The 273,941-nt window shown below is 31.9% G+C and overlaps 6 protein-coding genes across 7 annotated transcripts in view; 2 read left to right on the top strand and 4 right to left on the bottom strand.

Moving 5' to 3' along the window:
* Nucleotides 1–27,206: 27,206 nt before the first annotated feature.
* On the bottom strand, nt 27,207–28,340 carry LOC148309164 (uncharacterized). The gene is made up of 2 exons (XM_088260530.1): nt 27,918–28,340; nt 27,207–27,750 (listed from the first exon to the last, which is right to left on the bottom strand). Exon 2 carries the CDS (start codon nt 27,723–27,725, stop codon nt 27,270–27,272), a length of 456 nt encoding a protein of 151 aa, XP_088116656.1. The 5' UTR covers nt 27,726–27,750; nt 27,918–28,340; the 3' UTR covers nt 27,207–27,269.
* A 2,456-nt stretch (nt 28,341–30,796) lies between these two features.
* Nucleotides 30,797–53,222, top strand: trp (transient receptor potential). Its single transcript, XM_088260560.1, has 19 exons — nt 30,797–30,804; nt 31,034–31,181; nt 31,536–31,631; nt 32,593–32,735; nt 33,744–33,945; nt 34,699–34,872; nt 35,687–35,921; nt 36,448–36,600; nt 37,864–38,009; nt 39,251–39,491; nt 40,687–40,810; nt 41,444–41,639; nt 42,915–43,076; nt 44,463–44,685; nt 46,793–46,955; nt 48,949–49,112; nt 50,375–50,602; nt 50,763–50,933; nt 52,031–53,222. Exons 1-19 carry the CDS (start codon nt 30,797–30,799, stop codon nt 52,441–52,443), a joined length of 3,390 nt encoding a protein of 1,129 aa, XP_088116686.1. The 3' UTR covers nt 52,444–53,222.
* Nucleotides 53,223–55,142: 1,920 nt separating this feature from the next.
* Nucleotides 55,143–60,455, top strand: LOC148309162 (uncharacterized). Its single transcript, XM_088260569.1, has 3 exons — nt 55,143–55,399; nt 57,189–57,415; nt 58,874–60,455. Exons 1-3 carry the CDS (start codon nt 55,234–55,236, stop codon nt 59,198–59,200), a joined length of 720 nt encoding a protein of 239 aa, XP_088116695.1. The 5' UTR covers nt 55,143–55,233; the 3' UTR covers nt 59,201–60,455.
* Nucleotides 60,456–64,088: 3,633 nt separating this feature from the next.
* Nucleotides 64,089–137,087, bottom strand: zye (zona pellucida domain-containing protein zye). The gene is made up of 9 exons (XM_088260568.1): nt 136,773–137,087; nt 119,008–119,064; nt 76,480–76,760; nt 75,214–75,373; nt 74,170–74,313; nt 73,591–73,769; nt 71,950–72,085; nt 65,333–71,864; nt 64,089–65,230 (listed from the first exon to the last, which is right to left on the bottom strand). The coding sequence occupies exons 2-9, from the start codon at nt 119,041–119,043 to the stop codon at nt 64,986–64,988; spliced, it is 7,713 nt and encodes a 2,570-aa protein (XP_088116694.1). The 5' UTR covers nt 119,044–119,064; nt 136,773–137,087; the 3' UTR covers nt 64,089–64,985.
* Nucleotides 137,088–192,642: 55,555 nt separating this feature from the next.
* Nucleotides 192,643–202,705, bottom strand: p (WD40 repeat domain-containing protein pink). Its single transcript, XM_088260534.1, has 5 exons — nt 202,547–202,705; nt 200,141–200,251; nt 199,098–199,352; nt 195,370–197,661; nt 192,643–193,484 (listed from the first exon to the last, which is right to left on the bottom strand). Exons 1-5 carry the CDS (start codon nt 202,643–202,645, stop codon nt 193,047–193,049), a joined length of 3,195 nt encoding a protein of 1,064 aa, XP_088116660.1. The 5' UTR covers nt 202,646–202,705; the 3' UTR covers nt 192,643–193,046.
* Nucleotides 202,706–204,862: 2,157 nt separating this feature from the next.
* Nucleotides 204,863–273,941, bottom strand: part of LOC148309159 (uncharacterized) — a 466,414-nt gene continuing 397,335 nt past the window's right edge. For both annotated transcript variants that reach the window (XM_088260540.1, XM_088260541.1), the window contains 4 exons: nt 219,655–219,879; nt 215,152–215,382; nt 214,271–214,415; nt 204,863–211,281 (listed from right to left, as the gene is read on the bottom strand). In XM_088260540.1, coding sequence (XP_088116666.1) covers nt 210,632–211,281; nt 214,271–214,415; nt 215,152–215,382; nt 219,655–219,879 — 1,251 coding nt within the window. In that variant the 3' untranslated portion in view covers nt 204,863–210,631. The remainder of the gene's footprint in view (nt 211,282–214,270; nt 214,416–215,151; nt 215,383–219,654; nt 219,880–273,941) is intronic.

Below are 273,941 nucleotides of genomic sequence, written 5' to 3'. Positions count from 1 at the left end.
GGCCCACATTTTAGTTATTGGAAAAGAGTAAAAGCTTTTAACACGAGGGTTGGTCATCCCTTGCTTCGTAATAAAAATACCCGAATAAGCACATGAGTACATATTTATTATGCTCAAATATTAATTATCTCTACACAATTTCGGAAACTCCATAGTTAGTCCGCCTTCTTAGTTTATTGGTTAGAATATGTTACTACCATACTGGAGGTCTAGGGATTATGTTTGTTTTTTTTACTCTGATATTTTTATAATATTATCCTGGACTGGTACCCGAAACGCAGGAGTAACAACCTTGTTTTCATAAAATGAACGATCAAATAAAGTTTTCATCAATTTGATGGAGTGCCCTAAGAACCATTGAGTGGATAAGGGTCAGGAGTAGTAATGTCGAAAAAGAATTATAAAAAATAGTTATAAAAAAAAGAAACATGACTTTCGTATACTGTTATATTTTTATTCTGTCATTCATTCTTGCTCTTTCCTTGGACTACTGTTAGAATATTAATACTCTATAAAGTGTATACGCTTCAGACCCTACAATCATGCTGCACTAATTCCACAAAGATCCAGGACGAAAATGAATCAACTCCATTTCTTTAAAAAATAGTGAAAAATACACAATGAAAACATTTAAATTAACAACTGTTATTCTCTCTTATATTGTATTTAGAAGAATAAAATACATTAAAACCATCTAATATATCGACAGATAAATTATGCTTAAAAAATTATATTTTATCAGTGATTAGATTTTTCATTTAATAGATACCAACAACGACGAAATTCTAGAAATTATTCAAGCGAAAAGTCATGAACTTCAATATACGGTGTTTGTAAATGATGCGGAATAATACATCGAAACACGTGTCATAAAAGGTTATTTTTAATTAGTGGCATTAAGTAAGCAAATTTAAAATTATATCTTATGTCTTTAAGATTACTCATACATGTATAGTTTCGTTTTTGCTATGGTGGCAGTCCGCAGCATAATATTGTTTTTTTTTTTGTCACTTGAAACACTTTATTGGGTGAAATCTTCCCATAAACAAATTAATAAAAAGTAGTAATTACATCGATTTAGATGCTAAAATTTAACATTTAATAGTAAGGATAATGCACATAAAATTGAAATGCAGCTTCATAGAGAAAAATGAAACATTAATTTTTACTAAATAATATGTATTATTTGTCTTCAATAAAATTAACTTGACCCAAAATCATTAAATGACATGGAGTTTTTTTTAAATGCATCATATTTGAAAACTCATTTCTAATATGAAGGTACAAATATCCTTATATAAACATGACCAGTAAAATGAAATATCTCATATGCTTTGATAACTTTTCAAATTTGATGGATTTCTAAAAAAAGCAAACGTACTTACGCAAACTAATAATTATACTCTGAAATCGAAAACTGAAATATGTGATTTCTGCTAAAATATATTTGACATGAAAGTTTGCAACACTTTGGGTGTATTCACAAATCTGAATTTTCTCCATTCAGGAGTTTTTTTTAAACATTTTTGACATCTCAGTATAGAAGAAAGAAGAATATTGAAGTCTGAGTATTTACAGGGCTTAGGATCCGTTATAGGCTGGCTTTGGTGATCACTTTGTACACGTGTATCATTCACCATTCTACCCATGATTGACAATTAATTTTTTTTTGAACTTATATTTATTATGTAATTCACACGTCAATTCATGTGAGTTTACTAAAAAAAAGTTACTTGAATCAACCACATATGCTGCTGAACAGCATATGTGGTTGATTCGAGTAAGCTTTTTTACTAAGCAGAGACCCATATTTTAAATATATCCAAGATCTTTCCAGAATTGTTTCACATAGTGTGAGACGCCTGAAAACACGATTTTTAATTTTTATTTACCTATAATTTGTAATGTTATTTCATTCGCAACATTTAGGGCATGTCTAAATCCATGTTTACAAATCTGGGTTTCACCATTTTTTTAAATGTAAAAATAACTCCTTAATAGAGAAATCCAGATTTGTGAACAAGGATTTGACACCCAAAGTGCTGTGAATAAAATTTAATCGTCTAAAAAACTTAAAATGTTATTTTATTATTAGATTAAAACCAATATTTTTAGCTTTTCCACTTTTTTATTTGACCAGCGACCGGGTTTCGTCGTTACCGACATCATCAGACCAGTCTGATGATGTCGGTAACGACGAAACCCGGTCGCTGGTCAAATAAAAAAGTGGAAAAGCTAAAAATATTGGTTTTAATCTAATAATAAATTAAAAATGCAATTCCATCACGAAGTGTCAGTGGATAATATAAATCTATTAAAATGTTATATTTTTTTTCTTAATTACGTTTTTTTAAAATGGTTATGTTGCATTTAATTCTGATACCACGAATCTCTTCATCATTCTTAGTGTCTTATTACAGTCTCCAGTTATGATGTATGGTGGTAACTGCTCCTTTTATTATTTGCTTCGTACAAAGGACATCCCTCTACTTGCATTTATATTAGAAATTTATAAAAAAAATCGGAAAAACTTTACTACTCATAACATACTAAATATTTTTTTTAAAGAATTGGTTCTGTAGGAAACATTAGATGGAAAATATTTTATTTTAGGTATTTTGAAACAGTCAGGGGTGAACAGCTTGCGTCCGATCTACTATTGAAGAATAAAGTGAATATGTGGTACAGATATACATACATAGTAAAGCTACATAACGAGCTTACTCAAATATAGATGCTGTCGAGAACTCACACACAAAAAGGAGTGTGAATTATATGATATTTTATTTATTTTTTCGGCACTGATTAATCAGTCTTGATAAAGAAGCGGTTAGCTTCAAACCGGTAGACATTATAATTGAGTTATTACCGGTAGACATTATAATAAAATACTTATAGTGATTTCAAAACCAAGTCACATTTTAATTACATTCATATTCTTCTTCACCTTTGTTGAGATGAAATGCAGATTTGTGAACAAGGATTTGGACACACCCAATATATTAGGAATAATATATGTGTTATGGATTATATATCATTATAATGTTATATACTATTTATAACATAACTCTAAATTATTTGTTCTTCATACAGCGTACTTACCTTATCTGTACTGATATTTCTTGGGGGAACTGCATTGTATATAATATAAATTCCAAAAAAACAACTACTTACATTTTTGCATTTTTATTATTTTTGATCAGTGACCGGATTTCGTCAGTACCGACTTCATAAGACATCCCAGTCTTATGATGTCAGTAACGACGTAACTCGGTCTCTGGTCAAATAATACAGAAGAGGTTTTTTTTTTAAATCTATCATATATTTCTTATATTTACAGTTAACCCCCCTGTAACGTTAAAATAGGTACCGTATTGTTGCAGAGAACGTTACAAGGGGTAATGTTGTTATATTGTATTTTAATTTCAAATGACTCATTTCACTTATTTTCACTAGTTTAAATGTAAAAATACAATTCAAATATTAACTTTCTATAACTTTTCCTCCCATAACGCGGACCTATCTCTACGTTATAGGGGAGTTTACCGTACTTCCATACATTAAGTATATATTTAAAATAAGTTTAATGTTAATGTGAAGATTAGCAAATACTAGCTGTGTGCATATTCAAGAAAGCTTTATGATGAATTCAAGCTTTTGAATATGTAATTATCTTATATAAACATTAAACTTTTCTAATTAGAACCTAAATGAATGATTAAGCAACTTCCTTATGAGAGCATTCAACTTTGGGTAAGAAATAGTACAAATGGCGTATTCAGAGACCATGTTAAAAGTGTGGCCTTGTACCAAATGTATTAACCATATCCTTACCCCTTTATCTTACCCTAATCCTATTTACAATCATAATTTTACTCTAAAGGAGCTATAGACGAATGCCGAAAAACCTGATTAAAAAGCAACCTTATTTTCAAATAAAGTAAACAGAACAATTCAAAGATCTATCTAAAATCCACAAAGGTCGTAAAAATTATTTATGGCCTATTTGCTTACCTATCAAGTATATGACGAAAAGTTAGGTCATAAGTCATGACTGGGGTGAATAACATGTCTAATGTTTGAAGGCAAACAAAATTAATTAACATCGGCTGATCGGGTACTCACTTTTAGTGTCAATTATTAGTCAAATGACACTGAGTGAACATACACACACACTCATATATAAATATATATATATATATATATATATATATATATATATATATATATATATATATATATATATATATATATATATATATATATATATATATATTTAATATATATATATATATATATATATATATATATATATATATATATATATATATATATATATATATATATATATATATATATATATATATATATATATATATATATATGTATATATTGGGAAAAAGAAAGAAAATATACTGGAATTGTTTTTTTAAACAATGAAAAAAATATATAATTTTCAAACTCCTAACTCTTTATAGCTCTTTTCTTTTCAAACAAAAAATTTGTGTTTTAAACAAAAAATTATTTTACCTTAAATGTTACCTGGGTTTAAACAAAATTAGGTTGCGGGATATCGATTATCCCGCCTTAACTATTTTAAGATTCACCTTTTGGAATACCATCTGCAAAACGGTTGTGTATTTTAATTTATATCGGCTATCTGCGATACATTTCTAAGTGCTTTCTAGGTATAGAAAGCTCGGCATCCATTGTGAACTTGGCACCGAAATCAAACGGATTCACAAAGATACACTTTAGCCGAGGCCGGACTCTTTCTCCCTTTCTCCCTGTCACAATAAATAACATTACACATTTCCCAGCCACCATTGTGGATCCTGAGACATAATAAGACACATGAGTGCCTTACAAGCGAGGGTATGTGTGAAAACAGCTTCCCGACAAATCTCGGACTCGAGACCTTGTATTAATGATTGTTATTGTGATAATATTACGTACGTTTCTGTTTCGGAAATGTCTTATTTGATATACTCGTTATTAGAATCGCTATTCAATAAGAGTATACAAAAATTGTCACATAAAATATTAAATAATAAAACAAAGTATTATTTTTTGACATCTCATCATCTTTGATGAGATGTCAAAAAATAATATCAAAAAATAATATGAAAATAGCTCCTGTAATTGGAGATAATCCAGATTTTGTGAACAAGTATTTGGACACACTCAAAATGTTATAAAACAAAGTATTTATTTATCTGGGGCATGTGGAACGAATGAGTGAGGAGAGAACGGTAAAAAAAATTATGAGACGAGCGTAATTGGAAAAAGGAGCAGAGCAAGACCGAGAAAAACTTGGCATAATCAGGTATACCATATATTTAAAAGCGGTCAGGTTAGGAGTCGAAATAATCGTATGAGGTATGTAAGAGAAGATCCATGAACGTAAAAGAGGTGAAGAATATTTGCAAAGACAGAATGGTGTAGCATTCTATTCTCTCTGCCTACCCCTGCGAGGAAGCGGCGTGATGTTTAAGTAGTTAGTTAGTTACGTATTTATAGTATTTCCTCCTTTAATTTTATTTCACCAGATATTGATCTTCGTGGTTACCAACATTATCGACCAGCCTGAGTCTAATTTTCTTTGCTTTTTAAACATCATTGATTACAAAAAAATACAAATGTGTTTTGATGCACTAAATATTTTTATCGAACATAGTTTAAAATGATGCTGTATGCATCGAAACCGTATCATAAAATACGAGTTTTTTTATAAATAGTGGTATTTAACACAACTAAAAGTTAAATAAATCATGGAGAGATATTATAACCGAGTCCATCGACGAATTTCAACATATTTTATATAATATTCTTGTTATTCTAAACTCAAAGCATGAGTCGATCACCGCGCTAAATATTCTTCTCTTCTTACCCTTATCAGCACCCTACGGTTCATAGGGCACTGCATTAAATTGGTGCAATATTAAGTTTACCCAATATTGATGCAATATAAATTATGTGTAGGCATGGTGATCAATCTTACGCATCAGGTAACAGTCCAGGGTAATATGAGGTAAAAGGTTAATGAAAAAACACTTTTCCCTGAGGAATACCTGGGTATCGAACCTGGGAAATCCAGCATGTCAACCAAACGTATAAACCACAACACTATGGAAGCAAACAAACTACCCTTTATAAACGGAATTCACGATATCCTAAACAAACGCATAAACTAACTAAAGTAATGCATTTTTAATTTCCTGAAACATTTTCATTGATTGATTCGGCAATCACTTTGTGGTAATATATTTTTATTTTTAATTTAGGTTTTACTTGGATAATACCAGGTAAAACTTAAAATATAAATTCCTATTAATTTCAATTTTCATGATGCACATTTCATCTCATACAATTTCCCAAGGGTTGGTGACGTCACTGCAGTAATGTATCCGACGAACTACAAACCTGTCGTCATAGGAGCCTAAGGTACAATATGGTGTACACAGTGGAACACAATTTGTGTGCATAAAATAAATACATTTTACGGTTTATTTTTTTCTTACAAATTGTCAAATTCACGATTCAGTGACTTTCAGGGCTAGAATTGCATTGAAAAAATAACGAATTGATTATGCAGTAACTGAAACAAAGTTATTTTCATTTCGATGTCACAAAGACAAATATCAAATATCTTAAGCATTGAAAATTAAAAAAAGTATATTTTGCTACTGTTCATTCACTACCCCTATATGTAATAATTGGATGGGAGGGGCATACAACAACATCATTAACTTAATAAAAGTAGTACAAAGAAAGATTTTAAAGTAATATTAAAACAAAGATCAACATTCTCAACACGAATCCTTTTTGCAAAATACCCAGTAGGATTCATTTGTGTCTTTTTTCTTCTTCCTGGCTCCACCCAACTTATCGTCTTTGTAGACTGCTGGGGTCACCCTTCTCGACCTCAGGTTGTAGGTCCTTCTTCATGGACAAAGTCACCAAGGCCATGCCTTCGAATAATGATATCTTTCTGTGGCATCCATGAATTTTTTGGTCTTCCTCTAGATGTCAAAGATGTCAAAGATGATCCATGGTGATCGCCTGACCTACAATATGTTCAGGTTCTCTAGTCCTATGTCCCTATATCATCTCAATTGCCTTTTCTTTACCTTACTATTAATACCTACATATGCATATAAAATTCCATGAATGTGTGAACTCTCTTTGTCTCTAAGGGACACTCCAGGTATTTTTTGTATTATTATTATTATTTTATGTTTCATCTAAAATAAATTAATTATAAAATATTGGTTTACCGTGTCCATATTTACATAGGTAAGTACTCGTAGTAAGCAGTACCTACCATCTAATGAGGTAGGACTCCGTGATGGATTAATGTGTTACCCTTTCAACACACTATTAAATTTAATATAATGTAACAATAAACCTTCTATGACAAATTTCAATTATAGATTGTAAATACCACTATATAAAAATAATTCTGTGACACGTGTTTCGATATATTCAGTAACATTTTCAAACATTTGTGGAAATATAAATTTGAGAGTTATGTTCTAGAGACGTTGACGGTTAAGAAAGGTTTAGGTGCTGTTTCTTATTATTTTCATCGTTCACAATTATTCTATTAGTAAAAACACGTTTAATTTCAAAAGGATTTGAAGTATATAGTGTGAGTAATAGCACATTTTCCGAGCCGGGAAGTCAGTACAAGTGTATAAAATAGTATAAATCGTTTTCACTTTCCCACCATTTTCAAAGCTTTATATTTATATCGCATTTCAACCCTTAACACTTAAGAAGCTAAACTTTTGTAGTTCATAAAATTCATGTAAAAATATTTTTCTAAAAACTGCGTTTTAAAGGCTTCGGTTAAAATAATTATAAACTAACGCGGGACCAAACGTGCCTGGTTTGTTATCGCTTCTTTAAAAAAGTTGTGTGAATTAAAATTTTATTATGTTTTCTATATTTTTCCTTAATTATATTTTTATGCGCCTCCGCAGTGTCGTAGTTAATTCATGTGTAAACCATATTGGAGGTCTCGGAATTGATTTTTAAGGGGTGTAAATAATATTAAGAGAATTAAATTAAGTATTTATTAAATATGACATTGGGCTGGCACTTGGAGTACAAAATTGATCACCTCGCCTACATGTATTTTTCAATCAAGATTGCATTCATCTGATTTAAATTACTTTAAATCAATAAATATATGCATATATATATATAAATAAACACTCGTATATATTGCTTCCAATTGTTGAGAATAACCGAATAAAACAAAATAATCCCTAACCTAAAGGATTAACACTTTGAATTCATTGAAATTAACGACACTCAACTAGTTTAGTTTTTTCGAAAAAATCGTTTTTTTTCTTAAATGGGTTCAGCGTATGTTTTGCTTCATCCCACCGGAAGCTTATATCTCATTCCTTCTCCTAATGTTACAGATATTTTAGATGTTTGCTCGGGCGTTAATCGACATTCATTCTCAAGTGATTGTGACGTCTTAATACAATAAGTATATTGTATATTATATATTATTATTAATATGTATATTCTCCGGATAGTTTGTTTAATATAATAATATTTCCGTTCCTTCAAGTGCGGTACTAGTAGCGGTAGGTACCCAGTGGGCGGGAATCAAATATTTACACTAGCCTTGCTTGTGTAATATTAGATTACGTAATAGTTATTGTGATCCATTTGAACACTTCAATATAAATATGTTTATATATATATATATATATATATATATATATATATATATATATATATATATATATATATATATACATAAATATATATATATATATATATATATATATATATATATATATATATATATATATATATATATATATATACATATATATATATATATATATATATATATATATATATATATATATATATATATATATATATATACATATATATATATATATATGTATATATATATATATATATATATATATATATATATATATATATATATAAATATATATATATATATATATATATATATATATATATATATATATATATATATATATATATATATATATATATATATATATATATATATATATATATATATATATATAAAGCATGTTTTATTTAATGAAGGTCCAGAAAACGACTTATTCAATTATTTATTGATTTTACAGTAGCCTTGTGGAATGTCCTTATATTCTTATGTGCATATAGCATATCGCTTACTCCTTTTAAGAACGTCATAAATAATAAAAAAACTTGATTTTTCAGGAGAACATTTTTAAAGTTTAAAAATATTATACAATTTATTAAAAATAAATAACAAGTCACTTATTGAACTTTTTACTTTGTAACAGATCTTTTAAGATTAAACCTGAAGGTTTTTTCTCCATTTGAAAAATAATTCGTTTATTTTAAAAAAATAAATGAACAATAACTTTTCTTCAAAATGCAAAAACAACATTTTTTGCCCTGTAGCGGGTAAATTAAAAATATGCTTCTTTTGCTGGGATTTAGTACATTTTCTGGGCATTTTGAGAACATGCATAACTAAAAATTGTCAATTTTTGATTTATGACGTTCTTAAAAGGATTGAGCGATATATGTTTTATTAACTTGGAAATTCTGCATTCTAACGACTGAAGATTAAAAAAAAATACGGTTTAATTTCTGACTTTGGGGCTAGATGGATGACGCGCGTGGGTGGTTTGCTTTGCGAGTGTGGGGGTGGGGGTGGTGAGACGTGGTGGTGCTACAGGGGGTGCGGACGGACTCAGGGGTGGGCCAGAAGCGGGCGGGACGGTGTGGCGCCAAAATACGCCAACGCTCGGATTTTCAGCGTGGGATACATACACACAAGACATGCTTTGTTTGAAATGTAGCCCGTGATTTAATGGCAATTTTTTTATGATCTTTTTACAGATATGTATATTGAAAACTACACCTAGTTTTTTTTATAAGTAAAAAAATTAAATGTAACTAACTAACTAACCATCATACCGCTTCTCTGAATGTAAAGGCAGACAAATTAGAATGCCAAACTACACAGCTTTTGCAAATATTATTTGGTTATTTATTGTAACTGCAGACAGTTGGTAGAATTCCATATTGAATTGTTGGGTAATGTATCTAAAATAAAACAAGGTTTTTGTTGGATTGAATTCTACATTTATTTATGTATATCTAAACACTGAGTGTTTGAAAATGTCCTTAGAAGACGAAACGCGTCACGTATTAAGATATACATTAATAATGCAGAATTCAATCCAACAAAAACCTTGTTTTATTTTGGATATATTACTTAACAATTCAATATTATTTGCCTTTTTACTTTCATGGATCTTCACATACACAAAACTCTTAACCTGACCACATTTAAGTATTTGAAATACTTGACCATGCCAAATTTTCATCACTTTCCCTCTGCTCCTATTTAAAACTATTTTCGCTTCGTATATTTATTTTACCGTTCTTTCCTCACTCATTTGTTAAACATGACCAAATCATCACAACACAGTATTTTCAATTTCATTGATATTTTAAATATTTTATGTAATAATACTTTTATAAACTTAATGATAACGAAAATGATGTTTCTGTATCAACCTTTATTTTTATTTCTACGCCTCCGTTGTGTAGTGGTCTGTACGTTTGGCTACCGCGCTGGAGGTCCTGGATTTGGTTCGCGGGTGGGTCAAAAAAAATATGAATCTAATATTCAATTAATATTACTCTGGTTTGGTATCTGAAGTGCAAAGCTGATTACCCTTTCACCGTGTTTTTTTACGATCAAGATAACACTGCTGCTATAAAATGTAATTTTCTTTGCATAATTAGATGCAGATAAGGGTTATAATAGTGTCGGGTTGTGGTCCCGTGGTTAGTGACCCGGACTCTTAAAACAAAGTTTTTCGGTTCGAACCCACTCTACCACATTTTGATACCTATTTCTAATAATGAGCCTCTTAGGCTCACATAAATAATGAAATTGAAATATTTGTGTTAATAATAAATACAAATATTTCTCTTTACATTAAAAAAATATATATGTATTTCATGTTTGTTTAATGTATGAAATATAGAATTTTTGCACGACTGCTGTGCGTGGTATCACTATCCTCTAGTGATACCTTTAAAAGGAAATAATGTGATGATATAAATCTATAAAATATCGCTCACTCCTTTCAACAACGTCATATATCAAAAATTGACAATTTTTAGTTGTGCATGTTTTCGAAATGCACAGAAAATGTACTATATCCCAGCAAAAGCGGCATATTTTTAACTTAATATTTACCCGCTACAGGGCAGAAAGTGTTGTTTTTGCATTTTGAAGAAAAGGTATTGTTTAATTATTTTTTTAAATATACTAAATATTTTTCAAATGGAGAAAAAATCTTCAGGTTTTACCTAAAAAGATCTGTAAAAAGCACAGTAAAAAGTTCAATACGTTCTTGAAAGGAGTGAGCGATATGTCCTATTTTAAACAATAACAATAAACTAAAAACATTTAAAAAATGTTTGAAAAAAACTCCTAAGTAGAGGTAATTAAAATTTTGTGATTTGGACACTCAAAATATTGTAATTAAATTTATTGGTCAAATTATTTTAAAAAGACCTTAATAAAAACTTTCCTCATTCCAATATAGATCAAATCGAGTCGTGAAATTGATAATCAAAAAATCCAGGAGTTCCAAAAAAATAATAACTGTTTTACGAGTTTGATCAATATATCTATAAGTTAAAAAAAAATTGAGTAGTGTGGTTGTCAATCATGAGTAGAATTGGTAAATGTTACACGTGTGTAAAGTGATAACATAACCAAGTCTATAACAAGTAAATGCCCAGACTTATTCTTATTCTTCTTCATATATGTTGAGATGTCGAAACATAAACCTTTTAAACTTTATAAAATTAAAAAACTTTGTTTTAACCACTTTAAAAAAAAACAAAGTTGTTTAATTTTATAAAGTTTATAAAATGTGCCACTAAGTATCTGCGGAAAACATTCAAGAAATAAACCTTTTGCCATATAAGCCAGGAAGAAAAATAAACTTTTACTTATAAAAAAGCTACCAAGTACGAAATACAATAGTAGAATGACTTTTTATTTCACACTCGACGGGCACTTTTCACTACTTTTCGATATGAACGCGTCCATTCTCTCATTCAAAAGTATGGCGCGATGCAGAATGTTTCTGGAGGGAGGATAACAGTAATTGTAGCACCCCAATCTTGCTAAAAGCATTTCTCATTAAGAGGCTTCCACGGGAAATCGTGACGGGAAAGAGCAACAAGTTACCCTTATTGTTGGGATAATCAAAAGATTTCCGTTTTGAATCTCGTATGCCACAGCTTGTCGGGAAAGATTTTTATTTTATTTTATTTAAGCAGACATGAATTAATTAATCTAATTGAATTGATAGTTTTTTTTTTATTATTTATTACAGTACAACAGATTTATATTTTTTTTATTGTTTTGACATTCACTTTGTGGTAGGACATGATGAAATTGTTAACGAAAAACACTTGTTTTTTTACCACTTGAGTTTATTTTATGACGACTAGTTTCGAAAGCTATGCTTTTCTATCTTCAGGTCTAAATATAAACTAATATAAAAAATAAATTTATTTATTTTTATTTATTTTTTACATCTCATCAAGATGAAGAAGAATATGGAAGTCTGGATATTTACGGAGCTGACGACCGTCATAGGCTGGTTTAAGTGATCACTTTACACACTTGTAACATTCACCAATTCTACCCATTATTGACAACCACAGTACTCAAATTCTTGGAAGTTCTATATGTATGAACCGATTTTGAAACATTGTTCTTGAATCATTAGAATCATTCAAAGTGTTTTTCTTTTACAATTTTACATTTAGACCTGAAGATAGAAGCATAACTTCCGAAACTAGTCGTCATAATAAAATAAACTTAAGTGGTAAAAAAACAATGTTTTTCTTTTACAATTACAGTACGACGAGTATTTGGACACACTTGAAATGTTGTTAACAAAACTAAGTTTTAACTACAAAACTTGACAATTTTAAGAAGAGTGTTTTAGTTTTTGGGATTTATTTCTAAGTTTGTCACCCGAAAAGAAAATGAAGAAAAAATATCACTCATGTACCTTGCTCTCTTACTGAAATAATACAGGGTAACATTTTAATTAAAATCTGGCTTAGTCAAACAACTTCTTAGTAAAAAAAAATATTCCAGGGTTAAATGGTATTGTATTTGAAGAGTGTCTCTGCCGCTAATTAAAAAATGACAAAAAAACCTTTTTAAATGGAGTCATTTTAATTGACTCGTGTAAAGAAAGTATATTTACGGACGAGAAAAAGTAAGCATTATTACTTAAAAAAATATGTGTGGATAATACAAATCGTGATATATGTATGTATTTTTTTCAACTTATATTTAAAAAGTAAACCATATTTTGACGATTTCATTAATTGAATCGGCAGTTACTTTGTGGTAAAATCTATCCATTTTCAATTAATGTTTTACTTAATAAATACGGTGTTTGAAAATGATGCGGAATGCATCGAAATACGTGTCACAGTAGATTTTAAGAAAATAAGGTGGTATTTATAAAGTAAAACATTAATTAAAAACGTATTTTAATGTATAAGATTGTAATATAGACGAAGGATCTTTTTATACAAAGAGAATATGGTATATTTATAGATTTGGCGTTTAATTTGTAGAACAACAGAACTGTGTGTTGGAACAGCCATCTGTTTTGTGAAGTAAAAATCTTTTCATGAAAAATGAATACAGGGCCCTCATGTAGTTACCCCGACACTGTAGCGCGAGCGGTATGTTTGCTTCAGCGCACATACCATACTAGGATGGGCTAATAAGACATAGAATGGCAGGCTTCCGGGAGAGGCTGATAGAGTGCATCACAAAACTGCTTGTAGAGCAAAGATGAAGACTGGACATTTGGTAGCACGTGGCACCATTTTGTATGGTAAACAGTATTTGTTTGACTTGTTACACCCACCACGTAATCAATCGAAATTATTTTAATTATTAGGAGACGCCTGATGTACTATTTTTTTATTATCATACTCTTAAAGTGAAAGTTCGATATGTTTGAATTTTAAAAATTTAACAAAGATTTCAAAAATGATTCCTGAATAATTTATCTGTTATCATCTGTTATCTATTGTGTAAATTATAGATATTGTTAAGTTTGTGGTATGGTTATATAATACTCTCCTTATTATTCATTTCTCACTTTGTGTCATGTCATTCAAAAACTCTTAGTGAAAACGTGGACGATAAATGATAAGGAGAGTGTTTTTTGTTTCTTATTAATTCAGTTTATGCCATGTATTTTTTCATTTTATATTATTTAATGATAATTCACCCCTATAGAATAATATATACAGAGAAATCAAATCTATAATATATATTAACTTTAATACAGATGATTAAAAAACATGAATGGATTTACTCGTACCTACTTTTATGAAAAATAATTTGAAATATAAATTTGAAAATGTTTCCTTACTAAGCTTTGTAGATTAATGAATTTACATATGCTGTATGAATTTAGATTAAAAGGATTTATAAGCAGTGAATCACGGTTGAAATTTCAAAAATTTCCTGTTTTTTTTTTTAATTCAATTAATATGCTTACGATTTACTAAAAATATAAGCTTGCCCTCTAATTATTCAAAGCTTTCTTTTGCGCGGATGTTTTTCACAATAATATAAAAATTTTAAATGTCAGGTTTTAATTTCAAATATTTAGGTCAACGCTATAACAGCGTTTAACGTTCATTTTTAATTGGAATGCTTATCAGGTGGAAATAAAGAAGGACAATGCTCTATAGACGGTAGTCTTCAAAGGTATTCTATCCTCTTTACTTACCCTTTCTGGGTTATAACAAAGATCATTAAATTATGATGCTGGATTAAATAAAAGCTATGTTGATAATGTGAACGATTTTAAAATGTAAAAGGCATTGTTGAAAATAAAAATCAGGATCACTCTGTTATTTTCAGGATAAAGATGTTTTATCATTCATCATTTTTCTTCTTTACTTGTTATTTCAGGGAAAGTGTCCCTATTTTCGGCAGTCCAAAACAGCTCCTCGACGTTCTGTACTCCTGTCCACTGGTGTATATTATGAAGCCAAGTGATCCGCCTTCTTCCGACACCTTTTTGATCAGTTGCAGTAGCCTATACATTTCTCCTCAATATGGATGATGATGGAATGGTTATTCTGAAACCGGTATATTGAAAGCTGTCCCACTGCATGCCCAGATCTGATACAGAAGCATCTAGGCTTCCTGACAGATCTGCTCTTGCTAAGCAATTTTTTTAAATCTAAGTTGCGAAATTTATTGAAAAGGTGAAACAATATAAAATTGTATCCCGATTTTACTTTGAATTTACATTTAAAAGCTTTCAATATACCTGTCACTGCCAATCTAAATAAATACAAGTTTGTAAATCCGTCACAAAATTTTCTAGAAGTACCCCGGTGTAGGCAGAGAAAGGGATTGGTATTTAGTTCAATTAGTCAGCTAGATCCGATGTCGATCCGACGTTGGCCGGTACAAAGACGCCCACAACCCCGACCAGCACAGCAGACAGACACGGAATGGTCAGTCATCGCATTTCCATTCAGCCATTATCCATCGAAAATCTGAAACCGGTAGTCATGAAGTAGTGTTTTTAAGTGATAGTACACAAAGTAAATGATAAATGATACGGAGAGTGTTATAAACTGATCACCTAAACTAGCCGATAACATGTCGTGAGCCCTGTATATGTCCAGACTTCCATATGTAATACTTCGTCATCAATGTTTGTTAAAGTACCTATCTATAAAAATCTTTATTTTAATCTTAATTTTAGTTTAAAGGACAATATTAAAGTGACAGTAATCAATCAAAGTCAAAATTAGGCATTTATCCCATCACTGTATCTTATGGGAAAGGAAATGGAGGACGAATATTATGAGGGGGGGAATAGAGTAGTAGCATTAGCTAGCTTGCGTAATTTGGACACAGTAATGTGTACGAGTCTGAGGCAGAAATCTACTCATTTACGTAACATACATATTTGCTTGAATATTTTGCTTCTCTCATTAATCCGTATTCTTTCGTATCAATTAGTATTCTGTCCATATAGCCACAGACTGTATTTTTTGTATTAAAATATACTGGAATTATTGCTGAAACCTACAAAAAAATATATGCTAAACTGGTTGACATTTATGAGATGTAAAAAAAATATTAGATGGTTTTGCTCTGTGACAAGCATACAAAATAGACAGAGAAAACTGACCACTTTAATTATTGGGCAGGCAGCAACAGGTATTTTACAACAAGATATTTAATTTTTTTATAACATCATTGTGCATTGAAGAAGTTCACGACATCAATAAATACATTTAAAAAAACAATCTGATGTGGTTGGTGAAATAAGATTTTTTAATTACATGATACAATTCATGAAATAAAAGCTCGATTGAAAAAATCTCTCATAAAAAAAACTCTTGAATTTAGTTGCCTTTTCAGGAAAGCTCGTGGGAGTTTATTAAGCCCACACATAGATGTCACTCCCAATATTTATGGAAAACTATGATATAGTAAATGTTTCGGCAACAGTATTGTGGCTTGAATGATCAAGCGAATTTCGAATTTAAATGTTTTTTATACATATATATATATATATATATATATATATATATATATATATATATATATATATATATATATATATATATATATATATATATATATATATACAAAAAAACTAACTAACCGTCACGCCACTTTACCGCAGAGGTAGGCAAACTGTATAGAACGCCACCCTATTGTTCCTGTTGATGGATAAAATGGATAATTGTTTTACAATCGAAGGGATTTGTGTTAGAAAATAGGAATCAAGGTGTAGCGAAACGGAAATCGAACCGAGAATCTCCCGACTGCGCTTACATACGTACATATATAAATTTATTATTAGAATGATAAATGATGATTTATTTTTGTGACAGCTGTTTTGTCTTAGTATGGCATTGCCAAACTGATACATTGAAAAGACGAAACAAATTTACTTGAATCATAAAACGGGTTTCAATTTACACTTATATTAATACATTGTGAATTTCTATAATGTAAAAGGCAATAACATAAATTATTGTAAGTAATTACTGAACCACGCATGACCTTCCAAATACGAATTAACTAGTACCATTAGTACGTGAAATTTACTATGGTTTCAGCACACAAATCCACCTTCTATACATGTGAGCTTTCGTTTAAATATTTTTCAGTAAAAATTAAAATATTCTAAGGTCAGTCGTGAAATAAAAAATGAATTACATACTCGTATAATATTCTGATGTCGATGCTTATATCATGTTATACAGCTAAAGCTTAAAGTTAAAGGTCAACGATTTAAGGCTATAAATACCAAAAGTGCAGAAATTCCAACCTTTTTTATATTTTCAAGAATGTTTTTCGCAGATACTTTGTGGCACATTTTATAAACTTTATAAAGTAAACAACTTTGTTTTAACTACTTTTTATTGGTACACTTTATCCAATCGTTTTCGACAAGAACCTTGTCATCATCAAGGTTTATGTACTAAATTCTAAAACATTGAAATACTCGTAGTTAAATTCGGTTAGTTAGTTAAATGTTTTAGAATTTAGTACATAAACTCTGATTGTGACAAGTTTCTTGTCGAAACCGGTTGGATAAAGGGTACCAATAAAAAGTGGTTAAAAAGTGGTTTTGTTTTATTTTATTATGTTTTTTTAATATTTGGTGATATGTAAATTTGCTTCAGGCAAATCATGCAAATCTACAGGTTTCTCCAATTTTTGCTAAAATATTAAGGAAAATTAACCATCTATTTTAATACAAAAAAATAACAATAAAATCTATGTTCATAAACATTTTACATAAACCATTTCACTTTCATATTTTATAAATATTAATAATATTAAGAATTTTTTAATCAAGAATTATATCAGACGTTTTCTTAAAATGTTGGTTTTATTAGTATAAAACCCCCCACTGAGACGCACCTATCTCATCCTCAGGACAGTTACGTTACAAACAACACTATACACTAGGACACACTTACTTTAACCTAAAAAATATTAATCACATGCGATATTAGTTTGACTAATAACGAATGTGATTAATAAGTAATAACTAAGCTCTAGAGTGGTAGAGTACCAATGTGGACGACAATCGACAATCATTGTCATATTTTTGTTTTTGATGAAGTTTGTTCAACACATCAATTTCTTTAATAAAACGAAAAATATTATCTAAGTAACTCGTAACTCAACCATATTATTTTTATACAAGAGTTATTGAGTAAACATGCAACTTTCATACATTTCTCAAGGGACAATCATAATATGTCGATATATTTCCCTTTTTCAATTGATATTCGTATAGCGCTCCTGGCAAATATTAACATTAAACAAGAACCTTTATTTTTGCCTTCCTCTTTCGACCTTTATTTTTTCTCAATAGTGCATAGGGCACTGTATCGTGTGAATGGAGTATTTTTTGGTCTCTGAGAGTCCTCCCTTTGATAGCCATTAAGACTTTTATTTCCGATGTTCTTTTTATATCCAACTGAGTTACTTATTACCATATCCGCTCCCTAGGTGGAGCATATGGAGTCCACAAACTGTCTCCAGACTTTTCTGTCGGCTGCCAGCTCGGAATTAGGCGATTATTAAAATAATCGATAAAATCTAATATGTATTTGCAAAGTTATACTTACTTCCTCCTCATGTTTTGAAAACAAGACCCGGTTTTTTACTGCTCACAAGACAACGCAGATTGAGACGATACTACTTGCTGGTATATATATCGCTCACTCCTTTCAACAACGTCACATATAAAAAAACTTGATTTTTCAGGAGACCATTTTAAAAGTTTAAGAATATAATGAAATGTATTAAAAATAAATATCAAGCCACTTATTGAATTTTTTATTGTGCAAAACATCTTTTTAGGTAAAACCTGAATGTTTTTTTTTTCCATTCAAAAAATATTTAGTATATTTAAAAAAAATAATTAAAAAATACCCTCTATTCTTCAAAATGCAAAAACAACACTTTCTGCCTTGTAGCGAGTAAATATTAAGTTTAAAATATGCCGCTTTTGCTGGGGTATAGTACATTTTCTGAACATTCCGAAAACATGCATAACTGAAAATTAACGATTTTTTTATACGACGTTGTTGAAAGGAGTGAGCGATATGTATAATACTATGTCCAACAAATATATTTGTTTGGTTTTTGCCCCCTATTGTGTACCTTATTCACGCTTGACACAAAACATTCCAGGTTTGAGGGAGCGGTCAAAGGTCGTATTTACAGCATATACAAACAATCGGCCCAAGGTTTCAAAAACACATCAATCCACGAAAACAGCATTTAAATATTTTAAAATCCCAAGTCCTACCGAAATTCAGTAGTATAATAGTTTTAGCTACCGTGCTGGAGGTCCCGGGCTCGATTCCCAGGGGGGGGGGGGTTAAAATATATGTATCGGGTTGTGGTCCCGTGGTTAGTGTCGCGGACTCTAGTCTCTCGGTTCGAACCCACTCTACCACAATTTGATACCTATTAATGAGCTGCTGAATAGTATGAAATTGAAATATTTGTGTTAAAAAATCAAAACACAAATTTTTCGTTACAATATTTTTTCCACTATAATATTTATTTAATATAACCCTGGACTGGTCCCTGAAGCGCTCACCTTACCTTCATGTAAGTAACGATCAAGGTTACACTGGGTCAATACGATGCAATGCCCTATGCACCATTAAAACAATGTTTTCCTTTGATAAAACAGAAGAGTGCAAATAATTTAAGTGATAAAAAAATTAAATAAAGATATGTCGATAACATGAAATTCAGCATTTTAAAATGTAACGAATTAAATAAATAAAGGAGATAACCCATTGATGTGTTTAATTCATTTCATGGCTTCAACATATGTTTTTTTTCTTGGACTATTTTTTTTATGTGTAACACATTTATCGTAAATGTATGCAGTATCTAGCTCGATTTGTGAAAAGTAAATATAAAAATTATTGTATTCTAACTATTTTTCATTCTCAATTCTGAGTTCAAGAGTAACCAGTCAGGGAGAACGATTTGATCGTATTATATTTATGACTTATATACGTAAATACCATGTTAATATCTTATGTAATCGAATGTAAAATATGAATTGTACCTGTGGGTAATGTGACATAACTTGTCTGTATCCTCTTATTCTGCTGTGGGGGAGGCGAGTGGGGGAGGGGGAGGGGGATGGTTTTAGGGGACGATTTGAATTAATAGGATTAATAAGGGACGGATTCCCTACAAAAGAATCAAGTAATTTATTTATTTTTTATATTATTTTTTTACATCTCATCAAAGATGAAGAAGAATATGGAAGTCTGGGTATTTACGGGGCTGACGACCATCATAGGCTGGTTTAAGTGATCAATTTACACACGTATAACATTCACTAATTTTACCCATTATTGACAACCACAAGACTCAAATTCTTGGAAGTTCTATTTATATGAACCAATTTTTAAACATTGTTCTTGAATCACTACAACTTCACTAGAGACATCTATTGGTGAGATGAAAAGAAGCTTTTATTTGAGAAGAAACTCTTTTATTAGTATGTAGGTCCGAATCCTGGATTATAATCACACACATGAGAAACGTCAGGAAATATCATTTTCATTTTTATTATTTAAACTTATAACTTGACCAGATAATTTATTCACAACATTTTGAGTGTGTCTAAATACTTGTTCACAAAATCTATGACAAGATTTATTATGAGTATGTCCAAATACTGGTTCACAGATTTTGTGAACAAGTATTTGGACAAACTCATTTATTTATTCTTTAATTACACAATTTATTATCACATCAGGAAATGAAAAGAAGGGGAAGAGGCCTATATCCAGCAGTGAAAGTCAAAGGGCTCATAAAAAGAAAGAAGAATTATCATATTACATACCTACGGAATTCGATTCCTAAATAAGTACACTTACATAGATAAATAAAAGATAATACACAGTGGTCTCAAAGTGGAATTTATTTTTTTATTTCTTAATTTAATATTTACATTTGTAAAAACAACATACTATTTAAAATATTTAGCATTTCATTGATTGATTAGGGAGTCACTTTATGTTAGAATCTATTCTATTTTTTTTAACATTTACTTGGTAAATACCACTGATTACTAAACTATATTATCACACGTGTTTCGATTCATTTAATTTCAGTTTTAATCACCCTGAAGTTATATGTATATTGTAAATGCTTTAGTAACAAAAAATTTGGTTTTTTCAAAGTAAACATTAAATTTTAATAACGACATTTTAAAGATTTTAATAATGGCAAGAAAAGAGGATGAAATAAGTCAAGCATGATCAAATTAATCAGTACCTGAAATCTGATCGTGTCTAAAGTCTACAAAATCGGATGGTATGTATGATTAGATATAGTATTTATAAGAAGCTGAAAGTGTGCGTTAGGAGAGACGTGTATGGCGTTCCATCCTCTCTTCCTGCTTTTATAAGGAAACGGCGTGATAAAAGTTTCAGTAGTAGTAGTAACGATCAAGTTTACACTGCATCGATCGAATGGTATGCTCCATACACCTTGGATGCTGATAGGAGATCAGAAATTGAATAATGATTTTTACAAAATAATTATATGACAACTTAGTTAACAACGTTTTTTTATACATATAATAAAATATAATATACTTCCATCAAGAATTATTTTAAAAATTGAGCTTAAAACTATACATAAGGAAAGTTATATGAAAATATTCAGTTTTATGAAAAGTTAATAAAAATAATGTTCAAAGCATTGTTTATTTTTACTTCTGAAAAATTTTCCCCGAATTACAGTTTTTCAATTTTGACTAGTGTTCGTTTTGAATCATAAAGCTTTGAATAAAATTAATTATTCAACCACCCAAAAGCGCTAATTAGCAAGAGAAAAAAAATGACGTACGAATTATTATTTTTGATCCTGTTCTGCTATATAAACGTGTATAATAAACGGGGAAAAATAAAAATTCGCACCTTTGACTAAATCTGGGCGATATTTTAAGCTTTTAAATAATATTAAAAAAAGGTGCCTCGTGAAATTCTCGAGTCCAGAATAGTAATGCATTAATTACCTATTCGAGTACCTTCAGGCTGGAAGCTGGATCAACAAAATATGCGTTTTTGATCTTGTGATTCGATTGACTTGTTTAGTTGTAAGGTGAGAATTTTTTAGTGCATGTGTAAAGATTGTTTTAGCTTATATCTGTTTAATTGTTATGAGTTGTAATGTGTTGAATTTTTCTGTGTGAATTCATTAAAAATGAATAGATAATATCACAAAGTGACTGTCCAATTAGCTAATGAAATTATATAAAATAAAATATAAAACCCTTATCCGCACCCAAATGGTGCATAGGGCTCTGTCATATAAATGCAGTGTTATCTTGATCGTTTACACATGAAGGAAAGGTGATCAGCCTTCCGCTTCAGGTACCAGTCCATGGTAATTTTGAACAAATATTACAGTGAAAAAATCACTAATATTTATTTTACCCCCCTTGGGAATCGAACCCGAAACCTCCAGAACGGTAGCCGAGCGTGCTGACCATTACACTACGGAGGCGGACAATGAAATGCGGCTAATGAAATTAATGAAAAAAATATACACCCAAAATATTATATGAAAAAATTAAGTTTGAAACATTCTTATCATGATCAATCTCGTATTTTTAGAATGACAACGGTTCTGAGAATATTATAAAGAAGGCAATAGAGGACCGATGTACGGTCCTGTTGTATTGAAAGCACGCTACGTCCGGTGACATAACCCCGCCACTTGTAGGCTTTCCTTTCCCCGCAGGGTGACCATGAGGTGAGTCTTCTTAAAACAAAATGTAAATTTAAATATTAAACATTTAAATTAAGTTTGTCAATTTCAGATAAGGCAAGTATCACATTATAATTTAAGTATATGTTTCCCAAAATTCATATTTTTTAAAATCCTTTACTTTACCGTAAGCGCATTTTGATGTTTTAGTTCGTTACATTCAGTTATGTTACATGTACATACTTGAAAAGTTTAATCATAATAATAATAATTTAAAGGATAATCGAGACTCTGCTGTTTATCTTTGTTTTAAATCGCTATAAATATTTTATTACAACTAAAATATAATGTCTACCGGTTTCCAAGCAAACCGCTTTGTCATGACAGATTAATTTTCTTAAGTAGATAGTGTTTTAGTATTACTCAGTCTTTAAAAAGAAGCGGCTAGCTTTGAAACCGGTAGACATTATAATTAAGTTGTAATAAAATATTTATTCATTCAAACCCTTATCCGCACCCCAATGGTGCATAGGGCACTGCATTATATAAACGCAATGTTATCTTGATCGTTAACACAAGAAGTAAAAGTGATCAGCCCTCCGCTTCAGGTACCAGTCCAGGGTAATATTGAATAAATATTAAAGTGAAAAAATCACTTATATTTATTTGACTTCCCTGGGAATTGAACTCGGGACCTCCAGAACGGTAGCCGAGCATGCTGACCATTACACTACGGAGGCGGACAAAATACTTATAGTGATTTTAAAACAAAGTTATGTTTTAATTAAAAAATCATTATTTGTTCTACTATCTATGGTACCGGTATGTTTCGCTTTGTGGTCACTGCGACGTTTCAGCTGAAAATTGATGAAAAATATCCATAGAGCATTGGTAATACCTTCCAGGGGTGGCTGCCCCTCAGTACTAATGATATTACATTCCTGAACTGGACTCTACTATAGAATCTACCTCTCTGACATACCTGTATCTCTCAATCTCAACTATCTAACACTTGATATCCCGCTGCAATCAAAGCAAGACTGCCCCAAACTATCTGATACCCAAAGTTTTATACACGTCGAGTATTACAAATGTGAAATAGTTGCTAATTCGTGTCATTTAAAGTGATGTGTCTTTACAAACAAATGTCTGCTAATTATTCTCCGTAAAGGTTATTATAATATTTAATTATTTATTTCAATTTGACTTAGACTAATGTGTAAAGGCAACTAGCCGTAACTCAAGTTGCGGTTGTTTGGCTCTATACGGCTCAAATTATTCTTATAACTGGCCTCTATCGTATACAATAACAAATTTTGTTCTAACTCTTTCCTTTACCAAGATATTCATCATCCAAGTAGTTGCAAAATTGTATTAATTTGATACATGTGTTGGCCAAGAGCATAATTTTAAATTAATTTTAAACTTGTTTATCTCAAAATTACTGTTTTTAACGTGCGGCTATTTGCCTTTGCACATTAGTACAGGAACTTTACGCATGTGTGAGGCCGTCAGCTCAAAAGTGGCTTAACCCCCAATTTTTCATATCTCGACTTACCTACTACAAATTACTTAAAACGTGCTAAAATTTACGTAAATAATATTTTGTTATACAGCTACAAGGGGATAACTGTATTAGCTAAGACACCAAAGGTAGGATTGTGTCCTTTTGCATTAAATTTTAGCACGTTTTGAATAATTTGTAGTAGGTGGGTACGTTAGGATATGAAAAATTGAGAGTTAGGCTACTTTTGCGCTGCCGGCCTCATATACAAGTCATAACATTATCCAAGTAACACAAGTTAGTATGAGTCCGGGTATGCAACCCCTAGTGCGTACATTTCATTTTCCATGTAACAGTAAAGAAGGATAAAAGTGGACTGAATGTGTTTGAAATGCGTTCCCTCAGAATTTGCTGCAAAACGTTGTAAGGTAGATTTGCGAATGGTGATATAAAAAAAGAATGTAATGCTGAGAGATAAGCACTATCGATAAAATTAAAGAAGGTGTGTTGAAATGGTTTGGGCATGTGAATGGAGTAAAAAAATGTAAAACAAATTTATGAGGTGAATATGGTTGGTAATAGAAGCAAAGGAAGACGGAGGAAAACTTGGCAATATCAAATATTTCAAGTACTTGTAAGTGGTCTGGTCAGAAGTCGGAATATTCGGCGGGTATGTATAATAAGAAGATGTAAGAGGAGATGCATGAATGTGGAAATGGAGAAGATTGAAAAAACAGATTGGTGTGACGCTCTATTTTCTCTGCCTACCCCTGCGGAAAATCAGCGTGATGGTTAGTTAATTACTTTTAGTTTTATAAGTGTGTTTCATCTTAATTTCGTCGTTTATATCCCATATGATAAATTCCATTTTTAAATCCAAGAAACTGGAGCACAGGTCTCAGGATCACCTTACTTTCAGATAGCGTTCAAGCTAACACCGCGTAGATCCCATTTGGTGCCCAATGCATCATCTGGGTGCATACAGGGGTCGAGGACTAAAATTGTTGTCTTCCTTTTTCTCTCTAAATCATTAACAATATTTATCATGTGGTCGTTTGTTATACAAGTAGATCGATCGTTATCAAAATTTGAATAAGTAAGTACTATCAATTACCAATAAAATTAGGAATTCTTCTTATACTTGTATAGAATACAAAAGTTTTTTAGGTGTACCCTTTTTTACTTAACCGCCCTACACATACGAACGTACGTGATACGCGCGGTTGTTCTTCACCATTCCGCGCTAACCCGTATGACCTACGCGCACGAGAAAAGATATCTGTTCCAAAAATATAACGCGTACCGGATACACTGATAAATTTTTGTCAGGTTTCATACCTGACAATTTTGTGACAACAAACGTTGTGATTTTTTGCTTGTTTATAAAAAACATGCATGAAAATAACCCGAAGGTAGGGTGGTTAAACCATTGTAAATTATCGTAGTATTTTTTTTAACCCAAATATTTATTTGAACTGATTTTCCGATGGTAAAATTAAGTTCGCCCCCTTAGTGTAGTGGTTTTTTTTTTCATTCTAATATTTATCAAATTAAGCATCCTGGAGTGATCACCCTAAAGCGTTAGACTGACCACCTTGCATGCACGCAATTAATAATCAAGTTATAATTTTTAACCGATGCTGTATCGTATGTACCATCGGATGAGAATAAGGGTCAAAAGTTTTTTTTTCAGTTTAATTAAGTAACATTTTATTTCCTCAATAGACTTATTCCCTCACTCTTTATTTTCTTAAGGAAATATTAAATATTCTTTTCCGTTATTTCACTATTGATAAATCATCTCATTTTAATAAAATCATAAAAGTTTTAAGGGTAACTTGGCAATTATAATTTTTTATATTTTTTTCATTTATAATTTTTGTTGAAGAACTTGATCAACAATTTGAAACCTTCGTGAGTCAATTATTAACATAATCCAAAATATCCATTGTTGCAGGTCTTCATATGGCTTAGGACAGAACGGCGGCCACCATGAAGGTGACAGAATCTCGCGAGGAGTTGTTGAGTTCGGGAGTTGACAGTCGCTCTTCACAAATAGATTTACGAGTAGCCGTCGAGCATGTCCTCACTTCACAGGAAAAATCATTTCTACTTCATGCGGAAAGAGGAGACTGCGCAACTGTTAGGAGGTAGTTTTTTGTTTAAATTTTACACGTGAAAAAAAGGTGATTTCTATTAATTTACAAATACGTCCTAGCATTCTGATTACGGGGGAAAGAAAAAACTGACCACACAAAAAAGTATGACTAAATGATAAAAATAATAAAATACTATTGCACACACAATAAGCTTGTCCAGTCGTGTCCTTTTCTTAGAAATTATTTGCATTATAATTGGTAGAAATAAAAGCAGATCCAGTCCTTTTCTTTACTTTATTCACTAATTTGGTGCCTAGGTACGTACTTAAAATATAAAATTAAATGACTTAACAGCCATTAATATATTTCCTACATGGCAATACTCGATAGAACTGTCAAACCACGATAAATTAAAGTAAATATGGAATCTTATCTAGGGGAAATAGGTTATATTTCATTTTATGAGATAAAATAACATATCTAGTATTTTATATTTATGTAACGCATATATACAAAATACTTAATATATAGTGAAAGTGCGGCATTTTTCCTTTTTGGATTAATAAACCGGAGGGAAACAAATATTCTGTTCAAAGTTGGTCTCCTGCAAGTAATCAAACGGCGGCAAAACAAAATACGGAATATTTTACTAATACAAAATCAAAGTGTTAACACAAAAGTAAAAATGGGTATAACAGATAAATAAAACAGGTTTAATATTGAAAATAAGTTTATTAAAAATATATAAATAAATATTAAATAAGTGAGTAGGATATCAAAATCTTTTTGTGATGAAATGTTTCCTGAACGATTGGTATTCGGTTCTCATAGCTTTTGCTACTTCATTTTTTAATAATTTTATAGCCGTAATAATTTCTTGCTTGTCCTCCGTATCTCTCGCTAAAGTCATCGTTTCCATTATTGCGAAATCTAATTCGTCAATTTTATCAGCGTGTTTAATAATATTGTCGACCTCGAAAAGGAACTGCGCATATATTTTTTTATCACTCGAATCGGCGGCTGGGGAGTCAATGATTTTATCGCATTCTTCCCAAAGTTTGAGACATCTTGTTCCATCCTTCAACTTGGCAGTAATCATGAACCCTCGGAAAATTCGTCTGCCATTTTCTTCATTTAATGCGTTTTCTATTTTATCTGTGTAACGATCTAAATCCGCCCGGGTTATTCCTTCAAGATCGCTGCAGCCGCATGCCGAAAAACATTGTGCCATTTTCTAACGTGAGAAACGACATCAGCTGTAAAAAATATATAAATAAAAAACACTAAAACTTGAGTTAATTAAACGCAAAACAATCTTTTTCAACAGTTCAAAGACTCTTTATTATTACATTAATCGATAAATGTTACAAAACACGTTCAATATCGTTCATTTGTAAACATAGATCGCGAACTTTTTACATACCTTTCTTCGTCATATTCCTAAACTCATCTTGTGAATTTCCACATATTTTATCAATCTTACAAATGTTAAGTACGTATTCATTATATTTTTCAGAAATATAACGGCCACTAATTAGTAAAATATGTGTCTTGGTTTTTTAATTTCCGTTCTTGACATACCGACGTCGTGACCCGCTGTCAAATTTATGTCCATAGAAAACGAACGAAAAAAATAAAGGTGAGGTATTTTCTTATTCTGTAGACGTCCGTTTACAGTTCACGAACGAGCCGGTTCATCGAACCGGGTCACGAAAATGACATAATGTTTTTGGTTGTTCATTTCATTAATAGGTGTTCAGCTGAGGCGCGAGACGTGTGTATGAACGAGGTTTATGGGCTCATATCTTACTGACACTTTTTTTTACAGACGTTCTTTAGTATGGGTTTTAAATATTAAGTAACGTACAGATATTGTACGGCTACCAACAAGGAAAATTTGATTCTCAATATTCGAGCTCGTTTTTAAAATGCCATAGATTTTTTTTGTTTTTGTTTTTTTTTTAAATCGTCTCATGGCAACATTGCTGTTACAGTTGCCATAGTTAAGTAGGTACCCTAATTTATAAACATATTTTGATATAGTATTCATACTCAGAGGTGTTATACAGTACAAAGGCTAACTAATTGATATAGTATCAATATTACCCACGAAGCACGATAGATGGAAACTCTGAATTACCACTAAAGGAGTTACTAAGATATTCGCGGAAAACTATGAGCCGAAAAATACATTTTATCTCATTCTCTTTTTTATGGAAATATGTAGATTATTATGGAAACTTTCGACTAACTTTACATTACTTTCGAATAACTTATTATACATTTTATTGTATTTATGCCTGGTCGAGTTACAGTCCTGTGATTATTGTGAACTTAAAGTATGTTCGCCCCGGAAATAAGTCGCTTAGGATTTTCATAAAAATCCGCGAAGCCAACCAATACACAAGCTGATTAGTCCCCAGTCGCCAGACAACTTTCATTGCGGCTGTAATAACACTGATTTATTTATTATTATTGAAATGTTACTTAGTTATTTTTATTTAGCTGATTTATGGCTACAAAAAGGTATTTTATACAAAAAAACAGTTAAATTTCAATTTTGTTTTTTAATGTATAAACATATTTGATTTCTCCTTTTTTCCCCAAAATATATTTTGTATATTTTTTTAATTGATTTTTTGTTCCATTGTTTATGGAGAATTATGACTAAATGCTAAATTTTCGACGAAATAAAAAAGATAAAATAGAAAGAGGAAATTGTTGAAACAAATATAATTGATGTTTTGAACATTGAAAACATTATCTTTGTGGATCATATTGATATATTATTTTGAGAAATGAAAATACTTTGTTTTTTGATCCACTCACATTTTTATTAACAACCAACTAGTTTCGGCAACAACCTGTTGCCCTCTTCAGGGTTTAATTTATGACTAAACCCTCTATATAAATACGGTATATAATCATTTCTTAAGCCAACTAGTGCCAGGTAGTAAGCCTTGGGATGACTTCCATTTACTCTTCCCAATAAAAAATAGATTATAATCCAAATATAACATTGTTTTAAAATCACTATAAATATTTTATTAAAACTTAATTATAATGTGTACCGGTTTCGAAACTAACCGCTTCTTTATCAAGGCTGATTAATACTAAAACATTATCTACTTATCAAAATTCAAAATATTTTGGCCGTTAGGCAAAAGAGCTTGAGTAGATCTCAAGTGGCTTTATTTTTTGTGTTGATTAGCTGTCACAGTCAAAAGGGATCAGGGATGTTGAGTGATTGGAAGCATATTTAATAACAGACTTTTAGAGAAATCGTTTACTTGTGTATTTATTAGTTGTAAATTATTATTAATTGCTTTTTTAATTTCTAATATTTCTAAGTAATCTTATTTAAGTCCTCTGTTCCATATGTGTAATATATTTAGACCTTTTTTTAAAATCAAATGTGTGATTATTTTCTATTAGGTGATTGGCAAATTAGAAATAATAATTATTATTTAGACATCTTGTATGCTTTTTTTAATTATTGTTTTACTTAGTAAATACCACTATTTCTTCTACTAAGTAAAACATTAATTGAAAATGGATAGATTTTACCACAAAGTGACTGCCGAATCAATTAATGAAATCTTGTATGCTCTTTACATTGGTTGTTTAAATTTCTAGATGTGTTTCCTTTATACTCGTATAAGCTAGGACACGATGAGTATTGTAAGGAATGAATTCCTGATTTATTAAATTGATCAACTTTATCTATATTATTTCTTAACACTTTATGCGAACTATTATTAGTTTAAAAAACAGGTTTTTGTAATGAAATATTTATAGTGATTTTATAACAAAGTTATATTTTAATTATAAAATGGAAAATCACTAAGTTAGTGCTTCAAATATAAATTATAAAAAATAGATTTTTCGTCTTTGTTGAGACACCTATAATATATATTTAAAATATCCTGTACTATTTATAACAGATCGATATGGTCACAATAAACAGATATTTCTGTATATTTGTATTAATCTGTTACTGCTATTTTCCTTTTCCTACTTACTATACCTTTTCCATTTCCTTTCCCCTATAGCAAGAATGTCCTTCACCCCGAACTCCTCAATTTTTCTTCATCTGTACCATTAAAATATTCCACTACTAAACCTTTCATGTAAATAACAATGCTTTAAGGTGAAGACTGACCGGAGCATTTCATCGTAATATGACGTTGTAACATCGCTCGCGGGGAGCATCACCGAGCATCCGAAGCCATGGATGGAGCGCTCGGCTCGGTGTATTGACTGCCTGAATGCTCGCATTGCAACGTATTATGTTATGACAAAATGCTACGGTCAGTCTCCACCATTATGTACCTTTTGGGTACAGATTAGGATCAAAAAAATAAATAGAAAAATCGATTTTGTATTTTTTACTGCTTAATGTTATCAGCCTATTATTGTTATCATAGCTACAAGTATTTAAAGTGATTACAATAAGAGAATTCTATTGTCCATTTAAAAAAATAAATTCTGTGCACTCATATTATGTAATATTTAATTTAAGAATTTTTTTCCTTACAGTTTATTAGAACAGTATCACCCCGACCAACCAGAAATATTGGATATAAACTGTGTGGACCCACTCAACAGATCAGCTCTCATAGCAGCTATTGAAAATGAAAATATTGAGCTCATTAGATTATTATTGGAGTCTGGTATCAAGGTCAAGGTGAGACGCATATCACATACATATAGGTCAATACTTAAATTAGCCCCAACAACCATTTTTTAACGAAATACTAAGGCGTATCTCCGAGAAGGTGAAGCTTCTACCACCAAGACAGGTTGTGAGTTACATGACACATGTAGGTCTTGAGAGTGAACTGTGATACAAAGGGAGGTCACAATAGACCTATTATGGTCGCAGTGACATAAGGGAGGCAAGATCTCTTGACCTCACAACAACCAAAAAGGCGTATCTCAAATTCTTGTTTGCAACCGAACACAGGTCTTGTAAATGTCGTATCAATTACAAATTTAGAAATGTTATCATTTGTAATATTAATCAGTTTTTCTTTCCCAGGATGCTCTTCTCCATAGCATCAAAGAAGAATATGTGGAGGCGGTGGAATTACTCCTCCAATGGGAAGAAGAAAATCATATTCCCGGTGACCCATATGTAAGTCTTAGGTCTCTTCTGCTTCTTCTGCTTGGTGTAGGCCTTGTGGCCTGTTTTTAAGGTGGTTTAGCCTTCTGCAATGTCGATTCCCAGCTGTCAATCCATCTCTTTGGTGGTCTGCCCGGGAGTCTTCTACCTTAAGGTTGACCGTACAGTGCAATATGGGGGAGTCTGGATGGTTCCATTCTCATCACATGTGCATAACATTATCTCCTTCGTTACCTTCCCCACCTAAACGACATCTTCGATCTCGCAAATTTCCCTTATCCTGGCATTCCTTATTCTCGCAGACTCTTGCCAGATATGCTTCTTATAAATCTTATGTGTTTTTATATTTATTAAATATATTATCATACACATATTTACGAGTCATGAATCATGCAAACATTTATGACTTGAATTGGCCGAAAGATGCAATTTATATTTATTTTCTACCCTCCTTCATTGATTTAATATGCATTAAGAAATTAATTATTCGCTTTTAAATATAATCACAGATTGTCTGTTTTTTTTTTATCAATCTCTACCAGCCACCTTTTCTTAATTGGATACGTGCCGTGCCCAATAGATAACGGTTGAATTTTTTACATTTTCAAATTTTATTAGAACTTTTTTCTGGAGTAATTTTTATGTATATTTAATTATTTCTGAGATACAATTGATTGACGTAATGTACCATTCAATGCATAGGGCACTAGTTCTAACACGCTCTTAAGGTGGAGACTGACCGGAGCATTTCGTTGTAACGTAACACGTTACGATGCGAGCATTCAGGCAGTCAGTACACCGAGCCGAGCGCTCCATCCATAGTTTCGGATGCTCGTTATATTACGACGTTATATTACGACGAAATGCTCCGGTCAGTCTCCACCTTTAGGTGGCCTAAGATACTTTGCGTCTGGTCAAAGTGAAAAATTGCTAAGGAAATTGTTGTTTACCAGATTATATGAATAATTTTCAGAGTTGGGAAGCTGTGGAAAGATCCTGCTCAACATTTACTCCTGACATCACTCCCCTGATCCTGGCTGCTCACAGAAACCATTATGAAATATTAAAAATCCTTCTAGACAGAGGTGCTACACTACCTATGCCTCATGATGTAAGGTATGTAATAATAAAAAATAGGAGTTTCTTTTTCGAAAATGTAGCTTATGGATATACTAAGAAATTCTATATTTTTCTTGTTGTGCTGTTCTGAAGGTTGGCATTCCTTATAGCAACTACTGCTGTCTCCAGCCGCTCTAAACAGCAACTTAGTGTTACGGTAGAACCACTCCCTTAACATATTGTTGTCAGGCGGTTTATACATCAACTCCGACCCTAATTAGTATACTAATTAGGGTCGCATGCTAATCCCAAGTATTCATAAACTCAATTCCGATCTGTAATTCTTTTTTGGCTTCTCTTGCGCTCTGCCAAAAGTAAGTAAATAGAATGTTAATAAGTATCTCTGGCATTCTACCAACAGTACGTAAAATACACTTTTAAGCATTTTCCGCAAACAATGTTTTAAATGTTTAAGCTTTGTGTATACATCTTTTTTCATATGCTGCATTTACTATCGACTTTACCGTGTAATATAAAATGTTTTATTATGTATTTTTCTTCTTTCATAAAATGGCCAAAGTTCTCTAGCATTCTTTTCTTTGCAGTGTCTTTAATTGATCTCTCTTCTCCCACATGTTTTAAAACATCTTCGTTTCAAACTCTCTTAATGATTTATATATATACAAAGGGAATCCTAAAAACTCATTTATAATGTAAAGTATGTTAACCTCCTTAAAGTTTTTTTCTCATAAGTGAAAATGATCCATTCCGTTAACACACTAAAGCGGGAAAGGTATTACTATCCGTTCGGTCGATTGATCCTTAAACACGGGAAGGGTATTTTTAGCTTCTGCTCCGGCCTCACTTCAAAGTCAAAAAAGAAAGAATTATTCCATGTTTTCATATAACTATTATGGACCAATCTCTTTGTTAAGGTCTTAACTATATTTACACAATTATCAAATTCTATCACCAGCGGTTTACAGGCATAAAAAACACCCGTCCAAAATGCGTTAACTTCTAAGAAATGGCTCATTTGTTTTATTTTTATTTTGTGGTCACCAGATGTGGATGCGATGACTGTGTGGAGTCTAGCGCGAAAGACTCGCTGAGGCATTCTCAGGCGCGTATCAACGCATATCGCGCCCTGACCGCCCCGTCGCTCATAGCGCTGTCTTCCCCTGATCCGGTGCTAACTGCATTCCAACTCTCGTGGGAGTTGCGAAGACTGAGTCGTATGGAGACTGAGTTTAGAGCGGAGTATAATGTGAGTAGATACTTAAGTGTGTATTGTTTTTACAATATAACGAGAATTTGAATACCTCTGTTTATTCAATTATCTATGTTTGATAAAATATAATAATACCCTAACCCGAAGTAGTTTGATGATGCCCTAACAAGGCGAACCAATTGTCACAAATTTTTATTTCTATGTTTTAAAAAAAATAAATATACAACATAGTACCCAACTTCAACGAGCACCTTGTTATCTTTAGGAATGGATTTGTACTAAACTGACAACTGTAAAATACACATAGTTAGATGAATAGGTGGGATAAAGGAGTCTTCCCTTTCCTGCCTACTCCTAGCTATTAGTAGATATCTATCCCTGATGATTATAAGGTGCTTGTTGTAACCGGTTAGAGAAAAGTACCAAAAATAAAAGTATAAGCTTTTTGTTATAAGTATTTTATTAAAAAACATGTAAAAATTAATATAGTAACAATTGCTTCGCCTGACATTTGTTTGGAAATGCCATAATAAGGCGAAACAATTGTCACAATATTCATTTTGATGTGTTTTTTAATAAAATACAACTTAGTATACTCAAAAAATCTGTGTTTGATTAAAAAATTAATGCATGAATTAAAATGGAGTTTTACAAATCTATAAATAAATAAAAATAAAAGTGGTTAAAGAGAAAGTTTTAGTTTTATTTCATAAAGTTTTGTGCCACAAAATATTAACATAAAAAATATTCAAGATATTTATTTCATTTTGAGACAATGTTTAATTTCAGGAATTGAGAGCGCAGTGCCAAGGCTTTGCCACCGCTTTGCTTGACCACGCCAGGACCTCCACCGAGTTGGAGATAATGCTCAATTACAATCCTTTAGATCAAGATGTATGGGATCCCGGGGAAAGGCAGACTCTGGATAGATTGAAACTGGCCATCAAATATAAACAGAAAATGGTGAGTCCTTCTCTACTACACTCTTATTCGAATGAGACAGACATTCGTTCAAGAAATAGAATCCATTGAAGACAGATCTTTGTCGTCCCGCATTTTTGGCAGTGATGAAGTGAAAAATAACCTATTTAAATAGTTTCATTCGTTGATTCGGCAGTCACTTTGTGGTAATATCTATCCATTTTTAAATTAAGTTTTACTTGGTAAATACCACTCTCCCTCTCTAACCCTTATCCGCATCTAACATTTCGCTCACTCCTTTCAAGAACGTCATAAATCAAAATACTTGACTTTTCAGGAGAACGTTTTTAAACTTTAAAAATATAATACAATGTGTTAAAAATAAATATCAAGCCACTTACTGAACTTTTTACTTTGCATCAGATCTTTTTAGGTAAAACCTGAAGGTTTTTTCTACATTTGAAAAATATTTAGTTTATTTAAAAAAATAATTAAACAATACCTTTTCTTCAAAATGCAAAAACAACACTTTCTACCCTGTAGCGGGTAAATATTAAGTTAAAAATATGGCTCTTTTGCTGGGATATAGTACATTTTCTGGGCATTCCGAAGACATGCACAACTGAAAATTGACGATTTTTGATTTATGACGTTCTTGAAAGGATTGAGCGATTTGTATAATATCACTTAATGAAAAGTAAAACTAACGTTTTACTTTTCACCTGTGGATGAAAACATCTGTAGTTTTCAAAACTAGTCGTGTGTTATAAAATAAAACTCATCAATTGTTATCAAGTGTTATTTTTTTTTAATAATCAACATCAGAATTGGCTAAATTAACAGCGTTTTATTTCAGTTTGTAGCCCATCCAAACGTGCAGCAGCTTCTCGGCGCCATTTGGTACGAGGGTCTGCCAGGCTTCCGCAGGAAGGGCATGCTGGGGCAGCTGCTGCAGGTCATGAAGCTGGGAGCCATGTTCCCGGTGTACTCCACCATATACATGGTAGCCCCCAACTCCACCTGGGGTCAGTTTATGAAGAAACCCTTCGTCAAGTTCATCTGCCACAGCACCTCCTACGCCTTCTTTCTGAGTAAGACATCTTGTTTAACACTCTCCTTATCATTCATCTTTCACTTTGTGTAATACCACTTAAAAACACTACTTCGTGTCGGTTTCAAATGTAGACTTTTCAAGCGGTGTTACAGAATGTGAACGATAAATGATAAGGAGAGTGTTATATTACTATACCATAAAGTTAACAATGCTTTTTATATTCTTCAACCCTTAACAGCACCCGATGGTGCATAGGACACTGCATCATATAAACGCAGAGTTATCTTGATCGTTAACACATGAAGGAAAGGTGCCGCTCAGCCCTCCGCTTTAGGCACCAGTCCAGGGTAATATTGAATAAATATTACATTGAAAAAATCACATTTTTATACATATATACACCCCTAGATCGAACCCAGGACTTCCAGTACGATAGCCGAGCGTGCTGACCATCACACTATGGAGGCAGACTTTGTGTTATTTGCTTTATACAAACTTTATACATTATCCAAGAAAATTATTATAACTCGGGGTTGTACTGATTTTTCCGGTTATTCTTTCAGTGTTGCTGGGTCTAGCGTCTCAACGTGCGGAGTACGTGGTCCTGGAGTGGTTTGGGAACCCCTGGATGCTCTCCATCCTGGAAGGGTGGAAGCGGAGGGAGAGGGGAGCGATGCCAGGATTAATCGAATTCAGTGTCATCATATATGTTATAAGTTAGTACATACTTAGCATAGTACATGCCGCTTCTCTGCAGGAGCAGGGAGAGATTACAAAATGCCACACCAATCTGTCTTTGTAAACAATCTTCGCCTCTTTCACATTGATGCATCTCCTCATACCTACCCACCGATTATTTCGACTCCTGACCTGAGCACTTTCAAGTATTTGAAATACTTGATCATGCTTCAAGTTTACCTTGGTCTTCGGTTGGTAGAGACCAACCATATCCCCCTCATAAATTTGTTTTATCGATCATTTGATTCACATGACCAAACCATCTCAACACACCTTTCTTAATTTTATCCATAATGCTTATCTCAGCCTTACATTCTTTCCTTATACAGATTTTACGTTCCCGGATTTAACATTTTCCCGCCAATTGTGTGTAATTATTTCAGTCCCGATATATTTTTGAACATTTATTACCCGAATTTAGGTTTTTTCCCCAGTTTACGTCGAAAATATCTTGTCATATGATTTTTAACTCGATCTGTAACGATTCTTTTTTTAATATTATTCGCGATCATCGTTTACGTGTAGTTTTTAGGTTTTTTGTTTGTTTTAATTATGAAGGCAATTTTTTTTTTTTTAAATGTTTTTTTCAATACCCCCAACTTATATGTTTCCTCCATTTAGGTTTCTGTATGCAAAAAATCTCATACATGATTTTCACAAAAAACAAATTAAATTAAAATGTTTTTTTTCAATGCTCCACATTTACACTTTCCCTCCATTCAAGTTTTTTTTCAATCCCTTAAAAAATGTAATACATATCGCTCACTCCTTTCAAGAACATCATAAATCAAAAACCGTCAATTTTCAGTTGTGCATGTTCTCAAAATGCCCAGAAAATGTACTATATCCCACCAAAAGAGGCATATTTTTAACTTAATATTTACCCGCTGCAGGGCAGAAAGCGTTATTTTTGCATTTTGAAGAAAAGGTACTGTTTAATTATTTTTTTAAATATACTAAATATTTTTCAAATGGAGAAAAAACCTTCAGATTTTACCTTAAAAGATCTGTTGCACAGTAAAAAGTTCAATAAGTGGCTTGATATTTATTTTCAATACATAGTATTATATTTTTAAACTTTAAAAACATTGTCCTGAAAAATCAAGTTTTTCAATTTATGACGTTCCTGAAGGGAGTGAGCGATATAGGAGTTTCACTGTATCACCATTCGAACATTTATCAAATGACTATTTATTTATTATTTTTAACTCTATTTTTCTGTAAATGGAATCTTCTTTCAGGTCTCATATGGTCAGAAATAAGATCGCTGTGGTCGGGAGGCGTCTTGGAGTACATCAGCGATCTCTGGAATATAGTAGACTTCATCACAAATGTGTTCTACATTGCTTGGATAAGTCTTCGCTTTGCTTCTTGGTACATTGTTCAGGTAATTTTTAATTTAAAGGAGTAACCCGCAAAGCCTCTATGTCTGCTGATAGGATAGTAAGGATAGGGTAGGTAAATGTGAAAAACACATCACAAACACCCAGTTGAAACACCAATTGAAAATAAAACTAACTAACTAACTAACCATCACGCCGCTTCTCCGCAGGGGTAGGCAGAGAGAATAGAGCGCCACACCACTCTGTCCTTGCAAACATTCTTCGCCTCTTCCACGTTCATGCATCTCCTCATACATTCCCGCCGATTGTTACGACTCCTAACCTGACCACTTTCAAGTATTTGGCATACCTGATCGTGCCATGTTTTTCTCGGTCTTCCTCTGCTTCTTTTCCCACTAACATTCGCCTCATAAATTTGTTTTACCGTTCTTTCGTCACTCATTCGTTCCACATGTCCAAACCATCTCAACGCACCTTTCTTAATTTTATCGATAATGCTTATCTCAGCTTTGCATTCCTTCCTTATTTCACTATTCGCACATCTATCATACATCGTTTTGTCGCACATTCTTCTGAGAGATCGCATTTCGACTGCATTCAGTCTACTTTCATCCTTCTTTTGAAAATAAATATTTCTTTATTTATTTTGCAATCAGTAACTATATTAACCTGTGTGTAACCGTAAACCGTAACCATAAACGTAAACCATATTGGGTACGGGTATGACATATAAATACGTCCTTGAAATATATGTTGCGCCCTAGATTGGGCGGGACCTATATTTTCCAACAACACTACGTAATTAGTCATACATACATGTCTCGACAAGAATTATTTTCTATTTGTTTGTAATTTTGTAATTTCCTTTGTGATTTAAATAGTGAGTCTTTTCATTTATTTTAAGCATAAATAAAATATAAGAAATTACATCCTCAGGGCGTGACATACTGATACGTCCTAGTGAAAGAGTTTGTGCCTCTTGTATATTGCGTAATTAAAAAGTGAACTCCCCGGTCAACAGGTTAAATAAATAAAAAATATTACTTTTAATTTTGCTAAAGTTTCACTTAGTAAATACTACTATTTCTTAAAATCTATTGTGAGATGTGTTTCAATGCATTCCGCATCATTTTCAAGCACTTAAAACGATGTGGAATGCATATAAAAACGTGTCAAATTTGATATTAAGAAATAGTGGGATTTACTAAGCAAAACTTAAATTAAAAATGGATAGATTTTGCTACAAAGTGCCAAATTAATAAATGAAGAAATATAATATTTCCAGCGTGATGCAGGCAGAGGCCTGGATCCCTGGTATCCTCGCGAGCGCTGGGATCCGTACGACCCCATGTTGCTGTCGGAGGGGGCGTTCGCCGCCGGGATGATCTTCAGCTTCCTGAAGCTGGTCCACATATTCTCCATCAACCCGCACCTCGGGCCGCTGCAAGTCTCTCTCGGCAGGATGATCATAGACATCATCAAGTTCTTCTTCATCTACACATTGGTACTCTTTGCATTCGGCTGTGGTAAGTTCAATAATTTATAATTGTCTTCTTCTTGATCTTTCTATAGATCCTAGGATCCGTGCCGCCACCTGTTGCTCTTGGGATGTTGACTCCCAACTAGCATCTCTCCATCTTTTCGGGGGTCTGCCTGGGGGTCTACGTCCTTCAGGGTTTCCTTGAAGAGCGATATGTGGAAGTCTGTCTTCTAACATTCTGTTTACATGCTCATTACAGTATCGCCTTCGTTAAGTCCCAACCTAACAATATTTTCTTGATATCAATGTTTCTTACGCGGTCTCGCAATGTGTTCCCGGCTATAGTTGACTTGTATTATCCAGTTTCTTTGATAATTGACTTGTATTATCCAGATTCTTATTTTGATTTGAAATGAGCTTTTTTAAAGCATGCTGAATTGTTCAATCTTTCTTCTTAACCTTATCCATGCCCAATCGATAAGGTTAAGAAGGAATTCTCCTTATATATGATGGCTCTACATCATATATAATAATAATAAAACCCTTATCCGCACCCCAATGGTGCATAGGGCACTGCGTCATATAAGCGCAGTGTTATCTTGATCATTAACACACGAAGGAAAGGTGATCAGCCCTCCGCTTCAGGTACCAGTCCAGGGTAATATTGAATAAATATGGCAGTGAAAAAATCACTTTTATTTATTTTACCCCCCTTGGGAATCGAACCCGGGACCTCCAAAACGGTAGCCGAGCGTGCTGACCATTACACTACGGAGGCGGACAAAATATCATATATAAGGAAAATAATAAATCAAAAAAATGTTAAACCTTTTCAAAATAATCAATATTTGATGCCATATAATCTACTTTGACATACAATGTTATTTTAAAATTCAAATATGTAGCGTTAATATTGTAGGTTTGTGGACGAATGCGGGAAAATGCCTATAAATGGCCATGCTGAGGTTTGCCACCCAGTTGGCCGCGTTTCCCATGGAGGCGCAAAGAAGAGGATAGCGCATGAATGTAGGATTGCGACGTGGAATGTAAGAAGACGTATGGATGGAAAAATGCATGGTATGAGGAGATGCATGAACGTGGAAGAGGCGAAGAATGTTTGCAAAGACAGAGTGGTGTGGCGTTCTATTCTCTCGGCGTGATGGTTAGTTAGTTAGTTAGCGTTAATATATATTTTTTTTAATTAATAAATATATTTAATTTCTTGCTGAAATTTATTCCAGGGTTGAATCAGCTCATGTGGTACTATGCAGACCTGGAAAAAAGCAAGTGCTTCCATCATCCTAACGGCCTTCCAGATTTTGATGGACAGGAAAAAGCTTGCTCTATCTGGAGACGATATATCAAGTAATTATATATTTTTTTAAATTTTAAAATTTATATGATACATTTATAATTTTTTTAAATGGTGTCTAAATTATAAAGTTTATTTAGAAAGAGAATAATTAAGAGCTTATTGAGTAAAATTTAATACAGAATTTTACTCTTATTTACCTTTATTTAATTTAAAAAAATAGTAATAATCTATTTGCCGCGTTACACTTCAAAAATCTGTATTATATATTTTGAATAATTTTATAAGAAAAAAAGTAGATACACAACATATGCATATTAAAAGTAAAAAGTTTTTTTGTGTATTAATATCGTACACAAATCATATTTACAATAATAAGTTCTCACTGAGTTGCCTTTTGCTGAGGGTACATTTTACAGTATTTGTTAAATCTATTATTTGTCAGTTACTTGTCTGTTATGAGTCATGCAATCATGGATAACATGGCCGAATAAAACACAATCTTGTTAATTTCTTTACACCTCCATTATCCATTTATCAATAGGACTTTTATGATCCAACCCTTATTTCCTGCCTCGAAATGGATATTTTTATTTTTACATTTTCAATAGTCATTTGCGTCCCCTTCAGTTTTCTCTTGATCACACATATGATATGTATTATTAATCTTTTGTTATTGTAAACAGCTTGTTTGAGACCTCGCAGTCGCTGTTCTGGGCATCTTTTGGGCTCGTGGACCTGACATCGTTTGACTTGACCGGCATCAAGAGTTTCACAAGGTTCTGGGCCCTTCTCATGTTCGGCTCCTACAGCGTCATCAACATCATCGTCCTCCTCAACATGCTCATCGCCATGATGTCCAACTCCTACCAAATCATTTCGGTAAGTCTTATCTCTATAAAAATTTTCTGCACATGCCTTGGCACTGTTCCATGTCTGTCTGCTATGCTGCTCGGGGTTGTGGAGGCGTCTATGTACCGGCAAACATCGGATTGGAATCAGTACTGACTAACTGAACTAACTAACTACTAATCCCTTTCACTAAATACTAATCCCTTTCACTGCCTACACCGGGGTACTTCTAGAAAATTTGGTGACGGATTTACAATTTTGTATTTATTTAGATTGCCAATGACAGGTATATTGAAAGCTTTCAAATGTAAATTCACATTAAAAATGGGATACAATTTTATATTGTTTCACATTTTCAATAAATTTTGAAACTTAGTTTAAAAAAAATTGCTGTGCAAGAGCAGATCTGTCAGGAAGCCTAGATGCTTCTGTATCAGATCTGGGTTTGCGGTGGGACAGCTTTCAATATAATCCCTTTCACTGCCTACACTGGGGCACTTCCAGAAACTTGGTGGTGGTTTGACAAATCCGTATTTTAGATTGGCAGTGATAGAGACATTGAAAGCTGTTAATGTAAATTCACAGTAAAATCAGAATGCAATTTTGTTTCAACTCATAAAAAAAATTTGCTTTGCTATGGAGATATGTCAGGAAGCCTAGATGCTTCTGTATCAGATCCGGGAATGCAGTTGAGAGGTTTCATCTCTATTTCATTACATATTGTCCAAATATTTTATGTCATGTATTCTTCTGCGAGTAAAAATAGCTTTAACTAGCAAGTTTTGAAAATAGGTGCCTGAGGCGATACTGGGTATAAATTGGTATGATTTCGTCAGGAATGACGATGTGAGGAGAAGAACTCAACAGCCCCTCATACTGGAAGTCCTGAAGAGAAGAAGGTGGACATGGTTGGGACATGTCCTTAGAATGCCACCTGAGAGCATCAACCCCTCGTGTCCCTTCTTCCAACCCCGAGGATTCTGGCGCCCTGACAGGCCGCTGACGACTGACGCTGACGAATTTCGAGACGCCGGACTGACCTGGGAGGAAGCCAAAGAGATGGCGCGTGACAGAGTGACTTGGAGACGTCTCGTGTTGGCCATATGCTCCACCTAGGGAGCGAACATGGAAAGAAGAATATTCTTCTGACCCTAATCTTTATCCAATATCCTGTTATAGGAAGCGATAACCTTTTCTTCATTGAATGATCGGGAATCAAACTCCCGTTGCCACTTTCGCAGTCTGCCCAACTATGCCACAGCGCATGACATTAAGCATCAATTTATTTGTTTATATTGTTTTCAGGAACGATCGGATGTTGAATGGAAGTTTGCCCGTACCAATTTGTGGATATCATATTTTGAAGAAGGTGACACCGTCCCACCGCCCTTCAACCTAATTCCAACCCCTAAAAATATGTGCAAGATTATGGTTTTTCGGTCGAGGAGATCTACCAATTCTATTTTAGTACGTATAACTTTTTATTTTTAGTTTAGCACACAAGTTTTTCACAAAAATGATAATGACATTTTAGTGAATATTTTTACGAATATATTTTATATTGAATGAAATATCGCACACTCCTTTCAAGAACGTCATAAATCAAAAATTGACAATTTTCAGTTGTGCATGTTTTCAGAATGCCCAGAAAATGCATAATAATAATAATAATAATAATAATAATAATAATAATAATAATAAAATGCAAAATAATAAAATAACCCAGCAAAAGAGGCATATTTTTTACTTAATATTTACCCGCTACAGGGCAGAAAGTGTTGTTTTTGCATTTTGAAGAAAGGGTATTTTTTAATTATTGTATAAATATATTAAATATGTTTCAAATGCAGAAAAAACATTCAGGTTTTACCTAAAAAAGTGGTGTGATATTTATTTTTAATACATTGTATTATATTATTAAACTTTAAAAACATTCTCCTGAAAAATCAAGTTTTTTTATTTATGACGTTCTTGAAACGAGTGAGCGATATATCAATCAACATAATCTTGAAATATTCTGCAAACATTGAAAAAATAGGTAGCCAGTGATATTGAACTCAAAATGCTAAACGCGCCGTATGACTTTTTCGTATGCGCAAGGCGAGTAGGAGCCATTTGACGTATCATGAATGTTTCTGTGGTTGCTGGTATGCTTTTTTGTACCTTGACGTATGGGATACGGCTTGTTGCGTTTGGGCGGTAATATGATGGATGTATTACGTACGTTCGTATGGGTAGGGCGGTTAGCCGGTTAACTGCCAAGAGCGTCTTATACTCATAATTTTCTGTGAACGGAGCGCTGCTCATACAAAAATTACGTCTTAAGACGCGCCGTTTTGAGTGGGCTTTTAGTAAAGAAAATCAATTATTTGAAATGTACAAATATATTGAACGTACAGTGACATCTATTGAACAGGAACAACTAATGGCGCTCAGGGTTGTCCAATAATCCCCGAGTTGCCGTCACTGACGAATCTGATGACAGCGATTTTAGTGTCGATTCTGATGATTTTTAATATAAATTTTTTTTAAATCAAAGTGTCTGTGTGTGTTTACTTTTAGTATTAAACTAACATAAACAATAACTTTTAACATATAATTTAGTTTTCACATTTTCTATGACAAATTTTGTGACAAACCTGCACCATGAACAATTAATTATGAATAAATAAATAAATGATTATGAATAAATGACAAGTTTTATAAATAAACATTAATACACTTTTAATAACAATATATTTAGGTTTTATTTTTGTGATAAAATTCGCGGCGTGTTGGGTACCGCCATACATATACCTGCTGGCAGTTAACCGGTTAAAGATGTTCTGCTGTATATTGTGTTGTTTTGTTCAGAGGAAATCCCACGAGAAAGCGCAGATCCGGCACGAGGCGGTGATGCGGCAGCTGGTGCGGCGCTACGTGACCGCGGAGCAGCGCAAGAGGGACGAGTTCGGCATCACCGAGGACGACGTCATGGAGATCCGGCAGGACATCAGCACCCTACGATATGAGCTCATTGACATCCTGCACAAGAATGGAATGCAGACTCCACGGGTTGACAAGAACGATGCTACGGGTATTTTGAGTTTTTAAACTAACTAAACTAAACTAACTAACCATCACGCCGCTTCCCCGCAGGGGTAGGCAGAGAGAATTTCAACGCCACACCACTGTCTTTGCAAACATTCTTCGCCTCTTCCACGTTCATGCATCTCCTCCGTATGTATATACCCGCCGATTATTACGACTCCTTACCTGACCACTTTCAAGTATTTGGCATACCTGATCATGACATGTTTTTCTCAGTCTTCCTCTGCTTCTTTTCCCAATTACATTCGCCTCATAAATTTGTTTTACCGTTCTTTCCTCACTCATTCGTTCTACATGTGCATTCCTTCCTTATTTCACTATTCGAACATCTATCATACATCATTTTGTCGCACATTCTTCTTAGAGATCTCATTTCGACTGCATTCAGTCTACTTTCATCCTTCTTTTGCCAACTCCATGTTTCACTTCCATACATTAGAGTTGGAACCGGGACTCCGTTGTGCGCTGCCAGTTTAGCTTCCGCTGATAGGTTTTTATTTGCTATAACTGATTTCAGTGCACCATTCACTTTGTTCCCAGCATTCACTCTCCTTTCTATGTCTTTATCAATCTTTCCATCCCTAGAAAACATACTACCAAAATACACGAAATCATCTACCTGTTCCAAAATCTCTCCGTTTACCAATATTTCACACTCAGATCTACATTCTTCTCTTTCAAAAACCAGTTTTTAAATTTTTGTAAGTTGGATATATCAAGAAATATATCATAGTCATACAGGAGAAAGTGACCAAGTGCATTTTTTACAAAAACGTGATCATTGACCATTTGATAGCTTTCTAACTTTATATTGCCCTTAAAAAATCCCAAAGCGATTTTAAACTTTGAAGTATAATGTATTGACTTCTTAAAAATGACTAACTGGATTGATGTTTATATTCTTGTCAAGCAAAAGTGGCTTAAATGGCCCTCCTGAACATTATACATTTTATTAGTTGGTCATTTTCTCCTGTACGACTACGATATATGAAAACTTAAATTGTCATAGTCTTACTGCGTAAGAATGATTTGTTTGAATTTTGTAGAAATACAATTTCCTATTTTTTTTTTCTTTTTTAAGTTACAATGTTTTTTCCAATTTTATGTTAATTTTTTTTAATAATTTTTTATTCATCTGTATTTCTGCAAAATATTTTTTTACAAATACTTCGAGAATACACTTGGAAATAGGAGCAGAAGATGACCTAGGAAAACTTGGCATGATCAAGTATTTAAAATACTTGAAAGTGTTAATCATAAATAAAGTGTCAGGAGTGTCAATAATCGGCGGGTATGATGATGAAATGCATGAATATGTAATAGGCAAAGAAAGGAATATGTGTAATAGGAAAGATGTCTGCAAAGACATAGTGGTGTGATATTCTATTCTTACTGCCTATCCTGCGGGATGTGGTGGGATAGTAAGTTATATTTTTTTCCAATTATGAATTAACTTTCTGGAATCATCTTAAATATCGAATACTCTTATACATATCGTCTTCTTTCTTCTCCATGAGCCCTCTGTCCTCCACTGCTGGATATAGGCCTCTTCCCCTTCTTTCCATCTCCTTCGGTTGGTTGCTGCTTGCAGCCAGTTTTTACTCCCAACAGCGAAAAAGCCGTCAGACCATGTCTTTTGGGGTTTTCCGACATCTCTTTTGTTCTCCCAAGGTCTCCATCGTAGAATTCTTGCGGTCCATCTTGTGGGGTCCTGTCTTGCAATATGTCCTGCCCATTGCCATTTGAGTTTTGCCACGCGATCCATGATATCCTCTACTTTGGTTTTTTTCCTGGTATATTCAATTTTAATCTTATCCCTCATGGTTAAAACCAATCATGGATCTTTCCATGGATCGCTGTGTGCACTTTGCATTTCTCTTTGTCAGAGCCATAGTCTCTAGTGCATATGTGCTCACTGACAGTATGTAGGATTCATAAACTTATACATATATTATGTTTAAATAAAAAGTGGAATTTGATTTTTGACAAAGTTATGGGTTTTCAAAAAATCGCATACTATGTTTATCCGTACGACATTATTTTATACGCATTAAACGTGTTAGATAGTAATTTTTATCTTTTCATTTTTCAAGTTCCCGGCAAGAAGGGTCGCGTGATGGAGAGAAGGTTGCTGAAGGACTTCCAGATCGGCATCGTGGAGGGAATAGTGAACGAAGTCCTCACCTCAGACCAGAAGCCCAAGGATGTGTTTGGCCAGATAGCTAAGGCCATAGGGCGCCGTTCCACTATTAGCAGGTCATTTTTTAAATTTTTCTCTCTACATGTAGATGCCAAGCCTGCCAAATTAGGCAGCGCTCCTTCAGGTTGCTTTGATTATTTGTCAATGATCACTTTTTCCTATGTAGGTACTAACAAGTAGATCTTTGTCCTTAAATATAAATTACACCGTTAATTTAAATTTTCCTTAGTAAATACCACTATTTCTTAAAATCTATTGTGACACGTGTTTTTATGCATTCCGCATCATTTTTAAACACTGTATAAGATGCTGAATGCATCGCAACATGGATCACAATAGATTGTAAGAAATAGTGGTATATACAAAGTATAATTTAAATTAAAAATGGATAGATATTACCACAAAGTCACTGCCAAATCAATTAATGAAATTACATAGTTCCTATTAACCTCAAAGGAGTGTGACCATATGGTATATAGCTAGCGAAATTTTACTTCAATTGGCGTACAAGGCATGTTCAATCATCTTCTTTCTAAAAATATTCATAAAACAGACATGTTACTGCCATCTGTGTGTCATATTAAATAACTTTTCTAAATAAAATTGTTCATTTTACTACTCCTAACTCCTTAATACATATTAAACTTTTTTATAGAATTACATAGCGTCCAAGTGACTCTTAAATCTAGCTACAGCTTATGCAACACTGCTTATACTCCTAATAGCCTCCAACTTTATCAGTTTTAACCTGTCTGGGTGTGAGTTTCTCCGGACAAAACTGTATCTGAGGAGTGAATTTGTTTTTGTTTTTTTTTTTTTACTTTTAAATTTTTATATTATAGTCGATGCTATAAGCAACATGTTTTCTTGAATAAACAAAGATATTTACCCCAGTAAACATGATTTATATCAAAATTATCGAAATATCGATAAATCATGTTTTTAACATGTTTTGATATAAATCGTGTCATAAATCATATTTTGTATCGGCCGTACATGTACGTCCAAACTCCTTTGAGAAAAGTTTGGTATGGCCGTACATGTACGGCCATACTCCCGGACAGGTTAAAGCCTATTCCTACTTGTGAGTGTGTTTACTCATCATGATTAAAGTTACAAAAATTTCATGTAAGTCTTGAGTGAAAAATTCAGACAAAAACACTCGCAGATATTAAAGCTACAAAATCTCACCCACTAATATTTTTATATGGGTCGTTCATGAACAACTTTACCTTAATAATCAATTCAGATACTGTGATAGAAGTACTGGATCTTAATTTCAAGCAAATCGAACGTTGATTCGATCATTCCCTGATTCATTAGCTTAGTGAATCATTGACTCTTGATTTTTGGTTAAATTTGATTTTGACTGGAGCGGGGGACTAAAAACAAGGTTGCGGTGGTATCATATATGATTTCAAAGCACATTTTCGGCACTCTGGCTATGTCAGAAGTTAGAAAACATCGTTCATTAAATTGATCTGGTCTAAATGATAGGATCCACTGATGTAGATCTTTTGAATGATCTTACCCACCTTATGGATGTTTTTTTGTTGTTGATGATAAAAGGTTAAATTTTCTCAAACTGAGTTAAAAAAATAGTCTGAGTAACTGAGTTTATTAATAGGTTTGAATTACATTACTAGAGATATCATCAACTTATTTTATTTTTAATTAAATGTATGGAACTTATTAAACTTATTGTTTATTTTTACATTTTTGTTTTTGGTACTTTTTTCCAACTGGTTTTGATAATTACCTCATCATCTTCAGGGATAGTTATGTGCTAAACTGTTTTTAAAAATATATAATGGCGTTGCATATAAAATATATTGCTTTTGCCAATGTCAAGTTAATTAAATAACAGAGAAATATTCATAGCTAGGTGAGTGGGTGGGAAAAAGGGTTGGATAATTAAATTAAATCATTATAATGTATCCAATTTTGAGTAGGCAATAGCCTGTTTTCAGAATTCCGCTGGAATTAAGATCCCAGCAGCCATTTTTTTATTGTCCTGAAAGCATTTTTGATCCTTGTATATTTTTACAGTAAGAACACTGACTGGAATGCCCTAGTCCGCAAGAACACAACGAAAGGTGACCCTATCGGTACACGGTCGGAAGCCATGCTGCGCCGGTCTCGCCAATCTCTCCGCCAGCACATTCTCGAAAATATAGACACTGCGTCATCGGCCGATACGGAGAAACTTGTCGGTACGCGATTCTATACACATTACACGCAGGTTGAGGTCGCAAACTCTGCATCAGAGGCTCTCGGTTCAATCCCCATTTTGTCACATTTGATTCCTGTTTTCAAACACAAGCCGCTTAGGCTTAGGTGAAAATAGTATTTAAAATGAATATACTTGTATTTCTTTTTAATAAAAAAAAAACAATTTTTTTGTATATTAAAAGCATTGTTAATTGAGTATTGGAAAGTTTTTTAGTATGCCAAAATTAAATGTACTTGTATCACAATCATTAATATTAATTAAATAAATGCATTGTTATAAATAAAAAGTCGTCTGTTGATTTCAATTGCGATGTGTAAGTGTAAGGAAGGGGGTATTTTGATGACACAGTGGTGACAACAACATAACCACAATCATGGAGTCACATAGTCTAGCAAGCAGCATTCTAGATTTCTCTTCTAGAAAGCAGTCACTCATTCAGAGCTACCTAGTAACTTATATTTAGAATAAACTAAACTTAAGGAACTAGCAATTGTTTACTCGTAATCTTCCATAACCTTACCACATAACCATTACCATAACCTTACCCATTGTTGAGTTAGATTATAATTGCATAATGAAGCGGCTTAAATTAATAAATCTTAGTGATAGAAGGGTAATTACTGATCTGGTCCTGTTATATAAAATTCTTAACAATTTTTCGGACAGCCCCGATCTCCTTAATCAAATAAAGCTTAGCGTGCGTCAAAGAGGTACTAGGCAAAAATTTGTATTCACAGTATTTGTACATAATGCAAACTATGCCATGTTCTCTCCGATTCCGTAGCTTCACATGTTAGCCAATGCTTTTGAAAGTATAGATTTATTTAATATATTGTTATCCTCCTTGAAATCTGTACTTTCTCAGCATTTCTTCTCCATGTTATAATGGATAAATTTAAATGTTGTGTTTCACTCTCTCTTGCTGCTCGCTGATAGTGGTTGAAGGAGACGTGTATTTACCAGTGCTTACTATTTGTTATTTTATTATGATTTTATGTTATAAGACTATTTGTTATAAGACTTTTTGTTTCTCTATTAGTGTATTCATTAGTGTATTTTTATATTAGATACTGTATATTTGTATTATCTTAAAATATAATGAGCATAATGGTAAATGTTACACAGTGTATAAAGTAATAAGTTGAGTCAATAATTAAAGTAATAAGAACGTTAGCTCTGTGAATGGCGAGACTTCCACATTATTTTTGTTGAATGTTCATTCATGTCTTTTAATTTTTTTAGAGTACAATCCCAAGTTGTTGGAGGTGACTCCAATCACTCGAGTGGCCTACGCCAAGTTCATGAAGAGTAAACTCAAGTCGGACTACATGATGAGAGAAGAAAGAGCCAAACTTGGTTCCACATCATCCTTGACCATCGAGGATGAAGTCTTCGAAGCTTCCGAGCCTCCTGTCATCAAACTGAGACCCAAATCCAAGAAGTCGGATGATAGGGAGACCAAAAAACCAGGTAAAAATCTTTTTACACTGAATAATCTACTTTTTCATTGCATCACAAATTATAAAACTTGCATGAACACAAGTTGGCATCATAAACCCATTAAAGGCCAATGATTTGAAGAAAATGAATACACTTTCTTCAAATATTACCGTTGATATTTTTATTCCAGAGAGCACTGACAAACCAGAAGAGGAGAGTACAGAAAAGTCATCCATTGTCCCGGTAGTGGTGGATAAGGACTTCCATAGTAGAACTCCCATCCAGGAAGCTTCTGATGAGGAACTGGATACTAAGGAGGAACATCATGTCCAAGCCGATGTTGAGGCACAAAAGGACGATTGTATGTAATTAATAACTCTTTAATTTGTAACTAACTAACTAACTAACCATCACTCCGCTTCCCCGCAGGGGTAGGAGAGAGAATAGAATGCCACACCATTCTGTCTTCGCCTCTTCCACGTTTATGCATCTCCTCATACATACCCGCCGATTGTTACGACTCCTAACCTGACCACTTTCAAGTATTTGGCATACCTGATCGTGCCATGTTTTTCTCGGTCTTCCTCTGCTTCTTTTCCCAATTACATTCGCCTCATAAATTTGTTTTATCGTTCTTTCCTCACTCATTCATTCTACATGTCCAAACCATCTCAACACACCTTTCTTAATTTTATCGATAATGCTTGTCTCAGCTTTGCATTCCTTCCTTATTTCACTATTCGAACATCTATCATACATCGTTTTGTCGCACATTCTTCTGAGATATCGCATTTCGACTGCATTCAGTCTACTTTCATCCATTTCATCTTTAATTTGTAAATCCTCCAATACCCAAAGCTCACAAAAGGACTGGAGCAAACAGAAATTTGTGTTATTTGAAAATTTACAAGAATCATGTCCTACACAATGATGCTTTAACTTCACCAAAATGATCAACATAATTATTTTCTTCTTCTTCTTCTTCTTCTTCTGCTTGGTGTAGGCCTTGTGGCCTGTTTTTAAGAGGGATTAGCCTCCTGCAATGTTGATTCCCAGCTGTCAATCCATCTCTTTGGTGGTCTGCCCGGAAGTAGTGTACCTTGGGGTTGGCGGTGCTGCGCAATATAAGAAAGTTTGGATGGTTCCATTCTCCTCACATGTACATACCATTATCTTCTTTGTTGTCTTCCCCACCTAACGATGTCTTGGATCTCGCATATTGCTCTTATCCTGGTGTTCCTTATTCTATCTCGTAGATTTTTGCCAGATATGCTCCTTAGAGTCATCATTTCTGACACTCTTAGCGCGATTTTTGTGACTGCGGTGTCCGCTCTGCATTTGATCCCATTTGTCATGGGTCGTACACAAGTATTATATATTTTAATTTTGCTGCCGATCTTCATGTCAGAGTTGAGATTATATCAACAAAAGTGTTGTATATTTTGTTTTATTTTTCAGTGTCTGAAAGTGGTTCAGTTTCCACATCGGCTGTAACTCGACCGCTGAAATCAAGTGAGCCCTCCGTGGCAAGTATGGACAGCTCACATCTCCCCAGTCCGCCTCCGGTAAGCAGAGGTGTACCGAGTCCCCTCCCAGCAACTGGCAAGTCCAAGTCTGAAGATTCGTATCCCGCGAGTCCCAAGTCTGTAGACTCGCAAGCCGGGACTTCCGTCTCTCCGACTCCGGGATCTCCTGAGAATCTGCCGGTTATTTCAACACCTACCCCTCCTACACCGCCTCCAGCTAGTCCTACTTCCACGGCAAGTCCAGAAGTTGTGGAACCTCAGATTCCGGCTCCTTCAGCCAGTCCGATGCCTTCCGGAAGAGGGAAATCTAAGGCCACGGGCAGACAAATTTCCGGCTGGCTTTAATATGCAAATGTCAGATGTCAACAATAGGTCTAAAAATCAACACAATTTTACATAGTGATTTTACTAGTTTTTCAATGGTTTGCTTTATTTATTGAACCATTACCCTTTTTTTATTACAAGGCTTTTATTTTATAAAGAAAGCAAATATGTTAATCAATATACTGCTGTTTTTTATGTGTAAAAAATATTAGGGCATATTGGCTAATTTTTAATTGCCATTAACCACTTAACAGTCAAATTTTTGTGAGAAAATTTGTCGGTGCAGGAAATCATCACCAAACAACTCGAAACAGGACTACCCAAACACTGCTCGGGTTAGTCAATAAAAACAAATACATACATAAATTTGGCTCGGGCAAATCAATACCGCCAAGTTGGTATATGATTTGCCCGAGCAGCACTCGGACTCATCAATGCAACACAAAATCCTTGCCCGAGTCACGCTCGGGATAAACTGGCAACTGGTTAATAAACCTTTGTGTTTAAAAAATATGTATTTTCAATTGGTATAAATGTGTTACTAGATATTGAGGTTTTAAAAATGAATATATCAGCATATGTTTTTTTTTCAGTATATAAATTATTGTGTGTATAAAATAACGCAATATTTGCATTTGAAATGAAAATATTTTTTTTGATTTGGCTCTACTACTGTGTTTTGTCATTTCCGGTATCACTTATATTGTTCTCAAGTTTTTTGAGATTTTAAATTATGTTATTTATGAATTATGTATACCTAACTTATAATAAATATAGTTTATTTATGTTTATTGTTATCATTAAATGATGATTTGAAATACAGAGATTGAATAAATAAGTTTCATTTTATTTATTTTTCATATATAACCAATATTTTTAACACTAACTTGTGATTTTTCATTTTGAAACCTACCGAGTATGTATTGTGTTATAAAATCACATTTATATTACTCTAAATATAAGACATATAGTGATTTTATTTAATTATTTGGCAATTCATATTTTTGTGTTGCAAAATAAACGAAAACTATTGTGTTTTTTAGTCAAATCAATTATTTGTGTGAAATTATTTATTTTACTCCTGAAAAAACGAAAATATTTTTTTGTTGTTTTGGAATTCACTAATTATACATTCTTCCACCTTCTAACATTAGTTTTTTTACCCTTCATGTTTCGTAATGGTGCATAGAGTACATGCATTATGTTGTTTAAGGAAATATCGTTTGTTGAAAATTAATGGTTTTGAAATAATTATGTATTTCCTCAAACAAAATATGTAATTTTTAAAAATCAGCATACGTAAAGGAATGGACAATGCGGTCTTCAAAATCAAAAGTCAAAGAAATACAATTACGATTTCACAGTACATCACACTGCTCAAAATTTAACTAGACTCGGACAGTTCAAAGCCTTTGGTAAATATGTTATTGTTTGGCATTCTAATCCCTTATGGTATTATCACCCAATGGTGCATTAAGTACGGAATAAATGTTAATTATATGAAGGCGAGCCGATCAGCCCTCCGCTCAAACTCTTAATCTAAGAGTAAAATTTATTTCATAGGATTCAAATGACTTAGTTTGGGGTGGATGGAGGACATAACTGCTGAAAGGGAAAGAGAATGGTAACTCCTTTTACCATTCTCTATTAGGTTAAATTATATAAAGAGAATATAAGGAACGGCTTGGGGTTACATATTCTTACAAATTGTACGTCAGGAGATATTATTAGTAAAAAAAAATACACAACTAGATTTATCGTAATTGTTGGTACCTACACAGTAAATTTTATACTGGTTATGTAATTGATACTGTTTCAGCCTTCAAATGGGTACGTTAGATTGGTAGAGTTGGATGTATTGGAAACAGCAGATATGTAATGTTGGCATTATTTTTTAGCTTCATAGTGATCACTGTGATTTCAAATGTCAAAATGACGCCGACACCAGCAAATAGTTGAGACTTTTTTACTTCGTGATTAATTTACCAGATTCTAGATTTTTGTATTTCGTAAAAGTCCAATATGGCGTCAGCACCTATTTAGAGATGGCACATTCGGATTATCGATATTTGTTTTTGTTTGTATTTTTCCGTGAAAATAAAAGTCGAATAACTAATGCGATTATTAATTTTAACCCAAGAAATTAAAAAATATATATCTTACGAACATTCAAATGCAGCCATAAGAGCTACACCGGGCCCTCAATCGTATTGTACACTTTTTAAAACTTATCTGGAGAATGAATAATTTCCATCGATGTAATAAGATTCTATCACGAATGGCAATTGAGAAGTCGTATTATGGTTAAAAAGTTTAAGTTGTATTAATTAACACACATGTTTATCCGTACATTTCCAGTAAGTGACGAGGTGCTATTTTTATATTTTTTATCAATACGTGTAAATAAAAAACCCTTATTAATTTTTTTAAAAAAATTTACATTTAAATAATTCTTTAATATAGACACGCAGTTCTTACCGCTTATCATTTTCTAACTTAGGTGTCAAATTCATGAGTTTATCACTTATTCCTGTGAATTGGTGAGTTTATTTTTAAATCTTAGTTTTACATTAATTTCTAGAAAATAATTTGTTTTTATTTTGTTATTGTTTTTTTTTTAATGTAGATATGTAAGTGTATCGATATTTCGAAAACGTCGATAAATGGTACTTGCACATCTCTATAGAAATCTATGGTAAGTCGTCAATTTAAAATATTTTATCTATGTAAAGGTATTTTGTTATTTTGCTATGTTTTGTTTATTTTCTGCAATTATTTTTTAAATAAAAATAAATATAATAAAATATCAGAATGACACAAAAAATAATTTGGGGTCCACAGCAAGAGGCAAGATTGGTAGATTTAGTGAAAGAAGCCGACCATGTTTGGAATAACACAAATACAGACTTTTTTAATGCCCGGTTAAGGAATATGTCATTTCAGGACATTGCGGCTAAACTTGGCGGTGATTTTACAAGTAAATTATCAATATTTATCTTATAAACAAGCATTTAGTTGTCGCCTTAAATTTTAACGGATAATATTGTACTTTACTTCTTTTACTAGGCTTGTTATTTTGTTCGTTTTATTATTTTTATTATTTACAAATGGTTATAAATGTAATATTTTAGGAATATTAACAAAAAGTAACTTAAATTTTCAATAACTTTTTACAATTTGACTACCCGATTGTCTAATAATTCTAGTAGTAATTTTTATTTTCTTATACCTAACCTTAAAATTTATTTCCCTTTCCCAATTTTTTATTACCTGTCTTGTGGATAATGTTTTCATATTTTGAGGTGTTCATAGCAATGTATTCATATTTATGTCTCTTCGAATAAAAAGTCATTGGAGAAAATTACTTAATATATTTCAATTAAAGTTTGTTCTTATTACAAATGTTTAACTTCGTTCCATTTTCGTGAGCCTAAGCAGTTCTTTATCAAAAATAGTCATGTTAAAATTGTGGTAGAGTGGGTTCGAACCCAGAAAATCTGAAACCCAGAAAGTCTACAATCTAAACAGGAGACCACTATGCAAGTCCACTTTACAAAAAATGAGAGAGTTATACATAAACTGACCATTTATTTTTGTCCTCAAAACGGGACATCTACCATTTTTTACGTAATAGCATGTGTTTTCAAGAAAACACGTATTTTTTTATGTATTAATAAAAAGAAAAGGAATTTTGATACAGAAAATAAGAGGAATCAATTATATAAATATGAAAAAATTCTGTTGTTTTATTATTTATATAAAGAGTCGGCAGTCTTTATATAAATTAGTTAGTCTTTGCACATGACTCACCAGCCACCTGCTATAGCCATATGCACCGAAATCAAGCTAGGATTTGTTCAGCAAAGTTTTATGAAACGGCTATTCTACAAACTATTGTCGTTTTTATCCACTTTTTTTAAAATTGTTACCTTGTGTTGCTCTTTTTTGAAAACGGGACATTTCGACGTCCTGAAACTTCACTTGGGGACAACGGGGCAGGCTATTCAAAAACGGGACGGTCCCGTTCAAAACGGGACGTATGGTCACTTTAGTTATACAGCTCTATTGGGAAATACACAAAGTCCTTTGACCAAACATACAGTGAATGTACAGTTATTTTACCTCTAATTGTTATGTTGGCTAACTAAATATAAATCGGAGGTAAAATAAATGTGAACATAAATAAAATAAATATGTATAGTATAAATATGTATAAAGTAAAATAAATATGAACATAAATAAAATAAAATAAAATAAATAAATCACAGGTAAAATAAATATGAACGGACAGTAGTATATATTTGATTTTATATTTACAATACATTAAATTGTAATGTAAAATTTATATAAAACTAGTTATATTTCAAAAAAATTAAGGCTTGTCCAAATCCTTGTTCTCAGATCTGGATTTCTCCACTTAGCAGTTATTTTTACATTTTGACATCTCAACAAAGATGAAGAAGAATATAGAAGTCTGGGTATTTGCGGTTTTACGACCTATATACGACCTAATATTTATTTAATATTACCCTGGACTGGTACCTGAAGCGGAGGGCTGATCACCTTTCCTTCGTGTGTTAACGATCAAGATAACGCACTGCATCATCATGATGATGCAGTGCCCTATGCACCGTTGGGGTGCGGATAAGGGTTCGAATGAATGAATATATTCTTCATCTATGTTGAGATGTCAAATTGTAAGATTAGTGATTAGTTTGTTTCCGTCTATGTTGGATCCCGAGTACATTTATGGTTTGATGTCGCAGCAAAGTCAGTTCAAGAGCGATGGACCAGCATAAAGAGCACCTACCGGAATAATCTCCGGAAAGTGGAGGTGACGAAGAAGACGGCGCAGTCTCCCGATGACGTGTACCACCCGACCTGGCACCTCTGGGACCAGTGTCAGTTCATGGCTGGGCTAGAGTTCAAGGCCATCAAGAGGAAGCTGGAGCGGACTCAGATGCCCATGGACAGTGTTAAAATTGAATATGATGTAAGTTCTACTCATACATTGATTCTTCGGATTACTGAATTACTGGAAAGTTTTAGAGTTCCCGGTCGGATCAGAGGCGGTCAGTGGTAATGCATTGAAAATGCTAGGATTTGTTCTGCGTACTGCCAGGGTTTTCCAAAATACCCGCGTGCTGAGAACTCTTTATAACTCCTCGGTGCGAAGTAGACTCGAAAGTGGCTCGATGATTTGGGGGCCACACGAGCTTAAGTACTCTCTTATGGTAGAGAAAGTCCAAAAGAAGTTTCTCAGGTATCTCTACATTAGAGAGTACGGCTATTATCCTTGGCTCTACCCGACCGAGTTTCTCCAGGGTATGCTTGGCTACAATAGTTTAGAGACTAGAAGGAATGTGTATTTGATTACGCATTTTTTTCGATTGTTGCGCGGTATGATCGATAATCCTGAAATTATCCGGAGCATTGGTCTGTATGTTCCCGATAGTTTCACATTCCTATATACAGGACCAACCTGCCGATCGTTATGCGTGTAGGAAGAGCTACCGCTAAGTTGGACAATATTACGTTGGATATTGATCTGTTCCATATGTCCGAAAGAGTTTTCCGAAGCGGGATTCTTCTACACCTTTAAGTCTTCATGCTTACTTTTAATATATACGCCTTGAATACTGTTTGTTATGTATATTTATTTACTATTTGTTGTTGAAAAAAATTTAAATCACCGGGACAACTGACACCCTAGCGCTTCCCACGAGTAGAACAAACTCTAAACAAGGTTCCTATACTTATCCTTCATCAAAATTGGTAAATGATGAATATGGGAATTTTGATATGTTCCACTCGACATTGTCAGCACTGCGATCGCGTACATAGTACATAGTAAGTAGATATTTATATCGTGGTGTGTCCCAATTTTAACATAATTTGTCTTGGACTTGACATTTGATCTTTCCCTTTTCCCTTTTTCCTCCCTCCCGCCCCTCTTCTCTTAAGGTGGAGACTGACCGGAGCATTTCGTCGTAACATAACGTCGTAACATCGCTCGCAGCGAGCATCACTGAGCATCCGAAACTATAGATGGAGCGCTCGGTTCGCTGTACTGACTGCCTGAATGCTCGTATCGTAACGTGTTACGTTACGACAAAATGCTCCGGTCAGTCTCCACCTTTACAGGTATATTTATATTTAACGACATATGTGAAATTTTGTAAATGTAATGTTACAAATGCCTGTTTATTTGTTACTCATTATTGTAAACGTATTTATGTAACTGTTCTGTTAAACTTCCGTTTCGTGCTTTAGGTACAGGTCCAAGGTGATATAAATTAAGTATTAAGGTAGAAATCACTGGTATTTATCCCAACGAAATTGCGTTAACCATCACACTATGGGGGTGGTCAATAATAGGCAGTTTATAGTGCCTATAGATTAATTTTGTCTAATATCGGATGAAATAAAAGATTTGAATGTCATTTTGCAGAATCAAGATTCAGATTTTGGCGATCCCATATCTAGCAAAAAGGCGTCAACCTCGGGCAGCAGCAAAAAGCGCCTCTCCAAGCGGATAGACAAGTCAGAGTGCGAGAGGCTGCTGGAGGAAGCCCGGAGCGTTCTCAAGGTGCTGGAGAACGACGAGAGACTTCACCCGACGGAGGCGTCCAAGTTCACCCACATTAGTAAACACGTCGCCGAAAGGTTATCCAAAATGCGACCTTACGACGCGGAATGTGCCACCAAGAAAATAATGGACGTTTTGTCTCTTTATAGTGAATTTAATCCCGACAATCCCAATAGAAATGAATACTGATTAAGTCAAAATATTAATGTAACATATCGTAGTCATACAGGAGAAAGTGACCAAGTGCATTGTTTTACAAAAACGTGATCATTGACTATTTGATATCTTACTAGCCTAATATTGCCCTGAAAAAATCCCAAAGGATTTTAAACTTGGAAGTTTAATGTATTGACTAGTTAAAAATGACTAACTGCATTGGTGTTTATTTTCTTGCCAAGCAATAGTGACTTAAATGGCCCTCCTGAACATTTTACGTTTTGGTAGTTGGTCACTTTCTCCTGTACGACTACGATGTATTAGTATAGGGTGTCTCAAAACCGGCTTTCATTTTTAAGTTCCATTAACAGGGTGACAGGTGTTTTTTGACGCCTTCGGACCGCTGGCGACGGGATTTGATAATTGTGTACATATAGTTGAGACATTAACTATAAAATACCGAAAATAAAAAGAGATTGTTACATAATATTCATATAAAAACATTAACCTGTCCAGGAGTGAGTTTTTAAAAAAAAAAAATTTTACTCTTTATAATTTATATTATAGTCGATGCTATAAGCAACATATTTCTTTGAATTAAAAAAAAAAATATTTACACCAGTAAACATGATTTATTGCAACATTAGCAACTTTGACATAAATTATGTTTTAAACATGTTTTGATATAACTCACATCATAAATCATGTTTTGTATTGGTCGTATATATACGACCATACTCCTGGAAAGGTTGAATAATTCCTTCTTTCTTGACTTTGAAATTAGGCTGGCGCAGATGGTAAAAAATACACTTCCCGTCCTTAAGCATCAATCGACTGAACGGGTAGAAATACCTTTCCCGTCCTTAGTGTTTTAACTCATAGTTTGCGGGAAACGCTTAAAAGCATCTTACATACTGTTGGTAGAGAGAGGAAGACGCTTCTAAGCATTCTATTTGCTTACTTTTGGCTAAATATATTTCGGTGGGCTAAGATGATGCGTGATGACTGAAAAATATGTGGCATTTTGTACCGTTTCTAAAAAAAAAATCTCACCATTTTGGTAGCAAATTTTAATAATATATAATCTTGCTCTATTCCAAAACCTATTGAACCTCAATGCTTTCTGATTACAGCTGTGAAATGTCAGCATTCTATATTTCACACAGCAAAAAGGATTTTACATTCCAAAAGAAAACCGGCTTTGAGACACCCATCATATATTTTTATTTTTGTTAATAAATAATACTCTTTTTAATGTATATGTTGAAAATAAATTGATGCATTCATTTCGGTTTATTCCGGTGATAATTCAACGAACAGAATATGTATGATAATTACAAAATAATTCATAGAAATCTATTATTCTTTGTTATACGTAATAGTATGTAATGGGGGTACAAGCTAGAAGTAATGCACTATTAAATGGTGTTGATGTTGCTCAAAGATAGTACTTAATGCAGAATCAAACAGAGGGAATACTCAACAAGTTGAATCTCAAGTCAATCAAAACTATACACTATAAAATCATCACATGTGTATGCATTAAACACTTATTCATATCACAGGAGACACCTCCCAGCCAAACATCACACAAATCACTAAAACTATGAAAACACTCATAGACTAAAATAAATCGGAGAAAATAAATCAAACATCTATCAAATTTAGTCAAAGAAACTTTTGAAACTACAGAATAAATATCACGCTCCCATCCACAAGGTCATTAAGTAACAATATTACTTATACCTTCTTTTTCTTCTTCTTGAGCCTTCTGTCTTCCACTGCTGCATATAGGCCTCTTCCGTATCCTTCCATTTCTCTCGGTTAGTTGCTGCTTGCAGCCAATTTTTACCCCCCACGTCGGCTATGTCGTAAGACCATCTTTTGTTAAGGACTTCCGACGCCTCTCTTATTCTCTCAAGATATCTGTCATAAAATTTTAAGGGTCCATCTTATCATCTTGCATTATGTCCTGTCCATTGCCAATTCAGTCTTGCTACGCGGTCCATGATATCCTATTCTGGTTCTACTCCTAATTTTCTCATTTCTCATTTTATCTCTTATGGATCTTACCATGGATCACTGTGTGCATTACCAATATAAGTTTAAAAACAAATGAATAATGGAGGTTGGTTGAAACCGAAATTGTTTATTTGGCCATGCTTCCATAATTGCCTGCCTCATGACGATAATGTAATTAATAAATAATTTATAAAATCATGACGGTAATGTAATTAATAAATCATTGTAAGTTGTGCCCTCGTCACAGGAAATCCCAGTGAGGGCACATTATTTGTGATCTTACTATGTATATATCGCTCACTCCTTTCAAGAACGTCATAAATCAAAAATCCTCAATTTTTAGTTGTGCATGTTTTCGGAATACCTAGAAAATGTACTATATCCCAGCAAAAGAGGCATATTTTTAACTTGATATTTACCCGCTACAGGGCAGAAAGTGTTGTTTTTGTATTTTGAAGAAAAGGTATTGTTAAATTCTTTTTTTAAATACATTAAATATTTTTCAAATGGAGAAAAGACCTTCAGGTTTTACCTAAAAAGATCTGTTGCACAGTAAAAAGTTCAATAAATGGTTTGATATATATTTTTAATACATTGTGTTATATTTTTTAACTTTACTAACATTCTCCTGAAAAATCAAGTTTAATGATTTATGACGTTCTTGAAAGGAGTGAGCGATATGTGAAAAAAAAAAAGTATGTTCACATCTTTGTAAGTGCCCATATACCCAATTCAACTCTAGAAGAGTCTAGAGATATGAAGAAAAAGACAATTATTACAAACAATTTTTATTTTATAATTTATATTTGAAGCACTAACTTTGTGATTTTCCATTTTACAATTAAAATGTAACTTTATATTAAAATCACCATTAATCAGTCTTGATAAAGAAGCGGTAAGCTTCGAAACCGGTAGACATTATAATTAAGTTATAATAAAATTTTAGTGATTTTAAAAGAAATTTACATTTTAATTATAATTTTTTTATTTTATTTCTCAAGGGCAGGCGCCGTGGCGTAGTTGAGTAGACGATCAACTGCGAAACTGCATTGCGGGTTCGATTCCCGCCAATTGCAAAAGAAATTAGAGAAAGATTTATTTTCAATTGGTCTGGGCATTTGTGATGTATTTTTCACATTTATCTTCCCTTTTCTTACTATCCTACATGCAGAAAAGCCTCTGAAAGTAGAAGCATTGCGGGTTATTCCTTAAAAAAGTGGAATCTATTTTAACCCTCGATAAATATAATTGTTACTTTTAATATATATCCTCGTAAATTGATTCTGCAGTCTTTGTGGTAATATCTATCCATTTTTAATTACTGGAAAATTAATTTTACTTGGTGAATATGATATGTATATGTATCTATACCCTTTTGAATATATTCATCTCTCAAATCCAAGAATCCATCAAGATACATACTTGGATTCAAAATCAAGAATGAAGGACTTGTCACCTTGCCTTTGTGTAATTAACGATCAACTTTACACCACAATGATATAAGGCGTAGAAGGAGCACAACCTATCTGAAGATGGCGCCAATAATTAAAGCACTCAACTTAAATTAAAAAGAAATATATTATGCTATCATTTGAAAATCTTTTAAAAATGTTATATTTTGTTTTGACTTTTATTTTTATTATGTATTAATTTAAAATCAAACACAGATTTTTGAGTCTACTAAGTTGTATTTTATTAACAAAAACACATAAAAAATTATATTGTGACAATTGTTTCGCCTTGTTAGGGCATTATCAAACGAATTTGTGTCATTATCAAACGAATCTGTGTTTGATTTTAAATTAATACATAAATTAAAATGGAGTTCTACAAATTGAACGCCAAATCAATAAATAATTTATTTTTATTGCTCTCGAGCACTATGTAGAATGTTCTTCCTTCTTCTCTAAACCTTATCTGCACCCAATGGTGCATAGGGCACTGCATCATATTGAGGCAGTCTTAGCTTGTTTGTTAGTTACATGAAGACAAGGTGATCGATCCCGCTCTCTTGGTACCAGACCAGCTTGATATTAAATAAATTTCAAATTGAAAAGTCACATATTTATTTTATTCCCACTGGAAATTGGACCCAGAACCCTCACGAACTGTTGGCAAACACGCTAACCACTACACTAGGTGGATAATTTCATCAATATGTATATAAAATGATGTATTGTTGCAATTATCTAATGATGCATATTGCAACTGAACTATATGTATAAGAAAACACTCTCCTTACCATCCATTGTTTACTTTGTGTAATACCACTTTTTTAAACACTTATATGTGACTACCGGTTTCGGAAAATCATTCCATCATCAGGTCATTAAAATTAAAATAAAATTATTACATTACAATTATTGAAATTAAAATAAAATTATTACGATTTGTAATAATAATGTAATAAACCCTTATCTGCACCCCGATGGTGCATAGGGCACTGCTTCATATAAATGCAGTGTTATCTCGATCGTTTACACATGAAGGAAAGGTGATCAGCCAACCACTTCAGGTACCAGTCCAGGGTAATATTGAATAAATATTACTGAAAAAATCACGTATTTATTTGACCCCCCCCTGGGAATCGAACCCGGGACCTCCAGTAGAGTAGCCGAGCGTGCTGACTATTAATTTACGGAGGCGGACTGTGTATAACAACTATGTAATTTTTTCCACATTAATTTTATTTGACTAGCAACCGGGTTTCATCATAACCGACATTACCCGTCTGATGATGTCGGCTACGACGAAACCCGGTTGCTGGTCAAATAAAATTCATGTGGAAAAAATTACATAGTTGTTATTTTATTATATAAAATGCAGTTCCACCAAGAAATGTCAGTACAAAACTTAAAGCAAATATAGTTTAGCTAGGGTTACTATAAAATAAAACACGTTTTTAATTTTTGAAGTATACATTTATCAATTACGTAAGAGATGTACATTATTTCATTTACAATCATAGAACTACAATATGCAGTTCAATATGAACTTACTCTTAATTGTTTATATAAAAAAAATACACAATATACAAAATTATACATCGTAATTCAAAAAGTGACATCTATAAATACAGAATTTCTAAATCCGTACGAGTATCTCAGGATATCCGTGTGGATCTTTACTTTTACACGAGGCAGTGACAGGTATTATTGTAAATTATTGATTAAAAACCGATTCACTCGCGGGTGAATGGAGGTTAAACTATGGCACTCATATAATTTCTTCGTAATAATATAATCATTATATCTGTCACGTGTACAAATATCTTCTTGTGTACTTTTGCAATGAGGTGTTCAAATACATATATTTTTTTCAATATTTATTATTCCATTTTTTTTTTCAATTAATAAAGCTATGGGATATTGAATGTTAGAACATATAATAACTGGCAGCAAAATTTTATAAAGAGTATTATGACTTTTTATTCACTAAAATAACAAAGTTAAAACTTAATTTTTTTTATATTACTATGTTTAAATAAATGATTGAGATGTAAATTTTCTATGAATTTTTTCATTGAATATTTTGAGTGGTATCAATATATGTAAACATCATAATACAATTTATGATTCTACTAAAATTATTTGTTTTCGTGACAATAATGAAGGAGTTACACGTATTTAAGTACAAAATTTGTTTAAATTTACTAAAAATAAAGTTGTTTGTATTGCTTGAAGCAATGATACTATATTTCTCACAGCAAAAGCAATTGAAAAGATATTCGTTTCATAATACTGGCCACATTTGTATAAACCCAAAGCAACAGGTCATGGTAACTGTATTGTATAATTTAAGCTGGACAATGGAGTTCTGGGGTACAGCTGATAACCTTGTTTCTCCTAGCGAGTGTGTGTCTTCTGCCTACATATGCCAACACGCTAACCATCGCAACTATAGCTACAGCACCGCAGGTTGCCATGAGGTATCCAGATGTGAAAATCGTTGTCTCTTTCATTTCGCCACTCCCAGAATTGCTCGTATCCCTTCTTCGTATGGAATGCAAAGATCTGGGATGGTTCACAGGTTCAGAGTCACCTGTAAGATAAAGATAGTTTTTGCACGTATTAATTTAATTCTAAAACATTGACGAGCGAATTTGTATTCTGTTTGATTAGGAAAGTGATGCAGTGTACTCACGTGAAACTGTTTCACTGTGGATTCTCGACTCAGCAAGAGAATTTTCATCATCTGCATATTCATCATATACTAATTTATCACCATTCAGTTCTCGGATGACTTGTTTGACTATTTCTGATCCTTCTGAATTGTAATCATCGATATCATTGTTTCTAGACGAAGGGAAAGGTGGGAGATATGTTGATGGTGGTTTAGTACTGCTTGGAGCGTAAATTTGTGGACATTTTGGATCTCTTGAGCCAGGATAGCACGAGCTTGGTGTAGGTTGTGGGCATCTAGGATCTTGGGAGCCTGGGAAACATCTCAAGGGAGCGGGTGTGGTTGGCTGAGGACATCTAGGGTCTTGGGAGCCTGGGAAACATCTCAAGGGAGCGGGTGTTGTTGGCTGAGGACACCTAGGGTCTTGGGAGCCTGGGAAACATCTCAAGGGAGCGGGTGTGGTTGGCTGAGGACATCTAGGGTCTTGGGAGCCTGGGAAACATCTCAAGGGAGCGGGTGTTGTTGGTTGAGGACATCTAGGGTCTTGGGAGCCTGGGAAACATCTCAAGGGAGCGGGTGTTGTTGGCTGAGGACACCTAGGGTCTTGGGAGCCTGGGAAACATCTCAAGGGAGCGGGTGTTGTTGGCTGAGGACACCTAGGGTCTTGAGAGCCTGGGAAACATCTCAAGGGAGCGGGTGTTGTTGGCTGAGGACACCTAGGGTCTTGGGAGCCTGGGAAACATCTCAAGGGAGCGGGTGTTGTTGGTTGAGGACATCTAGGGTCTTGGGAGCCTGGGAAACATCTTAAGGGAGCGGGTGTTGTTGGCTGAGGACACCTAGGGTCTTGGGAGCCTGGGAAACATCTCAAGGGAGCGGGTGTTGTTGGCTGAGGACACCTAGGGTCTTGAGAGCCTGGGAAACATCTCAAGGGAGCGGGTGTTGTTGGCTGAGGACACCTAGGGTCTTGGGAGCCTGGGAAACATCTCAAGGGAGCGGGTGTTGTTGGCTGAGGACACCTAGGGTCTTGGGAGCCTGGGAAACATCTCAAGGGAGCGGGTGTTGTTGGCTGAGGACATCTAGGGTCTTGGGAGCCTGGGAAACATCTCAAGGGAGCGGGTGTTGTTGGCTGAGGACATCTAGGGTCTTGGGAGCCTGGGAAACATCTCAACGGAGCGGGTGTTGTTGGTTGAGGACATCTAGGGTCTTGGGAGCCTGGGAAGCACCTAAGAGGGGCTGGGGTGGATGTAGGTGGCAAATATGTTTGAGGAGCCCTTGTGCTTGAAGGTGGGGGCCGTGGGCAGCGGAGATCGGGTGATCCTGGGTAGCACTGCAATGGAGTGGGCGTCGTTGTTTGTGGGCATCTGGGATCAGAAGACCCCGGGAAACATCTTAAGGGTGCAGGTGTTGTTGTTTGTGGGCATCTAGGATCTGTTGATCCTGGGAAACATCTAAAGGCAGTAGTTGTTTGTGGGCACCTAGGATCAGGCGAGCCTGGGAAACATCTTAAGGGTGCAGGTGTTGTTGTTTGTGGGCATCTAGGATCTGTTGATCCTGGGAAACATCTAAAGGCAGTAGTTGTTTGTGGGCACCTAGGATCAGGTGAGCCTGGGAAACATCTTAAGGGTGCAGGGGTTGTTGTTTGTGGGCATCTGGGATCTGTTGATCCTTGGAAACATCTAAAGGCTGTTGTTGTTTGCGGGCACCTAGGATCAGGTGAGCCTGGGAAACATCTTAAGGGTGCAGGTGTTGTTGTTTGTGGGCACCTGGGATCTGTTGATCCTGAGAAACATCTAAAGGCAGTAGTTGTTTGTGGGCACCTAGGATCAGGTGAGCCTGGGAAACATCTTAAGGGTGCAGGTGTTGTTGTTTGTGGGCATCTGGGATCTGTTGATCCTGGGAAACATCTAAAGGCAGTAGTTGTTTGCGGGCACCTAGGATCAGATGAGCCTGGGAAACATCTTAAGGGTGCAGGCGTTGTTGTTTGTGGGCATCTAGGATCTGTTGATCCTGGGAAACATCTAAAGGCAGTAGTTGTTTGTGGGCACCTAGGATCAGGAGAACCTGGGAAACATCTTAAGGGTGCTGGCGTGGATGTGGGTGGCAAATATGTTTGAGGAGCTCTTGTGGATGAGGGTGGAGGTCGTGGGCAGCGGAGATCAGGTGATCCAGGATAACATCTTAATGGAGCAGGTGTAGTCGTTTGTGGGCATCTAGGATCTGTCGATCCTGGGAAACATCTGAAGGCAGTAGTTGTTGTTTGTGGGCACCTAGGATCGGATGAACCTGGGAAACATCTTAATGGTGCAGGCGTTGTTGTTTGCGGGCATCTAGGATCTGTCGATCCAGGATAACATCTTGGTGCAGGAGGCGTTGTTGTTTGCGGACATCTGGGATCGGTCGATCCTGGATAACATCTTAATGGAGCAGGTGTAGTCGTTTGTGGGCATCTAGGATCTGTTGATCCTGGGATACATCTAAAGGCAGTAGTTGTTTGTGGGCACCGAGGATCAGGCGAGCCTGGGAAACATCTTAAGGGTGCAGGCGTTGTAGTTTGTGGGCATCTAGGGTCTGTTGATCCTGGGAAACATCTAAAGGCAGTAGTTGTTTGCGGGCACCTAGGATCAGGTGAGCCTGGGAAACATCTTAAGGGTGCAGGCGTGGTTGTTTGTGGGCATCGAGGATCTGTTGATCCCGGGAAACATCTAAAGGCAGTAGTTGTTTGTGGGCACCTAGGATCAGGCGAGCCTGGGAAACATCTTAAGGGTGCAGGGGTTGTTGTTTGTGGGCATCTGGGATCTGTTGATCCTGGGAAACATCTAAAGGCAGTTGTTGTTTGCGGGCACCTAGGATCAGGTGAGCCTGGGAAACATCTTAAGGGCGCAGGTGTTGTTGTTTGTGGGCATCTAGGATCTGTTGATCCTGGGAAACATCTAAAGGCAGTAGTTGTTTGTGGGCACCTAGGATCAGGAGAACCTGGGAAACATCTTAAGGGTGCTGGCGTGGATGTGGGTGGCAAATATGTTTGAGGAGCTCTTGTGGATGAGGGTGGAGGTCGTGGGCAGCGTAGATCAGGTGATCCAGGATAACACCTTAATGGAGCAGGTGTAGTCGTTTGTGGGCATCTAGGATCTGTCGATCCTGGGAAACATCTGAAGGCAGTAGTTGTTTGTGGGCACCTAGGATCGGATGAACCTGGGAAACATCTTAATGGTGCAGGCGTTGTTGTTTGTGGGCATCTAGGATCTGTCGATCCAGGATAACATCTTGGTGCAGGAGGCGTTGTTGTTTGAGGACATCTGGGATCGGTTGATCCTGGATAACATCTTAATGGAGCAGGTGTAGTCGTTTGTGGGCATCTAGCATCTGTCGATCCTGGGAAACATCTGAAGGCAGTAGTTGTTGTTTGTGGGCACCTAGGATCGGATGAACCTGGGAAACATCTTAATGGTGCAGGCGTTGTTGTTTGTGGGCATCTAGGATCTGTCGATCCAGGATAACATCTTGGTGCAGGAGGCGTTGTTGTTTGAGGACATCTGGGATCGGTTGATCCTGGATAACATCTTAATGGAGCAGGTGTAGTCGTTTGTGGGCATCTAGCATCTGTCGATCCTGGGAAACATCTGAAGGCAGTAGTTGTGGTTTGTGGGCACCTAGGATCAGGCGAGCCTGGGAAACATCTTAAAGGTGCAGGGGTTGTTGTTTGTGGGCATCGAGGATCTGTTGATCCTGGGAAACATCTAAAGGCAGAAGTTGTTTGTGGGCATCTAGGGTCAGTTGAGCCTGGGAAACATCTCAAGGGTGCAGGCGTTGTTGTTTGTGGACATCTAGGATCTGTTGATCCTGGGAAACATCTAAAGGTAGTAGTTGTTTGTGGGCACCTAGGATCAGGCGAGCCTGGGAAACATCTTAAGGGTGCAGGGGTTGTTGTTTGTGGGCATCTGGGATCTGTTGATCCTGGGAAACATCTAAAGGCAGTCGTTGTTTGTGGGCATCTAGGATCAGGTGAACCTGGGAAACATCTTAAGGGTGCTGGCGTGGATGTGGGTGGCAAATACGTTTGAGGAGCTCTTGTGGATGAGGGTGGAGGTCGTGGGCAGCGGAGATCAGGTGATCCAGGATAACATCTTAATGGAGCAGGTGTAGTCGTTTGTGGGCATCTAGGATCTGTCGATCCTGGGAAACATCTGAAGGCAGTAGTTGTTGTTTGTGGGCATCTAGGATCAGTCGATCCTGGATAACATCTTAATGGTGCAGGCGTTGTTGTTTGTGGGCATCTAGGATCTGTCGATCCAGGATAACATCTAGGTGCAGGTGTTGTTGTCGGTTGCGGGCAACGAGGATCTGTTGATCCTGGGAAACATCTTAAGGGTGCAGGCGTTGTTGTTTGTGGGCATCTAGGATCTGTCGATCCAGGATAACATCTAGGTGCAGGTGGTGTTGTCGGTTGTGGACATCTAGGATCAGTCGATCCTGGATAACATCTTAATGGAGCAGGTGTAGTCGTTTGTGGGCATCTAGGATCTGTCGATCCAGGATAACATCTAGGTGCAGGTGTTGTTGTCGGTTGCGGGCAACGAGGATCTGTTGACCCTGGGAAACATCTTAAGGGTGCAGGCGTTGTTGTTTGTGGGCATCTAGGATCTGTCGATCCAGGATAACACCTAGGTGCAGGTGGTGTTGTCGGTTGTGGACATCTAGGATCTGTCGATCCAGGATAACATCTAGGTGCAGGTGGTGTTGTCGGTTGCGGACATCTAGGATCAGTTGATCCTGGATAACATCTTAATGGAGCAGGTGTAGTCGTTTGTGGGCATCTAGGATCTGTCGATCCAGGATAACATCTAGGTGCAGGTGGTGTTGTCGGTTGCGGACATCTAGGATCAGTTGATCCTGGATAACATCTTAATGGAGCAGGTGTAGTCGTTTGTGGGCATCTAGGATCTGTCGATCCAGGATAACATCTAGGTGCAGGTGGTGTTGTCGGTTGCGGGCAACGAGGGTCTGTTGATCCTGGGAAACATCTTAAGGCGGTAGTGGTTTGTGGGCACCTAGGATCAGGTGAACCTGGGAAACATCTTAAGGGTGCTGGTGTAGATGTGGGTGGCAAATATGTTTGAGGAGCCCTTGTGGAGGAAGGTGGAGGTCGTGGGCAGCGGAGATCAGGTGATCCTGGATAACATCTTAATGGAGCAGGTGTAGTCGTTTGTGGACATCTAGGATCTGTCGATCCTGGGAAACACCTTAAGGTAGTAGTTGTTGTTTGTGGACACCTTGGATCAGATGAACCTGGGAAACATCTTAATGGAGCAGGTGTAGTCGTTTGTGGGCATCTAGGATCTGTCGATCCAGGATAGCATCTAGGTGCAGGTGGCGTTGTCGGTTGCGGGCAACGAGGATCGGTCGATCCAGGATAACATCTAGGTGCAGGAGGCGTTGTTGGTTGCGGGCAACGAGGATCTGTTGATCCTGGATAACATCTTAATGGAACAGGTGTAGTCGTTTGTGGGCATCTAGGATCTGTCGATCCAGGATAGCATCTGGGCGCCGGTGGTGTTGTTGGTTGCGGGCAACGAGGATCTGTGGATCCTGGGAAACATCTTAAGGGTGCAGGCGTTGTTGTTTGTGGGCATCTAGGATCAGTTGATCCTGGATAACATCTCGGTGCAGGTGGTGTTGTCGGTTGCGGGCAACGAGGATCAGTTGAACCAGGGTAACATTGCAAAGGAGAAGGAGGTGGTTTTGTTTGTGGGCATCTTGGATCTCTCGAGCCAGGATAGCACTGCAGTTGGGTTGTTGGAGGCAGATACGTGGTCGGAGCCCTAGTGCTGGATGGTAGTGGTTTTGGGCATCTTGGGTCCGTGGATCCGGGGTAACATCTAGGTGGCTGTGGAGTAGTTTGAGGACATCTGGAATCAGTTGATCCTGGGTAGCACCTCAATGGATCAGGTGTTGGTTGTATTTGTGGGCACCTAAGATCAGATGAACCTGGGAAACATCTTAAGGGTGCAGGCGTTGTTGTTTGCGGGCATCTAGGATCTGTCGATCCAGGATAACATCTAGGTGCAGGTGGTGTTGTCGGTTGCGGGCATCTAGGATCTGTCGATCCAGGATAACATCTAGGTGCAGGTGGTGTTGTCGGTTGCGGGCATCTAGGATCTGTCGATCCAGGATAACATCTAGGTGCAGGCGGTGTTGTCGGTTGTGGGCATCTAGGATCGGTCGATCCAGGATAACATCTAGGTGCAGGAAGCGTTGTTGTTTGCGGACATCTAGGATCAGTTGATCCTGGATAACATCTTAATGGAGCAGGTGTAGTCGTTTGTGGACATCTCGGGTCCGTCGATCCAGGATAGCATCTGGGCGCCGGTGGGGAAGTTGGCTGCGGACATCTCGGATCCTTAGACCCGGGGAAACACGGCTCGAGAGGCCTCGGAGTATCGACTACAGGGCATCTTGGATCTCTCGACCCTGGATAACAGTTCGGTCTCGATGTTGTCACTGTAGTTATTATCTCTTCACTAGAGCAGGCTCCTTGGCATTGCCCCGAGCAAATCTGTAAATTGTGATGGAATTATCATACACGTTCAACGGATTGTGCTGTTTGACTTCGTGGAAAAGGGGAGAGTAACACTATTTACCTCAATGTTGCACGTCAAGAATACTTGCTCTCGGTCGGGGAATTTGAAAGCACTGATTTTATTCCAAGCGATCACTGTCGCTCCGCTAGACCCCGTGTTCCTAGTCGTCTGCCACGTTGATACGAGCTTCTTTTTTCTGAAAAAATCCACGTTAGTAATTTGTACGGTGCACAGTGCGTTATTTTGGCAATCTAGGGGTACTTTATTATTACGCTTAAAGTATATCGGTTTTAGTAGGGTTTTGGATACTATCACTAATAAAATACATGATTGAGTGAACATTTTGTATTTATCATATATTATTTGTTTTATAGAAAAAATATAATACAATGGGTATTAAAACAACTAAACAACTAAACAATTAAACAACTTAAAAATGGCAGCCTTCAAAAGGAACTGGGAGTGCGATTAGGACTCGCTGGGTCCGCATTCAACAGTATGAAGGCTGTCTGGAGATCGGATTTATACTCGGTGAAAACCAAATGCCGCCTATACAATGCCTGCATTGCTCCTGTTCTCTTATACGGCTGTGAAACATGGCACCTTACAAGGGCCCAAAGCAGCCGTGTACTAAGCTTTGAGAACAGGTGTTTGCGGAGAATCTTAGGCGTGCGGTGGTTTGACTTTGTGAGGAATGAAGAGATAAGGCGTAGGACGCAGCAAATCTTGGTCACAACTGTCGTCAAAAAAAGGCGATTCAGTTGGCTTGGCCACGTACTCCGCATGCCTCCTGAGAGCCTTAATCAAGCTTGCCTCTTTTACAAGGCATCAGGTTCGCGCCGCCCAGGACGACCATTGCTGACAATTCGTCGGCAGTTCTCGTCAGAACTTCGCGACGCGGATCTGACTTGGGAGGATGCAAGGGAGCTGGCAGCCGACAGAAAAGCCTGGAGACAGTTTGTGGACTCCATATGCTCCACCTAGGGAGCGGATATGGTTATTATTATTATTATTTATTAAAACAACTTGATCCATGAACAGAGGTCACAATTAAATGTGTTTGTATTTACACTTATATGTTTTGGCAGATATTTATTGTATTTTAATATTTGTTGTAGATGCATATATGCATAAAACGTCATTAAAAATGTTTGTAAAAGAAAGGTATACATTCGTAAATGAAATATGTAAAATGTTTTGTTTGCTATTGGAATAAAATATGTTTTTCAAAATATAAGCCATCGAAAAAAATAATAATGTACCGCTAGATTGCCAAAATAACGCACTGTGTGGTGTAGCGGATGTTTAAATTCACTTTAAATAAATCAGACCAATATTCTCACCTGTTCAGAGAATGAAAAATACGAAGTAATGGTATAAGAAGCTAGTACGAGGGCGAAAATTCAACCCTGAGTGTCCCAATCTTTGTTGCTGTTCTACTTTTCATCTATAGTGTTATACACACTTACTAGTCCTTCCCCATTTCCTATCTCATATATCAGTAATATTCATCATCCTGAGATCCTTCACTTGCATTGCACGCCCGACCCCAAGGAAGACGACTCCCGGGCAGACCACCAAAGAAATGGATTGACAGCTGGGAATTGATATCACAGGAAGCGATAATCCCTCTTAAAAACAGGCATACCCCAAAAAGAAGGAAAAGAGAAGAAGCATATTTTAATGTTCTTAAAGGCTTACTTGGGACATCCTTCTTTGTCGGTCAGTTGAAGTTTGTTGGTCTTCTGGTCTTCATAGTCCTCGGCGTCGTAGGCCCAGCAGTCTCGAATCCTCAGGTCATACTGCTTCTTCGGATCCTTCAGGTATACCAGAATGGACATCTCTTCTCCTATTTTGATAGTGCCGCTCAGGGGTGAAATCTGATCGAGTCAAAAATACAAAAAGGTCAAAGTTCTGCTTTAAAAATATAAAATCGAACAACGATCTTTCATTTTAAATTACTAGGTTGATACAGCTAATTTTTATTTTTATTTCAAATTATTTTGCATTTCACAATTTATTATTATTACAAATATAAAAAAATAATACAAAAAAAATCCCACAAAGGCATGGCCTGTGTGTGGGTATACATTTTATTTTAGGTTATAATAAAAGGGCATTGGCAAGAATACAATAGATATAGAAATAAAATTAGATTAAAAGTTCTAATATAAACTTAAAATTCTCGAGGAGAGGGTTGAAGGAAGACCGGATTACAATTGGAGTCGTAGAGATACCGCCGGATAATAAGGTGAAGGGGTAAAGTGAATTGGCACTCACACTGGGGTAAACACCCTTTTGGATATCCATCCAGCACTCCACACTTCCTTGGGCAGTTGGTACATTAACTACTTCCAACATGTCTACCACGAATGGTTTGAACACCACCGTCTTGTCGGCATCATCTCCGCGGGAACAGGACACCTGGAATCAACAAAATATATATTTTATTTGGGAATTTTACAGAACAGTTAAATCAAGTCATTCGAATAAAGTGCTAAAGGGAAAAGCTCAAGTGGACACAGTGGTTCATGGAAAAATCCATGCTTGATTTAAGTCTGATGGATAAAAAAAAAATGAGGGTACCAGAAAAAAATTAGAGTAGAGGATATCATGGATCGCGTTACAAAAATCAATGGCAATGGGCAGGGCATATTACAAGACAGGACCCCACAATATGAATCCCAAGAATTTTACAATGGAGACCTTGGGAGAACAAAAGAGGTGTCGGAAGACCCCAAAAGAGATGGTCCGACGACATAGTCGCTGTGGGGGGTAAAAACTGGCTGCAAGTAGCAATCGACTAGAGGAAATCAAAAAAAGGGGAAGAGGCCTATATCTAGCAGTGGAGTACAGAGGGCTCATGAAGAAGAAGATTTGAATAAATGAGTATTTTTTTTAGATGGGAGCTGCATTTATTATTTATTTTGCTAATTATTTATTAGTGGATTATTTTATTATTTTTTTCTTCTGGCTAAAATCATGTTTTATTTTAATCTGTTGGAAACAGGAGGGATAATTAGTGTGGCCAGTCAGTAACTTGTCAGCACTTGCTCATTGCTGAGTACAAGAAGGAACCATTTCGCATTCAACTTTGGGACAGTGAAGTATTGTTTTTTTTTTAAGATGGGAATTGCATTTATTATTTACCTTGCTAATTATGTACAAGGTTTATATATCATTTAGTGGATTTTTGTTTCTTCTAGCTAATTAAATATGTTTTATTTGAATCTGTGTTGGGAACAGGAGGGATAATCTAGTGTGGGCCAAACAGGAACTTCTCAGCATTTGCTCATTGCTGGGAGGACTGAAGTATTGGTATACCTTGCGCGCGGTGTCCCATATTTCCTGCACGGTGTCGTCGGCTTGGATGATGAGGACGTTGTCGATGGTCCCACAAGCCCTGCACGAGGGTCTGGAGCCGCATCCCTTGAGCGGTACGGAGAAGGAGTAGCGGGTCTGACTGCCTCCGTACGACACGTACCTAAAATGAGGAAAAGTCAATCAAATCGCAAATACAAATAATTGACTTTAATATTCATCGTTAGGTGGGATTAAAGAGTGGACATTCAAGTGAGGTTTAAAATGAGAGAGGATGGAGGTGTACAGCTTTTGTTTATATTATTACTAGGAATAAAGAAAATTAAAAAAGGCTTTTAATTAAATTCAATTGGTTTTTAAAAATATTTCAATTTGGTCTCGATGCTTTTTATTTTCCAAAATCGCTAAATTATGGAATGTTTACTTTTCTATTCCCTCCATGAATCATATCAAACCAGGTTCATTTATTTAAAAAAAAAATATTTGGCAGTCACCCAGTGAGATGTTTCTGCCAGTTTTAAGTTTTATGTTTATTTACAAATAAAATAATAACTACAATTAATAAATTTTTAGTTGAAATGCGTTTAGCTTTATCATTATACAAATTATGACCGCAATTCTAGAATTAGGTGTAGAAAGAAGGATGGATACTTGGATGCGGAGTTGGATTTCTGCCTAAGTAAAACTTATTAAGAAAGTTCTCCTTATCGAAACAAGTACCAAAAATAACAGTGGTTTAAAACGATGTTTTAGTTTTATTTTATAAAATGTGCTACAAAGTACCTACAAAAAACCTTTAAGGAAAAAAAAATAATATCCACGTTCGGCTTTTTCACTTTATTTGTACAGAAAAGAAAAAAGTACATTGGCGGGCTTATAATATCTTCCAAAAAACCAAAAACACACTAGTGACATTGATCAAAACGTTTGAGACCATATATAGCTGTTTACAATCAGATGGAAGATAGTACTTGAACATTTAAAAAAACATAAATTTCAAAAGATGATAATAAGGAGAGCAAAGGAAAAAGGGAGTTTAGGTAAGGAGGTAGAGGGAAAACTAAGGGAGGACGTTTAATGGACAGTTAGGATTATAATCATTAATAGACGACGAACGTTTCTCAAAAGTTATTAGAGAAGGTGTATTTGTTTACGCGGAGGGGTAATTAATTCCATAGTCTGGCCGCTTGGACAGAGAAGGAATTACTGAAGAATGATGTGTTATGGCTACACTTTCATACCATTGCCAGATTCGCAGGGTCAACTCACTTGCATTTGGGGTCGCCAAAGTATCCCTTGCTGTAGACGACCCCTCCGAAGGGCTCCGCGAAGTCGATGGTGATGTCCATGCCGCGGTCGGTGCACTGCACGTCGATGGCCTCGATGTGCGTGTGGCCGATGCTGTTGGCCTGGCGCAGCTGGCGGGCGCCGCGCATGAAGCTCACCGTCTCCTCGAGCTCGTCCTCCAGCGAGAACTGCGGCTCGGCCAGCTCCAGGGCTCGGTTCACCTCCTGCGCGGACATGGCGTCGCACCGTGCTGATACGAGCAGCTAGAAAAATAATACATACATGAAAAATCTAATTTTATCATGGTGAAATGTTAAAAGGGAAGAAGGAAGGCTCCAAGTAAGGAATATGTATTTGTAAAAAAACACTTGTTTTTTACTACTTGAGTTTATTTTATTACAATGACTATTTTCGGAAGCTATGCTTCCATCTTCAAGTCTAAATATAAGTTTATATTTAGACATGAAAATGGAAGCATAGTTTCCGAAACTAGTCATTATAATAAAATAAACTTGTAATAAAGTTGTATAAAATAATTGTTTTTCTTTTACAATTTCATAATGTCTTACCACAAAGTGAATGCCGAAATAATGTATTTATTTATATTTATATTTTTATTTATTTATTTCAAAACATATTATTGTACTTAAGTCACATAATATTCCCGATGAGTAATTTCGCACTACTTAAGACAACCGCACTACTCACTACTATTGACAATCGCACTACTCAATTTTTTGGAACTCTGAAGCTTTTTTGAAAAAATAGGCGAATGCGCCTGTTTACACGCAAACTGCATAACAAGGTTTACTCTTTGATTTTGTAATACGCATAACACGATAAAGCATAGCTTTAACAATTACCAACGAAAGTTTTGTGGCATTGTCTATTTAAAAAGGTTAATGATTATTAACACATACCAACATTTATGTCTCAGGTAAATTCAATCAAAATGTTTCAAATTTGAACAATATACTCGTATAGTATATAGTATATACTCGTATATGTATAGAAACATATTGATTGAATTTACTTGAGACATTTATGGTGGTACAAGTTTATAATAATTCTATAGATTTCCAAGAATTTGAGGAGCGTGGTTGACAATCATAGGTAGAATTGATGAATGTTACACATCTGTAAGGTCACATAAACCAGCCTATTACAGTTGTAAGCCCCGTAATTACCCAGACTACCATATTCTTCTTCGTCTATGCTGAGATGGCAAAAAAATAGTTGCGCCAAAAGCTTCCAAACCTGACCTGGCGTATAGTCGAAGCTTTCAGAGCACTCTAAAGCTATATTATGTTCTAGTCATCTATGTACGTAATAAAAGATATAATGATAACTGTTTATTACATTTCCGATAAAAGAAATACGTAATAAAAGGTGTGCTTGGACTTACACGAAAGCATCAATGGACGATGATGTCACGGATATAATTAATTCACATAAAATAAACACATGAATAGAAACTTAAAAGATAAAATAACCATTAAATAAGCAGTATATTAACTCAGCAAGGATTTCAACGATGGCGTGGGTTTTAACAGATCATTAAAATGAAAATCAAAGAAAATGTAAATCTTACAGCAATTTTTCCTCGAGATTACGCGTATTATTATAATATGCTATATTTTCAAAAATATTTAACTAATTAACTAATAGAATTACATCAATTTATAAAGATACTGATTTTTGTTTGCCTTGATAACCATGTTATAATTATAATTTATATTTGAAGAACTAACTTTGTCCATTTTATAATTAAAATGTAACTTTGTTTCAAAATCACTTTAAATAGCTTATTTTAACTTAATTATAATGTCTACCGGTTTTGAAGCTAACCGCTTCTTTATCAAGACTGATTAATCAGTCTAATAACGCATAATTAAGTCGGAATAATGGGCGAGTTGTATGAGGAAATCCATGAATGTAAAAAAAGAGGGGAAGTTTATTTGCGACGACAGAGTGGCGTGGCGTTCTATTCTCTACCTGCTCTTGCGAAGAAACGGGTGATGGTAAGTTAATTAAGTAGTTTGTATTTAAAGGATAAAAATAAAAGTATATTTTAAAGTAATATTAAATTACAATATACATTTATATTAACATGAAAAACAATTGTTTTTTCTTCGTCCTATTTTAGTGTTCCTTCGTAGTGTAGTGGTTAGCGCACTTGGCTAAAATTAATCAATTTATAATTAATAATAATAATAAATCCCTTACCGCACCCCTATGGTGCATAGGGCACTGCTTCATATAAACGCAGTGTTATCTCGATCGATTACACATGAAGGAAAGGTGATCAGTCCTCCACTTCAGGTACCAGTCCAGTGTAATATTGAATAAATATTAGAGTGAAAAAATCACGTATATTTATTAAACCCCCCTGGAAATCGAACCCAGGACCTCCAGAACGGTAGGCGAGCATGCCGACCATTACACTACGGAGGCGGATAAATATAATTGATATTAAAAAAAACTTAATTCAACCCTTGACAATTTAATAACGCATATTTAATGTAATTTTTAGATCTGACCGCACATTTTTTACAATATTTTTTTTCTTCACTAAATTTGGGTAGGCACTGCTTATGTGCCTTCATGGAACGCACGTCACTGTGTGAACATATCTATTCAGTTACGTTTATTGTTTGAAGAAAGTGGCGGAGCCTAGAAAAGAAAAGTGTAATTTCTCAATCAATAAGTTTACCCTACCCATATTTCTCAACAAACGAAAATAATTTCCAATCGGAAATTTGTGTCAAGATGACGTTGAGAGTCTACCTACATCGTATAGTTTATTATGTAATACACTTGTATACTACTAAGTCAACATCTGACTATTTCCTTATGAATTAACGTAAAGTGTTGTGAAAAATATAAAGATTGAAATCCAACAAAACTTTTAATAGACTTCCATATTCTTCTTCATCTTTGATGATATGTCAAAAAATAAAATGAAAATAACTCCTGTAATTGGAGATAATCCAGATTTTGTGAACAAGTATTTGGACACACTCAAAATGTTGTGGATATTTTTGTTAAAAATTACTATTTTAATTTAAAAAAAAATGCTAAAAAAACATTTCATTGCAATAAAATCTGTGAATAATATGACAAAATTAATAATAAAGATATTACAAAGGGAAAATGCTAAGGATAATTGCAAAGATTAAGAATGGTTATTTTAGACAATTGGAGCGAATGGATGATGAGAGAATGACTAAGAGAGTACATTTGACAAATGTAAATGGGAGAATATAACGAAGACCGCCAAGAAAGATTTGAGTTATCAATCAGGATATAGAGAGAGCTAGATGTCATGTCAAATGAGTGTGGCTCTCAATCCTCTCTGCCTACCCCTTCGGAGAGCGGTTTAGTGGTATAAATAGTAGCAGTATTAGTAGAATACAGTTTTTTGCCTGAAATGTTTAAAATAACTCACTGAAATTAAATCACTCGATCGTGAAATACGTAAAGCGACATGCGGAGGCACAAACAGATCCCTAGGATCTACAAAAAGGAGAAGAAGAAGAAGAAGAAGAAGATCGTGAAGTATTCGATTTCTAAAATGAAAAAATAATATTGGGATAAAGAATCCTGTCATACTTTTAATGATAACGTGTCGATTATAAGAAATCGTTGATTTGTTCATAAAATCCTTTGCCTTCAGAAAAATCAAAAGGTTAAGTACTTGGAAATACTGACAGGCAAGGGCATCTTCATGATGAAATCCTGCCATTAAACTAACTTGAGAGAAAAGAAATTAAATAAAAATTACAACCGTAAAATACTCATAATTCAATTTTTATAGCAATCAAAGTTCGCAATTCAACAAAATTATAGGTCAAGTGGATTCTTTAATGGTCTTCAATTATCTATAGCCAGGAAGAATTTGCATGATATGTACTCATTGAAATGTCTAGTACCTAATGACTCGAGAAAAATATATTTTAGAATACTCACGTAAAATAAATATTTTAGTATTATTTTTTAATAGGGAAGTAATTATATATTAATATTTCAAAATTCAGGTGATAGGTCAAGATGATACCGTAATTGACGTTGAATTATTCTTAGCCAGGAAGAGGCAAAAAACTTGCAATCTAAAAAATAAAATAATTCGTTGTAATAGGTTGGAAAAATGAAGTTATATTTACTGCACTGTTGTATGTTTGTACTCTTATACTTTTTGTTGAAAGTGTATATGATAGTAATCAAACACATCATTGTATCCATATAGGCGATATATCAAGATATAAGTGTCCCAACACAGATGAAAGATTTTTTTCGAAGAAAAATATTAAAAATATTTCACTTATAGCAAATAAAACCCTATCATCAAAAGCTTAACTGGCAGTACTCAATGGAGTCCTAGTTCCAAGACTAATGTATGGGAGTGAAGTTGGCAAAAGAAGGATTAAAGTAGACTGAATGCATTTGAAGTGCATTTTCTCAAGTGATATAAGGAAGAAAAGAGGCGAATGTATTTGTAAAAAAAAGCAGAGGAAGACCGAGGAAAACTTGGTACAATAAGGTATGTCAAATACTTAAAAAAGGCCGGGTCAGGAGTCGTAATAATCGTCGGGTATGTATGAGGAGATGCATGAATGTAGAAGAGCCGAAGAATGTTTGCAAAGACAGCGTGGTGTGGCGTTCGATTCTCTGCCTACCCCTGCAGTGAAGCGGCGTGATGGTTAGTTAGATATAAGTAAGAATGCAAGGCTGAGGTAAGCATTATCGATAAAATTAAAAAAGGTATGTTGAAATGGTTTGGGCATTGAATCGAATGAGTACAGAAAGGATAGTAACACAAATTAATGAGGTGAATGTGGTTTGAAATAGGAGCAGAGGAAGAATGAGTAAAAATTGACATCATCAAGTATTTCAAATACTTGGCGTGGTCAGGTCAGGAGTCGGAATAATCAGAGGGTATGTTTGAGGAGATGCACAAATGTGAAATAGGCGAAGGTTGTTTGCAAAGAGTGAGAGGTGTGGTGTTCTATTCTCTCTGCCTACCCCTAAGAGAAAGCAGCGTGATTGTAAGTTAGGTAGATATATTAAAAAATAAATAGTATTATCTACGTTTGTTAGGAAAATGCCATATTTTTACTAAGTTTTAAGTCTTTAGCAAGTAATCTCTCTAACGTATAAATACGGGAAATCATTGACAAGCGATGAGTTCGTAATTCTGAAATATGACAATTATTGAAAAAAATATAGAAAGTAAGTTTTATGACATTACGTCGGATGACGTTTTTAAATAATCTTATTAAAAATATTAAACACACCGTTTTCCTCGTATTTAAAATCATTACAATTAGAAATTATACCCATATTATTTTAATCACATATTATTGTTACGTTATGTTACACAACGATTTGACACTAATTTTCTCCTAATACAAAGCAGATGACACTTATGTAACGTTTCACGTACAGGCAATATCTAATAATTTCGGTAAATGTTGGTATTTCCTTCGTTTGGAAATTGCCGGCGAGATGTTCGTGATGTTCGTCAGTTATGGATATACTTACAAAAAGTCTAGCTTAGTTTTTAAACGTTATGAAATAATTGAATAATAATAACTTGTCTACCGTGTGTTGAAGACACGACGTGTATGTTATTGATTTTAAGATTAGTTACCTCTGACCCCAAATTTTCTGGTAATTTGGATGCTAATAAGACGTTTAAATTCTGAAATGTGACGAAAAAATACGAGTCATTGATAAAAATAAGCACATACATGTGAAAGATACACATATACAGGTGTTTTCTTTGATTTAAGTTTTAAACTGACATTTTTTGGTGGGACTGCATTTTATATAATAAAATAAATACACATAATAAAATAATAAAATAACTACTTATAGCTTTTTCCACGTTTATTTGATTTGACCAGTGACCGGGTTTCATCGTTACGATGTCGGTAACAAGTAACCTGGTTACTGGTAAATTAAAATAAATAAAATAATAACAAATACTACGTACAAAGTTCTTGTTTTATTATTTTATCGTTAGAGTTTATCTAACAAACATACAATTCTATAATATCGATATATTTTTCGATTTAATGATGTATAATATCTTTCCTTGTACGGACGCGATGTTTTCCTTTCTTAAGTGAAAAACCGTCTTCAAATAATCGAGATAGACATAGAAAGCTAAGACAGTGTCCTTTGCACCATTAGAAGTGAATATGGGAAAAATAAAAAAGAAACACGATGTTATATTCTGTATGCTACTGCGTTATCAAGAGAAACTACTTTTAAATATATGATTGGTCAGTATAATTTTTGATCATTCATAAGTAAAATTATTCTCATAAAATCCTTCGACTTTGAGACAGAAAATATTCGTTGGCAAAAATGCGTTTTTCTCAAACACACTTAAGAAGTTACAAAGCAAATTCAAGAATGTCAATACATTATGTGTGTTTTTTATTAAAATAAATATTTTTTTATCGATTGAAAACTTGATACCCGGATGTAAAAGTCCTTAATTTAAAAAAAAACAAATACTGAGACGAATAGTATTATTTACAAATAATTTGCATTAAAATTATCACAGGAAACTCGGATGAAATTCACAGACAATTTTCTTATGTTTCAAGGTTTTGAATATTAAAAAGTCATAACATTAATGGGTCTGAAAGAAGCACCCAAATAAAAGGCCTTGAGTAATATCGGTTATGCTATTACTAATGGAAATATTTAAAGGATTGTGAGTTTCATCTTAATTTCTTTCTCGTTCTTAATTGAGAAAAATATTATTCTAAAAACATTTAAATTAAATTTAATGATCCCGTTCAAGACCGTGTGAAATTCATTAATTCATTTTACCCACATTAATTTTTACATAGGGTACAGAATTGCACATATACGGTAACACGTATGGTGATGAAAATTTTACCTCATAAATTTTTCGCTGGTGTATTCGGAATGCCTCGGACCTATCGCGAAAGACATCTAGAGGAAGACCAAATTACTCACGAATGCTGCAGAAATACAATTTGATTCGAAGACAAGGCCCAGGTGATGTTGTCTAAGACAGCAGGACCTATAACCTAAGGATGAGAAGAGCTGACTCCAACAGTCGAAAAAGAAGATAATTTGGGATGGGCCAGGAAAAAGAATCAATTTGGAACGCCTTATATTTTTTCCTCTTCATTAAATGCCACTCTAAAATATATTAAAAAAAATCATTTATTGTATAACAATACGATTTTTTTTATATATGTGTGTATAAGTGATCCGATTTGTCCGCCTCCGTAGTGTAATAGTCAGCACGCTCGGCTACCGTTCTGGAAGTCCTAGGTTCGATTCCCAGGGGGGGTAAAATAAATATAAGTGATTTTTTCACTGTAATATTTATTTAATATTACCCTGGACTGGTACCTGAAGCGGAGGGCTGATCACCTTTCCTTCATGTGTAAACGATCAAGATAACACTGCACTTATATGAAGCAGTGCCCTATGCACCATTTGGTGTGGATAAGGGTTTTTATTATTATTTATTAAAAGTGATCCTCATTCCATAATAACATTTAAGGTTACAATAACTTTTATTGTCCTCATTTTAATATGATTTAAATAATGTGGATTGAAAAGTTTTATAGTGTTTTATTTAATCAGTTAATTATAGTTATTATTTTTTTCCCTCCCATATCTCCATGTCCTCTTATATACATTATTTATTGTTATTACTATGTATTTTGTTTAAAAAAGCCAAAATCACCCTCAAACGAGTGGAGGCTTTAAAAAAATTGCGAAACGCTTACCCTATAAAGAGTTTAATTAAATGAACATATTTGCTTTTGTCTCAAATACTTCAATTCTAAATTGAACAAAAAACATCTTCAAAATGAGGATAGTAATATCACTCGTTTTCACAAGTTCCTATTTTTTATTAGATTTAAGTTTTGATTAAATACAGGTTAAGCGATTATTTAATCGAAGTTGTTGTATAACACAAAGTGCAATCTTGCAAAATGTATGCGAATCGAGAATAAAATACCTGACTAATTATACACATCTGGTTTGTGACGAAATGCTGAGGTATTTATTCGTCGTGAGATGTCTTCGACCAAACGTCTGCCTTTTATGAATGGTGTTTATTGACTTGAATTGAATATATATGTAGGTGTTGTAATATAAGACAATTATGTCAACGCATTAAAACACTTAAAAGGTTTAGAATTATTAATATGTATAATCAATTTATAATATATACTTAAGGGTGAGTTGAAAGTGGTTTGCATGGACTTTTAAGTATTTATTAAAAATAAGAGTGATTAGAGAACTCTTTGTAAATGAAGAAAACTTAAAGACTTAACTTATTATATTAAGATAAAATTTTATTTTGTATATTAAAAGCATTAGCACGAAGTACTTTTTTTTCAAAGTTTTAATACACAAAGTGAACGATGAATGACAATGATAGTTGACCAGTATTTTTTATTCACAAAGAGTTGTATAATATTAAATAAATATTAGAACGAAAAATCATTTTGTTTATTAATGTATTTATTTATTTATTAATATTACGGGTTTAACCATTCCTAAATATTAAGTTAATTATTATTTGCATATAATTAATTTTAAAATATTATTTTTATAATATATTATATTACATATTAGTAAATTACATATGTTGGATATTCAAGTAATGATGGCTTTACTACATATGCAGATGTAAATATCATTGTGGTAATATTTCTTATATATGACACGATATTAATAATGTGAATAAATTATTATACGTTACACGAAACCCGTGAGACGTAAATTGTATTCAAACAATCAATATTACAATATATATGGAAATAGACTTTTGTTTAAGAATAAAAATATTAGAATAAATATTGTAGCTTAAAGCGACATACATATGTTAAAAAAAATCTAAACGTAAATGAACGCATGAACATATGGTCGAATTTTTATTTTGTGGCGAGAACATACACTTGTATGTGTGCGTATATGCACACACAAACATTTATATATGTGTCGTGCAAAATTCCAATCCACTTTTAAATTTTTAACAAATTAGCTTGATTTCATGTAAAAGTCAGAAAAATAGTCATTTAATAAAAATAACATTTACTTGGTACATCTTTTACGCATTAATTTACTGCCAGCGACTGCTTTTTGTCATTACCGATACTCACATACACACACACACACACACACACATACTCATATTTATATTATTCTTTGACATCTCATCAAAGATGAAGAAGAATATGGAAGTCTGGGCATTTACGGGGCTGACGACAATCACAGGCTGGTTTAAGTGATCACTTTACACACGTATAACATTCACCAATTCTACCCATTATTGACAACCACACTGCTCAAATTCTTGGACATTCTATTGAAATTCTCAAGTATTTGGACACACTCAAAATGTTGTCTCATTTATATATATATATGTATATATATATATATATATATATATATATATATATATATATATATATATATATATATATATATATATATATATATATATATATATATATATATATATATATATATATATATATATATATATATATATATATATATATATATATATATATATATATATATATATATATATATATATATATATATATATATATATATATATATATATATATATATATATATATATATATATATATATATATATATATATATAAATATATATACATATATATATATATATATATATATATATATATATATATATATATATATATATATATATATAAATATATATACACACTAAATATAGCGGGCTTATATATCTTTCGACCGCAGACAGAGACCGCAACGAGGCTAGCATAATAATTTCTATGAAAACACATGTTGAAATACTGCGTCGACGAGGCTCTCAAATGAGTATAGGCAGATGTTACAAGGGGCCTATTTTCTAACTAGCAACCTTCTTCTTCGTACATTACCTTTGGTATTTATACACCAGTACAATTAGTCGTACGCATTTGTCAGTAACTAGCGAGCAAGTGGCGTAATCTTGTGAATTCATATTACTGTTGTGATAATTGCATATTTCAGATTTTGCGGTAACAGTTTCAGGCTGAGAAATGAGGTAGAAGATCCGTGAAAGAATCTTTGAAATTTCAGGAAAAAATGGTTTATTTGTTAATTAAGTTGTTTCCTGATTTTTTAAATAATTTATAAATGATTTTTGATTCGGCATTTATTTTGTGGTAATATTTATTCCTTTTTTATTTAAGTTTTACATGGTAAATACCACTATTTCTTTTAATTCAATGTGACACGTGTTTCATTTTCAAATACTAAGTAACTAACTGACCATTCCGTCGTTTTTCTTCAGAGGTAGGCAGAGAGAATAGAACGCTACACCAATCTGTATTTGCATTCAATCTTCGCCTCTTTCACATTCATAAATCGTCTCATAATCGTCTCATAAATACACGCAGATTATTTCGGCTCCTGACTAGATCACTATTTTAAAAAATATTATATTTTCAAAAATGGTGTTTGAAAATTATGCGCAATGCATCGAAACACGAGTCACAATAGATTTTAAGAAACTGTGGTATTAACTAAGTAAAACGAATTTTAAACATGATTTAAATAATAACGACCCGTTCTGTTGCTTAGATTAATCGCAAAAATAAACAAATCGTGCCTTTTTCACTGTTTCCATTCCATACATCAGTGTTGGTACTAGCACAGCGTTGTGAACTGTCAGTTTAGCTTTCATGGACATATTTGCAATCACTGCATTTCAGCATCATTTGTTCTACAAAACAATTTTATTTTAAAGACGGTAATTGTTTTAAATATAATGTATTCCTTGTAACATAAGTATGCGATTGAGTTAACAAAACAGGTATTTGTAATCTTCATTATTTTCGTACATATTTTTAAAATTCTCAAATGCCGGCATCTCACGGCGTACGAACAGAGAATAATGATGAAAAAACCAGTTTTTACATTATTTAACATTCCCATTACCTGTATTTGGCGTTTTTTTTAACATTTGCATAATTTGTCTGCATATACAGAGTGCGTACAAAATACGGTACAATGAGAAGTGATTTAATACTGCAAACTTTATGAAGAATTTTACTTAAATTACAAACTTTTATTTGAGTGTTTATGCTTAAGAGTTCTTGATATGTTTGATATAACGTGTTTTCCTGATAATCTCACATGTTCAAAATAGAAAAATTAAAAAATCTTTATCTTACAAATATTAAAAATTTGTAATATTAATTATGTTTTATAAGTGAACCCGAACTCATGCGAGCTAGTAATAATTTGTATAAGTCCCTTAATGACAAATATTTCATTCTGTTCGTTTAAAAAATTCCAATATCATACTGACGTAAAATAAAGGAACGGGTTAAGAGTTAATTTTAGGAAATCGTAAAATGTTTATTCTTAATTTTTTCTCAATTTTTTATGTGTATATTTGGTTAAAATGGTTAAAAACAATAAAAAATGTATTAAAAAAAACTCCACCGACAAGACACAGAGGTAGCTTGGTGGGTAAGCATTTAAAAAATGTTTTCAATTGTGATTTAAACAAATGGATACAACTTATGTAAGTAAAAAAAATGTAAACATTTAAGGGCTATATAAAAACGCAGAATGATTAGTAAAACACCTCAAAATAAATATCCTAAAAATCAATATTTGTACAAAACTCTGTATTTTTTATGTCGGAATAACGTAGGATAGTTAGGAAAGGGAAGGTATTATAATATAATGTAACTTCTTTTTTCGATGTAACCAAAAATTAATATTTTTGGTATTACAATTTAAAGATTTCCTTTTCACCTGTATAAATTAAACATCCTTTATAAAAGGTTGCCTAGAAACAGGACCTAAATATCAAAATGCTAATTAACTAATGACATCGAGAACGCTATGGATTAAATAAATAAAGAAGCCGATTAAAGCAAGAGTTTTATTATTTTGTTTCACACACAACTTTCGATTTCGTTCTCAAGGCTGGGTCAATGGTAAATCGACCATTGAAGGTTTTTTTGAGTCATTAGAGTTTGAGTGACATCTTAACCCGGTGGCATATTTAAATAGGATTTCAGTTATTATAATGTGTAGTAAGTGTGTCACTTCATACATGGCTACTGTATCTTTAAATTCTTGGTATTGGTCTAATACATTAAGAAGATAATAACTATTCGCTCAATGAGATGGATAATTAGGAATCATTTGAGAATCTTCTTTTTTAATACTTGTTTTCTTTACCCATTAAAAGAGAAATGTTATAGATTAATTTTAAACCTTGAAGTGAAGTGGTTTATTTCCCATTTACATGTATATATATATATATATATATATATATATATATATATATATATATATATATATATATATATATATATATATATATATATATATATATATATATATATATATATATATATATATATATATATATATATATATATATATATATATATATATATATATATATATATATATATATATATATATATATATATATATATATATATATATATATATATATATATATATATATATATATATATATATATATATATATATTCTCCGTTCACAGTTATAACGAGCAACGTCTCGGCTACAGCGAGCTAAAATATATCGCCTTTTTTGATATTGTAAATATTATTTCGATTTAAAAAAAAAAGGAATAACCCGCAAGGCTCTATTTTTAGAGGCTTGTCTGCACGTAAAGAAGTAAGGTAGGGAAGGTAAATGTGAAAAATACAACACAAAAGCCCAGACCGATTGAAAGTAAATCTTTCTTGAATTTGTTTGCAATTAGCGGAAATCGAACCCGCAGCACCAGTTTTGCTGTCATGCATCCTTTCAACATGCATGATACATCGCGACGCTTGTCTTAAAATCTTTAAATTTATATCTTGCAAAGTTAAACCCGTTTTTATTATAAATATTAAAGTACAAACAAGTGATAATTAGTTTATTTGTTATTTAAAACGTAATTCCTTTGATAATACTTTTATGTCTTAAAATATATTATGACACTTGTTTCAATGCATTATCAAACACCATATACGACATTTACCAAATAAAATTTAAATGGATAAATATTACCACAATATGACTGCTAGAATCATTAATGAAATGATTTCTTTACTTGATTATTAAAATAAAAAAGCCTTGAAAACACAATATTTTTTCAAGTGTTTAAAAAATATTTGGCCAACTCATTGGTCATCAAATATTCATTGAAATTTATTAATATTTTATACTACAAAAAACAGGTGTGGGTTTAAAATTATACACGAATGTAATTATATTGTTTGGAATGCAAAGCATAATGATATAAAAGCTATACCAGGATTCGAATGTTATATAGTACCTTGATAAGACGACTTCCAACCTTGACTTTTGACCTCATAAGGCTCGATCATCTCACGCATAAATAAGCTAGAGGCTTCTAAGCCCAGCTTAAGGCTAACCATATATGACAGCGTTAATTTTTTTACAATTGACTTCATCTCAAGATTAATTGACGCTGATTTTCATTGTTATTTGAACACAAATACTTAAAAAAACATTCATTCTGTTTTTTTCTTGTGCCTAAAATGTGACATATTCTTCTTTTTATTTTGAAACGTTATTAAGACATATTTTGGCCATCAAAATTAACAATAAATCGATTTAATACCGTGTCCATTGTATTATAAGTTGGGAATAAAAAAATATACAGTGGTATTAATATTTGATGATAATCGCGCAAAAGCAAGTTTATGAAAAAAGTAGATAGGGGTTAGAATTGATTAAAAACTAAATGTTTATACAAAAAAAAGCATTAAGGATAAAATTACCTCGATATCCTTTATTTCGACTAATATTTCATGTAATCTATTTTTTTAATTATTTTAAATTTATCCGCTCCCAATATATGTATAAGGCACTGCTTCGTACAAAAACAGTGTTATCTAGACCGTTAAAACAGTCCACGATTATATGAAATAAGTAGGTATATATAGTGAAAAATAACTTATTTTGACCCCTCTGGGTATCGAACTCGGTACCTTTAGCAAAGTAACCGAGCACGCTAACCACTACACTAAATAAACAAAAAAAAGAGGATAACATGAGTATGGTGTAATTTAAAAATGAAAGTTTATATTGGTGAAATGATGATTTAAAAAAAACGGTTCATACAAAAAGCAATAGTTAAAATGCAGTATCCACCATTCACAAATCATCTAATGATTTTACAGTAAGAATTTTGACAAACTTGAATTTAATATTTCTAACCTTTGTAGCTTCCATAATTTGATAATAATTAATCATAATTTAAAAAAAATATATTTTCCAAGTCGGTTTCACCATAGCACGCTTGAAATCAAATGTAAACATCACTGAATACTAATTTATTTGTGTATCGAGTATTGAAGATATAAACAGCATAATAATATCAATTTTTACAACGAAATAGTTATACAGTTGTCATAAAAAAACGAATGTAAAATCCTTGACATTTTAACAAAACATTGAAAGTGTATCTTATTCTCTTCAATAAATACGCAATTATCTTGCTGATTTTATGGGAATGTTGACTCTTCTGTGAGAAAATTATTTTATTAATATTTTATAAATTATATCCTAGTTCAATAATTACAAGTCAAGAATCAATTGAGTAATTATCAATAATCCATCATTTCGGAAAAACTTCTCAGGCTATTTTTCTGTTTTTTGTTGTTGTTTTTGTTTTAATTCTATCTTATTTATTTGACAAAGCTTGTTAAAAAAACTTAGTTTAAAAAAAAGCTTAGTTTTTTTTTTGATTTCAATATTTATATAAATTTTCTAAACAATATTTTGAATATGTCAAAATGAATGTATACGAATACTGGATTTCACCCCACAAAGGGATTGTTTTCTAAAATTATTGATATCTCGTAATTGGGAAAGAAGAAGCAGATAATGTGAAATTTGTGAATTTAAATTTCACCAAATACTATGGTCAGGTACCAGTCCAGGGTATTATATTGAAAGATGTCCCACCGCATGCCCAGATCTGATGCAGAAGCATGAAGGCTTCCTGACAGATCTGCTCTTGCGAAGCAATTTTTTTAAAACTAAGTTGCGAAATTGATTAAAAATGTGAAACAACATAAAATTGTAGTCCAGGGTAATATTGAATAAATATTAGAGTGAAAAAATCACTTTATGTTTATTTGCCCCTGAAAATAGAATACGGGACCTCTAGAACGGTAGCCGAGCGTGCTGACCATTACACTACGGAGGCGGATATATATATACATAGACCAGATTTACTTTCAATACATTAAGGAAGAATTCACATTGATAAGAATTCCCAGAACATAGTGTAAGAAAAAATCATACGATTGAGATCTGGCATACTATAACCTGAATAACAGATTTAATAAAAACCAAGACTTCCATATTCCTATTCGAATAGCTTATTTATCTGTGTTGCCATATCAATATTCCAATGTATATGTAGTTTTCTACCTTTCTTTCAGAAAATTGTGCAGGTCAATATGGTTAGCAGGTAGGTCACTCCAAGATGGAGAGACTGGCGACTAATGATGCTCAAGGTCACGACAGTACTCCTACCTATCATGATTTCCAAAACAAACATACTTATGGTCACGACATTGTTGCTACGAACAACTTTCATAGTTAATCTACCATTTATGAATGTGATAAACTTGTGATAACATGTCCATGGATCGCAAATAAACGTTTGTATATAAAATGGTGCCATATAACTTTAACAATTGTTTGAATTGTTTAGTGAGATGTACCAAGCATTTGTTTAAACTTAGTGAGATGTAGGTACTACCAAGTATTAGAGCTCATTCTCAAGGGAAAGATAGAAGGAAAATGTGGTTTCGGAAGAAGGTGCGTTTCTTGAGTGGAAATATGTGGGAATGGACTAGATCGGTAGGATGATTGGAGCTATGTTAATCTTTATTGTGAGACCACACATAGCACTGGAAGCAGAATATGACTTAAAGGAAGCCTTCAGATGATTTTTGCCTTCTTAGGAGAAAATACTCAATAGTAATACTTTCAGTTAAAACTATAGTTTGCACCATACTGTTGTATAAAAGGAGTTAGAGGCGTTTGAGATGGCTACATATGCATGTTAAGGATTCATCGGTCAGATTGTGTAGGGAACAACGAGGTATTAAGCAAGACTGGGGAATCTAGATGCTTACTAAACAAAGTAACAAAACACCGAGCCTAATAGATAGGTTATAATATAAGACACCCAGGCCTGCTTCTTACGATTACGGAGGGTATGTGAGCAGGCAAAAACTACATAGGATAACTCCGCTTAAACTACATGGACCAAATTATCTCCGACATGCGTTGGAGCGAGTACTCCGAGTTGAAGAGACTATTGAAGAGTGTTTAAGAGAGATAGAGACGAGTGGTGACTGACCATGAAAGAATCGATCATCCCACAGATTATAACCAACGATGAAGATATGATACTTTCAATAAATTTTATAGTATCTTCTATCGTGCAGTTTATATTAATATCATCATTTGATAGGAATATAAAGGATAAGCGCAGATTAGATTGATTTGAAATGTCAAGCGGAGAAATTGGTTTCATATTTTGTATTTATACTACGATGTTATTATTTGCTGTAGACGTCTTTGCATTATTATACTGCTATCAAGTGAAAGGATGGATAGTCTTCATCAATATTCTGACGTGAATATGTTAATTAGTTCTACTTGTCGTTTGTCATTGGAATATGTGAATGTAATAATACCTCAACAATAGTCATTTATCTTTTATTATGCATATTTAGTTTTCGTATTGTATAAAATAAACACTAAAAATACAAAGTAACATTTATGACATGCCAATAATTATTTCGAAAATAAAGTACAGAGAAGGAATGAGAAGATTCTATAAAAAAAAACAAAAACATATTTTCGTGTATTCAATACCTGCCTTCAAATAATGTACTTGATAATATATAAACTCATTATTATTATAAATCTCAACTATCTCAACTGAGTCGAAGCATCAATTGTTTTCATATTAAAGAAAGTTTGGATGTGTGAGCTTTTCAGGGCTTACGACCTGGCATTTGGCTGGCTTGAGTGATTACTTTAAACACTTGTGTAATGATCACCATTCAGCGCATTACTGATCATTCATTTCACATTAATTTTGAAAATTGTATAAATGCGCTATTATAGGATTTCTTTCGTATGTCGGTTGATATTTTCATCTTTGTAGAATTTTGAAAGATACAATTGAGAATTTGTAAGTATATGGATATTTTCAATTGAACGTATGTGAGATTCTTTCCGTATTAAAAAATAAACAATATTTATACAAAAAATATAAATGTAAAAAAATATAAACACATAACATTAATGCTTTAAACTTTTTTTTATTTTGGTTATGAATTTTAATCGATTTTGTATTTAAATAAAGGGTTGACAAGTTTACGATACAATTGGTTTGAAACATGAAGTTTATTGAATATGAGGTCAGTAATCGAATTTAAAGTAATAGATTCAGTTAATTGCGTAGGAGTATGTCCAAATGTTCGAAAATTATGTAAATTTCTGTGTTTTACTTTCCATAGGGTCAAAGTTCCAGATTGTGTCTCTTCCGGAGTCAGCAAAGGGAACAGGGTTAAAACGTGACAAAGAGGTCATTTAAAGGTGATTGGGATATTTACACAATAGTTTAAATGCACTAATCGTAAATAAATTCTAATTTTGCAGCCAGATAGAGGTATTCATTGATATCTACCTAGCATTCATAATGAAATGATAAATCAATTTTATAATTACAATTCTTGCAACTGTTAAAAAAAGCATTAAGCAAGAACTGATGGACTGTATATTCGTTTATCGAACTTAATTAAAAATATATAAACAAATTAGTAACTAGCTTCTATTAATTTGTTAGCTTCTTTTCCTTAATTACTTACTAGCTTGCGAAATAAAATTATAAGCCTACAAAGATGCGTAAGTAACAGGTTGAAATCCAGATGTTAATTTTAGATTCATTTCAATTAATTACAACTGAGAGATTGTATCTTGAGAATATATATAGTATTAACCGTAGATCATTCGCTAAACCTTATTCGCAAAGTTCAAAACGCTTCGTTGAATTTAAATTAAGCCATAACTGAGAGATTGCGGCATTCGAAATGTCTCGTTATTACGATTGGTTTGCGGTTAAGCTCTCTAAAGATGAACAAGATTGCAAAGATACACCCGAGAGTGGCCAGTCGGCAACATATACGTAAAGGTCAAAGTTGAGTAAAGCCGGTCAACCGGTTAGTCTACTGATTTGTGTAGACAACACGTCAATTATTAGTTTTTTTTTGTTAAAATACAATTTATTTTATAATGTTTTAGACGGAAATTTACAAAGAAACAGCGCGCATAATAAATCTATTAAAAAGAGATTATTTACACACACACATGGTGTCCTAACGAAAATGCCGGATTTATTGACCATTTTTAGTCTCTTATTGACTCTTTATGATTCTTATTTATGTTTAAACTTATCAACCAATGGTTGAGTCATGCCTTATTGTGTTATATATATGTATATATATATATATATATATATATATATATATATATATATATATATATATATATATATATGTATATATGTATATATATATATATATATATATATATATATATATATATATATATATATATATATATATATATATATATATATATATATATATATATATATATATATATATATATATATATATATATATATATATATATATATTAAAATAACACTTTATATTTTTTTCATGATAGATATAAAATCTTCAAATACAAAGGATAAAATACTTGTATTTATAAGACCATTTTTTTGAGTTTATTAATGTAAACACGTCCAGTTTCGAGAACTACAGATGTTCTCAACAACAGGTGAAAACACAAACTGAACGGTTTAATTTTTATAACTGCCCGGATCGCAGAATGGTCGATGGTTAAGTTGGTGTATGGAAATTCACAAATTAAATGCGGGATCGAAGACACGACCTTTACCGAGTGTTGTTTTCCCTTTCGTCACGACAAGATGCTCGAGTGTTGAGGACTTACTACAAGGTGGTATATGGGGAGAAAGTTCCCATCTTCAACTTGAAGACATGTACGTAATGTACTACAGAACGGACACAACCAGAAGTGGTTCTCTAATATGTGATAAAAGTATGTATCACACGACAGTAATATATCGACCTTTGTATTTGACGATGCTGTTCTTCTTGCCGATAGCAGAGAAGACCTGCAGGCGTTGGTGACAAAAGTGCATAATGTGTGCAAGGATCGATTTTCTACTACTTCTTCTACTACTACTACCATCACGCCATTTCCCCTCAAGGATAGGCAGATATGATGGAACGCCACACTCTTCTGTCCTGACATACGCTCCTCGCTTCTTTCACATCCATACATCTAGTCAAACATGCCCTCCGATTACGCAAACTTTCAATAACACCAGATTCTAGATTCTGATTGATCTGATCATGCCAAGTCATTTTCGACTGTCCTACTTAAGTTCTTTCGCTCATATTCGTCACATTTATTTTATATTCTCTCACTATCTATTCGGTCCACATCTCCATACCACCTTAGAGAACTCTCTTCAATTATTCCTAGTTCATTGCTGATAAATGTTAGCAAATCCAAAAATATGGTTTTTGAAAGAGATGAATGTATATATCTGGGTGTGAAATATTGGTAAATATAGAAATTATTGAACAGGTAAATGATTTCGTATATTTGGGAAGTGTTTTATATTTTCTAGGGATGGAAAGATTGATAAAGACAAAAGAAGAGAGAGTGAATTCTGGGAACAGAGTGAATGGAGCACTGAAATCAGTTATAGCAAATGAAAACCTATTAAAGGAAGCTAAAGTTCCACGAGTTCTAGTTCTAACACTAATATGTATGGAATTGAAGCATGTAGTTGGCAAAATAAGGATTAAAGTATGCTGAATGCATTAAAAATGCGATCTCTTAGACTAATGAGTGTCAAAACGATGTATGATAGATGTCCGAATGGTGAAATAAGTACATACTGTTATAAATATTGAAATTTAAAACATAAAATATCTATGATAAAAATCATTAATAAATTCGGCAATTTTAAAGTTTTTTATTAACGGTGCATAGAATTTCATTTTTGATCAATTTAGCTTTATGTTGATTGTACATATGAGCAAAAGGTATAAATCTCACGCTTCAGGTGCCAGTTCATGGCAACAGGTCAAGCAACAATAGGTAAAAGGTCGCAGAGAGGTTTTTATGATTTGCAGAGAGTGAAATCAGTTTATTTATTGGCATAGAGAGTAACGATCTATAAAATGTCGGCCACTGACCTACTCAACTGCGCTTTCATCTCCAACGTAATCTAACCTTCTACTGTCGTCATTCGTCTCGTCTGAATTTTGCAGTAATATTTATTTATTTACATATTTAAACTTCACGTACAGAAAAGAAATAAGTACATTGGCGGGCTTATTGCTAAAAAGCAATATCTTCCAACCTTTGGTTGGTTATTATGGTTAAAAAGCAATATCTTCCAACAGACTAGTGATATTGGTCAAAACGTTTAATACCATGTATAGCTGTTTGCAATCAGAGGGTAGATAGTACTTGAACATTAAAAAAAAACATAATTGATGATAATAAGGAAGGCAAAGGAAAAATGAAGTTTAGGGAAAGAGGTAGAGGGAAAAAATAAGGGAGGAGGTTCGATGGACAGTTATGATTCTTATGATAGATAGTAATGTCTCATTTGCTTAAAACCCGAAAATTAATCAAATTAATTTTAACGACAATTTTAAAGAGAGTACATAAGTAGGTACTTATTAGTAATAGAACTTTGTATTTTATCTGTGTTTATAGTTTTTAAGTAAGAAAATGCTTTTTTTTATCAATTTTGTATGTATAGTTCTTTGTTTGATTCGATATCAGTGGTCAAAATGCGAGACTTGTCATCACCTATTTTAGTCTTCTTGCACTCTCCCCAACCCACGAATCTTTGACCTACTTTCGACGAATATCCTAAGTGCATGTCGGTCTTCAGTCCGACAAACAACGCATGTAATAATTAATTTGTGTATGTGTAAATGTGTGAAAAGTGATATGGTAGTGATATACAGTGATACTTGCATGCTGGTGTGGTGAGTGTTTATATGTCTTGAATATTGCATCAATTTTGTGGATCATATTGATATTTTATTTTGAGAAATAAAAGGACTTATATTAAAGTCATAAATTAAACCCTGTAGAGGGCAACAGGTTGTTGCCGAAACTAGTTGGTTAATAAAAATGTGAGTGGATAAAAAAACAAAGTCTTTTTATTTCTCAAAATAATATAGTGTTTATATGTTCATACTAGCACTACTTTTGTTAAATATTATTTTTGTTTAATGCTTGATCGCCTCCTGCAAAATGTCGGTTCAGATAATTTGTTCTGACCCATCAATATGCATGATGGCTTCAAGATGTATTTACGAAATGAATTCCGATGAGAATATAAAAAAAAAACAATGAGTTAATTAAATTGCATTATTTATTGGATGAAATAACCACAAGAACTTTGACCTGAAAAGAAAGTAGGTAGGTCCAAAAAAAACTTATCTTTCACAAGAAGATTTTTTTGATAGAAATACGATTAATCATTTATTGGCTAATTGCGATAGTGCGTACATAACGAAAGTTTTCTCTGTTGACCCGATTAAATTACGATGTTGTTGAACGTTAAGACTATGTTTGTACATAGGTAAGTACTATTATTATTTAAATACCATATAACAACATACATGTACATCATTGCAATGAATAGTGATTATTTTGAATTATAGAATTAATATTAAACACGATCTGTGGTAAGAATCCAAAACATCAACGATGAAATAAACAAGCCAGACCAAGGAATTTTCAAATTCAAAGTAGGCTATGAAAAATTGGCGTTTTTAAAAGTAAATATATGTTATACGAGACATTTGGACACTTCAGCTGACCATGCTTAGATGGTGAGCTGGAATATCCATTAGAAAAAAAATAAAGAGTTCACGCATTCATGGAAGCCTGGGTGTAACAGATATCAATAGTAAGGTAGAAGATTGGCAATTGAGATGGTATGGAACATATTGTGAACCAAGCGATCGCCGTGGATCTTCCTCGAAAGACGTCTAGAGGAAAACCAAAAAATTCATAGATTCTACAGAAAGATAACATGATTTGAAGGCATGACCTAGTTGACGTTGTGCATGATAGAAGGACCTACAACCTGAGGAAAAGGAGAGTTGACCTCAACAGTCTGCAAAGATGATAAGTTAGGATTGAGCAAGGAAGAAGATATATGTCATTTGTGCAACACAAGCACTCGATTTATGGAAATGCTTAATCATAATGGATTCCCCTAAATTTTAACCTTCAATCTCTTGCACCTTGAATCACAAAAAAACCCAAGAAATTTTTGGACGACTTATTGGTTTGCTTCACTAGAAAGTTGTGCAGACACAGTCATGTTTTGCGAAATGTAGATACAACGCGTCTTTATTACCAGAATAATCGGCGGATCAAAAGAAAACAAAATGGTATGAACATTGTTCATGTTGGGTAACACTGATGACTTGATTCAAGGTTTATCCGAAGATAGTGTAACCCTAAATGCGCGGAATTTTAGTTTTATTTAAAATAATCATCAGGGGTATATGAATATATTTTGCTTTTAAAATGAAGAAATAATTATTAATAGCATTTTGATTGTATTCAAATACTTGTTCACAAATCTGGATTTTCTCCAATTAGGAGTTATTTTTTATCAATACTTTTAGACAAGAAGAATATGGAAGTCTCGGTATTTACCTGGGTTACGATTGTATATTTTTCAAATAAAGAGGCCATTACATAGTCTGGCCGCCTCTGTGCAGGAATCAATAAAGAATGATGTGCTTTGACGAGGAATGGAAAGAGTTCTCTTCTGATCTTCCGAGAAAAATGAAGTGATAGACCATGTTTTGAAAGATGTAAAACGTTTTCAACAAATGCATCGGGGTTGAGAAGAATAGTATAATGTAGTGTTAGCAGATTTATCCGTTTATTGAAATGAAGCCATTATACTCGTAAATCATACAAATTATATTTTACTTCATTACACATAATTAATTGTAAGTTGAAATTGTTTAATTTATGCAATAGGTTCAAATTTGAGTTTTTGAGTTATATTATAATTGTAGCGATAAGAATTATCATATAAAAAGAATATTTTTCAGTAGAGTTTTATGCTGTATTCAATAGTGTTTTTGTTTTTTTATTTTTTTATTATTTTTAAATAATACAACGCTTTTAGGGTTAAACCGACTTTTGATAGTATCTCCATAAAAGAAATGTAAAGAAGATAAAATCGGCGATATGTGAATTCAAACCAGGTTTACGTATGGAAAAAAAGTGATGTAATGTTTTGTGAATTCTCACGGATAATAAGAGGTTATTACTTTCAATTTCGTTGAAGCTCAGAGGAACAACGAGACTCGACTACTACCATTAGTTGCCGGCTATTATATGAAGAGTGATTTGTATGAATCTACGTGTGGTATGTGTAAGTATGTTACGGATTACAGCGAATTGGGCATGTCTGCCGTTGCTTAAGCTAAAACTATTGATTTATTATGCATTTGATTTATAGACGAAGAAGATCAAAGGATTGCAAAACGTTTTATTTATTTTCGGCCAAAAAAAAAACATAGAAGATAGTATCATACATCGAAAATATAACGATTTATAATAAGTACGCCAAAAATCATGGATCATTACGATTTCATGGATCGCGTGTCAAAACTCAAATGGCAATGTGCAGGACATGTTACAAGACAGGACCTCACAACATGGACCCCAAGAATTTTAGGATGGAGACCTTGGAAAAATAAAATAGGTGTCGGAAGACCTGAAAAAAGATGATCCGACGACTTGCTGAGACGATCCCACTCGTTGTGGGGGGTAGAAAGGTTGCAAGCAGCAACATTCCAGGGAATTGTAAAGAAGGGTAAAAGGCCTATATCCAGCAGCGGAGGTCAAAGGGCTCATGGAGAAACAGAAGAAGACGCCAATAACAACACCAAGATAAAGCTGGTCAGAATTTTGGTCAATTCCATTTTTCTCTATGCCACTGAAACATGGACAAATATGTAGAACATCCGATTTGAGTAGTGTGGTTGTCAATTATGGGTGGCATTGGTGAATGTTACCACTTAAAGTGATCACTTAAACCAGCCTATGACGGTCGTAAGCCCAGTAAATGCACAGACTTTCATATTCCACTTCATCTTTGTTGAGATGTCAGTTTTTTAATGAAAAATAACTCCTACAAATGGAGATAATCCAGATTTGTGAACAAGTATTTGGATGCACTCAAATTGTTGTAAAATGGATTTCAGTACCTTCTACAATTAAATCAATCGAATCTCACTTATGTTACTTTTATCAAACCACCATATCCCACAAAGATATACTTTTGATATTCATTTTGTATAAATCTTTTATATAACATCTTATAGTGAAATCAATCTCTATTTATCATTTAAGTATACGTTTAATGCTCAACACGACATTTCCTGACGATACATTTTTTTGTATAAATTCACGATTCCAATTAAGTATTGACATGCACTGATGAATGCAACTTACGCTTACGGCTAGAGATGATTCACTTACATAAGCGGTGGTTATCCGACGCTTGTGTAAGTGGACCATTGACCAGAAAATACTCAAATATATCTTGGGTCACGAAACCTGTTGTGGTAGGTATTGCGAGCACTTCTTGGAAAAATACGGCCAGTAAAGTATAAGGTACTTTTTTACCATGTAGAAATGGAGTGAGAATCGTACCATAATTTTTTTTACATGGGTGATAATATCGTTACAATTATGGCAAACGTCACTGCTTGCTAAATATTAAAACAACTTTAAATATTTACTTTAAAAATCTTCTTGCTACGATAAGAATCCACCTTCTTTCTGAACCTAATTCTAGAATTGCGGGCATAATTTCTAAAATGATAAAACTAAACGCATTTAAACTGTATGAAATTTTGTATTAATTGTTATAATTGTTTTATTTTGTTTTTTGTTTATAAATAAAAATAATACTTGACACTGGCAGAAACATCCTTTCACCGAGTGACTGCCGAATAAATAATTTAAAAAATAAAACTTTAATTTTTTTTTAAATCACGCTTATATGCATTACTATCCAATTTTAGGTGGACGAAATTAGAGTCATTTTATACTAATAATATCCAAAAAACGAGCTCTGAGCTATCAACTATTGAATGAAAAAAAAAAACCTTGCATTACAAAACGTCAAATATATATTTTTTCTTTTTATAAGAAAAATGTATTCATTTATCTTCTGTGTGTGTTATGACAGGACCCCCTGACATCGCCAAACACTTAAACTAATAAGATTACACGATGGACCGATCAAGTTAATGCAGCAGCAGGCACCTCGGTGGTTGGAGCGCTACGTGCAGCGCAGTCAAGGGATAACTGGAGAAGAGTCATTGCTTCCACAAGGGTCACAACCCTCAGTAATGAGGAATAGGACGGAGAAGAGAAGAAGCAATATTTTTAATAAAAATTATCTTTAATTATCGATTTATAAGCAATATTTGGCATAATTATCAAAAATATGAAAATAACTCCTGTAATTGGAGATAATTCAGATTTTGTGAACAAGTATTTGGACACACTCAAAATGTTATAAATAATAAACCTTACATTACATTACCAAAAATAGTTACGTTAAAAAAAAGCCAATTAAACAATTCCACATTTATGTTATTAAACTATTCAAAAAAAATTAGAGATTTTAAAAAAAGGGTATGCTATAAAATAATAGATTTAGCAGGAAGGAGAAGGAAAGGAGAAGAATTAATGAGGGTGGTTAAAGGATTTTTTTTTTGGTAAAATGAGCAATGGAAACAGAATTAGGAATTAATTTGCACAAATATAGTGATGTGGGTGTATTAACCTTTATGTTATAAACTTGTTGAACGTATTATTGCGTAATAATCGTTGACTTTTACATAATATGGGTGTTATTGTTCCACATGAATGCGTGCCGCTCCATCGTGAAAGTTTTCGCATCCTGCCCACGGTTAAAATTTGAAGGACAAATTGAAGAATTCCCGCTGGTTTTATTCAATTACATACAACTTTCTAATATGTGATAATGATATGCATTATAACGTTTAATGCGATTTTTATCTGAGAAAATCGACGTGAAACTGTCATCAATCTTTTATTGGATGTATCAAGTAGGCATGGGTGGTCGAATCAAACACTCGAATTAAATTACGACTTCTTTCAATGATTCGTTACAAATCGGTTATAGGGTTCGATCTTCTAAAGATAATCATTCCAATCTGTGTAAGAATTAAGTTTTGTGTTGCATATTTCTAATATTTACAACATTTTGAGTGTGTCCAAATACTTGCTCATAAATCTGGATTTTCTCCACTGAGTTATTTGTCAGTCCAGTAAAACATTGAGCAAAATGTTATTGCAAGAACCCAATATTGTCCAGTCACTTCATCTCAATTTAATAATAATAATAATAATAATAAAACCCTTATCCGCACCCCAATGGTGCGTAGGGCACTGTATCATATAAACGCAGTGTTATCTTGATCGTTTACAAATGAAGGAAAGGTGATCAGCCCTCCGCTTCAGGTACCAGTCCATGGTAATATTGAATAAATATTACATTGAAAAAATCACTTATATTTATTTTACCCCATTGGGAATCGAACCCGGGACCTCCAAATCGGTAGCCGAGCGTGCTGACCATTACACTACGGAGGCGGACAAATTTAATAAACAAATATAATAACACTAAATCAAGACTGAATCAGTTCCATATGTTCCATCGGGAGAATACAAAATGAATAAGAAAAGAAAGTAAATCTCAATGGCGTAATAGATACGAGTGTATTTAAAAAAAGCCTTATCCGCACCCAATGGTGCATAGAGCACTGCATCATATAAACGTAGTATTATTTTAATCGTTAACATATGAAGAAAAGGTGATTAGCCCTCCGCTTCAGGTACCAGTCCAGGGTAATATTGAATAAATATTATAGTGAAAAATCACTTATATTTATTTGACCCCCCCCTGGGAATCGAACCTGGGACCTCCAGAACGGTAGCCGAGTGTGCTGATCATTACACTACGAGTATATACGTCTAATAAATACATTTATATATAGCTGTTTAAAAATAATAACAGAACACAATAATGGAAGACGACATTTTATAAATAAATATTCAGAATTATTTGACGACTAGAGAGCGAAAGTGGTCATAATTTGAGTCGAACACTCGCATGGGAATATTTGACAACCGTTACATCACTGTTGACACGGAAATCTCGCACTTATTGACACAGTCATTGGTGTTCAAATTTGGATGCAAGCCATTTCTTGTTATGTGGTTGAAATTTAAATAACGTAGAATCACTTGTAAATATTAGAATAAATAATACAACCATATTTGTTTTTATATATATGTATATATATATATATATATATATATATATATATATATATATATATATATACATATATATATATATATATTATATATATATATATATATATATATATATATATATATATATATATACATATATATATATATATATATATATATATATATATATATATATATATATATATATATATATATATATATATATATATATATATATTGATTTTATTTTTTATTTTTTATTTTATTCATTTAATATATTTACATTTTTATTTATAACATAATAATATTTTATTCATTTATACATATGGAGAACTTTTATATTTCGATTCGCTGTGCCTCTCCATAAAAGAGTCTGTGCTCTTGTGCTTGGAAAGGGACTTACACTCGTGGTTTAATGTTATATAATAAAAGATATAATAGTTTTTTTATGTACTTTTTTTAAGATTTAAATGTATGGAGATTTAATTTTTTTCTTAAGGATTTTTTTATCATCTATTTTTTTTATTTCTTTAGGGAGTTTATTGAAATGTTTGATTGCCAAATATTTGAAGTTTTGCTGAAATTGCTTGGTGTTGCATTTTGGAGTAGAAAAATCGTTTGAGAATGTCGATGATAATTTTTTTGTTAAATTTAAATAGTTGTCACTCTTTAGTATTTGAAAAACTGCGGTTTTTTTATAAATGAATTCTATATTTGGGACTTGAAATTTTTTAAATAATAATTTTGTAGGAAATATATATATTTTTTTCAAGATGACTTTAATTATGGTTTTCTGTACTATTTTCACTGAGTTCAGTATGTTGTTGTATGAGCCTCCCCATGCAATAATGCCATACTGTAGTAGTGAGTGTACGATAGCATAGTAAACTCTTTTTAGGTTGTCGATGGTTAGTATGTTTCGGATTCTAATGAATATATATATATATATGCATTTTCTTATTCGTTTTACTATTTCATTAATGTGACTATGGTATTTCAAATGTTGATCTATTATTACACCTAGATATTTTATTTCTTTCTTTGGACATAAAACAGAACATAAGTTTTTGCAATTTGAATCCTTGCAGTCACAATTGTGATATATATATATATATATATATATATATATATATATATATATATATATATATATATATATATATATATATATATATATATATATAATTATTATTATTATATTATAACTAATAAGTAAATGATTCCTACCTCAGATCTCGTATTTCCTATACCTAGTGAGGATAGACAAGTTTGCAAAATGATTGCTTTCATTTAAAAAAAATGTATTAGATTATTTTATTTATTTATAAGAAAACCAAAGGAATATTTACAAAAATAACAAAATATAAAATAATCTCAAATACAGGATTTCACATCAAAATAATCTAAAAAATACTTTCGTGTGCATAAGTTCAACCTTATAATATTGTAGGTATATATTATAACTTACATTTCTTAATCAAATATATAAAAATAAAATTATATACAAATAAAAAAACAGGCAATAGACGAAGAAGACCTAGGAAAACTTGGCATGATCAAGTCTCACAAATTCATTCATTTTTCAAACCCTTATCCACACCCTAATGGTGCATAGGGCACTGCATCATATAAACGCAGTGTTATCTCGATCGTTGTTAACACATGAAGGAAAGGTTATCAGCCCTCCGCTTCCGATACCAGTCCAAGGTAATATTGAATAAATATAAGAGTGAAAAAATCTCTTACATTTATTTGACCCCCCCCTGGGAATCGAGCCCGGGACCTCCAGTACGGTAGCTGAGCGTGCTGACCATTACGCTACGGAGGCGGACAAGTACGGAGTGTCACAAATACTTAAAAAAATATTTTTCACTTATTCTCACAATGTATTTCTATGTATGACGTAAACTATAATTAATTATGGTTTAAATTTTATTAACACTTCTAAAATATTAATTTATTTAAATTCTTTATTTGACAGCTTCAAAGTAAGTATTTATTTTTTTAAAGCAAGTATTGTGTTATCACAACAAATGTATTATTATGATTTCATTATTATTTTTGCTCTTACGCCATAATTACTAAAATATTGAAAAACAGTAAATTTTCTCACACTTTGAAGTTCGTGTGCAATATTGGAAATGCTACTATAATCATAAATAATAATATGTATATTTATATATTGTGTAGTATTTAACCCGTTGAGATTGAGAGGTGATAAAAAATGAGCTCGAAAAAAACACATGATTGCTTTGGCATTTTGATATTTCAATTTAGGTGGAGAAGAATATGAAGTCTGGGTATTTACACAGTTTACGACCTGTCAATGGTCAGTTTAAGTGATCACATTAGACACGTGTAACATTCACCATCCTACCTATGATTGACAACCACAAATCTCTTTTTTTTTGGACTTTTATATTAAAAATATATGATCTCATGACAAAGTATAATATAAACGAGTTCTTAACAGCCATCTATGTTGGATTGAGAATTTTTTGGAAGTAATTTATATATTTTATAATTCATATGTTGCTACATATGCGAGTTTGCGGCTACATATTGTTGATTTGAATAAGGTTTTTATTTAGCCGGGACACGTTTAAATATATGTAAGATCCTTTACCTTCCTTAAAAACAATAATTATTTTAATAATTTGTCCGCCTCCGTAGCGTAATGGTCAGCACGCTCGGCTACCGTGCTGGAGGTCCCGGGTTCGATTCCCAGGGGGGGTTAATTAAATTTAAGTGATTTTTTCACTCTTATATTTATTCAATATAACCTTGGACTGGTACCGGAAGCGGAGGGTTGATCACCTTTTCTTCATGTGTTAACGATCGAGATAACGCTGCGTTTATATGACGCAGTCCCGTATGCACCATTGGGGTGCGGATAAGGGCTTGAATGAATGAAATTTTAATAATAGTGTGAACATATATTTACTTCTATTTATTTATCTTTGCTCCATACTTTACCAATATATAATTTAAAATATATATTTATTTCTTAATATATCGAAAACTAATAACCGCGAAAGCGATTTTTTTAACCAATAAAAGTATAATAGTTGTAATAGTATAAAAGGTTGGTTTACGAGTATTTTTTTTTATTTATATTCATTCGCTTGATTGACTTTCGTTGCCTTTTGTAGCGCAGGTTTTTCCATGTTAAACTTATTACCAGACTAACATTTAAAAATCAGTTTTTCAGTTAAAATCTTATTTAGTACGTAAATATGCGGTTCTGAAATTATTAAACAAAAACTGATCTCTTCTTATTAGTGTGTTTTTTAAATGACGTTTGAAATGTCATTATTCATTCGAGTATATGCTTTAATACGTGGATAAGAGAAAATAAAAAAATAATTAATCATAATTTATGTATATACTCGTACCTACAACATTAAAATCATTAAAATATTAAAAGGTTAGAAAATTAATACTGATTTATAATTCGTTCTGGAACGTTAACTTCCTACGCTAAAAGATATCAATTTCTTGGGTAATAAACAAACATATGTAGGCGGATTAACGTGTGAACATTGTGTTAAATTATTACAATTTATAATTGTTTAATAAAGCAACATTCCTTCACAATTTGTGCGTGTTATAAAGTACCTGACTATTCTTTCCACAGTAAAACATGCAATTGTATAAGATAAATCACATAAAAACTCGAATGAATGCTTATGACCTATGCATTTTTAGTTACATTGTTTGTGGACAATAAGATGCGTTAGTATTTATTTTTATAATTAAAATACAACTTTGTTTTTAACTAACTTTTTAACTTAATTATAATGTCTACGCTTTCGAAGCTAACCGATTCTTTATCAAGACAGATTAATACTAAAACACAATCTACTAAACAATATTCAAAATATTTTGACGGTTAGGCAAAGGAGCTTGGGTAGATCTCAAGTGGCTTTATTTTTTTGTATTGATTAGCAGTCACAGTCAAAAGGGATGAGGGATGTTGAGTGATTGGAAACATATGTATTTAATAGACTTTTAATAAAATCGTTTATATGTGTATTTATTAGTTGTAAATTATTATATATCTTTTTTAATTCCTAATATTTATAAGTAATCTAATTTAAGTTCTCTGTTGCATGTGTGAAGTATATTTAGACATTTATTTTATCAAATGAGTTATTATTTTCTTTTAAATGATTGGCAAATAATCTAATAGAAAATAGAAATTATATAAAAAAAACAACGAAAATTAGCCAACAAAGTTTAGCTCGACTAACTGAAACACTTAGATAAAATTAACATTCTTGTCTTCAATTATCAATACGTGTCAAATATTAGATAATGTTCGACTGTAAATTAGTCATGTCGATAATTAAGTGTCAATAATACCCCCATTTACCATTGATAACAAATTATATAAGTTATAATTGTAATAAATGTTTTAGTAGATCACTTTAATAAATAAAAAAAATATGTAAAGTTTCTGAAATGAGTTTGATGTTGGCGTTTACAATTTTGAACAATCGCAATATTTCAACAGTTTATTTTGGTTGAAATATTATCAAATGATTTAGATTAAACTCAACACTTTATTAAAATCAAACGTCTTTACAATTTAAAGCTTCTAAGTATGATTTATTGATAAACAAATTGTAAAATTCATAGTTGACCTCATGGTATATATAATTTACTATGTCAATGTTAATTTTTGAAACATAAATTATAGATTAAATACAAATTCATTTTGCCGTTCATCTTATGCACAGTATATCTTTTAAATTAAATGTACAACAATAAGAGCCTAAATAAAATTTACATCTAATGAATGCGCGTGTTGCATCATAAATTTGCATTTACATACATACATGTAACATATGCAGTATCTTACCTTTGAGATTTTAACAAATTATTTATTACCTTTCTAAAAGAATATTATTATTATATTGTCCAAATGTTAGGCTTTTGTAAGCTCGTAGCTCAAAATCGTGTGAATTTGATTATGTTTTTTGCCGTTGTTAGAGAATCCGCGTCGCGTACAATCGTGGAATAAAATTCAGTGTTGTTAATAAATCCCAAATGTGTCTTTATATTATATTGTTTTAAGTACAAAATAATTAAAGTAAGATTTTAAGTAAGTGATAATGGCAAGTTTAATGTCTTGTAGGTACTGATATTGTACTATACATACAATTTGTTTTGTACGCTATTTAATATTTGAGATAAAATAAAAAGTACCATGGTATTGATGTACAGTGTACACCATATAATGTACATAAGTTTAGTTGGTTGTCCTGATGGTATATTTCCATTTTGTAATCTGGCAGTTATTTTGTAGTAATATCTATATACTTTTTTAAAGACAAAATAATACTGTTTTGGTGTATTCAATAAAAAATATTTTTGAAAAATTGGAAGTATTTAAAGTTTTAAAAAATCATGTACTTGTTTTAATGTGGAATTCTTTTATTTTTATTTTTAGCTGAATATCACGTATGAAAGAACGTGTGAATTTAAGGATGTATACAAGTTCGGAAATGTGAGTAGTGTGATTGTCAATCATGGGCAGAATGGTGTAGGTTACACGGGTGTAAAGTGATCTTTTAACCAGCATATGACAGGTTATAAGCCCTGTAAATACCCAGACTTCTATATTCTTCTTCATCTTTGTTGAGATGAAAAAAAGTATGTGACTGGCACTAAGTAATAAGTTTCCTAAAAAAAAATCTAGCATTATTTTGTTATAGTTTTTAACTCATTCCGAGAAAAATATATTTCTACCACGGATATTATTGAAGTATTTGATATTGTCTTCCAAAATAACAGGATTTCCAACCCAGATCTAAAAATTCTTCTTTATCTCTGTTGCAATGTGAAAAGTATAATTATTAATTTTTCATTCCAACTGTGTCCACTTCTCTTTTTTCTTCCTTTATTAAGAATTCAGAAAAAGGAAAAGGCATATCAGCGGAATGCTTATTAAGCAAAAAAAAACTGGTACGTTATTTTCGACCAGTGCTGACTTCTTAAAATGAATGTAATTCACAAGTAGGTGCTACTTGAGCGTAAGGTCAGAGGTCCATTATTTATCTAGAATTCGTTGTGCGTTTATGGTCTCTGAGCAATGATAAAATAAGTGTCAAGATTGCTTGATAAGATAATATTTACTTCGTTGTAATAATAGCATTACCTATTGTTTTGTTTCTGTTTTTGACATCAAGTAATTTCCTTTATTGCGGAACAATTTGTTTTTATTTAAAGATTGCTGCTTAGATTATTTTTATGTTTGAATCGTGAATATATTAAAGGGATTTTAATGATCTCACACTTTAACGGTCGATTAATTTCCGACGTGAAAGAGAGGAAAAACCTCAAATGACTTATTTTAGGACGCTCATTTTCAAAGCCCTTCGAAGCTTTTTAAACGATTTATTTTCGAGGTTCCTATTTTCTTACAACCTTCGAATAAATTAAAGTATTCGTACTTAAAGACAGTGATGTAAAAATAAATTACACTGCGTTTATCACTGCATTACTAGTAACATAATTACATTATTTATGGTTGTTTTATTATAAAAATATGAAAAGTGTTGGGCGCCCTTGAGACGATATTTTGTAAAAATTGCGTTCTATAAATTAGCCAAAAATTAAATATTTGTATTTTTTAAAAGAAAACCCCAAAAAGCCTCTGCATTCAGAGGCTTGACTGCAGGTGAGAAAGTAAGGATAGGGATGATAAATGAGAAAAATATATTACAAACACCCAAAATAATTGAAAATAAATATTTAAAAAATTTATTTTACACTTGGTGGGAATCGAACTCGCGACGAAAGTTTCTCAGTCAAGCGTCTACTCAACAATGCCACGGCGCCTGCCAATTCTTAATTTTATGAATAATGCTTATCTCAACCTTTCATTACCATTCGTTCCTCATATCACTATTCGCGCATATATCATACTTCGTTTTGCGGCACATTCGTCTGAGAGATCGCATTTCAACTGCATTCGTTCTACTTTCATCCTTTTTTTGCCAACTCCCTGATTTACTTCCAAACATAAGTATTGGAACCAGGACTCTGTTGTATACATAAAATAATCGATATTGTCAAAACTTGATATTATCAAAATATAAATAAAATCGCTGTTGTTTTATTATTGTTGCTTATGCAGTATTATGTATATATTAATTGAAAAAGTAATAATTGGAAAACATAAACATAAAAAAATATACAATGAAAAAAAAACTATTAAATCATTCATAGGTATAAACAATAAGTCTAAGTCACTCTCCAAGCACAAGAGCTTAGTCTCTTTATTGGAGAGGAACAGCATTACTAGTATTAAGATATGTTACAAGTAGAAATGTCTAGCAAATGAATTGTAATATTTTTTCTTACTGTATTAAATAAATAAATACGAGTATATTTTTTATTGTGATGTCAGTAGAAAGGTATCACAATAAAGATTAGCGAATTGAATCATTACATTATGTTTAAATTATGTCTTAAATCAGGTAGCTATTTTGTAATGTTCTCTAATTAATATCCCTTATAGTAATCCGATCTCGTTAGCCATTGTTTAAAAGCAATAATAATTAATTTAGAGAAAAATGTAAAATTTTCGTAACGATTATTGTAAATCAAGGACAGAGCGAACAATAATAATTCTGATCTCTTTTCTCGCTAACTCGAAAATAACAACAGATTACGTATTAAAGAACACACAAATTTCGGCGTGAGCGCGTTCATTCTGTTCATTGTTATTTCTTACACTTCAATAGGCTATTGTTATCGACTTAGGGTCACCAAAAATAAAAGATAACAATGTTTTGAGTGTATTCAAATAGTTGTTTACAATTTTTAATCATTAAAAAAATTAATGAATTGTATTAAACCACTTATTGAATTATTATTTTTTCACATGACTAGTTTTGTTGTCCATGTTCCCATTAAACAAAATCCCGCTCCTCAACCCCCCTCCCTAGTTATTCCCCATCCACTTCAATATATTGTGCTCGTTAGTTTTTGTAATCACCTGTCGAGGAAAACTTTGTAGTTTTCGAAACTAGTCGTATGTAGAGAAATAAAACTCAATAAGTGATATTATACAAGTGTTTAAATTTTAAAATAATAAACTTGTCATTCCATAAAGTGATACCAAATCAAAAAAAAAACAATAACACTCTTTTTTTAAATCTTCTGTGTTACGTGTTTCGATGCATTCCGCATCTTTTCCAAACACCATTTGTAAAGTTTATTCTAAATTTAAGAGTTGTATCCTTAGGTTTAGTAAAACTCAAATAAAAATTTGTAATATCTTTTAATACAAAGTGACTGCCGAATCAAAGTCCTTTTGGCGTGGTAAGTGCCAACCGTACATGTACGGTTATAGGAACGCATAAGTTAATACAATTTGTTCACAAGTCTGGGTTTTCTCTACTTAGGAGTTGTTTTTTAATTTTTGACATCCCAACATAGATGATGAAGAATATGGTAATATGGGTATTTACAGGGCTTTAGGAGAGACCCTTTTATTTGGAGTGTATGCATGATCCGAACTCCGGATTATTTTCTACATACTGGGTAACGCCTTAAAACATGATTAATAATTTAACACAGATTTTTATTTGATCAGTTAATATATGTACAACATTTCGAGTGTGCCCAAATATTTTTTCACAAATATGGATTTTCTCAACTTTAGGATTTATTGTTACTATTTTGACATCCCATTTTGAGATGTAAAAAATAACTTCTAAGTGTAGGAAACTCAGATTCGTGAACAAGTATTGTATTTGAACATATTCATCATGTTGTAAATAAATAAACTAAAAAACTGACAACCCTGCTTATCTACCACTAAATCCGATTGTATCACTCGGTGAGTTTATAATACACCTTTTAAGATTGCGGCAAAATTATAATCGGTCTTTTTCACTCATTGTGGGTTATACGCTTCGTGAGAACGCTACTATTCATTGGCCAAGAAATGCAAGGTTCTCTCTACAATTTGCATTACAAATGTGGACATGTACCACTGCTGTTCTGGTCTGGGGCGTTGCCTGAACAAGTACGCGTCACAATCGTGTAATATTTAACCTAAATCGTAAATGCATAAATTTAAACGAGGTGCATCGGAAAGGTATTCAGTCATTGCTTTATTGGCTGAGGTTCTTGGAAAGCCTTGCGACTGTTACGTCATAGATATAAATTGAATAATGGATCATATGTGGGATATGAAAATATTTATGACATATCGCTCACTCCTTTCAACAACGTCACATGTAAAAAAAATCGACAATTATCAGTTATGCATGTATTCGGAATGCCTAGGAAATGTACTATATCTCAGCAAAAGGGGTATATTTTAAACTTAATATTTACCCGCTACAGGGCAGAAAGTGTTTTTTTCCATTTTGAAGAGAAGGTATGGTTTAATTATTTTTTAAAATAATTTTATATATTTTTACATATTTTAATAAATGGAGAAAAAACCTTCAGGTTTTACTTGGAAAGAAAAAAAGTTCAATACGTGGCTTGATATTTATTTCATTTACATTTTATTATATTTTTAAACTTAAAAAACGATCTCCTGAAAAATCAAGTTTTTTTTTCATATATGACGTTGTTGAAAGGAGTGAGCGATATGGCACAAGAGAATTGATGATGATACGGTGTGTGCAGTATGTGCTTGAAATGTAATATCTAAAATTGGCATGTTCAGTCGCATGCGCACTCATAGATAGCCCCAAGAAGACATACTCGAGGGCGAGTTAGGAGCTATTATTATTACTATTATTATTTTAAAAAACTCTTGGGTAATTCTTTAATAGATAGTGTCTGTCTTTATAGTGTAGTGACAGACGTGTTTGGTTACCGTGCTGAAGGTCTCGAGGTCAATTCTCAGCGGGTCAAAATAATCGTAAATATAAGTCACACTCATATTTCTTCAATACCATCCTGGTATAAGGGGAAGGGACTGATCGCGTTGTCTTTATGCAATCAATGATCGAGATGCGTCGAAACGATGTAGTGTCCTATGCACCATTGGGAATGGATAAAGGTTTAAAGAAGAAGAATTCTTTAGTAGTAAAATTTTCTTTATATATTTTTCAACTTCAAGAATTTCGTTTATAAAAAATGTTTTCATTAGAACATAAATTTTTCTTTTGAAATTTCAGGTTTCGCGCTTGTCCAATCACTTCGACTCCTTAATAAGAAATCATGTTTTGATAAAATGTTTAAGAAATAATGTTTAATTCAACTAAAAGCTAGCGATAGAATCATGTTTTGATAAAATGTTTAAGAAATAATGTTTAATTCAACTAAAAGCTAGCGATTCTAGCAAACAAGCTCGTCTATTTTCAAATGTCGTTATGTCATTTGTATCGTATTCATATTTTTGATTTCACTGTGCAAAGCATGAATACTCATATGTGATTTCAAACAATAATGAGTATTATTTGCTACGCTGTGGGTCGTGCATAGAAAATAAATCAATTTGTTAATTTTACTAAATATCAAGTGCGTTAAATATTTTTTTTTATTAAAATATTGTACATTCTGTAGATGTCAAGTTGTTTGGGAAACTCTCGCCAATATCAATAAAACGGAGCTACTACTCTCTGGAATTACTACATGCAGGAGGTTTACATAATAAAACACACAAGTAAATATCATTTTCAAATAAACTACGTAAATTTCATAATCCGGGACAGATTTGTACATACATATGTATGTATGTACGTAATTTTATATCTAACTTTTGTGATTTATAAGGAAGGTTGTATTTTAAATTATCGATCATTAATTATTTAAAGTCTTCGCCTAGATTCGAATATTCTCACGGATAATTAAGTGTTTTATGTTCTTATTTATTAGTTTTAAACTGTGTTTAACACATTAAATTTAAAGTTGGTAATAAAGTATCCTACGGATTTAAAAGGACTGCTCGGTTAAAGTGAGTGAATTTTACATTACAATGTAAATAGGAAGAATAAAAGGAAGAAAAATGATTTCTAGATAACAAAGGGTAAAATTGTATCTCTGCCACCTAAATATAATGCCAAAGCTATTGACTACTGTATTAGAGGTCTTTGGTTCGATTCCCAGGGGGGTCAAATAAGTCAAAATTAAATATATTTTGTTTTTACTCAAATATGTTTATTTTATATCGCCTGAAGCGCAGGGCTGATAGCATCTCCTTTATATTTTTAACGATCAAGATAACACTACTTTTGTATATACTCGTATATAAAACTGTGCCCTTTGACCGTTAGGAGCGGATAAGGGTAAGAAAAAAATGTATCACCATAAAAACGGAGGAATGATAAACAAAAAGGATTACGTCACGATAAATACTGTACTTGCATGCAAATAACACACCACTGCTACTTACACACTTTACACAAATTTTAATCACATGTGGTATTAGTCTGTCTGAATACCAAGATTCATGAAGATATTTTTAAAGAATATTGGTATTTAGACAGACTATCGTAATTCCGCATGTCATAGAAAATGCTTAAGAACGTTTGGTTGGTTTCTCAGGAAAAAAAATATTCCGTATATCTTAATTGAATTTTGAATAAATTATAATGTTTTGTTTTAAATATTTAATTTTTTTAATTTCATACTGTGCACATTTTTTTATATGGAGCTCAAGGCGCTGGGTTATATTTTATATATTTTTAAAGCATTATAAATTTTGTTGTATGGTAATATATAATAACACTCTTTTAAGTGGTATTGCACAAAGTGAACGATGAACGATAAGGAGAGTGTTATTGCGTTAAATTGATTCTGAATCATATTTATAAATTTATCGCAATAATAAATGTTACCAGGCTAACGTTAAAGGCAGCGGCTCAAAGAACCTTTTAAGTATTGACATTTTTAAAAGCATTGATGAAACTACAGTATATCCAATAAGAATACTTGATATTTTACCAACTTCTAAAACTATTGAAACAATAATACATTTTTTTATACATTATATCTTTATTTTGTACATCAAAAGCATTGTTAAGTTGATATGGGAATATAACACTCTCCATATCATTCATCGTTCACTTTGTGTATTACACAAAGTGAACGATGAATGATAAGGAGAGTGTTTTATTATAAATATCTATGTTAATTAAAGTATTATTGTAAGAGAACCCTTCTTTAATGTTACTGATTCAAATTTCAGATTATAAAGGAGGCAAAATATTCTAAATTAATTTCACATCACTAAAAATGAGATGCATCACTATAAATTCACTTTCAATATTATATTCGCGATATCTTAAGGTCATCTTGAAATTTCATTAAACTTTCATAGAAAAATAGAAGCTATCGAGATATTAATTTGTTATCTTCTTTCAATTTAAATTAAAGCTTAACCTAATTTTATAAGTAGCTATTCTTTGCTCATTTGAATGATTTGTTACTCAATATTATTTCTTATTCTATAAATAATCTATTATCGTTCATAAATACATAAATGACTACATAATAACGAGTAAAGGATGGAACAAATTGGATGATTGATGGATATTTTTAATTAATTGTATTCGGTTGCCAAATAAATCAATGTTTTATTTATTGAAACATTCTAAGAAATTAATTTGATTTGAAAAAAACCCGGTGTGTCAATTATTATTTAGCAAAATTGTTTGGTTTAATGACGATTATATAAATATATCTAATAATCCAGTATCTGATACAAAACATAGGTGGTGAATTTTTTTTTACTTTAATTAATATTATATTAAATAAGTAAGTATAAGTAGTAGGTACTTTGTTCTACTTGCATATGATTATTTGAGTACAGGACATCGACTCCATACGTAAGTTAACGTTTAACTAAATTGTGCAGATAATTTAACTTTACTTATGTCAAACTATATGTTTTTAGGTAACATTAACTTCCTGACAATACAGATCGACACCTACATAAAACTGCTAAATTTATTACAAATAAAAGTTCAGAGTAAAGTTATCTTTCTTACGTAGTTTAACGTAAAATTTGGTAAAGCATTATGCCCTTACTTTACACTAGATCAAACGAATGAAAAATAATCATATTTGTAATCATCTGTAGATGAAAACAACTGTAGTTTTCGAAACTAGTTGTGTGTAATGAAATAAAACTCAACCAGAAGTATTAAACAAGTTTTTGATTTTCAAAATAAATTTATGAATTCGATCGACCCTAAATTTAGTTTTTTTTTCCTTCTCGGTTAGGTAAGGTTAGTAACAGTATACGTAACTTTCCTACAAATACTTTAAAAAACTGATTTAGAATTTGAACAATGCAGAAGGAATTATTAACAATAATAATTAAAATTCATCGGATGAACCGGAAGATGGAAATTAGTGAAGTAACACTAATTTCTTTTGTGTTGTGAAATGGGTGTTAGCATTTACAGCAAAACTGTGTTAGTGGGTGTTACTATCTAATACTATTATTAAATGTAACGCTGTTTATATGATAATGCTATGTGAACCAAACTAGGCTTGATGATGGCTTTCAGTACTGGAAATTTCTCTTTTAATGTTTATTATGGCGTTTATATTATATAACAGTTCGAGCGTTTTTTTTTAAATATGAAAAGGAAATAACTATCACTATAGGCAAATCAGTTATATATACTAACTAACTAACTAACTAACCATCACGCCGCTTCCCCGCAGGGGTAGGCAGAGAGAATCGAACGCCACACCACTCTGTCTTTGCAAACATTCTTTGCCTCTTCTACATTCATGCATCTCCTCATACATACCCGACGATTATTACGACTCCTGACCCGGCCGCTTTCAAGTATTTGACATACCTGATTGTGCCAAGTTTTCCTCGGTCGTCCTCTGCTTCTTTTTCCAACTACATTCGCCTCATGAATTTGTTTAACCGTTCTTTCTTCACTCATACGCTCCACATGTCCAAACCATCTCAACACACCTTTCTTAATTTTATCGATAATGCTTATCTCAGCCTTACATTCTTTCCTTATTTCATCATTCGAACATCTATCAAACATCGTTTTGCCACACATTCGTCTGAGGGATCGCATTTTCGGGAGTTAGTTATATATATATATATATATATATATATATATATATATATATATATATATATATATATATATATATATATATATATATATATATATATATATTTATATATATATATATATATATATATATATATATATATATATATATATATATATATATATATATATATATATATATATATAAATATATATATATATATATAAATATATATATATATATATATATATATATATATATATATATATATATATATATATATATATATACATATATATATATATATATATATATATATATATATATATATATATATATATATATATATATATATATATATATATATATATATATATATATATATATATATATATTTATATATATATATATATATATATATATATATATATATATATATATATATATATATATATATATATATATATATATATATAATATATATATATATATATATATATATATATATATATATATATATATATATATATATATATATATATATATATATATATATATATATATATATATATATATATACATATATATATATATATAAATATATATATATATATAAATATATATATATATATATATATATATATATATATATATATATATATATATATATATATATATATATATATATATATATATATATATATATATATATATATATATATATATATATATATATATATATATATATATATATATATATATATATATATATATATATATATTTAAATATATATATATATATAAATATAAATATATATATATATATATATATATATATATATATATATATATATATATATATATATATATATATATATATATATATATATATATATATATATATATATACATACTATTATACATGTATACTTTAAAAATCGAACTTACCAGGGCGACAGCAAAAAGAAGAGATGAGGAACCCATCGCTTCAGACTTCCGTTAAATCTGTAAAAATAAAACATAATATTAAATATATTTTCATTGATTGATTTGGCAGTGGTTAAATCAATCCATTCTTAATTTAAGTCCTACTTAGTATTACTTAAATTAAGTATCTTATTTAAAAATTTTGATGCACTTCAAATTATAAAGACACTAATTAGTTTGAAATGTTGCACTTAAAACGTAATTGAATTTACTTCATATACAAAGTACAAACGTAATAAATTTAATGACCTGTTTAAGTCTAAATATAATTGACCTTATCAGATTATTAAATTAATGAGCTAATGAAATGTAAAAAAATACATCATTACAAATGGGTACGCTTGAAGTAATATTACGTTATAATATGTTTGGTATATGAACAGTAAATTGCTTAGAATTGCACTTAAGTAAAATCTAGGTAATTGACAGTGTTGTTTAACATTTACCATCAATTTTGGTTAGCATTCGTCATAATGAAGATCTGACCGTTACCTTCTGGTTCCGACAAATTTCCATTGATTATCGTATCACAATAATAGGATTTCATCACAGATGACCTTTTTATTCACATCATTCACGTAAGATACCTTAAGGCTTAAGCATGAGGCATTAAGGCCATGGCGCACGTGCGGCGATAACCGTTAAACAAATTTTCGTCAGACAAATGATTATGCGCCTGGCACTACATTTCAGTTTTCTACAAAATGGCTTGTTCAAGTACCATTTTTAAAATTATAATATTTAATACATTTCAATAAAAATACATTTTTACCTGAGACATGTTTTAGAAGTATTTGATGTTGTCTTCCAAAAAAATAGAATAAACTACACTATTTTTTAAAATGCTCTACTTTTTAATACGTTTTGTTAAAATAACAATAAAATATATTTTTATACATGAAATTAAGAATTCATCAAATACTTATTTTGAATATTCAATTTATTTTATTCATTTAAAACTATTTCGTGTTCGAATATCTTTTTAGTGTAAAGTGCTACATTCCTCCACACGTCCCGGTAAAGTTTGTTTTATCTTAGGTTAGGACTCCATACAGAAGATAACATTTTAATTAACGTAGTGTATATAACTTGTAAAAATCAAAATTCATTAAAAAATAGTAGGTATTACAAACAACCTTACAAACATTGATCCAAAGCGTTGTAAATCTAAAAAAACTTAAAAGTAGTTAGAAATTAAAGTCATGAAGTAATGTATAATCTTTTCAATATAATCAAAGCTCAGATAAAAAGTTTCAGCAAAAAATCACCTTTAAATTGAGTAATATGCTTGAAACATATTACTAAAGTTATTTTCAGCCGAAGAATATGAAGAGATTCGAGAGACGTGTGTTAAGATAAATATATAGATCGTGCGAGATCGGTCTAAATCAGAGTAACATTTAAAACCATCAACCGGTTAAAAAAATATTATTGTGATTTTGAAATTAACATCGGAATAATTCGGCCTTTCAAGGTTTGTAAAAGAATGTTTTTTTTCATTACTTTTATTACTTAAAAAACTTGTATTTTTTATCGCTCACGATTTTTTTGTAAACGACAAAATATTCATCCTAATACCGCGGATTGAAGGCCAAAATTCTAATTTGAAAAGTAAATGCATAAACACGAGGGTCTTTTTCTTGTTTAAATGGCGTGGGACGCTTTGAATTTCACAAAATAACACTAATGTGTCATTAAATTTAATCTAAAAAGTGAAGTGATAAAATAAAATTTGTCAGCATTAATATTATTTTATTGTTACTAGCCTGATTGGTAGCATAAATTAATTTTAAAGCTATATCGCTCACTCCTTTCAAGAACGTCATAAATAAAAAAAACTAGATTTTTCAGGAGAACGTTTTTAAAGTTTAAAAATATAATACAAAGTATTAAAAAAAATATCAAGCAACTTTCTGAACTTTTTACTGTGCAACACATCTTTTTAGGTAAAACCTGAAGGTTTTTTCTTCATTTGAAAAATATTTGGTTTATTTAAGAAAGTAATTAAGCTATACCTTTTGTTCAAAATGTAAAATCACTTTCTGCCCTGTAGCGGGTAAATATTAAGTTAAAAATATGCCTCTTTTGCTGGGATATAGTACATTTTCTGGGCATTCCGAACATACGCACAACTGAAAATTGACGATTTATGACGTTCTTGAAAGGAGTGAGCGATATGTTATTGTTTTTGCTAATGCTTATCGTGAGCCATCCGGTTCATCTATGACCTCTCACAGTATCTAAAATTTAGTGAATATATTTGTAGGGATTTACATAAAAATATCACACCATGACTTAGCGATACAACTGGTAATTAAAAATCTAATGTAAAGAAATATTGGACTTCGGAAATTTGAAATTATAGATAAACCGCATGGCCTGCCGATGTTTATGAACTAGATATATAAACATAATATGAATTATAAAATTGTATTTTAGACAAGCTGTACCCGGCTACGATTTGCTGTGACCCAGTCTGGTTAAATGGAAAAGAAAGAAAATGTAAATCACATTTTGTTTTATTTAACAATGTATGTATGTCAAGCAATAAAAATATTGAAAACCTATGAAACAACAATGCTATCGAAAACATTGAAAATTGTTAATTACAGGAGATGTCAAGAAGCACGCTGTCTAACATGAGATATTTTTTTAATTGCATGTTTACTGTTACGTTCAATAGATGGCGCTGCCATTGCGGTTACAATGCTGTTGTAAAAGATCATATTTTAACCTGTGACAGGTGTTTTTACCTGCGTAATATTAAAACATGCACGTGTTGGAATGTAATAAAAAATTGTATGTGTCAAAAATTCAAAGCTGTCGGTGAATAACTTAAGGCGAATTAAGCTTTAGAACAAACAATCATTTTTATTTTTACTTATATAGATAAGACAAACATTTCAAAATTCAAACAACGAAACATAAAACAACATATGTACGCCATATGTATGCTATGTTAAGAGGGTACTCGCAAACACACAATTCAGTAAGCGACAGGCTGCGCGAGAAGCCAGACGTGTCTCCGCGTACAATATTTTAAAGATTATATGTTGTAAAAATATAAGTATAATTTTATTAAATTATTACATTTCACTTTATATTTTCATAAACCTATTTTTCAATACAAAAACGGTGTTTTAAGAATAAAAATCTATTAAGTTAAAGTTACCTGGTTTTAAAGAAAATTATTGTAAGTTGCGGGCTATCGAATATCCTACCTTGATATATGCACGTCGTTTTTTTTTACTAAATTATATATCATCATGAAAATACATAGTTCACAATTCGCTCACTCCTTTCAAGAACGTCATAAATCAAAAATCGTCAATTTTCAGTTGTGCATGTTTTCGGAATGCCCAGAAAATGTACTATATCCCAGCAAAAGCGGCATATTTTTAACTTAATATTTACCAGCTATAGGGCAGACTTGTTTTTTTTGCATTTTGAAGAAAAGGTATTGTTTAATTTTTTTTGATATTATAAATATTTTTCAAATGGAGAAAAAACCTTCAAGTTTTACCTAAAAAGATGTTTTGCATAGTGAAAAGTTCAATAAGTGGCTTGATATCTATTTTTAAAACATTATATTATATTTTCAAACTTTTAAAACGTTCTCCCGAAAAATCAAGTTTTTTGATTAATGACGTTCTTGAAAGGAGTGAGCGAATTGTGGACGAATTAGTGAGAATATGAAGACAAAATTATGTCTCAATAAATTATAATTGGTTGCTAGTAAAAAAATCCAGGGTAACAGAAAGGTCAGGAGACTAGCTTAAAAGAGAAAGTGCGTGCATTATGAAAATCTTATATTTCCGTTCGTGATTCAGGAGCCCAATGAAGAAGAAATCTAATTTATTCTCCCATCCTTTCTTCTACCACTACAGACTCGCTTCCGCACTCAATGGTGCATAGGGCACTGCTTCAGATTGATGCGATATTTATTTGATTGTTTAATAATTCCAACCTTGAATTGAAATATTTGATTTAAAACACAAGAGCTTAATTGTAAATTATAAAACTTTTAACAAAAAAGCAAATTTCGTCCTTCTTTTTTATGGATTGTAATTTATTAAAATGATTTGAGTCAGCATTTAGGTATTACATAAAGTAAATAATAATGTTCGCTTATAGTACAATTTTTATGTCCGCCTCCGTAGTGTAATGGTCAGCACGCTCGGCTACCGTTCTGGAGGTCCCGGGTTCGATTCCCAAGGGGGGTAAAATAAATATAAGTGATTTTTTCACTTTCATATTTATTCAATATTACCCTGGACTGGTACCTGAAGCGGAGGGCTGATCACCTTTCCTTCATGTGTAAACGATCAAGATAACACTGCGTTTATATGACGCAGTGCCCTATGCACCATTGGGGTGCGGATAAGGGTTTTATTATTATTATTATAGTACAAACCATAAGATAATAACATGAAAATATAAACCACCCTTGAGACGATATATTTTTCAAAGTAGCTCTATGTAAATTAGCTGATATCATTATATGTATATAATATCATTATATGTTTATAATATATAGATTTTTTAAAAGTAATAATTTGCTCCCATTTATCAATGATTAGATTTCTCCAAAAAATAGGTCGAATTACTTATTTTTTTATGTTAATAATATATACTTTTCATTTAAGGCACTATCATACCAGTGAATGGTGTATGCATTTCTACATGTAATTATGAACATTGGTATGTATGCGCACAGAAACAAAAAGGTACCGCACTTATTTGTAACAATTATGTTAAAGCCTGTAATTGGACATTACAAATATTACTTAATTGAATGTATATTTATGTTATACTAAATTGTCTGTTGGCCTTACAATAAATAAATAAATAAATAAATAAATATCGACATTTTTCACATTGTATTTCACCAAAAGCTCATCTGAAATTGCAGCATACACCATAAGAAAACATTCAAGTGTTAAGTATATCAATATTGTAAGTGTCCATTATAAATTTTATATAATCGGTATTGTGTAACTTGGAGATTTTTTTAATGTTCACGGATGCTATTTATATTTTCGAGAATACAAAAAAATACTTACTCAATACACTCTGGCATAATATTACTGTTTGCTAAAGTTTTTACTTCAAAGGTCAAGATTGTAAGAGTAGTTAGCTTAGAATACCTGTTGCGTGAAGTGAGAAAAAAACTGAACAGAGTTTTGTTTACTTAGTAAATAAAAATCTTGCCTCGGTACGTTATGCAACTAAAAAACACACTTAGGTCTATTTTGTAAAAATTGTCGAGGATTTTTTGTAGCAAAATGATAAAAAAAAAAAAAATATATATATATATATATATATATACATATATATATATATATATATATATATATATATATATATATATATATATATATATATATATATATATATATATATATATATATATATATATATATATATATATATATATATATATATATATATATATATATATATATATATATATATATATATTTATATAAATAGTGAGGTTATGTTCAAGTATGAAAGATGTAGAAGACTACAGTCTGTAAAGTAAGCACAGGGATAACGGAAACAAACGACCACTTTTTATAAAAAAGATGATTGTATAAAAAAATATATTTAATAAATTCATTGCAAACTTCGCACTATTGAGGGTGTCAAATACTTGAATGTGTCCGGGTCAGGAGTCGTAATAATCGTCGGGTATTTATGAGGAGATGCATGAATGTAGAAGAGGCGAAGAATGTTTGCAAAGACAGAGTGGTGTTGCGTTCGATTCTATTCCCTGCGGGGAAGCGGCGTGATTGTATGCTAATTAGTAATTAAGTACTACTAGGTGGCTCTATGTAAGTGAGTAAATCGTTTCTTGGAGAGACTTGCCAGACTATGCGGGTATGCCCACGATTGCGACTATATTGTTGTCAATAATGTGTCACCAACATACCCACATTCCTTACTACATACCAAATTCGTATATTATATTCATGCAAAGATACATTTCTTGATATACTCGTACAACTAGGAAGATGTTGAAGTTTTCACATTATGATGGAAAATACTCTTTACATTTTAGTTGCGTTAATATTTGTTGAAAGCAAACATTACTTACGTTTCAGAAATTTTTCAGAAATTCAATATTTGATGTGTGTTTTATCGTACATATTGGTGTTAGATGTTGAAGTTGAAGTATTCATTACAGTGTAATAAGATCGTGCTTATTTGTACAAAATCATTTAATTTTTTAAAATGAAGAGTGAGGTCATTTTAAAAATAAATATCATATGTGTTTAATTAATATTTTAATCAAATGGTACTTGAAGCTAAGTGGTAATCGCCTCGCCTTGATCTAATCGATCAATTTACTATTAAGGTAATCCAAAGCAGTGCCCTATACATCATTTGATGTGGATGACGGTCAGAAGCATAATAAATAATGAATATCCTAACAATTCACGTGGAATTTGTTTCGTTGCTTACATCGTCAAATATCTTACGTTTTATTCAAAGAAATAAATTATATAATTTTATTTGATTAATATGACAACATATTCATTTAAATCTTTTTTGAGACGCGTTTCGATGCACGCGATACCACTTTTAAAAATTGCATGGTAAAAACAACCAAGTTTCAGAGTTTTCCCTTTGGTATGTTTGATAATGATATTGAATGCATCAAAACAGGTGCACTGTGATTTTAACACATATCGCTTAAAATAAAAATAGAAGATCCATTTTTTTCTAACTATTGCGGGTGACCCAAATAATGACCGAATTAGGTTATCATCTTATTCGATAACTCTGTATAAATATATTATTCGCAATAATAAATATACATATAAAATATATAGGTACATATAAAATAAGAAAAAAATATTTATCCAAGCGGATCCGAAAGTCTAATGATTAAAATAAAATGTATAAATTCTATACTATTTTTGGTTTTGGCATTAACTTTGTGGAAAGTAAAAATAAGACTTTTTGTAGCACACTAGTTTTATATTGTTACGATTAGCTTTAGAAGCTACAGATGCTTCCATCTATGGGTTTTAATGTAAACTCATTAAATATATGAATTGTTGAAATAATTCTACATTAATATGTGATTTAAGCAATCGGAGTTAGGACCTAATTTCTTTTAAGTAAAAAAACATAAGTATTATGTCACTAGCCAATACATTTTGCAATAAAACATCGGAAGAGTTGACACATAAACTTTCTCATGCCTCGAGATATATTTATGCATATTTTTATGATCCTACGGCTATTATTTACCGGCAGAATGCCCAAAAATAGCGAGCGGGTTATGCAACAACTAGTCAGTTTCGGAAAGATGAAAAATTATACAATTTTGCTAGATGACTGATTTAAGTTTTAACCTTGCGTAAAATGTACGCATGCAGGTGCGACTGTAAAATTTTGTAAGAAAAATAAATATTATTTTTTTGATCGATGATGATCGAAAATGGTTATTATGTAATAATTTGGGACCCAATTCACTCGTGTAATATTAAAAATGGCTACTTTTGGCAAAATAACTAATAAATAATACAAATAATAAAACCCTTATCCGCACCCCAATGGTGCATAGGGCACTGCTTCATATAAACGCAGTGCTATCTTGATCGTTTACACATGAAGGAAAGGTGATCAGCCCTCAGTTTCAGGTACCTACCAGTCCAGGGTAATATTGAATAAATATTACAGTGAAAAAATCAATAATATTTATTTGACCCCCCTGGGAATCGAACCCGGGATCTCCAGAACGGTAGCCGAGAGTGCTGACCATTACACTACGGAGGCGGACGAAGGCCAAAATAACTAAGAAAGATTAATTTATTTTTTATAGAAAAAGTGAAACAAACATATTTTGTATATAAAAAGCATTGTTAACTTTCTGTTATGGTAATAAAACCAACATTTTATTTACTCAAATATACATTTGACCTGATGATCTAATGATTATTCCGAAACCGGTAGTCATGAAGTAGTGTTTTTTAAAGTGGTATTACACAAAGTGAACAATGAATGATAAGGATAGTGTTTAGTGAGACATACGTCAAATTTTGTTTTAAATCGTCCTTATTTGATTTATTATTAATGTATTTTGGTCTCACATCAAAAATATGACTTGCTTACATAAAACGCCATGGTTATTCTGTTTTGGTAAGATGTAAAACAGACAAATTTATTAATAAAAATTACTGTACAAGCATGTAAAATCGTTTCAAGTACGTTCAATTTCGTGAATGGATGGCATAGTTGAGCAACTCAAGCTAATAAATGAGTAAATAAAACGTATAAAAATCCTCTTTTGCACGACAATGATACACGTATTACCCACAACAAAGGGTTGACAATCCCAAGAGTTAATAATTAATATGGAAGTGGAATTATTTAATTTAAATAATACTTTATTCAATTGTTAATTTATTTCCAGTGTAGGTAAGGAATAAAACTAAAATATGGAAAAAGGTATTGAAAAATGATACGGAAAGCCAATGCAATATTTCAATAAACACATATCGCAATAGATTTTATAAAAAAGTGGTATTCACCAAGTTTAAAATTACAAATATAATATATGAATACAGAATGTCAATTAAACAACAATGAGACACTTTTCTACACTTTTATTTTATTTTACCAGTGACTGGGTTTCGTGTCGGTCAAATAAAAAAAACTTAAAAAAAAACATTTTGTTGCTATTTTTCTTAATTTCCTGTTGGTTTTGTAGATTTGGATTGATATCAAAAATGTCATCATTACACACTATTTATTAAAACCTTTATTTTGGTTTTAAGTAATATAAAGCACAAATATAAATTATATGAGTACCATAGCTTTTAATCATACATTTGATACGATAATCTTTACAGATAATGAGGGTAATCAATTATAATCCAAGAAAACTATTAAGTTTTTGTTCATTTCATTATTTAAAATGCAGTTCCATGAAAGATAGTACGAAACTGAAATTAAAGTCGAAATTGTAGACGATATTCAAGCACTTTTTTTTTTTGTATTGAAACTCAAGACAGCTTAAAGATCGGAGCTTTTAAAGTTCCGTGAACAAAGAACGTAATATAAAATAATAATTCGTATTCAGGATGTTGTCCGGATGATGTAATTAAGAATATGTATATAATTAAACACGAGTACGTTCGTAAGTTGGTAAATAAACTAAAGTTTTAGTTTGCGTTTCGGTAGTCGGTAATGAAGGCCAAGTTTACACCGATCACGATATGGAATAAGATTCACGATGCGGAAGAAAATAAATAAATAAACTCACGCTATTTTATTTCACGATCTTAAAATCACGCCATTTTAAAATCAGATAAGTTAAAATACAATTTGATACTTTTAAGATACATTAAGCTTATTAGTGAAAGCGATTAGATTGTGCTTTTTATGGACAAATTTGCCTTTTTTCATTTAAAAAAATTAAGAAAATAATAAAACTAGTGCATAGGGCACTGTGTTATATAAACGCAGTGTTATCTTGATCGTTTACACATGAAGGAAAGGTGATCAGCCCTCCGCTTCAGGTACCAGTCCATGTTAATATTGAATAAATATTACAGTGAAAAAATCACTTATATTTATTTTACCCCCCTTGGGAATCGATCCCGGGACCTTTAGAATGGTAACCGAGTGTGCTGACCATTACACTACGGAGGCGGACAAAAAATTCTTGGTACTTTTTATTTTAACGAATTTATTAGGCGACGGTAGTTGGAAAAGGGAGCAGAGAATTACCGAGAAAAAAATTGGCATGATCAAGTGTATCAAATACTTGAAAGCGGTCGGTTAAGTCGAAATAATAGGCGGGTATGTATGAGGGTGCATGAATGTGGAAGAGGCGAAGAATGTTTGCAAAGGCGAAGTGGTGTGGCGTTCTATTCTCTCTGCCTGCTCCTGTGGGGAAGCGGTGAGACGGTTAGTTAGTTTATGAAATATTATTTATTCCATGTCTCGACAGAGACAAAGGATTGTTTTATACGAAGGGAATATGGAAGTCTGACCATTCGTAGGGCTTTAAAGCCTTAGAACATCATGAGCAAGGCAAAGATTAACTGCAATGCAAACATAAAGAAAATATCATTAAATGTTTACACATTGATAATAAAAAAGATTTCTCTTAATAAAATATATACATCTACGATTATGTATAAATTAAAAAAAAATACAAAATTACCACTTGGTATTGACTATTTTTTTTAAATTACCTAACGTCCAAGTGACTCTAAAATCTTGCTACGGCTTATGCAATACCACTTATCATGACCCTACTCAGGCTTAAACTTTTTAAGTTTCATAGCCTTTGCCTAGTCGTGAGTGGATTTACTCTTTATACTTATTATAATTTCATGTAATTCATGAGTGAAAATTTTAGGCAAAAACAACTAAGATACTGTTTCTTAAGATATTTGAAATGCGATTCGTTGAATATTTCCTCAGATTAAATCTGTCTTTAAGTATTATTATTTTTTTGCAATATTTTGCAATAAAAAGGAAATTTTTACTCGTGTCATCCCATCCAATCATTTATTTCCATAGAATAGACTGGTAAAAAGCGTAGTATTTTTTTACGTTTGATAATTGCTTTTATCTTTGATCTTTTAAATTATAAGAATTTTAACATTTAAACTCCGTGCAGTTTAATCTCAAAAAGAGCCTTTGCGTGTTGAGTATATTACCAACTTGTGATATGTATCATCTGCTTGTTACATAACCCAAAACGAGATGTAGTTTATTCAAAATATAATTATTTACATAAGACACGAAATTAACTTGGGAATTTTCACACGTTTGTTGGTTCTGAGGCCTTGAAAAGCTTTGAAAAACTCGATACCTTTCCTAACGTGCTTCCAATCGCCTTGAATTGCTGAAAAACGTTAATTGGTGGTAAAATATTATTATTTAGTTAAACAATCAAAATGATTCGCTGATTTGAATACTGTCTGCGTGTCACTTCGATAAATTGTTTCTTTAATACGTAAAAAGTTTATTACGAAACTATTCATAAAGTGCTTAACTTTGCATGAGAAAATTTAATAATCGAAAGCAATTTTTTACAAAAAATATACCATAGTGCCGGATAATAAATTCGATATTCTGTATTTAAATTCTATTTTAATTTTTAAAGGAATAACCAGCAAATATTTTGGAGGCTTGTCTGCAGGTAGGATAGTAAGGATAGTGAAGGTAGATCTAAAAAATACACCACAAACACCCAAACTAATTGAAAATAAACATTCTTTAAATTTATTTTGCAATTAGCGGGTGAATCAAATTCGCAAAGCGGAGGAAGACCGAGAAAACTAGCAATATTAAGTATGTGAAATACTAGAAAGCGATAGGTAAAGAGTCGGAATATTTGGCGGGTATGAACGAGGAGATGCATGAATGTGGAAAAGACGAAGAATGTTTGAAAAGGAAAAGAGTGGTGCGGCGTTCTATTCTCTCTGCCTGCATCTGTGAGCAAGCGGCGTGCATTATTATTTCAACGACTTTTTAAAATTTGAGTAATGTGGTTGTCAATCGTGGGTCAATGAGAATGCCGGAATTTTAAGTATTGTATAAAGTGATCACTAAATTATCCAACGACAGGCCCTGTAAATGCCTTAACTTCAACAGTCCCGTCTCAATGGACTGCTTTAGTAAAAATGGTCAGCGTGTTTAGCTACCGTGCTGGAGGTCCCAGGTTCGATTCCCAGGGAGAGTGAGAGTAAATACTAGCGAAAATACTCTCTAATATTTATTTAATATTACTCTGGACTGGTCCCTGAAGCGCAGAAGTGATCAACTTGCCTTCTTATAATTAACGATCAAGAAAACATTACGTCAATACGATGCAGTGCCCTATGCACCAGTGGGTGCGGATGAGGGCTAGAGAGATATGCATCTGTACACTAACTATATATATATATATATATAAATATAAGAAGAGTATAATTAAATTTTTACCCAACGTAAAAAAACATGTATGTGAATAAACCAGTTTTTTTTCAGAAAAATATTTTTCAATTATCAGAGGAAATGTGAGAGAAATTTTACATTGAGTAAGGTGACTTGTTTTACATAATTTATTACACTATTCTTTTGATACATCATTAATCATATCATATTGTAGTTATGAAACCGAACCATTCAAAATGTATTATAAAGACCCACACTATTTATGTATGTAGATTGATGACTGCGAATGGAGGTAAAACCATTTTTCTATACAGAAAACTACGTATGTATAATGGTTATATTAATAATAATTGAACGAATCTCAATTTGAATGGCTTACGAAACTCGAGAGAATTTAAAGCTAATTTTCTCTGAAGAAATTTCGTAGTATTGAATGTTTTTTGTCGTTCAATAATACCTACGGATAATATATTATTTTCACATTTGTCTCTTTAAATTATTTCACACGGTGTTAATAGACATTTGAAATAAACGTGTCACATATTAGTAATTATTTTTTTTGCTTTTGTTTTTAATACTGACATATGGAATTAATGGGATAGGGATGACGGAGGTAAAGGAGCACACGGAAAAAACATTACTGCTGTTTATATGGTAACAAAAAAAGGAGAAGTAAGAAGAATAGGCCATGGTGCATAGGGCACTGTATCATATTGACGCAGTGTTATTTTAATCGTTACTTATATGAAGGCAAGGTGATCACTCCTGCGCTTCAGGGACCAGTCCAGGGTAGTAAATATTTCATGAATATTATGTAAAATCACTAATATTTATTGAGGTCCCGGGTTCTGGAGGTCACGGTAGCTAAACATGCTAACCATTACACCACGGAGGCAGACAGAATAAGATTTATAAATAAAAAAACATATATTAGATACATTTTTGTATATCAAACTGTATACAAGAATATTTGTAGTTCTCGAAAAATGTCTTGTTTACAGTAACTAACTCAAAAGTGGTATTTTATAAATATTCTTTTCTATATTCAAACTAGGCCTAGTTTAGTATGTAAATTTTAGTCAAATCAAAACCACAAAACCGCTTTGTTTATTCTTATGCCATATTGTTTACGATTATTTTGTATTATCTCATTTTATTGCACCGGTACATCATCTTCTTACGCGTGAATCTCAAGCGCAGTTTTCTCTTTTTTTCGTATTTACGACTGGTCACGTATTAAATGTTTGGCAGCACTAAAAGAAGTAACTAACACGCTTTTGTTTGGGGCATTATACTTCTCACAATATAATTGCCGCGGCAATTATTTTCGGTGGCACAATAACGGTCGGGTCAGGAGTCGGGAGATGGCTTTGGGAGACTGCGTTGTGTAACGAGATCGGAAAAAATCACCATTTAAACCACAAGTCGTGATCTGCCAAAGAAATTCTACGTGTCTCTTTAAAGTTCTCTTTTAATTAAAAATCAAAGAAAAACCTCTCATTAGTATTCAGCGATTAGGTAATTGATTCTGTGATTTATTTAGCAGTAATTCATATCTCCATGTGAGAGACATATGCCCTCATTGCAAAATACGAATTTTTCAGTTAATGAGTTTGATTTAACGATCATTTCCCGAATTACCGAATTAATTCAGGATTCTACTATAACGATTTAGATTTAGATTATTTATTGATTTTACATAAATATTGTGGAATAAAAAATATGTGATTAATAATTTAAATAAAACAATTTAATAAAAATAATTCAATTATTTAAAAAAACAACAAATGGAAATAAAAGACTTTATTTAAAAAATAGAACATTTGTAAAATACCACATTTGAATTATTTCATATAAACATGACTAGATTCGAGAACCACGGATGATATTCTCACAACAGGTAAAAATACAATCTATGTACTTATGTTATATCTATAGTTTTCTAAACTGGTAGTGTTTACATTAATAAACTCCAAAAATAAGTATTTTACAAGTGTTTTCTTTTTACAATACAATGTTGGTTTCTAAAAAATCCAAAACATTGGATTTTGTTGCAAAAAGTTTAAAAAAAAACTACCATAATATTAGTATAATATAATAAAATTATTGTACATATAAAAAAAAATACTACAATATTAGTTAAAATTAATTTCATAACTTGATTAGCTAGTCTTTTTGTGTTGATATCCATACATTTTCAATTAAAATTTAATTTAATAAATACCATTTTTTTAAATATCTACTGTGACACGTGTTTCAAAGCATTCCACAATATATTCAATCACCGTGAATATAAATACTCAGACTTCCATATTGATCTTCATCTATGTTAAGATGTTAAAAATGTAAAAAAATGGAGAAACCTAAATGTGTGAACAAGTATTTGGACACACTCAAAGTGTTGTGAACGAATGTTATTATAAAAATTTTCGTTAATGTTTTTTTTTCATCTAAATAGTAATTAAACGTTATTTAGAGTTGTATTTCTAAATATCAGAATATTGTTGACATTAATTGACTGGCAAAAAATAGGAAGAAATGAAACGGACGTCTCTTTGTGTATGTTAATATTTCTGGACGAATGTCGTTTACAATTCACAAGAATCTCAATAGATGGCACTTCGAACTCATGCGAACCGGTAGAAGGATGTTGTACGTAAAGTACACTTTTCAAAAATTCAGGATGGTTAAAAATAGGCAGAATGGTGAAAGTTGCACAAGTATATAAGGTGATCACTTAAGACAACTGATAACATGATATAAGCTCAGTGAATGTCTATTTTTAGTGCTATTTTAACATTAGCATTGTTAACATTATGGCATGGTAATGTGTCGGGTTGTGGTCCCGTAGTTAGTATCGCGGACTCTTAAGTAAGTTTTTCGGTTCGAATCCACTCTACCACAAAATGATACCTATTTCTAATAATGAGCCTCTTAGGCTCACAGAAATAGTATGAAATTGAAATATTTGTGTGAATAATAAAAACACGTATATTTCTCATTTAAAAAAAAATGACTAGCTTCGCACTTTAAAGACATTAATAATAAATCTTGAATACCGTTCATATTTGTATTTTCTCCTCTATTATTTACTCAAAATGATATCACGTTTGGTCGGAAAATTTCATTAAATATTTCCTAAGCAACGCAGTTTATCTCCAGCATTATTTTCATTTCATTTGATTTTCTTTTACAATCCATGGACTTAGTTACCTAATAATTCACTTTTTATTTAAATTTATACACCGATAAAAAAACACCGAGACTTCTTTTGACATTTTTTAAACACAAATAATAATCCGGAGAGAACTAATTTTTTTAGGTTTTATTTTTAAACTCCGAGTATGCGTAACATCGTTTTGCTTTTCACTTTCTACGGCATTATCGTAATACTGCTTTTTATGTGTACAATTTTCAACATCATAGTTGGGATACGTTTTTTGCTTGGATTATAATTAAAATTAAGTAATATTTAAACATGTGTGACTCTTTAAAATAATAGCTTCCATATAAAATATATATGAGACCCGGATGCAGTTGCTGACTGCTTTCAAGGAAATAAGATATTTCGAAAATCAATTTTGATTTTTAACAAACATAAGACTTCCTGTAATAAATGATCAATATAAAGATGTTTACAAATTAAAAAAATACTACCCTTTTTCTTAAAATCTATTGTGATCCGTTTTTTAATTTTCAAATACCGTATAAAAATTATGCGGAATGCATCAAAATACGTATTAAATAGATATTAAGATACAGTGGTAGTTACTAAGATAAATTTTAAATTATAATGGTTTGATGTTACCACAAAGTGACTGCCGAATCAATAAATGAAAATATACAGCAATAAGATTGATATGAATTCAAAATCAAATTTAGGGGTGGGAAAATAACGATAATTTTTATGCATTATCAAAACTCGACAAAACTGGTGCTTTGGCGTAGATGGAAGACGATTGACTGATAAACTAGCGTTGCCGGTTTGGTTCCTTCCACTTGCAAAATTGAATTCAAGAAATATTTACTTTCAATGGTCTTCTTAAAATAGAGGTTTTGTTTGTTAATTATTTTTAAATACTTAAATAAAATAAAAAAACATATATAAAAAAGAATTAATTTTTTTTTTACATTTTGTATAAATACAATATTGTGAAATTGTGGACTTTTTACTTTTAAGCAATATCTATCAACCAACCGAAAAAGGATAGTTGATGTGGTCGATGGTTCTGCTTTTTAATGGTATTCGAAAATATTTACCTATAAAAATAAATCATGCACAATATTTTCATGTGTCCAAATTTTTGTTCACATAATGTGATATATAGTAGAATTCACTTATTTTAGGGTTTTCAATAAAGGTGTTTCATGTGTTTAGGATGTGAAAAAAAAATCTTAAAAACTGACATGTAAAATTGAAAAGGGTGTCTCTTAACTTATAATTTTTAACTATGGATATCGTAATGAAGATAATACTGAAAATATTATCATGTATAAGGATCGAATGTGTATAAAGTGATCACTTGAACTAGACAAAAATAAATCGTTAGACCTGCATATGCTGTGTTCCACACATCCATCTTAATGATCTTCCTCATCTATGTTGAGATATCAATAAAACTTAAAATAGCAAGTGATATTTGAATTTTAGCATTATTTTCATAAACATAGGATAAACACTAATAATAATTTCAGGAGAACGAACTGTGAAAAAAAAAACTCTGACTGTAGGCTCTAATTTGTCTGTACTAAAAATGGATAAACAATTTTAAAGAATTGTTTCTTCTTCTTCTAATCTTATATCCGCTAAAAATGGTGCATAGGGCATTGCACAGCATCGACAAAGTCTAGTGTAATATTTTAAAAAAATTGGAGTGAAAAATCACTTACATTTATTTTAGCCTTATTGGGAATCGAACCCGGGATCTTAACATAGTATACTGTGGAAACGGAAGATTATTATGTAGGTATTTAATTTTTATCGACGAATATTTATTTGATCGTTAATTTATCGAAATCGCAGTTCGTAAATTGTTCATGATCAAAACAATTTAAAACACCTCTTTATTTGATTACGGTTGTGTTATAATGGGCGGAATGATTTATGAATGATCTAGCGGTTTTTGTAGATCAGTGAATGATCTAATTCACGATCAAGGCTGATTCAAATTATTTATCAATGGGCTTTAAAGTAAATATCATTGAACTCGACTACACCAATTACATTAATAAATATTTTACTGTGATTTTTAACCACTTTAAATTGTGATTTGTTTTTATATTTATTTAATTTTAATTATCATTGAATAATGACAAATCATAACTAAATAATAATTAAAATTCCTTTAAAAAATCAGCATATTTGATATTAAAATATTATTGCACGTATGAACTTTTAAATATAAGGTGGTCAAGTCAGGATGTATGAGGAGATGCGTGAATATGGAAGAGGCGAAGATTGTTTGCAAAGACGGATTGGTGAAGCGTTCTATTCTCTTTGCCTACCCTTGCGGGGAAGTGTCGTGATGTTTTTTTTACAAATTTTATTATGTTGACTTGATGTCAGAACAAAATGACAGACTTTATTGTATTTATTTTTAAGTTAAAGTAAATAAATCAATATTAATTGAATTTATCCATTAGTTTAAAATGGCTAAAAAGTATTTTAAAAACATTTTTAATGCTACACGTAAAACTTCTACTATTAAAATCTAATCTACATACGTAAAAATACTACTTATAAAAGTACTAGTAAGTAAAAGTAAGAAGCGTTTTAAAACAAAAAAATAATTTGACATAAAAATTAAAAAACAAACCTTTTTGAATTTTCTTCCTGCCTTATCCACAGCTGGTAAATCGTTAAATCACAGTTGTCACTCGCACTTTAAATGTTCAAAATTCATAAAACCACAAATTTCGTTATACGGGGGTAGCTACCCCTAGTGAGGACGAGTCGTCGTTGAGAACGACCAGCGCGAGAAGCGAATGAGTGGATTCAACCCCTAGTAGGATTCGAGCACCCGTTAGTTCGGGTTTGGATATAGCGGAAGGTCGCTGAGAGCGAAGGGTTCGGAGTTCATGCGCGCCTCAGTGCGCAGGCTACGCGCTTCACAGACATGGCGCGATTGGTCGCTCACCCAAGAGAGTGAAAGTATTTATACGGAGACTATATGAATATATTCGCTCATCTCCCCATTGTAGAACCTACAGACGCTCGTGCCACTTCCGAGATCAGAGCAAGCAACTCGTAAAAAACACTAATCATCAACTCCGCGAAAAAACCGTTAGCTTACAAAAAAATCACCATTTTCTTTAAAAGCCTCATTTTAACTGGCCTTTTGAATCGCTTTATTAGCCGATTGAAACCGTCTGACCCAAACGTCTGACATTGTTGAAAATCGATTTTTTTTCTCTTGCACGCTGCATTCGGTAAAACACATTTTCTCACGAAAATTAACATAGTCAAAGGAATTGATTATTGCTGAAGTATAATATAAACAATGTGTTTTTTTCTTTGCAAATTGCGTTATTAAGTGTAATATCTTTTGAATGTAATGAAAAAATATTAGATGAACAAACAGTAATCTTAAAGCAATACGCGAAGTATATTTGCAGGAAATATGAACGGATACTGATGTTTTAATGTGTGTATATTTAAATGACAATGCGTAAAATATCATTACTTTAAACTTACCTTGGTGCATTTTAATTAATATAATTTCAGAAAGCTATTTCTAATATTATTTAAGCTATTTTTATTAGTGTTGGGCTGTGGTCTAGTGGTTAGTGTCGCGGACTCTTGAGTCAGAGTACCTGGGTTCGAACCTGCACTACCACAAGGCGATACCTATTTTTAATGATGAGGCTCTTTGGCTCACACAAACAGTATGAAATTGAATTTTTATAAACAAAAAACAAATATTTCTCTTAAATACAATAAAAAGTTATATTTTACACACACATGTCGTTACCGACTTCACGAGTCTGATGATATATATATATATATATATATATATATATATATATATATATATATATATATATATATATATATATATATATATATATATATATATATATATATATATATATATATATATATATATATATATATATATATATATATATATATATATATATATATATATATATATATATATATATATACGCAAAAACATATATAATATTTTATTTATTGTTTCGATATTACTTTGTGGTAAGACATGATGAAATTATTAAAGAAAACGCTTGTTTTTTTACCACTTGAGTTTATTTTATGACAGATTTATATTATCCACTGACACTTCGTGATGGAATTGCATTTTTAATATATTATTAGATTAAAACCAATATTTTTAGCTTTTCCACTTAATTTTTATTTGACCAGCGACCAGGTTTCGTCCTTACCGACATCATCAGACTGGACTGTCTGATGATGTCGGTAACGACGAAACCCGGTCGCTGGTCAAATAAAAATTAAGTGGAAAAGCTAAAAATATTGGTTTTAATCTAATAATATATTATTTTATGACGACTAGTTTCGGAACCTAAGCTTCCATCTACAGGTCTAAATGCTTACATTTAGACCTGAAGATTACACTTACATTTTGAGTTTACATTTAAACCTGAAGATGGAAGCTTAGCTTCCAAAACTAGTCGTCATAAAATAAACTTATGTGGTAAAAAACAAGTGTTATCTTTAATAATGTCAACATATAGAAAAGTATTAAACAAGGAATAAAATTTATATTATAATCTAATATAATGATATTTTTTAAATAACGAACTTTAAATAACCTACTCATCCTACACCTGTCGCATAGCAACACGTGGATTGAAATTTGTTACTAAACAGTGTGTAACATACTCCTAAGAGATCATTTTACCCATTTCAAAACTTCTTATGAAACTTAGGCGCGTCTAATTTATTTCAAATTTTATTTTTTTGTTGTTGTTATCAAAAGAGACATATATTTACTCTTTTACTGTGACATTACGCACATATTATATTATCATTTGAAATTTTGGAATAAAAAAATTCGACGTAAGAAGTATTCGTTCATAATTTATTCCTATTTGTTCCTATTTTCTAATTTTATAATATTACTCCTTTAGATTTTACTTTTCTTTTAGTTCAACTCTCTATTTGCTTTCTTTTTATAATTATTATTTCATATTATTTCAGTCTTACCGCTTTTATATTATCATTAAAATATATATAAAGCTGTATTATAAAAAGAATAAGCATACCCTGCCTACCTCAGAACAGGTATCTCCAAATACCTAGTGAGGATAGACAGTGTCCAATAAAAAAAATAAAATTAATATATGTTTATATATAAATATGTATAACTTAAGTACAAAATTATATTAAATAATAAACGCTGTTCTGCAGCACTGAAAAAAAAATTGTTTATAAAAAACATAAATAAACGTATTTTGAAGCATAAAAATGTCGCAGTATTTAATCAAATTTTAACAGTAGTACTATTAAAATGTGTATTGGACTAATTTGCGGTATTGATAAAAAACACAAACACTCAGAAACACACATATTTATGCCCATATTCTTTGGATGAAGTGAAATATTGATTTAAAAAAATATATCTGTTATGAGCTTATACGTATCATGTGGTTCGGTGGCAGCCAATGTTCGATGTATTGAGACAAATAATTAATTCATATTCCCCGAACTGAAAAAGGATAGGTAAAAAAGAGTAAATTTTAAAATATTTAGTATCAAAACCACAGTTAATGTTTAAACGCATTTTTTACAACCAAGCAAGTCGTCGCTGTTCATTTTGATAGTTAGCATATATATCACTCACTCCTTTCAAGAAAGTTATAAATCAAAAATCGTCAATTTTCAGTTACGCATGTTTTCGGAATGTCCAGAAAATGTACTACATTCCAGCAAAAAAGGCATATTTTTAACTTAATATTTACCAGCTACAGGGCAGAAAGTGTTGATTTTGCATTTTGAATAAAAGGTTTATTAAAGGAATATATATATATTTTTTTAATATCCTAAATATTTTTCAAATGGAGAAAAAACCCTCATGTTTTACCTTAAAAGATCTGTGGTATAGTTAAAAGTTCAATAAGTGGCTTGATATTTATTTTTAATACGTTGTTTATGTTTTTAAACTTTAAAAACCATCTCCTGAAAAATCATGTTTTTTGATTTATGACGTTCTCGAAAGGAGTGAGCGATATTATTATCAATTCTATTCATGCGTTAAACAACCAACAAAAAAATGTGCATACGGTAGGTACTTACATTATTCAATTACACTGGTTTACCGGTATGTAGAGAGATGTTTATCCAGAAAAATTGTGGATCGATTATTTGCAATGCTGATCAATTTTTGATCAATAAACGTGACAGTTTGTTTTTAATGTTTGGTGACAGCAAAACAATGTATCCGACTACATTTTACTTGTTGAGTCATTCATAATTCTCATTACCCGGCGAATTACTCCATTTGATTCTCATATTAGTCAACTAATGTTATAATTTTAGAACGCATATTTCAGTGTTCAGTTGTGTGTAATACAAATTGCAACAAAATTTGAAGATTACATAAACACTGCAAAAAGCTTTGATCACTACTACCAAAATTTTCTTCAAAAGCCTGGCAACAATCACTGATTAATATATATATTTTTTACAACATTTTAAGTGTATCCAAATACTTGTTCACAACACTGAATTATCTCAAATTAGTAGTTAAAAAATAGTGTTTGGAAATGATGCGGAATGCATCGAAACACATGTCACAGTAGATTTTATGAAAAATTGGTATTTACTAAGTAAAACTTAAATTGAAAATAGTAAATAATAAAGAGGATAGTGAAAGAAGGAAGAACGATTAAAAAAGTAAATTATATCTAACAACATTTAGATTTTCATATTGGATAATGAATTAGAAAATGCGCGACATGATGCAGATGACTTAAGTAAAGAAGCTCAGGGTGATATATGCAGATTGATTTATGCAACAGAAACCGTTAGGGCACTCAAATTGCATACTCGTATTCTTACTAGCTTGTATAGTTTAACACGGATAATAAATATACGAGTCCATTGGGAATATTCATATTAGAGGTTTATAATTAGTTGTATGAATTTTTTGTTTTTTTTTAAGAATAATTATATAAATTTGAGTTATCAGTTTTAGTTATTAAGTTAAATTACAATTGTACGTTTTTATAACAATTACAATAAATCTTCACTTACTATTCATAATTTAACTAGTTGAAAACATTAATACATAGTTTGCAGTAACACTTTCAATACCGATTTACATGTAAATATGAATATTTTTAATACAATTGTAAATATGAAATAATTCGGATTCACCTATATTTGGAAAACAAATTAATATCCCGTTAATATCTTTTAATCTTAGGTAATATTAACATAAATGTGCGCTACGTCTGTAGATGTGAAGGAAGCTAAGAGTTTATGCAAGACAGAAGAGTGTGGCGTTCCATCCTTTCTGCCTACCCCTACAAAGAAACGGTGTGATGGTAGTATGTAGTAGGAATAGTTGTAGTAGTAGGAATGTTACAAATACCCGTTTTTTGTTACTCATTAATGTAAATGTATTTATGTAACTCTTCCGTAAAATTTTGAAATAAGAAAAAAATAAATAAAAAACTCTTCTTTCATTAAAATAACAACAACACAGTTTTTCTCTACATATATTTTATTTGACCAGTGACCAAGTTTCATCGCTACCAACATCGGACAGTTGTTATTTTTACTATATAGTTCATACATATTTTATTTTATAAAATGCAGTTTTAACAAGAAATGTCAGTAAAAAGCTTGGTTTAATCTCAACAATAGATACGTCCAAATCCTTGTTCTCAAATCTGGGAAATGTGACGGTATATAGTAGTAGTAGGCGCCTTAGCGTAGTTGGGTAGACGCTGGACTGCGAAACTGGCGTCGCGGATTCGATTCTCGCCAATTGCAAATAAATTCAAGAAAGATTTATTCTCAATTGGTCTGGGTGTGTGTGATGTATTTGTCACATTAACCTTCCCTATCCTTACTATCCTACCCGAAGACAATTCTCTTAAAGTAGAGGTTTTGAGGGTTATTCCTTATAAATATCACTGCAATATATCGTTCCGAACATTTTTGATTTGTTGCCGACGGAGGTTAGAGGTCAAAATAAAATATGGAACAAAGGCAAAATAAAGGAATGGGTAAATGATCAAGAGTTAATTTTATGAAAATTGTAAAATGTTTATATTCTTAATTTTTCTCTCTTTTTTTGTGTGTATATTAGGTTAAAATCATTAAAAACAAAACAAAAAATGTATGAAAAAAGAACTCCACCGGCAAGACACACAAGGTGGCTTGGTGGGTCTCTGCAAAAAAAATTCTGAATATGTAAAAATTGTGATTTAAATAAATGTAAAAAAAACAAGTTATGTTTTTTTTATTCAATTAATTAGTCCAGTATCGTGTTAAATAAGACTTATCCTGTTGTCAGATTTTGTCAATAAGTTTTTCTCGTATTTTTTATCGACACGTAAAGTGTTTACGTTGCAATAGTTCAAGGACTTTAGTCTCCACTTTGCAAGGTCGTCTCCGGCACCTTGGGTACCATTAAGCTGTAGCTACACGGCTTGGGTACTCGCCGGGTCAGGGGTCACGGAGCAACTCATTGTTTGGTAAAGTTTCGGTAACATGACCGACTACGACTTCTGCTCGCCTGGTATTCCGCTAAACTTGCCTCATTTGCATTCGTTATTTCGCTCCAAGTATTTTTTATAAAGACATCATTATTTACTTGTTTATTGTATCTGTTTTTACACATTATGATTATACCTACGTTTGATTGTTTGTTAAGAAATTGAGCGATTTGCGTTGTACATATATATGTACTCGTATATATGGCACCATGGAGTAGTTGGGTAGATGCTCGAAAGGCGCGAAATAGGCGTCGCAGGTTCGATTCCCGCCAGTTGCAAAATAAATTCAAGGAAGATTTGTTTTCAATTGGTCTGGGTGTTTTAGATGCATTTTATACATTTACCATCCTTATCCTTCCTGCAAGCAAGCCTCTTAAAGCTTTGCGGGCAATACATTTAAAAAAATGTCATTAAGTACATGTTTTTTCCTTTAAATTGGACGTTTTTCAAAACAAATTGGATATTACATAGTATTTCATAAAAAAAGTTGTTTAGAATTACATTAAATAGAATTTAAAAAAGATATATGTTTATTCAAAGTAGTAGGTACTCATGATGCATAGTATTAAAAATTTGTCTGAAAACTACAAAACACATCACACGCACAGTATGAAAGCGCGCCGCGCAGACTTCCCAACTTGACGACTAACACACTTGCTAGTCTTAAGAATAAAAATATGGACAGGTATTCATACAGGTGGTTTATGTACTACTTATGTGAATATATTTGTAAAAATTCTATCTTTTTTATAAAATGCAATAAAACGTCACCAATTTCTTTTGTAAAACATCCAATTTGAATGCATTTATGCGTCTATCCTTAAGGTTCTGAATGCTGCTATTAGACTTTTTTACATAAATCGCGGTATTTGCATTTCTTCCGACATCTGGGAAGAAGAACGGCTAAGAAGAGTTTATTTTTATCGAATTGGCATTCACTTTAGAGAATTCTTTAGTATATAATTATAAATATAATTCAAAACACGTTTTACTTCTATCGTCAGTTGGAGGATATTGCTGGTGATGGGAATCACAGGTATATAGTAATGATGACAATGATGAAGGACTTCTGTGAGAAATTAAAGGTATGATTAGTTATCAGGACTTATGAAGAGAGGTGGTAGCATTTCTGATATTTCATTCATTCATTCCCATTCAAAAATGTCTTTAAATGTTATTAGCAATCTCTACTCCAATATTTTAAAAGGACCTTTGTTTGATGGATCAGCCATAAGATCATAGTATAAAGAAGAAAAAAAAAGATGACGTTTGTTATGGATATATATACATACATTGGTTTCGTAATAAAATTTATTACGGAGATTTTCTAATAATTTATGATAATAACGTTGATTGTCATTAGTGCGAATTTTTGGTGACTTTATAATGTTTCCACTTCTCGTTATTTTTACTTTTTTGGTTATATGGAGGTTACTATGTTGACAGTTTTATTTCATTTATGCAATTAGCTTCGTAATATATGGCTAATATAATTAAGAAATGAGGTTATTCTCTCGTTAATTTTGTAACAAATTAAAATTATTAGTATGATGTTTTCGATATTTACTTAGAATAGTTTTGTAAGATCTAGAAATCAGTTTAAAAAATATTAATAAAAATATTATTCGGCAAAATTATTATAAAAATATATTTTAAAGGTGTCTCAACTTGATGTGAAAAACACGTATCGTTCTTACCTTTATATTAAAGAAGATGGAAATGTGAGCATTCTAGAGCTTACGACCTGGCTTCTTCTTGTTTAGATGATCACATTCAACATTTATTTAACGTATTCATTTCGCTTGATTTTGAGTTACTATCGTTTTAATTTTCATTGAACATTACGAATTGGTTGCATTTAAAACTTTACAATAGACTCGCTTTATATTTCAAAATAAAATAATTTACACAAAACCAATTTTTTGCTCTAAAGTGGTTTAGACAAGTATTTTTTTAATATTTTTTTTTGTAAATAAAACAATAGTTTTAGAAATAGTGGTATTAATAAAGTAAAACTAAAATCAACAATGGATCGATTTTACCACATAGTGACTGCAGAATCAATTAATTAAATAATATAATTTTTATTGTGTATAAATTTTAATCTGTACAAGATGCTTAGTAATCAAAAAAATTGCAACATTTTGTCCTGTCGGAGAAATAATTGTAAAAAGCTAATGTGGCTTGTTTTAAAATGGACGCTATAAGCAATTTAAATGGTAGCGAATTTAAATTAGCATTCAAGAATGTATTGAAGAATATTATTAAAACCAGCATAAAACCTATCGCCAAAGCTAAGAACCAGATATTATCTTTTATTTTTTAGTATTTAATATATATATATATATATATATATATATATATATATATATATATATATATATATATATATATATATATATATATATATAAATATATATATATATATATATATATATATATATATATATATATATATATATATATATATATATATATATATATAATATGTGGTAGTCAGCGTCTGACCTTTAAACGGAAATTTGAAATTCTCAACCGACCGCATTTCTGAGAATCATCCCAAAATAAATACTTTGGCTTTAAATAGGTATCTTCGTACAAAAAAATCACAAAGTTCGTTATGAAACTGTGGATTTATTGCACGAAAATTGTTATCTTCAGATAGACATTTTACGTTTTAACGTTTTGAAATGTAAAACCACAATAAGGATGGGTTGTGATTCGCTGCGGGTTTTTACAAAATAAAATATTTTTAAAAAGGTAAAAAAACTAGTTAAATATAAATTAGGTAAGTATACATACTAAAACACACTTAAAACACGTTTTTTTATGTGTGTGTGATACGTGGAGGACACGACTCATCACAAAATAAATATTTTTAAAACGGGCGTTTAATGAGTAATATTTTTTTTCCGTAAAATCATAGTTTAAAAAAGAAAATGTTTGTAAGACAAAACCAATAAAATTATTGGATTTTAAGTTCCTGTTAAAGGATACTGTCTTCAGATAAAAACAGCAGCATTTTGATCATTTTTTAAGTGCATGTTATGTTTTTTTTTTAAAGAAATATTTGAGTTTTTATTTTTATATTTACACAAATATTAAAATTTCCTACTATTTCTGTGAGCCTGAGCGGGATACCTTTTAGAAATAGGTATCAAATTGTGGTACAGTGCGTTCGAACCGAGAAACTCTTGACTTTGACTCTGACGATGTCAACAAAAAATTAGACACACCAAAAATATTGTATCTTAATAACAGCGTTACATCTGATGCGATCCCCTATGCACCATCTGAGTGTCGGTATAGGAGGAACAAGAAAAATTAAGAAATTGGAATTTGTATTTTTTTTTACTAAAATAAAAATGTAAAGTGTGATATATCAAGTCCTCTTTCAATTATTTGGTCATTGACAATATTCGAGATTTGGTTATTATACATATATATGAACTATTAATAGGTATTTTTTCAAATTTCCTTCGGTTCATGGCTAAAATTTGACCTTTCGTTAAAATGGGCAGTATTTTTCTTAATTTTATTAGCCTGGAGTCATATATGGCGGATGTAGATAAGTGCCATGTATTTATTTATTTATTTATCGAATAAAACGATGCGACTTCATACATGTTTTACATAAAATATGACATAAGAAATAATCGTGAATCATAGGTAATATTTTCGGTGAACTTTCCTTTAATTTATTATTTGAAAAGTATTTACATTTTCGGTTTAATTGATTTTATTGGGGTGAAAAGATCAAACCTAACCTACAATTGTGTCGTATTTTTATTTCAATTAAACGCACTCACCGACACGCTCAACGAATAGTGCTCGATTTGCAAAATCGTTAATTGAAAAGAGAGATTTATAATTTTACAAATAAAATCTACGCACGATAAAATTACAAATAATTGGGATATAATTATGTTAATAGTATATAATAAGACAGTTGAAACGTTGAATGGATATTTGGCAAACGAACATTTGTCAAACGAACATTTGGCAAATGAACATTTGGCCGACGAACATTTGGTAAATAAAATTTTGGCAAACGAGTTTTGGGCCGACGAACATTTGGCAAACGAACATTTGGCCGATGAACATTTGGCCGACAAACATTTGGCCGATGAACACTTGACCGACGGACATTTGGCCCAAATGATATAAAAATTTTAGTCGGTCAAATCACTTAAAACACCACCAATAGTCATGAAGTAGTGTTTTAAGTGGTATTATATAAAATGAATGATGAATGATTAGAAAAGTGTTATATTACTATACCACGAAGTTAACAGTGCTTTTAATATACAAAATTTGATGTTTAAATCGAAAACCGATATACATTTTTTGGTAAAATTAAGTCATGAATAGAATTCTGTGATATGTAAAATATCATTGTAAATTTATAGTTTTTCAAATTGTAAAAATATGGGACATATATTTTCAAGCAATCCTTTATCCTGTTAAATTTGACCCCACGAAAATTAAAATTCCCTAATTTCATAATGCACTTACCAGAATCTGTGATGTTATGGACACATAGGATCCAGAGAACCTGATCATTTTATGAACCAGGCAATCGCTATGGATCTTCCTCGAAAGACATCTGGAGGAAGACCAACTAATTCATGGATGCCATAGAAAGATACGATGGTTTAAAGGCATGGCCTAGGTAAAGTTGTCCATGACCCATGGTAAAAGGACCTACAGCCTGAGAACGAAAAGAGCTGTCCCCAACAGTTTACAAAGATGATAAGTTAGGGGGAGCTAGAAAGAAGACACTAGAATTTTTGAAGGTTGCAAATATATAATAATGCTGTTTTAAGAGGAAATTATTACAACAATATTTCATTTATTAATAATTTCATCTACGTGTAAACGTATAAAATGGTTAAAAAAACAGGTGTTGTATTCGCATGTGAATATATAAAAAATAATATTGCAACAATACAGTTGAATAATACTATATTTAAATAGAAGTAACTCACAAAGACAAATCAATTGATTTTGTTTGTTCGCTTCTATAGTGTAGTGGCAAGCGTTTTTAGCTACCGTTCTGGGGTTCCTGGATTCTCGAATCCTAGGCGGGTCAAAATAATTACAAGTGATTTTCACTCCCACTCAACCGCAGGATTGATCAACTTGCCTTCATGCAACTATCGATCAAGATAACAAACTCTGCGCAAATACGATTCAGTACCCTATGCACCATTGGGTGCGGATAAGAGTTAGAAGAAAATAATATTTGTTCTTGTAAAATAAACAATTCGTCGTAGACAAAGAGAAAATAACGCTTCACTACTCAGTCTTTGCCTCTTTCACATTCATACATATCCTCATACATACCCGCCGATTATTGCGACTCCAGATATGACCGCTTACAAGTATTTGACAAACCTGATTATGCCAAGTTTTCGATATTTAAATAGGGAAGGTCAAAATAACTATACATATTTATGGGTTATACACACACAGACACACGCACACACACACACACACACACACACATATATATATATATATATATATATATATATATATATATATATATATATATATATATATATATATATATATATATATATATATATATATATATATATATATATATATATTCAAACCCATAAATAGAGCTTTACGACATTTCATCATACTTTCTCTTGTTAACATGTCTAGTTAGGTTATGGGAGCTATTCAGGATCATAAGTACACCGTTTCATTCAAAACGTGGATGTGTCATAGATTCCAACCTATTGGTTGGAATATTGCATTGTTATTGCATATATTAATGCATTCCTTCACTATTGTGTATGAATGCAAAATCATTTTCGATTTAATTAAGAAACGTATGTCAGGATGGTTCATTACAACAAAAGAAGGTTGAAATTAGACTTAATGCAGTTGAATTTCGATCCATCAGACGAATGTGTGGCAAAACGTTGTATGATAGATGTGGAATAATGAAATAATGCAAGGCTGGGTTAAGCATTATCGATAAAATTCAGAAAATTGTACCGAGATGGTTTATTACATGTTGAACAAATGAGTGAGGATAAAACAATTATTTAAAAAAAAACAAATGTTTGAGGCGAATGTAATTAGAGATAAAAGCAGGGAAATATTGAATAAGTACAGTGTACTCAAATGTAGTGTCATGAGATTAATGATAATTGTAGGAGTTTAAAAAAATTTAAAAGTATATGTAGAATGTTGAATGTTACACGTGTATAAAGTGATCACTTAACCAGCCCATGACAGGTTATAAGGTCGTTAAATACCCAGACATTCAAATTCTTCTTTATCGGCATTAAAATGTTTAAAAAATTTACCAATTTATAATAAGTTATTATATCTTACTTTGAAATGCTTGAAGCTCCAAAAACATATCTATTTCTAATACAATACTTTTGATACGTGGCAGTGCCCTTTACTATATACCTAAAATTTAATGTGTACCCATACACAGGCCATGCCTCTGTGGGATATTTTTTTTCTATTCATATATTTAAAAAAAAAAATATTTATAAAATATTGTGAAATGCAAAAAAAATTTGAGAATCGCACCATACGTTCAGTAGGATTATGTGTTAGATGTCTCCGACGTTTCATGTTTAGCGTTTACGCATTGCGAATCTTCTTTACCGACCCAACATGGTTGTGGGCGAAGGCAGGTGACACTATCTACCTGAATCATCTGACATAACCCATCCTGTTTTAATTTGACATAACCCATCCTGTTTTAATTTGACATAACAAGTCACATATCGTTACATAATTTAGCTGGCTGATAAACTGTTAAAACAGCAGTAAAAAAATTAGTTACTAAATAATGTTCTCAATTTATTTATTGTATTTTTTTTACATCTCATCAAAGATGAAGAAGAATATGAAAATTGGGGATTTTAATTTAAGAATTAAGAATTTGAGTGGTGTGGTTGTCAATCATGGGTAGAATAAGTGAATGTTACACGTTTGTAAAGTGATCACTTAAACCAGCCTATGACGTCCGTAAGCCCCGTAAATGCCCTGATTCCATATTCTTCTTCATCTTTGTTGAGATGTCAAAAAATAATTTGCAAAGTTAATTTTTTAAAATTAATGCAACGTTAATTTTATCATATTTTAACGCTTTCATCTATTCAGGGTTCTAGAGGTCGAATGAAAAGTTAAGAGATAGTGTGTGTGTGAGAGAGAGAGACAGATTTGAGATTTTGAACAAACTAATATTTTTATTCTGAAATCGGAATGAATCTCACCATTGTTTAATTGGATCTATTCTCATACTTCAATATACATACTTCGGACATACTAATACATTCCAAATCTATTAAGTAATCATGAAAGAAACCCAATAGTATTACGTGTGTAAATCATTAAAATATATTGCCAAATGGATATTTACCAATAAGTAAAGTGATCACTTAAACCAGCCTATGACAGTCGTTACCCCCGTAAATACCCACATTTTCTATCTTTTATGTTGAGATGTCAAAAAAAAATTTTTTTTTCAAAAATGTTGGTAATATTACTATATAACCACTCACCGAGATTTTTGTTTACCGGTTTCGAGACGTACCCGTATCTTCATCAGAAAAATCACTACAACAGCATGCAAACAATGCTGCAAATCACTATTATAGCACTATTCACACACTTATTATTATAACCCTTATCCGCACCCAATGGTGCATAGGGCACTGCATCGAATTGACGCAGTGTTTTCTTGATCATTACTTACATGAAGGCAAGGTGATCACTCTTGCGCTTCAGGAACCAGTCCAGGGTAATATTAAATAAATATTACAGTGTAAAATCATAAATATTTTATTTTTACCCCCCCTGGGAATCGAACCCGGGACCTCCAGCACGGTAGCTAAACACGCTGACCATTACACCACGGAGGCGGACAAAAAATACATGAAATTACATGAAATATCATCACAGGCGATTTTGGTCGACTAAAATAACAAAATATATTAAGTTCTTGAAATAATGTTTCAATTTAAAAAAATACATATTACTGCCTTTTAAAGTAAAATTTAGACTGCAACATCTGTGTATCAAATTCATCATTAGTGAACAAAATTTTGGACACACTCAAATTATTGAGATTGCACTCGCGGTTTCATTCTGAGAGACATGAAAATAGTACTGTACTTTAATAACTGATAATTATATGTGGATATTTGTGACGTTTTATAAAATTAGTTTTAATGTCAGCAAGTCGTTATTCAATTAATTTATCGTAACATCTTGTAATTTATTACTGGAATAACTTTTCCCAGACACTTAATATGACTCTACTAGGATAATGTTGATTATTTGAGCAAACACAATTAATCCGTCACCATTAATCAGAACCAGACTGAAGATAATTTCACCATATTTACCATAGTATTGTTGCAATTTGACATTATACCTTTTTGACCTTTATAACGTTCAAAAGTAATTATGACAAATTTCTCATTTAAGTGTAGGTACTTGAAGAATCTATTTAAAGTTATTTAATATTTAAGATTTTATTTCATTTTTCTTCAGATTTTAGTTAGGACGGAAAACTATGAAAATTGTATTGTGAACGCAGCAGTGTATTTTGATAGAATCACGCGAAAGGTTTCTATTTTAATTAATGTTGTTCGGAATAATAAGTTTCACTTAATGATTACTTTCATGGCAACAAAGAGGACTTGACATCAGAAAAAATAAGGTAAAGCATTTCTAATTATTATTTCGGATCATTTATTGTTTATAGCTGGCATATATATATATGTATATATATATATATATATATATATATATATATATATATATATATATATATATATATATATATATATAATATATATATATAGATATATATATATATATATATATATTTACACATGTGTGTGTATGTGTGTTATTCGTTTAAAAATGCCATAACAAGGCGAAACAACTGTCGTATTTTTTAAAATTTGTTTTTTAACAATAAAATACAACTAAGTAGACTCAGAAATATTATAAAAGTGTTTGAATTTATAATTTAATGTATAAATTAAAATGGAGTTCTACAAATTAAACGCAAAATCTATAAATAGAGTATTATATTACCATACCAAGAAGTTAACAGTGCATTTAATATACAAAATAAAATACTATTATTTTGTGAATACCACAATAATTATTATGAACACAAAATAAATAATTATCTCTAACCTTTCATGAAAAAATGTTATGTATGATATATTCCATATGAATGACCATATTTATAGTTTACGTACGAGGAAGAGCATATAGACCATTAATTATGGGTAGTTAATTGAATGATATATGCATTTAGTAATTACGTTAGCAAAAAATAATAATCTACAAAATAATTCGTTAACATTGAACGCATTACAAATGCCCATTAGGCATTTTCTAATTAATCAAAATCTCGAGAAGTGAGAATCAATTATTTATTTGTCGAGAAAAGTTCACTGTGTCAAGAGGGTATTACTTTTATATCAACTCTTTTTGCAAATCGTATTTATATCAAAAACATACAAAAAATCTTGTCGGTGAAATTTATTCATTAAGCTGTATGCAATCGAATTGTTATTTGGATAAAATTTATTGCGTAACGAGCTTAACCTATGAGTTCCAACTAATTTAAAATATACATAGTTTGTATCAAAGTTATATATTTTTGATATATATATATATATATATATATATATTATATATATATATATATATATATATATATATATATATATATATATATATATATATATATATATATATATATATATATATATATATATATATATATATATATATATATAACGTGGTAATATTTTCCTTTTGAAAATTAAGTGTAAATAATATGTAAAGTAAGTGTATAATAATAAAATAAACAATGTGTTGCTTTGTAATTAAAGTTTATTCTTAATTTATCTTTATAATAATTTTTATATCTATCTATCTATCTATCTATCTGATTCTGACAGTTAATTTTTCCTATCGGATCTCTTTTGTTTAATTCTGTGCGACGCATGCGGCATCTGGTGGTAGAACTGTTTTATGTAGGTACTTTTTGTAAGTACTTAATAAAATGTATAGGTAGGTACCTAGTTATTTTATTACATCTCCCCCCTTGGGGATGAAAATTCATAGTAAAATTTTCACTCGTCCTCCGGATCATCTTCTTGTAGTGAAGGGACTGGTATAAGTTTAGTGATATGATAAAGTTTTTTTTTTTTTTTTTTCTTTCTTGTTTTTTTTTCTTTCTTTCTTTTTTTCCGTTCTTTTTTCTTTCTTTCTTTTTTTGTATTTTTTTTTTCTTGACCCTTTTAAAGTAGACACAGTTTTTCTCAATCCATTTGTTTTTTTCTTTTGAATTCCTTCATTTTTATTCAGATCTCTTAAAGTATCTTCTAATATAACCAAATGTACAACTTTTAATTGTTCATCTGCATTTTTATTCGATTCTAAAACTGGATTCCGGCTTAGACAATCTACTTCTAAATTCTTCTTTCCTGGAGTATATTTTATTTCATCTTTCGTAGAAGTTTTTTCTACTTTATTTTTATTTTCATTTTTCAAGCACTGTTTCTGTGTTATTTGTATGTCTTCATTTTTATTCTGATCTTTTGAAATATCTTCTAATTTAACCAAATTTACAACTTTTAATTGTTCATCTGCATTTTCATTCGATTTTAATACTGGATTCCTGCTTAGACAATCTACTTCTAAATTCTTCTTTCCTGGAGAGTATTTTATTTTATCTTTCGTAGAAGTTTTTTCTACTTTATTTTTATTTTCATTTTTCAAGCACTGTTTCTGTGTTATTTGTATGTCTTCATTTTTATTCTGATCTTTTGAAATATCTTCTAATTTAACCAAATTTACAACTTTTAATTGTTCATTTGCATTTTCCTTCGATTCTAATACTGGATTCCTGCCCACACAATCTGCTTCGAAATTCTTCTTTCCTGGAGTATATTTTATTTTATATTTTGTAGAAATTTTTTCCACATTATTTTTATTTTCATTCTTCAAGCACTGTTTCTGTGTAATTTGTAAATCTTCATTTTTATTATTAATCTTATCATCCTCCTTTGTTTTAAACCAGCACGTTGCTTCAGGGTGATATCGAGTTCCCTTATTTAAATTTTCACAAATCTTACATGGACTTTTATCTTTAATTTTATCACTAGTTCTTAGATTTCCACGTCTTCTTTGATTATATTCTAATCGTTTTCTTTGATCATCTTCTAATTTTTCTCTCTCACTCCGAACATATTGTAGTAATTGTTTTAATACATCTAATGTTTCATAATCCATTTCCATATTAACAAAATTGTCGTTTTATAACGTGGTAATATTTTCCTTTTGAAAATTAAGTGTAAATAATATGTAAAGTAAGTGTATAATAATAAAATAAACAATGTGTTGCTTTGTAATTAAAGTTTATTCTTAATTTATCTTTAAAATAATTTTTATATCTATCTATCTATCTATCCATCTGATTCTGACAGTTAATTTTTCCTATCGGATCTCTTTTGTTTAATTCTGTGCGACGCATGCGGCATCTGGTGGTAGAACTGTTTTATGTAGGTACTTTTTGTAAGTACTTAATAAAATGTATAGGTAGGTACCTAGTTATTTTATTACATATATATATATATATATATATATATATATATATATATATATATATATATATATATATATATATATATATAAATATATATACATATATATATATATATATATATATATATATATATATATATATATATATTTATATATATTTATATATATATATAAATATATATATATATATATATATATATATATATATATATATATATATATATATATATATATATATATATATATATATATATATATATATATATATATATATATATATATATATATATATATATATATATATATATATATATATATATATATATATATATATATATATATATATATATATAAATATATACATACACATATATTAATTACATTTTGTAAGACTATTTTTCCAAAATAAATACAATGAAAACAAAAACAAAAAAATGTTTAAGGGTTGATAATTAGAAATTATTAAAAGAAATTATGATATTATCATTTCGCTCACTCCTTTCAAGAATGTCATAAATCAAAAATCGTCAATTTTCAGATGTACATGTTTTCGGAATGCCTAGAAAATGTACTATATTCCAGCAAAAGAGGCATATTTTTAACTTAATATTTATCCGCTACAGGGCAGAAAGTGTGGTTTTTGCATTTTGAAGAAAAGGTATTGTTCATTTATTTTTTTGAATATACTAAATATTTTTCAAATGGAGAAAAAACAGTCAGGTTTTACCTAAAAAGATATGTTGCGCAGTGAAAAGTCCAATAAGTGGCTTGATATTTATTTTTAATACATTGTAAACTTTAAAAACCTGAAAAATCAAGTTTTTTGATTTATGACGTTCTTGAAAGGAGTGAGCGATTTGTAAAAGGCAATAATATGTAGGTCTAAGAGTTCTGAAAAATCCAGGTTTTCATTAATATGAAAATCCGTTCCAATAAACTTGTTCCTCTGTTTTACGATATCAATAATATCTCGACATAAATATTTTCTTAGTATACCAAATTATCATTTGTTAATAAAGATTTGGATTCGTATTTTGAGAGCTAGATAAAAAATGCCTCTCAACGAATTAATAAAATAACAATATTTTAAAACTGACGCATGGAAGTAGGTATGCAGTTTAACAAGGATCTATGTAGTGACGATTAAGGCCTTCTAATTACATATATGACGTTGCTTAACATTGTTTAAATTTTAAATAAATACAATTAAAATGCATCAATAAAAATATATTGAGTAAGCAGCTGCTAAATTGAATTTTTTTCATCAACAGCTGAATTTGAAACCAGTAGTAACTTAGATGAACACTTTGTTATAAGATAGTGGCACAATACCGCATTACTTTTTATTACCGTATAAATTTCCTGCGCATCGACATCACCAAATGATTAAATATGTTAATTTATATATATTACCATTTATCTGAGATGGTATCGGGTTAAACGCGTAGTCCCCGTACTTTTGGGTAAAAAATAAATATACAGTCAAGTTTAATATATTATGCATATTGGATGTAACAAAATACAAGGTACAGGAAAATAAGTGGAATATACAGATTTAAATATAAGATTAAAATATTTGTATATATAAGACCATATTTGAATTTATTCATGTAAAACATGACTAGTTTCGACAATTACTTTAATTAATTATTATATTTTATTATAAATTATCGCTCACTCCTTTCAACGTCATATTTCAAAAAACTTTATTTTTTCAGGAGATCGTTTTTATATAATAAAATGTACGAAAAATATATATTAAGCCACTTATTGAACTTTTTTAATATGCAACAAATCTTTTTAGGTAAAATCTAAATGTTTTTTCTCGATTTGAAAAATATTAAGTATACTTAAAAAAAAAATAAACAATACCTTTTCTTGAAAATGCAAAATTAATAATATCTGCACTGTAGCGGGTAAACACTAAGTTAAAATTATGCCTCTTTTGCTGGGATATAATGCATTTTCTGGGCATTCCAAAAACATGCACAACTGAAAAATGACGATTTTTGATATATAACGTTGTTGAAAGGAGTGAGCGAAATGTTCTCAATAACAATGTTTCAAAATTGGTTCCAAGAATTTGAGTAGTGTGGTTGTCAATAATGGGTAGAATTGGTGAATGTTACACGTGTATAAAGTGATCACTTAATCCAGCCTATGACGGTCGTCAGCACCGTAAATGCCCAGACTTCCATTTCCTTCTTCATCTTCGATGAGATGTCAAAAAATTATATGATTACTTTATACACTTGTAACGTTCATATTGCCTGGATTTTCGGAATTTCTATATTTGTTGTATATCAACAACCGCAGTCGTATGCTATTTAGGACCTGAAAGATGAAACTGCCATCTTTTGAGCAGGGTGTGAGTTCTGTCAAATTTATTATCTCTTATTAGGAATTCATTTATTATTAGGAGACTATGAATTTTATAGCACCGTGTTTTAGTTACTTAACGATTCAAAAGGAAATCAATTCATTATACCCGGATTTAAAATGGTATAAGATTTAGAAACATAATGATTTATTTATTCCTTTTTTTACTTAACCCTTTCTCATTCAAATAATTCCTATGGATATAAAAAATATTTGACACTTGAAAGTGTGTACTGATAATATTTGAAATTTTTCGAAAAAAAAATCTCTATAAGTATAGTTTAGAAGTTATTTAACGTTGTTTTCAAACAACACTGGCTCTGAGAGGTAACAAAATTAGTAGTATGGAGATAAATTTAATATTTTTGTTGCTTATAAAACATATTTTATATTTGTATATTATGTAAGTCTACTTCTTCTTCTTCTTATTCTTTTTATAGGACTATGTCCTGTCACTCTCCGGTTCGCTCCTGGGAGGTGGAAGACCAGCTATCTCTCCATCTTTTAGGTGATCTTCCTGGAGTCTGCTACCTCTCACGCTGCTGACCGCTGCTATCCTCACTTCCATACTATCAAATTACAACTTTTCATTTAAAGTTCATTTTTATTGGAACAAATCATTAAATTTTATAATTGAATTGTAAATTTGTTTTAAAATCACTTTAAATATTTTATTATAACTTAATTACAATGTCTACCGGTTTCGAAGTTAACCGTTTTTTTATCAAGACTGATTAATACTAAAACACTATCCACTTAACATAAATTCAAAATATTTGACGGTTAGGCAAAGGAGCTTGGGTAGATCTCAAGTGGCTTTATTTTTAGGTGTTGATTGGCATTTGCAGTTAAAAAGAGATCAGGGATGATGAGTGATTGGAAACATATTTAATAACGAACTTTTAGAAAAATCATTTAATTTCTAATATTTCTAAGTAATTTAAGTCCTCTGTTGCATGAGTGTAAACTATATAAAGGTACCTTTATTTTTATCAAATGGGTGATTATTTTCTATTAGGTGATTGGCAAATTCAGAATAATTATGATTTTTGCTAAATAATATTATAAATTATAAATTATCGAATTGTTGAACACATTTATTTGAAATGATAAAACCAGTTTCTTTTTGGCTGTCAATAATTGGACGCGTTACCCTTTAAATTTTGAAATGTGTTTTGTTTGCAATGAAAATAAAGTAATAAATATAAAATGTAAGGTGAAATAATTGCTTCTTATATTTTTTGTAAATTTAACAAGATCTGAGGAAAGAATTGACGAATACTGATGGAAATAAATAATAAAATGCTTATGAATTTTGAAAGCATCAAAATATAAATATTTATTTACAACATTTTGAGTGTGTCCAAATACTTGTTCACAAAATCTGGATTATCTCCAATTACAGGAGTTATTTTCATATTATTTTTGACATCTCATCAAAGATGAAAAAGAATATGGAAGTCTTAATATAATATAGTAAAAATGAAAATGGTATTTTCTGGCGTTTCTCATGTGTGTGATTATAATCCAGGATTCGGATCTCACATACTAATATAAGAGTTTCTGCTTAGTAAAAAGCTTCTTTACATCTCACCAATAGATGTCTTTAGTGAAGTTCTAGTGATTCATGAACAAGGTTTCTAAATTGGTTCATATATATAGAACTTCCGAGAATTTGAGTAGTGTGGTTGTCAATAATGGGTGGAATTGGTGAATGTTACACGTGTGTAAAGTGATCACTTAAACCAGCCTATGACGGTCGTAAGCCCCGTAAATGCCCAGACTTCCATATTCTTCTTCATCTTTGATGAGATGTCAAAAAAAAAAAATAAAAAAAAATAAAATAATAATAATAATAATAATAATAATAATATAAATATTTATTGTATAAAAAAAACTATCGTAAAAAATTCTGCGTGATATTTTCTTCATTGCTTTTTTATTGTTATTTTCTTACATAAAAACAGTAAATATCGTTTTTTAATGCGTGAATAAGTGTTCGTATTAAATTTCAATTTTATTGAAATTTTTTAAATGGCATTAAGAGTCTCATAGACTAAGGACATTATATCGTAAAATTATTTTACGACAGAATTTTCATAAATTAACCTCAAGAAAATCTTACGTTACATCTTTGTGATTTTATGAGTACGGGAACGTTACCATGAGTGCCATAGCTATTGCTAATATTCTGTTTCTTTGCCCTGAGTTCTTTCACTAATTAAATGTCATATATTGCTCACTCCTTTCAACAACGTCATAAGATATTAAAAAACTTGATTTTTTAGGAGATCGTTTTAAAGTTAAAAAAATACAATGAAATGTATTAAAATAAAATATATTAAGGCACTTTTTAAACGTTTTACTGTGTAACAGATCTTTTTAGGTAAAACCTGACTGTTTTTCTCCATTTGAAAAATATTCAATTTATTTAAAAAAATAATTAAGTACTTAATACCTTTTCTTCAAAATGCAAAATTACACTTTCTGCCCTGTAGCGTGTAAATATTTAGTTAAAAATATGCCGCTTTTGGCTGGGATATAGTACATTTTTTTGGGCATTACGAAAACATGCACAAATGAAAATTGACGTTTTTTGATTTATGACGTTGTTGAAAGGAGTGAGCGATATATGCATCATTATTCTTGACATCTCAATATAGATAAGGAATAATATGGAAGTCTGGGCATTTTCAGGGCTTACGACCGTCATGGGCTGTTTTAAGTGATCACTTTACACGCGTGAAACATTTACCATTTCTACCCATTATAGATAACCACATAACTCAAATTCTTACAACTCTTAGATATATTGATCAAACTCGTAACACAGGATGCGAGAGTTTACTAGAGACATCTGTGGTAGGATGAGGAAAGCTTTTATTGAGCTGAGACTTTTTTATTTATATGTTGTGTCCGAATCCTGGATTAAGTATATTCACATACTTGAGAAATGCTTGAAAACATCATTTCAATTTTATTTTAGCTTATAATTTGACTGGTTAATTTATTTACAATATTTTGAGTGTGTCCAAATATTTATTCACAAATCTGGATTATCTCCAATTATAGTTTACTCTTAATTGGAGATTATCCAGATTTGTGATTTGGACACACTTAAAATGTTACATATGCATCCTTACTAATATACATATTCCATTTCCATTTGAATAAATCTGCACCCTGCATTTACCATATATACCTCATTGTTTTGACGCATTGCCTCTTTTTTTTATTACAATTTTTATATTTTTTTTCAATACGTATTAAAAAAAATCCAATATATGCTTATTAAAAATAAATTATGAGCGGAAATTACGTCTGGGCCCTCTCGCAGTCGGTCGCTTTCTGAATCGTATGTTCGCGAGTACCCCCTTAATACCGCATTGTTCTAAGTGCCCTATACACCATCTAGGTGCGGATAGGGATTAAAGAAATACCATATGCCTTTAACCTTGTCGATCCCTTGAACACATCTCAGAAGCATTTTATATTACGACATTAAAATAAGTAAGACATTGTAATTAAACTATGTATTTGAATTGAATAAACGCATTTCCATATTTATAGTTAGTAATTATTATAATCATATGTGCAAGTGTAATCATCGTATCAAGAAATAATTATTTTGGTTTAAGAGGGTTGTCGTTCTTGCATTTGATAAAACTTATCGATATCCGTTCTCTATGTGTGATTCTTGTATTATATAGGGTGTTTTTAGAGGTTTACAAATTGAAATTTCCGGCAGTAAATTTATGGCAGCACCAGTCATGTGGCTGTTGCGCCATCTTGTTGAAACCTCAGCTCTGTCACATCAATACCATTCAACTGAGGTACGTAAAAGTCAGTAATCATGGTTCTGTAGCACTCTTTATTGATCGTAACATTCTATCCGGCATTGTATTTTTAAAAAATGGGCCAATGATTCCACCTGCCCATAAAGCACACCAAACAGTGACTTTTAATGGACGTAAGGGCGTCTCGACAAAGGCTCTTAGTGTCCTCTCCGAATTTGGAAATTCTGCTTGTTGACATAGCCATTTAACCAAAAATGTGCCTCATCGGTGAACAAAATTTTGCGTTGAAAAAGAGGATCAAGCTGATTATTGTTTTCGGCCCATTCACCGAACCTACGATGCGCATAATTGTCATTCAGTCTATTCATGGTGAAATGACAAAACGAACTGACTACAAATCAACTGTCATCTGTATATTTAACAATTGACAGTTGACGTTGACTTTGGTTTTTAAACTGGCTACATTGTTTTTACAGACTACATTCTCCCAACTGGAGAAACCCAGATTTGTGAACAAAGATTTCGACAACATTTTTTTTTTAAATCCGATTTATTCAATTATTTTTTTGATATTTTTTATCAATTATTTTTTAGATATTTTTTATCAATTATTTTTTTGATAGCCAAGCGGCTAGACTCTGGAATGAACTACCTCTACACGTAAAAAATGCACCTTCTATTTTAACCTTCAAAAAACGCCTGAAACATCATTATCTTACCTTAGAACCCTAACTGTCCATCTCCTCCTCCCCTGACCCCTCCTCTCTTCCTTAAACTTTCTACCTGATTCCCTTTTCCCATGCCTTCCTTACTCTATCGTCATTTTGTTTTTCTATTCATGTTACCCTGTTTAAATTCTTAATTTGTAATTATGCTCTCTTATGTTTCTTTGTTTTTCTTTTTTCTTATCCTTGTCTTAACCTGTTCAAGCATTATCTCCCCACTAATTTCTAACAGACATCAAAAGGTACAAGCCTAGATCGTTCACACTAGTCTGTTTTTTTTGGTTGGTTGGAAGATGTAAAAGCCCGCCAATGTACACACATATTGTACAAAGTTCAAATAAATAAATAAATTATTATTTTGCATCGGGTTGTGACCCCGTAGTTACTGTCGCGAGTTAGTGTTAGAGTTTTTCAGTTCGAACCCACTCTACCACAATTTGATTTCTATTTCTAATAATAAGCTGCTTGGGCTCACATAAATAGTGTGCAATTGAAATATTTGTGCAAATAATAAAAACACTACTATCACCTACTCTTTTTTCAAAAAAACAAATTTCATTATTTCTTAAACCTTTAATGTGTTTCGAAGGTTTAACGACTGCCGTCTTAAGATTTATGGTGTGTCGTTTTATTTACCATATATAACATATGCAACTTTATCTGCTGGTTTAAAATTTTATATTTCAGTTCACGATTAATGAAATCATAATTATTATCATCGAAATATAATTAACATTAAATTAATTCCTTTTGTTTTAGCACGAATATGTTAGCGTATAGTAATAAAACATTCATAGAAAATTAAATCATGTAATATAATGACCTTTTAAGGAATATCATGTGTATTTTTTACAATCACGATTGAGCTTTTTTACGATTATTCAAAAAGAATTATTGTCATTGTTTGTTCTACACTTGAAAAACGAGAATATTTTAATTAACACTTTTAGGTACAATTGATTCCCAGAAATGTAAAAAAAAGGTTGATAATAATTTAAATAAGAGTCAAACATCGACACGAAATAATATTTTTAGTATGTACCGAAATTAAAAAAAAGGAAAATGTTTGAACGTGTAGCGATAAAAAGTTTATAAAATTGACATTCAGTAGATTCTCTCCCCCTGTGTATATTTTCTATCTCCATAATTAAATCCAATGGTGCACAGGGCACTGTATCATATCACATGTTTAGGTACAATTAATTAATTCTTAGAAAATATGAAAAATGTAAAAAATAAAAATAATAATGATAGTTAATATTCATGGACACCAAATAATATTTTTCGTATTCACAAAAAAAAATTAGACCATGTGTCACATGACGTTTGTTGCTCTCCCAATTTATACAAAAGTGGATGATTTTCGTATCAATATGTAAACGTCTTGTCCCTTAGAGGGGTTAACTAGATATAAGTGTTTTTTTACTCCAATATTTTTTCAATATTACCCGGAACTGGTCCCTGAAGTGCAGAAGTGATCACTTTGCCTTCACGATCAATATAGCACTGCGTCAGTATGATGCAGTGCCCTATGCACCATTGTGTGCGGATAAATGTTAGAAGAAAAAGAAGAATATTTAAACGTATGTATTTATATAAAACAAAATAAACTTTGACCTAAAACATGAACGTTGATTTAACACTCTCTAAAATTACAATTTATATTATATATTAAGTAAAAATTCGTGTGGTGGATACATCAAAATATTTTTGTATATTTAGTAGCTGACCCTAAGTTCGAATGTGTCGTTATTTGAAAAAAAAAATGTGCACAAAATCCCCGTCTGAAGAGATCCTGATTCGTTTTTTCCACAGGTTGTTGATAAATTAACACTTCGATCAATGCGCCGGTAAAAGTCAAGGCTGTATTATTATTAGTAAAGCGACCAACTTGTGTTGACTATCCGTCATAAGGACTTCGTTGTACCTACTGCCTGCTTCAAGGTTGCCAATAAAAAAATTATGAAATTAAAAAAGTAAATAATAAATAAATATGAATAATAATAATAATAAAACCCTTATCCGTACCCCAATGGTGCATAGGGCACTGCTTCATATAAACGCAGTGTTATCTCGATCGTTTACACATGAAGGAAAGGTGATCAGCCCTCCGCTTCAGGTACCAGTCCAGGGTAATATTGAATAAATATTACAGTGAAAAAATCACTTGTATTTATTTGACCCCCCCTGGGAATCGAACCCGGGACCTCCAGAACGGTAGCCGAGCGTGCTGACCATTACACTACGGAGGCGGACATAAATAAGTATGAAGTAAATCAAATAAATAATCCAAATAAATATGAAGTAAATCAAATGTACGAGGCCAATGAATGTAGTTGCAAATAGAAGCAGTGTAAGAGCGGGGAAAATGTGGCAAGATCAAGTATTTCAAATTTTTAAATCTAATTTTACTTCTTATAATATCTATTGTATTCTTGCCAGTGCCCATTTACAATGACTTTAAGTATAATGTATACCCACACACAGGCCATGCCTTTGTGGGATCTTTTTTTTTTAATTTATATTTTTTTGTTGTACTTGTATTTATATTATGTTGTGAAATGCAAAAGAATTTAAAATAAAAAGAAAAAAATCAAATTAAAATTAAATCAACAAAGTGCGACAGAAAAAAAACAATATGGCGAAGATAAGTCAGTTTTGAGTAAAAACTTAAAATGTCGTTTCTTTGCCTTTTCAAAGCATAATGAGTATTTTGAGTCTAATGTAACAAAATGTATTTTTATTCTTTTTAACTTGTAACTCTTTTTAACGTAAATTGAGAAAAAAAGTCAAACTTAATACAAATGTAAGACTTTTGTGATGTTTTTGATTACGTGGTTTACGAAGAGATATTGTAACTTTAGATGTAAAACTGTTTCCGTGAATATTTTTTTTACAAAATGCATATTTAAATATTACAAAATAGTATAGAAGTAATATACAAAACATTTCAAATATAACGTTTCTACCTCTCTAATAAAGTAGATACTTGTGTTTAGAGAGGGAGTTCGTTTTACAATAATTTTTTTTTTATATAAACAAAGTATACCTAATATGTATGTACCTACAATGTTTCTTTAATATTTGCTTGCAAAATTTCAAACATTTGTCAGTTCGAACATTTCGGCAACCCTAAGTAATGGTTGCGGTTTGACATGAAGTCACTACATGAATTCTCTAACACGATCTGTAAACTATGCTAAATTGATTTCAGAAAAAATTTAAATCAATATTTTTTTAAACAGTAGTTATGTAATTTGTAAGGCTCTATTATTCCAAGCAGTGATGGAACGAGGAGGCTTTTGATGTAATGTAATAATTTAATAATGAATAAAGTTACATCCGTTATTTTAAGTGATTTAAAATTTTCCATTACAAATGTTGGATTTGCCTTTTTTAAATACTGTGAAATACATTATAACGTCCAAATTGAATTGTTGGACGTCCGATTTGATTAGTAATGCGTCAATTTTGGTTTGTAAAACGTCCAATTTGTATGAAAATAACTTGCAGGTATACTTGCATTTTTTTGAAATACTGTAAAATACAATATAACGTCCAAATTGAATTGTTGGACGTCTGATTTGATTAGTAACGCGTCAATTTTGGTTTGTAAAACGTCCAATTTGTATGAAAAAAACCTGTAGAAATACTTGCTTCGACGACTCCACATGTACCATAATAAAATAGGCATACATATGTAGTTATATAATACGAAATCGAATTGAGTCATTTCATGATAATTATGGTAAAACCTGATCAGGGCACAATGTTTTTTTGTCATTTTCATAGAGGACGACTTGACATTAAACATTCGGTTTTTTACTTATTTAAAAAGATACTACTTTATATTGATTTGTCATTAACTTGCGGAAAAACATGACGATTTACAAATAAAATACTCCTGTAAGATCCTGTTTTATATTTATTAATGTAAACACGCCTAGTTTCGAGAATATCTGTAATTCTCGAAACAAGTAATTTTTACATTATTGAACTGACAAGTGGTCTCATACAAGTGTTTAATTGTTACACGAGAATATGTCTATCTTTACATAACAATAATACATAATGTTACTACTACTACTATTACCATCACGCAGATTTCCCGCAGGGGTAGGCAGAAAAGATGGGACGCCACTCTCTTCTGTCCTGACATACACTGCTCGCCTCCTTCACATCCATACATCTCGGCTGTCCAAACTTAAAACACAGTAAGGGACATTTTTTTGTAGTACGTTTTTTTTTGCATTTTTAGACTAAGTAGATTCTACTTAGTCCAAAAATGCAAAAAAAACGTACTACAAAAAAATGTCTCTTACTGTGTTTTGAGTTTGGACAGCCGATCTAGTCATAGTCACCAGCAGATGTTAGGTTCTGATCTGATAGTGCCAAGTCTTTTTCAGTCGTTTTCCCGCTCACATTCGCAACATGTATTTTCTTAGTCATTCTCTCGTTATCCATACAACTTTAAAGCTGTCTTCTTAATCTTTTCAATTATTCATAATATAAATATTTAAAAAAAAGTAGTGTGGTTGTCAATCATGGGTCGAATGGTGAATGTTGTACGTGTGTAGAGTGATCACTTTAGCAACCTTTGGTAGGTCACAAGCCCTTTAAGTACCCAGACTCCCATATTCTTCTCCATCTATGTTGAGATGTCAAAAAAGTAAAAATTACTCCTAAGTAGAAAAACGCAGATTTGTGAACAAGTATTCGGACACACTCAAAATGTTGTGAAATTTTTAAATGACTAATCCGTCGGAAATAAATGTTCAGAAGTAATGTTGAAGTAATCCACACGCTATAGATACCAGCAGGATTCTAGTTTTGAGAACTGCAAATGTTTTCATAATACCAACCCTTTGACCACTTTTGAGTAAATAAATGTAAACACGACTAGATTCGAGAACTACAGATATAAGTGGTCTTATACAAGTGTTTTATTTTTGTATTTCAATAAACCATTAATTACATGGAAATAGTGGGGTACACAAAGTTAAAGTTAAATTAAAAATACATGGTTTTACTTAATTATCTATTATTTAAAATGTAAATTTGATGCAGAGAATCGAGGTGTTGTACAAACCTTACATCAACCATGAAGTGATTTCATTCGTACTTAGATACACACACATTACATTTTTTCTTTACACATCTTATGGGAATCAAATTAGAGGTGTTTGATCTACTAGCTAAACAATGATTTTACCCAGATCCTTATTGTTAATACAATTATAATGATTTAATATGAATTAACACGCAATTAACGAAATCCTTACACTATATAGTTACATTTTAAATACCCTAGAGTAGGTATTAATTCCCACGTTTCGCATTGTTAGGTAGACAAACTGATATTGTTTTAATTTCTAGATGTCAATAATTAATTATTTTTGAACATGCTGGTCATTAATTAACACAGATTGCGGAGTATTGTATTTTTACGTTCATTCATATGAACTAATATTATGATAAAATTAAACAAAAGTCTTCTCACACAAAGATTTTTCTTCCGGGATGGTTTTGATTGATATCAAATAAATTATTTGTATAAAAACAATTGTAATTAATTTATTCAATTTATGAAAAAATGAATAAACTAGTATTGGAGAGGTAGCCAATACTAGCTTATCTATTTTTGCTAGGGTATATGGATGTTAGGTATCAGAAATGACAGATAATGGGATGATGAAATTTGGCCCCACTATATCATATGTGGTAGACAACTGCATCATCTCTGTACGCAACATATGCGTGATCGAGTTTTTTTAGATGGGAGTTGCATTTATAATGTACTAGGTTTATAGATCATTAAGTGGATTTTTGTTTCTTCTAGCTAAAAAAACACGATATAATGGACTATTTGAGCCGAAATGTTAAAGCCAAAAATCCGTATAAAAATAGGTTTAAAATGAATAAAAAAACCTTTTTTTGTTGAAAATATGATCACTTTATTTAGATAAATAAATAAACATAAACAAAATTTAATTCATTGTCTTAGGATACTCGTCGTGAAGTAACGTTGCTGTTTGATAGAGATTCGTTTGATTTCGGTCAAGTTTTGTTTGCACTTGCACAAGCTTACTGTTTTTTTAATAATCAACTCTCTAAAACTGCGAAAATGCGTATAATATTTATTGACCAGATTTTTGTCCATTATATACGAAATTCGTTAAATAGACGTCCGTTATATCGAGGTTTTACTGCATATAAATACGGCATAGAAGACACAAGACGGATATACGTTATAAGTACAGATAGTTAAACATGACATTAATTTTCAGAAAACCCATTAATTCTATAAGGTTGATAATACCCATATAAGAGCTATAAAATTATGCCTTAATGTCCTTGAATCAAATCCTTGAGGTTTATGGGTATATTTTATTGGAGACCTCTCTTTATTGTATTATTTGTGTATTTTTTGTGTTTTATTTCTCCGCGCATCTGCCCGGTCATAAGTTGTTGTGTTTTATTTGTATTTTTTTGTCCACCAGTCTCTTTTTTCGTCCGAAAAGGATGTGAATTTTTATTTCGATATATTGTTAATTTAATGTCACTGGATTATGAGGTCACTCTTGCCAAATAGCCATGATTTATTTCGAGATTTTCTTTAACATTTTATGCATATTTCAATGAGCCAATTTGCATATTAAGTCCTTAGTATTTGGGTATTTACACTAGCCATTAGCAATTAGTTATTTTAAAATACCCATTATTTGCGTTGTATCATTAAAATTGGAGGTTTTTGAAAATTGTACCTAATATTTGTATTTAATTTTAATTTAAGTTTTACTTGGTAAATAGCGCTATTCCTTCAAATCTATTGTGACACGTCTTTCGATGTATTCCGCAACATTTTCAAACACCGTATGATGCGAAATGGATCGAAACACGTGTAATAATAGATTTTAATAAAAAAGTGGTATTTACCAAGTAAAACTTAAATTGGAAATGGATAAATATTATCACAAAGTGACCAAAAGTGAGGAGAGCCGAATTTATTAATGAAATTAAATGTATTTAATCTTAAAACTACAATTTTATAAAGTCATGTTGTTTAACTGTAATTTAAACTAACAAATCAACCATCACGCCGTTTCCCTGTAGGAGTAGGAAGAGAGATAAAAAAAAACACCACACTAATCTGTCATTGCAAACAATCTTCGCCCCTTCCACATTCATGAATCTCCTCATAAATTATTCCGACTCTTAAACTGACCATATGCAAGTATTTGAAGTACACGATAATGCCAAGATTTTCTCGGTCTTCTACTGCTTCTATTAAGAGCTTTGTTATACCGTTTTTTCCTCACTCATTCGATTTACATACCCAAACCATCTTAACACACATTTCTCAATTTAATCAATATTGCTTGTTCCAGCCTTGCATTCCTCCCTTATATCATAGTTTTCATCTATCAAACATTGTTTTCTTTCTCTCTCGTCTTAGGGATCGAATTTCAACTGAATTAAATCAACTTTCATCCTTCTTTTGCAAACTTCGAAAGAAATGTCGAATGTCATCTCCCTTAGCTGAATAAAACATTGTGTTTTTCAGAACAGAATCTAAGAATTTTCAGTAATTTGACAACCGGTTAAGTGGTACTCGTATTCAAATTATATATATCATTACTGCTTCAAAGTTAAATCGCGTCAATGTATCAACTTGAAGACGTTATCTTAGCCTCATATTATTTTACTAAACGTTTATTCATATAAATAAATCAGAAATTGTAAAAAATCGCCAAGGTCGCGTTTTTATAGATAGTCCGGTCATTGTGTTGATCACAGATCCGCGTTTAATAATATAAATCAAATTTTTGCTGATTGTTATGTCTTCAATTAAAAATTAACATAAAAAAATAACGTATCACTCGATCAATCTTCAAGCGTATTACGGCATCATTAGATAATATATTTTTTTATTAGAATGAAATTTTTGGCATTTAAAAAAAAAGGTTCATTGATTTGTCTGATTTTATTTTTAATGTTTGTAATTAATAATGGAAATTTAATAAATATCGTGTAATAGGTTTATATAAAAACAATGAATTACCTTAGTAGATTTAAGATTTTGAACAAATGAACATTTACATTTTAAGCACAACTAATGACAGCTGTACAGCTTTTGTTTCTCTCTTTCTCTCTTTCTTTTTCTCTCTTCCTATAAACATGTGTTATATGGTGCCTTTTATGTTAAAAAATTTATTGCAAAACCATCGATTATCGACAAGGAACCAAAAAGGGTTAATAAATTAATGTAAGTAATAAGATCGTAATTTTAAATTACGAAAACAAAAATGTATTTTCTGGTATTAATCTAGTCATAATCGTTTATTTTGAACGTAAATGTAAGGTCATATCATGCGTTATGTGACGTTTATTTTTAATCAGGCAAGAAAAATGAAAATACACCCAAATTTCTTTTAGACCGACAAAGTGAAATGCAATTCTATAAATTAAACGCCAAATCTATAAATACCAGCATATTATTATAAAATTGGGTAAATTAATAAAATATAAGCGAATATTGTAAATAACACTTGTTTATATTTTGAAGATTTATGTTTTGAAAAGAAACATTAATCATATCACCTACAATATTTCAAGTGATTTATCATTTGTTTTCAAATAATGCAGTCACAAAATAAATATTTATGGTTTTAAAAATATAACCCTCTCTATAGGATGTATCCTAACATACGTCCTACACATTTTTAAACGTCTTCAAAATCCATACATCATTCAGCTCTGTTTTGCTTAAATTTATGGGCACCTACAGGCAATCAGAAGTTTGTTTTTGGGAAAAGAAGGATGTCTTTGGTCTTTGGAATTTTGGCTTCATTTATGGCTTCTTAAAAATCCATAAAAAGTTATTATGAAAAGTCTATAAAATAATTAGTGAACATAATTTTTGAAACACCGTGTGTTCCTTTTTGATGAAAAATGAATTATTTATAAAGGGATTCTACTTAGAAATATAACCCATAACAGATATTGATGAACTCGTTTATTTTTAAATCCCAATTGAGCATTAAAGTTTCTCAAAATTTAAAGTTTTTAAAATTAGTTACCGACTTATTTTCAGGGATTCTTCTTCCTTCTTTTTGCACTTGTCAGTAGACAGATTATTTTTACTCCTGTACATATTGTATTTTCAAAACAATTAATGAAAAGGAATACATACATACATATGTACGTACATAAAAACAATTTCAGGGAAGGAATTATGGAAATCTTTGAAATATGTGATTTTTATTTATAAAGTGATGAGTGAATTCTGCAACCCTTATACGAGTAGGTGCTTTTCTTAATATTTATTTTATACATACACACACATGAACTATGTATATATATATATATATATATATATATATATATATATATATATATATATATATATATATATATATATATATATATATATATAAATATATATATTAATATATATATATATTTATATATATATATATATATATATATATATATATATATATATATATATATATATATATATATATATATATATATATATATATATATATATATATATATATATACATAATGTTTGTGTACTTTATTATTATTTTTTAATTAAAAGAAAAATATTTGTTTTTTTTTATTTACACAAATATTTCAATTTCATATTATTTCTGTGAGCCAAGCGGCTCATTATTAGAAATAAGTATCAAATTGTGGTACAGTAGGTTCGAACCGAGAAACTCTGACTTAAGTGTCCGCGACACTAACCACAGGACCACAACCCGACACATTATTATAGAATACTATTTTAATTATTGAAGAGGCCTGCGTGAGTTAATTGAGTGTTAAATATTGAATAGTCACGCCCCATGTATGTATTTATAAACACTTATGAATAAAATGTTATCATTCATTACTTAGTTTTAAATAAAGTACACGGAATACTTAATGTCAATGCCATAACCTCAGGCTATATGAGTGTGAAAATTTTTCTGACGTTTTTTGTACATCTGATGGGAGTGAGTCATTTCGCACTTTTAGCTTTCAAAAGGTCAACATTTTATTAAATAATAAAATTAATAATGCCAGAAATGAAGACAAAAGAAAAATATCTAAGGACCATATCTGGCTAGAGTCTACGAGATAGAATAAGGTAAATCAGGGTAAAAGAATTATGCGAGATCGAAGATGTCGTTATGTGGGGAAGGCAACGAAGGAGGCAATGGTATGCGCATGTGAGGAGAATGGAACCATCTATGTAGACATTGCAATGCACGGCAAACCTTAAGATAGACGACTGCCGGGCAGACCACCAGAGATGGATTGACAGCTGGCAATCGACATCGCAGGAGGCTAATCCCTCTAGAAAATAGGCCACTAGGCCCATACCAAAAATAATAATAAGAAGAAAATTAATTTGCGGATAATATATAGAATGTATAGAGATTTGATTTGAACATATCATGGAAATTTAAAAACATATAAATTATTTCCTTTTTTTAACTGTAAATTTTTTTAATGCGTTGTGTAGTGTGGTTGACAATCATGTGTAGAATGGTAAATGTTATACAGTGTATAATATTTACCACTAAAACCAAGTACACTCAAACCAGCCAACGACAGGTTGTAAGCCTTATAATTATACAGTCTTCCATATACACCTTTTACACCTTTTCATGTATGTTGAGATATCATATAAGTTTTTGGTCATGTGCTTCCATGTATGTTTTCATACAGTGTGCTTATTGACTGCTTAAAGCAAATTTGGTACTAAAAACGTGTAACAAAAAGGTTTTTTCGACAATGTCTAAATAAGGCGAAATAGCTATTGATACATACATTTATTTTTTAAATAATTTCATTAGAATCAAACGTCTTGTTTTGATTAATATCTTCTTTGTCAGTCATCTCTCCACAGCAGTGGAGAAATGACTGATTCAGCAGAATGTAGGTCTGTTTTAATTTTTTCCAGACTTCTCTATTTTGGGCTTTTTTAATCCACTTACTACTACCTGCGAAGGGGACATGTTATATGCCCATATTTTCTAATATACGTTAATAACAATAAAATACAATTTTATGGCTCAAAAATTCATTTGGTTAGATCCGCTATACATTACCTTGGCTATTACGCGGTATGTAAATAATTTTCTACTCACATTGAAGAGAACATCTAAGTGTGGACAAATACCTCTTACATAACGATAATTCGGACAGTGTTCTTGACCGACTAAAGAATCTTCGGCATTACGTTTTGTATCGAACAAATAGACATCTTCTAATTGGACAATAATGCATTGTATCAACAGAGCTGTGTAGACAATATAGGTACTCGTACACACATTTGTAAATTTTGGGGTATACGTCTTAAAATTACCCTTTGCATTATTGCTTTCAAAAGAATATTATGATATACTTGGACACATATTACTGCTTCCGTCTAAATATCGTATATGGCTTTATAATAAATCATTGAGAAGCGATACAACAATCACTTTATTAAAAAAAAAACAGTGGTAAGAACACGTTATTTCACCCATTAAATACCGATATTTAGATGACTTGTCATAGGCTGGTTAAGTGATCAATTATCAATTTACTTATCAACTACAACAATACTCAAATTCTTGGAACTCCTACATTTATCGTTAGACGCTCTTCGTGTGAGTTCACTGGAGCCATCTATGGTTGATTTTAGAAGGCTTTTATTAAGCAGAGAATCCTTTTATTTACATGTTGAACTTTACAGTAAACCCACACATGTATCGTGAGATTTACGATTTATGTAGGAGTTAGAGTAGTGTGGTTGTCAATCATTGGTGTCATTTAATCAGCCTATGACAGATCGAAAGCCCTGTAAATACCCAGACTTCCATATTCTTCTTAATCTTTGGTGAGATGTCGAAATTTTAAAATAACTCCTTAGTGGAGAAACCCAGATTTGTGAACAAGTATTTGGACACACTCAAAATGTTGAGAAGATTTGACTTTTTGCTGTATGTATGGTAGAGTAACTATCTTTCAACATCAATAAATATAAAACCAAATAATAAGAGTTCGATTATTCTGTCTCTGTGACTCTTTGTGTGTATTAATACATATCGCTCACTCCTTTTAACAACGTCATATATCAAAAATCGTCAATTTTCAGTTGTGCATGTTTTTGAAATACCCAGAAAATGTATCTACTAAATCCCAGCAAAAGTGGCATATTTTAAACTTAATATTTACCAGCTACAGGGCAGAAGGTGTTGTTTTTGCATTTTGCATGCTAAATATTTTTCAAATGGAGAAAAAACACTCAGGTTTTACATATAAAGATCTGTTGCACACTAAAAAGTTCAATAAGTGGTTTGATATTTATTTTTAACACATTTTATATATTCTTAAACTTTAAAAACGATCTCCTGAAATATCTGGTTTTTTGATATTTGACGTTGTTGAAAGGAGTGAGTGATATGTACAAAAAATGAGAACAAGACGTCACAGAGTTCAATCCAATACTTGTGCACAAAGATACTCTAAAAATATTTTCGATTATATTTTTATTAATGGCATAATCTATGAGACGTGTTTGATCAAATGTTTTGTTTTAAAATACTCGTATTATGTTGAATTGCATACGTATATGGTAGTTCATTGTCGAAGAGATAAATTATCGGTTACCTATCCAAATTTGCGCAATTTTCTTCATGATATTTAACAACTAGTTCTGAAGCTAATTTTAGTTAGGAGAAATCTTTAGCGAAGCTGTAATTTCAACCATCAATAACAAAACCATCCAAGGATAAATAATTACTTCTACCATTTTCGAATTGAACGCTGAAAAGTCATAAATAATTATTTGTATGTACAAACTTAAGTATGGGTTTTATTGTGTTATTATTATACATATTAGGGTGAAAGAGATTCCTGTTTACTCTGAAAGGTGCTTTTGTTTTTCATTTTCTCAGATAATGTATAATATATTATTTTTTGACATCTCATTAAAGATGAAGAATATGGAAGTCTGCGCACCTACGGGGCTGACGACCCCGTAAATGCTGAAATAAAATGTTTTAAATAAATTATCTACTATTTTTTTAACATCTCATCAAAGATGAAGAAGAATATGGAAGAAGTTTGGGCATTTACGGGGCTGACACCAATTCTTCCCATTATTGACAACCACACTACTCAAATTCTTGGAAGTTCTATATAAATGAACCATATAGAAAACTTGTTCTTGAATCACTAGAACTTCACGAGATACATCTATAGATGAGATGTAAAGAAGCTTTTTACTAAGCAGAAACTCTTATATTATACTTATACTCTTATACATCCATCTTCTTCTTCATCTTTGATGAGATGTCAAAAAATAATATGAAAAATAACTCCTGTAATTCGAGATAATCCAGATTTTGTGAACAAGTATTTGGACACACTCAAAATGATGTAAAGAAATAAATTAGCTAGTGTAAGGTTAAAATGGCATGGAAATGTGTGTGTATATACTTGTATGCAAATTTAAATATATAATAAAGTATTTTTTGTCACCGTAAGTTTATTAAGAAGAGTACTTTTCATTTAATTTTATTTTACATACATTATCTTCGCTTTTACAGTTTTTTTTATATTATTTTCTTATTTACTTAATTAGGGTATGCACTAATTATATGATTATATGGAATGTACATCACTACCTATTACGCCATACGCCCTGTGCCCTATGCAGCTCTGAGCACGGATAAGAGTTAAAATAAAAATTTGACAATTCATGGTTAGCAAATTATTTACTATAGATTTTTCTTGAAAGTGGATAGGTCAAGATTCGAAATAATTGGCGGGTATTTATGAGGAGATTAATAAAAGTGGAATGTTTGCAAAGACAAAGTGGTGTATTATATCCTCTCTGCGAAGGTTTACGTGATGTGGTTAGCTTGTTGTCTTTCCCTGAACGTATGCAGAGAGTGTAGAACGCCATATCATGCCAAACCGACGACCTTATACACGAGTCACGTACAACAAAGTCAGCTTTCAAGACAATGTTGTACTTGAAGATGATGTATTTTCAACCTTCATCGGATTCTATTTGAAACAAAATTCGCATCGTAAACAGTTAATCATTGATAATTGGAGTGTCTAGTTATTATGGTATTTGAGATGGCCAAGACATTCAGCTGAGGAATTTGCTGAAAAAATGCAAATCAGAATACAGAATGCCCAAAGTATTTCAGAATTCAAATTTTAAATTTTTTCAGACGGGATTTGCATTTATTATTTACCTTGCTTAGTATGTACAGGGTTTATGGATCGATTAGTGGATTATTGTTTCTTTTAGCTTAAAGAAATTGTTTTTATTTTAATCTGTGTTGAGAACAGGAGGGATAATCTAGTATGGGCCAATCAGGAACTTTGAGAAGTTCCTGATTGCTAAATTAAATGCTGAGGCATTTGCTCATTGCTGGGATAAAACCACGAAACTCTTCTGATAATTATTAATTGATTTTTTTTAGATGGGACCTGCATTTATTATTTACTTTGCTTATTATGTACGAGGTTTATAGATCATTAAGTGGATTTTTGTCGTTTTTGCATTTTGAAGAAAAGATATTGTTTAATTATTTTTTAAATATACTTAATATTTTTCAAATGGAGAAGAAACCTTCAGGTTATACCTAAAAATATCTTTTGCACAGTAAAAAGTTTAATAAACGGCTTGATATTTATTTTTAATACATTGCATTATATTTTTAAACTTTAAAAACGTTCTCCTGAAAAATCAAGTTTTTTTATTCATGACGTTCTTGAAAGGAGTGAGCGATATACCCAAACCATCTCAACCCACTTTTCTTCGTTTTAAAGATAATGCTTATATCAGCCTTGCATTCATAATCTCTTAACTTTTAAATCATGCGATTTTAAAACAGTGTATTGCAAAATTGAATTGAAAATAATATGAAAATGTTAGTGAATGAATAATCGAAAAATAAGCACGTATCCATATAGATTCATAAATTTCAGATTATATTGACTGGTTGACACGTCTGATACGTGTTTTTCTTCATTCCTCCAAAAATTTGCTAAAAATGCGATATTTTAAATTGCTTCATAACAATTTCCACGGATATAAAGAAGACATGGGCATAAATTAAAACAAATGGAGTAATTATATGAACGGAATATACAATTAATGATAATTATTTATTTTTCTAATCGTCATGGACACAAGTCACACGACCAATCATGAGAATATAATTAATACAGTGGAATCTCTCACAACGAGCATATTTTGTTCAAGAATATTACTCTTTAAGCGTTTTTTTTTGTTTTGACGGGCGCGGAAGTCCCGGCTCGCAAGTGAATGTCGTGAAAAAGGGACTTGCCCTTTTTCTGTAACTCGTAATGCGAAATTTCGCTCGTTAAGGGAAACTTTTTCGCATTTTTTTGCTCGTTATGTGAATTTATCGTTATGAGAGGTGCTCGTTATAAAAGGTTCCACTGTACTTGTTTTTATTTTTTTTACATAAATTTTGTTTGACCAGCGCCCGGTTTTCGTCGTAACTGACATCATCAGACCCGTCTGATCATGTCGATTACGACGAAACCCGGTTGCTGGTCAAATAAAACATATGTGGAAAAAACTTCATAGTTTATATTTTATTCTATAAATGCAGTTCCACCAAGAAATGTCAGTACAAAACTTTAAAGAAAAAAATAACTCCTAAGCGAAAATCTAGATTTGTGAACAAGTATTTGGACATACACTAAACGTTGTAAATATTTTAGAACAACTAACATTTGCGTTTTTATTTATAATGATATTTGAAATATTATAAATATGGACTTCATTCTTAAAGCTAGAAATTAATATATGAGTTATGCTATGCGCTGGAGGACGCGAATTGGCAATTTATCAATCCGAACACTGTTCCATCACATCTGACCCAAAAGTAATGTAAGATTAAAAATTTGACATTTTGTTCGATCGCCTTGCGAGAAATACGAGTACAATCAGTGTGTGTGATTTTAATCCTCTCGCGATCCAGCGCTCAAAAGTTCATCGGGAGATTGTGGCTATAAAAAATGGCATTTGGCAACAAATCTAGTGCCGGCTAACCATCGCATTGAGTTATGAACCAGAGCTAATCTGCGCCTGTCAAAATACGAAACGTGGTAAATGACTTTTAATACAATTATCGAAATTATAAAAACAGTTTTGGAAACACTGACACGTAATTACGTGGCATAGTATTTATTGTTTTACTGTTTCATGTTCCAAACAATTTTGATTTTGAATGACTTTTCTATTAAATAAAAACAAATTGACCAGTGGAAATATTTATTTGGACTTTAACATTTTTTGTTGTTGAAAAAAAAGTGGAAAAGATGATATTCGTCAAGTGGTTGCTGCCAGTGTTGATACACATTTGTGACCGTTTTATCAATTTGTTTGTATACTGCAGCTGTCTAGTTCACAACTTTCAAATATGATTGACGTAAAACGCCATTTGCAACAAATATGACATCTTCCAATAGAGTGATCAATTTTGTGCCACCCCGTATATCGCTCACTCCTTTCAAGAACGTCATAAATAAAAAAAACTAGATTTTTCAGGAAAACGTTTTTGAAGTTTAAAAATATAATACAATGTTTTAAAAATAAATATCAAGCCACTTATTGAACTTTTTACTGTGCAACAGATATTTTTAGGTAAACCTTAAGGTTTTTTCTCAATTTGAAAAAAAATTATTATATTTTAAAAAATAATTAAACAATACCCTTTCTTCAAAATACAAAACAAAACTTTCTGCCCTGTAGCGGGTAAATATTTAGTTACAAATATGCCTCTTTTGCTGGGATATAGTACATTTTCCGGGCATTCCGAAAACATGCACAACTGAAAATTGACGATTTTTGATTTATGACGTTCTTGAAAGGAGTGAGCGATATATAAAATGATACAAGCATTTTACTTTATATTTAGATTACTTTATATATATGTAACGCTCTAATACGCGAAGCTTTGAGCATCGATTACATACAAAAGCTATCTATTTATCTACGTACTGTAAATAACTTTGGCTTAACTTTCGGTATCATTAAATTCCTGAAAATACTGATCGAAAGCTTGTTAAAAATACCAAAGTCTTATTTTTATTGCTAATAAAAATAAAAATGAAATTTTCTGCGGTTTTTCATGTGTGTGATTATAATCCAGGATTCGGGCCTCACATACAAATTAAAGAGTTTCTGCTCAATAATAAGCTTCTTTTCATCTCACCAATAGATGTCTCTAGTGAATTCTAGTGATTCAAGAATAATGTTTCAAAGTTGGTTCATATATATGGAATAGTTCATATATATGTCAAAAAATAATATCAAAGTCGTTAGAAATAATAGACGTAAAGTTAAACTTATCTACACTACATAGTCTAAGCGTTATCTCTTCACTGGGATACCAGAACAGGCCATCTATAAAGCTCGACCCTTGTGTACTAGTGCTTTATGATTTTCATGCGCAGATGATTGAGATTATCTGAAAGGCTTTTCAGATAGTAAAAAGGCTTTTTTATTCGAAACTTACCTAACTACACCTAACCTTACCCATTTGGAATAAGTACAGTAAAACTTCGATATAACAGACCTCTATTTAATGAATTTCGGAAAACTTCAGTCAAATCTAAAAAAAAATAAAAGCGTCCTGTAAATATTACACATACTTGAATTCAAGTGTCGCCGCACGTAAACATTTTTTAGCGGCCATGAAGTTATCAGTGGTAAGATCATATCTCGACGGTTTAATAACATTTATCGACTATTCGTCAGATAATATTGTTCAACTATATAATACGCATTTTTCAAATTTTAGAGAGTTGATCATAAAAAAAACAGCAAACTTTAAAAGTGCAAACAAAATTTGATTCCTTTTTCAAAGCAGGATTACCGAAAGCAAGCTCGTCGATATTAAACAGCAACGTCACTTCACGACAAGTCCGAAAACAAGAAATAGAATTTGGTTTTAGTTTTGAATTGTTTATTTTATTTTATCTAAATACAGTGTTCATATTTAAAAAAAAATATTTATTTAAATATATATATATATATATATATATATATATATATATATATATATATATATATATATATATATATATATATATATATATATATATATATATATATATATATATATATATATATATATATATATATAATACATATATATATATATATATATATATATATATATATATATATATATATATATATATATATATATATATATAAATATATATTAATTGTTAATTTATATTTCAAACTTTAATTTGAAACACTTATTATTTGAGTCTACTAAATTGTATTTTATGCCTTGTTATGGCATTTTCAAACGAATGTGAAGATAAAATGGACTGATGGCCCATAAATAGCTATACAATTCTAAGTACTTCCATAAATAATTTTAATATGTGCAGTATTAATTTACTGTAGACAACAATAATACTATTTTTATATAACTGACTTTCGGCTTTGCTGGACACCCCTTCCCCACAATTAGTACGTTATATCAAGGTTGTACTATAGGTATATAGCGTTGTAAAGGCAAATATAATATTTGAATGACCCGTGAGAACTTACCACTAATTAAAATGAAATATTACCAAACACTTTACAAAGATGATGGTAACAATAGTTTCGACAAAAGATAATTAGAAATACGTGTCACTCGATAGCTTTCCAATTATGTGCTGTATTTTGAGGTGATCTTCGTTAATGACTTGAACTCGTAGCTTGCATACTAGTATCGAGTCGTAGTAACTTTTAAGCCTTTATTCTCATTGCAAAAGGCAATTTCGACATAACTTTACTGAGAATGTTATAGCAAATATAATATTAAATTGTTATTACTGAATGCGAAACAAAGGCGAGATCCTATTACCGATGTATTTTGTTTAAATCAGGGTTCAGGTTGTAAATTATTATTTGGAAAATTTATATTTTTGTTCCTTAGTATTGAAATTACAAGGACGCGACACTTTTTTAGGCACATTTCGTTACTTGAGAGAGAGGAAAGATATTGAGATTTAGAGATATAGGGATATAGAAATATAGAGATATCCAGATAGGTATATAGAAATATACAGATAAAGAAATAAAGAGATGTAGTGACACCGAGATAAAGTTTTTAATTTTTTAATTTTTTATTTATTTAATATACTTTAATAATTTAAATCACTTGCTAGACATTTCTTCTTTTGACTATCTCAAAATTAGTTACTTTGTTCTCTCCAATAAAGAGACTAAGCTCTTGTGCTTAAAGAGTGACTTATTGTTTACTGTTTATGCTTGAGAGTGATATATTTTCAAAAAAATGTTTAATTTTTAGTGTTATTTTGTGTATTTTTTTTCGATTAACATGTAAATAAGGCAATTAAATTATTTTTTAGAATTTTAATAAATACATTTTTTTCAATCTGTGGTAAGGTTATTGAGATATTTGGTTCCCAAATATTTGAAGTTCTATTGTAACTGTTTGTTATAAAGATATACCAAAATGCAAGACAGAAAAGGAGAAAGAGAGCTAGATGTACACGTCAGACGCTATATATAAACATATGAGTTACTACGCGTTGTGTAAGTAACACTCGTACTTGTCATTTGTTTTTTGTAATTAAATTTACCATACAAGGTTGAAAACTTGATGATTTAATATCAGAATAATGCTTTATTAACAATTCAAGGTAATTAATAAATTGCAGCGATAGTCCTTACTGTTAGAAGGATACTCGTCGACTCTTGAAATGTCTGTCTCATGAATGATGCGTTTCGTAAACATTTTGACACAAACTCGAATCGATACTGTTATTTCTAAAGCATTGGCAAGCAATCGCATCAATCCGCCGATAATTATGCTGCGATGATAGGGTCTAGGTATTATAAATTATTATGACTGAGCACCAAACTTATGGGATATAATTTGATTGACTTTACATCAGAGTTAATACGCGGCCTTTAAAATACTAGAATTACGTTTCAAGTGAACATTTCAACCTATACATCGTTTTTTGAAAGTAGGACGTGATGCATCATAAGATAATAATTTCATTATCTTGATTTAAATGCTTTAGGATTAATGCATCCGATTAATAATTCGTAACGCTTGTGTTATATTGAATAGTGAACAGTGACCAGTGGTACAATTTTAGTTGGTAATTAATTTCGTTTCAAATCATTATATACATACTTTTTTTATTTACCTCCATTAATTTCTTCATACAAAAATAAATCAATACATTATTTGCATTATTATTTATCTTATTAATGTAAATTCTGAGCTACATCAGGAAAATTCTCAGCCAATTCGTCATCATCGTGAGCAGTATCAGAAGGATCTTCCGCTGTATTTTCATTATCATGTGCAGCATTAAGAGTATCTTTAACTGCATTGTCATCATGTGCAGCATCAAAAATATCTTTGGCTGCATTGTCATCATCATGTGCAGTATTAGGAGCATCTTCAACTGAATCGTCATCATCATGAGCAGCATCAAGAGTATGAAAGACGGCATCATAAGCATCATTAACTGAATCGTCATCATCACGAGCAGAATCAGGAGCATTTTGAGCGGCATCATAAGCTTCCTCTAACTAACTAACTAACCATCAAGCCGCTTCCCCACAGGGGTAGGCAGAGAAAATAGAACGCCACACCACTCTGTCTTTGCAAACATTCTTCGCCTCTTTCACGTTCATGCATCTCCTCATACATACGACTCATAACCTGACCACTTTCAAGTATTTGGCATACCTGATCGTGCCATATTTTTTTTGGTCTTCCTCTGCTTCTTTTCCCAATTACATTCGCCTCATAAATTTGTTTAACCGTTCTTTCCTCACTCATTCGTTCTACATGTCCAAACCATCTCAACACACCTTTCTTAATTTTATCGATAATGCTTATCTCAGCTTTGCATTCCTTCCCTATTTCACTATTCGAACATATTGATAGATGTTTTGTCGTTTTGTCGCACATTCTTCTGAGAGATCGCATTTCGACTGCATTCAGTTCTGCATTCTTCAACTGCAATGTCATAATCAAGGCCAGCATTACCCCGAGGATGCTCCTGCTTATTTTCAAGAACTTATTGGATGCGGATAGTGTATTCTAGATGATTTGCATTTTGGTTTATCAAAATGTTTTAATTTTATTGAATTGAAATGCGAGACCACATTTTAGGCATTCAAATAAGTTGTTCAAATGACTTTAAAAAAGCTGAAATTACCATAAATGTCGACCGCAGAGAAGGACAAAAAATATCAAATTTAAATACCTGGATTTTCCTCTTTGTATTGACATGATATTGGATAATATTGCAAGATGACACACTCGCGGATGTTCGTTATTATTGGTGTCGGACAATATGTTCTAGGCTCCGGTGCGTAGCATCCTTGAAGGCTGTATGAAGACATTAATGGCTCGTGATTGTCAGCCGATATGTCATCGCCTTTGAAACGTGGAGAAACATAAGTTAAAGTATATTATATTCTACTTATTGAATATCGGATATCACGGATACCCTTAGGGACTAAGTTAACCCTCTGTTGCATTTTCCTGCAAATTTATACAATGACTTTTTTATTATTTTACAAATGTTATAAATAATTAACTTTGCGTCCGCAGTAAAAGGGTAAGAGCGTTTGGCTACCGCGCCAAAAGTTATGGCTTCGTTTCTTAGGAGTCGAAATAAATTTTAGCGATTTCTGACTTCTTTTTTATTTATTTATTTTTATTTCAAAAAATATAAATATTTGTGTTTTAATTATTTACGCAAACATTTCAATTTCACACTATTTCTGTGAGCCTAAACGGGCTCATCATTAGAAATAGGTATCAAATTGTGGTAGAGTGGGTTCGAACCAAGAAATTCTGACTTAACGAGTCCGCGACACTAACCACGGGACCACAACCCGACACTTCTTTTTCTGTGCGTGTCATGTTAGATCCCCCTGACGTCGACTATCGCTTGAGAATAATTTTCATTGTCTAGGGCAGCTTTAAACAGCGCTTTGACGGTCCTCGTTCCCGTCCAATATCGTATATTCCGCAGCCAGGAGATTTGTCTTCTGCCCACACCTCGTCGACACTATTTTGCCTTTTATGGTCAGGTGCAATAGCTCGTACTTCTCTACTCTTAGCACATGCCCCAGATGTACACCTTCCGGACCTTGATATCAGTCAGCAACTGTCTCCCTGCTCTTGCTCTTTGGAGCACATTCACGTTGCTCACCACATCGGTCCATGGAATGCGTAGCATTCTACGATGTGGCCACATTTCGGATACCTTTTATCGTCTCATAATGCTGATCTTGATAGTCCAACATTCTGGGTTTCTCACTTTATTATTTATAAAATGTCATAAACCTTTTATTTAAGGAAGATCGTTTCGTATAGGGTTAAGTCCTTACGACAAGGAATTATGAATCCTAGGAATAAATAATTATACACTATTATTTTTAAATGGTTTGAGAGTATCCTTGACTTTCTGAAATCATCTTAACTCGCTTGATACATTATTCCGTGAGATACATTATCAAAGGATGGTGCATTATGAAGGTTTATTTAAATATTGTAATATATTAATTGATACGACAAAGGTTTTGCATACAATATTTTATGTATAGTAAAACCACATATCGCTCACTCCTTTCAAGAACGTCATAAATCCGAAAACTTGATTTTTCAGGAGAACGTTTTTAATGTTTTAAAATATAACATAGTGTATTAAAAATAAATATCAAGCCTCTTATTGAACTTTTTACTGTGCAACAGATCTTTTTAGGTAAAACCTGAAGATTTTTTCTCCATTTGAAAAATATTTAATATAATTAAAAAAATAATTAAACAATACATTTTCTTCAAAATGCAAAAACAACATTTTCTGCCCTGTAGCGGGTAAATATTAAGTTAAAAATATGCCTCTTTTGCTGGGATATAGTACATTTTCTGGGCATTCCGAAAACATGCACAACTGAAAATTGACGATTTTTGATTTATGACGTTCTTGAAAGGAGTGAGCGATATGTCGTAACATAATTATTAATGTAATAAATGTGTCACCTACTTTCAAAATCCGCCAGATCCATGTAAGTCGATTTTACAAAAAATGCAAATTCCCCGGGTAACATTTATGTTTCAAAAATTTGTTTATCATTAGATAAAATATTATGAAATGGAGAATTTTCCCATTTTAAATGATTTTTTTCAGTATTAAAAAAAACACAAGACACAAACCGATAATGACGTCATCTTAATTTTTACTTATCCCCGCTCTCCGATTGGCCGATATGGGTCAGAAGGCAAGTTTCATGAATATGGCGGAGTTTGAAATACAACGCTGTTTTTAAGTATTTTTTAGCAGGGTTATCAAGTATTTAAATATTTTAAACAATGAAATCCAGAATGGCATTCTGATAGAGTATTTATTTTTAAATATTTTAAAATTGGATGTAGCGGATTTTGAAAGTAGGCGACACAAATATCAGGGGCGAGCGATGACCATTTTAAGTAGGGATGCCGAGTCAGATTACAATACGTCAAGTTAAAAGTCTTCAATTAAAAATTGAATTAGGTCGGTGAGGTCGAACGCCGTCTAAACTTGACACAAAAATATGAATAAATCTTTGTTTATAGTTTTTTAAGCTTAGTGAATAGACGAATTAATTGATTTTAAGGTTAAAGTGTGAAGTAATGGTGTTGAGGTGATTAAAATAACCTCTTTTTCTCTACTGACATATCTGACATCTCTACTATTAAAACTTGTATGTACGAATATTATTATTAATAATAAAACGATGAGATAAATGGTGTGAACATCTCCCAAAAAGGAGAAATCATCCGTATTTATACGAGCATAATTCTGTAAAAGTTGTTAACGATTATTTAATAAAAAAAAACATGTTAGATATGTATGTCTCTTTTTTTCGATGTATCATTGTAATTACTTTCGATTTTCGCATTCTTTAGCACAAGTATCGCGCGTGTTTGACATTTTCAAGGAGTAAAAGGATATTTTAATCTAATACTTATTACTCAGGAAGCGCTAAAATTAGAATAAATTTAAATTATTTGCACTACTGACCAAACCAACTCACGTTTCTTGAACTAACAAATTTATTCAATAATACCCTGGACTGGTACCTGAAGCGGAGGGCTAATCACCTTTCCTTCATGTGTTAACGATCAAGATAACACTGCGTTTATATGATGCAGTGCCCTATGCACCATTGAGTTGTGGTCTATTTGCTTTTATTTTATAATTATTATTTCAGTCTTACCACTTTTATATTATCATTAAAAATATATAAAGCTGTGTTATAAAAAGAATAAGCATACCCTGCCTACCTCAGAACAGGTATCTCCAAATACCTAGTGAGGATAGACAGTGTCCAATAAATAAATAAAAAATATATAAATATATATAAATATATATATATATATATATATATATATATATATATATATATATATATATATATATATATATATATATATATATATATATATATATATATATATATACATATATATATATAAGCACGCTCGGCTACCATTCTGGAGGTCCCGGGTTCGATTCCCAGGGGGGGTAAAATAAATATAAGTGATTTTTTTCACTCTACTATATATTCGATATTACCCTGGACTGGTACCTGAAGCGGAGGGCTGATCACCTTTCCTTCATGTGTAAACGATCAAGATAACACTGCGTTTGTACTACGCAGTGCCCTATGCACCATTGGGGTGCGGATAAGGGTTTAAATAAAATAAAAAAATAATATATAAATATGTATAACTTAAGTACAAAATTATATTAAATAATAAACGCTGTTCTGCAGCATTGAACCTGAACCTGATAAGGGTTCAAAGAAGTAGATTATGTATTTGTCGTATAACCCTTAGAGGCATCATCTCAAAGTTTGATTTAAAGATAAATTAATAAATTATTATAAAATGTGTTAAAATGTATAATATAAAAATAACTACTGATGTTTTTTATAGGGACTATAAGTAGGTAAGGATAAAATAAATAAAACGCGTTTCCACAAACTGAAAAAATATATTTTCATCAAGTAATATAGCTACGTTATAATACATAGATTTAAAATATCAAAGAGTTACGTAAAAAAAAGACTTTACGAAGATACCCTGATATTTCAGTTACATTTCTATAAATTAAATTAATAAAGTTGTCTATTATTTGTCACAAAATAACAATATTTGGTAATTATAAACATAGGAAATAAAAATTCTAAAAAAACTTATACATACTATAAACATTGTTCTATGCAAGTTACAACATATTAAAAAAATAAACAGCGTTAAAAAACAGAAATAAATAAACTCTTTGTATATTTTGTTAAATATTACAATTATCTTATGGCAAAAGTATTAGTTAAGTTTTGTTATTGATCAAAGAAAGGAAACGTTGTTTATGATTATTTAACATGTTAAACACCATGGGGCATGGTGACCTCAACTGTGTTGGAACTGCAGCTCCATGTGGGGCACCAGTGACCTCAATCAAGAGCTATATTCAAAATACTTTAACTATGGAACCCATCATTGAATCAAAAAAATAAATAAACTTTGAACATTATTATTTTTGACAGCTCATCAAAGACGAAGAAGAATATGGAAGTCTGGGCATTTACGGGGCTGACGACCCTCATAGGCTGGTTTAAGTGATCACTTTACACACATGAAACATTCACCAATTCTACCACACTACTCAAATTCTTGGAAGTTCTATATATATATATGAACCAATTTTGAAACATTATTCTTGAATCACTAGAACTTCACAAGAGACATCTATTGGTGAGATGAAAAAAAGGTTTTTATTGAGCAGGAACTCTATTTTAGTATGTGAGGTCCGAATCGTGGATTCTTCATCTTTGATGAGATGTCAAAAAATAATATGAAAATAACTCCTGCAACTGGAGATAATCCAGATTTTGTGAACAAGTATTTGGACACACTCAAAATGTTGTTAATACATTATATCATAAAAACTCATAAATTACCAAAAAGATTTTTTTGTGAATTTTAAAATTAGATTTATATTATCCACTGACACTTCGTGATGGAATTGCATTTTTTTATTAGATTAAAACCAATATTTTTAGCTTTTCCACTTTTTTATTTGACCAGCGACCGGGTTTCGTCGTTACCGACATCATCAGACTGGTGATGTCGGTAACGACGAAACCCGGTCGCTGGTCAAATAAAAAAGTGGAAAAGCTAAAAATATTGGTTTTAATCTAATAATTTTTTTTAAAATTGACTAATTTTAGTATTGGTGTTTGACGTGTTAAAAAGATATCGATATACAATTAGAATAATAAGCCATCCTTGATAGATTTGGCGTTAACCTTGTGGAATAATATAATTAAAATATAAAATTAAACGCTTGTATAAGACCACTTTTTAGAGTTTATTAATGTAAACACGACTAGTTTTGAGTCTACTCGCTAGTCGGTTTTTGGTTGGTTGGAAGATATTGCTTTACAGTCGTAGGCCCGCCAATGTAGATACCGCTCGTGATAAAGTAATATCTCACAAGTCACTCATAAGTAAACCACAAAAAAAGTATAATATTTTTTGTGTTTTAAATTATTTTTTTTAAAAGGAATAACACGCAAAGCCTCTACTTTTAGAGGCTTGTCTGCAGGTAGGATAAATGTGAAAAATTTATAACTGTGATAGGGAAGGTAAATATGACAAATTCATCACAAACACCCAGACCAATTAAAAATAAATCTTTCGTTATTTACTATGCAATCGAACCCGCGACGCCAATTTCGCAGTAGAGTGTCTACACAACTATGCCATGGCGACTGCCCGTTACATATGGTATAGTCCGCCTCCGTAGTGCAATTGTCAGCACGCTCCGCTACCGTACTGGAGGTCCCGGGTTCGATTCCAAGTGGGAGAGGGGGGTCAAATAAATATGAGTGATTTTTTCACTCTAATATTTATTATATATAACCCTGGACTGGTACCTGAAGCAAAGGCCTGATTACCTTTCCTATACATATTAACAATCAAGATAAAACTGCGTTTGTATGATGCAGTGCCCTACGCAATATCAGGTGCGGATGAGTGTTTGAATCAATAATATATGGTATAATCTTTTACATAAATTATTTTATAAATATTTACTGACATTTCAACAAAGAGAAGTTTTTAAAATTGAAATTGGAATAAAGCAGTCCTATTTTTTTAACCTTTCCGGGAGTATGGACGTAAATGAACGTCGGTGCGAATTTTCCTCAAAGGAGTATCGAAGTTAATGAACGTCGAACTCTATCTGTCAGTTGGTATGATGTAATCTGTATGGTAATGACATCTGTAGATATTTGTGTTTAACTTTGTCATAAAATAAAACCTAGAGATGGTGAGCTTTATTTTTAACTTAAATTATTTTTACATAATTTCTACATTCATAATGCAGATTTTATTTTTAAAAAATACATATTAATGTAAAAAAAAGTCGGACATCAATTACTGTACTCCTGGAAAGGTTAAGTGGCTTACGAAGTATTACTTTATCAAGAGCATATATTTTTTAAATGAGTTTAAATAAAATAAAAATTAATAATAATGTCATGCTGGTATAATTACAATATATGTATATGTACAAGTGTATTTTTTTAATTGATGTTTTCAATAGAGTTTAATACTGTTGTGCATGAAACTTGACAAGTTCTATACGATAATATAATCTGTTATTAACACATTGTTGTCTGGCAGTTTTTTCATCAACCCAGATCGTAATTAGTATACTAATAATAATAGTCTATACTAATCACAAGAAACCGAATACTCGGATGTACGGATGAGTAATCACAAGAAACCCAATACTCATCTTTATAATGATTTCTGCCTTCTCTTATAAGGGTCTCCCGCTCTCTACCAACAATGTGTAAAAGACGCTTTTAAGCATTTCCCGCCAACAATGTGTTAATAATTGATTAAGAATTACTAACAGACAGTTATTTTTAAATATTGATTTAAAATCTGGGTTGAAGTCATTTTTCTCAGAAATTAGAAATTAGATATCTCAGATTACTCTTTTTTAATCAATATAATATTTTAAAATCTATAATTCTGGTTTAATTTAAGTATAACATTGCTCTGCAAACTCTATGCCATTTAAAAACATTTAAGAAAAATAACCAAAATCTAAGAGCATTTTTGGTATAAGAGAGATCTGTAATTAAGTTGATATTTACAATAGCATATTGAAAAAAAAATACACGGAAAAAGTACAATTTTAAATGAAACAAGTCTCAAAGCTTATCTAAATTAAATGAAAGGATTTTGCAAATCTTTAGAAGGTAGACTAGATGGATGTTTAACATAATAATTTTTTCTTTGATTGAAATATTTTTGAAAAATAAAATAAAATAGGAATTATTACACATTTAACAAAAAAATCATATCGGTTCATGATTATTACACCTGCTCCCATTCTTTCTAAAGTTGTTAATCAACAAAACTACTCATAAAAGTGCTACCAATAAGTGGATAAAAGTGGTAGGTAGAAATGAAATAGACTGCGTCATTGAGCTACATCATCCGTAATTGTCATGACAGAAATGTAACTAATAAATAATTCACTAAACAATTGTTGCAAAATAAGTCCTCAGCATAGAAAATCCTAGTAAGGACACATACATAATTGTAATGAATTAATGAAAAAATTACATGATATTACATTGGCTTTAGGGAGTGTATTACAGTAAACTTTATACAAATTTTAATATGAAATAAAATGATTACATTTTTTGTTGTTATAAATCTTGAATTACATAATAGTATGTACATTAACACACTAAGTACGGGAAAGGTATTTCTACCCGTTCGTTTGATTGATGCTTAAAGACGGGAAGGGTATATTTTTTACTTTCTGCGCCGGCCTCATTTCAAAGTCAGAAAAGAAGGAATTATTCAATGTTTTTATATGAATATTATGTATCAATCTCTGTTAAGGTCTTAAATATATGTATACAATTATCGAATTCCGTCGCCAGCGGTCCGCAGGCGTAAAAAACACCCGTCCTCGGTGTGTTAATATGTAACATATTATTTATTGTAACTGCAGACAGTTGGTAAAATTTCATATTGAATTGTTGGGTGAAATATCCAAAATTAAACATGGATATTGGATTGAATTCTACTTTTATTTACATTTATATTATAATATGTAACACTCATTATTGTTTGATAATGTCTTAATAAAAGGAAACACGTCACATATTATCATATATATGTAAATAAAAGTAGAATTCAATCCAATAATCGTGTTTAATTTTGCATATACATATTACCCAACAATGTAACATATAGTTCGATTATATTTATATGAGTAACAGGAAGAAGAATATACATAACGTATGAAGGATTCATTGAAAAAATGCATGTCAAGGGTTATATGTTAATATACATAGATTACATGAGTAAGTGTTACATATTTTAGTATATTTTTACATATTTAAAGCATCATATATTATGATAATAGTTTTAAGAAATATTTTTCCCTAAGGCTGAATTTGGATATATCTAGTGTTCTGAATATAGGATTATTGGAAATATTATTACATTTTGACATCTCAACATAGATGAAGAAGAATACGAAAGTCTGGGTAATTACAGGACTTATGACTACCTGTCATAGGCTGGTTAAGTGATCACTGTACACACATGCAACATTCAACAAAATTCTACCCACGATTGACAACCACACTACACAAATTTTCGGAACTCGTAGATATATTGAGCAATCTCATGACACAGTACGTATGAGTTCACAACAGCCATCTATGTTGGATTGAGAAATGTTTTTATTGAGCATCTACCCTTTTAATCGTATGCAAGATCCGAACCCTGGATTATTTTTACATACTAGCAAATGCCTGAATTTTTTATATTTTTTAATGTAGCTTATAATTTGACCAGTTATTTTTATTCACAACATTTTTACACGAGTATGTCAAAATGTTGGTCCCAGGTTTGGGTTAGGAGTAGTTTTTACATATTGACAAAATGAAGAAAAAAAACTTAAGTGGAGAAAATCCATATTTGTGAACAAATTTATTTCTGAAGGAAATTTATTATTTGATTATAGTTTGTAGGGGCCTTAAAAATTTTGTAAATGTAGTAATTTTATCATTTTGATGCAGTGCCTTGTGCGCCAGTTGCGTAGAATAAGGGGCCGGAAGAAGAAAAAATCTAGTGCTTTTAGAATTGTTTGATTCTTTAAACATTTTTGAATGAGTACGCTATTCAAAAGATTTTTCTTAAACTATGAAATATTTCGAGAATACTTAAATAAATATAAAAATATCTAATTTATCTACATATAGGATCTATTGCTTTGTTAGTGGCCCATTGAAGAATATACACAATATTAATATAAATAGCCTCTCCATAGCACGTCTTAAATTCGGTGGGATATTCAAACAATAGTTACAGAACATTATACATTCTAACATTTAGTGATATACGCAAAAGCAATTACAAATATACAAAGTTAATAATGGTTTGTGCATAAAATATCAAATTAAATGTGCTTTTAACTTAAGGAACACATAAGCGAAACAATCCCGCAAAAGCTTGTTAATTAAAACAATATAAGGAATTTGTGATAATTTGTTTTTTAAATTAAATTTTATATGGAACTTGTTAATTTGAAATGGGCGAGAAAAATTGCCTGAGATTCAAAATAATATTAGGAATTAAAAAAATTAAACAAAAAATTGTAATATATGTAATTAAAATGTAACTTTGTTTTAAAATCACAATAAATATTTTATATTCTCAATGTGTATTACTAATATTTAAAGCATTTACTTTGTGGTTAATCATTTTTTTTTATTTTTTTTTTCAAAAATGTTAATTTTATTAGTATATAACCACTCACCGTGAGTGGTTTTATACAAATATTATTTACATTTTTGTAGTAAAAAAATTGTAAATATTTTATTATAACTGCTTTCTTATCAAGACTGATTAATACTTAAATCAGTCTTGATAAAGAAGTGGTATAATTAAGTGGTAAATATAATTAAGTTATAATAAAATACTCATTGTGATTTTAAAACAAAGTTACATTTTAATTATAAAATGGAAAATCACAAAGTTAGTGCTTCAAATATAAATTATACAAAATGTAACTTAATGCATCAGAGATTTGGATACATATTTCTGAATACATAAAAATTTATCTGAAATGTAAATGTTTTCATTCACAAGACATTTATTTATGGTCAAATTAGTTATCCACCCTACTTTTATATAATCGACAATCCAATTGACACCGCATAGTCCCAATGCAGTACCCTATGCACCACTTGGGTGCAGCTACAGGCCAGAAAGAAGAATTTTATGTTCAAAATATTGTGTTTAATGATTTTTAAGAAATTTTTGATTATCGAAAGATTTTTTTTTCATTGAACATACCACATTATATTAACATATATAGTATACCCATGTATAGGTTAAACATTGAAAGTATTTTTTGTTTATCTATGTTTCAAATATATATGCCGCGGAGTGATGACAAATCAAATATAAATACATAAATTACAGTAAATCATTGTTTTAATTAACAAGCTTTTACTGTCAATAATAAATAAATAAAAACATTACATTTTTTCCTGCCTTAGTAATTGGTCTGTTATCAAGTTTTAGCTATATAGTAGCAATATACGAGTATCAATAGTTGAGTGCCAAATTTATTGCTAATATTTTGAGAAAAATACAATGTGAAATAACTATCCAATTACTCATGTTTTTTTCCAGATTTATAAATATTCAGTGAGAATTTATCTACCCTTATAACAAAGTGGGCACAGCTTTATTTTCAGTACGGTCAAGCAAACCCCGTGGAAAGTGTGGCCACATGAAAAAACCCAAAGTCCTCCATCGGCTATAAGTACTCTAGATTCAAGCGGAAGGCAACAGTGATGACAGTTTTTATTAGGACAAATGTCTCCTAAATAATCCAAAGTTTGTTCCAAGTTCATCCCGACTTCGTAAGTCGAGAGTTTCCTCACTTGGGTGGAAGTACTAGGAACGGAGAGGTTTTGCAGCAGGTCTGGTTGGTTGAAAATCTCACTTTCGCCGCTCAGTTCGAGGTCACATTCCGGCGGAGCACTCGGGGTCACTTTGAGGCCCCAGTGAGGCGATTTCGAGGCCACAACGAGCGGTAGGGCCGTGTGGACTAGCTCGCTGTGAAGACAGCTCTTGAGGTGCTTTGTGAGCTGAAAAATAGTATTTCATCATGTATCCCTTGCATTAATAGGGTTTATATTATATTATTTTTTGTAACTGCAGACAGTTGGTATAATTCCATATTGAATTGTTGGGTAAATAGTACTCGAGTGTTTGATAATGTCTTAATAAGACGAAACATGTCACATATTAACATATACATAAATAAATGTAGAATTCAATCCAATAAACCTTGTTTCAATTTGGATATATTTATAAAACAACATTTTATACCATATTATTTGGAGAAAAAAAATAACTTTGTTTTTTTATCCATTTACTTTTATTAATATATACCAACTAGTTTCGGCAACAACCTGTTGCCCTCTTCAGGGTTTGTTTTATAACTTTTTGTTTGTTTTATAAGTTATGGAACAAATTCTGAAGAGGGCAGGCAACAGATTGTTGCGGAAACTAGTATCGAAACGATATAAAAAACAAAGTAATTTTACTCCTCCAAATAATGTATTACAATGATCCACAAAGTTAGTGCTTTAAATATTCACAATCTGTATAGGGTTTTTCATATTCCGTACCAATATATTTTAAGGATATATATATGAGGATTGGGCTGTTCAATGTATGATGAGCTGAAGCGGGTTTTGCATCATAGCAGGAATGGCAAAGGAGGTGTAATTTGTTGCTGCAGACCAATCCACAGGATTGAGACCACAGATGAAGATATTTAAAAAAAGGAATACATCAAGTGATGAGACAAAAATTGGTATTTTCCTACATTTTTGTATTGTATCGGCAGTTTAGAAAAAATACAGGAGTTGCCAACTGCTAAATTTGAATTATTACAATTCAGAAACACTTGATAATTTTTTTAATAAAGAGGAATTCCGAAAGTCCAAACCTCAGAATACCGAAATCCCGGGAAATCCGAATAAGTTTTTGGAGAAAACAAAATTTTGTTTGAAAATGATTGAAAAGTTAATAAAGTACATAGTACTGTACCTGGACTGCAGCTCAAGTACTGCGATATTACATTGAAATTTAAAAATCTGAATTCAAAACTCCAAACTTTCTCAAATCCGAACAAACCACAGCTCTAATTACTTCGGATTTCTGAAGTTGCACTGTGATTCGTATTTTCAAATTACTTAGTAAACAAAACATTTAATTAGACCACAATTTACAACCAAAGGTCAATTTATTTTGGTATCTCGAAAAGGGTAAATTTTTAAAATTGTTCTTAAGATAATAATGAAAAGACTTTACTGATTTGACAGTCACTTTGTAATAATATCTTTTATTTCAATACCCTCTATTTATTAAAATCTATTGTTACTCATGTTTCAATACATTCCGTATCATAATCAAACACAGTGTTATCAAATACGGTGTGTGATAATGATGCCGAATGCGTCAAAACAAGCGTCAAAATAGATTTTAAGACAGTGGTATTGAAAAATTAAATTTATACTAAAAATCTAAATATTTTTTTTTTTTTTACATTTCATCAAAGATGAAGAAGAATATGGAAGTCTGGGCATTTACGGGGCTGACGACCGTCGTAGGCTGGTTTAAGTGATCACTTTACACACGTGTAACATTCACCAATTCTACCACACTACTCAAATTCTTGGAAGTTATATGTAGTATATATGAACCAATTTTGAAACATTGTTCTTGAATCACTAGAACTTCACTAGAGACGGTGAGATGAAAAGAAGCTTTTTATTGAGGAGAAACTCTTTTATTAGTATTTGGACATACTCAAAATGTCGTAAAAATCTAATGACTTTAGCAGTGAATTTAAATCCATTGTAACATTTTTTTAAAATTAATGGTTTACTTAGTAAATACCACTATTTTTTTTTAAGGCTAAATATCTAAATATCAGTGATAAATATCGGTTCTTATACATACCTCTGTTACTGCATCTTCAAAATTGTAAGCCTCATATATCGTGTCTACGAGTTTGGCAACTATTGTACTGTCATACTTTTCAAAAAGCTTCGCAAAAATGCAAGTATGGTAGAACTTGATGGTCAGTTCTCCGACAGGTATCAAGTTGGCCCAGGATTGCAGAATCTGAGGTGCGTTTTTACACCCGACGGATTTGATTATGAGGGAACCGATGGCGTCCCAGCTTAGCATGTTGTTTTCGTGGATTTTCTTATCGGGGTATTGAAATTTGCGCCCGCAGTTGAGGCATTCGTTATTTCTTAATGCGCTAAGGAGCTTTATAGCTCGCTCCCACGTTGTCACCGTGAACTTGGGAAGGTAGGAATATATGAGGTCTTCGTCTAGTATCTGAAGGATCAAGAGCAATATATTCAGTAAGTCTTCATTTCTACGTAAGAATAATATCTTCCTCCACATGTAAGGCACTTTTTTACAAATGTCGTAGCATTGCTCGGATTGGGCGCACTTCCAGCGCTTCTCTATAAAAATGTCGATCAACTTTGAAAAAAGCGGCGTCTGACTAGAGTGAGAGTTGGGGATCGGGTATCCGCATTCGCAGCTCGGATAGCGATCCATATTCGAGTTTATATTTATAAATGCCTGTAGAAAATACGAACAAATGTCTTCGTTCTCGATCACAGAGTTTATTGTTTCGTCTACGTCGGGGGTTTTACTGACGTATTGCAGAAACACCTTACCGCAGTGGTAGGCCGAGTATTCCGGAGAGTCTCCCGAGGCGATCATGAACGCTTCCACGTCCTTTACAATAGCGTAAATATATTTAATATCACAGGTAATATCGGATAGCAGAGAATAAACAGTTTCGCTGTAATCCATTTTGTTAATATCGCTCAGTTTGACATGGTGATAGAGACTTTTAGTTATCTTCTCCACTTTTGGAGACGATTCTCTTTCCGAAGAATTATTCGAATGAGTGCGCTTTTTAACGATGATGTCATCCGAATCGTGCTGAGCATTTCTCGAGTTCTCTAGAGTAATATCGGGTTCCTCTCGCCCGTTGGATCTGACGTCGAGGGGTTCGTTAATAGTACTCTCTCCGCCTAACTTCTTCATCTTATCTTCTAAGTGATCCCAAGTTTTCTTCAGGCTTTTCGTTCCCAAACTGAGTTTGTCCGAAACGGAGTTACCGAATCCTTTAATAGCTTGAAGGGCGTCCGGCGAAATTTGAAAGAGCATAGAGTCGGTGTCTTCGGAACTCGTTTTGCTGTGAGAATCGGATTCCTCAAAAATATCTTCGTCCTGCGACGCCGCTTTGGCTAGATAACTATTATCCACGACGAAAATACCGGATTTTAACTTCTGACCGCTACTTTTTTTAATTTTGCCAATCTCCTCTAAAAACGGATTAATTTTGTCACACAAATCGTGCTCCGAAATATCGTTTAATTTCTCACCCAGCCCGGAAAGCATGTAGATCTTTTTATGCCTGGCAATTGTGTTCATCAGGGAACTGAGATGCGACGAGCAGACTTGTGCGCAAAGCTTATACTTTTGATTAACAAAACATTTGAGTAGAAATTTTTCCACAGAACAAAAGTTTAACGAAACCATGTTACCGTTTCCCATCCAGAGATATATCAGTCCGTCGATTATTTTACCGTCAACAATGTCAGAATACTTATCGCTCCATAACACAACTGACGGATGTTTCGGATCGAAGATATAGATGCCATCTTTAGTGTGTGTAAAAATAAATTTGTGTAGCAACATGAATATTTTGCAAAAGTTTAAAGATTGTGCGGGGTAAGTATCAGTAGCTGTTACTTCATGATCGAAGGTTTGCGTTTCGTAATCATTATTTGTCACGATTCTCGAAGGCGCAGTAGCTAGGAGTTGTTTAAATTGATGCGTGCAAATAACCGTTCCGTCGATTTGAACTTCCCAAAATCTGGACCCGGGACGCGATGAAAAAACTTTGATATGGTTGAGATTATCGCAGTTCTCGATGGCCACTCCGTCCTCGACGACGTGGAAAGCCTTTTCCTTTCTTTGAGGGTTGTCCGGTATTTCCATCGTAGGGATTTCATCCTTGCACGTGTAAAAGAAGCAGCCTCCAAACAGTCCATCCCGCAACTTCTGCCCGATCTGTCGGTATTGTTCTCTTATCGTATCGCAGATGAAACATCTCGTCAACGTAGAGACGAGAAGCATGTTTTCTTTGATGTCGAATTGAACAATTCTGGAGTCGAGATGCATGAGGGAGAAAGCTGATGATTGAAATACATTTTTTGTCTGTAAAACCGGAGAAAACAAATGTTACAAAAATACTATACAACCATATACATATCGCTCACTCCTTTCAACAACGTCATATATCAACAAAAAAAAATTCAGGAGATCGTTTTTAAAGTTTAAAAATATAAAGAAATGTATTAAAAATAAATATCAAGCTACTTATTCAACTTTTTACCAGATCTTTTTAGGTAAAACCTGAATGTTTTTTCTCCATTTGAAAAATATTTATTATTTTTAAAAATATAATTAAACAATGCCTTTTTTCAAAATGCAAAAACAACACTCTATACCCTGTAGCGGGTAAATATTAAGTTAAAAATATACCGCTTTTGCTGGGATATAGTATATTTTTTGGGCATTCCGAAAACATGCATGACTGAAAATTTACAATTTTTTTATTTATGACGTTGTTGAAAGGAGTGAGCGATATGTAGGAATCGCTGTGATATTGACTATCTACAAGTTGCACAACCAATACAACCGTGGCTAGCACACACGCCTGTGACACTACACAGATGTGTCTGCTTTGCGACTATCACATATAGATGAATAATTTGTCCATATTTATGTGACATATGTATGTATTGTTTATAACTTATTTTGTGTGCTACATTTCACATCATGTTTAATTATCAATTTACTTTTTTAACATTTATAGTTAAATTTACACTTTGTACTAAAAAGGCAGTAGAAAGACATCAGCAAACAAATCTTAAACTTTGTCTAAAACATAAATTTAAAAAAATTATGTTTTTCTTGTTAATTATTTTGAAATACCATAGTACGGGGCTGAAAGCATAAAAAGACTAATTGAACTTTGATGTGTTACTTGAGCCCAGCACAAAAAAGATATTTAAATCTGTATTTGATCTACAATAATGAACGTATCGTGACAAAAAGTGTCACCTGTCAGGGAAACAATGAATCATGTCGATACATTCATTATTGTAGACCAAATACAGATCTAAATATTTTTTTGTACTGGGTTCAAGTAACACATCAAAGTTCCAGTAGCGCCATTCTATGGTAATAATAATAATAATAAAACCCTTATCCGCACCCCAATGATGTATAGGGCACTGCGTCATATAAATGCAGTGTTATCTTGATCGTTTACACATGAAGGAAAGGTGATCAGCCCTCCGCTTCAGGTACCAGTCCAGGGTAATAATATTGAATAAATATTACAGTGAAAAAATCACTTACATTTTTTTTACCCCCCTTGGGAATCGAACCCGGGTCCTCCAGAACGGTAGCCGAGCGTGCTGACCATTACACTACGGAGGCGGACATTCTATGGTACTTTAAAGAATCGTAAATACTGTGCTCCCTCTGTATCCATTAAATAACTATTTGCAGCTTTGCATATATGATATTATCATTCAATTACAAGGGACGACTGAATACGCGTAAAAAGTAGATTGATGGCTTACAATGTACTTAGACAGATGCAGCACCGACACAGTCCCCGCGTCGTCCCCGATGTAGAGTTCCGAGCTGGACTTGTTCCAGACAAGGGCGGTGACCTCGTTGCCCTGGTGCTCCTTGGAGCTCTGGAGGAGGGGCGAGCGGACGTAGGAGCCGCTGCCCGCGTCGCCGCAGTCGCAGACGCAAACGGTCCCCTTGCACGTCGCAAAACCAACTTGCTTCTCGTCGGGGGATATCTTGATGTGAGTGATGGCCCCTTCCTGGAATTTGTAAAGAAAAGATAAGTAAAATAACACTAAGGGCGCTTGTGCACAACACTGAATTTCACTGTCCGGCAGTCCGGTTAGCATGATAAAACAGATGATTGGCTTGGGTTGGCTTGTGCTTTTGGCTGTCTTTCTTCAGATGGATGTGCATGATCGGTGCATGATCACAGTGCACGCAAATTTGATCACACTAAACTGTCATAGTCATTATAATTATAATTTTTTTTTTTTGGCATCTCATCAAAGATGAAGAAGAATATGGAAGTCTGGGCATTTACGGGGCTAAGTATTTGGACACACTCAAAATGTTGTAAGTCATAGTCGCTTTTATTTTTTTTTAAACGGACTCCCGGACAGTGAAATTCAGTGCAGTGCACAAGCGCTCTAACAGTACATACAATAACATTTTGCTAATTTATATCATATCAATATCATCTCAAGTGCGCTGTAAGTATTTTAAACACTTGACCATGACAAGTTTTCCACTGTCTTCCTCTGCTATTACCACTACATTCCCCTTATATATTTGTTTTACAGTTCTTTCCCCACTCATTTTGCAAGAATCTGTCAGTTGATGCTGTCCATCAATATACACACGGGTCTGACAGACAGTAAAATGACCCGACTGCAATCAGTGATAAACACAGCACAAACTAATTATTAAATTTCTAAATTCAGTCACATCACCCCGGTACTTCGTAGAAGAAGCTGGGCATAAATTACAATAGGATATAAGTATAGTAATTTTATAACAAAGTCATTTTGAAAGTTCTAATACTTACTTTATTTGGAATAAGCTGTACAAATGAACAGGGATCCCGTGTGAATACATACAATCCGCCACTCGTAGCTCCAAATACTAGCAATCCTTTGGAAACGTCAAAACAGGTGTACTGAAAACATACAAAGCTACAAATATATGGAAATTACAGAATTAGAATGCAGACTTATGAATTCTTCATAGCAGTTGGAATTACTGCTCTTGGCAGAGTAATATCTGTATTGATTTTACAATAACTCCATGTTTTTAATACATTTATATTATCCACTGACACTTCGTGATGGAATTGCATTTTAATATATTATTACTGAAATCAGGCTGGAATCACCAGTCTGATGATGTCGGTAACGACGAAACCCGGTCGCTGGTCAAATAAAAATAAAGTGGAAAAGCTAAAAATATTGGTTTTAATCTAATAATATATAACTCTATGTAAAAGCATTCTGCGTCATATTTTATTTATTTGTTTCAGTTTTGCTTAGTAAATACCACTATACATAATTAACACTACTAAGTAAAATTTAAATTAAAAATGGATACATTTTACCACAAAGTGACTGCCAATTTTGTCTTCTTATGTTTGATGCTAAAATTAACATATTATTCGTGGAAAATGCTTAAAAGCGTTTTTTTACATACTGTTGGAAGACAGCGGAAGACGCTTATAAGCGTACTTTGTACTTACTTTTGGTAGAGCGCGAGAGACCTAAAAACATTGTACGGATGGGAATTGGGTTTGCAGTTACTTGTGATTAGTATACTTGTTACGGACATGCAGCCCTCCTAGTTAAGATTAAAAACTATCATGTCATTTGTATATCATGTATAAGAATTATAAGCTAAAGGCTGTTCCTTAAATAAAGGATTTGTTTGCCACGACGAAGGAACAGCCCTCGCGATAGGTATAGGGTCATAGAAATTAGTGTTATGTATTTGCTCTAATATGATTATGTATTTGCCATGTATTATGTATTTGCTCTCGATGTGGCCCGTACAGTGAGGGCGCACTGACTGAGCTCCGCTCGCCCGGAGGGGAAGGCGGGGAGCGGGGAGCGTGGTCACCCGCAGAAGGGGCCCGTTAGTGTGGAAAAGTACTGCGTAATGGTACATTTACCATTAGGTAGAAGTTTAAACCTCTAAGGCTAGGCGACCCTATTTGTCAAAATAAAATGTGTGCGGAAACCAAGTCGGTCTTTTATTTACTTGTCGTTACGCTCCTTCGCCTCAAGACTTCGCTCGATGGACTTCGCCTGACTCGCCGTCTCACTGCACCAACAACGGACTGTTGGAAAGCCCTTTTTAAGGCTAATGAGTACGTTTGAACCTGCTTTCCGTACCTCAGTCTGGTATCCATAAGCCCGATACTAAGTCGGAGGCCTTTTCAGGGCCAGTGGATATTGTTCGGTATTACTTGCTACCGACCGGACTGGGCTGCGGAGAGCGGCTTGCCACATATAACGGCAAAGCCGAGCTGCGGTAGACGCGACGGGCCCCGATCGGCAAACATCGGGTAACACGTCGGTTACAATACTGTGGGTCGGGCGGCAAACTATCTGAGTACAGTAAGGGTCGAGGTTGATGAAAAACTGTCCGACAACAATGTATCAAATGTTTATTTTTAAGTAGCAGGAGGCATATCTCCTGGCTCCGGAATATATGAGTTTGGACGGGGATCAGAACCGTTGAGGCGCTGTTTAGAGCTGCCCGAGACAAGGACAATTACTCTCAAGTGATAGTCGACATCGGGGGGACCTGCATGGTAAGTATAGAAGAAGAAGAAATGTTGACTATTTCTACATGCTTACAAAATCAATGCTATGTATACTTACCATGTATCGCTATATTTTCTATTTTTGGTTATATTTTTTAGTGAAATTGGCTTCAGCCGTAAATAAAGAAATAAATGTCCATTTACATTTGTTATTACATTAGATAGTTTATAATACTAAATAAATAATCATAATTATAACCCTGAATGATTTGTCAAGAAGGTTTTAGTGAAAAATATTGGATCAATAATATTTTATCACTAACTGGACTAAATAACCTATATCGTGGATTAATAAAAAAATTATAGGTAGGAAATTACTATCCATAAAATGTAATCAGCTTTGGTTAGATTTAAAATGCAATTATATTTTGATATTACGGAGATGCGTCGTTTTAGAATATTAAATATTTTACATTACCTAAAGATATAATGAAATACAACGTTAAAAAATCAATAAAAATTATTACAATCAATGAAACTATATTTGCAAATTGGTGAGAAATATCGGAGCTAAATGTATAATCGGTTTATGAAGCTTTCCGTGAGTAAACCGAAATATATGGCGTCAAAAGTGGGCTAGACTTTGGATTCATATTCGGGGTCTAAATCTTATATGACAAAAATTATGGAAAATACCTTAATTCGTTGGGTGCATTGTAGTGGATAACTAATTATTGATGTAACGTCGGGCCATTCCGATAAGAGATACGGTATTTGCCCGTCCATTTGGTCCATTGTTCTATTTTGGGATGATTTCAACACATTCGCGACGTTCTGTATTGACAATTCTTCATGACAGTTAGTCGGGTTGCCAGAAGGAAAAATATTTTTAACCAATACATGTATTTTATACGCACGGCTAGATTTTTGATTCAAAGAATTATTTTAAATTAATCTCTAATAACATCGCCATAAGGTTGTTTATATAATATCAAAATTAAAAATTAATCGGAAAATACCCTAACCAGTAGGTTCTTACTGCAGAAAGCAGGAGCTTGAATATTTACTTGTGATTTATCTTTTTCTTTCTCTCTCAACCTTCACCTTCATAAAGCTTTGAATATTTTGGTATTTCTCTGCTAAAATTTGGCATCGGAAAAATTCAGCGAATATTAACCCCGGCTTTTAAAATGAGGGTTTCTAACCTCGAAGCCCTGTACGACCGCTCGAGTCACTCCGCAAGCCGTGAATGAAGAATTTTATAAATTACTCACGTGTATTGTATTTCACATGATGGATGCAACCCGCGATTAATAACATAGATAGTTTAAAACAAATTAGTCTTTCTTCGGACAGCAAAATTTATTTATTTATGTCCATACGAATTTCTTATCAGATTTGTATCAATTGTCCTGCCTTTTGATAATGTAATGGTCATGATTATATTTTATTTACTGTTTCGGCATTCACTCAAGTGGTTAAAAACGAATGTTTTCTTTTAAATTTTATCATGATTATATAAATATGTCTATTTCGGTTTTTGTTATCAAAAATAATATTGATACTATAAATATGTTTTTGTTGCATTCATTCATCGCTCATGCTTAATACACATTTTGTTTATTTTGCTGATAATGCATACATTTCATATTTCTTTAAGTTCACCTTGACCTCAAGGGACTTGTTTACTACATAAGAGTACAAGTTTTAAAAGAGATTACGATTTAGATTTAAGAGTGTCCTGGATATTCTCGTTTCCTACAAATTAATATCATTATTATTATTTTCCCCAATAACAGTAATATCCTTTACCATGAACACATTACTTCCGTCATCCGTCAAATATATCCCATTCTGGACTAATCGCTTTGCCTTCATATGATTAAAGTCATGTGTTAAAACAGTATGATTTTTTGGAATATTTTTTTATTAGATATAAATATTTAATTCCCACCTTATTTTTTATTCTAAGTATGTTGAATTTGAATCCATAACATCTTGTACATTTTATATTGTATACCCACGCATAGGTTATGCATACGTGGGATTATTTGTGCAATGTAAACAAATCACTTAGTCATATTTTCTTGTTTTGTTTTTACCTTATGTTTTTTATATTTTCTCATTTGTTTATTTTAAATATGCTTCTTACCTTATGTTTTCTTAATAATTTCTTTTAAATATGCTTTTTGTGCCTATTTATTATCCCTGTTTATTGTTTTTATATTTTGCCATGTTTGAGTATTACTTTTGGTTATTTAAAAAAAATCTTTTTTGTTACTTTATTATTTGTGTTCCAGTCTTGTTAACCTTAATTCCCACGTCCCAAAATGAGAAATAGAAATTATTAACTAACTAATTAACTAACCATCACGCCGTTTCCCCGCATGGGTAGGCAGTGAGAATAGAGCCCAACACCACTCTGTCCTTGCAAACATTCTTCGCCTCTTCCACGTTCATGCATCTCCTCATACATACCCGCCGATTGTTACGACTCCTAACCTGACCAATTTCAAGTATTTGGCACACCTGATCGTGCCATTTTTTTCTCGGTCTTCCTCTGCTTGTTTTCCCATTAACATTCGCCTCATAAATTTGTTTTACCGTTCTTTCCTCACTCATTCGTTCTACACGTCCAAACCATCTCAACACACCAGAAATTACTCATCGGGAATATTATATGTATACTTATATGATTTATGTATGTAATGTGTTTTGAAATAAATAAATAAATTCAGTGCCCTATTCGTCATCTGGATGCGGAGAGGTGTCATAGGAGTACAATTTTGATTTCTGCGGTCCATTTCGAACCTTTGATTTAGTTGATTCTAGTATAGGTACATTTAGGGGATGTTTTATATACAAATTCATTGGTGAGTTGTCATTAAAAACAAGCAGAAGTGGACTTTAGAATTAAGAGAATCTTTTAGTCCACTATAGCTTATTTTGAAAAGATCTACCATGTATAACTGGGCCGTTGACATGTTAAATAAAACAACAAACTTTTTTATATTGATTATATTTCATTTTGGCACGATAGACAATAATGAGCCTTCAAATATTACAATTATTATAATAAATTCCTATTCTTAGACTAAACTTTATGCTACAACAATATCAGGTCAAAATAAATAGCAACAGAAATATTCTGACTATTTCTGGATATACAATCTACGTAATAACATTATGAAGTGGAAAGGTGAGGCAAGTATGAGGGTAGCGTGTACCCTCATGGATTACAAGCAATTACGATACTTTTCCTACTACAATTTTTAAAAATTAACAATAAAACAAAACAAAAGTAAACATAACTTCATTGGATAATACATAATGGTCCGTTCCATTATAAAAAAGAAAATACTAAATAGGTAGTAATAATTTATATGTAAGAAATTACGCACATTTTTCCATTTTCATATACAATAATATTTCCATTTTCATATGCAATATTAGTACAACAGTGTACATCATATTTTGGCATACAGATTTTTATAAAAAATCAAAAAAACACACCAATTATTAATATTATTTCTGTAGTGGTTAGCTGGAGGTCTCGGGTTCGATTACCAGGGAAGGGGGTGAAAATAAATATGTATTTTTTCATTCTATTATTTGCTTAAGCGGAAGACCCTATCTGAAGGTCCAATCTAACATAAAACTGTAATGTTAACGCATTTAAGTTTTCCCATCCAAGAATTGAACTGAAGACTTAATGAATGATAGTTTATCATTTACTCATTTAGCCACAGAAGCGAATTGGATGGTTTACGATGTTGTTGTACATATTTTTTAAGTGTTTACAGTATAATAAATTATACTGTAAACTCTAAAGTGAATATGGAAAAATGTGTTACATTCATATAATTTTCAAAAATTAACTGTTGATGTATAAAGTGTCTGCTTATTCGAAAGTCAGGGAAGAATAAAAGTGTAGTAATCTATTAAATGTAAGTTTATATATACAGATTATATTACTTTTCACAATGGAATTACTTTTCACAATCTCGCTGAAGATTCACATAACTCTTTTGTCGACAATTCCACATCTTAAAGACTATTTCTAAAAACTAGTTAAATAACTTGATATTACATCCTACATTTGAGATAATAATCGCACAAATACATCCACTTACATCTAAATACTCGAATAGCCTAGTAAAAAGGTAGTGTGTTTACAAAAAATAACAGTGAATAATGTATTTTGTTTATGTACATCAGCAAATTATGAGAAATAATTTATTAGTATTAAGATTACCGTAGAAAACATGTGATGAATACACAAAAGCGTCGAAATTCCCTAGAATTTGAAGAAAGCTCATTATTTAATACAATGATATTGCTCAAATATTTTCGAGTCAATCTTTAAAATAAATGTTTATTAATGATGAAATAAAATATTTTTGATACTGAATATTTTTAAATTGTTATTCTTATATAACAAACACCCAACTGTGTTCAATTATTAAAAAAAAATGAGTGCATATAAATTGAATTGAATTATTAGGTCATTTGGCGATCAAGAGCTTGTCTCATTAACCTATTAAACAATACTCAAATATGTATGTAAAGTACATATTGTTGAACTGGAAACATAATAAACATGGTGCATAGGGGTGCTGCATCATTTTGATGCAGGATTGTTTTTTTAAATTACGCGACGAGGTGATCAAGGTGATCAGTCCTGCCTTCAGGGTGATTAGAGTGAAACATCACTATATATTTAGACCCCCCTGAGAATCGAATACGGGATCTCCAGCTTAACGCGCTAACCAATATGTCACGAATGCGCAAAGTATGCACAGTTGTGTAGTTTTTACATACGAATAACAATTCATAAAAAGTTCATTATCAAAGAAATTTTTATTTTTTATAAATTATTTTAATTCATAACAAATTGATGTAATGAAATAAATACCTTTAATTTTTCATTTAGCAAAAAAAATAATGTGTAAGACATTGTGTTATATTGAGAACATTGTGTTATATCGCGCACTCCTTTCAAGAACGTCATAAATCAAAATACTTGATTTTTCAGGAGAACGTTTTTAAAGTTCAAAAATATAATACAATGTTTTAAAAATAAATATCAAGCCACTTTTTGAACTTTTTACTGTGCAACAGATCTTTTTAGGTAAAACCTGAAGGTTTTTTCTCCATTTGAAAAATATTTAGTATATTTAAAAAAAATAACTTAACAATACATTTTATTCAAAATGCAAAAACAAAACTTTCTGCCCTGTAGCGGGTAAATATTAAGTTTAAAATATGCCTCTTTTGCTGGGATATAGTACATTTTCTGGGCATTCCGAAAACACGCACAACTGAAAATTGACGATTTTCGATTTATGACGTTCTTGAAAGGAGTGAGCGATATGTGTTATTTTGAGAAATACATAAAATCTTCAACATAGAAAGCAAACAAGTTTTACACGATTTTTTAAATTGATAGAAAAAAAAGAAAAGTGTAATTTTAGCAAGAATATTTGGTGAGTACGGGCCTTAGACAATATCATGCTAAATTAATAAGTCATAAAAACTGGCAAGTGATCACATTTTGGAAAAGTTTCCTATAATATTATGTTATTTTATACATAATTTCTCACTTGTGTTATGGCAACATTACGTTTGATGGCTGCCATACAAGAAATCACACTGGCAATACTTTCGATAGCAAAATCTACTTACTTAGCGACAGACTTATCTGCGGAGGTGGTAATAATAAATAACTTATTTTATGCATTTTAGAGGTACAGGCGCTGTCATCAGAGTTGACCTGAAAACACACAATAAAGTGTTGGTCCTGTTTAACCATATAGGCCTAAAACTACAGGTAGGTGAAGTCCCTACACATACAAGTATTGTGTAGGGACTTCACTTTTTATGCTTTATCTTCTTGAATCTAATATTTTGATTTTTCAGCATGCTATCATTTCTGTTGATATATCAGCGCTTGTTGCCTCTGTGTTAGTACTATGATTGGGTCAACTCTGATGGAAACGTCTGTATAACCAGTGCACCACCACCAATATGCAGATAAGTGTGTTATATAAATTCGAGTAAACATATAAAATTGTCATCGTATAAATACATATTATTAACTCATTGAACGTTTTATTTTTTACAAGATACTGATTTTTTTTTAATTCTCATGAATTTTTATTCAAGAATTTATTGTAAACATCTAGTATAAATTCCTAACTATTAATCATACGATTTAAAAAAAGTAAATGAAAAAGCTCTATAAAAAGTCATATTCTCGACTTCTTATGGAGTGGAGTATTTTTATAAAAATAACGTGTTTTTTAAAATAGTTTTTAAGGAATTATTAATGTGAAAAAATGTTCTTTAGTTCATGGTTATGAAAAATAAGATTTTTTTTTTCAAATATTGTTTTAAGTGCCATAAATAATAATATGTGAGATTATCAACAATTATGAATGTGATCGCTGTACTTCAAATATGTCCAAATAATTAAACTACAAATACATTTATATTCGACCATTCTTTCTTATACGAAATTCGTTTTTATGAAGTTTGCTACACATTACACCTAACAACATACTAATCTATAAATAAATAACTTAACACAAAAATCCAAGTTGATGTGTTTATAATAATGTTTTAATATTTACAAAATATACTGCTTAAAATAATAATCGCAACGGTGCTTACTAAGGTACTAATATATATCGTAATGAAATGATTTTCAGCATTTACTGGCATCAAATAATACTTAAAAATATTTTATTTACAGAAATAATGGCCTTATTTTAAAGTCATCCTCGTTTATGAAAATTCTTGGGTATGTATACTATCTATGTACATATTACATAAGTAATATACTATTTCCACATTATTGTATTGTAGTATTTCACACATAGCAAAAACTGTTTATATAATATCTAATTGTTGTCCTGTTATGCCTATTTTAATTTACATAAGACAGAAAAATGCTTATAATTGTTTCGCTATGTACTTTTATTAATAAATGTGTTTTTTACGATCCTATTTGGTAGATATAAATTGCACGTTTTAAAGCAGATATAGATTTTAATCTAGTAGATAAACCTATAGTATATACTTATCATGGGATAGTAGAAATGATATATTCAACCCCTTCCCGGCAAATTATCGTATGAGATTGTAAAAAAATGATATCACACATGAAATTAAAGTCTTATAAAATACATTTAACATGCGTTGGAAGAGTTTTTCTTCATATATAATCTGAATGTCCTTTTTAGAAACCAAATAATAAATTATAACATTCGTGTTAACATTTAAAAAAGTGTCTTAAACTCCATAATCCCTAGAATTAATTTTTGAAACCTAAATATAAACGTTGACAACATTAAAGTTACGCTTTTAATGCTATGCAAAATATCCAAAACAACTTGAGATATTTAAAACAAAAAAAACATCACCTTTACAATTGGGTTTTGATGTATACGATAATTTGCCGGGAAACGGTAGATATATTTTGTTGATAACAAATATACAACATATCAACAGTGATATTAAAACGGAATTAATTTTATGATTTTTTTTCATGATGCATTCATAAGATGTGAGATGCTTTTTTGTTCGTCTTACAGTATTCAATTAAATTTTATTAAAAAATAATCATTATAAAACATTAGTAGTTAAAAACAAATGTATGGTCTATTTGGAATGTTTTTACAAAACGATATTATTCAAATTCGGTCGATAATTTGTTGAACAATTTTGCAAACTACTATTATAAATAAACTATTTAGATAGGCTATGTATATTTTCTCATATTCTATGGCACTACATGAATATTTATATTTTTTCAAACTAAATTATTACAATTATTTACGTGAGACCTTTAATACTCTATTCGCTGTCATAAAAAAATTGTAATTGTGTTTATTCTACTGTACAAAAAATATTTTATTAAGTATTTACAAAAGTTAGTGAATTTACCCCGGGAAAAATATATTAAAAACTCAACATCATAAAACAAATTATTTATATAAAGGTACTTTCAATATTTAAAACACACTCTAACTTAAATAACAAACAGAATCACAACCACTTATATTAAGAGTTATATAATGAGTATTCTTCGATGAGAATAAAAAAATATATTGTATAATATGGCGGCAAGCTACCTACTTATCTCGTGTAATCCGAAATGGAATTATACATTTTGCGAGTACTGTCCCTACGAGAGTTGAGAATTTACCACATCGAAATTAAATATTTGCATAAAAAAAAAACATTTTAACCGTTAGTAAGTACGGGAATACTATTTACAGAATTTTACAGAGTAGTCAAATTTACACGATAAAATTAAGTATCTAGATTTTAAGAATTATTATATACTGCTACCTGATCATACCCATAAGAGTCAAAACTATCGTAATTTCTAATAACATGTTTTTTTTAATAATAATTTTAATGATACAACTACCGTTTACATTGTATGCGCAGTATCTAAGTACAACACAATGCAAAGCGTACTACGGTTTGTAACCAATTAAAACAATAATTCAATGGCAATACTTGGATTAATATAATTTATAGACATCGATCATTTCGAAGGACTTAGCCTAACACCGAGAATCGAACAATTGGAAAAATAATAAATACGTCTACTTATTGCGAAGAATTTGTTGCTAATGGCGCTTCGTCGGGCGTAGGGAAGGTTTACCAGGGCTCCGGTCGAGGGGGCAGCTGGTGCCCGAAGGCCGCGAACGGTCCATAGGATCCGGGAAAGGGGAACCAGGGCTGGGGTCTCTCCCGGTAGGCCTCGGCTCAATCGTCCTCTCTTCCCGGACTCAAGTCGTACGCTGTGCCGTTCCCGGGCGAGAAGGCCATGGCGTCCGGAGGCGAGAGGCTATCGGTGGGGTAGTAGTAGGGCCGGTCGCTCGGCCCCGCACCGTTCATCATCCCGGGCGGAGAGGCTGATGGCCTCCCGGAGCCTGAAGTCCCCGGAGAAGTCAGCTCGTTCCCGGGAGATAGGAAGCCCAGCTCGGGAGCGCCGTCTCTACACCACAGCTGTCGCATCTCCTGCCTTCGAGTACGCATCAATGTTTTGTACTCCGATATCCTCATCTTCTTCCCATCGACGATACACGTCCGCTTCGGACGCGGTCTGTACCTGTAGTCGGGGTGCTTCTCCATGTGCAGTTTGGAAAGCCTCGACTGCTCCTCGTAGTAGGGCTGCTTCTCGGCGTTGGACATCGCCTTCCATCGGGCTCCTAGTATCTTGGATATGTTGGAGTTGTGCATGTCCGGACAAGCTTTGAGGATCTTCCGCCTCTCGTCCTTCGCCCAGACCATGAAGGCGTTCATGGGCCGCTTGATGTGGGGTTTGTTTTCGCCGTCGCGCTTTTGCTGTCGCACCATCTTTCCCTTGTCGGCGGCTTCGTCGTTAGTTTTGTACGCTGTGTCGGCTCCCCACACTGGAAAGAAAAATACACCTTTAACGAATGATCAAAATTTGATGTGTCATCAAAAATATATCTATTTGGATGTACAAATATTATTTTATTACATTTGAATAATTTGGCTTATTGCTTTCCTCTAACTGTTAATATCACAGTGCATATATTAAAATACATTCCTACTGTAATAATCAAATATATTTCACTAAACTGGGAATCCAATACTAATCACATTGCGTTCACGAAATTCTGTTGAAATATCACTGAATTGATCAAATGTTGCGCTTCACTAAACTATTTAGATCAAGGCTGATGATAGATGCTGTAACGTCATCTGCTCAGTACTCAGGAAAATATCGCAGAAGAAGGTATGATTAAATCGTCAAAAAAAATCATCAAGGTTACATGCAATCTTTGCTTTTTTTTAGTAGCTGTCCAGAGATGCTGGATCGCATCAATAACCACATTCTTCCAGGAACTGTGATTGTGCGATAAATCTCTCGCATTGCTGCGAACTATTACGGCTCGCTTTTTATTTTTGTAAATTGCCGCACTGAATGCACTGCTGATTTTCACCGCCTCAATTTAGTCTGATTCATCCGAATGTATTTATAGGTGGATAAGCAGAAAGCGGTGAGCTTCGGGCAGTAGGCGATAGGTATGGTTCTCGGCCAGTGAAACGTTTATAGGTCCAGTCGCACGACTGAGATTCGCATTTGATTTATAGAAGGGTCCGTTTGTTTACAGCCCGCTCCGACACTGGAGCGCTCATCTCGCATCAAAATAATATGAAATGCGGAAACGGGCCTTCAAAGCAGCGGAAAACGATGCGGCGGACGTATTTCGTAAATGAATATTACTAGCCGTTCGGTAATTTATTACGTCCTACACGCGCAACATCGAGATGAGCTATTATTAATGGCGGACACTGCCATTTTGTAATGCCATCGCTTCCAATATTGTGAGCGGAGCGATGAAGGCCTGAAATGGCCGCCAATTTGCGCAGGGTCGAAGGAAATCTAGACCATTTCTTAACCAAGACGTTCTACTCCCTTTTCAGGACAAGACGAATAAGACTAACAAATGAACTATGTGACAAATCTTGATTGATATAAGATATTGAATCCATTGTGTTGTATTGTACCATATGTATTGTATTGTTTTGAGGGATCAACCTTATCCATTTATTATTAACTAAACACATTCACTATAATTTTTTAAGAAATATAAACTAAATATGCTATAAATGCCTAAATAAAATCCTTGTCAAAGATAATTTTACTAGGCAACTATTAAATATTTTTTTTAAATAGACCCTTATGGAATATTGTTTCTTTTTGATTCTAGGTAACTCTGTCCTTATCAATATTATTTGTTTTAATTCGTGTTCATAATTTATTAACATTGAGTATCATAAAGCTACTACTACAACCGTCATGCCGTTTCACTGCAGGGGTAGGAAGAGAGAATGGAACGCCACATTCTTCTGTCCTGAAATACACTCCTAGCTTCCCTCACATCCATACATCTAGTCGTACTTGCCATTTGATTACGCAGACTTTTGACATCACCAGATTTTAGGTTCTCATTGATCTGATCGTGCCGAGCTCACATTTGACAGTACCTACTTACAATATACTTTCTTCGTCATTCTCTCGTTATCCATTCACTCCACATGTCCATACCACCTTAAATAACTGTTCTAAATATTTTTAATATTCCCTAGTTCAGCCTTACGTTCCCTTTATAACGCTGAAGTAAACAAATGAAAATGAAATTGAAATTTTATGTAACGCTTAAGTTTTTTGAAGAAACTTATTGGCAGTTTTCCAAAAACAGATAATAAGATTTGTAGGTATCAAAATATAACTGTCTTTCTCAATTTGTAGGTTTTCCTGACCCTTAAATATCAATTTTAAACCTTCCAACTAGGTCATCTAAAAATCTCGGTAAGTATAATAGTTATATATTATACTTACTAATAGATATTACTAACATTTTTGTAAAAACATAAATAAAAGTAAAAATGACCAACCACAAATTCTTTTATATGTAAATAATATTGATAATATTTTAAAAATTATAGTTTATATTTATCTTCGAGCCAAAAACAACATTTTAATTAAGAAATACCGAACAATGTTTTCTTGTTATAATTAAATTTCACGCATCATGGTGTCCAATAGCATTTTCTAGTCAGTTTAAAAATACACAAATTTCATTTTGTTGACAACAGAAAATTAATAGAGAGACTACTTTTCGAGCATGGCTCGAAAAAGATAATGTTAAAAGTTGGAAACTACGTCTTTTAATTTTAATCTTGTCATAATGCAGACACCGTCCTTTGCGAAAAAATGTAATTTTAGTATTTTGTTTGCAATATTTTATAAAGAATATTAAACAATTGAAACGACTTTTTTTAGTTAAGTTATTAAGGCAAAAATTAATCCGTCAATTTATCAATTTCAAAAATTTATTTATTTGAATTTTACTTTGTGGGATAACACGGTGATTTAAATAAATATTAACATAACACACTACGCTGGCAGTACACAATGGAGTCTTGGTTCCAGCCCTGATGGAAGTGAAGCATGGGGTTGGGAAAAGAATAATGAAAGACTGAATGCAGTCGGAATGCGATATCTCGAACGAATGTGAGGCAAAACGATGTATGTTAAGGTGTTTGAATGATGATGTAAGGAAATAATGTAAGGGTGAGATAATGCATCTATAAAATTTAGAAAGATGTGTTGAGATGGTCTGGGAATGTAGTTGAACGAATGAGTAGTGAAGAAAGAACGGTGAAACCAATTTATAAGAGGAATGTAGTTGGTAATAAAAGCAGAGGAAGATAGAGAAAGACTTAGCATTATCTCAATTACTTGTCTGAAGTCAGTATAATCAGCGGATATGCTTGAGAAGATGCATGAATGTGGAAGAGGCAAACAAAGGAGAAGAAGAGTAGAATATTAGCATATTTTATTTTCTAGTGAGACAAGGCGCTTACTATTGAATGGGGCTCCGTAGTCGGGGTCTTCCTTGAGCTGTTGGGGCGCCGAGGGGGCCGGCGGGGGCGCCTCTTGGCGGGGGGCGGGGGCGGACTGCAGCGCGTACAGGGCCCTCTGGAAGGGCTCGAACTCGGGGACCTGGGGCTGGAAAAATCGTTCATTGATATCTGCCCGTTTATATCACTGCATAATATCTAAAAAAAAAGCTTTGCATTCGAGACGAAAGTAGAAAAAATACAATATAATAAATTATTTAATATTAACCTATGTTTATTGTAAATTAAGATTTGTTTTCTTTGTTTGTACCATACTTTAAACGATGTCTTTAAGAGCTCGATGACAAAAAGCTTCTTTAGCATTTAATCAGGACATTTTCAATATTATTTTTCATATTTCAGCAAGTCTGGGCATTTACCGGCGACCGTCATAGGTTGGTTTAAGTGATCACTTTACACACGTGTAACATTCACCAATTCGACTTATGATTGACAAGCACACTACTCAAATTCTTGGAAGTCCCATATACGAGTACAATTTATGATCCAATTTCGAAATATTGTACTTGAATCACTAGAATTTTCACAAGAGACATCTATTGGTGAGATGAAGAACACTTTCAAAGTGTTGTAAACGACATTTTTTGACCACTTTTTATTTTTATTATCAAGGAAAAAAATATATCAGCTTGTGGTCTTACCAGCTCGCAATACGTGCATTAAATTAAGCCAGTGTGCCTTGGCTGTTGCGGGAACAGTGGGATGTAATACTTTTCCATGAGAAGTTTTAAACAGTGAGACAGAATTTTTTTGTTGCAAAATGATTTAATTAGTTTCCATTTTCATACGTTTCTAAGGTTTCAGTACTTTCTGAATAATCCTACCTGCTGTTGGTGGTGTTGCTGCCGCTGCTGGTGGTGCTGCTGTTGCTGCTGCTGTTGCTGCTGTTGCTGCTGCTGTTGCTGCTGGTGCTGCTGCTGCTGATGGTGGTGATGCTGCTGCTGGCGCGGCTTGCTCAGGTTCAGAGGAGTGTCGGGGTCGCGGGGCGGAGAAGCCCGAGGCGCGGGGGGAGGGCTGGGCCGGGGTCTAGGAGGGACCGGCCAAGATGGTAGCAACTAAAGAGAAAGAAGAAGAAGAAAATGTGTAAATGCGTTATATGAACATTGGTAATTCGATCGATTGGATGTTGTGGTAGAGGTTCAAGGGTTGAATAAAAGTTTAACCTTTATGTACGTATATATATATATATATATATATATATATATATATATATATATATATATATATATATATATATACTAAACTTAAATCTATGTATATGTATATATAAATGTATACATGTACTCCGCATGCCCCCTGAAAGCCTTAGTCAAGCTTGCCTCTTTTACGAGGCAACAGGTTTGCGCCACCCAGGACGACCACTGCTGACAATTCGTCGGCAGTTCTCGTCAGAACTTCGGGACGCGGATTTGACTTGGGAGGATGCAAGGGAGCTGTCAGCCGACAGAAAAGCCTGGAGACAGTTTGTGGACTCCATATGCTCCACCTAGGGAGCGGATATGGTTTTAATAATAATATATAAATATACTTTATTGAGTTACATGTCTGATTCTCCTTCAAACTCACTTCCCCGACACACACATATCGCTCACTCCTTTCAAGAACGTCATAAATCAAAAATCGTCATTTTTCAGTTGTGCATGTTTTCGGAATGCCCAGAAAATGTACTATATCCCAGCAAAAGAGGCATATTTTTAATTTAATATTTACCCGCTACAGGGCAGAAAGTGTTGTTTTTGCATTTTGAAGAAAAGGTATTGTTTAATTATTTTTTTAAATATATTAAATATTTTTCAAATGGAAAAAAAACCTTCAGGTTTTACCTAAAAAGATCTGTTGCACAGTAAAAAGTTCAATAAGTGGCTTGATATTTATTTTTAATACATTGTATTATGTGTTTAAATTTTAAAAACGTTCTCCTGAAAAATCAAGTTTTTTTTATTTATGACGTTGTTGAAAGGAGTGAGCGATATACCAAGAGTGTTTTCAGGACTGTTTCCACTTTTGGAAAGTCCTGGAAGGCTTCTTTTGTGATGTTCTTCAGTTCCTTCGACAAATTTGACCAAATCTCGCTAATCGTCTCAAATCTTCTACCTTTCAAGTGTTTTTTGAGTTAAGGGAACAAGAATAAATCCTGAATACACAAGAGCGAGATCATGTGCGGGAATGAACAGTGATCGAGTGTTTGGTAAAAAACAAACGATTTCTGAAACCTAAATCGGCTTGAGCGTTGTCGTTTTATCAGTTTAAAATGAATAAACTAGTACAAAAACAAGTCTTCATTCTTCGTTCGTTTGAAAATGTCATAACTAGGCGAAGCAATTGTCACAATATTAATTTTAAAATAAAATACAACTTAGTAGACTCAAAAATTCTGTGTGTGATTAAAAAATTAATACATAAATTAAAATGGAGTTCTACAAATTATACGCTAAATCAATAAATTAAACAAGTCTTTTTAACTATCGAGAATTAATATTATATTTAAGTTCTTTCCACAGCGACGTTAAGGTGATAATTTGCAAAAAAAAAGTGCTTAAGAAATCATCCATTATTATATATTATACATATGTATTTTTAATATAACACTGAAAAATAATTCTGCTGATGTTTTACAAAGAGCTTTCTTCTCTACTTTTGAATTTTTTAACAAGATTTATCACTGGGCTAGAAAATATGATTATTTTCGTGGGAGTGGTTTCGTCGTTTCCCGCCTTTATTTTCGCGAGTGGAAAAACGAAATCTGGGAAGTTCTATTGTGAACGGGTCCATTGTGTTTCAGTATCGAACAGGACGCCCACGCGGGAGGACGTCTCACGAGAGGACTGGCCCCGCCCAGAGAAAAGATTATTTATCGTTCTCATTAGGCCGCAACTGTTAGAACCGCCAGAAATTATTGGCAATCCACCATTTTGTTATCTGGACACAGAGATTATTGTGTCGCTCCGTTAGGTACTCGCTTATTGGCACGTCATTATGGCGACGTCGCGGAAATAATGAGAACATTGTTCGATTATTAATGGTTGACATTTGTCTTCGGGGTTTACGGTCGTTTTGCGTATTTTCAGGGGTGGGATTGGCAGGTAGTAATAATAATAATAATAATAAATTTGGATAACTTATATAGCGCTATTTTCGTAAAATAATACCTCAAGGGCGCTTTACTGTGAATGAATTGGTAGATACCACTTTTCATTGTTTAAAAAAAAAAAAAAACGATATTAGACTAATGAAAAGCAAAACCTAAATATTTGTAGTTGTAGAAACACTCCTTATTTCCATAAAACTTATTCGCACCCAATGGTGCATAGGGCACTGCATCATTGAAAAATTGTTATCTTGATCGTTAAATACACCAAGGAAATGTGATCAGCCTTGCGCTTGAGGTACTAGTCCGGGGTGGTATTAAATAAATATTAGAGTGTAAAATCACCAATTTTTATTTAAATCCCCCACTGGGAATCGAACCCAGGACCTTCAGCGCGGTAGATTAACACGCTAATCATTATACCATGGAGTCGGAAAACGAATGCTAATGTAGTTTGTTAAGAACGTTTTTTTCTTAATAAATTAAAGCATTTAAAATGCCGCACAGTAGACGATTTTATTTCCAGTAGTTAAAAAGTGTTTTGCTTACGCAGGCAACATCAATAATAAAAATTATTAGACAGGTAGGTATTCTCGTTCTCATTACATTGTACCTGCCTACGCAAGTTATTCTTTCTTCGGGCAACACCGATGGCGTTCGGAATCCCGCCAAAACTTTGTCGAAACGTCGGGAAATATGACAGCCATTCAGATGTTATAGCACGTATTATATCACGGATATCAAACGCGACAGATGGAGGAAGCGATTTCGACTGCGTGTTTTCGAAAATCAGCGACCCATTTCGTGTTTTTAACACGTAAAATATGATGGAATGGCCAAAATGACAGCTTGTATTAGAAACTTTCTGCAAACAGTGGTTTTTCCAATTAATTTCTGACACAGTATTTATTACGAAAAACACTCGCACGCACATATTTGACAGATCCATAAACCTTAGGTCGAAGAAATTTCCACAATTCTTCGCCATACTTTTCAATATCGCTTAAATTTTCTTTGGACGGCTTAAAAGCTTCATATATTTCGACTAACCAAAACATTTTTGGGACTTGATAACGTTTCAAATATTAAAAAAAAAATCTAGACACGTGTATAATACTACTTTTGAGTTGATCAATTTAAACACAACTTATTTTTTGTCGTGTGTTTTTGTTATAGTTAGCGCGTTTAACTACCATGCTGGAGATCCCGGGTTCGATTCACAGGAGGGGGTGAAATTAAATATTGGTGATTTTACGACTGGTCCCAGAAGCACCCAAGTGATTCACCTTGCTTTCATGTAAGTAACGATCAAGATAACACTGTTTCAATACGATGAAGTTCCCATTAGGTTAGGATAAAGGTTGGAAGAAAAAGAGACTTGATAATGTTTCATATATATTAAAAAAAAAAAAAACTTGTGTAGAGCTCATTAGTCCAGTGTTTCTCAACCTTCTTTGTGCCATGCCCCACCGGCCCCCTTTTCAAGATATTACTGATTTCCTTTTGGTCAACAATTGAAATATTTACAAATAAAACAATAATATTACTCAAGAGGCATTAAGGGCAAAATCTTACTCGCTCAAATATCCTCGGCATAGGAAATCCGAGTCACATTTAAATTGACATTAAGGCCCAGTAATCAATAGCCCGCAAGTTAATTTTCTTTAAGCCCAGGTAAAATTTAATGTAATTGTGTTTTTTTCTTAAAATGTCGTATTTGTATTAAAAAAATAAGAATTTTTTCAATACAAATTCTAAAAAAAAATCCATATTTTTTTCTTTAAATCGTGGGCACTGATACGTCGACTTTTCCCGCAGCCGTTCGCTTATTGAATCATCCATCCAGTTAGCGAGTTCCCCCTTAACCGAAAAAGTAACAGTACCTACTCATTAGTAACATATTGAATTGCACTGCCTTCTATATACCATATTGAATATCTCATTTGTCGTAAAATAGGTTTTTTCCCACACATAATTTGCATACTAAGGGTAGTTTGTCCATTACATGCAATTAAACGGAATTTTACCCCCCGACGATTGGCTTAGATTGGGTTGTGCTTTTGTGCATCTTTCTTCTGATCTGTGTAGTCGCTTTCATTTTTCAAAACCGGACTGCCGGACGGTAAAATTACGCGTAGTGCACAAGCGCCCTAAATCAGTCTCCTTTTAAATATCCTCGGCTTAAAATCCGAGTCTCATTTTAAATCAACATTAATGAAGGAAGTATTTTATGCCTTACGTTGTGCTGTTTGTTCTGCTGGTGATGGTGCGGCATGGATCTGAGGTGCTCGAAGAAGGGCAGGAAGACGAGCTGGTTGTCCGCCGCCGGGCCGGCGCCCGGAGCCTGCTGGCCCATGGCTCCGGCCGCGGCCGCCGCGTACTGTGCTGCGATCTGCTGCTGCAGCTCCAGGGCCCGCCGCTCCTGCGCCCGCCGCAGGTCGCCGCCGGCCGACAGCTGTGCCGCCTGGGGACAATGGAATCACTAACATTAGGATGTGATCAAATTTTATTTTGTTCAGGAAATATCATGTTGGCAAGTATATTACGTACTTAAAATGGTATATGTTGGCATGTACATTACGTATTAATGATATATGACTGAAAGTACATATACTTAAAAGGATATATGACGGCAAGTACATTACACAAATGAGATACGACAGGGACATTACATACTTGAAAATATATCTAATATGATGACAAGTGTATAACGTACTAATGAGATGTAACGGAATGTGGATTACATACTCAAAATGATATATATCGGTAGGTATATTACAAAATTAAAAAAGATATGTGACGGCAAATGCATTACATACTTAAAAATGTACACGACGGTAAGTATGTTACATACTTTAAAAGATATATGACGGTAAGTACCTATATTACATACTAATGTTATATGACGGAAAATATGTGCATACATTATATACTTAAAATGATACATGATTGCAGGCAGGTGCATTACATACATAAAAGGATATACATACTTAAAAGTATATGACCCTAAGTTGTGTAACATTGTGATCGGGTTGTGGTCCCGTAGTTGAGTCAAAACTTGTGTCGCGGACTCTTAAGTTAGAGTTTCTCGGTTCGAACCCACTCTACCACAATTTGATACCTTTTTCTAATAATAAGCTGCTTAGGCTCACAGAAATATGTAATATGAAGTTAACGTTTTTTTGTAAGTAAAAATAGTTGTTATCTTTTTTTTATAAAAAAATTGTGAATTTAAACATATTAAAATGGGTAATTTCTCCTTTTTCTTTTCATTTGACCATATTGAGTCACAGCAACGCGCGGCCGAATTGAGCTAGTTTTAATATATAAAAAATTGAAGTGGATCCTTGCATTTCTTAATGTAACAGATAAATAAAATAATGAAATCAGACAGTAACCTTGCTGTGTGAAAAAACGAATGAAAAACCGCGATTAGAGCACACGCGTCATAATGCGTTTAAAAAAAGAAACTTCGGACCAAAATAGATCTCGTGAGAGTACTCTCCCAAAGATTTATATGCGTTCAACGGACGAGCATTTCACGAAAATGTGACATTTTTCCAGAAAACTTGTACCGGAATATTGATATTTTCATGAACTAATGAAATTAAAAGGCTAAAAAAATACCCGGTAGTGAAATATACAAAGTATTTCTTCAATTCGGTAATATCGAATAAAGTAATCTCAAACCAATTATTAAATAAAATTATTGATTCCGCAGTCACTTTGTGATAATATCTATAATATAGTTTTACTTGGTAACTACCACTATTTCTTAAAATATATTGTGATACGTGTTTTGATGCATTCCGCATCATTTTGAAACACCTTATTACAATAGATTTTAAGAAATAGTGGTATTTGCAATTAAAAATGAAATATTAATGAAGAAAATTTTAACAAAAAAATATTTCTTGGTGGAGCTGCATTTTATATAATAAAACCACAATTATAGTTTTTTTTCAGTTTTATTTCATACGACAAGTGACCGGATTTCAACGTTACCAACATCACCAGTCTGATGATGTCGGTAACGACGAAACTCGGTCACTGGTTAAAAAAATAATAGTGGATAAAACGATACAGTTGTTATCGATCTAGCTAAGCAGTATGGTACCTTAGTCGAAATATTAGTTTTTAAGTTTGTATCAAAATTAAACGTTTAAAGCTGGTGCAAAATGTACGAATTGTTTAATTTAAAAAAAAATAATTTATTAATTGATCAGTTAAAGACTCTATAATTGATAAAAATAGTAATTTAATTTCAACAATATTTAACACTTGCTTAAGTAATCAATTACGAAACAGTTAAATACTTAATTCACAGTTTAAAATCATAAGCATATTGGTTTTTTTATAGTCCGGAAAATTAAACTGCTTAAATTAACATTTTTTACTACGAAATTGTCGCAGTTTCAAAATTTACTTGTAACTGCTTTGAAATTGGGTAATAAATTAAAATAACTACCAAATTGTTCATCACTCACTTAACTTCAGCAATTTATTTTGAATATGTAGTAAAATGTAATTTAAATACAAAAGTCTGAGCAATCGGAGGGAATGCATGACTAGATGTATGGATGTCAAGGAAGCTAGAAGTGTGTATGTCAGGACAGAAAAGTGATGCGTTCCATCCTCTCTGCCTACCCCTTCGGAGAAACAGTAGTAGTAGCAAGAAAATGAATAAAGCTATGGAATTTTATTCGCAATAAAATTTTCAAGACCCAGGCAATATTGAAATCAAAGAATAGCCTATTATATTATTATACCTTCTATTTTATTAGTTGAATCAATCTGTGTAAATTATCGTTTGTTCATCGGTACTTTTGACAGGTAAGGACATGTTGAATAAAACAACTTTTTTTACTGCAATGGCAGCGACATCTGTTGAATGTAAGGGTAATATACGCAATATTAAAAATGGATCTTGGCGGAGAGTGTGTTTCTCATCAGATACTATAGTATTGTATACCTACAAGCATCGTGAAATTCAACATATCATAAATGTGTACTTTTTTTTTATATTTATATTCCATTTCACCAGGTTGAGCCACAGCAACGCATGATTGGGCACAGCTAGTCATTAATAATTAAAATGTTTTACGAAACAATTGTCAAATATATTTTGAAACGGTGTCTCAAATAAGATATGTTTATCCGTATTGATTCGGTGTAATTTTCATGTTGTGATTTTCATCCAGTATTTTTTGTTTTATTGTATCAAATTAAATAAATTTTAATTTCCTTAAAGAATTAAACTTATTTCCAATCATCAAAAATATCATACTTTCAAATTAAGAACTGCAAAATTTGTTTGTTTTACGAATGTAGCCAGTACATCGGATAGTAATGATAATTCTGGCAACCGTGAAGATATTAATAAACAATGTGTATTCATAGAGTGATATTTAAAGCTTGCTATGATGACGCCCGGTACATCTATTGACGTAAATGATGATAACCGAATGTATTATATTAAATTAAATACAAATAACTCGTTCCATCAAAATAGAGTATTGCATTAAATTAACAACGCAGTAATACAAATTCAAAACAAAGAAAGTAATAAAGAATGAAATTTCATATATCGCTCACTCCTTTCAAGAACGTCATAAATCAAAAAACTTGATTTTTCAGGAGAACGTTTTTAAAGTTTGAAAATGTAACACAATGTATTAAAAATAAATATCAAGCCACTAATTGAACTTTTTACTGGGGAACAGATCGTTTTAGGTAAAACCTTAAGGTTTTTTCTCCATTTGAAAAATATTTAGTTTATTTAAAAATATAATTAAACAATACCTTTTCTTAAAAATGCAAAAACAACACTTTCTGCCCTGTAGCGGGTAAATATTAAGTTAAAAATATGCCGCTTTTGCTGGGATATAGTATAGATTCTAGGCATTCCGAAAACATGCAGAACTGAAAATTGACGAATTTTGATTTATGACGTTCTTGAAAGGAGTGAGCGATATCTGTCTGTGGTACCTACACTAAATATAAATTTGTCATCAAACATTTAGGATCTTGGAACGAATATCAGATTTGATAATTAAAATAATTATTGTACGAGCTTGTTCTCAGCTCTGAAAAAAAGTTTAAGAGAAGATACCGTAACTCTTTCTTTTTTTTTGTTATGACTTTTTATTGACCAAAAAAATACCCTTTTTGCCTTAGTTATGGTGAATTGTTCATAAATAATGTCAAATGCAAACATTTTTTAAAAAATATCTTTCTAATTAGGTACTGAGTTTTCAATCAACTTAACCTAACATCCTAACCTAACATTTGCCCGCCTCCGTAGTGTAATGGTCAGCACGCTCGGCTACCGTTCTGGAGGTCCCGGGTTCGATTCCCAAGGGGGGTAAAATAAATATAAGTTATTTTTTCACTGTAATATTTATTCAATATTACCATGGACTGGTACCTGAAGCGGAGGGCTGATCACGCTTCCTTCATGTGTAAACGATCAAAATAACACTGCGTTTATATGACACAGTGCCCTATGCACCATTGGGGTGCGGATAAGGGTTTTATTATTATTATTAACCTAACATAACCTTAACATACTCAACCTAACATACTCACCTTACCTAATCAAACGTTACTTCACCTTATCATTGTATTAAAACAAATCACCAATCATGAAACGCGTTTTGTTCATCATACAAGTCTTGCATTTTGGAATATATTTGAACGCATTTGTAAGAAAACTATAGCAGCATCGGAATCAATACAAAATTAAGAACGCATTTTTCATCAAACAAATGAAGAATTTTGGCACAAAATTTAAATATTTGTACGCATTTGTATGACAATAATAATAACATCAGAAATAATAAAAAATCTTAGGACGCATTTTTCATCAAAGAAATTCAGAATTTGAAACAAATTTAATATACTAAAACGCATATTTCATCAATTTAAAAATTTTAGAACATATAAAGAATAAAGACTGCATTTTAAAACTAATTTTTAATTTGATTGGATCTAAAGAATATTTTATCTTGTCCTGAGAATGTGTCTAGGTAAATTGCAACCAAGAACATTGTGTTTTTGCATACATTGTTACGGAAATAATTAGTGTGTTTGTTTTTTAAGATTTATATTATTTATGTATTTGGCAGAGGCGTTTAGGACTTAAAATAATTATACTCATATTTAAGGATTAGTTTTAAGAAATGCAGTACATAAATGAGGTCGAAATATGCGTAATATGGGAAGTTTATATAATAATATCACAAATATAACCAGTTAGAATGGTATATTTAGATAAATGAATCGTTTCAACAGCAAAAATAGGGTTAATTTATTTTCATACGAAAAGCTAAGATTTCAATGAGTTAAACAAATTGCAAGGGCGTCAAGATAATAGAGACGATTCATTGTAACATTTATTTGACGAGTCTGACGTAATCCGATCGCTGGTCAATTTAATTAATTACAATTCAATGTAAGTTTTATAAAATGTTTAATTTCTTACATTTATTATTACCCTGGCATGGTACTTGAAGCGCAGGACTGATTTGTTTTTCATACACGATCAAGTAGCCATTGCATCGATCTATCATAATTTACGTCTGTGTAAGCGCCCTTGAGGTAGTATTTTACGAAAATGACGCTTTACATATTATCCAAATATAATTTTTTATATCATTTTGATGAGAATAATGGTCAGAAGATGATAAAAAAAGCGTGTGAAAACTGGTTATAAATCGATATAGTGAGAGCGAAATGTTCTTTACAAAAAAGTAAATACGCATTTGTTTTCCCCAATTCAATAACAGTGAAGCGCCCTTGAGGTAGTACATATTTCACGAAAATGGCGCTGTATAAATTATTAAAATTAACTATTATTTTCATGAATCGAAGAAATGTTTTTTACGCCTGAAATTATTTTCAAAGAGTGAATTCAATAAGCGATGATAAAATGAACTTATATTTGTCTATGTATCCGCGTAAATACAAAATAACATGAAGCTTTGATTGCCTGCGAAATGTACGAGTCTCAAAAATAGACTGCGTTTATGATATTTTCTATTTTCAATATCATCTTGACGATCTAACCAGCAGCTGATGGACCAGGATGCCGGTATTTCAGGAATCTGTCACTCCCCGTGGATGTGAGCTTTCCACCAGAATCTGCACCGGAAGATTTACGCACAGATTTTGCCATCAGGCTGATTTATTTGATACTCAGAGAGAATAATATGCTCCTGATCATTCTGAACTCCGGATCATCCGATTTCTCAAAATCTATTTTTATTATAAATATCTCAACTGGTTATTAAACATTTATGAAAAATATGGAAGTCTTAGCATCTCAGGGCTTACGATCTGGTATTTGGCTGGATTATGCAATCACCTTACACATTTGTGTAAGTTTCACCATTCTGCCCATTATTGAACATCCACATTGCATGAATTCTTGAAATCTGTATATATGCAATCTTTTCAGGACCTTTCCACTTGTCGGTACAATTTTCAATACATTTTGAAATATGGCTGATTATAGCGCCATTAGTTAAGAAATTAATGAAGTATTTATTTAGCTTTTTCCGTTTAGATACCTATCTTACAAAACCATTTGAGTATACAATTCAAAGATCATGACATGTAATAATCAAAGTCTGTGTTCTGAAACATTAAAAGTCATTATAGTAATTCGTATGTTAATTATAGGGAGTGTGAGAAAGCGAATAGCGCAATATTGTCATCAGAATCCTACACGATTAGCAATTAACGAATCTCATAGATATATTATTTATACCTACACAATATTCGATAGATAAATATTCATTAATTTTTCATTCGGTATCATTAACTTAGCCTGACAATATTACTCGTCGACTACCGTTTAAAAAATGCCAAATCGTTTGAAATAATAGTTCAAGACTGTTTAATGTAAGGCTCGTATTTTCTTAAGTACGTCATAATGGCCTCACACATTTTTAAATAATAAAAAAATGATAATTTAACCCTTTTTCAGTTGTAGTTTTTTTGCAGTTAATTTAACCCTTCACTTTGCGATTAAGGGAGGAATTAGAACCTTCAATTAAACGGATATTTGAAGTTCTCATAACGTTCTCATCAACTTGATTTTTTATTATTAAGGATTTTATCCTATTATAGGGTATTTTTATTATGACCAAGTCTTTATAAGGAACCTTGAGGTAGTATTTTATGAAAATGGCCCAATGTAAATCATTCAAATTATTATCTCAAGACCTTGATCTACAGATTTCTTAACTTGCCTCAAAATTTAAGTCTTTATGAGCTTCTTGAGGTAGTATTTTACGAAAATGACACTATGCACATTATTTAAATTTTTATAAAAATATTATTATCAAAATATTTCTTTACTTGTCATAAAATTCAAGTTTTTATAAGCACCCTTCAGGTAGTATTTTACAAAAATGACGCTTTTTGAATTATTGTCCAAATCGTTATTAATATTATCTTAAGACCTCAGTCCAAAGAATTTTTAATGTGCCTTAAAATTGAAGTACATTTTCATACAATATTATAATATATTATCGTACACATAATAATTACATTATATAAACTATAATAGCTGGAATAACACCTAATGCAAAATAAAATAATATTAAGAGGCTGCCAATAATTTAGAGGGTGGACAAAATTGTTACATTTTAAGACAAAAATCAAATTTATTATAAACCCACCTGTTTTTAGCTTTGGCCAGTTTGCTTAAAAATGTGAAGCATTTAATAATCGCTTTATTCTCAGATGACTTCTCAAAAATGAAATTAATTTTTAACGCCAACAAATAATGACGTTACCAAAACTTGATAAAATCTCGAATGTGGGAAAAGTGCGTTGTATTTTTTTTTACTTATTATTTACTTAAGATAATGTATGTCTTTCAGCAAATTTAGAACGTGTGGGTCTCATTTTATGGCCCAGGGTGTACATAATTATCGTTGTCTATCTTTATAATGCGACGTCATAGTTCTAAATCACGTAAAATCGTGTCACGATAAATCGTCAAGCTTTCTGCCAAGGAAATACAAACTACGTTTTGCGAAGGTGAATTATTTTTTTATTCAGAAAAAAAAACTTTAGCAGGTATGATCATAAATTTTATATAATAAGGTATGTTTATTTACATGTTTTTTCAAAATGTTGCTCAGAATGACATAAATTTATTATTATAGGGTTAGAAATTAAAAAAAAAATAATACAAAAATATTTAAGTAAATACCTGTGTAATTTAATAATTTGTGAACTGAAAATCATTATTTGCAATTTATGTCTTACTTACTAAATACCACAATTTCTTAAAATCTATCGTGACACGTGTCATGACAGATTTTAAGAAATGGTGGTATTTACTAAGTAAAACTACCCCCCTTTATAGCCTCACCCTTTTACTCCCACCCTCACACACACACGCACACACGCACACACACACACACACACACACACACGCACACACACACACGCACATACACACACACACACACACACACACACACACACACACACACACACACACACACACACACACACACACACACACACACACACACACACACACACACACACACACACACACACACACACACACATACACTCACTCACACCCAACCTCTTTTTTTCACTCTTAACATACAACAGTATTCATAACTTATATGTGGAATTATTTAATTGGCTTCTATCTTTGTCAATCTAACATTTAAAAAAAAATATGTTCAAGCTGTATACTTCCCAAACAAAAAAAATAAAATAAATAATGAAATAAAAAATGGATAGTTTTTACCACAAAGTGACTGCAGAATCAATGCGATTTTTTTATCTACGCTAATTTGACTAAAATAACTTCATTTAGGAAGAAAAGTTTCCAGTTTTTGAAACACATTGAAACCAAATAAGGATAGTGCTAATTGTAACTAACTAAATAAAAATCACGCCGCTTCACCGCAGGGGTAGGCAGAGAGAATCGAACGCCACAAAACTCTATCTTTGCAAACATTCTTCGCCTCTTCCACAAACGTGCATCTCCTCATACATGTATGAGGAGATGCTAATTGTATATATCAGAAAATACATCAATTTATAATGACCAACGATTTTTCGTTAATCCCGTTATAATCAAACGATATAATTTAATCTGTGCTCTTGATAATCGAATCGAGCACAGCGCATTAACCTCGCAGTGCACTTCCGTTACCTGTATCCTCCCCCTAGTAAAAATAAAATAAAACACCCCTAATGTCTAGCCCCATAAACAACCGTCGCACAACGCAACCCTTGTCTCATTTATTATGCCCTCTGATCCGCTAATGCGAGATATGTTGCTAGTCGCCACACATTCAAAGTCGTTTCGACGAAATCAAACTCATTTTTTTTCTCTTCAAAGTAAACACTATTTACTCATACTCACTGCATTACTATGTTTAAATTAATATTATCAATATTATTAATATTTAAAGCCATAGCTCGGCTCGTAACTTATGTCTGTGTCGAAAACTTAAGTGCATGTTGATCTTCGGGTCGACCAAAAATCGCATGTGTTAGACATTTTGTGTAGTTTTGAGTGTGTAAATGGTGCTATGGTGGTGAAGGGTCGTATTGTTTGCATGACTAAGAGACGGGTACGTCTCGAAACCGGTAGACATAAAAATCTCGGTGAGTGGTTATATACTATTATTATTAACATTTTTGTAAAAAAAATAATAAGTTTGTTTAAATTATTTCATTCAAATCATTAATTGATTCGGCAGTCACTTTGTGGTCATCTATCCATATTTAATATAAGTTTCACTTGGTTTTATTTCTTTAAATTTATTGTGACACGTATTTCGGTTCAATCGCATCATTTTCAAACACTGAACGGCAGGAGCGGTGGCGTGGTTGGGTAGACGCCTGACTACGAAACTGGCGTCGCGGGCTCGATTCTTGCCAAGTGCTAAACAAATTCAATTTTGGTTGGCATGGATGTTTTTTTAATGTATTTTTCACATTTACCTTCCCTGTTCTTACTATCCTACCAGCAGACAAGCCTCTAAATGAAAAACATAAATTAAAAATCGACCATAAGTAAATTTGGTGAAAAAAATTAATTTTATTCATTATTTTATCGACATGATGAAATTATAAATAAAAACACTTGTTTTTTTACCACTTGAGTTATATTGATTTTATTTATATGAAGTTATTCATTATTTGGCCTTTGTGTGGAACTGGGTGTAATAATTTGATTTTATGTGAGTTGTATGAGTGATTTGTATCCATTATGTGATTTGCGAATTCCGAAAAATAGTTTAGCTTTGTATAGTTTCTGTAGCTTCCGAAAGTAGTCGTTAAAATAAATGTAACTCAAGTGGTAAAAAACAAGTGTTTTAATTTACAATTTTATAGGATTATTTCGGTAGTATTTAAAACAATAACAAAATGGAGTCTTTGAATTGATCGAGTATATTTGTTTTTCTTTTACACATCATCATTTCCCCTTTATTTGCTTTAGGATTGTTTTGTATTTCGTCTGCCATATATTTTTTTATTCATTATCGAAGCGGGGACGCTCTTTTGAAGTCGTTTGTTGATTATTTACTCTGCCGAGTAGCGGGAAAGAAGTTCCAAAATTGATAATCAAACAAGAAATAATATTCCATAGACAAATACAGTAGCCATGGATAAATCATTAAATCGGGCCAATCGCGGAACGCGGAACATTTAAACAGGCCACTTTGATTGGTTGTAAAATTCGAATGTATTCTATTCTAAGTTTGAAAACAACAGTTAGCGTTCAGAACAGACGCCATCTATGCGCGGCGGAAAGAATTTGTTGATTCTGTTCGGTCATTTGGGAGGATCATTCAAGTTACGAGCTGAGAAAGAGTTAGATAATAAATCTCACATGTGCGTGCTCAACAGGTTAAATAAATAATCAAAATTGCTCACAAAGAGACTGAAATACCTGGATTTTATTATTTGGGTTAACCTTTTGCGACGGGTTTTCTAGAAATTTTAATAACAAAAACTTTCCTGTAATATTTTTGATAAACGAGTGCGGGTATGCAACCCCGAGTGCCCTTATCATATTTTCTTTTCTACATTTCTCCTCTATTTCCAAATAGCAGTGATGTTTGGAAGAATCTGGAGTGGACGACTGAAGAGTGTTGATAAGGGTCAAAAGAAATATATTTCTGTTCTATGAGATTAACTATTTAAAACAAATCACGCTTTTTTTCTTCGTCTTTTACTATAACAAAGGGCGTTAATTATTTTTCATTCTAAGTGAATATTTTTTTTAAGCACTGTCTTGTGCAAATGATTTGTGACGCGCGTTTTTCAAAAGTAGTCAAAAAATTAGAGTACCTTGCGGGTAGGTACTTATTTGTTTTTAATTGAGAACACGGCACGCAAGAGGTTACAGCCGCTCGGACACCAGATACCCGACGCAGGCGCACAAGTCCGAGTGTATTACAGATGAGTTCCAAATCGGATTTCCCGCGCGCGCGATGACAGATGGTGAGCAGAAAAATGTACCGGCGGACGAGGCGCGCACGTGTGATTCTTTTTATTAACCGCTTGATGAATTGTGATGAAATGATAATTGTCCCGATCCGTGATCAAAGCGGGCTGAATGGCAACAATGTCCGAGATGCCCGGCTCGCGAGACGAACGCTCGGAACTCACGTTTGATGACGTTATTATGGACTACCGAGATGCAATCTGCTACTGGGTCACGCGGCTTTCTTGCATAACGCATTTCAAGCATTGGAAATTGCCGGAAGAGTCTTTTTCTCATCATTTTCTTATTTATTATTATTTTTACCGAATTCATATATTTTTGTGACCATGACAAACAGTGTGATGCTGCGGTCGTAAGGCGAAACAGTTGTCAACATGATAAATAATTTCAGCAGGATTGTAAATCGCGTTCTGATCTATATTAATAATAATCCAAGATGGTTATCTGCGAATCGAATGCCATTTTAATAAACATATTAGGTATATTTGATTTGATTTCATAAAATGATTCGGCAGTCACTTTGTGGTAATATCTATTCTATTTTTAATTTAAATTTTACTAGGTAAATACCAATATTTCTGAAGATCTATATTTTGTGCGAAAATGACACGGAATGCATCGAAACACCTGTCACAATAGATTTTAAATAGTGCTATTTACCAACTACAATTTGAATAAAAATGGATAGATATTACCACGAAGTCATACCGAATCGATTAATGAAATGTATTTTTATTTATTTTTTACAAAAATGTTAGTAATATTAGTATATAACCACTCACCGAGGTTTTTAAGTCTACCGATTTCCAGACGTATCCGTCACTTCGTCAGGACAATCATTACCACAGCATGCAAACAATACTGCCCATCACCATTGTTGGGTGGTTACTAATATTACTAACATTTTTGTAAAAAATATATATAAAAGTAAAAATTACTAACTTACAAAGTAAATGCTTTAAATATCAATAATATTGAGAATAATGAAATTGATATTTATATCCGAGAATTTGGCGGCAACCTTGTATTCGTATGTATAATGAGTGACCTTGTCAACTCTATGTCAATCTGATGGGGTGCCCTTTGCACCATATGTATGTAGATAGACACTAAAGAATAGGCAAATCGAAATTTCGCTCTTTTAAAATGTTTGCACAATATCGAGAAAGTAAAGGAATCGCTTCGTAGAGACAAGAATTAGTTCGAGAAGCGAAGATTTGCCGGGCCATTGAGATTCTTAGAATATTTTTGAGTGGCGTGTATTAATGCACCCGTTCCGAGACTATCAGACAATCAGTTCCAAGAGGAAAGCGGAAAATAGTTTAACTGTTCCGTCCATCTCCCCTGTCGGCAGATCACGATCAAAGAAAAATGATAAAAACTGTTTACTGCCCCTCCGTTGGCGGGAAACTTTGATTCATCTAACAAACAAATGAATTGCAATGATGGTTCATTCATTTGTTCTTCATTCATAGACCATGTTTATAAAGAAGAAACATACTTCATCGCAGTGTCTGTAAAGAGAGGCAGAGATATTTTGGGTCAGTGATGTTCGAAGATACGATACTTCAAAGTACCAAACTTTGAAAACTTTGACTCATTAATTGACACTTCGTTTTATAATGATACCGAAACATGTCGCTTACTCCTTTCAAGAACGTCATAAATAAAAAATCGTCAATTTTCAGTTGTGCATGTTTTCGGAATGCTTAGAAAATGTACTATATCCCAACAAAAGAGGCATATTTTTAACTTGATATTTACCCGCTACAGGGCAGAAAGTGATGTTATTGCATTTTGAAGAAAAGGTATTGTTTAATTATTTTTTTAAATATGCTAAATATTTTTCAAATGGAGAAATAACCTCCAGGTTTTACCTAAAAAGATCTGTTGCAAAGTAAAAAGTTCAATAAGTGGCTTGATATTTATTTTTAATACATTGTACTTTATTTTTAAACTTTAAAAACGTTTTCCTGAAAAATCTAGTTTTTTTATCTATGACGTTCTTGAAAGGAGTGAGCGATGTGTCTTAATCGATCTTAACAAAAAGTGGTATTTGCCAAGTAAATATTAAAATTTTAAAATGAACGTTCATCGTTTTATGATAGTAGATTATTTTGAAGCTGAACAATTATTTTATTTAAAAAAACTAACTAACTAACCATCACGCCGCTTCCCAGCAGGGGTAGGCAGAGAGAATAGAACGCCACACCACTCTGTCTTTGCAAACATTCTTCGCCTCTTCCACGTTCATGCATCTCCTCATACATACCCGCCGATTGTTACGACTCTATACGATTTTATTAATCTTGAGTAAAAAAACAGCTGGTTTATTTATAATTTAATAATATCTTACCACCACTTACAAGTGAATGCCTAAATAATAAATAACACAATCATTTTATTAATTGTGTTAATATCAATCCATTTTAAATTTAAAATTTACTTGGTTAGTTTACTATTTCTTAAAATTCCTATTGTAACACTCGTTTTGATGCATTCCGCATCATTTTCAAATATCTTATACGGTGTTTGAAAAAGATGCGGAATGCATCGAAACACGTGTCACAATATGTAGATTTTAAGAAATAGTAGTATGTACATACCAAGTAAAACGCAAATTTAAAATTTAAAATAAAACGCAACGGCTTACGTTCATATAAATTTTAAGTACATGGGATACAAAGAGACGGTGATTTAGAATGAGGGTCGACCTAGTAATTTTTTGTACGGACTATTTGAATGTCATTTTTTTCGCAGGATTAATTACGAAACTGTCATAGTATGCATAATGGTTCGTTAACACGAATGAAAATTATTTTTTGACATCTTAAAATATGTAGATGAAGAAGAATACGTAAGTCTGAGCATTCACAGGGTATATGACCGTCATAGGCTTAGTTAAGTGATCATTTTACATACAAGTAACATTCGATTGATAACAACGCTACTTAATTAAACTCTAGATATATTGATTGAACTCGTAACACAGTATGCGCGAGTTCACTATAGCCATCTACGTCACAGTAGCGGGATATCGAAAATAGAGAGATTATTTGATTTTTTTACCCCAGTCAACAAGCACCGCTAATTTCAAAGAGCTTTGATCGCGGTAGGACCACAAGTGGTCGCAGCACGTGTCTAGCACGCTCGCGAATGCAATGCGTATTATGGTGGACATGTCGCGCGATCCGTAGGGCACACGTGGTCGGCACGTGGCGACGCCTAATGACGTCACTTCTGCGTAACATCGTGACGCCAACGTGCGCGGTCGGAAGAGAAGCAGGATCTGAAGGACACCTGAATTCCTAGCAAGGATATTTATGACAATTAAAAGCCTTTTTAAAAATCTGCTTTCGCCGATGGGTTTTTATTTGCTCTAACTGATTTCAGTGCACCATTCATTCTGTTCCCAGCATTCAGTCTCCTTTCTATATCTTTATCAATCTTTCCATTTCTAGAAAACATACTACCCAAATATACGAAATCATCTACCTTCTCCGAAATTTCCAGATTAACCAATATTTTACAACCAGATATACGTTCATCTGCCGTTAAATAAGACTGCATTTTTGAAAAAACAAACAGAGTCGCAAAATTGTATAATGTATAAAGGTTTTTAAATATATGAAGAGATGCCTGAATGTATGAAGAATGAAAAGAGTCTGAAAGAATTTAAAAATAAATGTTTTCTTTACTGTAAGAAGATGTAAATATATATACTTATATACGATGTAAATTAAGTGTAAATCATGGTTTGTATTAAATGTAATAAAAGCTAACAAAAGAAGTAAAATAAAAAAAAAACCTCTTTCAAAAACCGTAACTTTGGATTTGCCAACATTCATCAGTAAATTACTTTCTTTGCACACATCATACACTTTTGACACCAACGTCTGTAGGTCTTCTCTGCTATCGACAAGAAGAACTGCGTCTTCAGCATACAAAAGGCAACAAACAGTCAAATTGTTCATTCATTGATTTAAGTATATAATGATATGATAATTTCGGTAAATAGTATAATTTATCAAACTTATCATAGCGTATAAAACGAGGGTTAATTAATCATTCGTAGTATTCCGAGTATTCGATTTCAAATCATTCAAACGTGATGAACTCGCACAAAGAGAATAACTACTCGAATTTTAAATCGCTTGCCTTTTTTCCCGCCACAGGAAGTAACAAAGGGGTCCCTCGGGAAGGGTGTGGAGGGGGCACAAAAACAACAAAAATGCCGGTGGATGGAAGTTAAAATAATACAGACGTCAGGACGAATGAAGATCAAGGACGAATCCGGGTGTAGGGAATGCAGAACACGTGTTTCGTTATTACACGTGGGATTTCTGGTGGGACGATGCATCCGTTGACAATTGTGTAGGTACCTATGTATCTCGGTACCTAACTTATCTAAAGATACGATCAGAGAACTAAATCTGGACTGGAATTATAGTACTACGTAGTATATAACTAAACTATATATTTCATTATATTTTTATAAATAAATTTAAAAAAAAAGTAAGATACTTCAAAGTATTGTTCGGATTAGAGGTGGGTAAGATCCGATCATTTAGAAGATCCGCATCAGTGAGTCAGTACATGTCTCTAGTGAAGTTCTAGTGATTCAAGAATAATGTTTCAATATTAATTCATATATATAGAACTTTACAACATTTTGAGTGTGTCCAAATACTTGTTCACAAAATCTGGATTATCTCCAATTACAGGAGTTATTTTCATATTATTTTTTGACATCTCATCAAAGATGAAGAAGAATATGGAAGTCTGGGCATTTACGGGGCTTACGACCGTCATAGGCTGGTTTAAGTGATCACTTTACACACGTGTAACATTCACCAATTCTACCCATTATTGACAACCACACTACTCAAATTCTATATATATAGAACTTCTATGAATTTGAGTAGTGTGGTTGTCAATAATGGGTAGAATTGGTGAATGTTACTAGTTACTTATAATAATTTGTTTTCAACCAGTCGACTGTATTATAAGGTAAATGCAATTTTCAGTACGTTTCCTTCGCCGAATCCGAGTCTATCTTATTATAAAGTTCATATTCAGGTACCTACGAACAGTCCTTTAGAGTATTCTGAACCAGACTAAATTTCAGGAGGGTGTATCTTGTGTTTGAGTATGATTATTTACATTCACCTAAGATATATCCTTTACACACATCCTGCGAAGTTTCACCAAGCCTTCAGAATGCAAAACGTGTAGGTACTCCGATATAGCCCTAGTAATTTCTGATGTCTGCGAGTCGTGCTATGTTTAATCGAGACTTGAGACTCGAATGTATGAAATTTATTTAAATGAAAAATAATTGACAACATTTTGAGTGTGTCCAAATAATTGTTTACAAATCTGGATTATCTCCAATTATAGGAGTTATTCTTCATATTATTTTTTGACATCTCATCAACGATGAAGAAGAATATAGAAGTCTGAGCATTTACGAGTCTGGTTTAAGTGATCACGTTACACACGTATTACATTCACCAATTCTACCCATTATTGACAACCGCACTACTCAAATTCTTGGAAGATCTATATATATGAACGGAATTAGAAACCTGGTTCTTGAATCACTAGAATTTGACTAGAGACATCTATTGGTGTGATGTAAAGAAGCTTTTTACTAAGCAGAAACTCTTGTATTAGTATGTGAGGTCCGAATCCTGGATTATAATCACATACATGAGAAACATACAAAAAAAATGTATTGATATTTCAAAGAAGATGTTTGTAAGAACAGTGAACAAGTATGAAAAAAAAAACTTCTTTTTTGTATTAACAAGTAAGTTTTTCGGCTCAACACATGCTATGCCTAAAGAGCCGTAATATATATATATATATATATATATATATATATATATATATATATATATATATATATATATATATATATATATATATATATATATATATATATATATATATATATATATATATATATATATATATATATATATATATATATATATATATATATATATATATATATATATTTATATATATATATATATATATATATTTATATAAATATATATTTATATATATATATATATATATATATATATATATATATATATATATATATATATATATATATATATATATATATAAATATATAAATATATATATATATATATATATATATATATATATATATATATATATATATATATATATATATATATATATATATATATATATATATATATATATATATATATATATATATATATATATATATATATATATATATATATATATATATATATATATATATATATATATATATATATATATATATATATATATATATATATATATATATATATATATATATATATATATATATTTATACACATATAATTTCTGAAATTGAATTTAAGGATCTTAAGACGAATTCTGTTCAGACATACAAAATGAGAATTCTCAATAGGTGAAGTTAAAGAGGATCTCCTGTAGTATCCTCTTTTCTGATTGGCTGCTTTGTTCAAAGGTCTCGGCCAATAGAAAGCTTTCATTATTCTATTCCATTTTCAAAGGAAATTAAACAAGAACGAACCATTGAGGCAATGATACCTTTATTAAGGGGGGTGGGTTTAATTTGAAGGAAGATTTTGCTTTGTAATTTTTAATGGATAATAGATATACGTATAGATCTCTCTGAAGGTAGCTTATTATCAAATTTGACTTGGATTTTTACAAATTAATTTCGTGTGCCTATTTTTTTATTTAAAATTTAATATTTCTGTAAAAGAAATTTTATTTTTAAAGTATGGCATTTAATGACGTCATAGTTAAGGTGAATGAGATATTTTATTAATTGATTCGGCAGTCACCTTATGGCAATGTTTTTCCAATTTTAATTTCAGTTTTACTAGGATACGGTATTTTAAAATAACGTGAAATGCCTAGTAACACGTGTCATAAAAAGTTTTAATATATAGTGGTATTGACAAAGTAAAACTCGAATAAAAAATGAGTTAGGTAATATTGGAAAAAATGAGGTACTGTAAAGTAGGTAATAAAGGAGAGTAGATGTAATGCCGAGGGCACTGGGGATCGCATACTCGTATTAGTAAAATATATCGTTATGTCTATATCAGTATATGAGTCTCTTGAGGCAACATTATAGTTTTATTGTAGGTTAATTTATAGTGACAGCTTTTTCGTATACAAAGAGAATATTCATGATTTTTGAATTTTTACTTGGTAAATACCAGTATTTCTTAAAATCTATTGTGACATGTGTTTCGCCGCATTCAGAAACATTTTCAAACACCGTATTATTAATGTCCGCCTCCGTAGTGTAATGGTCAGCACGCTCGGTTACCATACTGGAGGTCCCGGGTTCGATTCCCGGGGGGGGTCAAATAAATATTAGTGATTATTTTACTGTAATATTTATTCAATATAACCCTGGACTGGTACCTGAAGCGGAGGGCTGATCATCTTTCCTTCATGTGTTAATGATCGAGATAACACTGCGTTTATATGATGCAGTGCCCTATGCAGCACAGGGTGCAGATAAGGGTTTGAATGAATGAATGAATCTGGACTGGTACCTGAAGCGGAGGGCTGATCATCTTTCCTTCATGTGTTAATGATCGAGATAACACTGCGTTTATATGATGCAGTGCCCTCTGCAGCACAGGGTGCAGATAAGGGTTTGAATGAATGAATGAATTATTTTGGTAATTATCATCACCTAATTTTGGTAATAATTTTTCATCGTTCAAACAGTAGGCATTCGTTTGCGAAAACTCCAAATGGTTACTTTCTTTAAAGAGCGTAAAATTAATATCGAAAATAATTTATTTTCCCAGAAAGCCAAAGAGTTGTTTCGAAATCAATTCGCCTTAAACGATCAAAGAAAATGTTATAAAATGTCAAATAAACAAATATTGTAGTTATGAAGGAAACGAAAATTTGTCGAGCACAAAATACGCCGAGTACGAAATCAAAGCGAATTGATTTCTTTCGAAATTTCGCTCATTCCTGTTTGTATATTATTTTTTGTTTTTCATTTCGAATTCAAATCACTTTGTCTGTTTGCGCAAATTGTTTTCGATCGCGGCAATTTCGCCAGCGAACATTTTTCTTTCCTTTGATAAACATTTGATTGCCAGGAATAAATACATCCCGCCGGGGTGGGTTCAATCTTCTACGAGAAATTTGTTGGTTCCCACCCTTAAATCTGTACTTTGATAATTAGGAAAAATAAACAGGATTGAGCGAGCACGCGAAATGGGGAATGCGCTGACAAAGGATTCCTACCCTGTACCAACTTTGTTTGCGGAAGACATAATTCTGACAAGAAATGTTTACCTACATTTGTGTTAAGATCGCAAATTTTATATTACCGCCCGAGTGTTTTTGAAATCCTCTTCACTCGGTACTTATTCATCAAATACCCGAACCCTGAAAGACTGAAGAATATTAATTTTAAAATAACGTACGTAGGGGGTTCTAAAACGTTATTTGAAGTCCTAAGTATTTCGATTTGATTTTTCTTTGTGGTGGTAAGATTCATTTTGTTCAAAATTGAAACATGAAATATTTATCACTTTAATTTTTACAGTATATTGAAAAACTACTACTACTACTACTACGCCGTTTTCCATTATTCTCCTCATTAAACACCGCTTATAATGATGCTGATTGCATCGAAACACGTGTCACTATAAATTTTATGAAATAGTGGTGTTTATCAATCAAAATATAAAAATGAATAGATATTTTTACAGAGTGATTGCTGTACCACTAAATGAAATTTATTTTTCCCAACTAACTAACTATCACATCGTTTCTCCGCAGGGGTAGGCAAAAAATAGAACGCCACACCAATCTGTTTTTGCAAACAATCTTTGCTTCTTCCACATTCGTGTATCTCCTCACACATACCCGACGATTGTTCTGACTCCTGACTTGACCACTTTTAAGTATTTGAAATATTTTTCTTAACTATTAAAAATAATAACATCAATAAAATATACAAAACAAAATACTAAATCATCAAAATTTTGAAATCCAGGAAAACTGGATTTAAATGCTCCTTTTTTAGTTTTCCAATACTGAATTTATGTGACGTATTTCTGGTACAGTTAAATTAATCTCATTTTAGTTATTTCATCTCAATACGATGTAATGACGACGAAGGGATGGTCCGTAAAGCCTTAAATCTAGATCTCGCTCAGAACGCAAGATAAACAAAGTTGATTGCAATCAGAAAGTTGCAACATAAGTTATCGGCCCTTTACTGCGCTAGGGGTGCTACAGGGTGACACAAAAATAACGCTCAGATCAACCCACTCCGCCACCCGATGGAAAATAACTTTATTCACTGACCCTTTCAGGGTTGTCAAAATATTATTTAATGATATTTAAAAGAAAACACTTGTTTTTTACCACTTTAACTCGAGTGGTAAAAAACAAGTGTTTTCTTTTAGATTTCATCATATCTTACCACAAAGTAAATGCCGAAACAATAAATAAATATACTTTTTGATCATTTTACTCAGTTTGCCTTCGTAGTGTAATAGTCAGCATGCTGGGTAACCATTTTGGAGGTCCTGGGATCGATTACCAGGGGGGGGGGTCGAAAAAATATAAGTGATTTTTCACTATTTATTCAATATTTTTTTTGACTGGTACCTGAAGCGGAGGGCTGATCACCTTGCCTTCATGTAATCAGCGATCAAAATAACACTGCGTCAAAAAGATGTATTGCTTTATGCACCGTTGGGTGCGGATATGGGTTAGAAGAACAAGAATTTGCCTGAAATTTATTAATTAAATAAGTAAAAAAGTATAAGTAATTAGTATAAGTAAAACTTAAATTAAAAGTGGATAGATTTTAACACAAAGTTACTGCTGAAACAATTAATGTGAATTATATGAACAAAAAAGTGGTGAAAACAAAAGTCTATTAATTTTATAAAGATAATTAATGAAGTCTTTGTAAAAAAATAAATATTACATTTATTCATTTTATTACAAATTTTTTGACTAATTCAAAATAATGTTAACAAAATTCATTCGAATATTGGAGTGACTTGATAAAGCCTTCGCTATAGGGATGACAACCCTGTTTCCCTGTCATACGTACTATTGTGTAGGTAGTCGAGGGATGAAGGGATGAAGTAGTAAGGTAGGGGAGGAAATGCAACAGGATTGTTTGGATTATAATACCTAAGCAATTACCTTCAGTAATTTATTTCTTTGATCTTTCTACTATAAATACGGTCGGGAGGTGGAGGAGGGTTGGAGAGGGTCTCAAAGAGAACTATAAAGTATTATATCGGGTAATCAACATTTACATATTATTATTATAACCATGTTTATATTATGGAAGTACAAAAATTATACGATATTCAAAGAAATAAAAATTAAACGATTATAGAGGTCCTCACTAAAACATTACATTTCCATTATATATGATTTTAAGTAAACAGGAATTCTAGCTTGTAAAATTGTTACGTTTTGGTGCGATTTAATGATTTCATAATGGTTTAACACAGGATTGGTCGCGTTTTGTCGCAACTTTAATTAAGATTTCGATAGAATACAGTAAACAAAACAGATTTACATTTTAGAAAGGATTTTTGTGCAATATTAGAAATATAACTTTTTGATGAGGACATCCACAATTGTGTTAAGGTATGTCGTTTTTACTTATTTAAGGGCAAAATCATTTTACGGTATTTTAATTCTTATTTAGATTTAAACGTGCATAAAGAACTGCAATAGACTGATACAGTAACGCTTCAGAGGTTTAGAGGATATTTGTTTATAAAACGTTGCATTTGAATACATACTATTATTTTTATATACACCTGTGATAGGTAAAAGTGTGCTATTATTGAAAAAACAACAGCTTCTTTGATGGCAGCGCCATCTGTTGAACATAACAGCAACACACGTAATTCAAAATATTGCTCATTGTGGACAGCGTACTTCTTACAAGTTTCCTATCAATGTTTTCGATATGATTGTTGTTGAATAGATATTTAATATTTTCATTGCTTCGCAAGCAATGTGAACTTGAACATATTTGAAATGTGTCCTATAAATTTTCTTTTATTTTAAACCAAACTGAGTCACAGCAACACGTGGCCGAGTAGAGCTAATATTTGATTTAAAAAATCTTTGGAATTACGCTGAAAATCATATGAATGCTATTCTTTAAAGTAAACACCAATGTTTTGATTTTCGCGAAAAGTTGTTAAGGGTACTTTAAAACAACAACTAACTGTTTTAAGTGAAGACTTGGAGAAATCTCCAGATGTTCTTGATATAATTCGTACTATAAATGTTTGCGGAGATACTCGTAAGTAAGTTCCGCGAGCGATCAAATGTCTGTTGAAATTCGCCAAGTTCGGTAATTGAAGACGAACTAAAGAGGGCGAAATAAGCGGAACGAGTTGGTCCACGGAATACTGCCTCGGGATACAATCCCGCCGAGAGTGGAATTCTAGTGGAATCGTGAGGGTAAATAGTGGAGCAATAATTGGCCGCGTCTCGAAGTGGAACTAGTCGAGTGAGCCGTAATGATCTTCCGGAGGTATTGCAGCGGAAAATTGTTTGTGGAATTTTGTGGAAATATTGCGGAAGACGAGGGTTGAGAAGGACTGGCTTATTATGTTCACTGATGTTATTTTCTTGCCAAATTAAAATGAGTTCAAGAAAATTTGCATCTTGTGTTTGTAATCTCAATTCTCTCTTCTGATACAGGGAAAAGATTTTATTACAAATTAAAGATTAATACGTGGAGAACAGAACGAAGACGGACGAAAAAGACTTGGCACAATGATATCAACTACCTAAACTCAATTTATATATATATATATATATATATATATATATATATATATATATATATATATATATATATATATATATATATATATATATATATATATATATATATATATATATATATATATATATATATATATATATATATATATATATACACATATATATATATATATATATATATATATATATATATATATATATATATATATATATATATATATATATATATATATATATATATATATATATATATATATATATATATATATATATATTAGTATATATGCACGAGCAATTATTTAATTTTGTAGAATCACTTGGAATTAATTGGAAATAACGGTGGATCATTTTCAACAATTTCATTATTCCATTTTGTGCGGAATCCTCTATGAATTTTAAAGGCACCAAGTTTGGAAAGCAAACAGACAATGTGTATTCAACTCCATACTATTTCCTCTCGACCCGCCGCTAAGTCCTCGTGCCGGGAGCTCGGAGCGATCCCTCTCCCATCCCGAACATAATAATCTTTTCTATTTACTTTGGCAAAAATTTACAAAGATCCCCGACGAACTTGTTTATAACTTCAATCGATTCCCTCGGCATCTCGGATTCTACCGGCCGGAGATCGTACGGATCGATAGTATTTTCATAATATAAAATAAACCAAACTTATTAATGTTTCAAATAAACCGGTGCCTGAAACAGACAGTTTATAACAACTTGATAGAAACATTTTATTAATTCAATGTTTTTATTATGATATTAAGATTATATAAGGATTTCTTTGTGTGCGTTAAGTTATCACCCAAACCACCCAATATTATCCATAACCTGCAAATTAGTTACATAAAGAATGATAGTATATTAATATATGTATAATTAAAATGTAAGTTTGTTATAAAATTACTAAAAATTAATATTAAAATTTAATTAAATGTCTACCGGTTTCGAAGATAACCGCTTCCTTATCAAGACTGATTAATACTATTAATCAGTCTTGATCAGAATTAGCAGTATTAATCAGTCTTGATAAAGAAGCGGTTAGCTTCGAAACCGGTAGACATTATAATTAAGTTATAATAATTTATTTACAGTAATTTTAAAACAAAGTTACATTTTCATTGAAAAATGGAAAATCACAAAGTCAGTGCTTCAAATATAAATAGTTAAAATAAAAAGTAAAAGTACATTAATAGTTTTAGTTCTCAAACCTTACAGCCTGCAACTTTTAGCATTGATATCTAACCATCTACAGATTTCTGTCTCAAAGCTTAGAGGTCTACGTATTATAAGATTATTATTAGATAAGTTATTAAAATGAGTATCGAGTTTCTTATATATTATAAAGCTTTCACACAACTTGATATAACAATATCATTTCTCGGTCCTTAATTCCTATTCAAAGAAAATGTATTATTGATATTTAACTAATTTTTACAACAAAAGCTAGAAAAACCTACGAGTTATAGAATGCCAAATTGATAATACAATCTATCAATATTTTGTATTCATTATTTGTAATAAACAACGCATTTTCTTTGAAAATATTCTTATGTTACAGTGACTAAGCACGCCCACCTTTTCGCGAAAAGAAAATTATCGATATCATTATTATAATTCCCGTTTCTGAAAGCTTTTTAAAACCAAGTATAAAGAGTAGATAGCTTGATAGAATTTGTAAGGCGACTTACAAAGATGGGACTGTACGCTATTAGAATGTAATATTCCCTTCACAAAGGAGACGGTTTAATGGAATTTCACCCCATTTTAAATAATGGGAGTTTTTTTAACACTCCGCCATCTTCTGTTGTCGATGGGACGTGATTTGGTTATGAATCATATTGTACGAGTGATCTCATTTATTGAGAGCTGCTGTGACCATAATTCACTCATTGTTCGAATACTTCGTATTGAAACAATGTAAATGACGTCAGCAATGTACATTATTTAAATTTTGATTTTTTAAGTATGAACAAAATAAAACGATGCCACGAAATTATTGTGATGATATTTTGAATGTTAACGCTAAATTAGTAAATGGACTAACTTATGTACAATTTCATTAAAAGTCGGTGCAAACTGTTCACATATTTATCGAAATTACGAGTGTTTTCATACATAAACTCAAATATGGTATTTTACAAGTTTTATAAGTATGAATTTTAATTTTAATATTTAAATCATGACATTATTTCACAAAATTAATGCCAAATAAATACATTACACAGGTACAAATTATATTAACATTTTCAGCGCCCTTGACGTAGTGTTTTACGAAAATAGCGCTTTATAAATTATCCAAATTATTATATTTATTATTAACACTTTAAATATTTAAACCATTAACTTTGTGATCGATTATTTTTACAGAATGTTTGTAATGTTAACCACATACCGAGATTTTAGTCTACCGGTTTCGAGACAAGCCTATCCTTATCTGGACAATCACTACACCGCCATGCAAACAATAGTACACGTCACTACCACATTAACACACTTACAACATTAGAAAATATTAATACCTACATATTAAAAATGTATTTTATATTAATTTATATTTTGTTTCCAGCGTGTGGTCACAGTACAGCAAGACATCCGGTGTCCGAGGCAGGATTGGAACTTTACAACGAGACGGTGCGCGGGAAAAAAGCTTTTTGTGATGAAGTAAATCCAATAAAAAATGAAACGATAATAATAAAATGATCGCTTTGAAAATGAAAGGTTTATGGCTTCATGAAATAGAAGCATCTGTTTGGGAACAACAATATTTTTAGCCGAGACACGAACTGAAAGAATGGAACCATTCGATTATCTGGAAGGCGCACTCGTATAATTGAATTTTCCGACTTTTACGATGGAAGCTCTAAATGTTCCATTCAAAACACAAGACTTAATTTTTTATGAAAAATAATTTAAAAAGTGTTTGAAAATTATGCGGAATACAAATAAAACACGTGTCACAACAGATTTTAATAAATACTAGTATTCACCAAGTAAAACTTAAGTTAAAAATTAATAGATTTATACCACAAAGTGACTGGCAAATCAATTAATGGAATTTCAAAGGTGTTTCAACTTGACATGAAACATGCACCTTTCTTCCTCTTTTTATGAAAGAAGATGGATGTCTGAGCATCCCAGAGATTACGACCTGGCATTTGGCCGGATAAAGTGATCGCTTCATACACTTGTATAACGTTCACCATTGTGCCCATTATTGAACATCCATTTTGCATTAATTCTTGAAAACTGTATATATTTTAAGCATTAGTCTTAAATCCTTCCTCATACAGGTAAGGTTTTTGATATATCTGGAAAGTATGGCCGATTGTTATGCCATCAGTTGAGGGATTGATGAGATATTAACTAAACTTAATCCTTTTGTTGAGTATTTATACGAATAGGATAAATTAAAAAATAAGCTTCTTTTAAATTGACATCTCATCCGTAGGGTAAATAAGTCTGATTTAATAAATGATATTAATATTGCCACAAATAATTTTATTTTCACATTTACAGTCACATTGTGGTAATTTCTAAATTAAAGTTTTACTTGGTGAATACCACTTTTTCTTAAAATCGATTGTGACACGTATTTCGATGCATTCCGCATAATTTTAAAACACGGTACGCCATTTGATTGGGAATAATATATAACTTTATATCGTAGTAAGGTAGATAAAACAGTTTGTGGTCTGGTCTGTTGACGTTTCACATTTAATAAACCATATGTTTATTTTCATTGTCAATCGGATAAATTTTGACGTGATCCCAAAACTAAACGATTTTCTGATTGATAGATCGTTACTTAAAGAAAATAGCCGGCGAAAATTTAACGTATTATAAATCTTAATATAACATTGTGAGATTATATTATGTAATTAAATCTGAACTGTGGAACAACTTATCCATGTATAATATGTACATAAGGATGTTTGTTGATATCTAAACATGTATGAAGAAGTTTATTAAGTTAGGAATATTAATATCTGAGCCATTGTCTTGTTATTGGATGGTTTAAGCGATTACCCAATACACTGTTTAAAATTCACAATTTCACCCATGATTGATAACAACATAACTAGAAGTTCAAACAATATTATTTTACAAGTTATAAGTTACATGTTTGTCGTAACTGATAGACAACACACCGGGTTTTAAATTACGTAATTGACGATCAAGACAGCAACGAGCCGATACGGTCTAGTGCCCTATGCACCATTGTACGCGGATAAGAGTGAGAAGAAGTAGAATAACATTATTAAACCGAGCAATAATATTAAATATTTATTCATTTGAAAAATCGCTTTAAAAGAACACATTTTATTTTATATATTAAATGTTAAAATCAGAAACTGATTTTTTGAGTTTACTATGTTGTTATTTGTTGTTAAAAAAAAACACAAAAAAATACATTTGTCACAATTGTTTCGCCTATTTATGGCATTTTCAAATACAACTAAGTAGACTAAAAAAATCAGTGTTTGATTTTAACATTGAATATATAAATTAAGATGGATTTCTACTAATTACACGCCAAATCTATAAATAATGTATATTATTTATTTATTTAAAATGGCGTAATTTATCAACCCGTCCGCCTCCGTGGTTTAATGGTCAGCGTGTTAAGCTACCGTGCTGGAGGTCCCGGGTTCGATTCCCAGGGGGGGTGAAAATAAATATTTGTGATTTTGCACTGTAATATTTATTTAATATTACCCTGGACTGATTCCTGAAGCGCAAGAGTGATCACCTTGCCTTCATGTAAGTAATGATCAAGAAAACACTGCGTCAATTCGATACAGTGCCTTATGCACCATTGGGTGCGGATAAGGGTTATAAGTAAGTAATTTATTAAAGATATTCTGTTATTTTGTTGTATTTAGTATTGAGTTCTGAGCGGTCGTATTTAAGTTCTTTTTTATTGTTTATCTTCCGGTTTATTTCGGCGGGAAAACAAACACAACTAAAGCAAGATGGATGCCGTAACAAACGAGGAATTAATGCCGAACATAAGCTGTCTTGTGTCGTTTGAAAGAACAACATTAATGGGATAATAAATTCGGATTCATAATGTATCTCTTAATAAACATCCGCCCAATAAAACGGACTCTTTTTTAATATTTGTGCCCAATATCAAGCAAGTATTTTTATATCAAACAAGATTGTACAAGTTTGTACAAGAAAAAAATATTAACGCTACTCGTAAAACAGATCTGGTGTTTACTAGACTGAGTTGCATAAACTAACGATTTATTGATTCTTACATATAACAGTAATTTCATCATCACCAAAAATAATGTTATCTAACTAACTATTTATTTATTTATTTTTTTGGGTAAACAACAGCGACATATATAAAACAAAACATTGAACGAATATACATAAAACAAAGCCAATTATAGTTAACCACAGAAACACAAAAATATTAGTACAAAATATTTAGTGTAGATCTAGCAAATTAACACATTTCTATGAGAGGGTGCGTGTGTGTGAAGTTTGATTATAACTAACAGAGAGTAGGTAGAGAAAAGAACAATCTGTCTATTCAAATAGTCTTCGCCTCTTTCACATTCATGCATCCCTTTATATATACACGCCGACTCCTGACCACTTTCAAGTAATTAATGTCAATATTTTGTTCATGATTCGAGTATTACTATGTTTGCAATTCCCTAAAAATAGTTTTTGTAAATTAAAAACCATAACCTTTCGAAGATATAAAAAAGATTACTTTTCATGTCCTTTTAAATTAAAATAATTTCTAATATATATATGCCGATTATTCCTACTCTTGGCCTGACCGTTTTCAAGTATTTGAAACACTTGATCAACTCAAGTATTCTTCGGTATACCTCTGCATCTATTCCCTACTATAATACATTCACCTCATAAAATTCTTTTACTGTTCTGTCTTCACTCAATTGATTGACATACCCAAACCATCTCAACAAACTTTTGTTATAAATACTCCATTTCTCTTCTTAAAAAAAGTACTTCATGTCTGTTGAGACATCCTTCATAAATATTGATATATGTAGGTACATTATCGTAACTTGATTTATGTGTAATTATGTAAATTTATGTGTAATTATGTAAATTGTCCGCCTCCGTAGTGTAATGGTCAGCACGCTCGGCTACCGTTCTGGAGGTCCCGGGTTCGATTCCCAAGGGGGGTAAAATAAATATAAGTGATTTTTTCACTGTAATATTTATTCAATATTACCATGGACTGGTACCTGAAGCGGAAGGCTGATCACCTTTCCTTCATGTGTAAACGATCAAGATAACACTGCGTTTATATGACACAGTGCCCTATGCACCATTGGGGTGCGGATAAGGGTTTTATTATACAAGTATTATTATATTATTATTTTGTAAATTTAATGAAATCCTTAATCTTTGCACATTTTAAAGGAAATTTATTTTAATGTCGTTTAAATAAAAAAATAATTGACATAGGTAATTTTAAATATAACACACATTTTATTTATTGCAACTGCACACAGTTGGTAGAATTCCATATTGAATTGTTGGGTAATATATCCAAAATAAAACAAGGTTTGTTAGATTGAATTCTACATTTATTTATGTATATGTTAATACGTGACGCGTTTCGTCTTCTTAGGACATTTTCAAACACTAGTGTTTAATAATGATATATTACCCAAAAACACATTTTATTATTGATTGATATACTGGTTGATTTTTTAAATATTTTTACACCGAGTTTTTTTAAATTTTAATCATTTATACTAAGCTCAATTTTTTATTGTAATTTTTTTACGGCGTTCGATCAACACTGGTAGCTTTATTAAATTAAAATACTTACATTGTATAATATTAAATAATTTAATAGTGAATTAACAAAAATGTATCTGACGATGGCGGCTGAGGATTGTAATCATATTTGTATTTATGTGATTCTTTTCTTTGGTCCACCTGTCACAAAGCATTAGGGTGGTGGTCACATCACAGTTGGAGGGAATGGGGGGGGGAGTGGTTCCACTTAATACTTCTGTAATCTCCCGAGAGATGGCACTAATGGTAAACTGAGTGATATGAAGTAGTTCTAACTAATACACAAGAACAGTTTACATCACACGGTACGTACTGAAAAGATAACAAGAATAGACTGAAGAAAATAAGAAATTTTCGGTATATATTGTGATGATAAAAGCCAAAATAACTGAAACCCAAATTATTTTTCAAACACTTCACTACAATTTTTCAATTTGATTTAATCAACATCTAACGGTATTAAAGGAATTATCATCATCATCATCAGCCAGTGTCCGTCCACTGTTGAACGCAGGCCTCCCGCATGAGTCTCCATCCTCTTTCATCCTCCGCCTCCCGCATCCAGGTCACTCCCGCTGTTCTTCTTATATCGTCAGTCCATCTTGTAGGGGGTCAGCCGATGCTTCGTTTGCCAGTTCTTGGGCGCCATTCCAATACTTTTCTTCCCCATCGACCGTCGTCTCTTCGACAGATATGTCCTGCCCATTGCCACTTGAGTGTGCCTATTCGTTGGGTAGCATCCACTGCTTGAGTTCTTCTGCGTATGTCCTCGTTCCGGATTCTATCTTTTAGCGACACTCCGAGCATGGATCTCTCCATAGCACGCTGGGTGACTTTTATTTTATGAGTAAGACTTGCTGTTAGATTCCACGTCTCTGCGCCATATCTCGCCTCAAACTTATAAAATTGTTTCTAGTTTTAAGATTGCATAAAATATATAAGAAGTTATTAAAATTTTTCGTTAAATTTTTACTTGGTAAATACCAGTTTTTCTCAAAGTCTATTATGACACGACACGTATTTCGATGCATTCCGCATTAAACGGTGTGTAAAAATAATGGTAAATGGGTCGAAACAGGAGTCACAATAAATTTAAAGAAATAGTGGTATTTTATGTTATTTTCATTTAATTTTTATGTACAGAAAAGAAATATTGTATGTACACTGGCGGGCTTATTGCTAAAACTACAACTAAAAACATACTAAGCAAAACGTCAAAGCGTTTGACCTTATATAGCTGTTTGCAATCAGAGGGTATATAGTGCTTGAACATAATTTTTTTTACAAATTACTGTGTTTTCAATGTAAAACATAAATTAAAAATTGATTTTCCATAGTGACGAATCAATTCATGAAGTAATTAAATTTGTTCTATTTTCTTTGCTACATCAGAAAAGTGATATACATCAAAGCGATTAAGGGTTAGAGACGTTCACCTTTTAAATAAACCATATCCTTTAGGTGCATGCAAGAAATAAATAGTGAAATACTTAATGTTTTTCATATGAAAGATCCACTTTTGTTTGTATTTTCTGTAAACTCTCCTCTGTTATTATTTCCCTTGTACTTTCTGTCACCGTGATGTCTCCGGTCGGATTATTGTGGACTTTGACGCAAATCTGTAAATGGACCTTTAAAGAATAATGGTACACCAGATTATATTGTAAGTAAGTGAATGTGGTCTTCGTAAAAATACAATGTACTTACTATAATCTGTACGATATAAAACTTTGTTTTACAGAGTTGTATTCAGACACGTTGCATTGGAAGCATTTATAAGAGAGATATTTGTTATTTTTTTTACACGAATATTGTAGGTTTTTAAAAACAATTCATTACATTTCAATATTTCATAATTATTTGGTATATTTACAATTTCAAATCTTCATTGGCAGGGATAATGTGGTTAGATTTTATCAGAATCCCAGTTTTACTGTTTGTAATTTTTAGTGTAAAAAATATACATGAGAGCTTTGAAAGTATTATATTATATTTTTTCAATCTAAGTTTTACTTGATTACTACCACTTTTTCTTAAAATCTATTATGACACGTGTTTCGATGCATGCCGCGTCATTTTCAGGCACCATATATGAAGCTTAATCTAAATTTTAGAGTTGGGACAGTGAAGAGGGGGTAGAAGCTGTATTTTTTTTAGTGTTTACATATGTAGACAATAGGGGGAGGCTTTTGTCATTGTCATATTGTTAAACATGGGTTAGTTGCTATTGTATTTCTATTTTAATGAAATTAACAATAGATTGAAATTACAACAAAGTGACTGCTGCTAATCAATTAATGAATTTATTAAATAAACATAGATTCAATCAGATTACCATCATTAGTAGGAAATAAGGAGTATTTTAAAAATACAACTTAGTAGACTCAAAAAATCTGTGTTTGATTTAAAATTAATGCATACATTAAAATGGAGTTATAAAAATTAAACACCAAATCAATAAATGAAAAAAAAAAATAAAAAAAGGAAATAAGAAGAATAAATAAATAGGAAATTGTCAATAATGGACGCGCAATGATCGCTAATACAGAGTTACAGTCGTAATCTCTTAAGTCGCAACGCATGTCATGTATGTCCATACATTACTGAACTTAGTTAAGACGTTAAGATTAATTTCGGTAATGTTCTCGGAATAATAACTCCGAGTAAGAGTAGGGTGACGAGTCACAATGGACTTTAGTAAGAGGAAGTGGGAGTATCCTACCGGATATTTTATGGCTGTAATAGCGCGCGAGACAATAACAAGATGGCCTATCCGGTTCGCCTTTCATGTTCACTAAGCAACAACACTCATCCTTAACTTTTCTTCCTTTTAAATCTGCGGGAATAATTTCCTTATCATTTAAATGACTTTACGAATGGGTGTGCCTGACCACCTGGTATTTTTAGAATTGCAACCTAGTGACCATGGACACAAAAATAATATTAGTCTTTGGTTAATTTACAAACTTATAATATATTTTTATATACGCCCAATCTCGATAGAAATTTTTCATGTAAATAAAACTTGCCTTCGTTTAGAAAATCTTGAAAAATTAGAAATTAGTAAAGCTATTTATAAAGACTTACACATAATAAATCACCAATTAAAAGTCCGCTTTAAAAAATATTCCCATTGTTATTTCTTTATCTTCTTCCTCTCTTTTTCAAAGTTAATCTTTTTAGGTAAAACCTAAACGTTTTTCTTCATTTGAAAAATATTTGGTATATTGAAAATAATACCTTTGTAACAATACATTTTCTTTAAAATGTAAAGAACAACACTTTCTGCCCTCGAGCGGGTAAATATTAAGTTAAAAATATGCCACTTTCGCCGGGATATAGTACATTTTCTAGGCATTCCAAAAACACGCACTACTGAAAATTGACGATTTTTGATACACGAAGTTGTTGAAAGGAGTGAGCGATATTATATATTGTATGTTAGCAGTAAAAAAAAAGCTAAGGTATACAATTTCGAATAAATAAATCTGCGTTTATTCGAATTTTTATGTCACCCCAAGACCAACATTATTCTTTAAACAAAAAACATCCCGTTCCCAATTAGAGGCATTGATCAAAAGACGAAATATCTCTATCACAACTGTATAATTTGTAAAATCAACCCAAATGCCCGACCCTCCCCTTTCTGGGCGAACTCGCAGCCATATCCCAACAATGTTGCCGAACAATGTTTGCTTTGCGCTAATCAGCCTGGCGGAGTTTAGGGGATGTCGGGGCTCGGAACGGCAAACAAATCTTTGTCTAAATACTAAAATCATCTCTTTGAAGAGATGTCTCTTTACTGATATGTAGATCTCAATGGCGATTGCGAAACGGGGGTGACTATCTACCCTATATCAATAGATTGTAGGCGTTAAAAACCTTTTTTCATTTTAATATGAATAATCACATTTTATGAAATTAAAATGTAACTTTGTTTTAAAATCACTATTAATTTATAGTCATTTATAATTTATTATTAGATTAAAACCAATATTTTTAGCTTTTCCACTTTTTTATTTGACCAGCGACATCGTTTCGTCGTTACCGTTACCAGTCTGATGATGTCGGTAACGACGAAACCCGGTCCCTGGTCAAATAAAAAAGTGGAAAAGCTAAAAATATTGGTTTTAATCTAATAATAAATTAAAAATGCAATTCCATCACGAAGTGTCAGTGGATAATATAAATCTATTAATTTATAGTCATTTTAAAACTAAGTTACATTTTAATTATAAAATGGAAAATCACGAAGTTAGTGCTTCAAATATAAATTACATAAATTTTTAATTTTATAAGTTGATTCGCCACTTTGTGGAAAAATCTCAATTTTTCAAGTCCATTTTTAATTTAAGTTTTACTTAGTAAATACCACTTCTTATATATTTAATATTTTAATCAAATATTGATTTTAAGAGTCTACTAAAATGGACACTGAAACTATACGTTTTGTCTGCCTCCGTAGTGTAATGGTCAGCACGCTCGGCTACCGTTCTGGAGGTCCCGGGTTCGATTCCCAGGGTCAAATAAATACAAGTGATTTTTTCACTGTAATATTTATTCAATATTACCCTGGACTGGTACCTGAAGCGGAGGGCTGATCACCTTTCCTTCATGTATAAACGATCAAGATAACACTGCGTTTATATGAAGCAGTGCCTTGGGGTGCGGATAAGGGTTTAAAAAAAATGGAGTTCTAAAAATCAAACGCCAGATCAATGATTTCTAATATTTCCTAAAATCTATTATTATTTTTTCTATGCATTTCGCATTATTTTCTATTTTATTAAATTCTAAATAAAATTTTAATTTTAGTTTTACTTTAAATAAGGATCACTGTTTCTTAAAATGTATTGTAAGACATGATTCAATGCATTCCGCATCATTTTCAAAAACCGTATACGAAGCTATGTAAGTCTGAATTTTATATAGGAGTTATGTCCTTGGGACGTTGAATGGAAGTGAAGTATGGAGTTTGCAAAAGAACGATAATAGCAGAGTTAATGCAATCGAAATTCATTTTCTCAGACGAATGTAAGGCAAAATTCCTATAATAGATATTCAAATGGTGATATAATGAAATAATGTAAGGCTGAGATAAGCATTATCGATAAAATTAAGAAATAATGTGTTGAGGTGGTTTAGGCAAATGAGTGAAGATAAGATATTTAAACAAATTTATGAGGCGAAAACATTGCAACACCAAGTATTTAAAATGCTTGCAAGGGCATTAGATCAGGAGTCGGAAGAATAGACGAGAATGTATGAGAAGATGTATGAAGATGCGAAAATTGTATGCATAGACAGATTGGTGTGGCGTTCTATTCTCTCCGCCGTGATGGTTAGTTAGTTAGTAAGTTATATTGAATTTTCAGATAGATATTTTATTGTTATACTTGTACATGACAGTTTATTTTTATTTTTAGATTACTTTTAAGAGAAAACCTATAATTGGATTTTTTATTTTATTTTATTATATTGTGTTATTTTTGTTGATATTCTGTTGGTTTCCCAATAAATAAATAAATTATGGATGTGATTGGAAATTGGTTACCTCTGAATACAAACCTCCGAACAAAATACTCTTTCGAGTGTCAATATCTTCTATTCATCTCTCTCGATAGGCATTGAAACAAAGCGAGACAAAAATAAAGCACGCAGGGTCGGCTCACTGTGGCCAGGGGGCCGCGAGGGGTGCTCGCTGTTCAAGGCTTTACATTTGTTCAAAATTACAATTTGTCAAAGAAGGGATTAGTACGCACAATCCTGAAATCATTTGAGCGCGGATTTGATTTTAATACTTTTGTGTGTGTTGTTCTGTCGTGCTGTGGTTGGAGCAATAACTTGCTTTGACTAAGGGATGTTTGTATTATTTCCTCAATAGATTACTCTATTTGAATTGCTTGCTTTCATTTAGATCCCGAATGCTGAATCGATGTTTAAGTGTAGACAATTAAAAACAAACTAATGAGGTTTTTGAGTTATGCCTATAAAACAAAACAACTTAGTATTTAAGCCATTTTGAACTTGTATTCACATTTTTGGTTGGATTATTTACATTGTAATTTTTTTTTTCTAATTAGCGTAAAAGAAATTACTACATCTTTTTTATTGAAGCATGAATACAATTTCTGAAATTTCATTAATGTGGTTGTAAATCATGGACAGAACGATATATTTTACACGTGTATCACTTGAACCAGCCCATGACAGGTCATAAGCCTACTTAGGTGGAATACTCATACTTCTATATTCATCATGTGTGTTAAGATATCATTTTTTTTTTACATTTAGTTTTTCATGTTAAATACCACTGTTTCTTAAATTTCAAATGAAAAACACATTTTTTACTTGAGTTTATTTTATGACGACTAGTTTTGGAAGCTATGCCTCCATCTTCAGGTCTAAATTTTAACTTAACTTTTCTTAAAATCTATTGTGACACGTATTTCGATGCATTCCGCATCATTTTGAACACGGTATATGAAGCTTAGTCTTAATTTTAGTTTTGTGGCTTTGGGACGTTGAAGGATGAAGAGGGATTATTATTTAGTTCGATTTGGGATTTAAAAAATATCTAAAATTCAATGGGTATTATAGTCAAATTATTTATATGATAGCATCCATCCATGTACCGTTAATTGATACACAGCATCAATATCTGTCATCTATCAAAGTCTGTGTTATGTTGCATTGTGCACATTTCCATAATGAGTATATCGGAGTTGTCTATTTGCGCATCCCTTTGTATCCGAATCCGTTTTCTATGGAACACACAGATGATGTACATAATCTGTACACTTTGCAGTCGGGTAGTATAATGATAGCGCAGCGCGAGATTCGAATAACCCCATTTAGGATAATACACCCTTTATTCAAATGCCATTGGGCACGATGCACAAGGGAACTGCCGCTAACTGTGGCCATCCAAAACGCTGTATCACGCTTCTAATCACAATTTATTATAAATACAAGAAAAACCCACATTTTAAAGACTAAATTACTTATCTCCTTGGATCAACAATTAGTAATGAAGGAACCTCCGGAGAAGAGATCAGACGTCGTATCGCCATTGCCAAAAGTGCCATGTTTAAGCTAGACAAAATATCGCTCATTTGGTGCAACAATGATGTACGTACACTTGAAAAAAAAACAAGTTAAATAATCGGAATGTGCGGAAAGATTATTTTTTCATTGGGAGAAAAATTAACAGAATTTATTTTGTGGTGAATTCCTGTCAGATTATTGTAGAATTGAGTAAAATGGCGCCATTTCTGTTGCTACAACGTGTGAATGGCATCTCCTGTAATATTTCTAAAAACGTAATTACGCCATTGTTGCACCAAATGAGCGATATGGAAAGACTAGGGTGTGAGTAACAACACCAAGATTAAGCTTGTCGGGAGTTTGGTTCACCCCATTTTTCTCTATGCTGCTGAAACATGGACCATAAAAGCACCAGAAAGAAGTGAAATTGACGCATTTGAAATGTGGTGTTGGAGGCGCATGCTCCGAATCCTATGGACAGCTAGACGCGCCAACGAGTCCATTCGTCAGGAGTTACACTTGTATGGCTTGACTCTGGCCAATGTCTGTACACGACGGATTCTTCAGTTCTTTGGACACGTTGCGCGTGGCAATGAGGATAGTACTGTTTGTAAAAGTGTATTTCGAAATTAGTCATTTTTCTTGCTAAAAAAATAATCTTTGTACAACTTCTACTGATCCTTATCCATCCAAAAGTGCATAGGCCACTGCATCAAATTGGCGGAATATTGATTTGGTCGTTTATTGTATGAAGACAAGGTAATTGATTCTGCGTTTCAGGAATCAGTCCTCGTTCATATTAAATAAACATCTGTGTGAAAAAAAAAACACTTTTTATTTATTTTGACCCCTCTGGGAATCGAAACCAGAACCACCATGGTAGTCAAATGTGCTCACCACTAAACTATGAAGGTTGAGAAAAAAATTCATTCGAACCCTTAACCGCACCCAAATGGTGCATAGGGCACTGCATCATATAAACGCAGTTTTATCTTGATTGTTAACACACGAATGAAAGGTGATCAGCCCTCCGCTTCAAGTACCAGTCCAGGATAATATTGAATAAATATTAGAGTAAAAAAATCACTTAGATTTATTAGACCCCCCTCTGGGAATCGAACCCGGGACCTCCAGAACGGTAGCCGAGCGTTCTGACCATTACACTACGGAGGCGGACAAAAATACTAATACATAATAAGATTATGGATTCCACAATATAGTTTAATACGTAATTGTAAAAAAGATTTTCTTGTTCAATTTGTAAATGGCGATACTAGGTTTTAAGTTAAGAGTCACTCGAATTGGCAGATACTCATAATTTGCGCACTCTGCAATGATAAAGCGTCGGCCTGCCTAGAAATCGGGAGCCGCACCATTTTAGTGAGCGCGATACATATTCGGAAACAATATTTTGTTTTGTTATTGGCGCTGTTCGCATTGTGAATTTCAAATTAAGATCGCTGTCATTGAAATGTTGCCAGGAGAGAAATTAATTAATAATTTAGCTTTATAATTGAATGCTTAGGTAGGTACTGAATAAAATAAGACAATAAATATTAAAATACTAGCCGAGCAATCATATTATACTAAATATATTATGATAAAAAAGAAAACACTATTCGGAGCACATAAATAAATCAGTTATATTATTTTTATATTACCCCTGTTTTTCTATACATTGTGTACATTTGTTAATTTATTTATTTATTGTGCAATTAGGGCAGATTCTTTTTTATTTAAAAAAAGAGAAAATTTTGTGTTTTTATCATTTACACAAATATTTCAATTTCATACTATTTCTTTGAGCCTAAGCGGCTCATTATTAGAAATAGGTATGAAATTGTGGTAGAGTGGGTTCGAACCAAGAAACTTTGACTCTAACCACGGGACCACAACCCGACACAAATGGAATCTTCGAAAGGCAAATCGCTAAAAAGTATCTTTTATAACACCTTAAGGGAGTACTCGTAAATAAACAATTCAGTACGCGATAGGCTGACACAGGAGCGACACGTGTGTCTGAGGACATTATTTTTTAGAATATGTATTGGAATTTGATTATGTTTTACAATATATATGAAAAAAAAAAACTTTTTCTTTTCGATTAATTAACAGGCTTTTGATTATCCCACCTTAGATTTTTTTATTATTTAACACCCATTTTTTTACATTCGCGTAAATTTTACTATTTTTTATATAGCTTATCACCAAAAATACACAGTTGCATATTTGTAAAAAAATTATATATTTTCCAAATATCACACATATGATGTTTTTATTGAAATTACAAATTATTTATTATTTATGGCTTTGGTTAATCCAAAAGTACTTGTACGCATAAATTCATCGCATACATATTACTAATAATGCAACTGTGTTTGTTTGGTGCATCGCTTAATTCCCTGAAAATGTTTATAAACGAAACGATTCAATTACTGAATAATTACTCTTACTAATGCACATGCAATTATGATTTTGTGGAATTTATATCAAACTAGTAAATTTGATAACATACAACGAATTACTGAGATTAAAATTTATTTGATACTATAAGCGATGTTTAAACCGCTGATATTTCCATCACATACTAGGCCATACCTGCATAAATGAATTATGTTTATATATATATATATATATATATATATATATATATATCTATATATATATATATATATATATATATATATATATATATATATATATATATATATATATATATATATATATATATATATATATATATATATATATATATATATATATATATATATATATATATATATATATATATATATATATATATATATATATATATATATATATATATATATATATATATATATATATATATAAATTTTGAAATAAATTTAAATTTCGCTTGGTAAATACCAATTTTTCTTAAAATATATTGTTGTGTTTTGATTCATTCTGTATCATTTTTAAATACCATGCGTATGGTGTTATGCTATGCGTATATAATAATGCGAAATGTATAGAAACATGTCTCACAATACCTTTTTAACATGTCTAGCAATAGCATGTAAAGTTTAAGTAAAAAATGTATCGATATTAGCACAAAGTGAATGCCAAATCAATTTATGAAGTTATTTTTAATTTATTGGGACATATCACAATAGATTCACGTATGTCGCAGATACTTAAGGAACCTCAGATGCCACTAACTCTAAATTTTAAATGATGAAATAAATTGACAATTAAAATTTAAAAAAAAAGTTTGGTTTATTGTTGATTTGAGTTTAACGTAACCTCGTTTGAAAGGTTGTTATTCGTAAGTGCATCGGTAGCACTTTATTGATTGAAGTAAACAATGCAGCGATACATTTTGCCGCAAGTTGAGTCGTAAAAAATCGTTTTACTGCACTTTGAAGTGAGTCTTTCAGCGCTGTTTACTTTGGTCCGTATGAAACGGGCTTTATATTTATTCCGATGGGTTATTCATTCTAAATATAAACTTTATTCGTTTTGAATTTATTAAGCCTCGATTTCGTAATAATTCAGGAGAATAGTGCTAAAAAGTATACATAAGTATGCATTCAAGCTTATAGTATAAAAATGATCGAGAACTAATGGAAACGTCTTAGAAATTTAATAAAGTATTGTAAAAAGAGTTTTTTTAATTACTGTAACATATTCTTACAAAAATTATTATACTTTAATTGTATACTAGATATTTGCACTATAATATAAAACTTGTTAGCCAGATTATGTAGTGTCTCTCTAAAAAATAAGCTCTTGTGCTTGGAGAGAGACTTAAACAGGATATTTATTTACTGTGGTGAATTAAAAAATGATACTTTTTTGTTTGTTGAATTTTTCATGCATAACAAGGTTTTTTTAAATTATTTTCATGATATCCGTAGGGATGCTTTTAAAATATTTACATATAAATTTATATAAATATCCATTTCCTTCTTTGTTTAGTTATATTAGTGAACATTTTGTGTACGAATGATAATCTTTGACGCATATGACTCAATATAAAATGTAAACATATATAAATATTTATTAAAATTAAAAACAATCTCAATACAAAATATCGATAACAGCTCAAGGAAGAAATGTCGGTGGACTAAAATGTATTTGAAAATATATCAAATTAGTGAAGCGTTGTGTTTTTTTCCCAGGATAAAAAAGATACAGGAATTTATATTGAAAAATATTTAAAGGAATATTAAAAAAAAATACATGGGTGAAGAATTTTAAGCGTTGTCCCACGAGATGACTGATGTGAAGACCACCTCTATATTAGTTCATATTAATACACATACTATGTGAAAATATAAACAAGAGAAGGTGGTCTATGGGTTTCGTCTCCTCGAGTTATTTATTATCCGTAGATATAAGGATGCATCAATTGCTGCGTTGACAAGTTATATTTATGTGTGAGAGTCGGCGAAACGGAAAACATGGGAAAAATTGTTACAATTTAAATACATAGGCTGGGTTAGTCAGATTTTGTTGGGTCAGGTTATAAAGACTTAATTGTAAATAATTGGCTTGTCCGCCTCCGTAGTGTAATGGTCAGCACGCTCGGCTACCGTTCTGGAGGTTCCCGGTTCGATTCCCAAGGGGGGTAAAATAAATATTAGTGATTTTTTCACTGTAATATTTACTCAAAATTACCATGGACTGGTACCTGAAGCGGAGGGCTGATCACCTTTCCTTCATGTATAAACGATCAAGTTAACACTGCGTTTATATAACAGTGCCCTATGCACCATTTGGGTGCGGATACGGGTTTTATATTATTATATAATTGTAAATAGGTAAGAATAACATAAATCCAAAAATTAAAAATATTAACTTTCAGTTTCAGTTTTGATAGTAAATAAATAATAATAATAATAAAGTAAAGATAGTGTATTTTTTATTCATAAATAATTAACTATCTTTATTTATAAAAATTTAAATGTTCGTTTGTTTAAAATCTAAAATATGATCAAATAATCCATTTCACAACATTTTGAGGATATCCAAATACTTGTTAAAAAATCTGGGTTCTTCCACTTATTATTTTATTGAGTTATTTTATATTTTTAACATCTCAAGATAGATGAAGAAGAATATGGAAGTCTGAGTATTTGCAGAGCTATCATAGGCTGTGTTCCATTTCTGATTAAGTGATCACTTTACACACGTGTAACATTCACCATGTAACACATGTATAAATAAGTGGAATAAGTACGACTTCCAAAAATTGAGTAGTGTGGTTGTCAATCATGGGTAGAATGGTGAATGTTGCACGTGTGCAAAGTAGTCACTCACCCAGACTATGATAGATCATAAGCCTTTAAAAACTCAGACTTCCATGTTCTATTTAATCTAGGTTGAGATGTAAAAAATGTAGAAAATATGATTTTGACTGGATGAAGGTACAATGCAAGGTAAAACCATTTTTAATATGCAGGGTCAAATTTTAACGTAAACTGTCAATACGTGAATAATTGTCACTAAAGTGTAAAAACTTTGACACATTGACATATTACGAATAACATTATTTATGCAATACCAGCTTTTATTACGTAGAAACTATTATTATAAACAATTATTTATCATATGATTCTTGAAATGAAAGACAAGGTTAGTTGCTAGAATCGGGTCAATGTTTATCATCATAAATATAGCATTGTTATAAAACATTTATCAACGCTAAGATAATAAATGTAATATTCATGTAGTATTCTGTGCTGTAGTTAATACACTTGTGTTAATTACTTAGTGAATGATTATATATGTATACATATATTTATTATAAGTCCTGTATTATTTAAGTGTGTTTTTATTGAGAGTAGTTCGAAGTTTATGACATATAGGCATGTTTATGAAATCATAATCAAATGATCTGATTGAATTCGCGCTCCTTCATTCGTAGCAAATTCAAATATTTCACCCTTAATTCACCATTTCCACCCTCCTCTTAGAATTGATTGTGCATTTCATTTAATTGAACAATGCATTTCAAACTCAATCATTGATTTGTTCAGACGGTTCTACGGTTCAGAGAATAGAGATTGAAATGTCGGGTAAGAAAATCGTTTCAATCTATACATTTTGATTGACATTTAAAATTTTAACAAAGTAACTGGTATTTTGTGTATTAATGAACTAAGACATCTCATCGGTAGAGTGAATAATCTCGTGTCACAAAAAAACAAATTACATTAATATTGTTAGGTAATAAAAGTGGTTAAAAATAAAGTTTTAGTTTTAGATTATAAATTTCTTGAATGTTTATCGCAGATACTTGGTGGCAAATTTTATGAACTTTATAAAATTAAACAACTTTATTTTAACCACTTTTTTTTATAATAAGTACACTTTAACCTACCGGTTTCGAGAACCTTGACATCATTAGGGTTAATTAAATTCTAAAACATTAAAAAAATGTTTTTACTAAGGGAATGTAATTAATTATGAGTATTTCAATTGTATAATCCAATTAATTGTAATTAATTAAGTTTATTTTATAAAATTAAACAACTTCTTAGTTTTAAGACTGACGTTCTAAAAATATTTGATGTTAAAAATTCACACTTTGCGCGAATCGAGCAAATTGCACAAATTGATCGTCAGCCCCTTTCACAACATTGTCCAACATTTTGTAGGGCATCCATCAAAATCGTGTAATTTTTATCGCCCCAAATCGCGCCAAACTAACCCTGGGCAACAAAGGGTGCGCGCCACCCCCCGGAGCAGGAGTAATAAGGAAATTATTACATCGTCACGCGGGGGTTAGATAAACCCCTAAAGTGCCAATCCGATTGTTCAACCGGGCGGGAACTTGTAAATATGATTTATTTCCCAACTTACTCGAAACTGAATTACGATTCAACTAAGGAACTGATGACAATCTACAGAATATTTTAATTAAATTTAAATATGTGCGTATTTTGTCTAAAAAATAACATTTTTATATTATATCGCTCACTCCTTTCAACAAGATATATAAAAAAATTCGGAGATCGTTTTTAAAGCTTAAGAATATAATGAGATGTATAAAAAATAAATATCAAGCCACTTATCCCACTTTTTACTGTGCAACAGATCTTTTAAGATAAAACCTGAAGGTTTTTTCTCCATTTGAAAAATATTTGGTATTTTTTTAATAATCATTGAACAATACCTTTTCTTCAAAATGCAAGAACAGTACTTTCTACCCTGTAGCGGGTAGATAAATATTAAGTTAAAAATATGCCGCTTTTGCTGGGATATAGTACATTTTTTGGGCATTCCAAAAACATGCACAACTAAAATTTGGCGATTTTTGATATATGACGTTGTTGAAAGGAGTGAGTGATATGGGACACTATGAGATTGAATTTTACTATATTTATAATTTAAGTTTTACTTGGTTAATACCACAATTTCTTAAAATCTGTTGTGACACATGTTTCGATGCATTCCTCATCATTTTCAAACACCGTATGATGCGGATTTTAGTGGTATTTACCAAGTATAACTTAAAATGGACAGATATTATCACAAAGTGACTGCCGATATATATTCATATTCCAAACCATGAGGTAGTGTATGCAAGCTTCTAAGTTAATCGAAGTTATATAAATACAAACAAACATACGTTTATACATATATAAGTTTATTAGTATATACATTTATTATTATTTATTAGACACTGGATTATATTCACCCTACGCATTATATATCTTAACACGTATTATGAATTTATCAAATTGAGATGAAACACCTGTCTTTTTTTTATAAGAAAGAAGATCAATCTGCATATTTTTTTACATACATACATTTTAGTAATATCAGTAGTGTGTGAAAAGTGCTATGGTGGTGATTGATAGTATTGTTTGCATACTGTTGTAGTGATAGTCCCGACGAAGAGACGGGTACACCTCGAAACCGGTAGATAGAAAAATCTCGGTGAGTGGTTACATACTAATATTACTATCATTTTTTAAATAAAAAATATAAAAATTATTTTTCAGTTTGGACCATAATTTCTTCAGATTTCCAATAGTTCTAAGACTCGGGTAGGTTATTTCAGCACTTGCACATCAAAAATATGATATGTATTGAATTAAAAATTAAACACTGCTAAAAAGAAATTCATTAAAAATAATGCTTAATTCAAGTCTCTTTTTAACTCTTATCTTCACATCCCACCGAACAATTTAACAAGTTTCACAATGCAGAGGCATCAGACCACAAAATCAGCGCTGATACTTTGCCAAAAAATATGAGACATGTGTTTCAAAAACTTTATCCCCCGAAGCGGGTCTTTTGAATTCTCCCTCAATTTTTCCGACACTTTTGAAAGGATTCCGCCAGTCATCCTTACGGCAGGGGTGACTCCCGGGAGGGGTGGAACCATCCCCGGCATCCTGCGGTTATTTGTTATCCCGGGATTCGCCGGTATTCTGGCGATAAAACGTAATATGCTAAGTGTCGTGTGAAACCGGCGCTTTTGACGAGTAGTGCAATGTAAAAACTCTTAGTCATATTTTCATACTCATGCTTGTCATCAGTTGGGGTGATTTTATACGAATTAACATATTTTAACACTCTCCTTATCATTCATCATTTACTTTGTGTAATACCACTTTTATGAATGATGAGGAGATTGTTATATTACCATACCACAAAGTTATCTACTACTACTACTACTACTACCATCACGCCGTTTCCCCGCAGGGGTAGGCAGAGAGGATGGAACGCCACACTCTTCTGTCCTGACATACACTCCTCGCCTCCTTCACATCCATACATCTAGTCATACATGCCCTCCGATTACGCAGACTTTTGACACCGCCAGATTTTAGGTTCTGATTGATCTGATCGTGCCAAGTCTTTTTCGGTCGTCCACGTTCTGTTTTCCCTCTCACATTCACCACATATATTTTCTTAGTCATTCTCTCGCTATCCATTCGCTCCACATGTCCATACCACCGCAAAGAGCTCTTTCTAATCAAAGTTATCAATGCTTTTAATATGCAAAATATAACATATTTTCATTCCGTTTATCTCTCAGAATTCATAAATCGTTCATGTTGAACTAACTAACTACCACGCTGCTTTCCCGCAGGGATAGACAGAGATAATAGCACGCCATATGACTTTGTCTTTAACTTCGACATTCACGCATCTCCTCATACATGTCTGCCAATTATTACGATTCCCGATCCAGCCGATTTCAAGTATTTGACAAACCTGATCGTACCAAATTTTCCTCGGTCTTCCTCTGCTATTTTTTTTCACCTCATAAATCTGTTTTACCGCTTTTTCCTCACTCATTCGTTCCACATGTCCAAACCATCTCAACACACCTTTCTTAATTGTATCGATGATGCTTAATCTCAGCCTTGCATTCTTCCTTATATCGCCATTCGAACATCTAGCATACCTACATCTTTTTTTTCAAACATCTACTCTCCTTTTTCAATCTTTTGATTGCTCTCAGTATTCATTTATTTATTCTTCCGGATTATTGTAATATTCTGAAATGAGTCTTCACTGATTCGGGTCTAGAACAATGTATAATTTATAATTATAAGGTATTTCTCATATCCGTTGGAAGCTAAACGATGACGTGATTGGAAACACTTAACATGCTTTCATTTAACAAAGTACGTGTATTTTTTTCATGGCAGAGAGCCACTTGAAAAATTCCTTATTGGTGGGATCACGATAATGATTATTTCATAACAATAATATTATCATTAAATCCATTCTTTGTTTTATTTATAGTGAGACAAATCTCAAGTGAGTATTATGCCTGTCCTTGTGGAAACCACTTGTCTTGTGTGTCGATCAACAGTACGGATAACTTCCCAACTATTATATATTCAAAGTATTATACAATGCTAAGTCCACCTCCACGGAGTAATGGTTAGCGTGTTTAGCTACCGTGCTGGAGGTCCCGGGTTCGATTTCCAGGGAGGTCTAAATAAATAGGGTGATTTTCAGTCTCATAGCTATTTTTATCACCCTGGACTGGTTCAATAAGGTCGATGACCTTGCCTTCATAAAATTAACGATCAAGATAACACTGCGTCGCAGTGCCCTTTGCATCATTGGGTGCAAATAAGGGTTAAAAAATACTAAAATTTACTACCTTTACGCCAAGTTATTACAACACAGACACACATATACCCATACATACATACATACGTATACATACATACATGCTTGTGTATGGACAGGTAGATAAAATATAATTTGTTGATAAAATAATTAAGTGGTCAGGTCAGGAGTCGGTATAAGACACACTGATGTGGCGTTCTATTATCTCTGCCTACTCTTGCGGAGGAGCTGCGCGATGGTTAGTTAGTAAAAGTAACAAAACCTATTTTGTTGATCTTAGTACAATCTAATTTAAATAAAAATATTTAAAAAAAATGTTTTTCGTATTAACACGTCACAATTTTTCATGTAGCTCAAATTGAAATTTTGATTGTACTGTGACAGGAATTGGACCCCTCATTGTTTTCCCAGTGGGACGCGACGCTACCACTCCACAACAAGAGGGGTTGAAACTACCCCAATGCTATTATTTATACCAGGAGCACATCAGTTATTGATGGGTTTCCAATATCGTGTTTATATTCATTTCTCAAATATTTCACCATGAAAAATGCTACCAAACGTAGTTTTACAATTGTAGTTTAGAAACTATTTTTATTTTATTTTATTTTATTACTTTTTATTGTTAATACTCTTTTTTTCGACCACATTTCTATTCTTTCTTCAAACATGTTTTTAACCTGCGCTTTTACTAGTTTCTGAATGTTTGTTTTTTACTTTTAAAATTTAGTACAATTTTGTTAAATTTTTAGTAAAAACGATGTAAAAACTAAATACTTTGATATGTAAAGCATAAATCTACGTTTTTTAGGTAATTATTTTTGCCCGCTTTTTGTTCTTTAAATACATTTTTATTGTAATTTTAATTTAAATAAGCTACATATATAGTTTTTTTCTAATTTCTAAGATTTATATTTTTCGAAATAACCTTTACTTAATCATGATAAATCCTTTTTTAGTACGCTTTGTAATGATTTTTTTAAAATATTTTGTTTTATGCATTTTTTTATTTTTATTTTTATTAAAATGAGAAATTCTTGTGTTTTTACTTTGAACAAAAATACCTCAATTTCATACTATTTCTGTGAGTCTAAGCGGCTCAATATCAGATATAAGTATCAAATTGTGATAGACTGGGTTCGAACCGAGAAATTCTGACCAAAGAATCCGCGACACTAACCACGGGACCACAAACGTGAAATATAATATAATATAATTTTTCACATTAAATTTCGTTTGAAAATCTAGCCCTTTCAGCGGAAGTCATAAACTTGACTGACAGGATAACAATGATATCCTATATTCTGTTCTTATTTATAAGTTATTGCTTTTCATTTTTTCCTTACCACACATGATGCATTACGTACTTCCTTTTCCGGAATATGATCAGAGACTTTTGTAAGGACTTGAATTATTATTTGATATTACAGGTACTTACAATCTTTGGAAAATACTACGCTATTTTATTATCAATAAAGTTTAACTACGTTTTGATATTTTGGTAAGATTTTTTTTTACAAAAATGTGTCCATTATTGGCACAATTATTTTTATGATTTTTTTCTGTTTGCCAATAAATCAAAGGAAGATAAATGTGTAATTAATTCTGGAAAAATGTCAAAGGGGGTGTTTTGTTTGCGGGTAGTTTTTTAAGTGAAACAGCTACCCTCGACACACTTCACTACGCCACAAAAGAATGAAGGAGAAAAAGAATCAAAAACATCCCCCAGCATGATGGATATAAACGATCCCGGAATGACTTGGTCGATTCTTTGTTTTGTGGTGTAAAAAATACAGTTTCAGTTCAGTTTTTAGGGATGAAAAAAACAAAGGCGACTCGTGGTATAATGTCATATATCCAAATGTGTCATTATCGATTTTTAACATTATTTGAAAATAAATCTCTTCAGAGAATCAAAAAACAAAATCTTAAACGGCCATTGGATATATTCGTTTATTTTTTTAAATAAATAAATAAAATTTAAACAATTAAATGAAAACAAAATAAAGCATAGAATTTGCAGTAATCAAGTAAGCAATAAATTGATTAAATTAATTAATTGGAGGCTTGATTTTCCATTAAAAAAAATGGAATCACACATATATGAATTGTGAGAGGTTTTAACTATTAAATATTACCCGATCATTTTTGAGATACTGGATAATAAGACTTATAAGAGAATATTTTAAGTCATTCGTTTTAAAATGAAAGACTATGTGTTAGTATGAAGTCAAATATTTTGATGAAAAGCAATATAACTTATTTTTCTTCTTTAATTGATTTGACAGTCGCTTGGTAAAAATCAATATATTAATTTAAGGTTTACTTGGTAAATACTGTTCCTTTAAATCTATTATGAAACACGTTTCCAGACATTAATTTTAATCACCGAATGTACCTAAACATGTGTTTTAATATATAATTTTAACAAACAGTGGTATTTTCAAGTAAAAAAAAAAAACAATAAATAATGTGTTTTTTTTTTATCCAAGTAAGAATTAAACCTAAAAGGCACGCACAAAAGCATACCGGAAAGAAAAACAAAATGTTCCTATTATGGTTTCAAAAGACACATGAGAGATTTATTTAATAAAATACGGTACGCCACTGGATTCGGCAGTTTTAGATCTGTTGTAGTTGTTAAATAAGGCGTTAATAATCGGAAAATGGACTGAAATTTTTGGGGAGTCTGTTGCCGGTGTAACTACTCTTACCAGTCTTACCAGAAGGGAAGATCGTTGTATCCGCAGGATACCGGAAACACTTCCTATGACCACTAGGGGTGGAAAATCCCAAGTATTTTTATATTTATTGGAAGGTAATGATTTGTTGCAACTGTGGTTTTTTCGACACTATTTGACAATGCAATCCCAAGGCGAAACAGTTCTTACAAAATGTAAAAATATATTTTTTAAACTGAACACTTAACCAACCTATGACAGCTTTGTATATACCCCAGACTTCAAATGACACACTCAAAATATTGCGAAGAAAAATTCTATTAACAAAAAAGATAATTTATAACAATAACAGCAAAGAGATGATTTTTATTTATATGTTATTAAAATATTTTGGTCATCATAGAAAAAAACATCATAATTTTGGAAGCATATAAAGCGTCATTTGGTGATCGTATAACGCGGATCAAATACGTCACCCGCAAACCTGCGTTATAACCGAATTGCAATGTAGATACTTGAATAGTTATTTTGAAGAAGAAAAAACAGTGTTGGTCCATTCCCGCATTAAAGCGTTTTTTTGTTAATGCTTTTATTTTTATTTTTTATTCTTTCTTACTTTTTTTTAAATCTACGAACCTACAGCCATTATAGCAGAATAATGGTTAACATCACGCACTTGTGCGGTGGCCCTAACAAGTGGAAGAATACTTGAGCCCTCGAAACAAACAGGTCGTCTGCAGAGTCAAGGGTTGTGTTTTGTTCCTCTCCCGACCCCCGCAATAATAGAGCTTTCAGAGAAAAAGCTAAAGTTCGCGGGGCTTTTGTCTTAGCCGGGTTTTGTTAGCTACCGCGAGTGCGAGATAAGTGGTTTTCCCTTATTTTTTATTATTTAGCCGCCATTTTGTTTGGAAACAATGCGGTAGATTGATGAAGGGAAGAATGGCGTAGAAAAAGGTGAATGAACAAAGCTGGCAAAGGAAAGAACGAGAATAGAAGGCTTTTGGAGGATGATTGTGCTGCAATGAATTCCATAACAAACCAACAAAGTATAAGTATTTATTTGTTTGTTACATTATGATTTGAGTTTCTAAGGAAATTTATTATTTTTAATTTTAGTTTTAGTTCTATCTATTAAAATCGATTGACAAGTTTTACGATGCATTCCTCATCATTTTCAAACACCGTATACGAAAATGATACAGAAGGTATCGAAACACATGTAAAAATAGATTTTAAGAAATAGTGGTATTTATCGAGTATAATTTTTATCATTGAATTATCCATTCAAATGGATAATATTACCACAAAGTAACTGCCGAATCGAATGGAATATATTATTTTGAATTGTAAATAAGCCTATTTTTTTAATGAATGTGTGCTAGGACGGACGAGTGTGGCATTCTATCTTCTCTGCCTATCCTTGTAGAGAAACGGGATAATAGTGGCAGTAGTAACATTCGCCATTTTACATAAATAAGTTATATTAATGTTTCAATTGAAAATAACTTTCGTTTGCTACTTTTTCGGTGGCATCCATGGTTAAATAAGTGAGCTTTTATCAGCAAAAACCTTCGCTAAATGTACATAGATCTTTAATGCGCTGACTTCCATATTCTTTTTCATCTGTAATAGAGATATTAATATTTTTTTATATAAATATCTAAGTCGTGCAAATATCGAATAAGAAACAATTTGGACACACTCAAAATATTATAAACAAAATTCTATAGCAATAATAATTTTTGATGTATGTATTTATTTTATATAATTTGCAGGTAGCTAAGAACGTTTAAAAAAAAATCTTAAAATAATTTGGTAGATATACAATTTAAGTCTTATCCCACGACCCCGTGTTAAATCTACTGAAACTAATTTAAATGTTCATTACATACGTGTGTTTTGAAAATGATGTAAACAGAAATACTGAAAAAATCTCATACTAAATCTGTGTTCTTCTGAAATCTACCTGACAGGTGAAATTCCGCTTAATAAATCATACCGCCCAAGTATGCCAAGGTCCTGAAAACAGTTCTCACATTGCCAGAATATTCATGTATGTTTTGCACCGTTGCATTGTATATCACAATAAATCAATTAGTTGTTTGTACAAAAAGTTGTTTAAACATTAGTCGCCTACACATGTCACATACATATGTACATTTACTTTTACTGTACCCTTTAGAAAACAAACAATAGATACTTCAATATCATGTCGATAAGAAATAACTAACTGCCTGAAATATCATATTTCAGAGAACAGTGTACTTTAAAAATTTAGTTTATAAATACCTATATAAATACTTGGTAAATACCATCATTTCTTTAAATCTATTGTGACACGTACGGTGTTTGAAAATGCAATGCGGAATGCATTGAAACACGTGTCATAATAGATTTTAAGAAAAAGTGGTATTTGCCAAGTAAAACTAAAATAAAAAATGGATAGAATTTACCACAAAGTGACTGTAGAATCAATTGAAAACATAGGACTTCCTCATACAAATGTCCAGTAGAAGAAGTTGCCAACCAACGGTTCCATAATCAACCATATATTATTTTATGTTACCTATAAATATCCAACTTTCGTCCGCCTCCGTAGTGTAATGGTCAGTACGCTCGGCTACCATACTGGAGGTCCCGGGTTCGATTCCCTGGGGGGTTCAAACAAATATAAGTGATTTTTTCACTCTTATATTTAATCAATATTACCTTGCACTGGTACCGGAAGCGGAGGGCTGATCACCTTTCCTTAATGTGTAAGATAACTCTGCGTTAATATGATGCAGTGCCCTATGCACCATTGGGGTACGGATAAGGGTTTGAATGAATGAATACAAATATCCAACCCTGTAATAAAATTGATATTAAATCCTCCTTTCAACCCTTACCTTACATATATGTAATTATTATTATAATACACACTTTAATTGATTTAATTATTTTTTTCAGAATTTTTTTATAAAATCATTATTTTCAACCCCTGACTTGCGTATATAAAATGGAATTTTGTCTAGCCTTCCACCAGTCTGAAGATCTTGATAACGAAAAAAACTCCGTCACAGGTCAAATAAAATAATTGTGGAAAAACTATAAAGTTGTTGTTTCATTATGTTTAAACATAATCTCACAAGAAACAACTTATTAAAAAAGCTCGATGTTTTTAATGAAATGGCCAATTGAGTATTTTTGTAAATGTGCCCAAATAAAACTATTTAGAGTCAGACGCTTTTAAGTATCTTTGTTATCTTTATCAAGTATCTTTATTAAAATTCCTTAAAATATTTTTAAGGAATTTTAATAAAGATACTCGTCTGAGAATTCGTGTAAGTCTCGAAGTGGAATCGTTTTCCCTAAACACTGTCATCATTCATAGCACGATAAGGAATTCATATTTTGATAATTATTATAATATTGTGTAATGAGATGAAATAATTCTGCCTTGTGTTATGTATTATATTTTTAAGAAAGTCATAATAGAGCTTTTAATAAAATACTACGTAATGTTTTATCTATATAAATATGTTCTGTGCTGACATTTCTTGGTGGAACTGCATTTTATAAAATAAAATAACAATAGTCACTGGGCCAAATAAAAACTCGCATTGAGGAAACGAAATACGTGTAGTTGTTATTTTATTTATGCTGTATAAATAAAATTTTTACTTAAAGTTTTTCACCGATTTCATATAAATTTTGACTACAAATATTTAAAAAAGTTAATTTTGGTTTGTTCAAAATGTGACTAGGTATTTTTTACTCGTGACATGTAAGAAACATATTTTCAGCAATGGCAGCGCCATCTCTTGAATGTAACAACAGTACACGCAATACTACACATTGATCATGGCGGACAACGTGCTTCTTCACATTTACTATCACTTGTATTTCCAATGTTTTTCATAAGTTTTGAATATTGAAAGCATTAACTTTGTGGATCATATTGATATATTATTTCGAGAAATAAAAATACTTTGTGTTCTGATCCACTCACATTTTTATTAACCAACTAGTTTCGGCAGCAACCTGTTGCCCTCTTCAGGGCTACATTTATTCCTGAAGAGGGCAACAGGTTGTTGCCGAAACTAGTTGGTTAATAGAAATGTGAGTGGATCAGAACACAAAGTATTTTTATTTCTCGAAATAATATTTTTCATAAGTATTGTGAATTTAACAAATTTGTAAAAAAATTATAACATATTTAAAAAAAAAATCTTTCTACTCTCTTTCCTTTCCATTCAACCAAACACCGTCACAGAAACGTATGGCCGGTTAGAAAAAGTAATATTATATGTTAATTTAAATAAAATTCTCTATTTTTAATTTTATACGACTTTATTTACAATATTTGTGTTTTATTTTAAATTATTGATAATCTACTAAATAATGCACAAGTATAAACATTACAACACCCGATTATTAAATTTTTAAACTTGTGTAATTCGCATCAGAGGCCTGTTTCTTGAACGATAAAAATTTTCAGCAGGAAATCCTAAATCCTGATTGTATTTTATCACGTAATAAATTCGGTCGACGTATTACGCATTTCCGCTTGCTTTGACAATCCTTTCCATTACAAAA

The sequence above is a fragment of the Brachycentrus maculatus genome, unplaced genomic scaffold (genome assembly GCF_059751285.1).
Source record: "Brachycentrus maculatus isolate JH-2025_06_01 unplaced genomic scaffold, ASM5975128v1 h1tg000138l, whole genome shotgun sequence".
Taxonomy (NCBI): Eukaryota; Metazoa; Arthropoda; class Insecta; order Trichoptera; family Brachycentridae; genus Brachycentrus; species Brachycentrus maculatus.
The sequence above is the reverse complement of the archived record's forward strand: the minus strand, read 5'-3'. Positions and strand labels throughout refer to the sequence as shown.

Bases quoted from the DNA above. Each gene is read 5' to 3' on its own strand.
- LOC148309164 (XM_088260530.1), bottom strand. From the start codon at position 27,725: ATGGCACAATGTTTTTCGGCATGCGGCTGCAGCGATCTTGAAGGAATA.
- trp (XM_088260560.1), top strand. The intron at 33,946-34,698 runs GTGAGTAGATAC...GTTTAATTTCAG, and splicing joins AGTTTAGAGCGGAGTATAAT to GAATTGAGAGCGCAGTGCCA. The intron at 35,922-36,447 runs GTAAGACATCTT...TTATTCTTTCAG, and splicing joins CTCCTACGCCTTCTTTCTGA to TGTTGCTGGGTCTAGCGTCT.
- LOC148309162 (XM_088260569.1), top strand. From the start codon at position 55,234: ATGACACAAAAAATAATTTGGGGTCCACAGCAAGAGGCAAGATTGGTA. The intron at 55,400-57,188 runs GTAAATTATCAA...TTGATGTCGCAG, and splicing joins ACTTGGCGGTGATTTTACAA to CAAAGTCAGTTCAAGAGCGA. The intron at 57,416-58,873 runs GTAAGTTCTACT...GTCATTTTGCAG, and splicing joins GTGTTAAAATTGAATATGAT to AATCAAGATTCAGATTTTGG.
- zye (XM_088260568.1), bottom strand. From the start codon at position 119,043: ATGGGTTCCTCATCTCTTCTTTTTGCTGTCGCCCTG. The intron at 75,374-76,479 runs GTGAGTTGACCC...TCCTCATTTTAG, and splicing joins TTTGGCGACCCCAAATGCAA to GTACGTGTCGTACGGAGGCA. The intron at 72,086-73,590 runs GTAAGCCTTTAA...GGATTTTTTCAG, and splicing joins GACAAAGAAGGATGTCCCAA to AAAAAAGAAGCTCGTATCAA.
- p (XM_088260534.1), bottom strand. From the start codon at position 202,645: ATGGACCAAATGGACGGGCAAATACCGTATCTCTTATCGGAATGGCCC. The intron at 200,252-202,546 runs GTATTTTCCATA...GTATGTTTTCAG, and splicing joins AATGCACCCAACGAATTAAG to TACACCTGTTTTGACGTTTC. The intron at 193,485-195,369 runs GTATGTATAAGA...ACTATTTTTCAG, and splicing joins TTGAAGATGCAGTAACAGAG to CTCACAAAGCACCTCAAGAG.